The sequence below is a fragment of the Chlorocebus sabaeus genome, chromosome 16, assembly GCF_047675955.1.
Source record: "Chlorocebus sabaeus isolate Y175 chromosome 16, mChlSab1.0.hap1, whole genome shotgun sequence".
NCBI lineage: Eukaryota > Metazoa > Chordata > Mammalia > Primates > Cercopithecidae > Chlorocebus > Chlorocebus sabaeus.
This window is the reverse complement of record NC_132919.1, coordinates 18,751,694-19,036,977: the sequence shown is the minus strand read 5'-3', so window position 1 is coordinate 19,036,977 and position 285,284 is coordinate 18,751,694. Positions and strand designations below refer to the sequence as shown.

Below are 285,284 nucleotides of genomic sequence, written 5' to 3'. Positions count from 1 at the left end.
CCGGCTAATTTTATATTTAGATGGGGTTTCTCCACGTTGACCAGGCTGGTCTTGAACACCTGACCTCAGGTGATCTGCCCACCTCAGCCTCCCAAGGTGCTGGGATTACAGGCATGAGCCACTGCGCCCGGCCCCACCCACTTTTAATAGATAGAACAATTAGACAGAAGAGCAAGAAGAAAATAGAAGGCTTGAGCATCATTATGAACCAACTAATAGACACATGTAGAACACTCCACCCAACAACAGTAGAACACATATTCTTCTCACATTCTATAATTAGAAATGAAGGACTAGAATGAATGGGGACATTACTACCAACACAAAGGATTATGAAGGAATACTATGAACACTTAAGTGCTAACAAATACGAAATGGGCAAATTCTTAGAGACACACAAATTACCAAAACTGACACAAGAAACAGAAAATATGAATAAACCTATAACAAGGGATTGAATTAGTAAACTACCCACAAAGGAAAGCCTAGTCCCAGAGGGCTTTACAGGAAAATTCTTTTTTTGTTTGTTTGTTTTGAGACGGAGTCTTGCTCTGTCGCCCAGGCTGGAGCACAGTGGCATCATCTCAACTCACTGCAAGCTCTGCCTCCCGGGTTCACTCCATTCTCCCGCCTCAGCCTCCCAAGTAGCTGGGACTACAGGCGCCCGCCACCACGCCCAGCTAATTTTTTTTTTTGTATTTTTAGTAGAAACGGGGTTTCACCGTGTTAGCCAGGATGGTCTCAATCTCCTGACCTCGTGATCCGCCCGTCTCGGCCTCCCAAAGTGCTGGGATTACAGGCGTGAGGCACCACGCCTGGCCAAGGAAAATTCTACTGAACATTTAAAGAATTAATATTAATTCTTTACAAACTCTTACAAAAGACAGAAGAAGAGGGAACATTTCCTAGCTCATTCTATGAGGCCAGTATCACCCTGTTACCCAAATCAAATATATCACAAGAAAAGCAAACTACAGACCAATGTCAAATCTAAATATAGAGGAAGAAAATCCTCAACAAAATCCAGAGCAAACCACATTCAGCAAAATGTAAAAAGAGCTGTATGACATGCTTAAGTGGGATTTGTCCAGGGAATATCGGGCTGGTTTAAAAATCCAAAATCGGCCGGGTGCGGTGGCTCAAGCCTGTAATCCCAGCACTTTGGGAGGCCGAGACGGGCAGATCACGAGGTCAGGAGATCGAGACCATCCTGGCTAACACGGTGAAACCCCGTCTCTACTAAAAAATACAAAAAACTAGCCGGGCGAGGTGGCGGGCGCCTGTAGTCCCAGTTACTTGGGAGGCTGAGGCAGGAGAATGGCGTAAACCCGGGAGGTGGAGCTTGCAGTGAGCTGAGATCCGGCCACTGCACTCCAGCCTGGATGACAGAGCGAGACTCCGTCTCAAAACAAAACAAAACAAAACAAAAAACAAATAAAAATCCAAAATCAATTGATGTAAGACACCATATCAATAGAATCTAAACAAAACCAATAGACATAGAAAAAGCATTTGACAAAATCCAACACCCTTTCATGATAAAGTCTAGGAAAGGGAAGTCAGCATCCAACAGTCTCGGAATAGCGTGGGAGTTTTCTAAAGGGCATCTTAAGAAAAACCTACAGCTAACATTGCACTTAATAGTGAAAGACAGATGCTTTACCCCAGTTCTAAGATCAGGAACTTAGAAGACCATCACTCCTTTTAAACCTTGTAGTAGAGATTTTAAACAAAAACAAGAAATAAAAGTCATCTAGATTGGAAAGGAAGAAGTAAAACTATCCCTATTCCAGATGAATCCACAGGATACACAGAAAATCCTAAGGAATCCACAAAAACCTTTTAATTCCACAAGTTTGCAGGATAAAAGATTGCTATGCAAAAATCTATTGTATTTCTACCTACTAGCAATGGGCCGGGTGTGGTGGCTCACACCTGTAATCCCAGCACTTTGGGAGGCCAAGGAGGACTGCTTGAGCTCAGCAGTTCAAGACCAGCCTGGGCAACATAGCAAGATCCCACCTCTTAAAAAAATGTAAAAAAAGAAATTAAAATTAAAAAATATATACTAGCAATGAACAATTCAAAAATAAAATTAAGAAAATAATTACATTTTAAATATCCTTAAAATAGTAAAGTATATAGGAATAAATTTAATAAGAGAAGTATAAAATTTATACTCTAAAAACTACAAAACTTCATTGAAAGAAATTAAGATAGACCTAAATAAAACTTTCCATGTTTGTGGGTGGGAATATTGTTAAGATGTTGGTACCTCTGAAATTGATCTAGAGAATCAATGCAATTCTATCAAAATAATGACTGGATCCTTTGTAGAAACTGACAAGCTGGTTCTAAAATTTGTATGGGTACTCGATGCAGCAGCGTAGCCAAAACAATCTTGAAAAAGAAGAAAGTTGGAGGACTCATACTTCTGGATTTCAAAATTTACTATAAAGCAACAGTAACTAAGAGATGGTGGTACTGGCATGAGGATAGACATATAGATCAATGGAATAAAATTGAGAAATAAATTCATCTATCTATGGTCAACTGATTTTCAACAGGGCTGCAAAGACCATTCAGTGGAAAAAGAATAGTCTTTTCAACAAATGGTTCTGGGATAACTGGATATCCACACGCAAAAGAATGAAGTTGTATGCCCACCTCATTCCATGTACAAAATTAAGTCAAAATAGACCAAAGACCAAAATGTAAGAGCCCAAACTGTAACTCTTTTAGAAGAAAACATAGGTCTAAGACTTTGTGAGCTTGGGTTCTTAGACATGATGTCAAAAGCACAAACAACATAATAAAACATAGATACATTTGGCTTCATCAAAATTACAAACTTTTGTGTTTCAAATGACACTATCAATAAAATGAAAAGACAGCCCACATAATGGGTGAAAATATTTGCAAATAATATACCTGACAAGGAATTCATATCTAGAATATTGTGTTCGTCCTTTTTGCACTGCTATAAATAAATACCTGAGACTGGGTAATTTACAAAGACATTTATTTGGTTCACGGTTCTGCAGGCTGTACAAGCAGGCACCTACATCTGCTCGGCTTCTGAGAAGACCTCAGGAAGCTTATAATCACGGCAGAAGGCAAAGAGGGAATAGGCACATCACATGGCAAGTGGGAGAGTGGGAGAGAGGCAAGGAGGTGCCAGGCTCCTTTTGACAACCAGCTCTCAAGTGAACTAAGAGAGTGAGAACTCACTTATTACCATGGGGAGGGCACTGAGCCATTCATGAGGGATCTGTCCCTGTGACCCAAACATATCAAATATATAAATAACTCTTACAATACAATAATAGAAAGACAACTGAATTTTAAAAATAGATAAAAGGTCTGAAATTTCCCCCAAGAAGATATACAAACTGGCCGGGCACGGTGGCTCACGCCTGTAATTCCAGCACTTCGGGAGGCCGAGGTGGGTGGATCACCTGAGGTCACGAGTCCGAGACCAGCCTGGCCAACATGGTGAAACCTCATCTCTACTAAAAATACAAAATATTAGCTGTGGCTGGTAGTGGATGCCTGTAATCTCAGCTACTCGGGAGGCTGAGGCAGGGGAATCGGTTGAACCCAGGAGGAGGTTGTAGTGAGCAACGATTGTGCCACTGCTCCCCAGCCTGGGCAACAAGAGCAAAACTCCATCCTGGAAAAAAGAAAAAACTATATATATATACACACACACACACACACACACACAAACTACCCAACGCACATGAAAAGATGCTCAGTATCGATTGTCATCATGGAAGTGCAAATCCAAACCACACTGAGATGCCCCTTGACACCCACTAGGATGGTATAGTAAAAAAAGATAAGTCATAACAAGTGTTGGCAAGAAGTTGGAGACGTGTTGATAAATGAAACCCTTAAATGCTGTTGGTGGGAATGTAAAGCGTTGTAGCCCCTTTGGAAGATAGTCTGGCAGTTCCCAGACTAAACAGTATCACCATTTGACCCAGCAATTCCGCTTAGATTATATCCAAGAAAAATGAAAACATATGCACACAAAAACTCGTACACAAACGTTCATGGTATGTTCATGGTAGCCAAAGGTGGAAAGAACCCAAATGTCCATCAGCTGATAGCCAAATGTGGTTTATCTTACACTAGAGTATTTGCCAGTCATGAAAAGGAATGAGGTACTGATCCACGCTCCAACATGGATGAACCTTGGAAGCACATGCAAAGGAAAGAAGGCAGTCACAGAGGACCATGTGTATCACTCCATTTATGTGTGTGTGTGTGTGTGTGTGTGTGTCTGTGTGTGCGTGTATGTGAGACAGAGTTTCGTTCTTTCGCCCAGGCTGAGGTGTAATGGCGCAATCTCTGCTCACTGCAACTTCCGCCCCTCGGGTTCAAGCGATTCTTCTGCCTCAGCCTCCCGAGTAGCTAGGATTATAGGCACCCACCATCACCCCCGGCTAATTTTTATATTTTTAGTAGAGACGGGGTTTCTCCATGTTGGTCAGGCTGGTCTCGAACTCCCGACCTCAAGTGATCTGCCCACCTCGGCCTCCCAAAGTGCTGGGATTACAGGCCTGAGCCACCGCGCCCAGCCTGAATTATATCTTAAGAAACCTGTGACATGACCTGGAACCCCTAGGGTCCTGCTGAACCCGGTCTTCTGCTGTCTGTCACATTCAAAGCACACCTGCCTTCCATCCAGCCGTTGCTCCTGTCTTCTTCCCACAGTGCCATCTGCCCAGAACCTCTTCATGGTCCATGGAGATCAGTTTACTTCTCTTTTCGCCTGCTTCAGCAGCCAAGACTCAACTCCCTCCCATCTATGAGTTCTCTTAGAATATCTTTGTGTAAACAAGGTCTCAGTAACTAAATCCTGTTTCCATCTCCCTGCATCAGTGTTCTCTGGCTGGGTGGGCGGAGCTCCTTTGGCTCAGTCCTGCTGGTGTCCTTAAAGGCCTCAGCCCGTGGAGTCAAAGCCTGGGGCCAGCGGCTGCAGGATTCTAAACACTGTGGGCGCTCCGTTGTGGGGCTGGCTGTGGGACTGTGTGATGGCAAGAAGCATCCAAAGGTGGATGTGGCAGGGATGGGAGGAGCCATCGGAGAGGTGGGCAGGACAGCGACCGAGTTCCCCGGGAAAGGGAAGTCTTAGGAATTCGGAAATTCAGTCCCCACAACTGTGGTGAGCGAGAAGGAAGAATGCAGAATTGAAAGATGGAAGATAAGGAAGGCATTGGCTCCAGCCCTGGAATGCTGTCCCTCCTCCTGTCCTGAAAGCCGACTTCTTCTCCCACCTGGACGTGCGTGCCATCTCCCCAGGAGGCCCCGGAGCTAGGCTGCAGTCCGTCCACCTGCCTGGCTCGCCCCCATGGCTTTGCTCACCCCTTTCATCTTTGCCATGTTATTTTCGCTACACTTACGACTTGTCTTGTACGCTAATAAATGGCAACTCTTATTAGGACATGAACAGTGGCTTTAAAATTTTTCTGACTCCATGACTGTCATCATGGTATATTGCACACAGAAAGCCACTGGTAAGTATCTGTTGACTGAAGCACCTCAAAAATCTAGAAATAGGGCTGTGTGCAGAGTGAGTACTTGATTCATTCAGCCATTCAGCAAGTATTTATTCATTGTCTATTATGCATGGGTGTGGTCACTGTCATGGGCACAGAGACCATTACCCTGAACAAAGCAGACAAAATATTCATCCTTGCCAGGCTTACGCCCATAATTTCATCACTTTGCGAGGCCAAGGCCAGAAGATGGTTGGAGCCCAGGAGTTTGAGACAAGCCTGAGCAACATAGTGAGACTCCATCTCTAGAAAAAGTACAAAAATTAGCCAGTTATGGTGGTGTGCGCCTGTAGTCCCATCTACTCAGGAGGCCGAGGTGGGAGGACGGCTTGAGGCCAGGAGGTCAAGGCTGCAGTGAGCTATGATCTCACCACTGCACTCCAACCTGAGAGACGGAGCCAAAACCTGTCTCAAAAAAGAAAAAAGGTTCATCATCATGGCACTGAAATTTCAATGACGTGTATGTTTCCCCAACATGTACACTAATGAGGGAGGGGAGGTTCCTGGAGAGGAGTGAAGGACTTTAAATATTCATGACTATGTCTTGTCTTACCTTAAGATGTTCGAGGTGGTTATTGAACTAGCCATTACAGGGCACTCCAGGCACCGAGGGGGGAATAAGCCTGTGCTTGATTTACCAGCCCCTGAAATTGGTGACCCAGGTTGGGCGCAGTGGCTCATGCCTGTAATCCCAGCACTTTGGGAGCCCGAGGGGGTGGATCACCGGAGGTCAGGAGTTCGAGAGCAGCTTGGCCAATATGGTGAAACCCCTGTCTCTACAAAAGATACAAAAACAGCAGCTGGGTGTGGTGGAGCATGCCTGTAGTGCCAGTGACTCGGGAGGCTGAGGCAGGAGAATGGCGTGAATCTGGGAGGCAGAGCTTGCAGTGAGCCGAGATTGAGCCACTGCACTCCAACCTGGGCAACAGAGCAAGACTCCATCTCAAAAGAAATAAATAAATAAACAAGTAAGTGATGGACATCCCATTTACATCCTTGCCCTTGGTTTCTATTCCCAAATCCTGAGCTTCAGTTTGATCTTGGACAAGCTTTATTCTTTGGGTCATGTGTTCCATATCTATAGAATGGACATTTTGGATGGATGATTTTTGGGGTCACACCTGAGTCAGATTTTCTTTTCTTTTCTTTTCTTTTCTTTTTTTTTTTTTTTTGAGAGGGAGTGTTGCTCTGTCGCCAGGCTGGAGTGCCATGGTGAGATCTTGGCTCCCCACAAACTCAACCTCCCGGGTTCAAGTGATTCTCCTGCCTCAGCCTGCCAAGTAGCTGGGACTATGGGCGCATGCCACCACGCCTAGCTAATTTTTGTATTTTTAATAGAGATGGGGTTTCACCATGTTTTCCAGGATGGTTTCAATCTCTTGACTTTGTAATCTGCCCACCTCGGTCTCCCAAAGTCCTGGGATTACAGGCGTGAGCCACTGTGCCTGGCCCTGGCTCAGATTTTTTAGGGTTCACATATTTGCATGGTGGGGGAATCTTTTGTCATACTAATTCATACATTTTCCTGGGTCTTGGAGATTTTTGAAATCAGATAAATCTAATGCAGCTAGGCACGGTGGCTCACGCCTGTAATCCCAGCACTTTGGGAGGCTGAGACAGGAGAATCACTTGAGGTCAGGAGTTTGAGACCAGCCTGACCAACATGGTGAAAGCACTTCTCTATTTTTTTTTTTTTTTTAATTGAGACAGAATCTCACTCTGTCAGCCAGGCTGGAGTGCAGTGGTGCGATCTCGGCTCACTGCAAGCTCCGCCTCCCGAGTTCACACCTTTCTCCTGCCTCAGCCTCCTGAGTAGCTGGGACTACAGGCGCCCGCCACCACGCCCAGCTAATTTTTTGTATTTTTTAGTAGAGACGGGGTTTCACCGTGTTAGTCAGGATGGTCTCGATCTCCTGACCTCGTGATCCACCTGCCTCAGCCTCCCAGACTGCTGGGATTACAGGCATGAGTCACCGAACCTGGCCCCACTTCTCTATTTTAAAAGAATACAAAAAGTGGGCTGGGCGCAGTGGCTTATGCCTGTAATCTCAACACTTTGGGAGGCCGAGGCGGGCAGATCACAAGGTTAGCAGTTCAAGACCAACTTGGTCAACATGGTGAAACCCCGTCTCTACTAAAAATACCAAAAATTAGCCAGGCGTGGTGGTGTGCACCTGTAATCCCAGCTACTCAGGAGGCTGAGACAGGAGAATTGCTTGAACTCAGGAGGCGGAGGTTGTGGTAAGCCGAGATCGCGCCATTGTACTCCAGCCTGGGCACCAAGAGCAAAACTCCGTCTCAAAAAAAATAAAATTAAAAAAATACAGAAAGCCAGGCGCAGTGGCTCACACCTGTAATCCCAGCGCTTTGGGAGGCTGAGGCAGGTGGATTACCTGAGTTCAAGACCACCCTGGTCAACATGATGAAACCTCATCTCTACAAAAAATGCAAAAATTAGCCAGGTGTGGTGGTGCATGCCTATAATTCCAGCTACTCGGGAGGCTGAAGCTGGAGAATACTCGGGAGGTGGAGGTTGCAGTGAGCCGATTTCATGCCACTGCACTCCAGCCTGGGTGACAGAGTGAGACTCTGTCTCAAAAAAATAAATAAATAAATAAAAGGTAGACCAGGTACGGTGGCTCACACCTGTAATCCCAGCACTTTGGGAGGCCAAAGCAGATGGATCACGAGGTCAGGAGTTCGAGACCAGCCTGACCAATATGGTGAAACCCCGTCTCTGCTAAAAGTACAAAAATCAGCTGGGTGTGGTGGCGCACGCCTGTAATCCCAGCTACTCAGGAGGCCAACGCAGGAGAATCACTTGAACTCAGGAGGTGGAGGTTGCAGTGAGCCAAGATCATGCCACTGCACTCCAGCCTGGGCTACAGAGTAAGACTACGTCTCAAAAAAAAAAAAAAAAAAGTGATGTAAAATATATTGCCAGGCTCAACAATCCACAGCCACTCCAGGGAATCCCCAGAGCCCCAGGCCACCCATGGTACGGGCTTTAGCAACTCTGACCTGCACTCTGCTCTGGTGCCCGCTCCTGGTCAGACTCTCCTGCTCAGGGCATCACGCATGGCCGGGGTGCCTCAGCCCTAGAGGAGCAGTTCAGAGATTAACCCACTTCAGTGTAGAAGCTCCCCCACCTCCCAACAGAGGCACTAGGGTCTCTTGGTAGAAAAACAAATGTCACTGTCATTTTCTCCCAGCCCTCTCCAACCCACAGCCTAACTTGGTCTACAGTGAAATGACTGTTTTCTGGAAGCCTGTACATAGTTTAAGATGGGTCTCTGCAGATACTTTCCCAATTCTTTGGACTTTCTGCTCATTGGCAGTGAAGCTCTGGGAAGGTGGAGGAGAGGTGAGCAGTGCCTACAGGAAACCCTGCCAGGAGGTCCACAGGCTGGCTCTGCAGCTCCTCTGTACCCCAGATCATCCCAGGGCCAGGTAACAGACAACTTGAGACACCCTAAACCCCAGAGCCTGCGGAAATTATTCAAACTAACCAACCCTAGGCCTACTCACCTTGCCTTGCCTATTCCTTCCAGATAAAACCCAGTAAAGCCTTTTATCCACGCCGTACCCTCACTCCTGCCTTCTGGTCAACCCCAGTGCTTCTCTGCATGGCCCTGCATGGAGTGGCGTGCTCCCTCCTCTTGAGAACTGTGACTATTTTTCTTTTTTTCTTTTTTTCTTTTTTTTTTGTGGTGGGATCCTCACAGTCTCATTCTGTCGCCCAGGCTGGAGTGCAGTGGCAGAATCACAGTTCACTGCAGCCTCCACCTCCCCAGTGCAAGTGATCCTCCTGCCTCAGTCTCCCGAGTAGCTGGGACTACAGGCATGCCCTACTACACCTGGCTAATTTTTGTATTTTTGTAGAGACAGGATTTTGCCATTTTGCCCAGGTTGGTCTCAAACTCCTGGGCTCAAGTGATCTGCCCGTCTCAGCCTCCCAAAGTGCTAGGATTACAGGCGTGAGCGACTGCGCCTGGCCAACTAATTAGTTTTCTTTTCTTTTCCTTTTTGAGATGGAGTTTCGCTCTTTTGCCCAGGCTGGAGTGAAGTGGTGCAATCTCAGCTCACCCCAACTCCATCCCCCGGGGTTCAAGTGAGACTCCTGACTCAGCCTCTAGAGTAGCTGGGATTATGGGCATCCACCACCACGTCCGGCTAATTTTTGTATTTTCAGTAGAGACAGGGTTTTGCCATGTCGGCCAGTCTGGTCTCGAACTCCTGACCTCAGGTGATCCACCTGCCTTGGCCTCCCAAAGTGCTGGGATTACAGGCATGAGCCACTATGCCCAGCCCAAGTAACTAGTTTTCAATGGCAAATGTCTCCAGATCTCTAAGCCTTGCCATATCTGTATAAAAAGCAACTCCCAGGTACATTTTAAAACACTGACCATCATGGCATCCGTGGAGCTGTGTTCCGGGAGTGGAGTATGCAGGAGCCCTCCTGGAGCTCACTTGGAGGGGGGCCTCTGGGCCAAGTGACTGGAGCAAGCAGAGGGAAAAGATACCCCCCTTCACTTAACTCATCACTGATGGTTAACCTCAGAGACCATTAGGCCCAGAATAAGCCCCAGAGTGGCCCTAATCCCCTTCATTTGCACATGGGGATAAGGAGACTCAGAGGGGAAGGGAGTCACCAACTACAGACACAAAGTGACTATTTGGGCTGCAAACCTGCCGTGTTGACTCTGATTAGCTCCAGTCCCAGGAATGCCTCCTGACTCCTACTTAATTAGGAATACCATGGAACACTGGTGTTCCATGAAAGGGCCTGGACTTAATTTCCTGTCCTTAGTGTGAGAAAGGACTTAGTTTCCTATCCTTAGTGTGAGAATGTGTTAACCCTGATGTTATCACACAAATTCTAGGCTGTGACGCACAGCATTCCTGCCTGTTCTGGATTGCTGCCATTGTCTCTGTAGAGCAATACACACTTTCTCCATGGTGTACAAGCCTTGGGTCTGGGAGTATGGACACCTGTCTAGCTGTCACTCAAGACCATGCTTCTGCTTTAAATTCCCCAAATAAACCACTGTTTGCTGACACACTGGATGTGTATGCCTTGTTCTTTGGTTTCTCAGCTCCTCCTGCATTTGGGGCTGCTTTGCCTATGTGACCCTTTCATGGAGCACCAGTGTTCACACAGTGCGTGGGAAACATGATCTCGTTGACCTCCCTGCCCACCCCCCCTCCCTTTTTTTTTTTGAGATGAAGTCTCGTTCTGTCGCCCAGGCTGGAGTGCAGTGGCGCGATCTCAGCTCACTGCAAACCTCTGCCTCCCAGGTTCAAGCAATTCTGCCTCAGCCTCCCAAGTAGCTGGGATTAGAGACGTGTACCACCATCCCCGGCTAATTTTTGTATTTTAGTAGAGATGGGGTTTGCCATGTTGGCCAGGCTGGTCTTGAACTCCTGACCTCAGGTGATCCACCCGCCTTGGCCTCCCAAGGTGCTGGGATTACAGGCATGAGCCACCACACCCAGCCTCATTGCCCCTTTCTGACCTGCTCATAGCCTAAGCCCGGGCTAAAAGTGAAATAGGAAAACCAGTCCCCCTTCTTCACCCCGCAGAGGCCTGGAAGCTAATCCTGATGTTGTAAATGGGATATGGGCAACCTGAGGTGACGGGGTGAGAAAGTTGAACAAGCCTGACTCCGTCCTCGGGCCAGGCACAGGACCAAAGGACCTGAGTTGCTGATGTCAGAGAGTGCTTTACTGGGCTTCTCAGCCTTGTGTGACCCTGGGCAGGCTCTTCCTCTGGTCCTTTATGCTCTGAATTAACGATGACAAAAACTTGGTCTCCAAATGCTATGATGACTTCACCAGAAGATGTGTGTGAGGATGTTCACAGCAGCTTCATTCATAGTATCCCCAAACTGGAAACATCCCAGGATTCCACCAATAGCAGAATGGAAAGCAATCTGTGGTCAGGCACACAATGGAAAGCTGCTCAGCAATAAAAGCACCGCTGGCACACACAGCCTCACGCTGCACCAAAAGAACATAGTTCCCAACGGAGAACATATTGTATGAGCCTATGAATAGGAGGTTCCAGAACAGGCAAAACTTACCCGGAGTGGGAGAAAAGCAGAACAGTGGTGGTCTTTGTGGGGACAGAGTCCTTACCCAGGCAGGAGCAGAGCCACAGAGCACAGGAGCCATGGATATGGCCCCAGTGAAGATACGCTGCTGGCTGCATGTGCCTGGCCGGGGTGTTCATATCACTGGCAGGGACAGGCTTTGTGCTGGCTGCTCCCCCACGAGTAAATTAACATGTGGACTCACTTAGGTGGAGAAAATGTACTCAGTGAGGCTGTGAGTGCCAAGCGTGTCTTTCTCCTCTCCTGCAAATCCAAACTTACTCATTAGGGCTCTGAGGTTTTGTTCCTAGGCTTTATTTACATTTTCTTCTCTGGCTTGTGCCACGTGCAGCAAACACGTGTCACGTTGCAGTTTTCTACAGGGTTCCTCCTTGGATGTTTTCTCTCTCTTTTTTTTTTGAGATGGAGTTTGGCTCTTGTGGCCCAGGCTGGAGTACAATGGCTCAATCTTGGCTCACCACAACCTCCACCTCCCCAGTTCAAGCGATTCTTCTGCCTCAGCCTCCCAAGTAGCTGGGATTACAGGCATGCGCCACCATGCCCGGTTAATTTTTGTATTTTGCTGGGCGTGGTGGCTCACGCCTGTAATCCCAGCACTTTGGGAGGCCAAGGCGGGCAGATCACAAGGTCAGGAGATTGAGACCATCCTGGCTAACACGGTGAAATCCCGTCTCTACTAAAAAAAATACAAAAAATTAGCCGGGCGTGGTGGCAGTCGCCTATAGTCCCAGCTACTCGGGAGGCTGAGGCACGAAAATGGCATGAATCCAGGAGGCAGAGGTTGCAGTGAGCTGAGATCACGCCACTGCACTCCAGCCTAGGTGACAGAGCGAGACTCCGTCTCAAAAAAAAAAAAAAAAAAAAAAAAAAATTTGTATTTTTAGTAGAGGCGGGGTTTCACAATGTTGACCAACCTCAACATTGGCTGGTCTCAACCAACCTCAGCTGATCCACCCGCCTTGACTTCCCAAAGTGCCAGGATTACGGGCATGAGCCACCACACCCGTGGAGGGAGGTTTTCTCTTTCTACTCAGGTGTTCAGTACACAGTGCTCTGTCCCACACCCTGGCCTCTATTCCCCTGTTGCTCAGGTATCCTGAGGCTTTCTGGATGTGTTGGGTCATTCTCGCATTGCTATAAAGGAATACCTGAGGCTGGGCAATTTATTGGATTGCTGCAAAAATAATTGCAGTTTTTACTATTTTTTTTTAATGCTAAATCTACAATTACTTTTGCACCAACCTAATATAAAGAAAAGAGGTTTAATTGGCTCATGGCCAGTTAAAAAGCATGGCACCAGCATTTGCCCAGCTTCTGGGGAGGCCTCAGAGCTTTTACTCATGATGGAAGGGGAAGTGGGAGCAGCATGTCACATGGGGAGAGCGGAAGCAGAGAGAGCCTCACACTTAAACAACCAGACCTCGGGAGAACTCACTATCGCGAGGCCAGCACCAAGCCACGAGGAATCTGCCCCCATGACCCAAGCACCTCCCACCAAGCCCCACCTCCAACATTGGGGATTACATCTCAACATGAGGTTTGGGCAGGGACAAACATCCAAACTGTATCATTCTGCCCCGGCCACTCCAAATCTTATGTCCTTCTCACATTGCAAAATACAATCATGCCTTCCCAATAGTCTCCCAAAGTCTTTTTTTTTTTTTTTTTTTTTTTTTTTTTTTTTTTTTTTTGAGACAGGGCCTCACTCTGTCGCCCAGGCCAGAGTGCAATGGTGCTATCATGGCCCCCTGCAAAGTCTGCCTCCTGGGTTCAAGTGATTCTCATGTCTCAGCCATCCGAGTAGGTGGGATTACAGGCATGTGCCACCGTGTCTGGCTAATTTTTGTATTTTTAGTAGAGGCGGAGTTTCACCATGTTGGTCAGGCTGGTTTTGAACTCCTGGCCTCAAGTGATCTGCCTGCCTCGGCCTCCTGAAGTGCTGGGTTTACAGGCATGAGCCACCATGCCTGGCCTCAATAGTCTCCCAAAGTCTTTTTTTTTTTTTTGAGACGGAGTCTTGCTCTGTCGCCTAGGCTGGAGTGCAGTGGCACAATCTCGGCTCACAGAAAGCTCCGCCTCCCGGGTTCAGGCCATTCTCCAGCCTCAGCTTCCCATATAGCTGGGACTACAGGCGCCCGCCACCATGCCCGGCTAATTTTTTTGTATTTTTAGTAGAGACGGGGTCACTGTGTTAGTCAAGATGGAAGTGTCCCAAAGTCTTTTTTTTTTTTTTTTTTTTTTTTTGAGACAGAGTCTGGCTCTGTCGCCCAGGCTGGAGTGCAGTGGCCGGATCTCAGCTCACTGCAAGCTCCACCTCCCGGGTTTACGCCATTCTCCTGCCTCAGCCTCCCGAGTAGCTGGGACTACAGGCGCCCGCCACCTCGCCCGGCTAGGTTTTTTTTGTATTTTTTAGTAGAGACGGGGTTTCACTGTGTTAGCCAGGATGGTCTCGATCTCCTGACCTCGTGATCCGCCCGTCTCGGCCTCCCAAAGTGCTGGGATTACAGGCTTGAGCCACCGCGCCCGGCCTCCCAAAGTCTTAACTCATTCCAGCATTAACACAAAAGTCCCACGTCCAGGTTCAGAGTTTCATGTGAGACCAGCCTGGACAGCATAGTAAAACTTCATCTGTCTCTCTCTTTCTCTCTCTCTCTCTCTCTCTCTCTCTCTTTCTCTCTCTCTCTCTCTCTCTCTCTCTATATATATATATGATCTGGGTATGGTGGTATGCACCTGTGGTCCCAGCTACTTAGATGGTTGAGGTGGGAAGATCATTTGAACCTGGGAGGTGGAGGTTGCAGTAAGCCAAGATCACACCACTGCACTCCAGCCTGGACAACAGAACAAGACCCTGTCTCAAAAAACGAAACAAACAAACAAACAAAACAAGACAAAACAAAAAAAACTTAAAGCTGCAATGAAAACTTATAGCCCTTTTGAATATAAGTTTTAAATATAAGTCATCTCCCTCTTCCATCTATAAACCTGTAAAATCAAAATGAGTTATTTACTTCCAAGATACAATGGAGATGTGGGCATTGGGTAAACATTCCTCCTGTTCCAAAAGGGAGAAATTGGCCCAAAGAAAAGGACTACAGGCCCCATGTAAGTCAGAAACTCAGTAGGGCAGTCATTAAATCTTAAAGCTCCAGGCTGGGCATGGTAGCTCATGCCTGTAATCCTAGCACTTTGAGAGGCCGAGCAGGTGGATCACTTGAGCTCGGGAGTTTGAGACCAGCCTGGACAGCATAGCAAAACTTAATCTCTCTCTCTCTCTGTTTATATATATAAAAATATAATATATTTTAATATAAAAATAAATATATTAAATCTGGGTATGGTGGTGTGCACCTGTGGTCCCAGCTACTCAGACGGCTGAGGTGGGAGGATTATTTGAGCCTGGGAGGTGGAGGTTGCAGTAAACAAGATCACACCACTGCACTCCAGCCTGGACAACAGAACAAGACTCTGTCTCAAAAAACAAAAACAAAAACAAAAAACAAAAAAACCTTAAAGCTCCAAAATAATCTCCTTTGACTCCATGTCCCAAATACATCCAGGCACATTGGCATGAGGTCTGGACTCCCAAGGCTTTGGGCAGCTCCGCCCTTGTGGCTTTGCAAGGTTCAGCTCCTGTCACTCCTTTTCTGGGCACAAGGGTATAAGCTGCCAGTGGCTCGACCATTCCAGGGCCTGGAGGACATTAGCCCCGTTCCCACAGCTCCACTAAACAGTGCCCCAGTGGGGACTTTTGTGTGTGGGGCCTCCAATCCCATTTCTATTCCACCTCTTTGGAGGTTTTCTTTTTCTACTCAGGTGTTGGCCACATGGTGCTCTGTCCCACACCCTGGCTTCTATTCCCTTGTTGGCCAAACATCCTGAGGCTTTCTGGATGTGTTAAGCCATTCTTGCATTGTGATAAAGGAATACCTGAGGCTGGGCAATACTGCACTAGTAGAGATTCTGAGGGCTCCAGCCCTGCTGTAGTCTTCTGCTTGGGCACCCAGGCTTTCTCACACATCCTCTGAAATCTAGGGGGAAGCTGCCAAGCCTCATTCACTGTTGTGCTCTGCAAACCTACAGGCTTAACACCACATGGAAACCACCAAGGCTTATGGCTTGCACCCTCTGTGGCTGTGGCCCAAGCTGTCCCTAGGGCCCTTTGAGCCATGGCTAGAGCTGAACCCTCCCTAAGTGGCACAGGGCACACTTCAGGCTGAGCCCACAAAACCATTCTTTCTTTCTTTCTAGGCCTCTGCACCTGTGATGGGAGCAGCTTCCTTAAAGGTCTGTGAAATGCCTTTGAGGCCCCTTTCCCATTGTCTTGGCTGTTAATTCGCACTTGGTTTCCTTTTAGTTATGCAAATTTCTCTAGCAAACGGTTTCTCTGCAGCCTGCTTTAATTCTTCCCCTGATAGTACTTTTACTTTTTCTGCCACATGGTCAAGCTGCAAAATTTCCAAACTTTATGGTCTGCTTCCCTTGTGAATATAAGTTTTAAATATAAGTCACAATGGGCCATCTGTGACATCATGCTGGGGCTGCTTGCCCACTTGACTTCCTCTAGGGAAGTCCTCCCAGCTGCCCAGAGTCATCCTCCTCCATCCCACTGACCTTCCACCCCTGACCAATCAGGAGATGTTTCCAGTTTATTGGTGAATTTATTAGGGCTCAGAGAGGATGACCTACCCAAGGTCATACTGCCAACTGGATGTAGGACAGGTCTCTGAACCCAGTGTGTCCCTGCCCAGAAAGTAGCAGGGATCACAGAAGCCCAGCAGAGGTCTGCCGCCTTGGACCCCGCCTCTTACATATTGAGTGTGGTTTCCACGGTGATGGTAAACAAGCCTCGAGCCCTTAATTCCTCAGTTTGTTCACTATTTATTTTCCATAGTGTGGCAAACATTTCTCTCAGTTGATCTTTTGTGAGTCTTCATTACAGTGGATTCTTATGTTTTATTTTTCTATTTCTCGGTTTTGACTTTCATTTTGGCAGCAAATAATTATTTTTATTAAGTCCCATTTAGGGTGACTTTTATTAAAGGAAAAATAGAAAGTGATGATCTTATCCTACAGGGCCTTGTGTCTCCCTCAGAATTGACAGCTGGGTGTATCACATCAAAAATGAAAATAAAGACAGGCACAGTGGCTCACGCTTGTAATCCCAGCACTTTGGGAGGCTGAGACAGGCAGATCGCTTGAGCCCAGGGGTGTGAGACCAGCCTGGGCCACATGGGGAGACCCCGTCTCTACAAAAAATACAAAAATTAGCCAGGCACGGCAGCACACACCTGTAGTTCCAGCTACTTGGGAGGCTGAGGTGGGAGGTTTGCTTGAGGCTAGTAGGTCAAGGTTGTAGTGTTCACACCACTGCACTCCAGCCTGGGTGACAGAGTGAGACCTTGTCTCAAAAAAGAGATAAATGTTTTAAAATAAAGGTTATGGGAAGAACACTTCCTTAAATAATACCCTTTAATGCCTATTGTTCATAATGTCAGATATGGGCTGACTTAGGAAACAAATTAGAAAGGAAATCTAAGAATGCAGGAAACGAGGCTCTGTATCTCAGAGGTCGACTCTTACTCGCTGAGGCATGTGGAATCTTGTGAGTTTTGGTTTTGAAACTCATTCATGGTAGCTGCTACAACAAGTAAACATCACCCCACAGAGTGAATAAATAATTAAAGAGAATTGCAAAGTATGCTCTACTGGAGAACCTGAACCCTTTCTATGTCCCCTAAGGGAATTTTTTTTTTTTTTTTTTTTTTTTTTTTAGACAGAGTTTTGCTCTGTCGCCCAGGCTGGAGTGCAGTGGCCGGATCTCAGCTCACTGCAAGCTCCGCCTCCCGGGTTTACGCCATTCTCCTGCCTCAGCCTCCCGAGTAGCTGGGACTACAGGCGCCCGCCACCACGCCCGGCTAGGTTTTTTGTATTTTTTAGTAGAGACGGGGTTTCACGGTATTAGCCAGGATGGTCTGGATCTCCTGACCTCATGATCCGCCCGTCTCAGCCTCCCAAAGTGCTGGGATTACAGGCTTGAGCCACCGCACCCGGCCCCCTAAAGGATTTCTTTGAAGGAATCTGTGTATGGCAGGAAAGAGACAGAGTGACAACACAAAGGTTTACAGGCTTTTTCCGTAAGTGTTCCTCACCATAAATGACCCACGCAAAGCTCATCCAGCTCCTTCCTTTCCACAACTGATCTGAAGTCACCAGAAAGGAAAATGAGCCAAAATACATAATGGCTACACCCTAAGAGGGGTTATCAAGTTTCTTTGGCACTGGCCTACTTGAATTTGAGCCCCCACCTGTCACTGGCCATCATTTGTGGGCTGAGGGCACGCCTTAGATTCCCACACTCTCATCCTCTATATACAAAGAGGAAGGCAAGGGAGCCCAGCTCACAAAGGTTCTGTGAGTTTCATGTGGGGACAATAAAATCACTCAGAACAATATGTTGACAAAAAGCGTCAAACTCTGTACAATATTTGAAGAGATTTATTCTGAGCCAAATACAAGTGACCATGGCCCGTGACACAGCCCTCAGGAGGCCCTGAAAACATCTGTCCAAAGTGGCTGGGGTGCAGCCTGGTTTTATACATTTGAGAGAGGCATGAGACATCAATCAAATACATTTGAGAAATACATTGGCTTGGTCCAGAAAGGCGGGACAATTTGAAGGGGGGTGGGGTTCCAGGCTATAGGTACATTTAAACATTTTCTGGTTGACAATTGGTTGAGTTTGTCTAAAGACCTGGGATTAATAGAAAGGAAATGTTTAGGTTAAGATAAAAGATTGTGGCCGGGTGCGGTGGCTCACGCCTGTAATCCCAGCACTTTGGGAGGCCGAGGTGGGCAGATCACCTGAGGTCGGGAGTTCGAGACCAGCCTGACCGACATGGAGACGGGGTTCCTGTCTCTATTAAAAATACAAAATTAGCTGGGCATGGTGGCGCATGCCTGTAATTCCAGCCTCTCGGGAGGCTGATGCAGGAGAATCGCTTGAACCCAGGAGGTGGAGGTTGCGGTGAGCCGAGATCACGCCACTGCACTCCAGCCTGGGCAAAAAGAGCGAAACTCCGTCAAAAAAAAAAAAAAAAAAAAGAAGGATAAAAGATCGTGGAGACCAAGGTTCTTTTGACATCTCATAGTGGCTGCCCTTAGAGACAACAGATGGCAAATGTTTCCCATTCCGACCTTTAAAAAGGTGATAGAGGCCGGGGGCGGTGGCTCATGCCTGTAATCCCAGCACTTTGGGAGGCCCAGGCGGGCAGATCACGAGGTCAGGAGATCCAGACCATCCTGGCTAACACGGTGAAACTCCGTCTCTACTAAAATTACAAAAAATCAGCCAGATTAGCCGGTCGTGGTGGCGGGCGCCTGTAGTCCCAGCTACTTGGGAGGCTGAGGCAGGAGAATAGTGTGAACCCGGGAGGCAGAGCTTGCAGTGAGTTGAGATCGCGCTACTGCACTCCAGCCTGGGCGACAGAGCAAGACTCTGTCTCAAAAATAAATAAATAAATAAACAAACAAATAAATAAATAAATAGGTGGTAGACTCTCAGCTAATCTCTTCAGAACTGGGAGGGCCTGAAAGAAAAATATCTAGCTATGTTAATAGAGATTCTTTACAGATGCAAATTTTCCCCCCACAAAGGATGGCTTTGCAGGGCCATTTCAAGGTATGGCAAATAAACTTGTTTGGGGGTAAAATATTTTGATTTTCTGTTTTGTCATGTAATGTTATGCCAGAGTCAGATTGGAACATAAGTCACGATATATAGGGTTAAATAAAACCCATCAGATGAGAATTTATGGTTTGTAAGGCATGACTCTCCAGACCCCTTAGATAGGAATTTGGGCAAGATAAGAAAATAAATCAGAGCTTAGTCCTCACATACCTGTGTGCTCTGTGTTAGCTTTTTAAAGACCTATTCCTTTTTTTTTTTTTTTTTTTTTTGAGGTGGAGTCTCACTCTGTCACCCAGGTTGAAGTGCAGTGGCGCGATCTCGGCCCACTGCAAGCTCCACCCCCTCGCCCCCCAGGTTCACGCCATTCTCCTGCCTCAGTCTCCCCAGTAGCTGGGACTACAGGCGCCCGCCACTACGCCTGGCTAATTTTTTTGTAGTTTTAGTAGAGACGGGGTTTCACTGTGTTAGCCAGGATGGTCTTGATCTCCTGACCGCGTGATCCGCCCGTCTCAGTCTCCCGGAGTGCTGGGATTACAGGCGTGAGCCACCGCACCCAGCCAATTCCATTTTTTAATACAACCCTGAGAGTGGGTCTTAGAGGTACAATTTGCCAAACAAAAGCCCCCTCCCTCTATTCTTTTGCCCCAGTTCTTCATACGGAGGTGCCATTTGTGGCATTCACTCATGTTTGTCCATCTTCCTCTTTTTAGTGGTGAGTACCCACTGGAACCACTTGACCAGGCTGCTGCAGTGGGTGTGTGGAATGGGGCAGAGGACTTCCGGAACACCTTGTGGAACATGGGGATGAATGATGAAAACCTGTCCGTAGAGCAGGCTTGCAGTAGGAGGGTGCCAGGCTGCAAGCAGGGGTTCATGAGCCACAACCTTCCCCTGCTAGGCCTGAGTCCTGAAGGCTTCACTTCTGCGTTTGAATGATGAACACGGAGATAATCTGCTTAGCATCCCTCTTTGCCCCCAAGGAAGACATAAAGTCCCGCCCTCCAAGCCTGTAACTTTCTTTCTTTCTTTTTTTTTTTTTTTTTTTTGAGACGGAGTCTTGCTCTGTCACCCAGGCTGGAGTGCAGTGGCCGGATCTCAGCTCACTGCAAGCTCCGCCTCCCGGGTTCACGCCATTCTCCTGCCTCAGCCTCCCGAGTAGCGGGGACTACAGGCGCCCACCACCTCGTCCAGCTAGTTTTTTTTTTTTGTATTTTTTTGGTACAGACAGGGTTTCGCCGTGTTAGCCAGGCTGGTCTCGATCTCCTGACCTTGTGATCCGCCCATCTCGGCCTCCCAAAGTGCTGGGATTACAGGCTTGAGCCACCGCGCCCGGCCCAAGCCTGTAACTTTCAAGTGGTTTTCATGTAGAGGTGTTTCATGGATTAGGAAAAGGGAGGCACTGCATTCACCCCAGGCTGCCACCGTTTTCTCAAGTACCCTGCAGTTTTGAACACAGCCTAAGGATGGAGTGTTGAAGAAGGCCCTTTAAGGAAACCTGAAGTTTTATCACAAGCTTCAACTGTGCAGGGACTTCAGGCTTCAGAATTTCTGCATTTGAGCCAGGCACGGTGGCTCACGCCTGTAATCCCAGCACTTTGGGAGGCTGAGGTGGGCAGATCACTTGAGGTCAGGAGTTCAAGACCAGCCTGGCCACCGTGGTGAAACCCCATCTCTACTAAAAATACAAAAATTAGCTGGGCGTGGTGGTGGGTGTCTGTAATCCCAGCTACTTGGGAGGTGAGGCAGGAGAATCGCTTGAACCCAGGAGGTGGAGTTTGCAGTGAGCTGAGATTGTGCCACTGCACTCCAACCTGGGTGACAGTGAGACTCCATCTCAAAAAAAAAAAAAAAAAGATTTTCTGCATTTGAATAGATAAAATCAGCTTGCCAATTTAGGAACAGAGGAAAAGGATTTAATGGTAAATGGTGAACTGCAGAAAACTGTTGTGAACAAAAAATAAAATTCTAAGCCCCCCAAACACCTGTACAGACCCCTCCCCTTAGCCAAGGGCATTTCAAAGTTAACCTGCAAAACAAGTTCAGGCCATGATGAGAAGGGGGAATCAGACGTGCCTCATTATACCCTCCTCCCTTTTAGAATTCTGGCGCAGCTGACCAGCATGAACATCAACACAGAGGCCTTAATACTGACAGAACAGACTCTCAAGTCTGACAAGAAACATTTATATTCTATTCTCTCTGAAACCCGCTACCTGGAGGCTTCACCTGCATAAAACCTTGGTCTCCAACCACCCCTTACTGTAACACAGACACTCCTTTCTATTGATTCCAGAACTTTGATAATAACTCTTTCAACCAGTGGCCAATCTGCGCTCCGAAGCTTCCTAAACAATATCAAATACAGTCGTCCCTTGATCTATGTGGGGGACTGGTTCCAGGACCAACGGCATATAACCAGATCCCCACATACTCAACTTCCACAGTCAGTCCTGCCAAACCTGCTTGAGGGAAAAGTCAACCTTCTCTGTATATGTGGGCTTTTCATCCCCTGAATACTGTATTTTTCATCCTCATTCAGTTGAAAAAGAGCTGCGCGTAAGTGGACTCATGCCGTTCAAACCTGTGTTGTCTGACGGTCAACTGTGCAGCATTGTCACCACTGAGTAGCCGCAGGGGAGGATAGATCTCCCTCCACAGACTGATTTTGTTTTCCCGAGAACCAGGACCCTCTCCAGTCACATTGAAACTGGCTTAGAAAAAATTGTAACAGTGAGAAAATGGTGGCAGACGGGGAGATCTGATCTAGCCAGCCCTGCTCTTGCCTTGAGCCTTCAAGCTGCCTTTATTTTTTTATTTTTATTTATTTTTTTTTTTTGAGACGGAGTCTCGCTCTGTATCCCAGGCTGGAGTGCGGTGGCCGGATCTCAGCTCACTGCAAGCTCCGCCTCCCGGGCTTACGCCATTCTCCAGCCTCAGCCTCCCAAGTAGCTGGGACTACAGGCGCCCGCCACCTTGCCCGGCTAGGTTTTTTTTGTATTTTTTAGTAGAGACGGGGTTTCACCGTATTATCCAGGATGGTCTCGATCTCTTGACCTCGTGATCCGCCCGTCTCGGCCTCCCAAAGTGCTGGGATTACAGGCTTGAGCCACCGAGCCCGGCCAAGCTGCCTTTATTTATTCCTGGGCTTCGGCCAAGCTAACTTTGGGAGACATTTAGTTTCTAGTTTAAATTTTAATAGCCCTTTCCCAAAACTCAATTGCCTTTGTAAAGCTAGTGAGTGACCCCCAGGCTAGGAGGAAGAGGAGCCTGGATTCTGCCAAGGAGTACACGTAAACAATCGCCACCATTATTCCAGAGCTCACAAGATACGGAATTTCCCCCATTTACTCCTGCAGATAACATCAGTATTGTGAACCTAAGATTGGCCTTTTGAGATATCTTTTCAGGATTTTTGCATGTCTGACACCAGTGGCTCCACCTGCACCCACCAGGACCTGCCGGCTGCTCCTGTGGTTCCACCCAGAAGTGATTCAGTGTAAGAGAACGGCTTTGATCCCCTGAGTTCATCTCCAACCCAATCAATCAGCACTTCCTGTACCCTAGCCCCCAAACATCTGTACAGACCCCTCCAAACTACTTTTGAAAAACCCCTACCCTATGAGCCTTCAAGGAGACTGATCTGTTTGTTTGTTTTTATTTTTTGAGACAGAGTCTCTGTCGGCCAGGCTGGAGTGTAGTGGCACCATCTCGGCTCACTGCAACCTCCGCCTTCTGGGTTCAAGCAATTCTCATGCCTCAGCCTCCTGAGTAGCTGGGATTACAGGCACCCACAACCATGCCCGGGTAATTTTTGTGGTTTTAAAAATAGACGGGGTTTCATCATGTTGGACAGGTTGGTCTCGAACTCCTGACCTGCACTCAAGTGATCCGCCCACCTTGACCTTCCAAAGTGCTGGGATTACAGGTGTGACTTACCATACCCAGCCCAAGGAGATTGATTTGAGTGATAACTTTGACTCCCACGTGGCGTGAGCAGCCTCACGTCCATTCAGCTCTTTCTTTACTGCAGTGCCATGGTCTCGTTCGTGCAGGGGCCAGGAGGAACCCGTCGGGCAGTGACAGCATCATGTGAACAGAGAGGAAAGGTTCTCACTCCAGCCAGAGTGGGAGCGCTTGGGGACCTCATCACACATGTTTATAAACGGTACCCTAAATGAGTGACTGAGGCAAGTCTCAACGATTCGAGGTTTAGTAAGCCAGAGTTTGAGGACACATCTGAGGAAAAACTCAAGCCAGAGATGCACCTGTGGCTGTTTTTTGTGGAGACGTTTTCAGGAGCTTCCGTATGTATATATTTCCTTAAAGTGGGGCAGACATGTAGGAAAAGGGGCGGGTAGGTGGTAAGGCCAATGTTACATTCCTGTGAGACTTTAGTTACTGCCCAGTAAACCTACATTTTACATCAGATAAGGTGAGTGTTTGGAGGAAGAAGGGAGTAAAGGAGGTCTCAATTATGCTGATGTCTCTTGGTAGGGGAAGGAGTGGTTGATCTCATGTCGACTTTGTTCTGTCCCTCGGAAGATAAGTTTGTAAAGGACATTGTCAGTGTGGAATGCAACAGACTTTAGTTTGAGGAGCTGGACTTGGATCGCACATCTCAAGTCCTTATTTATGGGCAGATAGACATCTTGAAAAGTGTGTGAAAGGAAAATAAATCTTGAGACTCCCAAACTCACTCAGCCAGAGGGAAAAGTCAAGCTGGGAACCGGCTCATGCAAACCTGCCTCCCATTTTGGGTCCTAAAGAAGATGGCTGCAAAGATGAAAAGCTGCATACCTCCCTCACATTTTAGGGTAAAGATCCTTATGGGCCACAAGATCTCTACTCTAAAGTGTTTCTGCTGCAGTTCACCATGGCAATGTAAATTGATAGCTTATCTTCACAGGTGCCGGGACATACGACAGAGCTCAGAATCATGCTTCTGCCCGTCCGAGGCAAATGTGTATCTGACTATTTCCTCTGCCCTATTGTCTATGGTGTCTTATGTAAAAATTCGAATTCACTGAGCCAGACAAAGGCATAAATGACTGGTTTCCCCTACCCCGCTGTCACATGAAAATTGTGTATTTCTCAATATTCCCCCATTCCCCTTTAAATATTGAAGCCACCAAAATTATCTTCAGAGAAAGGCATACACCTGTCTCCGGGAGTGCCTCCTTAACTTTGGCAAGTAAGCCTCCCAAAATGATTGAGACTTGCCTGGGTTATTTTCCTCGATTGACAGTTTCAAGGCCAGCAAAGAGTTTACTTATGAGTGCTTTGTGGGGGCTGCCATCTGGAAATGCCTGAGGCCTTTCCGTGGGGGTCTAGCTAATGCCTAATGCTTTGACACAAGGTTGTGAAGCAACAGCAATTCATTTGGAAGAGGGTGTTGCCAGTGACTCAGCCTCCAGGCTTCACTTTCCCTTTGGCAGAAGGAGTTGAGTGGTCCCGAGATTTTTTATTTCCTCGCGTAAAGACCTACTAAAAGCAAAAGCGTCTTCAGGACCCACATTCACTTGGTGTTTCAGGCAAGGTGGCTGTGGAGAGGTGTCTGGGGATGAAACTCAATGCTGGGCCCACACTCCCAGGGAGCTCTTCTTCAGCCTTTCCACTCTGACCCTGGCTGATCGCCTCTCACCAAGAAAAGTGCAGGGGTTGCCAGGCATTTGAAGAGCACAGTTCTAAAGTTCCTGGTTGCTTCTTTGGCAGAGGGTCTGGGTACCACAGCTGTTTGCTAACAGCCAAGTTCCCTGCATTTTGAAAATCTGGGGATGCTGTCCCAGGGTTAGCAGGGGCTGTGCTGAGAGGCAGGAGATCGGAACTCAGTTTGTGTATTTCTGCATTAAATTGGGATGTGCACTTCACTTGGGTCCCTGTATGACTTGTCTGATGTCACCTGAATAAATCCCAGCAGTTAGAAGGATGATGACGCCCTGTGTTCCTGTTCATCCTGAAAGTGAAAATCAAGTGCACTTTCACCCTTTTGTTCCAGGGGAAGTTCTGTCCACCCTGGCCTGCTTTGGGACAGCGGTGGACCTCCCCAGAGCTGGTGGTGAAAGTTCCTGGAGGTCAGGATGCTCTCATTGGTCACTGGAGAAAACCACAGGAGTAGCAGACTCTTCTGTCTCCTCACCAGGCCAGACCACACTCAGTCTCTGGGGTCTTTCCCCAAGATCCTGCCAACCACATTCCCTTGGCTGAGGTTTTGCTGGAGACTGGGGCTCCCTAGGCAGCCACAAGGCCCACAGCAGCTGGGGCATCCATGGGAAGGGCCCAGCTCCTGTCCACAGCCACAGTCCCTGAACCCAGCAACCCCATGACACTGCAGGACCCTTTCTCCCACTAGGGCCCTACATCCACCCTTCCTTGGGGGCTGGAGGCTGGAGACATCTAAGGTTCGGGGGATCCTGGGTGAGGATGGGAAAGTTAATCACCTTATCTAGTGTGTTAGTCCACATTGCTTCACTATAAAGAAATATCTGAGGCTGGGGAATTTCTATAGAAGAGGGTTATTTGGCTCATGGTTCTGCAGGCTGTACAAGAAGCATGGCACCAGCACCTGCTTCCGGTGAGGCCTCAGGGAGCTTCCCATCATGGCCAAAGGCAAAGGGGAGCCACTGTGTCACATGTGAGAGAAGGAGCAAGAAATGACAGGCTGTCTAAACCACCAGCTCTCATGTGAACTAATAGAGTGAGAACTCACTCATCACTGCAGGAAGGGCACCAAGCCACTCATAAGAGATCTACTCCCATGGCCCAAAAACCTCCCACCAGATCCCACCTTCAGCACTGGAGATCATACTTCAACACATGATTTGGAGGGGACAGATATCCAAACCATATCACCAGTCAAGAGTACCTGATCCAGCCCTTAGAGCCAGTTTTTATCCCCAAGTAAGTGATTGGCTCGATGACTTCCCTTACCTACTTGGTCCAGAGACTGTTCACCAGGGAGACCTGCTGGGATATGGGTCGTGGAGATTTACACCCTCTTCTCCGGATTCTCAAGGGCCACTAGAAGTCTCCAGAACTGTGAACTTATTCTAGTGTGCCCTGCACTTCACAAGAAAAAGAGAGCTCTCCCTGGGCTCCCGCCGGCCCCTCCAGGATGTGGCACTGGAGGAGGAAGCTTGGTGTTTCCTATCTCCGCCACACTGGATTTGGGAATCCGAACCCGACTCCCGTTCTATCACTGACGGCGATGGAGGCCAATGCCTGCTCCTTTGGAATGGTGCTCGCCTGTCTCAGGACCGATTGACCCATCTTAAGCCGCTGTTCACATGGAATCCTCCACTTTGGCCTTCAAAGTGCTCATTTGAGTATATACTACTGCCACCAAGATCTGTATCTGCCATGGTGCCACCTGGGCCCACCCCTAGGCTTGCAGGCACACCACAGTGGCCCTTCGGCTGGTCCCAGCCAGTGCGTGTGTGCATGTCCCTGTGTGTGCATGTCTGCATGTTAAGAAGGTAGAGAGAATGTCAAGCATTCTTAAAAAGATTTTCAAAAATTTTTTTAAAGGCGAAAAACTGTAGAATCTTTTTTTAAACTATGTATTTGTGCATTTTTCGGTGTGTTAAATAAATGGAATGATATCAGAATCATATAAACAAAAATGCTAACATTTAACATCTCTGGAAAGGGTTATAGAATTCTGGGAGGTAAACTTTCAGTCTTCTAAACATCTGTCCATTAATTGTTCATTTACTTATTTTTTTGAGACAGAGTCTCTGTCACCCAGGCTAGAGTGCAGTGCTGTGATAATAGCTCACGGCAGCTTTGCTCTCCTGGGCATAAGTGATCCTCCTGCCTCAGCCTCCCGAGCAGCTGGGACTATAGGTGCGCATCACCATTCCTGGCTATTTTTAAATTATTTTTATTTTTAGTAGAGACAGGGTCTCATTATCTTGCCCAGGCTGGGCTTGATACTCCTGAGCTCAAGCAATCCTTCCACCTCAGCCTCCCAAAGTGTTGCAATTACAGGCATGTACTATTGCACTCCGTCTGTTCATTTATTGTTTTGTTGTTGTTATTGTTCTGTTTTTGTTTGTTTTTCTCACTATTGGAGATAGAAATTTTTAAATTAATTGTTAATAGAAAAATATGCATTTGCATTATTTGTGTTAGAGAAAGTTGCCCCAGATAGTGTTCCATGGAGCCAGTGCCTAGAAGACCACATCTTTTATCTTGCCTCCTTTATGTTTAATCCAGTGATGAAACAATCCACTAGCAACGGGCAAGTCCTCAATTTTCAGAGGTATTTGTAACTGCACACAAGCACGGGACTGGTTTTTCTGACGCCAATTTGCCTGTTATTTCCCTCCCAGTTGGATCTGTTTTCTTTTTCTTTCTTTTTTTTTTTTTTTCCTGGAGACGGAGTCTCACTCTGTCGCCCAGGCTAGAGTGCAGTGGCGCGTGCAGTGGCGCAATCTTGGCTCACTGCAACCTCTGCCTCCCAGGTTCAAGCCATTCTCCTGCCCCAGCCTCCCACGCCTGCCACCATGCCTGGCTAATTTTTGTATTTTTAGTAGAGATGGGGTTTCACTATATTGGCCAGGCTAGTCTCAAAACTCTGTCGTTGTGATCCGCCTGCCTCAGCCTCCAAAGTGCTGGGATTACAGGCGTGAGCCACTGTGCCTGGCCTCTGTTTTCTTCTGTAGTTTCACTACCATCCTTTGTGGTGAGTTGGGTGAGTGTTAGCCCAGGGTGGAACCTAGTTTTGTTTTGTTTCTGTTGCAGCTGAACAACATTTGGTCTTGATTTCAGAATGACCACATTGCAGAGCAGGCCCCCCAAATGTAAAACTAGGGGGAAGAGAAATCAAAGTCCACTCAGGAAGGGCAGTGGTCTTAGGTTCAGAATATGGTATCTTAAACATTCCTGCAGAACCTGGTCCTTTATTGTTGCATCTGACTGAGGCTACTACGATTGTTGCTACTGATAAAATGAAATGTACATTTGATGTATATAGTCAGATTGCCCTACAGATTTGCTCTCCAGTCAGCTGGTGTGAGAGTGCCTGAGACTCTATCCCCTTCTCAAGGCCTGTGGTGTGACTGGGAATAGAAATGATGGCTCTGAAATTTAAACCCAACAGAAGCTTCCTAAGGCTGCTGTAACAAAACCCCACAAACGGTGTGGCTTAAAATAAACAGAAGCTTATTGTCTCACAATTCTAGAGGCCTGCAATCCCAGATCAAGGTGGCAGTGGGGGTATTTCTTCTAGAAGCTGTGAGGGAGGGTCTGTTCTGTGCCTCTCTCCTAGTTTTTGGTGGGTGCCAGCAATATTTGGCATACCTTGTCGTGCAGACACATCTCTCCAATCTCTGCCTCCATCTTCACAAGGCATCTCCCTCTGTGTGTCTGTCTCAAATCTCCTTCTTTCTTTCACAAGGACACCAGTCAGGGGACTTACGGCCCACCTTAAGTCCAGTATGACATCATTAGAGATCCTTAGCTTAGTTACACCTGCAAAGATGTTTCATTTGCAAATGAAGTCACATTCTGAGGATCCTGGTAGACAGAACCTGGAGGAACACTGCTCAATCCACTACAGATCCATCTCTTGCTTACAGATTTTCTGGCTCTCTGATGCCTGCTTTGCTATTAAGGACTTTGACACTGGGCATATCCAATAGCCTTCCTGATCTTTAGTTTTCTCACTAGTTCAAGGAGGTGTAATCTTTGTCTGGTCTGTTGTTCTTTCCTAAAAGCACTGTAAATGCAAAGTGACCCGCAAACACAGAAGGAGGTAAGAAACCAAAGAACAAGGCAGACAAATCCAGTTTGTCAGTAAAGGGTGATTTATTAGGGAACTTACAGACAGAAGTGTAGTCTTCCATGGCCACAAGACAGGCAGATCTGCGTACTGCAACCCCTGAGACCCAGGGCTTATATCTTGGGAGGAAAGTCTACGTGCTCCGGAAGGAATGTGTAGACAGCTGAAAGAATGCTGTGGGTGTCATGGCTTATGATGTATGCAACAACATCAAGGGTTGATTTGGAAGAGAGGCAAAACTTACAGTAAATAGAGATTTCTACATAAAGAATAATACATCAACTAGACATCTTGGAGTCATTCCCAGACTCGAGGTTAGTCAGGAGTCACATGGTGGATTAGCATCTGAAATAGAGTCACTGTTGTCCCCACAGCTGCTGTGGTTTTACAGCAGCAGATCAGAAAAAGGTCCCCTTCAAACCTCGTGTTAAAATTTAGATCCCCAATGCGGCAATTTTGGAGATGGGCCCTGGTGGGAGGGGTTTCAGTCATGGGGGTGGATCTCTCATGAATGAATTAATGTCCTCCCATTAGTTCACAAGAGAGCTGGTTGTTAAAAGGAGCCTGGGCCAATGTGATGGTTCCCATCTCTAATCTCAACACTTTAGGATGCCAAGACAGGAGGATTGCTTGAGGCCAGGTATTCAAGACCAGCTTGGGCAACATAGACATTGCAACATCCCTGTCTTTACCAAAAAAAGAAAAAATTAGCCAGGCATGGTGGCATGCACCTATGGGCCTAGTTACTCAAGAGGCTGAGGTGAGAGGTGAGAGAATAGCTTGAGGCCAGGAGTTCAAGGTTACTGTGAGCTATGATTACATCACTGCACTCCAGCCTGGGTGACAGATCAAGATCATGTCTCAAACAAACAAAGAAACAAACAAACCAGCCTGGGACCTCCTCCCCGCTTTGCTTCCTCCTTCAGCATGTGTGATCTCTTTGCACATGCCGATTCTCCTTTCACTTTCCACCTTGAGCTGAAGCAGCCTGAGACCCTCACCAGATGCCCAATCTTGAACTTTCCAGCCACTAGAATTGCAAGCCAAATAAACCTCTTTTCTTCATAAACTACCTAGTCTCCAGTATTCTGTTAGAGTAACACCAAACAAAGACCTCTGCCTCACTCGTTCAACCTTTCATTACATCTATTTGTGTTGAACACCTTTTTGACACCCAGTTCGGTACATCTTTTGACCTGATACGATCTTTTGGAGTAAAGAATAGAGGAACTGGGGTGACATCAGCAAGATGGCAGAATAGGAAGCCCCCACGCTTGTTTCCTTCACAGAGACACTGACTTAACAACAATATATAGACCAAAATACCTTTATGAGAACTCTGGAAACCAGTGAGGAAGTTGCAGTACCCCAAGGCAAGACCAAGCCAAGAACAGTGCGCTGAAATCAGTAAGAAAAACCATTTCACTTTATCTGCAATTGTCCCTCTCCCAAGCTAGCACAGCTCAGTTTGTCTCAGAGCTTCTCCCTTAGGTTAGAGGGAGGGGAGAGAAGAGTGCCCAGTGTTCCAGCTTTTCGGAGGGTTGCCCAGAAAACTAGTTTCTGTCTTACTTGACGCAGGGCACTAATGGAACCAGAATAGTTTGGATGCCTGGAGGATGCTGAAAGCAAGGGAGAATGGAGTGGCCTACTCTGGCACCAGAGGGCCTGAAGTGCTGCACACAGAGGATGGCATGACCCAGGGTAGCTGGGAGAAGGTGCTCAACTCATAGGTCTTCCCTTGGCAGGGAGGTAGAAGAGTGGGCTGTTTGGCCGGCTCTCCATCTTTTCAGAGAGCTGCTCCAAGGACTGGTGAGTGTCTCATCTGATCTGGGAGAGCTGATAGAGAACCAGCATACTTTGGATGGGGCCTCTGAAAACAAAGGAGAGGAGAGTGGCTTGCTGCTGTGGCACCAGGGAACCTGCGGTTCTAGAGACAGACACCAGAGGGAGGCAAAGATTATGATCTTCTGAAAAAGAAACTGGCAAACCTCTCTAATTGGAAAAGTACAGGCAAAGCTCAGAGGAATTGCGTCCTCCTAGAAAGATTTCAGAGGCCCCCAGAATCTCTAGGTGTGGCTGATTGGTGAACAGAATTCCCTGTACAAACCCAATCCATAAAGACTGAGAGAGGAGGCTATTTTTTCAAATGCATACAACTCAACAACAAAAAATACCACAAGCCACGCAATAAAGCAGGGAAATATGACTGCTTTCGGAACAAAATAAATCTCTAGAAACCACCTCCGAAGAAATGGAGAACAAAATAGGAAAATAGGAAAAAAATAGAACACAATAGGAAAACGGAGAACAAAATAGGAAAATAGGAACAAAATAAATCTCTAGAAACCACCTCCAAAGAAATGGAGATCTATAAATTATTGGATTAATAATTCAAAACAATTGTCTTAAAAAAACACAGTGACTTTCAAGAGGACACAGATAATTAAATGAAATTTTTTAAAATGCATGAACAAGATGAGAAAATCAACAAAGATATAGAATGATAAAAAAAAGAAAGAAGCAGAAAATTTTGAGCTGAAGAATATAACAACTGAATTGAAAAATTCACTAAAAAAGTTCAAAAGCAGACTTGATCAAACAAAATAGTTAGTGGACTAACAACAGGTCATTTGAATTTTTGAGTCGGGGAGCAAAAAGAAGAAAAAATGAAGAAAAGTGAGGATAGCCTGAGAGATTTATGGGACATCATCAAGCAGATCAACACACACATTAAAGGCATTCCAGAAAGAGAAGAAAGAGAACTTATTCAAAGAAATAATGGTTGAAAACTTCCCAAATCTGACAAAGGAAGTGGGCATCCAAATTCAACAATCTCAAAACAAATATTAGTAAATTAGTAAGACGATTAGTAAGATGAACTCAAAGAGGCCCATACAGAGAGACATGTTATAATCAAACTATTATCTTCAAAAGAGCAAGGGAAGGGACTCATGATGTACAAGGGAGCTCCCATTAGAGTATAAGTAGATTTCTCCACAGAAATTATATAGGCAAGAAGGGGAAGGGATGATATGTTCAACATGCTCAGAGAAGAAAAGCTATCAACCAAGAATACTATGACTGGCAAGACTGTCCTTCAAAACTGAAGGAGAAATACACACCTAACAGCAGAGCACCCAAATGTATGAAGCAACATTGACAGAATTAATTGAGAGAAAGTGGAATGGTGGTTGTGAGGGACTGAGGGGAGGAATGAATGGGGAGTTACTGTTTAACGGGTACAGAGTTTCAGTTTTGTGAGATGAAGAAAATTCTGGAGATGAATGATTGTGATGGTGGCACAATAATGTGAATGTACTTAATGCCATTGAACTGTATACATAAAAATGGTTAAAATGGTAAATTTTATTACACTTGTTTTACCATAAGTTAAAAAAAAAATTTAAATTAATAGGCATGGTAAAAGCAAGAAAATATCACACATAATCAGGAGAAAAACCCATCAACATTATAAGATTCATAAGTGACATAAATGGTGGAATTAATAGACATGACATAGAAACAGGTATCATAAATATGGTCTGCATGCTCAAGAATGTAGAAAGTGAGGAGATAAACAGAAGATACTTTTAAAAGAAAGATTAGATGGAATTAACAGCAGAGTAGGTATTTGTATTAGTTTATTCTCACATTGCTATAAAGAACTACCTAAAACTGGGTAATTTATAAGGAAAAGAGGTTTAGGCCAGGTGTAGTGGCTCTTGCCTGTAATCCTAACACTTTGGGAGGCCGAGGTAAGTGGATCACCTGAGGTCAGGAGTTCGAGATCAGTCTGGCCAACATGGTGAACCTCCATCTCTACTAAAAATACAAAAATTAGCCAGGTGTGATGGCAGATGCCTGTAATCCTAGCTACTCAGGAGGCTGAGGCAGGAGAATCACTTGAACCCAGAAGTGGAGGCTACAGTGAGCCTAGATCACTCCAGTACACTCCAGCCTGGGCGACAAGAACAAAACTCCATCTTAAATTAAAAAAAAAACAAAAAGAAAATACATTTAATTGACTCACAGTTCCACAGACTGTACAGGAAGCATGTCTGGGGAGGCCTCAGGAACCTTACAATCATGGCAGAAGGTGAAGGGAAATCAGGCACATCCTACATGGCTGGAGCAGAAGGAAGAGCATGAAGGGGGAGGTGCCACACACTTTGAAACAACCAGGTCTCATAAGAACTCACTATCATGCGAACAGCCAGGGGGAATCTGCCCCCATGACCCAATCACTCCCCCCTAGGCCCCTCCTCCAACACTGGGGATTACAATCCAACATGAGATTTGGGCAAGGACACAAATGCAAACTGTATTATTCTGCCCCTGGCCCCTCCCAAATCTTATGTCCTTCTCACATTTCAAAATGCAATCATACCTTCCCAACAGTCCCCCAAAGTCTTAACTCATCCCAGCATTAACTCAAAAGTCCACAATCCAAAGTCTCATCTGAGATAGGACAAGTTCTTCTGCCTATGAGCCTGTAAAATCAAAGCCAGTTAGTTATTTCCAAGATACAGTTGGGTACAGGCATTGGCTAAATACTCCCTCCCATTCCAAATGGGAGAAATTGGCCAAAATAAAGGGGTTACAGGCCCTATGCAGGTCTGAAACCCAATAGAGCAGTCATTAAATCTTAAAGCTCCAAAATAATCTCATTTGACTCCATGTCTCACATTCAGGGAACACCAATGCAAAGCGTGGGCTCCCAAGACCTTGGGCAGCTCTACCCCTGTAGCTCTGCAGGGTACAGCCCCCTCAGCTGCTTTCATGGACTGGAGTTGAGTACCTGTGGCACTCCAGGTGCACAGTGGAAGCTGATGATAAATCTACCATTCTGGGGAGTGGACCTCTTCTCACAGCTCCACTAAGCAGTGCCCCAGTGGGGACTCTGTGTGGGGGCTCCAACCCCACATTTCCCTCCATATTGCCCTAGTAGAGGTCCTCCATCAGGGCTCCTTCCCTGCAGCAGACTTCTTCCTGGACATCCAGGCTTTTCCATATGTCTTCTCTGAAATCTAGGCAGAGGCTCCCAAGTCTCCACTCTTGCTCTCTGTGCCTCTGCCAGCTTAACACCACATGGAAGCTCCTAAGGCTTATGGCTTGCACCCTCTGGATCAGTAGCCTGAGATGTATCTGGGTCCCTTTTAGCCGTGGCTGGAGCTGGAGTAGCTGGGATGCCGGGATCAGTGTCCCTAAGTTGTGTAGGAGAGTGGGGCCCTGGGCCTGGCCCAGGAAATTCTTCCCTTCTAGGCCTCCAGGCCTGTGATGGGTGGGACTGTCACGAAGGTCTCTGAAATTCCTTCCAGGCATTTTCCCCATTGTCTTGGCTATTACTATGGCTCCTCTTATGCACATTTCTGTAGCTGGGTTGAATTTTTCCCTGAATATGGGTTTTTATTTTCTACCACATGGCTGGGCTGCAAACTTTCCAAACTTTTACACTCTGCTTCTCTCTTAAAGATAAGTTCCAGTTCCAGCTCATTTATGTGCTCACAAATATAAGCATAGGCTGCTAGAAGTAGCCCGGTCAAGTCTTGAATGTTTTGCAGCTTATAAATTTCTTCGGCCAGATACCCTATATTAATACTCTCAAGTTCAAAGTTCCACAGATCTCTAGGGCAGGGGCACAATGCCTCCAACCTCTTTGCTAACACATAACAAAAGTGACGTTGCTTCAGTTCCCAATAAGTTCTTCATCTCCATCTGAGACCACCTCAGCCTGGACTTCACTGGCCATATCACTATCAGCATTTTGGTCACAACAATTTAACAAGTCTCTAGGAAGTTCCAAACTTTCCTTTATCTTCCTGTCTTCTTCTGAGCTCTCCAAACTGTTCTAACCTCTACCCGTTACCCATTTCCAAAGTCACTTCCACATTTTCAGGTATCTTTATAGCAATACTTCACTCCCAGTACCAGTTTTCTGTAGTTGTCCATTCTCACATTGCTATAAAGAACTACCTGAAACTGTGTAATTCATAAAAAAAAAAAAAGGAGGTTTAACTGACTCACAGTTTCACAGGCTGTGCAGGAAGCACGGTGGGGAAGCCTCAGGAAACTTACAATCATGGCAGAAAGTATAGGGGAAGCAGGTGCATCTTACGTGGCTGGAGCAGGAGGAAAAGTGTGAAGGGGAAGGTGCTACACACTTTGAAACAACAATATCTCATGAGAACTCACTATCACAAGAACAGCAAGAGGGAAGTCCACCCCCATGATCCAATCACCTGCCACCAGGCCCCTCTTCCAGCATTGGGGATTACAATTCGACATGAGATTTGGCCAGGGACACAAATCCAAACCATATAGGTATTAAAGAAAAAAGACCAGAGAAGAAAAGATCAGAGAAAGAATGAAGTACAGATGGAAAAAAATAATCAAGGATTTTTGTGATAATATCAAGTAATCTGATGTACATGTCATTGGAATTTTAGAATGAGAAAGTGTAAAGAATAATGTTCTGAAATTTTTCAAAGCTGCTGAAAATTATAAACCAACAGATCCAAGAATCTCAATAAACCTTAAACACAGGAAACATAAAGAAATACACACCATCATGGTTTTTCTATCTTATAATGATAAAAAAAAGTAAAAAAGAAAAAACCACATCACTGCACATCATATCATAATTCCTTTAAATACAAATGGTCTAAAGGCTGCGAACAAAGGCAGATATCATCAGAATGAATAAGAAAAGCAAGATCTAAAATATGCCGTCTATAAGAAACCAAGTTTAAATTTAAAGACAGGTAGTTAAGAGTAACAAAATGGGCCGGGTGCGGTGGCTCAAGCCTGTAATCCCAGCACTTTGGGAGGCTGAAACGGGTGGATCACGAGGTCAGGAGATCGAGACCATCCTGGTTAACACAGTGAAACCCCGTCTCTACTAAAAAATACAAAAAACTAGCCAGGCGAGGTGGCGGGCGCCTGTAGTCCCAGCTACTCGGGAGGCTGAGGCAGAAGAACGGGGTGAACCCGGGAGGCGGAGCTTGCAGTGAGCTGAGATCTGGCCACTGCACTCCAGCCTGGGCCACAGAGCGAGACTCTGTCTCAAAAAAAAAAAAAAAAAAAAAAAAAAGAGTAATAAAATGAAAAAAAGATACACCACAAAGTCACTAAATAAAACAAACATGGAATAGCCATATTAATATCAAAGTAAATTTCAAAAGGACTATGACTCCACCCAAGAGCAATTAGAATTCTTTTTAACTGTTCCTTCTTTTCTGTGGTTCCCATACAGAGAGACCCTCTGAATGAGGAACGATGTATTCTTATTTTCTCCTAATTCTCCTAAAAAATCCACTTGGGAGAGACCTGCTGCACAACTTAAAGACAACTATATTCTGTACTTAGATGAAGTATTTGTCAAGCTCCCTGGAAAAGGGAAGCAAAGGATCCTGACTTGTTTACTCTGGGCCTTCTGGAAGAAAAAAGGGATGAGAGAGAGAGTAGCAGTCTCGCACCATGCTGAAAAGCCCTCCGCAACTAACCTAGATCCATGCGTCCCTTTGGGCCCTGAGGAATAATACTGCCAGTTTAATTCAAGATAAAAAACCAACGAAAATGGTTTCCCTAAAGGATATGCCATGATAGCCATATGTGAAACAATATCCTTTGTCCTGAGCTCAGAGAGAATCAAACCCACTATAAAAGAATTTGAAATGCCAGGCACAGTGGCTCACGCCTGTAATCCCAGCACTTTGGGAGGCCAAGGTGAGCGGATCACGAGGTCAGGAGATCGAGACCATCCTGGCTAACACGGTGAAACCCGTCTCTACTAAAAATACAAAAAAAAAAAAAAAAAAACAAAAAACATTAGCCAGGCGTGGTCACGGGCGCCTGTAGTCCCAGCTACTCGGGAGGCTGAGGCAGGAGAATGGCGTGAACCTGGGAGGCAGAGCTTGCAGTGAGCTGAGATGGCGCCACTGCACTCCAGCCTGGGCGACAGAGTGAGACCCCGTCTCAAAAAAAAAAAAAAAAATTAGAAAAACTAGGGATACTTCTATAAAAGGTAGCCTCACCTTGTCATACTCCCATACTTCCAGTAAGCAAGGAAAGTAAATTTGGTAAAGATGGTTGACCACTGTATAGATTTGTACAAGATCTTTGAGAAGTAAATAAATTTGTAATTCCTAATCCTGCAACTATTTTGACTTTGTTTCTGTTTTCTGTAATGTGTTCTGCTTTTTCTTCCTGTTCCTGTGGCTAATGAGTCCAAACTCTTGTTTGCTTTTACCTACAAAGGAGTTCAATACTTAGCTTAGTAAATAATTTCTCAAGGATTTCAGGACTCTCCTACTATTTTCTCTAGCAATTTACAGGAAATATTAGGGAAATTTGTCCCACCAGAGAAATTTATAATTATCCTGTCAATGAAAAGAGTCAAACTCTGTAAAATATTTGAGGACATTTATTCTGAGCCAAACATGAGGACCAATGACATGTGACATGGCCCTAGGAGATCCTAAGAACATGTACCCAAGGTGATTGGGACACAGCTTGGTTTCATACATTCTAGGGAGACATAAGACATCAATCAATACATGTAAGACGGCTGGGCACGGTGGCTCATGCCTGTAATCCCAGCACTTTGGGAGGCCGAGGCAGGTGGATCAAAAGGTCAGGAGTTCAAGACCAACTTGACCAACATGGTGAAACCACTTCTCTACTAAAAATACAAAAATTATCTGGGCATGGTGGCATGCGCCTGTAATCCCAGCTACTCAGGAGGCTGAGGCAGGAGAATTGCTTGAACCCAGGAGGCGGAGGTTGCGGTGAGCCGAAATCACACCACTGCACTCCAGCCTGGGTGACAGAGCAAGACTCTGTCTCAAAAATAATAATAATAATAATAATAATAATAATAATAATAATAGATGTGAGATATACTTTGGTTCAGTCCCGAAAGGTGAGACAACTCAAAGAGGGGGCTTCCAGGTCATAGGTGGATTCAGAGATTTTCTAATTGGCAACTGGTTGAAAGAGTTATTATCTAAAGACCTGGAATCCACAGAAGGGAATATCTGGGTTAAGATAAGGGGTTGGGGAAATCAAGGTTCTTATTATGCAGATGATGCCTTCAGGTAGCAGACTTCAGAGAGAATAGCTTGTACATGTTTTTTTATCAGACTTAGAAAGGTGCCAGACTCTTAGTTAATTCTCTCCTGCATCAGGAAAAATACCTGGAAAGGGAAAGGGATTCTCTACTGAATGCAGATTTTCTCCACAAGATACAACTTCGCAGGGCCATTTCAAAATATGTCAAATAAATATATTTTGGGGTAAAATATTTCTATTTCTTTTGGGGCCTGCTATCTATCATGTTGGTATCTTATTGCTACAAAGGGTCTATTTAAATACAAAAATTAGGCAGGCATGGTGGCATGTACCTGTAATCCCAGCTACTCAGGAGGCTGAGGTGGGAGAATTGCTTGAATCTGGGAGGCAGATGGAGGTTGCAGTGAGCCAAAATTGTGCCACCGCACTCCAGCATGGGGGACAGAGTGAGACTCTGTCTCAAAAAAAGAAAAAGAGTCTATTTCATTAGTGTTAAGGTCTCTTGTTTTAACATTCGTTGTGGTCAGTTGCGCCTGAGTCCCAAGGGAAGAAGGTACAATGAGGCAGGTCGAACCACCCGTTCCCATCATGGCCTGAACTAGTGTTTCAGGTTTATTTTGGAATCCCCTTGGCTGAGAAGAGGGGTCCATTCAGTTGGTTAAGGGGCTTAGAATTTTATTTTTGGTTTACAATCCAATATGTAGATGATGTGCTGACAGCCTAAGAAACTAAAGAGCAATGCCAAACTGATACTTTTGGCTTTGTTAGAATTCCTCACTTCAGAGGGGGTTAAGGCCTTACTAGACAAATTGTAATATTGCCAAACTGAGGTAAAATATTTAGGACATTTATCACCGAAGAACACAAAAGTGCTATAATCTAGGAGTTAGCTAAGTTTTCAGATGCAATGGCCTACAACAGGTAAAATAACTTAGAGACAATTTTGGAGAGAAGTAGGATATTTTTCACAGTGGACTCCAAGGTCAAAAGACAAAATTACAACAAATTTAAAGATCTCAACTGACTTTATTATGAGCCTAGAATTGTGCAGCACTCCATTCTAGAAAACAGAGTAAGTGTTGCCACGAGCTGAGCAGAAGGCGTTGGCTTTATAGACAGAAGGAATGAAGAAAGCATAAGCAAAGAACAAAGAGCGTATCCCTGGTTTCCAAGCTACTTTTCTGGTAAGGCGGGCACAGGGAGACAGAACAACAGAGAATAACTGACTAGTTAACATCAGGTTGTTTCAGGCTGCTGCTTTTGTGTAAGGATTAAAGCAGAGGGAATTTATTATCATGCTGCTTAAAAATGGAAACTGGCCTGTTTGGGAAAATGGCTGTTAAATCTCTCTCCTGTCAGATAACAACTTAGTTTTGGTTTTGTAACCTGGAACTTTAGCACTGGTGCCTCTATTTTGATTTTTAGTCTGGTCCACTGGGGCCTAGTGTAGGAGCTTCATCCAAAACAATGACCTCCCATAATTTTACTTAAAACCAGCTTTTATGGAGCAGGCAAAAACTTCTGATGGAGCATTACATGACAATATTCCAGACTCTCTGACTTAATCCTTAGAACCTGAAGAGGCTTTTTTGTGTTGTTTTGTTTTTGAGACAGAGTCTTTCTCTGTGGCCCCGGCTGAAGTGCAGTGGCATGATCTCGGCTCACTGCAACCCCCTTCTCCTGGGTTCAAGCGGTTCTCATGTCTCAGCCATCTAAATAGCTGGGACTGCAGGCGCTGCCACCACACCTGGCTAATTTTTGTATTTTAAGTAGAGACGGGGTTTCACCATGTTGGCCAGAGTGGTCTCAAACTCCTGACCTCAAGTGATCCGCCCACCTCGGCCTCCCAAAGTAATGGGATTACAGGTGTGAGCCACTGTGCCTAGCCTGAAGAGCCTTTTGAACAACTGAAATTGGCTATAGTCTCTCTCTGTGCTTCAAGAATTCCAGATTTTGAAAAACCTTTCCAAGTGATTTGCCATGAAAGGCACTGCTGGTAGTGTTCCTGGACCAAACCAAGGGTCTGGCTGCTTACTCTCATGGCCCAATAATAAGACACAGATGAACTGGGAAAGAAGAGAGTTTATTTCTGTAACCGGGTACAGGGAAAAGGCTGGGAAAATATCACCAAACCAACTCAAAATTTCAAAGTTTTCTAGAGCTTATATGCCTTCTAAATTATATATGTCTGCATGTAAGTGTGTATTCATCTAAATACATAAGTGATTAACTTCTCATCTATAACTAAGGTCTGAGTCATGAAGACCTTCTTCTGGAGCCTCAGTAAATTTACTTAATCTAAATGGGTCCAGGTGTCAGGCGTGATTACCCTTATCTTGTCTCCTGCTAAAACATGGAGGTTTGGGGAGATTCTTCAGACTCCCAACAAAACTTGTTTAATCTGGCCAGGCACGGTGGCTCACACCTATAATCCCAGCACTTTGGAAGGCCGAGGAGGGTGGATCACTTGAGGTCTGGAGTTCAAGACCAACCTGGTCAACATGGTGAAACCCCATCTCTACTAAAAATACAAAAAAATAGCCGGGCATGGTGTCCGGTGCCTGTAATCCCAGCTACTTGGGAGGCTGAAGCAGGAGAATCACTTGAACTCGGGTGGCAGAGGTTGCAGTGAGCTGAGATCATGCCATTGCACTCCAGCCTGGGTAACAAGAGCAAAACTCCGTCTCAAAAATAGAAACACCCAACTTATTTAATCTTGGCCAGACATGGCAGCTCATGCCTATTGTAAGCCCAGCACTTTGGGAGGCAGAGGTGGGTGGATCATCTGAGTTCAGGAGTTTGTGACCAGCCTGGCCAATATAGTGAAACCCCGTCTCTGCTAAAAATACAAAAATTAGCTGGGCATGGTGGCACGTGCCTGTAGTTTCAGCTACTCAGGAAGCTGAGGCGAGAGAATCGCTTGAACCCAGGAGGCGGAGGTTGTGGTGAGCTGAGATTGTGCCACTGTACTCCAGCCTGGGCAACACAGTGAGACTCCATTTAAAAAAATAAAAACTAAAACTTGTTTAATTCTAAACAGGTCCTGTTAAGAATTCCTTCGTTATCTTGTCATGCTTCAAGGTCCAGGAAAGACCTAGGCAAGACTCTTGGTGGGCTTCTGTTACATTCCAGCCTTTGTACAGGGGCACTGAGTCTTTCAGCTTCTATTATTTAACCTAACCACTCAGTGCCAAAACAGTTGGCATGGAGGCCTGCCTGTTCAGCTGTTAGTGAGACCTCGCCTGCCACAGTAGAATTTAATTCAAAAGTTGGTATTAGACAATAGACCAGTAGCATATTTCTCAGTTCTTCTGGGTGCCTGGATGCCTTCGAGCTATGGCAGGAGCTCCTACACTTATTATAGGAGCTCATTAAAGGTCTTATTATTAAGACCCTTACTTTGAGTCTTAATAAGACAGATGAAAAAAACAAACTGCTTTTCCTACTCACACCACTCAACACAACACTTCACTTCTGACATCAGATGTGTGTGGGCTTGTCCTCATACACTAAGCAATTCTGCCGTGGACACCCAATGAGAGTCCTCCCATCCAATTCAGTTCTGACACAGTCCACCTGGGCATAGTGTCAGATCCCACAGGTTAAGAGCTTAGTTCTATTTTCACAAGACTGGCCTATTTTCAGACACCAATTGCAAGGAGTAGGTTGTCACCTATGCGTCTCACTGAGCAGCTATAAATTGGGGTTCCCACAACCCCATTCTAATTTGTTAGGAAGATTCATAGAACGCAAGGAAACATTTACTTATGTTTACCAGCTTATTGTATTAGTAAGGAATATTATAAAGAATGCAGATGAATAGCCAGGCGGAAGTGATCCATGCGGCAAGGTATGGAAGGGAAGGGGTGATAAGCTTCCAGGTTCTCTCTGCAGCACGCCCCCGTGGCATCCTGTAGGCATGCCACCCTACAGGCAGCTCCATCTATTCAGCAATTCAGAAGCTCTCTGAACCCCATCTTTTTGGAATGTTCTGGAGGCTCATTATGTAGGCACGATTGATCAATCATTGGTCATTGGTAATCAACTCAAGCTTCAGGCCCTCTCTACTCTCCAGTGTTAGCAGGTGGGGCTGAAAGTGCTGATTCTCCAATTGTATGGTTGGTTTCCCTGACAACCAACTCCATCCGAAGGCTATCTAGGGACCCCCAGCCACTAATCATCTCACTAGCATACAAAAAGACACTTATCACTCCAGACATTCCAAGAGTTTAGGAGCTGGTGTGCCAGGAACCAGGAACAAAAACCAAATAGATATTTCTTTTTTTTTTTGAGACGAAGTCTCGCTCTGTTGCCCAGGCTGGAGTGCGGTGGCCGGATCTCAGCTCACTGCAAGTTCCGCCTCCCGGGTTTACGCCATTCTCCTGCCTCAGCCTCCCGAGTAGCTGGGACTACAGGCGCCCGCCACCGCGCCCGGCTAGTTTTTTGTATTTTTTAGTAGAGATGGGGTTTCACCATGTTAGCCAGGATGGTCTCAATCTCCTGATCTCGGGATCTGCCCGTCTCGGCCTCCCAAAGTGCTGGGATTATGGGCTTGAGCCACCGCACCTGGCCAGATATTTCTTATTATAAATCACAATATCAAAGCATCTGAAGGAAATCAAATGATTTTACCCTAAAATAGACTTCCTCGACATAGCTCAAGGCAGATATTCAGAAGGGTTGGAAATACAAAAATAACTAAAAAGCTGCCTTTCGTGGGGGAGATTTGCATCTGTAGAGAAATCTGCACTGATGAAGCCAGGCTGTCTCTGAGGCCCTCCCTCATCCAGATCTGGGAAAGATTAACCGAGAGTCTGACACCTTTAAAGTCTAAAAGAAACATTCACCACCTATTCTCTCTGAGTGTTGCTACCTATGAGGCTTCATCTACATAACAAGACCCTCTTTGCTAGCCAGGCCTCCTCTTCATCCCCTCCATAACCTGTGTTGCCGCCATAACCTGATCTAACATTGTAATCTGGTTTTGGCCATGCTCTGAGCCCCCATTGTTAATGTAACCTCAAGATAGTACATAAGCTTCAGAATCCCACTGGAAAGTGGGGGTAATCACTCTGCGATTTTCCTTCTGTGCACATTAGTACATTTCTATGTCATTTCTCCTATTAATTTACCTATTGTGAGCTGATTTTTCAGCAGCATTTTCCCTCGCCCCATACAGTTTTGGTGCTGTGAGCAGGATACTATTGACAGAAAGGTTACATAACAGGCACTATAATTTAAAGAAATTTAAAGTTAGTTTTATCCCAAGCAAAGTTTGAGGACTAATTCTCTGGGAAATACAGACTCAGAACAAACCAAAAATGTCTTCCCAAGTGGGCTACACAAGATAGTATTTATACATTCTGTTACATGGAAATGGAGAAGCAAAGGTGACATTCCCACAATTCTGATTGGTGCTGAGTGATGTTGTACATAAGATAAAGCAAACACATGGTTAACATATATAGGGTGTGAAAATAAGTAATTCGAAATCTAAGCTTTCAGAACCTTAAAATATTTTGAACCTTAAGGGAATGCGATTATGGGATCTGAGTCACATAAACTGGCAGCTGTAACCTAGGAAGCTGTAACTTCTGTTTCCCTGATTATACATTAGTCTTTTTTCTTACCTAAATTATTCTGTAAAATGTTGTAAATGAATGAAGGATGCCAGGGAAGACCCCTTCCCTCTCAACTATTGATCTTCATGACAGACGAACCTCCCTCTTTCCTCTCTCACACAAAGATTTCATGAGGATCACATTGTCTAAAATGGAATGTTAAATATGCTTTTTGCGTATTTAACATCTAGCAATGGAAAGGAAGTGAAAACATGCTGCAGCTAATTAAATTGTAACTAATAAACCAGCCCTGTGTAGAAAATGTTATAATCCTACTAGATTTTTTTGTATTCTGCCAATATAAGTGAGACCTTAACTTGTCTGTTTTTTTTTTTTTTTGAGATGGAGTCTCGCTCTGTTGCCCAGGCTGCAGGGCAGTGGTGCAATCTTGGCTCACTGCAACCTCTGCCTCCCGGGTTCAAGCAATTCCCCTCCCTCAGCCTCCTGAGTAGCTGGGACTACAGGTGTGTATGCCACCACGTCTGGCTAATTTTTTGTATTTTAGTAGAAATGGGGTTTCACCATGTTGAGCAGGATGGTCTCAATCTCCTGACCTTGTGATCTGCCTGCCTTAGGCTCCCAAAGTGCTGGGATTACAGACATGAGCCACCGTGCCCAGCCAAGACCTTAACTTTTAATTTTGGAGCACTAGAGTCTGTGTTTTCTGGATGGCAATTGCCAGTTTTTCACTTGAATAAACTCTTTAAAACTGGATGCTGATCCTTTCAATTATTTCAGGTTGACAAGGGTAAAAGGTTAATGAGCACGTAGGCATCTTAGGGGATGATTGATTCTATACTGTCTTTGTGCTTCGTGGGATAGGCAAGGTTATAATCAATAATTCAGTGAAGTATTTGACAAACTCAAGCCTTGCAGGCGAGAGTTCAGCTTTAGTCCCTAGGCCCAGTTTCTATTACCCATATGTCCAACTTGCAGCCATCTTGGGCCACTTTTAAGATTTTCCTTTTTCTGACAAAACCAAAGCTCTGCTCTTCTGAAGCCACAGCTCAGGGAACCCAGGACCTCACCAGCCTGTGGAAGGATAAGACATTCTTACCAGCCAGGCTCCCTGCCTCTCTTTTTGCAGAATCCAGTCAAGCAGAAGGTAAAAATCACTGTCTCTATTTTCCTCTGTGAAATCTTGATTAACGGGAGAAAAGGATTTGCGTCTAGTATTGGGTGTAGCGACTCTTGTGTACTTTTTGGTATAAGTATTCATATTGTTTGATCTCTTTCCTCAGATGGATCCTTTAAATTAGAAACATTTCTAATTTAAAAAAAAAAAAAGGATTTTAGAGATCCCTTATCCTTATTTGTATTTATGAGAAAGTTAAATTAAAAGAAAGACAGCATAGTGGTGTCATGACTGGATTTAGAAATTCTCTTGAGAAAATTAACAATCAAAAATTTGACCTACCCGGGCATGGTGGCTCATGCCTGTAATCCCAGCATTTGGGAGACCAAGGCAGGTGGATCACTCGAGGCCAGGAGTTCGAGACTAGCCTGGCTGACACTGCGAAACCCTGTCTCTATTAAAAATATAAAAATTAGCTGGGTGTGGTGGTGCACACCTGTAGTTCTAGCTACTCAGGAGGCTGAGGCATGAGAATTACTTGGACCCAGAGGCGGGGGTTGCAGTGAGCCAAGATGGTGCCACTGCATTCCAGCCTGGGTGACAGAGTGAGACTTCATCTAAAAAAAATTTTTTTTTCCACCTAAAACAAAGTTAAAATCCTTTGCATGCTCAAACTGCCTGCTTTGGATGCCCTGTAGGATTTAGAATGACTGCATTCTATCTTCCAGCTTAGAAGTTAAAATTCCACATTTTAATCACCATAGCCTGGATTCAATGTTCAATTCCCAGTCAGGGAACCAGTCTCATTTGGTTTGACATTTGTGTGACTTTTGACTTTTGGGAGCAACCAATTTTTATTGAGGAAGGTACCTTTGGTAAAAGAGTTCAAAAGCCAGGAATATTAGCTATGTGTTCTGAATAAAGTCTGATAATAAGAGATTTGCAATATTTTCTTTCAGAAGTCAGCTTAATTAAAAGCTGATATTCAAGCTACGTACATATTTTTTTAAAAGGCCGTTCTGCTTTTTTGGATCCTGTTTTGGGGATTTTTTTTCTCCAGTCAGCTGAAACTCCGTGTGTGTGTGTGCATTGTGTTGTGTGTGTGTCTTTTTTTTTCTTCTTTTTTGAAACCCCTTTTTGAGTTATGTGCTTGGTCTCTCTATTTGCTTCCTTTCTTGAGAACTGCTCTCCCATTTACTTCCTTTTTTTTTTTTTTTTTTTTTTTTGATGGCATCTCGCTCTCTTGTCCAGGCTGGAGTGCAATGGTGCAAATCTCAGCTCACTGCAACCTCTGCCTCCCGGGTTCAAGCGATTCTCCTGCCTCAGCCTCCCAAGAAACTGGGGTTACAGGCACGCCTGGCTAATTTTTGTATTTTTAGTAGAGACGGGGTTTCACCATGTTGGCCAGGCTGGTTTCAAACTCTTGACCTCAGGTGATATGCCTGCCTCAGCCTCCCAAAGTCCTAGGATTATAGGCATGAGCCACTGTGCCCAGCCTCTCCCATTTACTTCTAATCCTCCCTGCTTCTCCTTGTTTTGTCATCTTCAGTACCACATAAAGGCATCTAGAAGGGAATTCTAATGACTCTGAGTGAGACCCTTGAGGAAAACAAAAAAAGGATCCACTCACCCTCTTTCTAAGGTCTTCTGTTTTCCTTGAAAAATTCTTCCTCCAAAGAGTTGCGGGCAGGTTCCCCTCAGTCTAAAGCTCTGCTCCCTCTTGCATTGCATTGCATGATCTCTTCAGCTTTGTGGGGGTAGCAGTTCTCTCTGTGCTATGAGAGAACACAGCCTGTGTGTGTGTGAGATAGCTGGCTTGTCACTGGTGAGGGCTGCGGTTTTGGAGGTGGCTGACTGCAGCTGTTTGCAAGGGGCTACTCCTTTCTTTGGGTGTTTAGATAAGAAAGGTGCAGTGTGGACACTTGGAGGCTGTGGAAACACTCACCACCAAGGCATAGGACTCTCATGAGAATGAGCTCAGCACAGAATGGGCTGATTAGCATTGGGTCCCTCTTGCAGTAAGGTGCACTGTGGAAGCATGTACAAGACTTGGTCCTGGCCGGGTGCAGTGGCTCATGCCTGTAATCCCAGCACTTTGGGAGGCCGAGGTGGGCAGATCACCTGAGGTCGGGAGTTCGAGACCAGCCTGACCAACATGGAGAAACCCCAGTCTCTACTAAAGTTACAAAATTAGCTGGGCACAGTGGCGCCTGCCTGTAATCCCAGCTACTTGGGAGGATGAAGCAAGAAAATCACTTGAACCCAGGAGGCATATGTTGAGGTGAGCCAAGATCGCGCCATTGCACTCTAGCCTTCGCAACAAGAGTGAAACTCTTTGTCAAAGAAAAAAAAAAAGACTTGGTCCTATGGAGCGTCCCTCTTTGGGGGGACCTGGGATTCAATGCTAAAATGAGATCCCTGGCTGGGTGCGGTGGCTCACACCTGTAATCTCAACATTTTGGGAGGATCACTTGAGGTCAGGAGTTTGAGACCTGCCTGGCCAACATAGTGAAACTCCATCTTAACAAACAATAACAAAATTAGCCGGGCATGGTGGCAGGCACCTGTAATGCCAGCTACTCAGCAGGCTGAGGCAGGAGAATCACTTGAACTTGGGAGGCATAGGTTGCAGTGAGCTGAGATCAAGCCACTGCACTCCAGCCTAGGTGATAGAGTGAGTGAGACTTCATTTCAAAAAAAAAAAAAAGAGAGAAATCCTTGATTTTTGGGGATCTAGATGCTTTGCCTTCCAGCTGTGTTTGCTTTTCACATATTTATTTATTCATTTAAGTTTATTTTTTTAATCGAGATGGAGTCTTGCTCTGTCACTCAGGCTGGAGTGCAATGGTGCGATCTCAGCTCGCTGCAACCTCTGCCACCCAGGTTCAAGCAATTCTCGTGCCTTAGCCTCCCGAGTAGCTGGGACTACAGGCATGCACCACCACGCCCGGCTAATTTTTTTGTATTTTTAGTAGGCAGAGGGTTTCACAATGTTGGCCAGGCTGGTCTTGAACTTCTGACCTCAGGTCATCTGCCTACTTCGGCCTCCCAAAGTGCTGGGATTACAGCTGTGACCCACTGCGTCTGGCCAGTTTATGGAAATCTTAACTTGTGATGAAAGCTGAGCTTGAACGAATGTGTTTATAAGGTCTTATTAAAATAAGCTCCAGCATTAATAATACATGGATGCAAAGGGTAGCATTTAGTTTTTTCTTTTGAACAGATTTTTGTGTAGTATTAATAAGAGATAGTAAAAGATTTTTGTTTACCTTTTGAGCAAACTGCAAAAAAAGGGAAGGGGAGAGGGAGAGACAGATTCACCTCATGTGTTTTTATTAGGTGTTTTCATTACCTGGGAAACTGAGTCTCCTCTCTATCACAGAGTAAAGGCTTTTACTTTTTGAAATCTTTTAATTATCACTTTGGCTAAATGAATATAATTTTACAGTGATCTGCAATCCTATTTTGATCAAATGTTTTAAACCATTATTATTTTAGTATCAAGTGTTTTGAACTTTTGCTCAAACTTCCCAAAATCAAATTTCTTTTCTTTTCTTTTTTTCTTTCTGAGACTTGTTCCTGCTCTATTGCCTGGCTGGAGTGCAGTGGCGCCATCCCAGCTCGCTGCAACCTCCACTGCCTGGTCCAAGCAATTCTCCTGCCTCAGCCTCCCGAGTAACTGGGATTGCAGGTGCCCACCACCACGTCGGGTAAGTTTTGTATTTTTAATAGAGACGGGGTTTCACCATTTTGGCCAGGCTTGAACTCCTGACCTCAAGTGATCCACTGCCTTGGCCTCCTGAAGTGCTGGGATGACAGGCATGAGCCACCTCGCCCAGTCTTCTTCTTATTATTTTTTTTGAGATAGGGTCTTACTCTATTGCTTCGGCTGGAGTGTAGTGGCATGATCATGGCTCACTGCAACCTCTGCCTCCTAGGCTCAACTGATCATTTCCCCTCAGTTCCCGTCACAGGGACTACAGGGGTACGCCACCACACCTCGCTACTTTTTGTATTTTTAGTAGACGCAGAGTTTCGCCATGTTGCCCAGGCTGGTCTTCAACTCCTGGGCTCAAGGGATCCACCTACCATGGCCTCCCAAAGTGCTGGGACTACAGGTGTGAGCCATCACATACAGCCCCCCCCCCCCCCAAAAAAAAGAAACTCTGGAAGTCTAAGACATATTAGGCTTAGTATGTAAAAATCACACAGAAAGCATTTTTAACTTTCTTTGAGTTATATTTTTGTAAATGTGTAATTAGTCGTGTTCCAAACTTGTATGCGATTCTTAAAATTCTATCTTGATACATTTTGTCAGTCATAAATATGATTATTTTGTTGTATGCCTCAGAAATAACCAAATTTCCTTGTCAAGTATATCTTTAATCATGGCTATTCTAAGTATTTTGCCACTCACAGAAAGCTATTGCTTTACTTTGATTCTTCTCAGAAAGCAGTTTGTAATCAACTGCAGTCCGGTGCTGGGCCTCCAGGCCTGGCATGAGCCTGCTCTGCAGGGAAGGAGGGGACAGCTGGCTTCGGCCAGACTCGGTGGACACCCTGGCCCTCTCAGGGCAGAGCCGCCAGTCCCCAGTGTTTCTCAGGGATGTGACTGAGGCCCAGGAGGGACCCATGAGGGTCTGTTTACAGAGGCTGGGCAGGGGCCGCTTGGTTGTGGGGTGCGCACTGCCCCAGCACCTGCTTGCCCTCCGTGCTCACCCAGGGCCTCAGCATGCCTGTGGCTCCGCTTCTGGCCAGGAGCCCTGAACACGGGTGTGCAGACCCACCCTAAAGGGCGGCCCAGCGCCCACGCTAGGCAAGGCTGGCGAAAGACTGAAGGCAGCGTGCGAGGCATCCCCTGGGAGTGGGGGCTGTGTTTCCCACAGTGGCCTCAGCTGGGCCCCCACTCAGGTGAGCCCACAGGCGGGAGCTGGGAGGCACTCCTCCCAAACACTCCACTCGGACCATAAAGCACTCCTGTTCTCACTCTGGAAAAAAATAAAATCAACTGCAGTCCAAAATGTCTTCCAGGACATTAATGGTAAGGACCTGACAAGGACTTTTGAATATAGGTTTATGATAACATTGGTCATCATACCATTGGATTAGGCAAAAACTTCTCAAACTCTAGTAAAAAGCTGATGTGCTCATGAGGATTGATATCCCAACATCAAATATAACAAAATTACATGAGATTGAACTAATAGAGTGCTGAAATATATTTTTTTAAAATAACCTATTTAAAAAATAAAACACTGGTGATTCTTTTTATGTTTTGTTTTCCAGAGTTAAAAAAACTTTTTTTCTTTTTAGGTATTTAGCTTACAGCAATTGGGTAAAGTATGTTTTTATGAGCAAAACTAAAACATTTACCTTTCTTTCTACCTGATTTCTCCAGAATTTGGAAACTATTTGTAACTATTCTTAATCTATGGCAATATAGTTATTTACATAAGTTCAGTAAGAATCTGTTTTCTTTTGTAACAGGACACAATTGGATACACTCGTTATTTTACTGAGGCTTTGACTGAAATGGCATATTTTCATTATGACCAGACTACTTTGAGGAATCGAGGTTAACTTTACAGAGCCTATAAAAAGTCCCCTGGAGGCCAGGCATGGTGGCTCACGCCTGTAATCCCAGTACTTTGGGAGGCTGAGGTGGGCGGATGACTTGAGGTCAGGAGTTCGAGACCAGCCTGGCCAACACGGTGAAACCCCATCTCTACTAAAAATACAAATATTAGCCAGGCATGGTGGCACATACTTGTAGTTCCAGCTACTTGGGAGGCTGAGGCAGGAGAATCACTTGAACCCAGGAGGTGGAGGTTGCAGTGAGCTGAGATCATGCCATTGCACTCCAACCTGGGTGACAACAGCGAAACTCCATCTCAAAAAAGAAAAAAAAAGAAGTCCCTTGGAAAGACTGGCCTAATAACTAAAAGGAAGGTGAGGCAAAATTAATATAGAGTTTATTTGGGCTGAAGTTGAAGAATGCAGTCCCGGACACACTTTCAGGTTGCCTTGGGGAGTGTTCTTGGAAACAAAGGAGAGGCTCAAGTTTTTAAAGAAAAAATGACAACTCAGGAGAGAGAGTGATTACAAAAGTTGTTCATCAGGAATTCTCATTAGTGTACAGAAATAACATTAGCTAGTGATTGGCATACATTGCTGAAGTGTAGGGTATATGGCATGTTAGGGCTATGTGGTGGCAGTTAGTCCCGAGTATGCACAGCAAGTGGCTTCAGAGTAATTATTTAGATCAAATGGGAGTGAGATGTGACTGCTGTTACTTTTTTTTTTTTTTTTTTTAGACAGGGTCTCGCTCTGTCACCCAGACTGAAATGCAGTTGTGCGATCGCGATCTTGACTCACTGCAACCTCCACCTCCTGGGCTCAAGCGATCCTCCCACACCAGTAGCCGGGACTACAGGTCTGTGCCACCACGCCCAGGTAATTTTTGTTTTGTTGTTTTTGTTGTTGTTTTGTTTGGTTTGGTAGAGAGGAGGTCTTGCCATGTTGCCCAGGTTGGTCTCAAACTCCTAGGCTCAAGTGATCCACCAGCCTTGGCCTCCCAAAGTGCTGAGATTACAGGTGTGAGCCATCATGCCTGACCACATTTTAAATGTCTCTCTGGGCCTGATAATTTAAAGGGGCTCACATTACTCAAATAAAAAGCCCCTTTTTGTCTTTCTCACTCGTCTACATTGTTCCCTTGCAAGGTGTTACTTACTGATTTTGCAGTAAGTAAACAATGTCACTTTCTGACAGGCCCAAGAACCTCGTTTGAGGGACCTCAAGAAAAGAGGAATTCATCCAGTTCGTACAGGTATTGTAAGTATAGTCCGATGGCAAATTCTTAGCTTAGCTTCTCAGCTTCAGGAAGCTTTTAAAAGTCTAATCCAAAATTCTCTATGAAAAGTTCCAAAAGAGCCAATTTGAAAAAAGCCTATATGGCCAATCACTAATCTTGCTGTACTTTATGCAAATAATCAGGCCAAGTTTAATAAGACAATAATTTATTTTACAAAATAAATTGGTCCTACTGTGATCTGTCTTTGGTAGAAAAGGGGGACTAGAGACAGAAAAATTATATTTCAGAAGAAAACCATAGAACACCTGCTATTATTATTATTGGGTTGAATCCTGAAATCTTTCCAGCTACAAGTCTCCAAACTAGTGTTTTTCCATTTTTCTCTCATTTTTCTGACTTGGACTCACTAGAAATTAAAACTGTTTTTCTTGAAGCCCTGCATACTGAAGCTAGACAACTTGATATAAACTTTGGGATAAATCACCAGAGCAACTTAATGTAAATAGCCTTCATGCCTGCTGGTGTATGGGCTACTCAGAAAGGTTACTTGAACACCTGGTTTGAACTACAGCCCAGGAAAAACTGTCAGAATGCCACCACAGGCCAGGCGCAGTGGCTCAAGCCTGTTGTAATCCCAGCACTTTGGGAGGCTGAGGCAAGTGGATCACCTGAGGTCAGGAGTTTCAGACCAGCCCCGACAACATGGTGAAAACCCGGTCTCTGCTAAAAATACAAAAATTAGCCAGGCATGGTGGTGTACGCTTATAATCCAAGCTACTCAGGGGGCTGAGGCAGAAGAATTGCTTGAACCCGGGAGGTGGAGGTTGCAGTGAGCCAAGATTGTGCCACTGCACTCCAGACCTATCCCATCTGCAATGTTACCTCCTAAAACTGGACAAAGCTGTTTAACCAAACTGACGTATTCTCAGTATGAAGGGTGATTTAAAAGAATATGGGAAAATGTATATAATTTGCTCTTTTCTTCTTATCTCAATTTGTTTTTCTCCTCCTTTGCCTATTTCTTATCTAACAACTTCTAACTCAAATCTCTCCAAAGCTATCAACTTGCCTTTTTTTTTTTTTTTTTTTCTTGAGACACTGTCTTGCTCTGTCACCCAGGCTAGAGTGCAGAGACACGATCTTGGCTCACTGCAGCCTCCACTTCCTGGGCTCAAGCGATCCTTCCACCTCAGCCTCCCAAGTAGCTGGACTATAGGCACATGCACCATCGCGCTTGGCTAACTTTTTTTGTAGAGACAGGGTTTCACCATATTGGCCAGGCTGGTCTCAAACTCCTGAACTCAGGAAATCCACCTGCCTCAGCCTCCCAAAGTGCGGGATTACAAGTGTGAGCCATTGCACCCGGCTTCAGCTGCCTTTCCATATGTGAAATTTTCTGAAGGTAAAAGTCTCAAAGTGGGGACTGAAGAAAATAAAAATATTTCACCCCAAAATATACTTCCTCAATATAGTTTAAGATGGCTATTCAGAAGGACTGGAAATACAAAAATAACTAAAAAGCTACCTTTTGTTGGGGAGATTTACATCTGTAGAGAAATCTGCACTGATGAAGCCAGGCCGTCTCTGAGGCCCTCCCTCATCCAGATCTGGGAAAGATTAACTGAGAGTCTGACACCTTTAAAGACTAAAAGAAACATTCACCATCTATTCTCTCTGAGGGTTGCTACCTGTGAGGCTTCATCTACATAACATGACCCCCTTTGCTAGCCAGGCCTCCTCTTCTTCCCCTCCATAACTGCCACGATCTGATCTACCACCATAATCTGGTTTTGGTCATGCTCTGAGCCCCAATGCTCTCTGTAACCTCAAGAGGGTAAGGAAGCTTCTGGATCCCATTGAGGGATTGGGATAATCACTCTGCAATTTTCCTTTTGTGCACATTAGTAAATTTCTATGTCATTTCTCATATTAATCTGCCTTTTGTGAGTTGGTTTTAAGGCAAACATTCAGAGGGTGAAGGGGAAGTTTTCCCTTGGCCCCTAGAGTCATTTGACTTATTTTTATGTCCCCCACACTGTGATAGCTGTCCTACCAGTGCATAAGACCTAGCACTTGTAGGTGTGCCATGGGACTAGCTGTGAACAAGCATTCTTATCCGATGCCTAAATTGTGCCTGGGAGATGCACTCTCCTAAACTCTGCTATCTCAACAGACTTTGATCAAATAGATGATCATGGTTATACAATGTTGATTTAGTTTGGATATTTGTCCTTGCCCAAATCTCATGTTGAATTGTAATCCCCAGTGCTGGAGGTGGGGCTTGGTGGAATGTGTTTGGATCTTGGGACTGGATCCCTCATGGCATGGTGCTGTCTTCCTGATAGTGAGTTCTTGAGAGATCTGGTCACTTCAAAGTGTGTGGTACCTCCCCCAACCCCCCTCCACTGCCCGCATGCGCCCCACCTGCCTCACTTGCTCCTGCTTTTGCCATGTGAGGTGCCTGTTTCCCCTTCGCCTTCTACCATGATTGAAAGTTTCCTGAGGCCTCACCAGAGACCAGGCAGATGCCAGTACCATGCTTCCCGTAAAGCCTGCAGAACCATGAGCCAATTAAACCTCTTTTCTTAATAAATTACCCATTCTCAGGTATTTCTTACAGTAATGCAAGAAGAGCCTAACACAAATGGTAATAAGACACTGGGCCCCAATGTGATTTACCTGACTTTTCTGTTAAAAATCCAGCTTTGACCTGTTAAATAAAATTTATAGGATGCAATTAGTCTGGAGTGAGCTTCTGCCCTAGGCCCAACAGATCAAACCAAAATAGAGTTCCTCATACTGAAGTTCCATGCCAACAAGCCAAAACTGAATTGTTTATTTGACCTTCCAGGGAATCAGGACACAGAGGGATAATAGCCAAATCCCCAAACAGGCCAGTTTTAGCCAGCATGATAGGACGTTCCCTCTGCTTTAAACTTTGCAGATGCTCCCAATAAACCCATCCTAAATTAAAAATATTACAAATTAAGTCATTTTCAGTTGTGGACCAACGTACAAGGAAAGTCACTTTGAAACCACTCGTCTGCTTTTTGTTCTCTCTTTCTGCTTTCCACAGACCTTTTCTCCCTATCAAGCCAAACCTCTGTTCAGCTCATCGGAACACTCATTCTATTTTACGAGAATGAGTTATTGCACAATTCTTGAGTCACAAATAAAAGCCAATTAAGATTTTAAAACTTGTTGTGCTTTTGTCTTTTGACAGATCAGAGTTTGCTGATGGATCACATACGGGATGCAAACAGCCAACTTAGGCTTCCTGTGCCGTGGTAGCTGCTCATGAAATTGTGGGAGCTTATTTTGCCTGGAATTAAATCAGCACAATTTGAGTTAATGAATAGCTTACATTTACTAGGGCTTGGCTCAGGACTTAAAACGAATGGACGTACTGATAGTAAATGTCTGTTTAGTGTCAGTCATGCAACAGGGAAGATTTTGAAAAACAGGAGATTCTTGACTTTGACAGGAAGTAAACTCTCAGAAAATTAACAGCGGAGGCCAGGCATGCTGGCTCACACTTGTAAGCCTAGCACTTTAGGAGACCAAGGTGGGAGGATTGCTTGAGCCTATTTCAAGTCTACAGCGAGTCATGTTCATGCCAATGCACTCCTGCCTGGGCAACAGAACAAGGAGACCCCATCTTAAAAAAAAAAAGAAAAGAAAAGCTAAAGAAAAGAAAATTAGGAACTGAGTGTTTAGAGGCATTACACTGTAGCATTCACATGGGCAAAACAATCCCATTTCTAAAGTAAATAATTTTACTGAAGAGCTGCAAAGGCCACTCTTCAAATATGGCAGACCCAAACTTAGAAGTCTCACATTTTTTCTTTCTTTCTTTTTTGAGACAGGGTCTTGCTCTGTCGCCCAGGCTGAAGTGGAGTGGTGTGATCTCGGCTCACTGCAATCTCTGCCTCCTGGGTCCAAGAGATTCTCCTGCCTCAGCCTCCCAAGTAGCTGGGACCACAGGCATGTGCCACCAAGCCTGGCTACTTTTTGTAGTTTTGGTAGAGATGGGATTTTGCCATGTTGCCCAGGCTGGTCTTGAACTCCTGGACTCAAGTGATCTGCCTGCCCCGGCCTCCCAAAGTGCTGGGATTACAGGTGTGGCCCACCACTCCCAGCCAGGAGTCCCACTTTTAACACAAGTAACTTCTATTTACTTTCAAAACTATGCATCACAAAAGGAAATTGACAAATGGAATAAGAAAGGGGCTAAAAAAATCTGACTGGACTATGGGAATTAGCTAACAAAATAATATTGTACCATGGTTCCCATTTACTTGATTAGTAATGTGTCATCAACAAAACCATCCCCCAGTGAAAAAGGATCTTAAAGGCACTCCACTTCACTATGCCTGCTGAGCAGGTGGCATCGTCCAAAACACGCTGATGCTGCGGGTTGTGGGAAGGATTCTTTAAGGCCACTCCCAAGGTACATACAGAAGGTTCTTTTCCACCAGCTTCACCAGGGACCTCACAGCAGCTGGATTCTGTAGAACTAAGGCCTTTGGAAGATCAGAGATTTTTGTCGCATTCTGTTTTCCAGGATGTCCACATAGCCCATAGTCTATTGTGGTTCAGGAATGATGCAAATCATGCTGTCATACTCCCTGTTACCCTCAGTTCTCTGGACAAATAGAGCAGATGAATTGGACTCTAAAGCCTCATTTAGAAATCTGCTGGCCTAAAATGGCCCCATGCTTTAGTGCTAGCCTTGTTAAAAATGAGAGCAACCCTGCAAGCAAGCGCAGTATCGCTCCCTTTGAAATTCTGTTTAGCAGGCCTAGGAATTGGGTCTGAGACCATGTCCTGGGCCCAATTTAACTGAATCCTCTCATAATCATGTTCTATACTTAAAAGGGCTTCTCTCTTCCCTGGAGACATAAAATCAGAAGGATTCAGAAGGATCTGCCAGAGGAAATCTGACACCCCACCAACGATCAGGTGATTTTGTGAACATAAAGGTGTTCTAGAGGAAAGATGCTGTCATCACCCTGTGAGGGACCCTTTCACATGTTCCGAAATGATTATCAAGGTGAAAGAAAAATCCAGCTGGATTCATGCTTTCAACTGGACTTGGGTTCCCACGAGGACTCAAAACTTAAATCTTCTAGAATAACTGATATTGGTACAGAATTCAACTGAAAAGAACTATTTTTGTGAACTTATTATTACTATTATCATAAACAGCCTTGCTGGTCTATTCACAGCAGTGATGATTTCAATTACTTTAAGACTCATAATTGACTAGAAACAAATATGTTATTTGTAACACTATTTTTCCTTCTGTACTCCCAGTAATGGTCCTCACAATTATTTACTTCCCATCTGCTCTATATTGTGTTTTCAGGATAGATATGGCCCAAATTTATAAGACCAACAATCTGATTGTCATCAGAGTGAAGGTGGGACCATCTTCTTTTTTTTTTTTTTTTTTTTTTTTTGAGATGAGGCTTTGTTCTTGTTGCCCAGGCTGCAGTGCAATGGCACCATCTTGGCTCACTGCAACCTCTACCTCGGGGGTTCAAGTGATTCTCCTGCCTCAGCCTCCCGAGTAACTGGGATTACAGGCACCTGCCACCACACCCAGCTAATTTTTTTTTTTTTTTTTTTGAGATGGAGTCTTGCTCTGTTGCCCAGGTTAGAGTGCAATGGCCCGATCTCAGCTCACTGCAACCACCACCTCCCAGGTTCAAGCGATTCTCCTGCTTCAGCCTCCCAAGTAGCTGGGATTACAGGTGCCTGCCATTGCACCTGGCTAATTTTTGTATTTTTAGTAAAGACGGGGTTTCACCATGTTAGCCAGGATGGTCTCGATCTCTTGACCTCATGATCCACCCGCCTCGGCCTCCCAAAGTGCTGGGATTACAGATGTGGATGCCCAGCTAATTTTTGTATTTTTAGTAGAGACGGGGTTTCAGCATGTGGGCCAGCCTGGTCTCGAACTCCAACTCCTGACCTCACGTGATCCACCTGCCTCGGCCTCCCAAAGTGCATTTTTGGTAACACTAACATAACTAATATGCATCACAATATTCAAGCCCTAAGTTTGACACGAAATGTCAGGCTAAAGTAGTTTGCATAACCAGAATTGCATCCTCTAGGCTCTCCCACTATGAAATCTGATTATTAAGAGGCTTATTTGAGGTCATACAAGGGCAAAAAGAAACACTAAATACTATGTCCACATAGTATCTTAGAGGAATAGAAATAGACAAGTGTAGCTAAAGCTTGTTGATACTGACACCTTCAATAATAAACTTAACGCTTTGAGACAATTACAAAAACACATAATACAATTGCAATGGAAATGGCAAAAATTCAGAATTGGACTATTGAGAAACAATGTAATGCCCAAACAAAAATTCACCACAAGGATGTCAGAGGGACACAGCAATAAAGCAGCTTAGCAATTAGCTAGAAAAAAGCTCTGAGATTTCATCACTCGTTCAGCATGACATGCTGCTATGATAATATAACTACTGATTGGACTGATGTGGAAAATGGCCAATGGGTGGGTTTGTCCTCAAGACTTAACATAATAAGAGCCATGGACATGACCAGGCATGGTGGCTGACACCTGTAATCCTAGCACTTTGGGAGGCCGAAGTGGGCAGATCACCTGAGGTCAGGAGTTCGAGACCAGCCTGACCAACATGGTGAAAACCCGTCTCTACTAAAAGTACAAAATTAGCTGGGTCTGGTGGCACATGCCTGTAGTTCCAGCTACTCAGGAGGCTAAAGCAGGAGAATTGCTTGAACCTGGGAGGCAGGGGTTGCGGTGAGCCGAGATCGTACCATTGCACTCCAGCCTGGGCCACAAGAGCAAAACTCCGTCTCAAAAAAAAAGAAAAAGTCTTAAAATTTTAGATGGGTGCTGCAGGTAAGCCACTCCTTAGGCTGAGATTGGGTAAGACTTTGTAAGCAACTACAAAATGATACTCAAATAGTTAACTGCATGAAAGGGCAAGTGATAAAGACAGCACAGCAGTTTGTAACATTAATGTGTGCCAAAGGAGAATTTTTGCACATTGCTAATCAAGTTTGCTTTAACCATTCGCCATTAGTATGATGCGTTTAGAGGTTTTTCCCCGAGGTGCGTATTCTACTGACTATTAAATTCATCCCATGGAGATCCTGATCATTGTTTTTACAACAGGCTGAATGTTTATGTACACCCAAAATTCATATGCTGAAATCCTAACTAATCCCAAGGTGATGGTATCAGGAGGTGGGGTCTTTGGGAGGTGATTCGGTCATAAAGACAGAAACCTCATGAATGGGATTAGTGCCCTTGTAGAAGAGAGTCCAGAGACACCCTCCACTCCTTCCAGCATGTGAGGTGAAAATGAGAAGACAGAAGTCTATGAGGAAGCAGGCCCTCACCAGACATCAGATCTGCTGGAGCTTCGTTCTTGGAGTTCCAGCCTCCAGAACCATAAGAAATAAATTTTTGTTGTTTATAAGCCAGCCAGTCTATGATGTTTTGTTCTAACAGCCTGATCAGCTTTACTGTTTTACTGTGGGCTCGCTGAGTATTTTAATGGCTTCAAACTGCCCAAAGAAAGGTAAAAAAAAAAAAAAAGCAATGGAGATCATTAGCAAATTATAGTGTTACTATAAAATAATAACAAAGTGGGGAAACTGTAAAGGTAAATAAAACTAAGATGGCATTTGTCTTGTTTCCAAAAGGAAAAGAAACCCCTTCTCCCCTTCCCCTTTCTTAGAACATTTCCTTAAGAAAGCTTGTATTTGTAAATCCTTCCTCTGTTCCTTCAGATACTTATGCAAGTCTTTTAAAAGTTTAAATAAATCTTTTACCAGAATTAAAACCCAAAACTGTTTTTCTGAAAAGCCTGGGAAGCCCCCTCTCACAAGTGTAACATCAAGGACGACAGTGCCCCATGTTGCTGTCACCAAGGGTGTGTCAAGGTGCAACTAGGTGCCTTGACAATCTGCTTTATTTTTTATTTTTTTATTTTTTTGAGACGGAGTCTCGCACTATTGCCTGGGCTGGAGTGTAGTGGCGTGATCTCGGCTCACTGCAACCTCTGCCTCCCGGGTTCCAGTGATTCTCCTGCCTCAGCTTCCCAAGTAGCTGGGATTACAGATGCCCACCACCACACCCGGCTAATTTTTTGTATTTTTTAGTAAGGACAGGGTTTCACTACATTGGCCAGGCTGGTCTTGAACTCCTGACCTCATGATCTGCCCACCTTGGCCTCCCAAAGTGCTGGGATTACAGACGTGAGCCACTGCCTGGCCAACAACCTACATTTCCTAGAGATTCAAGTTGCTTTATTTTCCCTCCAGAAAAAGGCACTAATTAACACAGATGCCACCCCAATCACCAGGTGAATTAGGTAAGCTGTGAGCGTATGTACAGCAAACAACAACGTCGTGGAGCTCTCTCTCACCTGAGTTCAAGTCCTCATACACGACAGCATGTGTGTAATGGGTTGTGCTGCTTGACTACATACATGGGGGGATTTCTGTCTTTATGATGGTGTTAGCTGATTACACGTAATGCATCCATGTGTTGAATGCTTATTCAATCACAGAACTAGTATTTTCTTTATTTTCCACATTTGTGGAGAGAATATTCTGGGTTGGCAGGAGATTTTATTGAAAACAATTCTTTTCCTCAATAGCACAAGGTCTGTCTTCCAAGTTGCCGTAGGCAACAATTTTAGCAAATGTTCTGCTACGACATAAAATACCTTTCCTTACTGCCCAGCCCCCAACTGGTGATACTTTACCTGTCTGTTAACAGCATCCCTCCATTTCAAAGAACCCATGTCTGTGTGTGTTAGAGTAGGGTGGGCAATGGTGTACTAAGTCAACCTAGATGTCGCATCCCCTTCATGCAGTAAAAGTTTATTCCTTGCTCACGGCGTCGTTTGATGAGAGCCAGTGGAGTCGGGGGCTTATTCCTGCTCCAAGCGGTCAGGGGCCTTCAGGACGCAGGCACCTCTTGTCTTGTAGTACTGCCATCTGCAACATGAGGGAGGCCTCAGAAACGGGAACCACACGGCAAGTCACCAAACCTCCAACCCAATCCTGGAACTTACCAATCTTGGAACCTTCAGTGGGTCATAGAAGGGAAACCAGCCAGACGTCAGCCTGCTGCTGAGACCTCGGTCAATGAGTCACCTGGGCTCTCGTGAATTACAGAATCAATGTTGGAAGCCCAGGAAGCCAACAAATCGGGTTTAGAACCCAGAAGCTTGGTCGTCTTGGAGTCTGGAGAGGCTTGAAGGTTCCACTGAGCCAGGGATTTGGCACCAGAACTCTTGGGGCCAACTCCTGGCCTACCTCTGACTAGTTGTTTCCACTGAGACACATTATTTCTCTCAGTTTCAGTGTCCTCCTCTGTAAAACTGTGTGTTCTACATACTGCTTGAGATGATTTCAAGGCTTAAGGGAGACAATGTTTGAGGAAATGTTTTGAAAGCTACAAGGCACAAGACAAACACCACTTAATATTACTCATCTTGTCCCTGCAGAGACATCCCTCGCTGGGCCAACCTCTTCCCATCTGTGCACAGAGTGGGGAGAGGTAGACACGGAACTGATGTTCCTTCCAGTGCTGCCGGGTGGGATTCCAGCCATGTAACACCCTCCCTCTGTGAGTCTCTGGCCCCTCGTCCTGAGCCTCCAAAGTCTGGACGGTTTCATAGCTCATGTGTCCACCAGATGACAGTGGAAGGGCTCAGAGAGATGCTTCCAGAAAGCCTTTCTCCACAAACACTACACAAAGTTAGGACCCTGTTCCCACCCTTGGCTCAGACCCTAAAAGAGAGAGTCACTCTTATTTGTCTTTACCCCACTCAACCCCGCCCTGACTTTGGGATTTCTCTACATCCTGTATTTTGTACCCAGCCTGTTAACTATAGCTTCACTGCTGAGCCATCTGTTCTAGACCATGTTCCTGCCTCTGCCCACCACGCACTTCCCTGGAGCTGGACCTGATCAGCCAGAAGCAGCATCTGAAAAGGAGCATCTCAATTTCAGCACAGTTGACCTTAACAAAATGACTTGGGGAAGAACACCAGCTTGGGAACCAGGACTTCGGGGTTTCCCTGCTTCTGTCACTGGCAGCTGCACAGGCTTATCTGAGACTTTCTCTCTCTGGGTGTGCACCTATAAAATGCCAGGATTGGATGCAATGACTGCTGTTGTGATTCTCAGATGGGGAGCTGGGGAGCGGGGCTGGGAGGAGAATCAGTCGGGTGAACTCCTGGCTGGCTGAGCCCTGCAGAAGTGGTCCTGGGCTCCTCCTTCCTTCAAGGCTTGACCAAGTTCTCTCTGCTTATGCCTCCATTCTGTCCTCTCGCTGGGACAGATGCTTGTTGACTGCCTGTTGACAGGATCATGGGAAGCAGTTTCTCAGAGAGGAGACAAGAGGAACAGAACCCCAAGTCCTAGTGGAAGAGCCTACAAAGGTGGCCATAACCACTTGGCCTTGGCCTGAGCCCTCTTGCAGCCACTGAATGGGGACCTCTTACATTCACTTCCTCGGATCTCTTGAATTCCAATCTCCCTCTTCCCATTTGTGCATTCCATCAGTGGATCTCATTGGTTCACCTGCTCCCACCATGAAGTCCTCTGAGGATTAAATTCTGTTTCAATAATATACTGGGAAGCTGACATTCACATACACACATTTTATTTTTCCATAAAATAAAGGATAATGTGCCCACCCATACCCTGTAAGTTTCATAGCCTAGAAGTCAGTTTCATATCCTAGAAGTCAGTTTCACAGCCTAGAAGTCTTCTGAGTAGTCAGATTTTCTGTCCCCCAGAGGGAGAACTCCTGCACCCCCAGTTCCCAGGGGACCTGGTGTTTGAGGAGCTGCATCAAGCCGCATCATCTTACAAGCCCAGGGGAGAAAGGATGTGTTTAAGAATAGAAGTTGTTCATTTTGTTTTCCTTTGCAAGATTTTGATAGAATCTAGTAGAAAGGCTGTCTGGCTTAGCTCAAAATGCAAGAAAAGGTGTTATTCTTTGGCATCTGGGCATTTCACAGAGGGCATGGGCACTCCCCCACCTAAACAGGCTTGAAAAAGGGCACACACCCAAGAGAGGTCCTCGGGGAGGCCCAGCACAGAGTGGTTCAGGATGCACAGACAGCCTCCCTGGGGCTGTGGGCCAGGAGGTGGGGAAGCCACCTTACTCGGGCTGGAGCAGACTTGGGAAGAGTCATGGGAGCAAGTTTCTCTGCTCTGGGGTCTGGGCCACAGCCTACCATGTCCCATCTCTCTGGTTCTGCCCAGTGTTCCCTCCTTCCTTTTATCCCCAGCACCTCATCAGTGCTCCCTGCTCCTGAACACCATGGTCAATCATCCTGAGGCTTCTCACGTCTGTGAAAAAACAGGTCTCTCGATCACCCAGGTGTAGACTTCCAGGATGGTGCCTGCTTAACTTTCCTACAATCCAGGGTCATCAGGGAAATGGGCCAGGTGGGGAGGGTAGAGCCTCACTTGCAGCCAGAAACCCTGGGATGTAGCCTATCTGTGACAAGGGCAGATTGGCAACCATCTGCAACCAGAAACAGGCCAGGTATTCTATCCACTGCCCCCAGATGCTGCCTCCCAGGTTCCTAGAGCCACCTTGAGTCCCAGCTCAGCCGCCACCCAGACACCGAGCATTCAACCAGGGCAGTGCAGTACATGGGGGCGCCTTGGAATCCCTGGCATCACCCTCACCCCTCTTGCCTCTCTTCTTCGTCCCCACCTCACATCTCTCCCGTCCTTCAACATCTCCTGGGGCTGTTACTCTTCCTGGAGAAGGGGCTCTCGGTCCCCTTCCAGCACCCTCTCATCCTCCTCCTTCTCCATGCAGCCCACTGTGGCAGCCAACCCAGCGCCCACACCACCCCCAACCACGGCGGCCCCTGTGGCCCCCACGGCAGCTCCAGCAGCCACCATCCCGGCCTCTGCAGCCAGTGCAGCTGCTGCCATGCCAGCACCCACTACGCCCCCTGCCAGACCCATGAGCCCAGCCCCCACAGCACCCCCCACAGCAGCCAGGTGGCCACAGAAGCGCATCGTGTAGGAGTCCATAAAGGCCTTGGCCGTGGCCTGCAGCTCAGCTTCCAGTGCCTCCAAGGTCTGATCTCTCCCCTTGCAGAGTAAGGCCACACCATGGCGGGCCAGAATGGCATCTTTCTGGGTAGAGAGGAGGTTCCGCATGGTGTCTGGCAGGACCCGCAGCGCAGAGAATATGCGCTTGGTGGCTATGTCCTGTGACAGGGAGGGGAAAAGAAGGTGCCCTGACCAGGAGCCCCAGGCATCCTCTCCCTGACCTGGACCCTGCCCGGACCACACTTGCCTCCCGAGCATGCCCCAGGGCTCACCTGCTGCCTCACGTACTCCTCGAACTCCCTCTTGGCAGCTTCCACCTTCCTCAGGTCGTGCAGCTGAGCAGCCATCTGTCCACGGGAAAACCCAGGCTGCCTCCTTCCTTCCTCCTCAGCCAGGGGCGCTGCTTGTTTCCTCATCTCCACTCCCAGGGCACACAGACCCCCACCCCGGAGGCCTCGGCACAGCCCCCACCTCCCTGCCTCTCCTGCCTCCCTGCCTCCCTGCCAGAATTCTGGATCCCCCAGGGGCTCATACCTCATCCGGAGAGGTGAAACCGGGCCCTGTCCTCCCCATCCATCCTGAGAGGTTCTGCGGAGATACCATCGCCGGGGTCAGGGAGAGCAGGGGCCCAGCCGAGTCGCCTGGGTCTCCAGGGAGTTTTCACACCTTGATTTCCTGAGCTAGCTGCTGCCCCGTGAGCAGGCGTCTGTCCCCTCTGGCCACGGCGCGCCCCTCGTTCCAGTACCCCTGGCAGCGGCTCTTAGCGTGCTGAGGGGCCGCGCTCAGCACATCTGAGACGTAGGCCCCCAGAAGGTGGCAGAAGTCATCATCTGTGTCTGAGGGAGAGATTTGCATGCTGAGAGACTGCAGGCTTTGGGAGGAGAAGGGGTGTCAGAGGCCAGGAGAGGCGGGTGCTTCGAGGGGCTCGGTTGCCCAAGGAGGGGAGCTGGGAGCAGCGCAAAAGAGGTCCAGCTCTCGGGGACACTCACCACCAGGGCTTGCATGGCCTTGGTTCATCCACCGCCTCCCTGGGGCAGGCAAGAGGCAGCAGCGGGCTCGCTTCCCTTGCAGCAGCTCCTGCACTTTGGGGTATCTGCCAGACAATCTCTGGAGGCAGCAAGAGGAGCGCTCTGAGCTAGGAGGTCCACCCTCCCATGCTTGGGTCCCTACTGGGACCCCTCCCAGCCTTCCCCACCTCTGCCCTGTCCATGGCCCCTCCACCCGATCCCCTTGCACCACTCACCTGGAAGATGTTGCCTACATGCCCCTGCCCTGCCTTGTTGGGGTGGGATGAGTCACGAACTAAGAGGTCCAGATGCTGGAAGAGAAGGGGTCCTGACACCAACAACTGGGGGTATGGGGTCTGGGACCAATGAATCCAAAGATAGGTATCTCACCTGGATGGGCACCATCCCATAATGCTTGCCCATCACCTCGGCCACGTGGACAAACATCTGGGGGTGGGACACAGACAGCGTCAGGGCTGCACCACTTTGAGGACTATGGTGCACCCCAAGCGTGTCTCCCCACCTCCCTATGCCTGCTGTAGGAGCCAGGCTTCCCGCTTCACAGCCTGGGGTTCTCCTGCCTCTCCCCAGACCAGGCATCTCATGCTTTACTCTCCACCCTCCCCCTTCAACCCTGTTCAAGTGTCATAAAACCCTAGGCCAGACCAGGAGGGCATCTAGTTCCTTCGGGTCCAGCCCCTGGCCTAGTGGGCAGGGCAGGGGTGGGGGTGACCCAACGTCAGAGGTCTCTGTACCTCCAGATAGTCCAGGTCTGTATCCTTCAGCTCCTGGGAGGTGTTGAGGATCTGGAATCAGAGAGAACATGTATGAGGGATTACAGAGGCCAGGTGACTTCACTGGGGAGGGCCCTGGTGAGTGGGGAGCTTGCAGGCAGCCTGTAGGTCTCCGAGCACGGGAGAGGCCAGTGTGGGGGCCTTGAAGGCTATAGGGCTGGGCTGGCCTCAAGGCTGGAGGCAGACCTGGAGGATATTGTGATCCATCAGGCCTTCAGCTGCCCCAGGGACCATCAGCCCACCTTTAGGAATAACCCACGTTCCCACCTTCACCAACTAGGAGCACCTTCCCCCTTCCGGGGCAGCCCCAGAACCTGTGAGGACCCCAGACACCAAAGCCTGTGAGATGCTCTGGCCTTGAGGAAACTGAGCTGGAGAAGGGTGTGTGGAGTGGGGATGCCAACATCAGTGTCCCTCATCACCTGGTAGGAGCTCAGCATCGTGGTGAGAGCACAGAGCTTGATCCTTGTTTCCCTGCTCAGCTCAGGGCTCATGGCATCCCCCGTATCCACCAGGAACACCGCCACCTATGCAGGGGGTAGGGGAAGACCCAAGGGGCCAGGCCTGCCTTGTTCTCCCACATTCTTCCCAATCCTGCCCCGTCCCATCCCCATCTATCCTCACCCCAGAGATGCCCTTCTTGATTCCCCTTCCCATCCCTGACCTCCTTCTGCCACTTCCCCCCTCACCTTCTTCCCTTCTTTCCCCAGCAAGAAGGGGTGGCTCCACATCCATATGCCCCTGGCAAGGCCATTGGCACCCCACCTACACCCTTGCAAGGACGCTTCTCCTCCTCTCGGCCAGCCGCCCTCACCAGACTCCTGCAGGGGAGAGAAGGGAGAGCATCAGTTGGTCGATTCCTTGTCCCCACAGACCAGAATAACAGATCCAGCTTCCCCCAAGCAGGGATTCCCATCCTTGCTCCCCGCCCCCCTCCTGCTCCGCCCTGCCCTCACCAGGCCCGGCAAGCCCTGAAGCAAGTGGTTGAGGAGGAAGGACTTCCCTGAGTGCTGCTCCCCCAGGACAGCGAGGAGGCAGACCGGGGTGTCCCTGGCCAGGGGGTGCTTCAGGCAGCGGTTGATGGCCCCCATCCTAAGGATGAGGCCCCCAGACGCATTGACGCGAACCAGCAGCAGCGGCTCCGCCCTCACAGGACAGGTCTCCTGGGCCAGGAGAAGAAAGGGGCCCCTGAGCATCCACCAGCTCCTGACCCGGGAGTGTGTCCAGCCTGGAGCTCTGGGTGCTGTCCTGATGTTCTAGAATAGGGCCAAAGCCACCCCCTCCTCTTGGGTCTGACTGATTAGGCCCAGTCCCCAGACCTGCAGCGCAGGGGGCAGCGGCCGCTGCGGCAGGAGCTTCATCTTCTCGCCCAGGCTCCGGAGGCCCCTCTTCTGCTTGCATATCTTCCGGCACTCAGGGCAGCAAGGCGGCTCACAGCCCGGGACACGGTGCGTGCTGAAGCACCGTATGCAGAAGTCGTGGCCACAGTCTAGCGAGATGGGCTCGCGCAACCTCTCCAGGCAGATGGAGCAGGTGGGGAGCTCCCGTGCCATGGGCCGGGGCCCCAGACCCAGCTCCAACTTGGGGAAAGGTGTGTGGGACCTGTGGGGCAAAACAGGCCACTGAAAAGCAGGATGTCTATTGGGGGCAGGAGGTACCGGCCAGGGTTGTGGTGGAAGACTGATGGCTTGGGAGTGGAGTACCCTTTGTGCCAACCCAGTTTCCATTGGTGCCTCCATGGAAAGGCGGAGCTGCTTCCAGAGAGGCCAAGCTCTGCCAGTTCCTCACTGACGTGTGTCCTAGGACCTGGGGGCCTCAGAGTGGGGGCAGCAGAGCAGTGATGAGAGCGTCTGAGAGGGAGAAAGTCTGGGTAGAAGGGACTCCACCACATCCCAGCCATGCAAATGTGAGCAAGTTCCTTCCCCTCTCTGGGCCCCAATTTCCTAACTGTCCCAATGGAAAGGATAGCAATACCCCTCATGGGGCCGTTGGGGTGACCATCCGAGAGGAGGCGTGTGCAGCTGTCTGCACAGTGCCTGGTGCAAATGCTTGGGAAGAGCCTCTCCCGGCTTTCTGCAGGGGGCTGCTTCTATGAGGTGCTGACTTCAGCCAGGCCCCCAGGCATGATGCCCTCCACAATACCATGCTGCAGGGACAGTGAGGAGAAGGCAGCAGCCTGTGCTGCAGTTGGGCAGATGGCTCTGGATCTTAGAAGATTCCTTCCGCTCTCTGCTCTGAGCTGGCATCTGCCTCCCTGCAGCACCCACCTGCTTCTTCCTGTCCCTCCCTCCACAGCCTGGTGGATCCAGCCTCAGGCGGACAGCCCTCCTGGCTGGGCGGCCGGGCTCTGTGTTCCGGGACCGGCCATTTCAACTGAACTGCCTGGTCTCACTGCACCCATCCCAGCCTGGAAGGCCCCGCTACATACCAACTGTTGCCGCTGTTTCCCATGAAGCTCTGTTTCCTCTCCTTGGAGAAAAAAATAATAATAATAAGATTTAGAACAGAATCCAGACTTCTATCTTCATCCTGGGTTTCCAGGGACTCCTCATGCTCCCCCACCCCGCCCATCACCCACCCCAAGAGGGCTCTTCCCACCCCACTCTCTTTCCCGATCTTAGGACGGAAGACTTGCCCGTTTGCCAAGCCGATGACAAAAGGAAGTGACTGACAAGGCGGGCCTCGGCATGGGAGGCTGGGATGGGGAGAGGGTCCGGATGCAGAGGGGGAGGCCCCGAGACCTTCAACCAGAGGTAAGGATGCCTTTTCTCCCGGAAAGGCTAGCGGGCTGCGGCAGGTGGAAGGTGAGGTTGGGGGATGGTCTCCCCGAGGAGCTGACTCCCGGGCAGAGCTGGAAAAGAAATGTGACAGCCGGGAAAGAGGAGGCTGCTGCTGGACTCACCCCAGGGGGAGGAGACAGGGCTGCGGGTAGCAGGGCTCCGAGGAGGGAGGGATGGAGCCCGGCTCAGAATCCCTGGCAGAGGCTGGGATGCAGGCAAGCCGAGGTGGTGAGTCGCCATGGAGACAGAAGGGAAAGATAAGGACAGGGAGGGGGAGGGGGACAGAGAGGGAGAAGGCATGCAGTGCACCCACAAACATGGAGGCGCCCTTCGGCGGAACCACGGGCCAGCACTGCCTCTACTGGGCCAGCTGAGGTCTCCCCAGGGCCACAGGACAGGGTGGGCAAAGAGAAGAGGTGTGGGAAACAGGAGAGGGTATGACCAGAGCTGACCCAGAAACAAGGAGTTATTCATCCATTCATTCAATGAACAGTTACTGAGCACCCACTATGTACAGAGCCCCCGAATGCCACCCTACTTCACGTGGCCCTGCACATGCCCCTGCCCTCCCTCAGGTTTATGTCACTGATGCCCAACCCAGCTGCAGCCTTCTTCAGCACCCATGGGCCCTCCATGTCCTCTGGTGTATTTCCCTCCCAGTGGCTTTCACCCTGCCTCAAACTTCAGCAGGGTGAAATCTATCAAAACTATAAGCCACCTCTGGATCTTCTAATGGCCTCTTGACTGGGCTCCTTGACTCCCTTCCACTCCCCAGTGCACAGCCAGCATAGACTCCCCCAGCACAGATGACCTCACACTGCTCAAACACCTTCAGTGGCTCCCTACTACCATCAGATCAAAATCTAAACTCTTCAGCCTGCTGTCTGGGCTGAACCTTCCTTCTACTCTTCTCTCTCGCCCCACTCTTCCCTGCCCCTGCACCCTGGCTTGGTTGCGCTGTTCCTTCTCATCCCTCCTGGGACACCCTCCCAGGCCCAGCGCAGGTGCTGTGGCCTCCCTAGAGCCTCCTTCCCTCACCCCTCCCAACTAGACGCAGTCTTGTTCTCAGGCAGTTCGGGGCTGGGGACGTCTGATATGTGATAAGCTTGGGGCAGCCCAGGCTTCAGAGCCAGGCAGATCCGGGCTTGATTCCCGGCTCAGGGGCTCTGGGATTCCAGTGCACCTCTCTGTGCTCTGAGGAGCCACCATTACCTACCTAAAGCCACTAGTCCAGGCAGCGGAGTCATTTGTACATCTTAGGAGCTAGGATGCGGAAGGGTTGGGGTGAGGTGGGATTCAGAACCTAGAAAAGTTCAGCAGAGACCACCTTCAGCAGGTGGAGACACCCCTGAAGCTGGGGCTGGATCTTGTTCATTTTGGTGTCTGGAGGACCTGAGACTGTGGGCTGAATCAATCAGATTCAGAGAAGCAATGCCATAGACTATATCTCCTCCTGCCCCAGGTGGTACAAGCCCCTGTGTGTTGGCAGCAAAGCCTCACACTCAGGGGATGAGGAAGCAAGCCTGAGCCGTGCCACAGCTCTGCCTTCAGGGCAGAAGGGAGGGTTTTCTCAAGCCCTGTAGCCTTTCATCCCTGCAGGAGAGAAAGCGTGGGCGCTAGACTCAGATTCAAGCTCTAAACCTGCCTCCATCCCAGCATGAAATGCTGGTGAGTCATTGCCCTCTCTGAGCTTCCATTTGCTCATCACCAGGCAAAGATGTGAGGAAGCAGATGGGACAATCAGTCTTCACTTAACGATACTTACTGAGCACCAGGCACTGTGTCTCACACTGGGGTACAGCTGGAAACAAGAGAGACAAAGCTCTGTCCTCCCTAAGATCCCAACCGGACAATGAAAAGGCATTGCTATGATCTGGGTGAGAACCTGGATGCGGGCAGGGTGAGGAGGGGTGTCAGGCTGTCCTGATAAGCAAGGAGGTAGAAAAAGGCTGTCCACACAGGGCAAACCACATGTACAGGGCCCAGAGGGGAGGGGACACAGAACCCATTCTGGGGAATGAAGGAGGTCTGGTTAGCCTGGCAGGAATATTTGATGCTAAGATGGGTGCACCAAGGTGAAGGGTAGAGCAGGCCTGGGTCATGCAGGCCCTCAGGGGCCAAAAGGGGGGATGGGGACTTCACCAGTCAGTGTCCCAGGAGGGATCCTGCAAGGCAAACATGTATGGTAGAAGCCTCACTCTTAGGGCTGGCTATATAATTTTATTTATTATCATTATTATTATTATTTTTTTTTTTTTTTGAGATGGAGTTTCGCTCTTGCCCAGGCTGGAGTGCAATGGCGTGATCAGTTCACTGCAACCTCTGCCTCCTGGATTCAAGCGATTCTCCTGCCTCAGCCTCCTGAGTAGCTGGGATTATAGGCATGTACCATGATGTCCGGCTAATTTTTGTATTTTTAGTAGAGACGGGGTTTCTTTATGTTAGTCAGAAATTCCCGACCTGAGGTGCTCTGCCTGCCTCCGTCTCCCAAAGTGCTGGGATTACAGGCCTCAGCCACCACGCCTGTGGCCAGTTTTTTTTTTTTTTTTTTTTTTTTTTGAGACAGGGTCTTACTCTGTCACCCAGGCTGGAGTACAGTGGTGTGATCTCAGCTCACTGTAGCCTCCACCTCCTGGGTTCAAGCAATTCTCCAGACTCAGCCTCTCCAGTAGCTGGGACCACAGGTGCACACCACCATGCCCAGATACTTTTTGTATTTTTTAGTAGAGATGGGGTTTTGTCATGTTACCCAGGCTGTTCTTAAACTCCTGAGCTCAAAGTGATCTGCCTACCTCGGCCTCCCAAAGTCCTGGGATTCCAGGCATAAGCCACAGTGCCTGGCCAGGCTAGTTATACAATTTGTGGATTTGGTGAAAAACGTAACTGCAAAGTCCCCACCAGAGGCAAGAAAGTCCACTGCCTCTTCTCACAGCACACTGCCTCCACCCATGGCCAATAGGCAGCCCCTCCAGATTGCCATAGTCATTTTAGGACACGCTCAATATCTGGACTGGGGGTCATGGAGAAGCCTATGCTAAGTTTCAGCCCGGGGAGGGGAAAGCCACCACTTTGTCACACCCTAAGATGCCAGGGGCCAATCCAGCAGTCCCCAGTCCTCCTTGAGCCCACATTCAGGCTTCCAGATGGAGGGGGGCAGCCATGGTGGGGCAGAGGTGGGGACACCGGGAGCCTGGGAGTGGGCAGCCGAGAGCCTGTGCTGGGGAGGCAGTGGGACATGGGACACACACAAACCAGCTTCCAAATTCCCAGTGAAGGCGCTGTTTTCCCATCAGACTTCACTCACAAAGCACAAATTCAATGCTAACATGATTGTTTCAAGATGGTGGCCAGAGCACTGAAGCCCAAGCACACGGCCCTTCTGAGCTCTGGTCTTAAGTGGCTGCACTGGATGCATACCTGTGAAGCTGGCCCCGCCCACTCTGGCTGCTGTATGGACAACAGACTAGAGGGGCAAGCGGGGAGGCTGGGGGTGCTGTTGGGGAAGTCAAGGCTACAAGTGGAAATAGAGATCCACCTGGGATCATACCCAGGCACCTAAAAGAGGGCAATCCTCAAGGCACGGTACAGGCCGATCAGGTGGATAGGAGATGGGAGGAACACCAGGCTTGCTCCTGGATAAAGGATGGGCCCTGCTCCTTTGCAGCCAGAGGCCTCTGATGCTATCTAGGGCTCCAAGGGGAACCCCTGGCCCAGGGAGGCCAGCTGTAGTGGTCATGGGTCCATGTCTATGGGCAGCCCCGCTTTATCCATTATGCTCCACGAGTCTCTGAGTCTACGGTCTATAAGAATGTTTGAAACCTAATGGAAAAATGAGGGTCTCCAAACCACAAAAAGAAAATTTCAAAATCAAAAGTAACACCCACTTAGTTTAATGTCCCAGTACCCCTTACATGATGTTAGCTGGTAAACCCAGCTTGAGTTATCATCTGTAAAGTCAGATTCAAGTCATGAATGCACTGATTCAACACATGTTTACTGAGCACCTACTAAGTGCTGAGCACAGTGCTAGGTTCTGAGAAGTCAGGGTGACCAAAACAGAGAAAGTAATGGCAGTAAAGTGTTGAGACATCAACCAGGCATGGTGGCTCACACCTGTAATCTCAGCACTTTGAAAGGCCGAGGTGGGTGGATCGCTTCAGCTCAGGAGTTCGAGACCAGTCTGGGCAACATGGTGAAACCCTGTCTCTCTACACACATACACACACACACACACACACACGCACACACACACAATCAGCCAGGCATGGTGGTGCACAGCTACTCAGGAGGCTCAAATGGGAGGATCACTTGAGCCTAGGAAGTGGAGGTTGCAGTGAGCCAAGATTGTGCCACTGTACCCAGTCTGGGTGACAGAGTGAGACCTTGTCTCAAAAAAAAAAAAAAAAAAAAAGTGTTCAGACACCAAGATAAATAGTGTGTCTTATCAAAAGATGATCCTATCCTTTGAAAAATATTCATGGCAAAAAACTTCAACTCAACCTGGGCTGTGGATGCCCCATGTTTTAATGTGTTTGCTCTGATTAGAGAGAGTCCTTCAGACAGTCAAAGGGCCCAGTGCCTGCAAAGTTCTTGAGCCTGGCAGCTGAGGCCCTCATTGGAGGATGATTACCCCACATGGACTGCAGTGAACCTGAAAAGGAATGGAAGAAACTCCACTCTGCCTAGTTGCTTGCTTTCTAACTATGGTGAGGCTACCACTCAGGTTTCCCATGGTGGCCCTAAGTGGCCTCTGACCTTCCCCAGGGACTCAATGGGACAGGAAGAGCCACACTGAGCCAGGCCTGGTCCTGCAAGGTGGACAGGCCCTCAAGGTGCTGTTGGGGGCTGAGCAGTGACTTGAATGAGAGTGGAGTCCACAGAGAGGGTTGGGGTGGAGGGGAAGTCCTGGGTTTCAGGGGTGGAGCTTGAGCTGTGGGAGGGAGTAAACCGCAGGCCCTAGAGACAGACTTATTTCTCATTTCACCTGTTGTCCATTCATTCACCAACAAATATTGGCCGAGTTGGTGTGAGGTGCTTCTACCCAGCAAAGAAATGCCAGGAATAGGGCCATAACTCACCCAGACAGGATCACTACCTTCAAGACCTTGCACAGACTCAAGGAGTATGGACCTGGGAGTCCCAACGCCCACTGGGCTGGTCCTGCACCATCAACTAGCTCCATGCCGTCCACCCTGTCAGACCTCTGCCCAAATCCAGCCCTTGGCCTCCAGATCCTGAAGCTGAAAGCTCCCAGCACCTGCTCTCCCTCTGCCTCTTCCATCCCTGTGAACCAGGCTCCTGGTGGCCCAGCTCAGGCTGCTGACCTGACTTCCTGACCTCTGGCTCTAGCTTCCAGGCTGGGAGTTGGAGTGGAGGTGGACTCATTTTTTGAATAACCAGCCTCAGGAATCAAAAATACAGTTTTCCAGACTGGGACCCTGTTTGGGGAGGTTTCTGAGTCCCTTGATGTGGGCAAGAGCCAGCTTCACACACGAACACACATGCACACACACATGCATGCATGCACACACCTGGTGAGCCCTCCCCCAACATACCCTTCCATGTAAATCCTCACACATACCATATACATATGGTCAAAATATTCCATGTATCCCACACTCTGCTCACACACTGTGCCACATGCACATCCATGACTCCACATTGCCTGATACAGACCCACAGTGCTCGCACACACACACAAACACATGTACGCAGTTACATCCTCACAACTGCACTTGCACATCCACATCCATTCACATGCTCACTCCTTCATACTCACACACAAATATGTGTGTACCTTCAGGCCTCATGCTCATGCACATTTACACACGGGCTCACTCTTACTGCCTTACATGCACAGGCACACATCATACATCCTTACCCAACAGGTGCTGTTCCAAGCACTTTATGTGATAAACTCACCCCGAGTAACACAATCTATGAGGGAGGTACTATATCACTTCCATTGTATAGATGAGAGAACTGAAGCACAGAGAGGTTAAGCCACTTGTCTAACACCACACAGCTATTAATGGCAGAGCTGGAATCCAAACCCAAGCCATCAGGCTCCCCAGTCCAAGCTCTTAGCCACTACATTCCATGGTCTCTTTGGTGGCAGAAATAAAGTTAGTTATTACAATAAGCCTTAGAAAGAGTTTGTAGTTTTGCTGTGTCTCAGTTTGCAGTTACTTGCCTCAGAGGGGGATAAAAATCAGTCCGGCCTCTGTCTATGCAGAATATTGGAAACAGACAACTGAGTTCTGACTGGTTCTAACCCCAGCTTGCTGTGTGACCTTGGGCAAGGCCCTGATCTTCTCTGGGCCTGTTTCCTGATGTGTAAATGTTGGAGAGAGGGGCAATGAGATCAGAGGTCCCTTTGGGTGGAATGCCCCCAGTCCTCTCCCACCTCTTAGCCTGGAAGCTGGCCTTCATGAAGCCTGGCATTGTGGGCACTGCCCTGGTAAGCACTGGGTCTTAGCCCGTTTCTGCTGCAATAACACAATACCATAGACTGGGTAATTTATAATGAGCAGAAATGTATACATACCGAAATGTATTTATAATGAGCAGAAAGGTTCTGGAGGTGGGGAAGTCTAAGAACAAAAGGTTACATCTGACGAGGGTCTTATTGTTGTGTCATCACATGGCAGAAACCATCACAGAGACAAGAGAGAGAGGAAAGGAGACCAAACTCATCCTTTTATAAAGGAACCCATTCCCGAGGTGATAGCATTAATCCATTCCTGAGGTGACTTTTAACCACCTCTTAAAGGTCCTATTTCTCAAACCATTGCACTGGGGACTACGTTTCCAGCACTTGAACTTTGGGGGACATGGTCACCATCTTGTTCATCTACCCACTCACCCATCCATGCATTCATTCATTCTCTATTCCTCCAACCATTGATCCACGCATGCACTGATTATCTACCTATTTATCCATCCACTCAATCACCCATGCACTCATTATCCATCCATTAATTCATCTATGTATCCACCATTCATTTCTCTTTCTATCTTTTTTTTTTTTTTTTTTTTTGAGACAGAGTCTTGCTCTATCACCCAGGCAGGAGTGCAGTAGCACAATCTTGGCTCACTGCAATCTCCATCTCCTGAGTTCAGGCAATTCTCCTGCCTTAGCCTCCTGAGTACCTGGGATTACAAGTGTGCGCCATCACACCCGGCTAATTGTTTTGTATTTTCAGTAGAGACTTTTGTATTTTTAGTAGAGACGGGTTTTCACATGTTGGCCAGGCTGGTCTTGAACTTCTGACCTCAAGTGATCTGCCCACCTCGGCCTCCCAAAGTGCTGGGATGACAGGCATGAGCCACCACACCTGACCTCATTTCTTATATTCTTTCATCCATCCATTCTCCAACTACCAATCCATACATGGACACATGTATGATTTGCTCCATCCATCCACCCAGACATGTACACATCTTTTCATCCATCACTCCTCCACCATCTGTGTATCTACTCATCCACCATCTACTCTTACTCTTATCCATCCATGCATGGATTCATCCATCTGTCCATGTTACAAACATTTATTGAGCAATACACCAGACATCATACTAGGCTCTGGGAGTAGACTGATGAGCCTTCAGGGTGCTTCCAGTCTACTGGGGAGACAGAAAGGTCAATAAACAAGTACTGGGTGATGAGTTCTCTGATTAGGTAGAGTGAGGGGAGACGCACAAGGCACAAGCAAAGGCACCTTGCTCAGACCTGGGCACTTAGGAAGGCTTCTCACACAGGCTGCATCTGAAGGATGAATATGAGGCGGCCAGACAAAGGAATGGGGACAGGCAAACAACATGTGCGGCAGAGAGACCAGCTCATGCAACGACCCAGAGCTGCAAGATAAACAGCTCACCTGGAGTGTAGCATGTGAAGTGAGGAGAGGTAAGGGTGATGGGCCAATCACAGAGAGGTGTGTAAGCCCTCCCCTTGGTGTCATCCGTTAGTCCATGCCCGTATATTGCTTTCTTGCAGGGCTTGGGACACCTCCTGTCCTGCTGAACCAATGGCCTCTGGGTGCTGCTGGCTGCGGTGAGCTGGTGTCCATGCCAATATGGCTGCCTTCCCCATCTGGGTCCTGACCCTGGCCCCAAGGTGCAGCAGCATGTGCTCCCTGTGGCTGCCCTCCTCCTGTCCCCCAGGCCCAGTGGCCCTCCTTGCTCTCACCAAGGTTGTGTCTGTGCCAGGTCCCCTTGTGTGAGCATCAGAGGCCAGGCCTTCCCATCAGCAGCTGGAAGGAAGTCAGAGCTCCCCAGCTTTACTTTTGAAGCTCCCCACCATCAATCTGGTACTAGGCATCCTGAAACAATTAATAATAGTACAATTATGCAACATTTGCTTAGCAATTTAGGGTTCACAATGTGTTGTCATGCGCCCTACTACCTCAACTGATTCTCATAATACAGTGACTATTAGCCCTGCTTTCTGAATGAGGAAACTGAGGCTTAGAGAGCTAAGGAAACCTTCCAATGACAGCCCTGGAAGAAATAAAATGCCCTGACTCCCAATCCTGGGCCGTCCCCTCGTTTCTGACCTGCTGTGTGCTGTGGTCTCCCAACATTCACACCTCCACACCTTTGACCCAGCCACTCTCCTTGCCTGGAATGCCCTTGCCAGTCTCTGCCTGCCTACCTGAAACCCATCACCCGGGCCCAGGTTGGCTCAGAATTTCTACAGGGAACCCTTCCACATCCTTCTCTCTCGTCCCCTTTGCTCTTCAAACTTATGAAATGCCTCCTATAAACCAAGCATGTACCAAGAGTGATGCCGGATGCAGAGACTACAACAAATAACAAGATGTGGTCTGTTAAATAAGATTTGTAGGAGGCTTATTGGTCTGGATTGAGCTCCTGGATAAGCTCCAACAGACCAAATCAAAATGGATTCACTCATGCTGAAGTTCCATGCTACAAAGCCAAAACTAAATTGTTTATCTGATCTTCCAAGAAATCAGGACACAGAGAGATAATAGCCAAATCCCCAAACAGGCCACTTTTAGCCAGCATGACAGGAAGTCCCCTCTGCTTTAACCTTTACAAGGAAAGCAACTTTGAAATCAGTCTGCTTTTTGTTCTGTCTGCTTCCTTCAGCCCTTTCTGCCTATAAAGCCAATCTCCTCTGTTCAGCTCGTCAAATGATCATTCTATTTTATAAGAATGAGGTGTTGCCCAATTCTAAAATTTCAAATAAAAGCCAATTAGATGTTTAAACTAAATTTATTGTCATTTTGTCTTTTGACAGGTCCCTGCCCCGAGGAGCTCAAAGACTATGTGCAAACAAGGAAGCAGCTGCCTCGCAGCACGGCCCCTGCTGTAGAGAAGCTGCCCGGGGAAATGTGGGAGCCCGGAGGAAGCCCCTCACTCAGACTTGGGAGTCAGCAAGGCTCAGTCTTGCAGGATTAAGGGAGTTAGCAGGGTAAACGTTGTTGGGGTCTGGGACTGCAGACACAGGGCACAGCACATGCAAAGGCCTGGCAGTGAGTTGGCAGGGCAGGTTCAGTGTGGTTGCAGCTGGAGCACAGGGTGAGGGCTGGCAAGAAGGAAGGATAGAGGCAGGGTGAGGGGACCAAGGTCAGTCAGTAGGGAACAGATAGATGATGGAGGGCGATGTGACAGATTTTTGGCTTTTCACTGCATGTCAGTGGAGCCATAAACTATTTTAAGCAGGGATACATGTGAACAGATTTGTGTTCTTGAACCATTACTCTGAGCATCCACTGGAACAGACTGGAGGAGACACCTTGCTACTTTCAACAGCCACTTTGCATTAGGCGCCTTTGAGTACTGACCACATCCTCCAGCTAGGCCTCTAGGGATAGACATCTAGAGCATTGCTAACATTTTGCTATAACAAATAGCATTGCAGCACATATTACTATTCTTACCCCGTTTCCACTTGGGTAAGAATAATTTAACGATATCTTTTGAACACAGAGCAAAATCATACATATTGGTCTTTGCCAATTTTGGCTATAAATGTTAAAGGATGATTTTTATCTTTTATTCAGGGAGTTTTTGGGTTATCTATCTGCCATGTCAAAAACAGTTTTATTTTATTTTATCTTTTTGAGATGGAGTCTTGCTCTGTCGCCAGGCTGGAGTGCAGTGGCACCATCTTGACTTACTGCAACCTCCGACTCCCGGGTTCAAGCAATTCTCCTGCGTCAGCCTCCCGAGTAGCTGGGATTACAGGTGCCTGCCACCAAGCCCAGCTAATTTTTAGTAAAGATGGGGTTTCACCATGTTGGCCAGGCTGGCCTTGAACTCCTGAAGTCAGGTGATCCACCGACATTGGCCTCCCAAAGTGCTGGAATTACAGGCGTGAGCCACCGTGCCCAGCCTTGTAGAATTTTCAGATGCTCATCGAGCAGTAGGCACGGTAGAGATATCAGAAAGGGGAGAAAGAAGCTGAGGGTGAGGAAGGAGGGGCAGGAGGCACCTGGAGACTGGAGCCCTATCTTTTTAACCCTCACAACCCTTGAGGTGGGTATAAGTCCCCCACTACCCCGCACACGCACAATTTTACAGATGAGAAAACAGAGACTTAGAGAAGTTAAATTACTTCCCCAAACCTCATACCATTATCTCATTTGAAGCTTCAACAGTGAAAACAGTCAGGCCTGGGGTAGCCCAACAAACATTTGCTAGATTTATTGACAAAAGTGGGAAAGATGAAATTCAAATATGGGCTGCCTCTCCAGAGTTATGAAGCATGGGGCACAAGAGGTGGGGTGGGGGTGGGAGGGTGAGGACAGGAAGGTGGGCTTCAGAGGCAGGGTGGAAGCAGGACGTACAAGTTTGGAGGCACTAGCTGATGGGACAACAGGGGAGAAGGAAGTGACAAGAGTCAAGTTAGAAGACACCTTGAGCACCCTTCTGGATATCCACACTGGCGAGCAGTCCCTGGCTGCTGGCAGCCAACCTACCATTATGCACCATCTCCTCTCCTCCAAGTCAGAATCGAGACCAGGCCCCAGACCCCTCTCCTCCGCTGTACTACCCCCATTCCAACTTGCATACTGCCCATTAGGATCCTGGGACTGGAGTATCCAGGCAGTCAGCCAGGAAGTTGACAGATGTGGCCAGCTGGCCCCTGTGGAGCTTCCCCCCACAGACTATGCCCAACTGGATCCAGGCCCCACAGACCCCTCTGGAGTGACAGACAGCCCCTTGCAGCTGGTTTGATAGGCAGAAGGCCAGTGTGAATAGAGCCAGAGGCCCGCTGCAGTCCAGGCCTCTGCATGTAAGCCTCTGGTGGCCCGCTGACCTACGCCATCCTTCAACCTGACTGGCAAGGTTATGTGTATCCTGGGCAGCACCCAGGCTTTGGCACCAAACAGGCCTTGGTTCAAATACTGGTTCCACTTAACTCACTAGGCAGAGTCACTTTTCTCACTCAAACTCAGTTTCCTCAGCAGTAAACCTCAGCAGTAAAACTGAAGATATAATTACCCCCATGTAGGGTCAGTGCAGAAAGCTTGGTGAACAGTAGGCACTCAATAAATGCTAGTCTGCTTTTGTTTTTTGAGATGGAGTCTCGCTCTGTTGCCAGGCTGGAGTGCAGTGGCACCATCTTGGCTCACTGCAACCTCCGACTCCGTGGTTCAAGTGATTCTCCTGCCTCAGCCTCCCAAGTAGCTGGGATTACAGGCACACACCATCATACCCAGCTAATTTTTGTATTTTTAGTAGAGACGGGGTTTCACCATGTTGGCTAGGATGGTCTCAAACTCCTGACCTCGTGATCTGCCCGCCTCGGCCTCCCAAAGTGTTGGGATTACAAGGCATGAGCCACTGCGCCCGGCCAATGCTAGCCTGTTAATCAGCCTTGGAAGCAAGTCTGGGTCACTTACCTCAGTGTGCCCAGATCTCCCCAGGCATCAGCCCTGCCTCAACTTGGATCTCAGACCAACCCCCCCAAGGCCTCTCCTCTTTTTTTTTTTTGTCAAAGGAAAATCCAAGAGATTCTTACAGAAGGACTTTTTACACAGTAGGCCTGAGGACAGATATCCAACAGATAGAGAAGTACAGTTTTCCATTAGTTTATTACAATGATAATAATGATTATGTCTATTTACTGGGCTCCTACTATATGCTGAGTCCTTCTAACAACAGAATCTCCGATCCTTCCCACATTTCTCTAAAGGTGAAAATATTGGCTCCATTTTACAGATGAGGAAACTGAGGCTATCCAAGTGACCTGCAGCCAAGCCTATCTCATATCTAGTCTCTAGCATTTGTTTCTCTCTTTCTTTCTCTTGCAGACACACAGTGTTTCTTCTTCCTCTCTCTCTAACCCCATTTGCTCTCCCCATCACAACACCATAATCCAGGGCCACGCAGAGCAAAGCAGCCACAGCAGTCATGTCCTTAGCAATCCATAATACAGCATGTTTGCTGACAAAATGAATGTGGAGTACAGTTAGGCAACAGGAAATTAACACCTGACCCCAGAGGTCAGGAAAGAGGGCGTACAAAAGCTGAAATGTGCTTCTGCTTCCTGACACTGAGTCTGATGCCAGAAAGAGCAGAGGTTCCCCACCCACATCAGGCAGCCCTGGACTGCTTGACCCTGACTGATGACCCAGTGCCAAAGAGGAGGGAGGTGACCATGGAGCCCAGGCCACCCCACCCCACCCACAGAGGCCATCAGGGACAGATGATGGTGTCTGAGAACACTCAGGCCATCAGTCCCTCCCCTGCCTCCCACCAATCCATTTTCCACCTGGCAGTCAGCCCGATTTTTTTAAGATGCAAATAAAAATGTGTCCCTCCTCACAGGAAGCCTGCTGTGGTGCTAGGAATCTGGGTGGTAGTTCCCAGGTACACGTTTGGAAAGACTGGTCTGCGTCACTCTATGTAACTTATGCCTCATAATTCTTTTTAAGGAACTTCCACTTGTGGGAAGATGGAGTAGATATATTTTTTCCTATACTTCCTGCTAAGTACAACTAAAAACCTGGGACATCACATACAAGACAGACATGGGAAGACTCTGAGAGGTGGAGAAAAGAAGGCAAGCGGGCCAGGGACCTCAGGACTGAGGATGGTGGTGACTCTCCTGGGCTTTCTTTTTGTTTCATTATCCCAGAATGGGTACTGGAGAAGCTGGCAATCTGGAAATGCCAACAGCCACTACAAAAAAAAAAAAAAAAAAAAAAAACCTCAACAAAATCTGCTATCTGAAGGACCAAGAAAAGGGTGGCCTGGCAAGACAGAAAATTCCTAGGCAATAAATACCCTACTGCAGCCAAACGCCACAGGAAAGCATGCAGCCCCACCCACCCATGCCACAAAGGCTGAATGGGGAGCCTAGACCTCCCCCTCACAAAGCAGTAATGAGGGGTCCCAACATCCCTGGCTGGGTGGTATCAGAGAAGGCCAAGTAGGGAGCCAGAACTTGTATCCCAGCCATTACAGGTGCTCTCCCTGACCTTGCAGTATTAGTGGAGACCACGTGGGGAGCTGAAACTTGCACCCTGTCTAGCAGTAACAGGGAATTCCCCTCTTAAGTGTCAACAGAAGCAAAGTGAGGAACTTGGACTTCTACCCCCACCTGGTGGTACTGAGGCAGTGCCACCCCTCTCTCAGCCAGAGGGGTGTCAGAGGAGGCCAGCTAAAACAAGTTTAGGCCGGGTGTGGTGGCTCACACCTGTAATCCCAACACTTAGGGAAGTCAAGGCAGATGAATCACTTGAGGCCAGGAGTTCCAGACCAGCCTGGGCAACATGGTGAAAGCCCATCTCTACTATTAGGTTGACGCAAAAGTAACTGTGGTTTTTGCCATTAATGGCAAAGCTGCAATTACTTTTGCACCAATCTAATGAAAATACAAAAATTAGCCAGGCATGGTAGCATGCCCCTGTAGTCCCAACTACTCCAGAGGCTGAGGCAGGAGAATGGTTTGAACCCGGGAGGTGGAGGCTGCAGTGAGCTGAGATCACGCCACTGCACTCCAGCCCGGGTGACAGAGCAAGACTCTGTCTCCAACAAACAAACAAACAAAAAACAGGTTTCAATGAGACCCAGCATTTCATAACATAATACAAAACGTCCAGGTTTCAATAAAAAAGTATTAATCATATAAAGAACCAGCAAATCTCAAACTGAATGACAAAGGATAACTGATAGATGCCAACACTGAGATGACTGGGATGTCAGGATGACAAAGATTTAAAATGGCTGTAATAAAATGCTTCAATGAGCAACTGCAAACACACCTGAAACAAATGGAAACATAGACAGCCTCAGCAAAAAATAAATAAATAAATAAAAATAAAAAAAGAAAAATTAAAAAAAGGAGCTACAAAGAACCAAATGGAAATTTTAAAACCAAAAAATACAATACTCAAAATAAAAAAACCTCAGTGGATGGGCTCAAGAGCAGAATGGAGAGGACAGAGGGAACAATCAGTGAATTCCAAGACAAAACAATAGAACTACCTAATCTGACAACAGAGAGAAAAAAGACTGGAAAAAATATGAACAGACTCACGGACCTGGGCAACTATTGTACCACAAAGATCTAACATTTGTGTCACTGGAGTCCTTAAAGGAAAGAAGGAGGGTGAGGCAAAAAGAAGTACTCAAAGCATTAATGGCTGAAAACTCCCCAAATTTGACAAGAGACATAAGCCAACAACAGATTAAAAAAGTGAGCAGGCCGGGCGCGGTGGCTCACGCCTGTAATCCCAGCACTTTGGGAGGCCAAGGCAGGCGGATCACGAGGTCAGGAGATTGAGACCATCCTTTCTAACACGGTGAAACCCCGTCTCTACTAAAAATAAAAAATTAGCCGGGTGTGGTGGCGGGTGCCTGTAGTCCCGGCTACTCAGGAGGCTGAGGCAGGAGTATGGCATGAACCCAGGAGGCAGAGCTTGCAGTGAGCCGAGACTGTGCCACTGCACTCCAGCCTGGGCGACAGAGCAAGACTGTCTCAAAAAACAAAACAAAACAAAAAAAAAGGCGAGCAAATCCCAATCAGGATAACTCCCAAAAATTCATGGCAAAACACATTATAAATTTCTGAAAACTAAAAACTAAGAAAAAATATATAAAGCACCTAGACAAAAATGCTTTATTTATAGGGGGAAAGCAATTTAAATGACAACAAACATCTCTTCAAAAACCATGCAGGCCTAAAGGATGTATCGCAATATTTCTCAGGAAAAAAAAAAAAAATCTCCAGGCCCACGTGATTTCCCTGAAGAATTCTACCAAACTTTTACAGAAGAATTAACACAGGGCCAGGCTCAGTGGCTCGTGCCGATAATCCCAGAACTTTGGGAGGCTGAGGACAGAGGATCGTTTGAGCCCAGGAGGTTGAGGCTGCAGGGAGCCATGACCACACCACTGCACTCCAGTCTGGGTGACAGAGTAAGATCCTGTCTCAAAAAAAAAAAAAAAAAAAGAATTAAAACTAGTTACATACAATATCTTCCAGAAAATAGAAGGAAAGAAAAGGAAGTGCTTCCCAATTCATTACAAGTCTATTATGACCCTGTATCACAACCAAAGATGGTACTAAAAAGATAAATATCCAGACCAATATCCCTCATGAATAGGTGCAAGAATTCTTAACAAAATATTACCAAATAGAATTCAGCAATATAAAAATAATTCTACACTATGACCAAGTGTAATTTATTCTAGAAATGAAAGGTTGGTTTGACATTTGAAAATCAATCAATATAACACACCAAGTGAATAGGCTAAAGAAGAAAACCCATAGGATCATATCAATTAATGTGCAAAAAGTATTTGAAAAAATTCAACGCCTCATGAATGATAAATTGTCAGAAAAGTAGGAATACAGGGGAAATTTCTCAACTTGATAAAGAGCCTCTACAAAAAAACTACAGGTAACATTACACCTAACAGTGAAAGACTGAATTCTGGCTTTCTTTTCTTTTTTTTTTTTTTTGAGACAGGGTCTGACTCTTACCCAGGCTGGAGTGTGGTGGTGCAATCACAGTTCACTGCAGCCTCCACCTCCTGGATAAAGTGATCCTCCCACCTTGGCCTCCCAAAGTATTGGGATGACAGGCATTAGCCACCACACCTAGCCTTGGATGCTTTCTTGCTAAAATCAGGAACTAGGCAATGATATCTGCTCTCATCATTCTTATTCAACATAGGATTAGAAATTCTAGCCAGTGCAATAAGAACAGAAAAGGAGATAACAGATACACAGATAGGAAAGGATGAAATAAACTTCCCCCTATTTGCAGATGACCTAATTATCTATGTAGAAAATCCTAAGGAATCTACAAAAAGAAGGGGGAAAAAAAGAACTTGACTTCTATAAATATTAACTTAAAGTGGATCACCAACTTAAATGTAAAATTATAAAACTAGAAAAAAATAGAAGATCTTTGGGACCTAGGACTAGGCAAAAAGTTGCTAGATATAACACCAAAAACGCAAAGTTGATTAATTCAACTTAATCAAAATTTAAAATGTTTGCTCTATAAAAGACTGGCCCTGTTAAGAGGATAAAAAGACAAACCACAGAATGGGTAAAAATATTTGCAAACCACATAGCTGACAACGCACTAGTATCTAAAATACACAAAGGTCTCTCAAAACTCCAGCAGAAAAAAGCAAATGGTCCAATTAGAACATGGATGTGGGGAGTAGGTGCAGTGGCTCATGCCTGTAATCCCAGCACATTGGGAGGCTGAGGTCAGAGGATTGCTTGAGTCCAGGAGTTAGAGAGCAGCCTGGGCAACATGGCAAAACCACGTCTCTAAAAAAAATACAAAAATCAGCCAAGCGTGGTGGCGCATGCCTGTAGTCCCAGCTACTTAGGAAGCTGAGGTGGGAGGATGGCCTGAACCTAGGAGGTTGAGGCTGTAGTGAACTGAGGTTGCACCATTACACCCAGCCTGGGTGACAGAGCAAGCCCCGGTCTCAAAAAAAAAAAAGAACATGGGAAAAGACATGAACATATTTTTCACTGAAAAAGATATACAGATGGCAAACAAGCACATGAAAAGATGTTCAACATCATTTGCTATTAAATGATTCAAATTAAAATCACAAGATATCATTACATAGCTATAAGACTAGCTAAAGTAAAAAATAACGACAATACTAAATTCTGGCAAGGATATGGAACAGCAATCATTCATTGCTGGTAGGAATACAAAATGGTACAGACACTTTGGAAGATAGTTTAGCCGTTTTTTTATAAAACTAAACAAAGTCTTAACCATATGACCCAGCAATCATGCTCCTTGTTATTTACCCGAGTTGAAAATGTACGTCCACACAAAACCTGCACACAGATGTTTATAGTAGCTTTATTCATAATCACCCAAACTTGGAAGCAACCAAGATGTCCTTTATTAAGTGAATGGATAAATAAACTGGGGTACATCCAGACAACTGTATAGTATTCAGTGTTGAAAACAAGTGAGCTATCACACCATGAGAAAACATGGAAGAACCTTAAATGCATACCACTAAGTGAAAGAAGCCAATCTGAAAAGGCTGCAAATTATTATATGATTCCACCTATATGACATCCTGGAAAAGATAAAATTATGGAGACAATAAAAAGTTCAGTAGTTGCCAGGGGTTTAGGGGGAGGAAGAGATGGTTGGCAGAGCACAGAGGATTTTTTGGGCAATATATAACATAGGATCAATTTAAGAGATCCAATATCCAACTAATAAAATTATCACAAAGAGAACAGAGAAAATGGAGGAAAGAAATAGCCAAAGAAGTAATAGAAAATAATTTTCTCAGAACTGAGGGAAACAAACCTCCACTTGCTGGCCAGCACAATGAAAGAGAAAAGACTCAACCCCAGGACTCATCAAACACAGGGCTAGGGACTGCTGTTTCTCCATATACGGCCTCCAAGTACCCCTTTTATCCCAATTATACACATGCATTTGTTTATTTAACAACAAAAAGACCTCTAATCTGTATGCTTTCTCCCCAGTTACATAGCATCTACACATCAAAGTAAAATCAGGAACCTAAGTTACATATCTCAATATACCCTAATCCCAAAGGCCCCTGGGATGAAGTTCAAATGTTTTAGCCTACATTCAACACCCTCTCCATCTCTAATCTGCCTCTTCTCTCTGCTACACCCTGAGCTCCATCAACTGATCTTGTCCCAAACTATATAAAGGTGGGGAGAGACACCAAATCCCTCCTAAAACCTTCCCCCATGTTAGAGAAATAAGATACAGTGTTCCCCACCACAACACGTCTGTGTCTGCCCTTGGACCCAGAGTTCGCCATTACCATCTCCACACTACGGCCTTCTGGACATGCCCTGTCCCAAACTTTGGCCCTACTCCTGCCGCCTTCCTGCTTCACTTTTCATAGTACTAATCATCATTTCACTTACTTTTCTTTCTCTTCCGTAGCTCCAGGAGGGCTGGAGATTCTGTCTTGTGCACGGGTGCCTACAAAGGGTTAAAGAGTGCCTGGTGCTTCGAAGATGCTTGTTATGGGATGAATCGTGTCCCCCAACATTCATACTGAAGCTGTACCATGCAGTACCTTGGAATGTGACTATATTTGGAGATACAGCCTTTAAAGAGGTAGTTAAGGTAAAATGAGGTTATAAGGATGGGCCTGATTCCAATCTGACCTCATATTCCACAGCACCCACTCAGAATACCACATCCGTGTCCTGCCAAACGATGACTGTGCGAGCCCCTGCCCTCTCTCTTCCCTCCACTTCGGGCAGCCCCAGGCTTCACCCCCCGTCTTCCAAACAGTTGTTCTCACTTTGCTGCAGCAGTGGCCTCTGGGAAAGGGCCCTTGGTTTTGGGCAGCTCAGGGAAAGTCTGTCCTTCTGGCAGACAGCCCCTCTCTCGGAGCCACTTTGCTTGGCCTGGGTTGGGGGGACCCACCATCTCTTCTCCCTAGGTGTTCTCTGCTTTGATGAGTTTCCTTCAAACCTCTCCTCAGGCTTCTCTGGCTCCGGATACAGGAGGGTAGATAAAGGAGCAGTCTAGCTGCCTGCCAGCAAGACACACAGGGAGGTGTCTGCACCTGCAGAGAGAATAGAGGTCTTGTCCTTAGCTGTTGTCTGAAACAACAGAAAAAGCTCCACTCCACAGGCTGCTGTGCTTTTAGAGGAAACCAAAGTAAGACATTGAGTCAGTCAGGGTCCTCTCAGGAAACAAAGGGTGAACTCAGCCTTTTGGGTTTTTTGTTTTGTTTTGTTTTGTTTTTCTTCAGAGAATTTAATGAAGGGACTATTTACTTGGATGTGAACATTAAGAAAACCAACATGGGTCATTGAGTCATCCTGGGACTAGCAAGGATGAGAGCCCTCATCATCCCAGCCTGAGGGGAAAGGGGAGGAAACTGGGTTACTGGAGACAGTGAGGGAGGTTGTGGCAGGAGACGTCATCAGGAGGTGGGGTGTGGAGGACAGCAGGCACAGCTACAGCCAAAACTGCAGTGCCTATCAGGACAGGAGCTGGGGAGAAATACTTCAACCTCTCTCTTCTCCCATCTCCTGTTGGTGTCTCCCATTAGTCAAACCCAGCTGGAAGCCAGAGGCCATGGAAACCCAGTGATGCCCTCCCTACAGGGCAGCCACCCGGGCACAGAGGAGGATGTGGGTGGATCAGGCAATGCAGAGAACAACCAGCACAGGCCTAACCCAGGGGCGGGAGCCACACCAACTTGAGCAAATGTCCTACCAAAATGACATCGAGGAAGCACAGGGGGTCATCCGTTTTTACTGAGCCATCTGGGTTTGACAATATTGCAGCGTACCTTACAATGACTATGACAGAGGGAGATTTTTTGTACACCTGCAGCCACTTCCCCTCCTAATCTCACACTCGTTTTCTGTATTATCATCAAGGATGCCTCTCTCCCCGAATCAGTCCAATTTCCATCAAGTAACACTCAGATTAGGACAATTTGAGTAGCATTTAATAAAAGGACTATTTGCTGAGGTGTGGGCAGGAGATGGCCTCCTATCTCTGGGCTGGTAACACCAGGGCTATCAACACCCCTAGACCTGAAGGGGGCAGAGGAAGAAGGAGTCGCCCACAGTGAGTCAGGGGCTGTTATGGAGATGGCTGCCTGGCAGGACTTGAGACTATTGGCTGAGAAACAAAGCCAGCCTGTGGGGACTCTACAAGGAGGGGAATGAATATTTCTACTTCATTCTCCTTTTCACTGAATCCTCCTAGGCTCCTCATTGGCTGGACCCAATCAGAAACCAGAGGGTGAGGCTGGCCTCCCGGGGCCCAGGGCAGTATGGAGAAAGGTGGGGAGGCAAATGAAAGGCGTCCAACTGCAACCCCCTTTCCAAGGGATGTGTAAAACAACTCAAGCAAGGCCGGTGGGATGGGTCCTCCCCACTCCTGGAATCTGGCAGACAGACAAAGCCATAGCCCTGTGCATTGAGCAGCATCAACCCGACATTGTCCCACCACAGGACCCCCACTGAGGACCTGCTTTCCAGAGCCCAGGGCAGCCTCAGCTCCCACCCACCCCTAGTCTAGACTCTCAGCAAAGCCTCCCAACAAAGTCAGAGTTAGCGTGTGTTGTTGGCAATGACAGAATCCAGACACAAACATCTTCATGCATGTGAGTTGGGGGTCTCTTTCAAAAACATTAACAAGCAGAGCAAACTGATCACTGGGAGGGCTGAGAACCAAGCTCTGGGCTTTGCAGTCCGAGACTAAGCCAGTGTCACTCAGCATTGCGCTTGCCAAGCCACCACCAACCACCCAGAGAAACTAGGACCCAGACAGCACTGGGGTCACCATCACCCCAGGAATGGATTGTTCCTGCTCCTGCTTCTCAAATCACTTTCTCCCAAAATGAAGCCCAGGACCGTGCATTTTATCAGCTAAACCAAGGCCATGCGCCTTTAATCAAACTGCAAGGAACCCTGGGAATGTGAACACCCAGCATTCTAATTAGGAGAGGAACACCCCAAACGTGGGAAGAGGTTTCCCATGCTGGGCAGCCAACAAGTAATGTCCCCTAACTGTATCTGTAGCCTCTTCAACATGTCAGAGTATTTCCTCCAGACAACATCTTAGAAGGATTACCGACTCTGGGTATGTTATTACCAAATTTCTTTCCCGCAAAAGTTAAACTAATTTCCAGCCACATCCAGTGAACACAGTGCCTGCTTTGCTGCACCCACACACATGATTACATTTTTTAAGTAGAAACTAATTGGTAAAATGCAATTGATACCTCATATCTTAATTCTCTCTTTTTTAGGAGGAGGGGGAGATTCTAGGTTTGCTCATTAGTGATATTCTCCAAAAGCCTTCAATACTTGACTTTGGACCATTTTATTATTTGTTTTGATGACTGATTTTTTTTTTTTTCATTATTTTCCCTTTTATAGACTTGTGTTAAAATTAGCTGGCATTTGCTGAAAGAAGAAATCAGGATTAGATTCAGCTGTGTGTAACAGAAAAAACCCACAAAGACTTAAAGTACACAGAAGTTTCTTTCTCTCTTGCATAAAAAAGGCCTAGAGGAGGGCAGTCCAGGGCTGTTTTTGGACCCACTCCACAAAGTTGTGAGAGGCTTTCCCAGTTCCTCCTCTGCCATCCCCTGATGAGGCCTCATCCGCCTCATCCCCACTGTCCAAGGTGGCAGCTAGAGCTCCAGCCATCACATTCAGTAGGACAGAGTACAGGATGAAGAGGGACAAGCCACCTACCTTTACAACAATAAGTTGGCATCTTATTGGCCAAAATTCAGATGTGTGAGGTCATCTAGCTACAAGGGAGGCTGGACAATGAGCCCAGATAAAAATCAGATCTTACTACTGAGGACTAAGGGAAGAACGAGTATCGAGAGCCAGCTAACTGTCTCTTCCACAGGCAAGAATACAAGCTGTGTTGAAGACAGCCCATTCATATGAGAATCATGATGTTTATTATGACGATGACTATAGCTAATATTTACTAAATAGTTGCCAATTGTAGCACTGTTCTAGGAACTTGATATGTATTACTCAATCCTTACCACACCCCTATGAAGTAGATACTATGACTATCCTCATTTTACAGAGGAGGAAACCAAGGCACAGAGAGACTAGGTAATTTGTGCAAAGTCACCCAGCTAACAGGCAACAGAACCTAGATTTGAACTGAAGCAGCCTGACACAAGACACAACTATGAACAGAGGCAATCACAGAACCAAGTCAGGGCGGCCAGCTGGGGCTTTTCCAAGGGGCGTATCTATTGACTCAGGAGTGGAGAGATGGGACCTAAGCCAGAGCTGCCTCATCACTTTGCCTTTGAATCTTTCATCTGTTTATCCATTCAATACAAATGTCCTTTTGTAACACACCTTACATTTGCAATTCACTGTCCAAAACCTGTGCTTGCCACTCCGCAGGGCAGATACTGTATCCTCAGCAACCAGCATAGCCTATAGCACACAGGGCTCAAAACATACCTGTGAGCCAGGTGTGGTGGCCCTATAGTCCCAGCCTCTTGGGAGACTAAGGTGGGAGGAACACTGGAGGTCAGTTCAAGACCAGCCTGGGCAACATAGGGAGACTCCCCCACCATCCTCTACAAAAAAATTTAAAAATTAGCTGGGTGTGGTGGCACACCTGTAGTCCTAGCTCCTTAGGAGGCTGAGGTGGGAGGATCACTTGAGCCCAGGAGCTTGAGGCTGCAGTGAGCTATGATTGCAACTGGACAACAGAGCAAGGCCCCGACTCTAGTATCTTATCTATATATAAAAATATGTGAGTGACTGTGCATGTACATATCAAGCCTACCTTGTGCCAGGCTCTGTGATGGGCACTGAGCACGCAGAAATGAGACCCAGACCCTGCTCACTGGCCCTTATGGCCAAGAAAAGGAGGCAGATGAGTGGGCACCACAGGGGACAGCACAAAGGAGTGGGGACCTCCATGGTGAGAAGTCTGGGGTGGCTGCACTGTAGTTTGAGTCACAGTAATAAGGGACAAGGTCCTCAAGGTAGGCCAGAGACAGACTTGAAATTCCTTTCATGTCCAAGGTGAAAAACCTAGCCTCAGCCCTGAGGCAATAGGGAGCCATGAGGCTTAAGCAGGGTGACATAATCTGAGAGGCCATCTAGAACAACTCTCCTGGTAGTGTGCCAGGGATGGGAGGAGAGAGCCCAGAAGCAGGGAGATTCAGATGAACTAGAGTCTGGGAGGTGTGGGAGCCAAAGTGAAGGGTCTGGAAGAAAGAAGGAGGGGTGGAGTGAGGAAAAACAAAAGAGGTCCCATACCCTGTGCATGTGAGCCAGAGAGATGGGCCAGGGAACTGTGGGAGGGGAAAAGAGCGGGCCTGAGGTGGCCAGAGTGAGGAGGTGCTGGCGAGGGGGGCTGGAGAGGGGCCCTGCCTGGCCTGAGCTGGGGCAGACAGAGCAGTTGGACGCCAGCAGCCTTGTGCTCATGGCTCAGAAATGTCCCAGGCCTGCCAGGAGACTGCTGCCTCTGTCCCCCCACCAGCCCCAGCCAGGCTCCCACATCAGGAGCTCTGAAGCTGTCCCCTCAGCCTTCTGCTCCCCCAGAGCAGGCCTCCCCTCCCCAGAAGCCAGGCATATGACACCCCCTCACCCCTCCCCCTCAATGGCTGATGAAACACAGGCCAGGGAAGGAGGGGGAAAGAATAAACAGACATCTGCAGGGGGGCCCATCAGGAAGCAGGGGACAGGCTGCGGCGGGCTGGGGCTGCCTGGGGGTGCCAGGGGGCCCACAGATCTAGCGGGGCGGGTGGCGGATGGCGGATGGAGTGGGATCCAGGGAACAGTTGGAGCCAGCAGGGAGTTAACGTCTGCAGCACTTTGCCCGACAGGCCTAATGAGACACAGGTGGTCCCCTGGCTCCGGCCCCACCTCCCAGCCCCCTGATAGTGTAAACTGATGCTGGTTGTCTGGGGTGGGGAGAGGGGGGTTCTGCAGCTACGGGAAGGGGGGCGGGGCTGGGGCGGCTGGCGGGGGCCCAGCACATAACTCTGGGCGGTTGCAGTCTGGGGCCGCAGACACCCAGCCACTCTGAGCAGAACTGACAGCATGAAGGTACGGGGCCCAGGGTAGGGGGACTCATAGCACTGGGGAATTGAGCCCACTCGAGAGGCCCCTGGCCACAGAGGGGACTATGAAGGCACAAGGAGTTCTCTTGAAACTTGTAAGCGATGAGGGTATATAGCCTGTCCCAAAGAGTGGGGTTACTTGGCCGGGGGGGGGGGGGTAGGGTGGGGAAACAGGGGCCAAATGGCAGGAGAGGGATTCAGGCAAGGGCAGCATATGCACGCATGGTGGGGACAAATACAAAGAGAACAGGGGGTCTCGAGCTGGGAAGGGGCTGCGCTGACCCTGTCTGCCCATCGCCAGGCCCTCCTGGCCCTGCCGCTGCTGCTGCTTCTCTCCACGCCCCCGTGTGCCCCCCAGGTCTCCGGGATCCGAGGAGATGGTAAGCAGCCCCACACTCACAGACGCGGCCTGGCCCACAGGTTGGGCAAGGAGAGGCTGGACTGTCAGAACAGACTGTCAGGGCTGAGCCCCAGCTCTGCAGGACTCAGGTTCCTCCTTTACTAAATGGGGCAGATGGATGACATGAGCATTGCTCATCTCCCTTGAAGAAATCTTCCATGACTCCTTGTGTCAAATTCCCCCAGTCCCAGGGACTAAGGCAAGTCTTGGGGTGCTGAGGTATCAGTGATGCCATAGTCCCACTCTCCTCACTGTCCCCATGTCCCCACCCCCAGCTCTGGAGAGGTTTTGCCTTCAGCAACCCCTGGACTGTGATGACATCTATGCCCAGGGCTACCAGTCAGACGGCGTGTACCTCATCTACCCCTTGGGCCCCAGTGTGCCTGTGCCCGTCTTCTGTGACATGACCACCGAGGGCGGGAAGTGGACGGTGAGTGGGAGGAGGGAACAGAGGCCAGAGCTGGTTCTAATCCCAGCCCTGTGACCCTGGGCTTCACATCTGTGAACCTCAGTTTCTTCATCTTTAAAATGGGGATAATGATACCCACAGCACAGCTTCTGAGCAGCTGCCAACACTTAATTCTAAGTGCCTGAGGTAGGTGTTTGTCTGTTTGCTTTGAGGCGGAGTCTTGCTCTGTCATCCAGGCTCAAGTGCAGTGGCTCTATCCGGCTCACTGCTGCAACCTCCACCTCCCAGGTTCAAACAATTCTCCTGCCTCAGCTTCCCAAGTAGCTGGGATTACAGGCATGTGCCACCACGCCCAGCTAATTTTTTTATTTTTAGTAGAGATGGGGTTTCACCATGTTGGCCAAACTGGCCTTGAACTCCTGACCTCAGGTGATCCGCCCACCTCAGCCTCCCAAAGTGCTGGGATAACAGGCATGAGCCACTGCGCCCGGCTGAGGTAGGTTAATGCATATAAACCTCACAATAATCCTGGGAAGTACTGAGGAACTAAAGCCTCAGAGAGGTGAAGGAACTTGCCCAGGTCCCACAGCTAGGCACTCGAACTCTAGAGCGCCCCCCTCTTAGCCTCTTTCCTGCCTCTATACGAAACTGGGTATGAAGAGCCCAGGTGGGTGCTGGCAGCTGCTCCACAGGGGGCCTGGTGCCAATGTGGACCTTGTTTTAGCAACCCCACTCCCACTACCCCCCCCAACTCAGTCCTTTAACAAGCTGGCCACAGCATCACAGGGTCCATGCTTGAGGTGGGCAGGGCAGGCCCAGAACCCTGCCCACTGGACCCTTGATGGTCCAGTCTCATCTTCTCTGCTCCAGGTTTTCCAGAAGAGATTCAATGGCTCAGTGAGTTTCTTCCGGGGCTGGAATGACTACAAGCTGGGATTTGGCCGTGCCGATGGAGAGTACTGGCTGGGTAAGGCGGGGACCAGGTGGGCTGAGGGGCTGCCCCAGGGCCAGGTCCTTGTTGACCAACTGCCCCTCCTCCCCAGGGCTGCAGAACATGCACCTCCTGACGCTGAAGCAGAAGTACGAGCTGCGAGTGGACTTGGAGGACTTTGAGAACAACACGGCCTACGCCAAGTACGCTGACTTCTCCATCGCCCCGAACGCGGTCAGTGCAGAGGAGGACGGCTACACCCTCTATGTGGCAGGCTTCGAGGACGGCGGGGCAGGTATACCCCGCCATTAGCTTTAGGAGGGGCTGTGAGGGGAAAGAAGGCAGGGCTGGCCCTGCCCAGTCATCCCCAACCTCCTTCAGGCCCCTCCTTCAACCCTCCTGGGTCTGGAAGGGCCAGAGCTGGCTCCAAACCAGCTCAAACCAGCTTGGGCCTCAGCCCTGGGGAGCAGCCATCCTGGCCCTGCTCCAGGCAACTCTGTGGCGGAGCAGCTGTTTCTCTTCATTGCAGAAGCACATCTACCCAACATCTGGCTCAGGGAGGGTGCCCCCATCCCGCCAGGCTGCCACGTGATATCTCTCACAGTCGTCATTGTCACCCTCTCCCGGCCAGCTCGGAGCTCAGTTCCCTGCCTCAGCAGCCCCAACCCTTCTCCCCTCTGCCAGGTGACTCCCTGTCCTATCACAGTGGCCAGAAGTTCTCTACCTTTGACCGGGACCAGGACCTCTTTGTGCAGAACTGCGCGGCTCTCTCCTCAGGAGCCTTCTGGTTCCGCAGCTGCCACTTTGCCAACCTCAATGGCTTCTACCTAGGTGGCTCCCACCTCTCCTATGCCAATGGCATCAACTGGGCCCAGTGGAAGGGCTTCTACTACTCCCTCAAGCGCACTGAGATGAAAATCCGCCGGGCCTGAGGGGCTGGCCCCCTCAGGCCCCTTTCCTCCCCTGGACACGCATGGTCTCCACGAGTGCTCCCTCTGCTGCCCCTGATGCATGCTTCTGCTGATTCCCGAGCACCAACTCCTTACAAGGTGGCCTGTGGCTCTCAGCCATGCCTCATCCCTGTCATACACCCAGGGCATCCATTCCTAAGCCAGACCCGGCTCCCCTACACCTGAAGTTACGCTGCCAGAAGCTCCCCAGGCCTTTTCCGAGAGGCACATGGTTCTAGCCTGGACCTGGCTGGGCTCCATGAGAATGAGTTGCCTCCACCCTGTCCCAACAGCTGACAGCCAGGAGCCATCCTCCCAGCTGCAGGCCTTTGTGTGCCATCTTGTCCTGCTTCCTCACTGTGGACCCCTGTCTGGGCCACTCTAGTGTGCTAGGCTGAGCAGTACAGTGTGAACAGGGCCATGGTGTATTCTAGGCCACAGCCCAGCACACCTCTGGCTGCTCTCAAACCATGTTTCATCCTCAGCCTTCCTCCCACCAACTTAATCCCCTGTGGTGAGTACCGTGGAATCCCAGCCCATCTCACTATCATACTCAGCTTCCCCTGATGACCCATCTCAGCCCCCAAAGCTCTATACCAAGACCACAGCTACTGCACACCACCCTGAAACAGCCACAGCCAAGGTAGGCATGCATATATGAGGTCTTCCCCATACCCTCCAGGGGTTGAGAGGTTTAGCCACATGAGGCAGCAGAGGACAATCTCTGCAGGGCTGGGAGTGGGTAGGGACTGAAGGTCTCAATAAACCTTCAGAACCTGAATGAACTGGCTTCACACACACAAACATATTTGCTTATTTTCCCAAATGTAGGCACCTGGTTCCTCCTTGCTCCCCTACTGATGGTGTCCTACCCCGAACTCCAAAAATTACACCTGGAGTCAGGTGCAGAAGGGAACCTTGTATTTCACAGGCCTCATTTTGATGGCAAAAAGACAGTGTAATAATAACATAATAATAATAAAAATATAACACTGAAAAGGATTGTACAGGGGGAGTCAGGGTCTCCCAATCCTGTCATGGCTCGGTGGTGGCTCAGGTGGCTGCTTAAGGCTGAAAGGTGGGTCTGAGATGAACCTGCAGAATAATCCAAGCCGAGCCTCACCTGCTGGGTCCAGGGCTAAAGCCTTTGAGAATGTTCCCATGGATCTTGGAACTAGGTCTACCGTGGCAGCAAGGCACAGGCTGTGGGCCTCAGGGGTCCTGGAGGTCAGGCAGGTCAGCCAGCAGCATTGGGGAGTCCATCTGGATCTCACGCTGCAGGGACTCAATATCGGCAGGGTTCATGCCATGGCCTTCGAGCCAGTCAGCAAGCAGGGAGGCTGAGAGTGAGGCTGAATCTGACTGGCTGCAGGGGAAGGGAAGGGAGGGGTGCTATTAGCATAGGCTGGACTCTCACCCATCCCACAGGTGCATGCTTCCTGCACCAGGAACCTCTCCCCACAGCCCCAGTCTAGGAGCTCAGTCCAGCCACCTTACCCATCCTGTGGCCCATCAGCCACGCCCATGTCGAAAGACTGGTTTAAGAATTCCTCCAGGTCAAAGCCAACACCGTAGCCAGCCCCACTGCCCTTTGGTGTGCCTGAGAACACAGGGGGCAGGGGGTCCTCCACCTGCAGGGAATGACAGATTACAATGCAGGCAGACTGAGGTCTGCAGGGCACCCTGTCCCAATGCTGCTGACTACTCCGCCTGGATACCTGGGAGTGCTAAGACCAGTTTAGGCTGTCAGTGAGTGCTAGCTGGCCCCGCCTCTGGGCCAGGCACTTTCCAATATCTAACTTGTCTCCTAACAACCTCTTCATCACCATTATGCTCCTTCTGTGAGCAAGGGGACATGTTCAGAGACAAAGCCCCATCTGCTGCTCAGTTTTTGTGGAATAGGGACCACCCCGAACCCATTTTCCTTTGGCCCGGACCCAGGTGTCCCCATGGCCTGGGCCTCCCTCTCACCTGTGACTTAGATAGCTGCTGGGTCACTAGGTTGACATCAGGTGACTCTGACATGGAAGACTGAGGGGCTCCCCCGGTGTCTGTAGGTGGCAGGCCAGCTGGGAAGTAAGGCAAAACTCCTGGGGTGTTGGAGCCAGGCAACCCAGGGGGTGGCACAAGTGACTGGGGAGCCAGGAGGCTGGTAGAGGTGGCAATCTGGGGTGGCGCAGGGACAGGGATGGGCCTAGGAGGGCCGGTGGGGTGGGGTGCAGGGCCAGGGGGTGGGCAGGCAGGCTGGGGTACAGGGCCAGATGTGGAGCCCGCAGGTTGTGGTTGTGGGCCAGTGGGCTGGGCTACAGGGCCAGGAGGAGGACTGGCAGGTTGGGCTGGGGTTGGCGTTGGCACTGGGGCAGGGGCTGGCACAGAGGTGGGGGCTGGGGCTGGGGGTCGGGCCATTCGAGTCCAGCGTTCCAAAAGGCTTCTGTCATTGTCGCTGAGCACTAGTCCAGCCAAGGGGTCAGTGGAGGGGCCCCCAGAGGCCCCAGCCCCCCGTTCCTTTCGCTCCCGCTCCTGCCGCCGTTTCTCCCGCTCCTTGGCTCGCTCTTGCCGCCGCCGCCGCTTCTCCTCCCGCTCCCGCTGGCGCTCCTGGGCTGTCACCGGCTTCCGAGGCTCAGGAGCCTCCAGGGGTGCGCTGGGGCCATCTGTGGGGAAGTTGGGCAGGGGAGAAGGTAAAAGGCTGAAGCCTTGTCCAAGTCCAAGTCTCCCCTCTGCCCACCCGACCTGCCCACAAGGCACCTCTGAGCCGGCTTCTCAAAGACTTGAGCAGGGCAGCTTTAAGGGCAGCCTTAGTGTTGTCTGAGATGGCACCCTCTTTCTTCGGTGGGGCAGGCTCACTGGCTGGTGGGGGTGGCTGCAGGGTCAGATCAATGGTGTCAGGTGCAGGGCCAGGGCACGGTGGTGGGGCTGGTGGGGGAGACTCCATGGCACAGTCCCCACTGGGAGCCCAGGGACTGGGCATTTCAACATCTGGACAGCCAGGTTCACTAGCCACAGGCTGGAGAGAAGGCTGGAAGCGGATCTGTTGGCGGATGCCCTCGCGCCTTGCATGGAAGTCCTCAATCTCAGCCACAATGGCCTCCTTAATGCGCTCCCGAGTGAGGGCTTCACGGTCAAAGGCAAAGTCAAAGGGCGGGGCACAGTCAGGCTCATCATCAGGATCATGGTACTTGGCCAGGAAAGGGTGGCGAAGGGCAGCAGCTGCTGAGATGCGGGCGCTGGGCTCAAAACGCAGCATGCGACCCAGGAGTGATAGGGCCTGACGGTCGGCACCTGGGTACACTGTCTCCCAGGGCACAGGCTGGCGTGGTGGCAAGCTCTGGATATAGGCCCGCACCCTCTCAGCCCCCACAGCCTGAATCACAGCTGGTGATGGGGTACCCAGCACCATCATGATGAGCTGTAGCTGGTGTACATAGTTTTTGCCTGGGAAGAGCTGGCGCCGGGCCAGCATCTCACCAAAGATGCAGCCCACAGACCAAAGGTCAATAGCCTGGGTATATTCATGCAAAGAGAGCATGAGCTCGGGGGCACGGTACCAGCGTGTGGCCACATACTCGGTCATAAAGTACTGATGTTCAGCGGGTGAGGTGCACAGGCCACGAGCCATACCAAAGTCACCAATCTTGAGCTCACAGTTCTCATTCACCAATAGGTTGGAGGGCTTGAGGTCACGGTGGATGACCTGAGCCGAGTGCATGTACTTCAGGCCCCGCAGCAGTTGGTACAGGAAGTAGCGCACGTGTTCCAGTGTGAGGGGCTGTGAGGAGTGGATGATCTGGTGCAGGTCGCTTTCCATCAGGTCCAGGACCACGTAGCTGGAAGGGGAAAGGAGAGAAGCATGGGTTGGCCTGATCACACTCCAGGGACAAGCCCCATCCTCACCACACCCTTCCGATTCCAGACAGGTAACAGTCTTACCCTGGGACCCCGTAGGGGCTGACGGCATGGTATGGAAGAAGAGCATCACGTTTTAGATTCTCTACGACTTTTCCATGAACTTGGTTAAATCACTTTTGTCTCCAGACCTAGTTTCCCCATCAGATAAAAGATGGGGTTGGACTACACCAGGGCTGGCCAATAGGTTTCCTTTTGGGGCTATCTCCATTGTTTGATAGTGGCAGCTTGAAGAACTATGATGAAAATTGATCAGGCTTGTCCACTGTCTGTAGGAAAGTGTTCTGTGATTGATTAGTGAAGTCTGCTATGGGAATAGGAGGATGTGGTCATAGTAGGAATGTCCTACATTTGACATCCTACATACTAAGATTCTATAAAACTGTAAAATCATCTGTACACTTCTTGAGGAATAACAGTTGTCCCTGGCAAAACTCTAAAGGAGAACTGGTCCTAGGACTGCGGGAATTTTCCCAGCCTGCTTCAGATTAGATTCAGCTGCCCTTCCAGAACTTCAGCAATATGGGTGCAGCCTTCAGAAAAGTCCCAAGTCTGGCTCCCTCTCCCATCCCGCTTCTTACACAGATTTGAATTCGCCATAGGGCACAGTGGGCCTCAGGATGTCCTTGATGGCGATGATGTTGTCGTGCTTAAAGTGCTTGAGGATCTTCAGCTCCCTGAGGGTTCGCTTGGCATTGGTCACCACATCGAAAGCATTAGGGATCTTCTTGATGGCCACCTGCTGGCCTGAGGAGCAGGGAACAGGGACATACCAGAGGATACCTTGGAGAAACTGCAGAGTCGACCCAGCCCCTATCAACACCTCCCTTCTAGGATGCAAATGACAACAGCTACCAAGTACTGGGTACCTACTATGTGCCAAGCCTGTTACCTACATTATTAAATGTTACCTTCACAACTCCCCTACAGGGCAGGTCCCAATAGGTCAATGTTAAAGAGAAGGAAATATGGCTTAGTAACTTGTTGGAGGTTGCACGGCTACCCAATGATGGAGTTCAGTCTCTAATGCCTACACCCTCTGCATCTCAGACCTCACCCATCCCAACACCAGTTCCTTGTGCCAGTGTCTGGCTCCAGAACACATCTGTCTCTTAGACACGAAGGAATGGCTCTCCATTCTGGTCTAACTGGGATTGTCATTTTTCTAAGGAGGAAGTAGGCAGGCACGATGGCAAAACCCCCAGGCCAGAGTTTCAGAGAACCGAGCCTCCCCGGAGCCTGGCAGGCAGAGGGTCCTGGTCAGCGTGTGTTGACTGGAGCCAGAACTCGCACCCCGCTTTCCTTCCCAGCTGTCTGGGACGGGCCGGTTTCCCACTCCCTGCGACGCTGCCACATCTGGGAGGCGACGGCTCAGGAAGCTCACCGGTGAGGCGGCGGCGGGCGGAGGACACCACTCCGTAGGCCCCGTTGCCTATGGTCTCGATGATCTCGTACTCGTCGCCCACGTCAAAGGTCACATCGAAGGAGCGCGCTTTAAGCAGGGCCAGGTTCTTGGCCGCTACAGAGGCAGCGGTGTGGGCGGGTTCGGCCTTCACCGGCCCGGGGGGCTCCGCAGAGCCGTCCTCGCCGTCTTCCTCCTTCAGGGGCTCGGCCATGGTGTCTGTGTGGAGACTCGGGTGAGGAGGGGACCGCCTCCCGTGGGCCTCAGCGTCCCCTCTGCGGGCTGGGGAGCAGGACCAGGGAACTTCCCAGTTCCCTAAACCGACAAGGGCCAGAAGCGCGCGGTTGGTTCGGGGAAAACACGCTACCCCAGGGGTCGGGGCCCAGCAGGGGCCCGGCCACGGTCGGGGGATGGGGAGGCGAGGCGCGGGCCAGGAAGAAAGGGAGGGGCGGGGCACCTGGGTTTCCCCCGGGCCGCACTCACCCCCGCGCCTCCTCAAGGCTTTCAGAGGTCCCGAGGCTCACCGGCCTCCCGTCCCCAGCGCGGGAGTCTCCGAGGGTGGCTCACTTACTTATTCAAGGGCCGCGGCCACCACCTCAGCGTCGTGAGCTGCCCTGTCCGTCCCCCTCCGCCCCGCCTCCCAACACCACGCTCCCTCTAGCTCCTGGCCAATCGCTGAGCTATTTCTGCGAAGGGTCCTGCCCCTTCTACCTGCTGCGCCCAATCCTAGCCCACCGGCCGAGGAAGCCACGCCTGGCGCGCGCCTCTGTCCAGCTATCCGGCGGGAGCCGCCCAAAGGGTGCCCGGCACTTCACAGGGGTGTGCTCCCCGCCCGGCACCGCCTTCAAACGCATGCGCACTGGCAGTCGGGCGCCAAGTGAATGGAAGGCAACGCCCCTGCACGTAGCGCGCGCGTCCCCATCTAGCGCTCGACCTCGCCCGGCCAATCACAGCTAGTCCCATGAGCTCGGGTAACTGTCCGGACTGAGATGCTCGGGACTGGGACTGTTATCTTGGCTACTGGGTCCTGAAGTCCCCCTCCGCCCCGGGAATTGTGCCCACCATTTTCTCCGTCCCAGGAGCTCTGGGAATGTGTCATCCCCGGTAGAGGGTGCCCGTCACGGCCAACCACAGAGATCCCGGTCCTCCAGGATTCTAGAGCGGCCGGCCGAAACCTCCACTGACTTCCGGTGGCTGAGTCTCTCCGCAGCTTCCGGCCAAGTTGGACCGCTCATGGGGGTTTCCTGGCCTGCAAGTGTGTTCCCTCCGCTCGTTTGTTTGTCCCGCGATTCCCGTGCTTTGGGCTGCAGCGGAGTTAACCGAGGCGGCCGCCCGGCCTCTGTCCCTCTGCGGAGCCCGCTGGTAGGCGGAGTCCTCGCTGGAACCGAGCTGCGCCGACCCACCCAAAATCCGATGGTTGATTCGTTCATTCATGTAGCAAATGTTTCTGGAGCACCGCCCCTCTAAGGCTCAGTGCCAGGAGGCGAAGATGGACATGGTGGATAGTGTAAGCTGGAAGGAAAGGTTTTTTAAAGGGAACGGGGTAGGACTGAAAGAAGTGAAGAATTTTGGTTTCACTCCTAGGCGGCTTATAGAAAAAAGCAATACAAATACATATTCGTACCCATCTTCCCTTTCGTGTACAAAATGTAACATATTCTCTTTTCCTGAAGATCATTCCGTATCAATAACTGGAGGGGTCCCTCACTTTTAAACAACTTTTAGTAACATACCATAAAACTCACCCTTTTATAGTGTACAATTCAGTGTTTTTTGGTGTATTCACAGTTGAGCAGCCATCATCACTACCTAATTTTAGGTAGAGTGGTTTATGGAACATTTTCATTGCCCCTAAAAGAAACTTATGGGAACCAAGTATCTGAGACAAGTCTCAAGTCAATTTAGAAAGTTTATTTTGGCAAGGTTAAGGACATGGTGGTGACATAGCCTCAAGAAGTCCTACAACTTGTGCCCAAGATGGGGCACAGCCAGCCTTTATACATTTTAGGAAGACATAATACATAAATCAATACGTGCAAGATTGACATTGATTTTATGTGCTTATTGGCCATTTGTCTCCTTTGGGGAAATGTCTGTTCAATGTCTATTCTGAAAGGGCAGGACAGCTCGAAGAGGAGGGGCTTCCAAGTCACAGGTAGATTTAAACATATCCTGATTGGCAGTTGGTTACAAGAGTTATTATCTATAGAAAGGAATATCTGGATTATGATAAGGGGTTGTGGAGACCTAGGGTTTTTTGGGTTTTTTAAGTATATTATTATTATTTTGCTCTGTTGCCCAGGCTGGAGTGCAGTGGAACGATCTTGGCTTGCTGCAACCTCCCCCTCCTGGATTCAAGCGATTCTCCTGCCTCAGCCTCCAGAGCAGCTGGGATTACAGGCGTGAGCCACCAAGCCTGGCTCTTTTTTTTTTTTTTTTTTTTTGTATTTTAGTAGAGACGGGGTTTTACCATGTTGGCCAGGCTGGTCTCGAACTCCTCACCTCAAGTGATCCACTGCCCTCCCCTGGCCTCCCAAAGTGCTAGGATTACAGGCGTGAGCCACTGTGCCCGGCCGGGAGACCTAGGTTTTATTATGCAGTTGAAGCCTACCAGTAGCAGGCTATAGAGAGAATAGACAAATGTTTATCATCAGACTTATGGTCTGTGTTGATGTTAATGTTGGAGGGGTATAATGAGGCATGTCCAACTCCCATCTCCCACTGTGGCCTGAACTAGTCTTTCAGGTTAAATTTTAGGGTGTGCTGGCCAAGGAGGGAGTCCATTTAGATGGTTGCAAAGGGCCTTCTAATTTTATTTTTGGTTTATACCCATTAACAGTCACTCCTCATTCCTCTTTCACCTGAGCCCTTGCAACCACTGAACTACTTTCTGTCTCTATGGACTTGCGCATTGTGGACACTCTATACTAATGGAATCACACACTGTGTAGTGTTTTGTGTTTGACTTATTTCACTTAGCATAAAGTTCATGTTGTCATATTAGCACTAATTTTTATGGCCAAATAGATTGCATTGTTTAGATAAAACATATTTTGTTTGTCCATCAGTTTATGAACATTTGGGTTGTTTCCACTTTTTGGCTATGATGAATAATGCTTCTGAGAACATTTGTGTACAAGTTTTTTTGTGGATATGTTTTCATTTCTCTTGGGAGCGGGATTGCTGGGTCACATGGTAAATTATAAACTTCTAGAGAAAGTGCCAAGCTGTGTTCTCCAGCAGTTGCACTATTTTACAAACTCATCAGCAATATTTAAGAATTCTGATTTCTCCACATCCTCACCAACACTTCCTTTTTTTTTTTTGATACTGAGTCTCACTCTGTCGCCCAGGCTGGAGTGCAGTGGCGCGATCTCCGCTCACTGCAACCTCTGCCCCCCAGGTTCAACCAATTCTTCTGCCTCAGCTTCCCGAGTAGTTAGGATTACAGGTCCCCACCATCATGCCCGGCTAATTTTTCTGTTTTTAATAGAGATGAGATTTGACCATGTTGGACAGGCTGATCTCAAACTCCTGACCTCAAGTGATCCATCTGCCTCAGCCTCCCAAAGTTCTGGGATTACAGGCATGAGCCACCGTACCCAGCCTTATTATTATTATTATTTTTAAATTATAGCCATCCTAGTGGGTGTGAAGTGATAGGTCATTGTAGTTTTGATTTGCATTTCCCTAATGACTAAGGATGTTTTCACGGCTTATTGGCCATGTGTCTCCTTTGGGGAAATGTCTGTTCAATATCTATTCAAATCCTTTGCCTTTTTTTTTTTTTTTTTTTTTTCTTTTTTCTTTTTGAGACAGGGTTTCACTCCAGCCCAGGCTGGAGTGCAGTGGCAGGATCTCGGCTCACTACAACCTCCGCCTCCCAAGCTCAAGTGATTCTCCTGCCTCAGCCTCCCAAGTAACTAGGACTACAGGTGCACATCGTTGCACCCAGCTAATTTTTGTATTTTTAGCAGAGACAGGGTCTCACTACATTGGCCAGGCTAGTCTTGAACTCCTGAGCTCAAGTGATCCGCCCACATCAGCCTCCCAAAGTGCTGGGATTACAGGCATGAGCCACTGCACTCAGCCCTTTGTCCATTTTTAATTGGGTTATTTGCCTTTTTATTGTTGAGTTGTCAGAGTTCTTTATATATTCTAAATAAAAGTCCCTTATCAGATGATTTACAGATACAGATATTATTAGATGATTTATAGATATTTACTTACCATGATTTACAGATATTTACTTCCATTTCTCAGGTTGTCTTTTCACTTTCTATGTCTATCACTTGATAACGTCCTCTTTTCCACAAAAGTTTTTAATTTTGATGGAGTCCAGTTATGTTTTGTCTTTTGTCACTTGTGCTATTGTCATATCTTAAAAAAAAAAAAAAAAAGCACTCATTTTTATAGCTGCATAATATTCCTTTACAAATGTAATCTATTTAACCAGGACCCTCTAGATAGACATTTAGATTTGTTCAGTTTTTTCACTATTGCAAACAATGCAGCAGTAAACTTTCTTGAACATAACATTTTGCACACAGCAAGTATATGTGCAGGAAGAATACCAGAAGTGGGAGTGTCAAGTTAAAGAGTATTGTTCTTACAATTTTAGTAGCTAATGTCAAATTTCTATCCTTAGAGATTATACTGATTTAGACACCCACCAGTGGTATGAAAGAATGACTCACACGGTGCTTTTTAAAAGCTTGGAATTATTTGCCTGTCAAAAATGGGGGGTTATGCCATAAGAATCCCGATTTTTGCTTTCTTTTGGAAAATCAGGTCAGCATTTCTGCCTAGCCATCGAGCTGTGACCCCACCATTGAAAGATCATGTGCTCTAATTCACCACAGTCCCTGCCACTCCCTAACAGCCTCCCCAGCACAGGCCGAGGGTCAGATGCCACTTGGCATTGTGCTTTCACAACTGTTTTCTGCGTCTTATTAAAAGCAGGAAAACAAAAGAGGCTGAGATGACATGTGTTTCAGGAAAAGAAAGACCAAGTATATCTCTGTGGGAACAAAGACAATCTCATGTGTTATATACAGATACTCCACCCACTTGGCTCACGTTTCCTGCGTGGCCACGGTGGGCATTTGAGTTCAAGATTTCTGGTTTAGGTTACCGAAAGCCTCTGAACTAATCTAAATGTCTACCTAGGATTTTTGAGTAGGCAAATACCCTTCAGAGCTGCCTTCCTGAAAGGTGTTTCTGGCAGACATCATGGAGGGTGTACTTGAAGGCAGAGCATGCCTTGATTAAAAAACAGATGTAGGATTGGGTGCGATGACTCACGCCTGTAATCCCAGCACCTTGGGAGGCTGAGGCTGGTGGATCACCTGAGGTCACCAGCCTGGCCAACATGATGAAACCCCGCCTCTACTAAAAATGCAAAAATTAGGCTGGGCGCAGTGGCTCAATCCCAGCACTTTGGGAGTCTGAGGCAGGTGAATCACCTCAGGTCAGGACTTCGAGACCAGCCTGACCAACATGGTGAAACCCCATCTCTACTGGGCGCGGTGGCTCAAGCCTGTAATCCCAGCACTTTGGGAGGCCGAAACGGGCGGATCACGAGGTCAGGAGATCAAGACCATCCTGGCTAACATGGTGAAACCCCGTTTCTACTAAAAAGTACAAAAAACTAGCCGGGTGAGGTGGCGGGCGCCTGTAGTCCCAGCTGCTCGGGAGGCTGAGGCAGGAGAATGGCGTAAACCCGGGAGGCAGAGCTTGCAGTGAGCTGAGATTTGGCCACTGCACTCCAGCCTGGGCGACAGAGCGAGACTCCGTCTCAACAACAACAACAAAAAAACAAAAAATAAATAAAAATACAAAATACAAAAATTAGCCGGGCGTGTTGGCAGGTGCCTGTAATCCCAGCTACTCAGGAGGCTGAGGCAGGAGAATTGCTTGAACCCAAGAGGTGGAGGTTGCAGTGAGCCAAGATTGTGCCACTGTACTCCAGCCTGGGTGACAGAGAGAGACTCTGTCTGAAAAAGAAAGTTTAAAAAGAGGTACATAAAGAGGTAAATGCAGGACATGTGATGGTGTCCGTTTCTAGTAGACGGTGGAGATGTCACCAAGATGAGGAACCAGGAAGCAGAACAGGTTGGGGGGTGCTAATGTGCTTTGAGACTCTTTTAGTCATCTGTGACATGGTAATTATTATCTCTAATCCAGGCCCTGGAGACCTTCCTGAGCCCCAGAACCTTACCCTCATTCAGGGAGGTCCATCACGGCAGTCGGCCTCCCTTTTTGTCAGTCCCAGCATGGGTTCCAGGGTAGCCTCCCATTGGACAGGCTCAGCGTGGGGGAGAGGGGTATGCTGATTGGCCAGACCCGAATCACCTGTCCACCTCTGGAAGTGTGGCAGGGAATCCGGCTCAGCCAAACACCTCAGACCAAGTGTGGATGAGGGCCATTTCCCCACAGGAAACCTGAGCTTTCGGGAAGGTGGATGGATGTGGGTCAGCAGAAATAACAGATGTGCCCGACTGTTTGCGCCCCTCTGCCACAAGAGCAGGTGTGGTTAAAAACTTTGAGGAGCGTCCACAGGCACGGTGGCTCACGCCTGTAATCCCAACACTTTGGGAGGCCGAGGCGGGCAGATCACGAGGTCAGGAGATCGAGACCATCCTGGCTAACACGGTGAAACCCTGTCTCTACTAAAAATACAAAAAAAAAAAAAAAATTAGCCAGGCGTGGTGGCGAGCACCTGTAGTCCCAGCTACTCGGGAGGCTGAGGCAGGAGAATAGTGTGAATCCGGGAGGCGGAGCTTGCAATAAGCCGAGATTGCGCCACTGCACTCCAGCCTGGGCGACAGAGGGAGACTCCATCTCAAAACAAACAAAAAAAAACTTTGAGGAGTGCAGTTGGATTGTCCAAGTGGAGTGCCGCTCTGCTGATGTTACTGCCTCCCTTCCAATCCCTTGCTCCTAAGTTTTACAGAGCCGCACTTTGGTTTCAGAAACACCTGGGTTTGAATCCAGCTCTGTCACATGGAGGCCAGGGCATCCTTTCTTGTCTGTGCTGTGTGCTGGGGTCAGAGCCATGAGCACAAGTCCCAGCCTTCTCTGATGAGGGAAATCTGTGACAGGCACCGAGATGGGGGGCCAGCCCTAGGGAGCTAAGAATGGGCCCTTTGCCCAGCACAGGAAGTCGGGAAGGGGCCCTGGAAGTGACATTTAAGTCGGGACCTAATGGACGAGCATGTGGCAGCAGAGGGACCGTGGGGGCAAAGGACACAAAGCTGATGCAGGTGAGAGTGTGGCACATCTGAGGGCCACGAGAAGGCCAGAGGGAAGTGGCAGGAGGGAGGGGGTCACACAGAGACATGGAGACTAGAAAGTTAGGCAGGGGTGAGACCACGCAGGGCCCCAAGGCCATGGAGGTAGCCAAGACTGACAGCCCTGACCCGAAGTTCCTCATCTGTGAAGTGGGGATGTTCAGACTCACCTGGTTGCATTGTTTTGTGGACTTGAGGAATTTTATCTGCAGGGGCACCTGACCCAGGGTCTAGCCCTTCACCCGCGCTGCAGCAGCTGCCCTTGTTAACGCTGCCCCCGCTCCGCCCAGCCCCTGCGGTGTTCCAGCAGCATCTTCTGTGTGTGAGCGTTTCTACCTTCATCTTGCTCCAAGGGGGACTCAGGTGATGCATCATTGTCCCTGGTTACAGGTGACAAAATGGGCTCACCTGTGGGAGGGGCCTCTGTTTGTAGGACTCCCTGCACCAGGTTTTCCTTCTTTATACACACTCAGCTCTCTGATTAGTGCCAGCAGCCACGAGTAATCCAGTTCAGTCACCCAGTGTGTGGCTGGGGCATCCAGGAGGAAGCCCGAGTGGTGAAACCACAGCCTACAGCCACGTCTGCGGCAGCCTCTCCCACAGCCCACACTCTCAAGGGCAGGCAGTTGTCTTTCTGTAGGACCCCCACCCCTTCCCCTTCCCTGCCTTCCTTGGCAGACCCTCCTGCTCCAGGTGTCATCTTACCTGCTAGGACGGTTTTGGAAAGGATGGATTGTCCCTGTCTCATGAAGGAAGGCCAGTTTAACACATGAATCTGCCAAGGACACACTGTCACTTCCCAACAGGGGTATTGCAGGCACCGATGGGACAGGTTGGGGTGGAGAGTTTGGGACCAAGAACTCCCATGAGCCCTTAGAAGCCACCATAGAGGTGAGAACTGAATTGTCATCCCATCGGCTGGTGACCTTAGGCAAGCCTCAGCCCTCTCTGAGCCTCAGTATCACTTCTGGAAAATAGAGTCGTGATCTGTTCCCCTGTCGTGCAGGAAGGAATCTCCCCAAGGCTGAAAGTGGGATGTTGATCTAAATCATGACTGGTTGCAGGCACCTGTACACGCACATTCACACAGAGACAGTACTCTTAGGTACACGTTTACATTGACACACAAAGATCTGCACAAACACGCACAGATTTGCACAAGCACACACCCAGGGCACAGGTACACACAAGCTACTGGGACATACACCCTAGGTACACACACAGGGACTTGCACACTCAAAGACAAATCCACACACAGGATGCACAGACACACACACACTCCTCCCTCCCTCCAGTGCTGCTGCCTGTTCGCTCTGCCTCGGCACACAGAGTGGCCAGGGCCATGTGCCTTCCTCTCCCTGTATCAGGAAAATCAGAGGGGATGGTCGCTGCCTGAAAGTGCCTTCCATGCAGGGACTCAGGGTGAGCAGGGTTCACCCAGAGACGTGAAGTCACCAAAGCAGTGGAAAGCAGTGGGGCTTGATGGGCAGGATGGGCTTTGTTGTCGCTGACCTGCCCAGAGGACGTGGAGGATCCAGGCCTCCAGCATTGACCCCTGCCTTGGCTCAGCCCAGTGTGGCATTTGCATGCGGCCCTCCCCTTGGGAAAGGGACTGCCCCTGAGGCCAGCCTATGAGTTGAGTGTGGTTTTGGTGGAGGAAAGGGCAGGAAGCCGCATCTGGGAAGTGGCTGCCCATGGCTTCCAGAGGCCTGGCTGGGTGGCTGACCTCACAGCCAGATAGCTCCAGACACCTCTCGGGGCCTCACCCCTGCTTCCACCATTCAGCACAGCCAGGCTGACCACAGACCTGGGTGGGGGAACCTGGTCACATCCTGTCACCATGCCTGGAGTTCCAGCATTGGTGCTGCAGTCCTCGGTGGTTCCCAGCAGCTGAGCAAACACACTGAGGCTGACGTCACCCATCCCAGAACATTCCCCAAGGCCTGTGTTTGCCTGCCAGAAAGATCCCAAGTCTGTGAGGGACACACATAGCACATGTCATCGAGATGTCAACCACACGGCCACACGCCCTTCCTCCTGGCCCTCTGCTCTTCTCTGGTATGGTGGCATCTCCAGGCTCAGCCCGGGGCCCTCTCCTCTGCGGGTTGTTCTCCCTGAGCTCCAGATCCAACACCCAGGTGTCCTAGACATCTCCCCCCTTGGGCACCCTGAGAAGCCACTCTGCACAGTAGCCAGAGCAATCTTTCAAAAAACATCAAATCGTGTTCCTGCTGCAGCTGCCCCATCTCGTGGAATAAAATCCATCACCAAGGCTTGCAAGGCCCTGCCCATGAAGAATGAAAGGGAGATGGGAGGTGGCCGTCGGTGACGTGCCCAAGTTCTCTGAGTCCAAGGCGTGGTGACAGCTCTAGCTTGTCTGGTTTCCTGTGAGATCATCATTTCACCCATCAGCGATGTGCTCCCTGCCCAGTTTCCTCTCTCAATCTGCAGGAAGAGCCTATAGGAAATGACTGAGGGGCAGGTGTGGTCCAGGGTGAGTTGGGGTGTGGGCCATGTTTGGCGGGGCACGAGGTAGGGATCCTGCTCCGAACATCCCAGGAGGAGGGAATGGCCACGGGGTGGGTAGAATCACACAGCGAGTCTTCCAGAAGCAATCATGAATCTCCATCTTCTCCCACCTGCCACCTGGATTGCTAGCTAAAACACAGGATACCCAGTGTTTTAAATGGGAATTTCAGATAAACAACAAGTAATTCTTTAGTTAGGTATGTCCCAAGTAGTGCATATCCTATATTTTTCTTTTCTAAGTCTGGCAAAACTACCTGGATGACCACATCTGCCTGCTCCTCAGCCTCTCAGCTTTCCCCCCACCTCCACACAGAGGGATCCTGTAAAAACCCAAGTCACTTCACCTCCAGCCACTCAGGCCCTGGGTGATCTGGGCCTGGCAAGTTCTCTGACCTCATCTCCTACCCCCAGTGATGTGCTGGTAAAGTGGCACATCCCGTTTTCTGAGAAAAAATAAAATATAAAATAGTAAAGCTCTGATTGTAGCACTGGCCAATTGCCTTGGTTTAAATATTCCTTCCGTGGCTGATTGCAAGCTACCAGCATGACACGCCGAACGCGGAGTTGGGAAGAGATGCACAGTTGTCTCAGTGCAGGCAGGCTCCAGACTGCCCCTCCCTCCACGCAGGGCCTTTGCACTGACTGTGCTCTTTGCCTGGATGTGCGCACCCCCAGATCCGTGCATGACTCAACCCTTCACTTCTTTCTGGACTTTGCTCCAATGTCTTCTCGTGAAAGGAGAATTGCTTGTCTACCATAACCCTATATGCCCCCCATCCCTCGCTATTTCTTTGCCATGCTTCATGTTTTTTCTTCGTAGCAGTTCTCAGAAACAAAAAAGCCCTGTCACCCACTTTACTGTTTCTCAGAGGGGGAAAATGTAGCTCTTAGAAACAAGCATCCTAGAACCGTCAGAGGTGCTTATATTCAGCAACATCCGGTGTAAGAAACAGAATTCATGGATCTGGGTTTGTTTTTGTTTTGTAAGAGTTGGGTCTTGCTCTGGCACCAAGGCTGAAATACAGTGGCGCGATCAGTTCACTACATCCTTGAACCCTGGCTCAAGTGCTCCTCCCACCTCAGCCTCCCAAATAGCTGGGGTCACAGGCCCACACCACCACGCCTGGCTGATTTATTTATTGCATTTTTCTTAGAGTCAGGGTCTCGCTATTTGCCCAAGCTGATCTTGAACTCCTGGAGGCTCAAACGATCCTCCTGCCCCAGCCTCCCGAAGTGCTAGGATTACAGGCATGAGTCACTGTGCCCGGCCCCAAAATGAATGATTTTTAAAGACCTACAATTTTTTTTTTTTCAGAATTTGGCCAGCAATTCAACTTGTCTGTCTACAAGTAAACTAGACTCCAATCATGTCATCATCTTCCCTGTGGAGATCATTGCTGACATTTACTGAGCCCTACTAGTAGGGACCTTGTGATCCTCATTTTCCCAGAAGCTGAGACTCAGAGAGGTTAAGCAAACAGCCCAAGGTCACACAGCCAGTGAGAGGGAGAGTTTGGATTGGAACTCAGCTCTGTCTGCTGACTAACTCTTAGAAGAAGCTACTCCAAGCACTTTCTCCCGTGAGCTTCAGGGGTAAGCGGGGCATGCCTAGCCCCTGAGTCATGCTTTAGAGAGGCCAGGGATTCCCGCAGCCCTTCAAATGACTTAACAGGAGAGTGAGATAGTCCAGGCAATGCCCTCTTCTCATTAATGAAGATTTTGAGGCCCAGAATATAGCAATGACTGGCCTGGGCTCACACTGCAAGTTGAGGAAAGGCTGAAGATGGAAACTGGGAGCCCTCTATCCCACCTCGGGCTCCGCCTCAGACCCAGACTGGGTTATTCTGTTATGCTGCAGGAGGTGGATCCCAGTTGTCTCTCCCCATGTCAGACTCTAGGCCCTCCCTGTGGCTGGAACCCGAGGGCCCAGCCCCACCCACAAGGCCCCAGGGCCCTCCAGAGTGCTCCCCAAAGACCTCCACTCACACATTCACTCAACAAGCATTTAGTACATGATCCCAGGGTACCCACCCTCCACTGCATATGCTGGGACTTTGAGTCTGGCTGGGGAGACCAAGTCAGACCACTAGTGTGGAAGAGCTGTGACCAAGGGGCTGAGGAAGCCCAGGGTGAGCCCTAGACCAAGTTGGGGATTCGAAGAAAGACATCCCAGAGGAAGGGGCATTTATCTGGCTCTTGAAGTTAACAGGAAGCTTCCAGGCAGAAATGGCAGGAAGGACTTTCTAGAACAAAGGAACAGCATTTGCAAATGTGATATACAGAATGCCCCTGAATTATACACATGAAAAATGGTTGATTGGCCGGGTGCAGTGGCTCACGCCTGTAATCCCAGCACTTTGGGAGGCCAAGGCGGGTGGATCACTTGAGGTCAGGAGTTTGAGACCAGCCTGGCCAACATGGAGAAACCCTGTCTCTACCAAAAATACAAAAATTAGCTGGGCCTGGTGGCGGGCGCCTATAGTCCCAGCTACTCGGGAGGCGGAGGCAGGAGAATCGCTTGAACCCGGGAGGCAGAGGTTGCAGTGAGCCGAGATGGCACCACTGCACTCCAGCCTGGGCAACAAGAGCGAAACTCTGTCTCAAAAAAAAAAAAGATTGATTTTAGGTTATGTGAACTTCCCCTCAAAAAACAAACACACAACATTGTTGAGAACGTCATGTGCAGGTGCAGAGGCCAAAGCGGCTCCGTTTCAGAGGCGAATCCGCCATGCTGGCTTCTGATTGACCCCAGTTCCAGAAAGGCCTCTAAGATTTCTCCTTTATGTACTGTCACTGGCAATGCCGATCAATTGTCCTACACACCCCTTCTGAAGCACGTATGTCCTTTTCCTGTGCTATACATGCCCTGACTCTGGGTGTCACAGTGTGGAGACCTACGTGTCTCATGACCGCCCAAGACACAGCTTCTGTTCGTATGCCTCTATAAAATGCTTCTTTCTGAGAAACCGGATTTGTCTGCCTCTTTCTTTGGCCTCTCAGCCCACGTAGCTTCCGGTTTGCATAGACCTGCCCACCGTAGAACCGCAGGCATACAGTACTTCAAGACTGAGGGGAAGGGTGAGGTGAGGCCCAAGGAATTGTCAGGGACAGGCCACAAAGGGTATTGACTTAGCACCATTTGTGAAATTCAGCCGAGTGCCTGGGCTGTGCCAGGCATTTCAGGCAACAGGCATTCCAAGCGTGGCCCCTCCGCTGAAGAGCCGAGAGGCAAAGACAGAAGAAAAGACCTATAAGGCCTATGAGAGAAATGATTTAGGGACTCGGAGTTACAGGGACCCTGATTTGAATCCCAACTCTGCTTCCAACTCACTGTGATCTTGGGAAGTCAGTTTGTCTCTGAGGCTCGACTTCCCCATCTGTAAAAGGGGGCTAGGAGGCCGGGCATGGTGGCTCACTCCTGTAATCCCAGCACTTTGGGAGGCCAAGGTGGGGCGGATCATGAGGTCAGGAGATCGAGACCGTGGTGAAACCCCGTCTCTACTAAAAATACAAAAAATTAGCTGGGAACGGTGGCAGGCGCTTGTAATCCCAGCTACTCAGGAGGCTGAGGCAGGAAAATGGTGTGAACCTGGGAGGCAGAGCTTGCAGTGAGCCGAGATCGCGTCACTGTGCTCCAGCCCAGGCAACAGGGTGAGACTCCGTCTCAAAAAAAAAAAGGGGGGTGGGCTAGGAGCACTGGTCTGGGGGGTCACTGTGAGGAGCCCAGAGCCACAGGTGCTCAGGACTTCATGGGGTGTAAAGAGAGGGCACGTGGGATTATTATCATTACTGTTGGTCTCAGCCGGCCGCCCTCTCTGCCTCTTACCTGAGACAGGAGGCAGAGCAGGACTCTGAGAATTCCCCTGCCCCAGGACCCAGGACGAGCTCCTGGGAGGAGGATCTGGAGACCCCAGCGCCGAGTCTGTATGCAGGATGCCGGCCCCTAGTGTGCACCCCAGGACTGCCCATCCCGAGTCTCAGGTCAGGCCCTGCTAGGCAGCTTCCTCTACTCCAGGCCGCTTCCCCTTTGCCCAGTGACACGAGCCTTAAGGGGGTGGTAGGGAGGGGCACCAGAGAGGTTAAATTTCCGCCGCCGACAGGGCAGAGGCCAAACCCAGCCAGGGACAAGGTCCAGGCCTGCTCTGCAGATGTGGCCACTGCTGCTGCTGCTGCTGCTGTTTGGTAAAGAGCGGTGGGTTAAGACCGGACATGGTGGCTCACGCCTGTAATCCTAGCACTTTGGGAGGCCAAGGTGGGTGGATTACCTAAGCTCAGGAGTTCGTGACCAGCCTGGGCAACATGGTGAAACCCCGTTTCTACTAAAATACAAAAGAAATTAGTCGGGCATGGTGGCGTGCGCCTGTAGTCCCAGCTACTCAGGAGGCTGAGGCAGAATTGCTTGAACTCGGGAGGCGGAGGTTGCAGTGAGCCGAGATCATGCCATTACACTCCATTCTGGGCGACAGAGCGAGACTCCATCTCTACAGAAAAAAAAAAAAAAAAAGCTGCAGGTAGAGGACCTGGGGAATAGAGAGGAAGGGGGCTGCCTTCCATTCCTAGAAGGCCAAGGGTCAGGGCCCCAGTTCTCTTAAAACCGGTAACCCAGTCCTGGGTTTGAGCAACAGGAACGTGGGTCCAACACAGAGAAGGCGACAGGCAGCAAGGGACTCAGTCTTCAGCCTGCTGGGAGGAGCTCCATGCAGATCAGACAGGACCCTGGAAGGCGCTGAGGGTGGACCCCGATGACCAGGGCAGAGCAGATGGAGGGCTGTCCTCAAGGAGGCCCAGCTTCCTTAGAGATGAGTAAGCTCCCTGTCTAGAGAGAAAAGCAAGCAGAGCCGGACACCCACTTATAATGAGCGTGTGGGTGGGAAATGGGGAGCAGACTGTGGGGCCAAGGGGAGAGGCGTTCAAAGAAGACTTCACAAGAGTGGGCTCTGAAGGCTACATAGGAGTTCTCTGGGCGGATAGGTAGATGATGAGCTAGGTAGAAGGAACGGCCTGTGCAAACCAGGAGGCATGAAAAAGCAGGAGCATCCCAAGAACTACTTTAGCAACAAGAATTGCTGCAATGTGGCTGGGCGCGGTGGCTCAAGCCTGTAATCCCAGCACTTTGGGAGGCCGAGACGGGCGGATCACGAGGTCAGGAGATCGAGACCATCCTGGCTAACATGGTGAAACCCCGTCTCTACTAAAAAATACAAAAAAAATCGCCGGGCAAGGTGGTGGGCGCCTATAGTCCCAGCTACTCGGGAGGCTGAGGCAGGAGAATGGCGTGAACCCGGGAGGCAGAGCTTGCAGTGAGCTGAGATCTGGCCACTGCACTCCAGCCTGGGGGACAGAGCAAGACTCCGTCTCAAAAAAAAAAAAAAAAAAGAATTGCTGCAATGTATACACTTACTATGTGCCCACAAACTTTTTAATTAAAAAAAAAAAATAGAATAGCTACAAATGTATGGAACTTTGACATATATTATCACATTTAATCCTCACAACAACCCCCTGGGTGTGATGAGGAAACTGAGACTCCGAGAGGTTAAAGGACTTTCCCAGAGTCACATAGGATTCCACGGCAGGCAGTCTGATTTTGAGCTGGAGGGGCGAGCGGTGGAAGCTGGGCTGCAGAGGTCACAGGGGCTGGATGGAAAGAGATGCATGGTAGACCTGCAAGGCCTTGGGACCCGGAGCTGAGCTCGAGGCCTCAGTCTCCTGAGGTGCAGGGTCCAGGCTGGCTGAGGCCTCCAGCAAGAAGGGCCCAGACAAATGGCTTTGCCAGGCCAGCATCTTCCTGGACACCGGGTGCCGCTGTGAGGGGGCCTTCATCTTCCAAGAGTGGGTGCTCACAGGCGCCAACTGCTTTGACAGGTGGGTGCATAGCTAGGAGGGGTGGTGGAGAGGGGCTCCAGGAGGGTGGCCCCCCGGCCTCTCCACCTCTCCAACCTCTTCACTTCCCCTTTGCCTCTTCTTTCCACAGTTGGCCTTGGTCCCGCTTCAGTGTGACCTTGGGTCCACCCTGACTGCAGATGGACTCTTGTGAGATCAAGTCACCATGGGGGAGCTGCTCTTATCCCCAGCAGGGCCCGAGGGCTCTGGGTTTGGTAGCCTGGCCCTGGCACAACTGGCAAGGCCTCTGTCGCTCACCAGTGCTGTAGAGCCTGTCCCTCCGGCCACCCAGTCCCACTGTTTCCTCTTCCTGAGACAATTCTGCTGAGGTCAGGGATTTAAACCCGATTTCAGTAAGGGCGGGAGCAGAAGCCTGGGATGGTCGAGAGACTGGGGGAGGCAGATGGCCAGGGTGCTTGGGACCCTGCAGGAGTTCTGGCCAGCTGCCTGGCAGCACCATGGCCATAGGCACATGCAGGGAAGAGGGCTGGCGCTGACACCTGCTCTGTTCAAGCCAGCTTCCAGCCTCACCCCTGCCCAGTGGCTGACAGCCCTGCCTGCCCAATGCGCTAGAAGCTTCCCTGAGGGGACTGTGTGGGAGTGCACCAGAGGACAGAGCTGTACTGAGAGTGAGGTGGGAGCAAGGAATGTCTGGGAGCCCAGGAAGGCATCTGGGGGTGGAGAGACTTGGCACAGGCACAGGCAGGGAAGCTTGGCAATATATGTTCACAACCAGCATGGCTGGACTGGTGCAGACCTGCTGGTGTCAGCTGGGCTGAGGGTCGGCCCCACCCCATTGCAGATCCCTACATCCCCAAGAGCTGCAGAGTGTCCTGCTGAGATCGCTGCATGTCAGCATCGGCAGAGACTACCTTCTCCTCCAATCTGACTGTCCTGACCTGAAGGACAGCCTGCCCCAGGACTTCTAGTGCACCAGGCTCTCCACTGGGCCCCCTGAACTGGTGGTCAGGATTCCAGCAGGCCCTATGCAAGTCCCTGAGACCCCCTCCCCTGAAGTCCCTTCTAATGCCACTAGACTTGTTAAAGTTAGGCCTGGTCACCCTCCCATCCTATCCTGGAGTCTTCCATTCCCCAAGAACCAGCGTTCGGGCTTATTTGCACCCCTGAAGGCCACCCTAGAACTTCCTACCCCTTGGGGAGACTCCCCCATTGTGTCCTATTCGAATGTGTGGCAGCCTTTGGTATAGCCAGGTCTTAAACTACTGGGAGCCCCCCCCCCCCCAGTTATTCGATAACTACAAGCATTTTGCTGAAAACTAACTTTTGTGTAATATCAAGCCTCAAAGGCCAAAGGGAGGAAAGAATTGAGTGAGACTGATAGAATGTGTGGGAGAAAGCACTTTAACCAGAGAGTGGAAGCACTTTAACCAGGGGTGGAAGAAGGGAGTATGACCCCCCTCTCTAGGAGGGGAAATGGGCCCTGTCTTGAGCTTTGGGTGCAGCACTTGGGCCATCAGCCCACCCGCACCCTCCCCCAGCTGCTCTTGTCAGACGTGTGAACCTGGTTACCCACTGCCCCCCGTCCCCTGATCAAATATCTTTGCTCACCAGGCAGGGGATGGTTCAGTGGGTGCAGGCTGGGCTGAGACTGCTCCTTCTCTCCCTCGTGCAGACGGCTGATGGGACTCCCCTAGTCTGCTTCCAAGCCGGCAGCTGCCGGGTGTGATGACCTGAGGCCCCTGCTTGGAGCCTGGCCTCCCGGGAGTCTACACACCTGTGAATCCCTTCATTTCCTGGATCTGAGATAATGTCTCCAACATCTCCTTTGACATCTGTGCCAACAGATGCTCTTGGGCTGGCCCAGGACAAGACAGAGGCAGTGGGGCTTGTTAGCCTCCGGAGTCCTGGGTTTGAATCCTGACTTAGCTACTTACCTGCCTTTGCCATCTGAATCTGTTTCCTCCTCTGTAAAATGGAGATGTCTTCAATGACTCATTTATCAACAAGTTAGCAGTTACCAAGTGCTTACTGTGTGACAGGCCACGAAAATTCAAGGCTGTATCTTGACAGATTCGTGGATTCTAGCTAGCAACTCCCCTGAACGCTAGCTGATTGGAGTGCCAGGCGCCGCCCACTGCGGGCCTCAGTTTCCCCAGCTTCAAACTAAAGCGATGGCTTGGATGTAAGGATTCTTTTTTTATTTTTTCTTTTTTTGAGACGGAGCCTCGCTCTGTCGCTCAGGCTGGAGTGCAGTGGCGCAATCTCGGCTCACTGCAAGCTCCGTCTCCCGGGTTCACGCCATTCTCCTGCCTCAGCCTCTAGAGTAGCTGGGACTACAGGTGTGCATCACCACGCCTGGCTAAATTTTTTTGTATTTTTAGTAGAGACGGGGTTTCACCGTGTTAGCCAGGATGGTCTCGATCTCCTGACCTCGTGATCCGCCCGCCTCGGCCTCCCAAAGTGCTGGGATTACAGGCGTGAGCCACCGCGCCCGGCAGGATGTAAGGATTCTTGAGGTCCCTCCCAAGTTTGTTTAATAAACTTTTTCGAGGGCGAGGGTCTCCAAGCCACAAGGGCGCATCCCTTTCACCTGCTGGACGCTGCTTGGCCCCAGTTGGGGAGCCTGGTCCGAGCACCCAGCTTTCCAGCGTTAGCCTGGACAGCTATGGTCACGCCGCCGCGCTCCGCAGCACCTCCCTCCGCGTCCTCGCCGTGGGGCCACAGCGACATCTAGTGGCTGAACGCATTTTAAACACTCGGCTTGCTGTGGGCGAGTCGGGGCGCTGCTCCCCAGGACTCAGCTCTCATTTGCCTCCGCGCTTCGGCGAGGAGGCGGAGACGGGCCGAGTCAGAGTGAACACATACTCCTTGAGGGTGCAATTGAGTCGAGCGGTAGGGCTGGCTTTACCCCACAGGTCAACGCTCCCGCCCCAGGTCTCGGTCATATCTGCCCCAAGGAGGGGTGGAGCCTCGGTGTGGAGCCCCGCCCCCTTGTACCCCTCCCCGCAAAAGCCTCGCCCCCTTATGACGGCGCCTGCTCACTGCGCCTGCGCTTGCCACACACCCACACCCACACCCCCACACACACACGCGCGTGGCCTTCGCGAAGGTGTCGCTGCCAAGAAACGTGTCCTGCGCGCTACGCCGTCTGTTTCTAGGGCAACGCCGGCGTCTCTTAGCAACCGCGCGCGGCCTAGGTGGGTCCCCCCGGAACCCCCAGCCCTGCCATGGCGACCGCGAGTCCTAGCGTCTTTCTACTCATGGTCAACGGGCAGGTGGAGAGCGCCCAGGTGAGCGGCCATGGACCCCGCTGGGGCCCGTCCCCCAGCGTCCCCCGGGGCCCTTCCCGCAACCCCCCGGGTTGCCCCGTGGCCCCCGGAGAGCCACGTCATTCCTCTGAGCCTCTCGATTAGGCGGGGGAGGGGAGCCAGCATTGGAGGGCTTGGCGCGAGGTTGCCGGGATCCTGAGTCCCGATGGGCAGGAATAGAAGCAGACCTCGAGATGTTGAGCTAGTACCGAGGTCACACTCGGCCAAGCCTGTGGACCCTCGCACGGATCATGCCCACTTGGTTGGATCACTGGCAGGAGCCTCCCAGGGTGTAACGCGAGGAGCCTAGGCTTGGCTGAGTTCCCAGCATTTGCGCCGTGTCCGATGTGGAGCTACTGTCCTACGTTCTGAATCCCTAGATCCTTGGACTCGGGTTTGAATCCAACCATCCAACGATGGTGGTGGCCTGGAATAACCCAAGGAAGGTGTGCCTGCCAGGCCTGAGGGACGCTACTCTCCATCCCCCTACACTTTAGAGGAATCATTTATTGTAAATATAAACCAACGCTCACCAAGTCCTCAATATGTCCCAAAGTTGGTGCTCGGCACTGGTCCATCCTTACAATCTTGCCAGACAGGCACTACTAACACCCCCATTTTACAGCCGGGGAAACATACCAAAGGAACTATTCTGTCTGGAAATTGAACCCACGCCTATCTGACCTCAAAGCTTCACTACACTGTCCTTCCAGGCTGTTGGAGGTGGTGTTTATTATTATTTTATTATATTATTGTGAGGATTGACTGAGACGGTTTGGGTAAGGCTCTGACAGGGCCTGATGCTTTGTAGGTGTCTCCTGCCTTCCTGTTTCATCAGGGATACTACTCCATGCTCCCACCCTGTCCGCCTCTGCCTTAGCCTAGTGCCTAAGACCGTCTTTCCCCACTCTCCTGTTCTATCCCATTAGGGGCTCTCGGCTGGGCTGAGTCACATGTGTCTGTGCTCTCAGCATCATTGACCCCCCACACACACACATACTCACAGTCACACTGTTCCTCCCTCCGCTGCTCTCAGCACCTCCCTCTCTTCGGGCCTCAGCTCCAGTCTTGCATATGATGGCTTCTCAGACCTTTCTATTCAGCACCATTCCCTTACACCAGTGGTCCTCAACCTTTTTGGCACCAATTGTTTCGTGGAAAACAATTTTTCCATGGACAGGAGGTGGTGAGGGATGGTTTTGGGATGATTTGGGGACGTTACATTTATTGTGCACTTTATTTCTATTATTATTACATTGGAAATAATAATGAAATAATTATACAACTCACCATAATGTAGAATCAGTGGGAGCCCTGAGCTTGCTTTCCTGCAACTAGATGGTCCCATCTGGGTGTGATGGGAGAGAGTGACAGATCATCATGCATTAGACTCTCATAAGGAACATGCAACCTAGATCCCTCACATGTGCAGTTCACAGTAGGGTTTGCGCTCCTATGGGAATCTAATGCCGCCAGTGATCTGATAAGGAGGTGGAGCTCCCATGGTCATGCGAGCAATGGGGAGCAGCTGTAAGTACAGATGAAGCTTTGCTTGCTCGCCTGCTGCTCACCTCTTGCCCACCTCTTGCTGTGTGGGCCCGTTCCTAACAGGCCACGGACTGGTACCAGTTGGGGATCCCTGCCTTAGACCTTATCTGTGCCCAGCCCTGTGCCAGGCAGTGGGGACACAGAAAGGCTTTAAATCTGTGCTCTGCTCATGGTCTAGAGGAACTGACAGACTTAGACATAGGCAATCATTGCTTTTATGGAGGGAAGCACAGGGCTAAGGGAGCCAAGAGGAGACCTTAAACCAGCCTGAGAGTTAGGGCAGGCTCCCTGAAGGGTAAGTTTTGAAGGGTGAGCAAGAGTTTCCCAGATGAAGAAGTAGGAAGGACAAATCAGACAGAAGGCAGAGCCTGAGCAAAAGCCAGGGGCTGTGGCACTTGGGAGTCTCCCATGGACTCCCGCATCTTGGTCCTCAGTCTCGCCTCTGAACGCCACGTGCACATCTCCAGCTGTCGCTTAGACCCACTCCCAGGTGTCTCACATTCAGAATTCCTCTTGGCTGCACCTGCCTAGCAAATGCATTGGCCTTAGCATGAATACCACCAGTCGACAGAATCTGTCTGTGCTTTTTTCAGTTTCCAGAGTATGATGACCTCTACTGCAAGTACTGCTTTGTGTACGGCCAGGACTGGGCCCCCACAGCGGTAAGCTGGACTCTTGGGCCTCCCTTACTGCCTTCATGACCTTTGGGGTTTCTGAAGGTGTCATACCCTTCCCCTCCCGATTCAGAACCAGTTGAGAGGTAGACACTGAGTTCAGGGGAACCCAAACATGAGTGTTCCTGGTAAAGCGGGAGCAGAGGACATAGCCACGGTTGGACTCCCTGATCCAGCCACCAAGACTGCACTCACACGCCCTACCCTGTGAGCTTGCCTGGAGCAGCAAAGAGCAACGCCTGCAGCAGGAGGCAGGCCCCAGTGAGCCAGCCTGGCTGTGGCTGAGCTGTGGACACTCTGGCCAGTCTGCTCACCATTTGGCCCCTCCTCAGCCAGTGGGGAGGACCTGGACAATGGAGACGAGCTGGCCAAAGATGCAGCCTTAGGACGGCAACACTGAGAAGGAACCAGCAAGAGCCACGGAGCAGGGGCCACCCTGTGCGGTGGAGAGACCCAGAAGCCAAGGGAAGACGGTGTATCAAGGAGTAAGCAGGTGCACCAGGTGCCGCTGATGAGTCAAGTAACACGAGGACAGAGAAAGGACCATTGGATCTAGCAATATTGGAGAAAACCCTTTGGTAGAGTGCTGGAGCCAGCAGTCACATCGGAGTGGGGTCACAAAAGAATAGCAGGGGAGGAATTGGAGCCGGTAATTGTGGCAGCTCTTTGAAGCAGTTTTGCTATAAAGGGAGCAGAGAATGGATTGGTGGGTGGAAGCAGCAGCAGAATTGAAAAATGACTGTTTTTGATGGAGAAAATACATCTATATTTACCGATGGGGATACTCAGGTGAGGGTGGGGATGCAGGAGAGTGCAAGCACTGCTGGACCATTTCCTTCAGGGGGGCAAGAGCTTGGGAACAGATCTAGTGCCCTTGGGCCCAGGAGAGTGGCTGGCCTCCCAGGGTTGTCATGCTACGGCATTGTCATGCTACAGGCTTAAGAGGTACTCCATTGGCCGGGCGCGGTGGCTCAAGCCTGTAATCCCAGCACTTTGGGAGGCCGAGACGGGTGGATCACGAGGTCAGGAGATCGAGACCATCCTGGCTGACACGGTGAAACCCCGTCTCTACTAAAAAATACAAAAAACTAGCTGGGCGAGGTGGCGGGCGCCTGTAGTCCCAGCTACTCGGGAGGCTGAGGCAGGAGAATGGCATGAACCCAGTTGGCGGACCTTGCAGTGAGCTGAGATCTGGCCACTGCACTCCAGCCTGGGCCTCAGAGCGAGACTCCGTCTCAAAAAAAAAAAAAAAAAAAAAAAAGAGGTACTCCATCATCTCTTAGCCCCCTTTGTTTGGAAGTTAGTGTATTGGGAGAAGATAGCTGAGAAAACAGCCCTCCCAACTGCCTGCTGAAGATAAGGGGAGGAGCCGCAGCAGCTTGGCTCTGCTCTGAATCCAGCCGTCTCTGTCACTGTCCCCACAGGGTCTGGAGGAGGGGATCTCACAGATCACGTCCAAGAGCCAAGATGTGCGGCAAGCACTGGTGTGGAACTTCCCCATTGATGTCACCTTTAAAAGCACCAACCCCTACGGCTGTGAGTCTGCAGGGGCCCTGCGGGGTAGGGTGGCAGAGCTTTCACACAGCACCCCCAAGACAGCCTCTGCCTCATCCAGCCCTTGACTGTTCACATTCAGATTGTCACCTGGGCTCTTGAAGCAGCCCTCAACGTTCTCTCTCGCCATCTGTCCCTTTGCCTCCTATTCTTCCTCATCCCCACTCACCCCCTTCATCTGCTACAGGCTGTGCAGCTGGCCTTCTGGAAGTTCAGAGTGCATCAGGGCTAGTGGCCACGCCTGTAAAAGGCAGGCTCCCCACCCTGGCGTGCAGGGCTGTGGCTGTCTGGCCTGGAGGCCTGACTGTGCCTGCTGACTTCCCATGGCGTGTTGTGTTCCGGCCAGCCCCTGGCACTTGCTTCTCCTATGCTAGTCCCTCAAGTTCCTTCATCTGAGCTTTATTCATGCTGACCCGTCTGTCTGGATACCATTCCCGTGTCCTAACCTCTTTCCCAAGGGCTTCCTGGCTGGCATTGCTTACTTTCTACCTTGGCTGGTGGTTATTAACCATTCTGATCGTTCACTTGCACTTCCTAAGTGCCTAAAGTGCACAAAGCCTGGGCTTAGTCTCCATGGGGACTATGAATACTTTCACTGTGTGGACTCATCCGAGCTTCCCAATCATACCTGCTGGAGAGATTTCTCTCCATTTCTTTTCCCATATGAGGAAACTGACACTCAAAAATGACATCATTTGCCTTCTGCTTTACATCTAGTGACCAAGTGTAGATTTTAATTCAGGCCCCTCTGATTTCACAGTCTAGGCCTTTCTACTGCACGTGGCCTGGGCCTAGGCTCACCACGGTGTAGAGGGTCTGGAGCAGAAAATGCCTAGTGGTCCTCCTGAGCAGGGAATTCCATCCTGCTGTCATCATCCATGAGCAGGAAGCTGCAATCGACTTCCTGGAACAGTGCAATAGGTACTGTAGGTACTGGACCAGCCTCCTCCTGCCGAGGACAGGTAGGAGAGGTAAATGAAATACACAAAAGCAAAAACAAAAAGCAACTACCTCAAAGGCATCAGAGAACTAGCAAAGTAGAAGAGATTTACCAGGCAAGATCCAGGAGAACAGAAATCCAGAGAGGTCACCCCAATCCTGTCTCCTCTGGGAGTATTTGCTGATTTCAATAGAGGTGATGAGAGACTGATCAAGACTTTTGACAGCCTCCCTGGGCCCAGGACACAAGAAAAACTGATGTTCAGAGCCTTCCAAGGGGTTGGGAGGAGGGCCTCAGGTAAATCTCTCCAAACTGGGTTAAGACCTCAAAGAGCTACCCTAGGAATAAGGGAGAGATGGAAGCAGAGCAGCCTCACAGGGCTTTCAGCTCGGCCTCTGATGATGTCAACCTCCTGATTTTTCTATTCAGCTCCAAGATTGTTACAACCAAGGCACCTGACAAAAGCAAATAAGAAACCTCTTTGGGCTAGGCATGGTGACTCACGCCTGTAATTCCAGCACTTTGGGAGGCTGAGGCAGGCAGATCGCCTCAGCTCAGGAGTTTAAGACCAGCCTGGGCAATATGGTGAAAATCTATCTCTACTAAAAATATGAAAATTAGCCTGGCATGGGAGTGGGCGCCTGTAATCTCAGCTACTTAGGGGGCTGAGGCAGAAGGATCACTTGAGCCCAGGAAGGCGAGGCTGCAGTGAGCAGAGATTATGCCACTGCACTCCAGCCTCGGTGACAAAGTGAGACCCTGTCTCAAAAAAAAAAAAAAAAAAATCTTTGGAGAAAGATAACATCTCATAGACATGAAATTATTTCTATATATTTTTCCAATGTAATATCTGGCATATAATAAGGCACACAAGAATCAAGACAACATAAATGATAACCAGCAAAAATAAGGCAATAGAGATAAACAATCTCCAGACACTGAAATTGTCAGATATATTTTTACTATGATCAAAAGAGATAAAACACACTGAGAATTATGGCAGAGAACTAGGAAGCCTGACCTTTTTTTTTTTTTTTTTTTTTTTTTGAGACAGAGTCTCACTCTGTTGCCCAGGCTGGAGTGCAGTGGCAAGACCTCGGCTCACTACAAGCTCCACCTCAGCCTCAGCCTCCCAAGTAGCTGGGACTACAGGCGCCTGCCACCATGCCCAGCTAATTTTTTTTTTTTTTTTTTTTGTATTTTTAGTAGAGACAGGTTTTCACTGTGTTAGCCAGGATGGTCTCGATCTCCTGACCTGGTGATCTGGCCGCCTCGGCCTCCCAAAGTGCTGGGATTACAGGCATGAGCCACCACGCCCAGCCGATTTTTTATTTTTTTTTTTAAATTGCAGACAGAGTCTTGCTCTATCTGTCTGAGTGAAGTGGCGCCACTCAGCTCATTGCAACCTCTACCTCCCGGATTCAAGCGATTCTCATGCCTCAGCCTCCAGAGTAGCTAGGACTACAGGCACGCACCATCGTGTCCGACTAATTTTTTGTATTTTTGGTAGATACGGGGTTTCACCATGTTGGCCAGGCTCATCTTGAACTCCTGAACTCAGGCAGTCCTTCCACCTGGCCTAAGAAAGTTCTGGTGTTACAGGCTTGAGCCCCATGCCCGGCCATATTTTTTAAACATTGTAATAGAAATTCTAGAATTGAAAAATATGATAACCAAAAGCAGGAATTCAGCAGATTAAACACAACTGAAGAGATAATTATATACTGAAAGCTCGGTCAAAGGAAAATATCTACAATGAAACCCAAGAATAGAAAATATAGACAAGAAGGTAGGAGACAGAGAATACTGAAAGTCGGCCGTATGGAATTGGCATCCTGGAAGGAGAGGACAAGAGAGAGATAATATTGGAAGCGATAAATAGCTACAATTTTTTTCAAAAATGATGAGAGACATCAAGCCACAGATTCAAGAAGACAAACCTCAAGCAGGATAAATGGAAGAAACCCACCCCTAGGTGCATGATAATAAAACAGTTGAAAACCAAAGACAAAAAGAAAATCTTTTTTTTTTTTTTGAGACAGAGTCTCGCTCTGTCGCCCAGGCTGTAGTGCAGTGGTGCGATCTCGGCTCACTGCAACCTCTGCCTCCCAGATTCAAGCAATTCTCTGCTTCAGCCTCCCTAGTAGCTGGGATTACAGGTGCCTGCCACCATGCCCGGCTAATTTTTGTGTTTTTAGTAGAGATGCGGTTTCACCATCTTGGCCACGCTGGTCTTGAACTCCTGACCTCACCTCAGCCTCCCAAAGTGCTGGGATTACAGGCATGAGCCACCGTGCCCGGCCAAAAAGAAAATCTTGAAAGCAGCTAGATTTGGGTTACACAGATGTATGAATTTGTCAAAATCCATTGAATAATACCCTTAAGATTTATGTTTCATTATGCATACATTTTATCTCGAAAGAACTGTGAACAAATATTGAGCTCTATTTGCTGATACACATAGTGAACTATTTTGGGGAAGGTGTCCAGAGATCTGTAATTTACTTTGAAATTCCTCACAAGTAGAATGAGTCGACTGAGGCATGGGGAGAGGCAATAAAGCAAGTAGACTCAGCTGTCAGTGGTGATCCGGTAGTGAGTCAGAGCCAGTTCACTGGAACTCTTTTAACTTTTCAGGGGGAGTGGAGTATTTTCTTTGACCACAGTGAACTTAAGCTAGGAACCAATAACAAGGATCATGAGAAAAATCTCCATATGTTTGAAAAATAAGAAAACAACTTCTAAAAATAACCCATATGTCAAAGAAGAAATACTAATGGAATAATAGAATTTTGAATTGAATGATAATAAAAATACTGAGCTATTTAAATTTACAGGGGGCAGTTAAAGTCATGGACAAAAGGAAATTCTGTAATTTTATTTTATTTTTAAATTTTATTTATTTAATTTTTTGAGACAGAGTTTTGCTCTTGTTGCCCAGGCTGGAGTGCAATGGTGCAATCTCAGCTCACCGCAACTGCCTCCTCCTGGGTTCAACCGATTCTCATGCCTCAGCCTCCTTAGTAGCTGGGATTACAGGCATGAGCCACCACGCCCAGCTAATTTTGTATTTTTAGTAGACACAGGGTTTCTCCATGTTGGTCAAGCTGGTCTCAAACTCCTGACTTCAGGTGATCCGCCCGCCTCGGCCTCCCAAAGTGCTGTGATTACATGAGCTACCATGCCTAGCCTTATTTATTTATTTTTTGAAATGAAGTTTTGTTCTTGTTGCCCAGGCTGGAGTGCAATGACACACAGTCTTGGCTTACTGCAAACTCTGCCTCCCAGGTTCAAACGATTCTCCTGCCTCACCCTTCCGAGTAGCTGGGATTACAGGCACCTGCCACCACTAATTTTTTTGTATTTTTATTAGAGATGGGGGATTCACCATGTTGGCTAGGCTGGCCTCGAACTCCTGACATCAGGTGATATGCCCACCTCAGCCTCCCAAAGTGCTGGGATTACAGGCGTGAGACACTGCGCCCGGCCAATTTTGTAATTTTAAATGCATGTTAGAGAAGAAAATAGGCTGAAAAATTAATGATTTAAGCATCCATCTTAAGAAATGAGTGGCTGGGTGCGGTGGCTCACACCTATAATCCCAGCGTTTTGGAACGCTGAGGTAGGTGGATCACGAGGTCAGGAGTTCAAGACCAACCTGGCCAACATGGTGAAACCCCATCTCTACTAAAATACAAAAAAGTTAGCCGGGTGTGGTGGTGCATTCCTGTAGCCCCAGCTACTTGGGAGGCTAAAGCAGGGGAATCGCTTGAAACCAGGAGGTGGAGATTGCAGCGAGCTGAGATCACATCACTACACTCCAGCCTGGCGACAGAGCAAGACTCCATCCAAAAAAAAAGAAGCTAGTAAAAGAAGGCTGTGTGCAGTGGCTCATGCCTGTAATCCCAGCACTTTGGGAGGCCGAGGTGAGTGGATCAACTGAGGTCAGGAGTTCGAGACCAGCCTGGCCAACATGGTGAAACCCCATCTCTACTAAAAATATCAAAAATTAGCCAGGCATAGGCCGGGTGTGGTGGCTCACACCTGTAATCCCAGTACTTTGGGAGGCTGAGGCGGGCAGATCATCTGAGGTTGGGAGTTCGAGACCAACCTGGCCAACATGGAGAAACCCTGTCTCTACTAAAAATACAAAATTAGCCGGGCGTGGTGACACATACCTGTAATTCTGGCTACTCAGGAGGCTGAGGCAGGAGAATCACTTGAACCTGGGAGGCAGAGGTTGTGGTGAGCCAATATCATGCCATTGCACTCCAGCCTAGCAAAACTCCCTCTCAAAAAAAAAAAAAAAAAAACATTAGCCAGGCGTGGTGGCGGGCGCTTATAATCCCAGCTACTCAGGAGGCTGAGGCAGGAGAATCGTGCTTGATCCTAGAGGGTGGAGGTTGCAGTGAGCTGAGATTGCGCCACTTCACTCCAGTCTGGGTGAGAGAGTGAAAGTCAAATCTAAAAAAAAAAAAAAAAAAAATTAGTAAAAGAATAGTAAGTTAAACCCAAAGAAATAGAAGAATAGAATGAGAAAGAGCAGAAATTAATTCATTAAACAGAAAGCACATTTACAACAGAAGAGATGAAAGAGGCAAAAGTTGGTTTTTAAAACTGAAAACCCCAAGTTAAGACAATGAAAAAGAAAACAGGCTAAGCGTGGTCGCTCACACCTATAATCCTGACACTTTGGGAGGCTGAGGCAGTAGGATTGCTTAAGCCCAGGAGTTTGAGACTAACCTGGGCAACATGGTGAGACCCTGTCTCTACAAAAAATATAAAAATTGGCCAGGCACGGTGGCTTACACCTGTAATCCCAGCTACATGGGAGGCTGAGGTGGGAGGATTGCTTGAGCCTAGGAATTTGGTGGTGTAGCGAGCTATGATCATGCTACTGCACTCCAGCCTGGGTGCCAGTGCTAGACCCTATTTCTAAAAAATAAGAAGAAGAAAACAGGAAAGAAATGGCAGGAATGAAAAAGGAACATGTTACAGATCTTGCAGACAGTAAAAAGATAAAAAGATATAAAGAACAGCTATTTACTATAACTTTGGCAAGGTAGATGAAATGGTCAAATTCCTAGAAAAAGATAACTACCAAAACTGCAAAAAAGGAATACGAATCTGAGTAGTCCTATATCTATTAAATTGAATCTATAATCAAAAATATCTCAAAGTTCCAAGTCCGAATGTCTTCGTTACTGAGTTCCACCAGGCATTTAAAGAATGACACCTTCCATGGCAGAAGTGCAAGAAAAAAAAGAAGAGGAAGTAACAGCAGACTTACACAAACTCCTACAATTGAAAAGATTAAACATCCCCAACTTTTTTAGTTCAGGATAGTTTTGATTCCAAAGCCTGCTGAGGACATTAAAAAGAAGAAACTCACTCATGAACATAGTTGCAAAACTCCCAAGCAAAATATTCAGAAACTGAATTCCAAACTCCCAAATGAAGTATTCAGAAACTAGCAAGATAAAAAAAAAAAAAAAAAAAAAAAAAGGATAATACATCATGAGATGTAGGGTTTATTCCAAAAATACAAAGGTTTTATGACATCTAAAGTTGGCCAGGCACAGTGGCTCATATGGAGGCTAAGGTGGGAGGATTGCTTGAGGCCAGGAGTTTGAGACCAACCTGGGAAACATAGCAAGACCCTGTCTCCAAAAAAAGAAAAATCTAAAATTGATCAGTGTCATTCATCACATTAAAAAGAAGAAAAGTCAGAGTCAGGCCGGGCATCGTGACTCACACCTGTAATCCCAGCACTTTAGGACGGCGAGGCGGGCAGATCATTTGAGGTCAGGAGTTTGAGCTTGGCCAACATGGTGGAACTCCATCTCTACTAAAAATACAAAATACAAAAATTAGCCGGGTTTGGTGGCGCATGCCTGTAATCCCAGCTACACAGGAAGCTGAGGCAGGAAAGTCGCTTGAACCTGGGAGGCAGAGGTTCCCATGAGCCGAGATTGCACCACTGCACTCCAGCCTGGGCAACAGAGCGAGATTCCATCTCAAAAAAAAAGAAAAGAAAAGAAAAATCATGATCATCCCCATAAATGGAGAAAACACATGGTAAAATTCAACTCCCATTCATGATAAAAGCTTAGTTAACTAGGAATAGAAGGAAACTTCCCTAATCTGATCCAGATTATCTACGAAAAGCTTAAAGCAAACATCACTTTTACTAGTGAAATGTTGAAAGATTTTTCTGAGATCAGCATGCTTGTTATCACCGTCAATGCTGTACAAATAAAGGGTATAAGAATTAGAAAGGAAGAACAAAATATTCATAGACAACATGATTATGTAGAATTTCAAAATAATCTATAGATGAATTGTTAGAATTAATAGATTAGCGTGATTCTGGATATAAAATCAATGTATCTTGACAGAAAGTTGCTTTCTGTGTGCCAACAATAAATAGAAAATGATATTTTAAAAATATATTCTTGGCCTGGTGCGGTGGCTCAAGCCTGTAATCCCAGCACTTTGGGAGGCCAAGGTGGGCGGATCATGAGGTCAGGAGATCGAGACCATCTTGGCTAACACGGTGAAACCCCGTCTCTACTAAAAATACAAAAAATTAGCCGGGCATGGTGACGGGCGCCTGTAGTCCCAGCTACTCGGGAGACTGAGGCAGGAGAATGGCATAAACCCGGGAGGCAGAGCTTGTAGTGAGCTGAGATCTGGCCACTGCACTCCAGCCTGGGCGACAGAGCGAGACTCTGTCTCAAGAAAAAAAAAAGCTCCACCTCCTGGGTGGCCGCGCCCGGCCAAATATATTCTTTGTAATAATATCAAAATATAACTTGTTCTACCAGATAGCAAACTTCAATTATAAAGCACAGTACTTAAGACAATGTAATTTTGGGACAAGGAGAGACAGATTCATAGAGATCCCCAAGACTGACTTAAGCACATGTAGACCATCAATTCAGACAAAGGTGGCACTGCAGAGTAGGAGGGGAAAGAGGGTCCGTCCTTTCTTTTCTTTTTTTTTTTTTTTTTTTTTTTTTTTTTTGGAGACGGAGTCTCGCTCTGTCGCCCAGGTTGGAGTGCAGTGGCGCGATCTCGGCTCACTGCAAGCTCCGCCCCCCGGGTTCACGCCATTCTCCTGCCTCAGCCTCCTGAGTAGCTGGGACTACAGGCGCCCGCCACCTCGCCCGGCTAGTTTTTTGTATTTTTTAGTAGAGACGGGGTTTCACCGTGTTAGCCAGGATGGTCTCGATCTCCTGACCTCGTGATCCGCCCGTCTCGGCCTCCCAAAGTGCTGGGATTACAGGCTTGCGCCACCGCGCCCGGCCCTCTTTTCTTTTTTTTGAGACAGAGTCTCGCTCTCCCACCCAGGCTGCAGTGCAGTGGCGCGATCTTGGCTCACTGCAACCTCTGCCTCCTGGGTTCAAGCGATTCTGGTGCCTCAGCCTTCCAAGTAGCTGCGATTACAGGCATGTGCCACCATGCCTGGCTAATTTTTGTTTCTGTATTTGTTTTTCTTTTTCTTTTTCTTTTTCAAGCAATTCTGCCTCAGCCTCCCGAGTGGCTGGGACTACAGGGACATGTCACCACACCCAGCCAATTTGTGTATTTTTAGTAGAGATGGGGTTTCACCATGTTGGCCAGGCTGGTCTTGAACTTCCATCTTCAGATGATCCACCCACCTCAGCCTCCCAAAGTGCTGGGATTACAGGCATGAGTCACCACGCTTGGCCTAATTTTTGTATTTTTAGTAGAGAAGAGGTTTTGCCACGTTGCCCAGGCTGGCCTTGAACTCCTGGCCTCAAGTGATCTGCTACCTCAGCCTCCCAAAGTGTTGGGATTACAGGCATGAGCCACTGCTCCCAGCTTGTTCTTTTTAATAAATGGTGCTGGGACAATTTGATATACATAGGAAAAAACTTCAGCCTGTCCTCATACACACAAGTCAATTTCAGATGGATATGTAGCATAGAGGACTATAGCCATGATATCAGGGGAAGAGAAGATTTTCTGGGAGGACTCCTTAAAGGAAAAGATCAATGACGTTGACTACATTAAAATTAAGGGCTTATGTTCATCCAAAGACATCACTAAAAGTGAAAAGATAAGTACTAGGATACACACACATATACACGCTATAAATCAATAAGAAAAAGGCCAGGCCAGGCAAGGCGACTCACGTCTGTAATCCCTGCACTTACAGGAGGCTGAGGCTGGAAGATCGCTTGAGCCCAAGAGTTTGAGACTAGCCTGGGCAACATAGTGAGACCCCATCTCTACAAAAAATTTAAAAATCGGTCAGGTGTGGTGGCACACGCCTGTAGTCCTAGCTACTTGCTAGGCTGAGGCGGGAGGATCACTTCAGCCCAAGGGGTTGAGGTTGCAGTGAGCCCATGATTGCACCACTGCACTCCAGCCTGAGCAACAGAGCAGGACCCTGTCTCAAAAAACATGTTTTTAATGAAGAAAAGAGAAAAAGACCATCCAGTAGAAAACCGGGCAAGAAACTTGAGTAGGTTCTTCACAAAAGAGAACATCCAAGTGACCAAGAAACAGGTAAAGGTCTCAACCTTATTTCAGTAAGCAAAATTTAAAATGAAGGAAAATGTAATTTAAAGCTACAGTGAGCTACCACTGTTCACTCACTAGGATGGCCCAAATTTAAAAGACTGGTAATGTCATGTTTTGGTGAGGTGTAGAGGAGCAGGCATCAGACACCACTGCTGGGGGAGTGCTGGCTGATAAGACCATGCCGGCAGCTTGGTGTTACCTTTTGGGAGGGAACATACATGGGCCCTGTGCAGTGTCCTTCTTGGGTGTGTGCGCAACAGAGATGTGTGCACGCACGTACCGAGAGCCTGCACCGTGGTGCTCAGCACTGTGTGCGTGGCCCCCACAGGAAGGGCAGCCCACGTGTCCATCAGCACTGGAATGAACGGTCATTGTGGCAGATTCCCACGCAGAATGTTACATGGTATGGAACATGAACACACCCCTTTACAAGAAACCATTTGAGAAAATCTCATGGACATAATTTTGGATTAGAGGCTGGGCACAAAAATAAACATACTGTATAATTCCTTTTGTATAAAGTTTCCAAAAAAATTGGTAAAAGTAAAGTACCAGCTTTGGGATGCATTCTTTGGCAGTGAAGTCTTAAAGAAAAGTAAAGAGGTAGTTTCACAAAATTCAGAATGATGGTTAACTTTGGTGGAAGGTAGTAATGGTAAGGGCACAAACCTCTCCCTCACATTTACTGAGCACTTACTATGCGTTAGGTTCTATTTCGTGTGTTTTAGAGATGACGAAACGGGGCAGAGAGGTTGGCCAACTTGCCTCAGCTGCGGCTGCAGGATCAGAGCCTGGCAGGCTGGTGCCTCACCTGAAACTGGCGAGGTGAAAGCACCTCATGCACCTCGATGGCAACACGAAGTGGTGTTTCGATGGTGAAAACAACCACACCTATTATAATACCTCTAATATTTTAAAGGAGAATGCCCAGAAGGTTTTTGTTTTCTCTCTGACTTCTCCTAGACACCCCCAAAATGAGCCCCTGCCACCCCAGTCCCATGAGCCTGCCTCCACCAGGAAGGGAGCACCCAGAGAGCAGAGGCCCTTAGTCAGCCCTGATCATAGCTGGGGCCCTGGGCCCACAATAAGGCCTCCGGAAGTGCCTCCTTGTACACAGAGTGACTGAGTGGGCCCTGACTCCACAGGGGTAGGGGCCAGGCGTGGTGGCTCAGCCTGTAATCCCAGCACTTTGGGAGGCCGAGGCGGGTGGATCACGAGGTCAGGAGATCAAGACCATCCTGGTGAACACGGTGAAACCCCGTCTCTACTAAAAAACTACAAAAAAATTAGCCGGGCGTGGTGGCAGGGGCCTGTAGTCCCAGCTTCTAGGGAGGCTGAGGCAGGAGAATGGTGTGAACCCAGGAGGCGGTGGAGCTTGCAGTGAGCACCACTGCACTCCAGCCTGGGTGACAGAGCAAGACTCCATCTCAACAACAACAACAACAAAAAAACGGGGTGTGGAGCGCATGCCCAGGCCTCAGTGGAGACATGGGAAGTACCAGGGTGGGGAGAAGTCTTTGGCAGAGTCTGGGTTCCCATGCCTGCTCCTGTCCCCTCTCAAACCTGCCGCCCCAGGACTTTGAGCTCCATCCTTGGAGCCCCCTCGCCAGACACACCCTGTTGTCTGCCCTGTACCTCCCCTGTGTGTCTTCCCGTGCCCACCCCCTGCCTTGTCCTTCCCAAGGGCCACAGATTGTGCTCAGCGTGTATGGACCAGATGTGTTCGGGAACGATGTGGTTCGAGGCTATGGGGCCGTGCACGTGCCCTTCTCACCTGGCCGGTAGGTCCTCACTCTGACCTGGGCCCTGGGCAGGGCTTCTCCTAGGACAGACCTCACCTCGTTTTCTGTCTTAGGTTCAGGCTGGGAATGCTCCGGGGTCCCCAGGGGCCTGGGCAGCCCAGCCTAGTGGCGGGGGGGGGGGGTGTAGCCTGTATTTGGGAGGAGAACCTTTCGGATGGCTGGTGCCAGCCACACACCAGGTGGGGTGGGGAGGTCATGGGCCCCAGAAAAGAAAAGACCCCGAGGGACTCTGTTCTCCATGAGGCTGTCTCCCCGCGCTCAGCACCTGGCCCAGACACAGCGGTGCTCAGCACGGGTTGGATTCATTGGCATTGGCCCTGACTTGGCCCACACTGCAGCTGCACTGGCCTGATCTGAGTGTTTCTTCTCCCTGGAGGCTCAGAAAGGTCTGTTACATAGCACGTCTGTCTGCAAAAACATTTGTTTCAGGCACAAAAGGACCATCCCCATGTTTGTCCCCGAATCTACATCTAAACTGCAGAAGTTTACAAGGTGAGTCTTACACCCATCACCCCAGCCCCTCCTTCTGATCTACTGGATGAACGGAGGTCCCATTCTACCCCTCAGTTTGTGCCTGGTCGCCTCCTCAGATCTGCAAGCTGCTCCACCCACTGGGGACAAATAGAAACAAGTCCCCTGGGAGTGCTGAGTCCCGGGGCTCCCTTCAGCCCTGTTCTAGCAGCAGCAGGGCCGGGCAATTTTAACCTGTGCCCTGTGAAAAATCTTTGTGTCAGATGGAGCAGAGGAAAAACTCTTGTCAGATGGGAAAATACTCATGACATAATGTGACATTAAAAGGTGGGAAACAAGAGGATATAGCAGTATGAGTCAGACACCTTGGAACAGTAATCATGATAAACGGCTTTACATGTGGGAGTGTCTGGCTGGAGCTGACATTTGCGCAGAGGCTTAGTGTGGAGGGAAGAGCCGGGGAAGAACACCAGGCACAGGGAACAGTGCCTGCCAGGCTGAGGACAGCATGAGCTCAGCATGCTAGGAGAAGCCAGGATGGCGGTGTGGCCAGGACGGCAGTGTGGCCAGGATGGCAGTGTGGCTAGTAAATGGTAAGCCAGGCAGAATGAGGGAGACATCAGGGAGGCAGGCAAGGACCAGGACACAAGGGCCTGCAGGGAGGGGCCAGGACACAAGGGCCTGCAAAGAGGGCCCAGGGGATGCCTGGATGCAGCCCCAGCAGGAAAGCCTCTTACTCCTGCCCACATCCAAGTGGGAGCTTAGAGGGCCAGCTGGGCCCTGGCCTTCTGACTCGAGGCCCATTAGCACAGTTGGGCAGCAAGCCTCTGCCGCCCCCCCAGCAGATCAGTGAGGCACAAGGGGAACATGGAGGACTCCCTGGGTTCCAGGGCAGCAGCCAGCAAGCAGCCCCTGCGAGCCTGGCCACTACTGGGCATGAGACCAGGCCAGAGCCCTGCTGGGTGGAGGGACAGCATCGTGCCTCAGGGCCGAGAATGCCTCACTGAGCTCTGAGAGCCGTGGAGGGGAGGAACGGCAGGGTCTCCACTGACCTCAGCCTGAGAATTTGTGTGCCCACTGCCCCAGGAGTCCTTCTGGGAGGCCACCCTGTGGCAAAGGACTTCTTTCCCAGATGACCTGGGCCAGTATCACCTGGAGGTGACAATCCCCATGCTACAGGCTGTCAGGGAGGCAGCGAGACAGTGCCCATCAGTGGGTTGGGAAGGCCTAAGGGATTGGGGACCCACATAGCCATCCCGGCTGGGTTGTTAACCCTGTTCCACCGCCCACAGCTCCAAGGAGGACTTTGGGCCTTCAGGGAACAGCTCGCTGAGGAAACGGTTTCACAGCCCCTGTGGAGGGGCTCACAACTGGGCAAGGCAGTATGTGCTTGGATTACAAAAACGGGGGAAAGGGTCTATTAGTGAAGGCAGTTTGATTGGCATAATCTTCCCAAATGTGGAGGCTCCTTGCTCAGACTGAGACCTCGGTCATCCCCACCCCTCTCCCAGTCTCTCCCCACATCCTCCAGCGCTGGCCCAGGGCCCGCCTCAAACACTCTTGACCCCTGTATTCGTTTCCCACGGTGGCTGCTGCAACAAGACACACTAATGTGATGGCTGAAAACAGCAGAAATGTATGTCCTCAGTGCTGAAGGCCAGAGTTCAAAATCCAGGTCACTGGGCCCAGAAAGGCGCCACCGGGCTGTGCTCCCTCCCGAGGCTCTAGCGGAGACTCTGTTTATTGCCCTTTCAGCTTCTGGTGGCCCCACCCTTCCTTGGCTTATGGCCTCACCACTCGAGTCCCTGCCTTTACGGTCACAGGGCCACCTCCTCTGTCTCCCTCTCTGATAAGGATACTTGTGATGGCCTTTAGCGTCCACCTGGATAGTCGCCTCAAGATCCTTAGCCTAATCATATCTGCAAAGTGCACGTGACCCTGTTTCTCAATAAGGTCACGTGCACGGTTTTCTTTGAGGGGCCGCCATTCAGCCTGCTGCAACCCCTCCAGTCTAGTCTTCACACAGCAAGAAAAATGGCGTTCCTAAAACACAATTGGAGTTGCACCCCTCCCCTGCTAGAACCCGCCCGGGCTGTGCCTCTGTCAGGATGAACTTCAACCAGAATGCTGCCAGGCTGGTGGTCGGGCCCTGCCCACGTCATGGCCTCTGCCCACTTGCTTCCCATCCGCCTCAGTTCCTCCAGCCTGAGGGGTCCTTCCCTGCCTCAGGTCCTTGCCTGGAATGTCCTCCCAGAACAGTCTGTCTTGTCTCTCCCACCCCAGCCAGCTAAGCAGACCACCCAGGTGGACCCCAGGAAAGAAATTCAGTGGGAACGGGAGCTCCATGTGAGCGCCGGGCTGGGATCTGCTGGGCACAGTGGGGATGCTCCCAGGCCCCTGTCCTCACACACAGCCTCCTGTGAGGTGGGTGCTGTGAGAGCCTCGCTCTCCCGAAGGAGAAACTGGCGCAGGGGTTGTGGCTGCCCATCCCTGCCCCCTGGGGAGCGCCCGCTGGCTTTCACTCCCTGGCTTCCTCCTTGGGGTTGGGGGCTGGTGGGCAGTGCTCCCTGGCTGTGGTCTCCACAGGCCAACTCTGCAGCAGCCGGGAGCCCCTCCCTGGCCTGGGCCCCTCTGCAGCAGCCCCAGGTGAGCGCTGGTGCCCACCTCAGAGACAGGAGGGCGGTGTGTGGGCTGTTGCGTCGCCACGGTTGCCAGTGACCCTCAGGGGCTGGGTGTGTCCTTGCGGGGGGCCCTGGGAGCTGTGGTGCAGAGGAGGCGCGGCCGCGAGTCCCGGCGGGGCGAAGCCCGCGGCTGCCGGACCCACCCGGCCGGGAATAGTGCTCCTGGTTGTTTCCGGCTCGCGTGGGTGTGTCGGCGGCGGGGCCTGACACCCCCGGCCTCCTGGCCTCCCGCCCGGCCCGACTGGGGTCTGGGGCTAGGGAGGGCACATGCTCGGCCTGGTGGCTGTGGGCCACCCCTGGCAGGGCCTGCGGTGGGTGCCAAGATGGGAAGTGACATGTCCTGGACCCCACACTAGTGGGAGGCAAGGCTGAGGAGGCCAGTTCGGGCCCTTCTGCCCACTCCACAGACTCTCTGGGGTAGGGCCCCCTTCCAGGAAGGCTGGAGGGTCACACTGTCCCCGCCCCTCCCCCACCTCAGCTGCTGTCACTTTTCTGGGATTTCTGGGGGTTCAGGCAGCACCCCCACCCCAGAATCTCCCTGAGCTCTCATTCCCAGTGAACCAAACCCATGGAAGCCAGAGATGGAAAAGCCTAACCGGCCAGCGGAGGCAGCGTGGCCCACAGAGCACCTGAGACCTGGCTGGGCTGTGTGACCCCGCCAAGGGACAGCACCACACTGGAGCCCGGCCACCAGGAAGGCTCTGCTTAGGGCCTGACTCCTGGTGGGGGTGGGGTGCAGCTGGAGCAGGAGTGCTGGTTTCTGAACAGAGAGCCACAGCCAGCGTCGTCCAAGGCCAAGAATGCCCAGGTGGGGCCCTGCTCACCTGTGTTCTTCTGTGTTCCCAGCTGGTTCATGGGGCGGCGACCCGAGTACACAGACCCCAAGGTGGTGGCTCAGGGTGAAGGCCGGGAAGGTAAAGCTCCCTCCCCTCCTCTACCCTCAGCCCCCAGACAGGTTAGAACCTGGGAGATGGGCCCAGGGTCGGGGTGAATGCCGGGGACCTACCAGGCACATGGGAGCTAGCCCACAAATGTTCCCAGATGAGGGCCTGGTTGGAGCACAGAGGGTTTGTCATGTCTGCCTGTCCTGGCAGCCCCTTTACCTCCCAGTGAGGGGCACGGGTCAGGCGCTGTTGTCCCCATTTTACAGATGAGAACACTGAGGCTGAGAGATTCCCAGATCAACCTGGGTCTGTCTCTGCCCCATCCCAGCCTGACTGATGCTGTCCTTCTGTCCCCAGTGACCCGTGTCCGTTCTCAGGGCTTTGTCACCCTCCTCTTCAACGTGGTGACCAAGGACATGAGGAAGCTGGGCTACGACACTGGGCCTTTGGACACACAGGGTGTGTCGCGGCCCAGCCCACCCCAGGGCTTCCCCCAGTGAAGGCTCCACAGGCTGCACAGTTTCTGATGATGAAGGGCTGCCTTCCCGGAGTCAGGCGGCTGGCCATCAGCCTGAAGGGCAGCCTGGTGGCGGAAGCTGGGGGCACACAGAATAGTTTCATATAATAAAGTCTCATTTTCAGAGAGCCTAGGCCTGGGGCTGCCTTCTCTCCTGTTTATCCCCTCCCCCACAGGAGCTGGGAGCTCTTGGGCCTTTCCTGGCCGCACCTCCAGGGCCCTCCCTGTCCCTATCCCTTGTGCCATGGAAGCTGCCAGAAGACCAGACCGTGCAGCAGGATGGCATCTGGGATGGGAGCTTTGACATAACCAGGTTCTGCCACTCACAGCTGTGGCCTTTTCTATACCTCAACACATTGTTCCTTGAACTGGGCATGGCACCCTCCTTGGAGGCTTGGGGGTTAAGTAGAATCACCTACTCAGCCATGCTCCTGGCCACCAGCCTCCCTTGGCAAGGAGAGAACCCTGTTACTGGGAGCTGGAATGGTGAGGTACCTGGGGGACGGCAGACCCTCAGCCTGCCCACTCTCCTCGCTGCTCCTCCCTACCCACAGTCCAAGGATGGGGGCTGGAAACCTCCCAGAGGTGGGAGGCTGCTGGCTGGGGTCACAGGAGAGGAAGGTGAGCCCCCTGGCTCAACACCCTGACCTCTGAGGTTGTCCGGGCCCTTCTGGAAGCAGAACCCCTTTAGCATTACTTTGGGGGCCCTGGCCCTGGACCTCCCTACCTTCCCAAGAACCCCTGGCACCTCACGAGGCAGCCCTGGGCCCTGTCCTGCCACTGAGCTTTAGGCAGACATGGTACCCCAGCCTAGATACTGCCCTCAGCGGGATCCAAGAGAAACCACAGGCTCCTGGCACACCCCAACCTCCCAGCCTCGCCCATGTTGCCCTGGACTGTCATGGGCACTTGCCCTGAGACCATCTGGGCTGACCCTCTTCTGCTCTTGGTCTCACGAGCACTCCCGTGCCCTCCCCAGAACTCACTGTGCGTTCTGGAACTCATGGTTTGTTGGCAGCAAAATTCCTGTGATTCCCACCATCTTCTCGGAATAGGAAGTTCCCTCTGCCTTCTGGCCTTACTGAAGCCCGCTCAGTCCCCTGCAGCCCTCTTAAGTGGAATCTTTTTTCTCCCACTCCCCATGTGCAGTGAGCCTAGAGCAGGGGTGTGTCCTTGCCTCTTCCTCAGCCTCCTCACTTGGAACGATCTTCACCTCTACCCCTTACAGCCAGGCATATCTCTTGTTACTGGTGAAGTCACTGCCTCCGAGGTCTAGATCGAGGCATCCCTCCCTCAGGACAGGCCCTTCCCCATGTGGCACTTCCCTGTGCTCTTCAAACCACCCGGCCCTCCAAGCCCCTGGACCAGTCCCTTTTTCCTTGCTTTCCTCCCAACCCAGTTTAGAACTCCTGGTCATCTGCATGCACTGCGCCATAGTGCCCTCCATCCTTCGTTTATGTTCACCCGGCAGAGTCTCCACCCTGGTGACAGCCAGCTGTTCCTTTGCCTGCCCTGCACCTGCCTGAGCCCCTAGAGCCACGACGGCCCGCGTTCCATCCATGGCCCAGGTCTATGTTTCCTTAGACAACTCCCTCATGCATTCTCTGAAGAAACTTCCAGCCTTTGTCTCTTCAGACCTCCAGCACCCTCCCTGCCAGCTTAGCTGAGGCGCTCCCTCCCATTCCAACAACGACTCCACATTAGCTGCCTTCCTGACCCTACCTGAGGACAAGGCTCGGGTATGTGGGAGATGCAGCGCTCTCAAGGGTCTTCTCCCCATCTCCCTCCATCGTGAGTTTTCCTGCACAGGCTCCTGCACACCAGCCTCCACATGTGCCCCATATGTGTCACAGGATGACACAGAGCAAAAGCCCAGCACCCCCAGCTGCTCCTGTCCTCTGCCCCATTTTATCACAGCTCTCCAGAAAGCTGTTTTCTCTGTCCATGGCCTCACCTCACCCAGGCCACTGGCCTTGGTCCACATAAAGGGGACCTGAAACTTCTTCCCTGAAGCCTCTAGCCTGTGGCGTGCCTGTTCAAGCCTCAGGCCCCATTTGTCCAGCCTGTCAGCAGCTGGGAAATACTAAGTCACCCTCTTCTGGTTATGTTTAATTTTCCAGTTTTTCTCAACATTACTGAAATGTCTAAACATGGAAAAGTTGACATCATTTTACAGTGAACACCACATACCCACCACCTAGATTCTACCATTACCAATTTCCTGTTCCGTACTTTCATATTCACATCTATCCAACTATTCATCCCTGCTTCAATCCATCCTACTTTTATTGCATTTCAAAATAAACCATGACATCAGGACTCCACCTTCCGTATGTTTTAGCACACTTACCATTAACCAGAATCCAGTGTCTGGCTTTAGTGTGTTCTTCTGAGAGGACATTTACATACAACAAAATGCATAACCTTTTTTTTTTTTTTTTTTTTTTTTGTGAGACAGGGTCTTACTCTGTTACCCAGGCTGGAGTGCAGTGGCACAATCCTGGCTCACTGAAACCTCTGCCTCCTGGGTTCAAGTGATTCTCCTGCCTCAGCCTCCTGAGTAGCTTAAAATTACAGGCATGTGCCACTGCAACAGGCTAATTTTTGTATTTTTGTAGAGACAGGGTTTCACCATGTTGGCCAGGCTGGTCTTCCACTCCTGACCTCAGGTGATCTGCCTGCATCAGCCTCCCAAAGTGCTGAGATTACAGGCGTGAACTACCACGCCCAGCCTGGTTGTGCATTCTTAAAGTATTCTGGGCCAGGCGCGGTGGCTCACGCCTGTAATCCCAACACTTTGGGAAGCTGATGCAGGCAGATCACCTGAGGTCAGGAGTGGAAGACCAGCCTGGCCAACATGGTGAAACCCTGTCTCTACAAAAATACAAAAATTAGCCAGTTGTAGTGGCACATGCCTGTAATTTTAGGCTACTCAGGAGGCTGAGGCAGGAGAATCGCTTGAACCCCGGAGGTGGAGGTTGCAGTGAGCCAAGACTGCACCACTGCACGCCAGCCTGGGCAACAGAGGGAGACTCCGTCTCAAAAAAGAAAAAGAATGAACAACCCAGCCCCAAAGGCACAGAAATGTCACTGTCACTTCACAAAGCTCCTTGCATCCCTGCCCAGTCAAGGCAAGAGATGATGCAGTGAGATTCAGAGGCTGAAGGCGTGAGTGCCTGGGAAGCTGGGGTTGGGGGGTGGTTGGGCATGTGGGACCCCCTCCATGAGGACAGTCGAGGCATACGGCCCGCAGGTCCGCACTCACTTGCTGTCCGTGCTGTCAGCCACTGTCACAAAGCTGCATGTTCACCAGACTATCTCCCTTTTCTCCTGGCACACCCGAAGACTACATTTCCCAGGCCCGTTGCATCAACGTGGATCCATGTGAGTAGTTCTAGCCAAAGCAAAGTATGAAAAGGATGTTCACCACTGAGAGGTCTGACCCACTTCAGTGTTGCACGAGCACTTCTCCTCGTTCTTGTCCATGGCACCCTTTGAGGCACACGTTGAAGACAGCAGCATCGTAAGGGAGGAGCCTGGGTCTGGGCACCCCAGCTTGCAGAGCACTGCCAGGAACATCTCCATCAGGCTTTTTGTGAGTGAGAAATATTCATAAGATACTGTGCTCAGCCAATGAGAGCTTGGGGTTATTTGATCCTGCATAGCCTATTCTATTGCAAATGATATGGAAATAAGGAGTGGGTTTCTGCTGCAGCCAAAAAACAGAAAAAACAAACAGTGTCATTGGCTAAGCAGCTGCGTGGCAGGCAAAAAGAATACAGCTCACAAGCTGGACAGCAGGAGATCCGTATTATGCAAATACAAGACATTTGCTAAGACTCTTGCTAACTTGGGAGGCAGGTTATGTGCCCCAGAGCCAGCAGCTCTAGGGGAAAGGGACAGACCAGAGAGGATGTGCAGTGTGAGTTGGCTACTGTTGACTGCATTTTGGAATGCTATCACAGTAAGGAGGAAAGAACTGGCTAGTTTGCAAGCAGAAATGAAAGGCAACAAAGAATCTAAAAAAAAAAATTAGCATCAAAACATTGCAAAAGGAGACTTTCTAGAACTCTAATGAGATGATTGAAAATTGCTTTGAACAATAAAGGCGTAATAAAACTTATCATCTGAACAAAATAACTTGGTCTTTTGGTAAATATGGAATTAAGGGGGTGGCTCTCCCGTCATGATCCCAGATGGCCTCATGGTAGCTACCATTGAGAAGCATGGAGGTAAGGCAGCAAGGAAATAAGACAGATTATGTCTAGGAAATAATTTTGTGTGCTTGTCTATTGCTGTGTAACAAATTACCCCAAAACTGTCATTTAAAACCACTATCATTTATCACTTATGATCCTATAGGGGACTGGCCTCAGCTGGGCGGCTGTGCTACACTTGATTCTAGCTGGAGGTGTTCCACTGAGCTGACCAACATGATTACTCACATGGTGGGCTGTTGTCTGGGGCTCATGGAGGCTACTGACAGAACACCTCCGTTCTCCCCCATGTCGCCTCTCCACGTGTTTGAACTTCTCATAGTACGACAGGTGGGCTGCCAGCGGAACATGCCAGGACGTCAAGCTCCATGTGCACGCGTTTATCAAACCCCTGCTGCCATCATGCCACCGGCCCCATCTAGTCATATGGCCATGCCCATCAGGTAAGGGAGACCACACTGGGAGACAAGGTCCATCGGGGGCCACCAAATAACACTCTGACCAAAATAATGCAGTTATTTGCACATGGAACTGATTAGAAGCACAAAGACTGTCACATTTTTGAGGGAACTGTGCCTCTACAAGGCCCATGAGCCTGGACTGAAGCCTCTGGCTCACTCAAAACAGGTCCTAGCCCAGAACCATCCACCCACAGGCAGCAGGTGAGAAAGCTGAGCTTGGCCCAAGAGCTGCAGCCAAGGGAATACAAAAAAGGCCAGCTCCCCACCAGGGGGCAGAGCCCAGAGCAGGGCACCATTAGGTCCTTTCCCTCCTCACTGCAAGGCGACCTCAGTCTGCTGCCGCTTCCAGCACTGTGGGGCCTCTCCCATTCTCTGCTCCTCCAAATGGAGTTGGACTGTGGGGACCGACCCCTGCCCCGCTTTGTTGTTATTGTTGGGGGAAGGGCACAGATCATAGGTCTTTCTAGTTTATAGGCTGTGTCTGCCTTGCTGGAGAAGGCTCCCCCACAGAGCCCAGGACACAGGACCTTATGGTCTGTTTGAGAAGAAGACTGAAATAACTCTCTGGGAGCCAGAGTCCGCTGTGACCCGGACTGGCAATGTTAACCAAGCCCATTTCCCCCACTCCTGCCCTCTGCCACAAAGGAAGCCTGCACTTGCCCATCCCCCCACATCTGGATGGGGGCCGAGGGCCTAATTCTGGCACTGGTGTGGGTGGCAGTGCGGCAATTCCAGGGCTGGCTGTAAGAAATCTATGCTTGGCCCTTGTCCACTTTTCCCTTCATAGCTACCTTCAGGGCTGTCTGTCAAAGCAGTGTCTCAACATGAAAAAGGCTTGAGTCCCGGAGTCACTGACTTCTGTGAGAAACTTGTGGGAAGCCGCTGAGACCTGGAGATGTGTTACTGCAGCGTAAACAAGAGCATCCCACACACCCTTCTCTCTTTCCTGTCCCCTGCACTGAACGGGCACCCCCTGCCACCAGCCCCTAGCCTCCTAGCTCTCAGTCAAGCTTGTCCGTTTGTCCTTGGGTGGACACTGGGAGCCAGGTACTCACACAGAGAGCAGAGGGCTGCAGGGCAGTCCCAGGCCTCCCTCCAGGTTCGTCTCAGGGCCTCTCCAACCCTTCCCATCAGCATCTCCCAGCCGCCTCTGCCTTGGCCTTGCCTCCTCCCATGACCGGAGCACCTCTTCCACCTCTGCTGCCTGGAGGTGCACGTGTCCTCTCGCCGCTGCCCTCCTCTGGTCGGCGGCTCTGAGGCACGGGCCCTCTGTGTCGGTCAGCTGTTGCACAGCAAGCCACCTAAGAACCAGTGGCTCCAACAGGCCCTTCCTCTCAGGAACACACAGTTGGCTGGGCAGCTCCACGCACTCCCTCCCTCCGCTGCCCCGGCTGACAGGCGGTGGCTTCCCAGAGCAGCTCTTCTGCAGCATGGACACGAGAGGAGGTAGAGCACAGGAAGCCTCTGGGGACCTAGCACACTGTCACTTCCACCTCATCCAAAGCAGTCTCCACCAGTGACCAGGCCACATTAGGAGGGCAGACGCAGGAAGGGTAAGGGGCAGTGGCTAGCACTTCCCCCAGCACACCCGTGCAGGCCACCTCTCTCAGCACCTCACCAAGGGCAGGCCTTCCGCCCTCTTTCCCTGAGGTTCAGGGGCAACCAAATGCCCGGCTCACACGGGTACTAGGACCAGGCTGGTGGCCTCATTGACTGCAGACCAAGCTCCACAGGAATCGGCTCCCTTACCTCCCACCCGCCTCCAGTGGAACAGGACTGATGAAGATGAGGTGGGAGAAGGACACAGCCAGAAACCGCATCATGGTACAAATGATAAATTATATTTATACAGTAAATAAGTATCAACAGTCAACACAAGTTCAAAACCAGCCACCGGCCTCTGGGACTGAGAAACAGCTGGGTGACTTCCTCCACCACAGTGCCCATCAGAAGGGAGCATGATGACACAGGCGCCAACACGCGTGGCAGTGGCTGGTGGCTTCATGATCAGTGCAGTGGGCAACAGGGACATGCACTCGGGATGGCCTGTGCCAGAAGATGGGGTGGGGGGCTGTCTTCTTGGGTCCTGGTGGCCCAGTGGCTGTCATGTTGGGGCCTCAAAGTCGTGTCATGAAGGGCTCTTCTGTTACAAAAGAATCACTGACCCCAAGTAGTCGAGTCTGGTCTACTGACCTGTAAGGCTGGCCCAGGCCCTGCACCATCTGAAGGAAAGCACCTTTCTGGGCAAGCATCCCGCCTCCCATCCCACTGCACCTCCCCACCCACCCTTCCCCCGGCAGAAGAGACCAGCCACCGGCTTACCCGAATGGCAGCAGGAGCCTAAGGCCCAGCCCCAGGCCTGCAGTTCTGGCAGAGGGTGGCTGGTCAGGAACTCTAGACATGGCTCCTGGGACTGGAGAGGGCGGCCTCAGGAACAGCATGAGTGGGTGCAGTCCTCACTCACAGCCTGCATGTCCCAGCAGCCCGGAGACCATTTAAGATCTCTCCTACGCTAGTGCGAAGGGTTAGATCTTCCGGAACCAGAGAGGGGCTGGCAGGTGGTCGGCTGCCCTTAGAGCTGGAGGTGAGAAATTCCCATGGTGGAAAAGGGGCCAGAAACGTCCACCAGGCAAGCTGCCCAGACACAGGATTGGGGAAATGTCTCTTCCCTGGGTAAAAGCAAGTTTTTTCTGGTCTTTAATGCATGACGTAATACTTTTACAGTGGTGGGTGAGGTGAGGACAGCAGGAGTTTAGAAGAGGGAGGTAATATTAACGCATGTTTGTTAAAAATCTGTCCCGGGTGAATGACTTTTTTCTTCATCTCCAAAATACAAAAGAATTATTTTTAGGTCTCCAACTTAAAAATAATGTCTGGAGTTAGCAGGTAAGTGGATCAGGGCCAGCCCTGGCCCCTTGGGCCCCCACTCCCGTCTTAGCCTAGGGACTATTGCCCAGGGACCCGTGGGCACAGAAACACCCCCACTCCCATGCCCTCAGGACAACTGCCATTTCCACATTATCCCCATCTTTAGCCTGAGCGTGGATTAAGACAGAGGAGATCACAGACACACAAGGTTAAAGATGTTTCTTCCATTTCAGATTTCCATTGTAAACAGAAGTCCTTGTTAATCCCTGCATGCCTTTAATTAAAAAAAGGAATTAGTTGATAAAAACTGGTGAGTCACATTCATACATTAGGTTTTTTTCTTTAACTTTCAGGATGTTGGTATATCAGTAAGAAAAATAGCCTCTCGCTCAGGATCTAGCCAAAAAGGCTGAAAGTCAATCAGTTTAGTAATTCACCAAAAACAGGAGTTAAAGAAAGGAAAAGGCAACTGGAGGCTAGGATTTTTTGTTGCTGTTGTAGTTTTTTTTTTTTTTTTTTTAAATAAACATCATCTATGTGTAATCAAATTCCCATATTTTCTTCCTATAAAGAATTTGCTTTAGTTTTTCAATAAGGCATTTTTTTTTTTTGTCATCCAAACATCTCTTCCTTTTAAAATTTTCTTAAGAGTTAAAACCATAAATAAGAGGATTTAAACCACTAAAATAACACGTGCCAATATCTTCATTCAGCCAGACCTGGTAAATTCTATCAAAACTAGACAGTTAAATAAGAACCACGTTATAAAAATATTAGCCAAAAAAAGACTATTAGATAATTCTGCAAACTCAAATATGAAACTGTACTAAACAAAATATGTGCAAAGGTACACAAGCATAGAGCCACGTTGGGGGTTATGCTCAGATTAGTTTTAAAGCTCGCTCTAGTGGATTTAATTCAAGAGTTGTCCACGGTGGTGGTGTTTACTTTGAACTCACTCGAGTCAAAGAAAAATAAAATATGCACAACCACTTCCCCAAAAGGTCAGCGTCTTATGGAGCAGGTGCTTCATCGTGTCCACACCCAGGACTGCCTGGGGTGTCCCTAGGGCTGGGGGGTGGGGAGGACAAAGATGAGGCCACTGTCCCAAGTCCTGGGACAGGCAACGTCCTGGAGACCCTCTGGCTGAGGTTGGGGGCAAGGGCAACACTGATGACTCCACCTCCTCATCCAAGGCCTCAGAGGGGCCCTGCCAGGACCTGAGTGCTTGGGAGGAGGTGGTGAGAGCAGGCCAGGCCAAGTGGGCCTGCCTTGGAAGGCGAGGGTCTGAGGGTTGGGGCTGTAAAGACAGCCCTTTCATCACGAAGCTGGAGCTGAAAAGCCCTAATACCCCTAATCCCCAAACTCTTGGATCCCGTCCCACAGACAAGAGTCCCTGCTCGGCATCCTCCAGCACAGGTGCTCTGGGTGGGTCCCAAGCCAGGCACTAGAGAAGGAAAGGGTTGGTTGTGCCGGTGGCCTGGGCTGCAGATGGGGGGATACCCACACTGCCCACCATGTTCATCGTTGCAGGGCCCAGTGGGGTCAGAGAGGAACCAGTGGCCCCCAGAGCTGGGTGTGGGGCCGTGGAGGTCATCGAGGCCACAGCCATGGACTCCACTCCTGGGCCAGGCCCAAAGGATGTGCTGGTCCCCAGGACTGGGCTCCCCCGAAGCTGGTTCAGTGTCAGCGGCTGGGGCTGGTTCACCTGGAAGGGGTTAACAGGGGCCGAGGTGGCGGGTGCACCTGGGGAGACAGAAGAAAGGGCAGAGGCTGAGCCGTCAGGGTGTGGCCTTCTGAGCTCTCAGGTCAGGGACTCCATGGGGGTGTTCTGGTCCCTACTGTGCCCTCAGAGCCCGTGACGGTGCCAGCCGAGTCCATGGCAGACAATAGCAAATACCTGCTGACTGCATGAATCTGCACTTTAAGGATGAGGAGATTGAGGCTGTGAGAAGCCAAGTGATTTGTCCAGCGTTACAAAGCTGAACAAGGCCGTGCCAGGAACACAGCCATCTCGGGGCACCCTGGCTCCTCTGCAGGGCTGGCACCCAGGACACCTTCACCAGCCATCAGCTGCCACTGCTCCCTCATTCTGTTTGCTGACGGGGACATGGGACTGGCAGTGTGTGGCTCGTGTGGCAGTGCCCACACTGCACCCAGGGACCCACATACGACATCGCGAAGGTTGGAAGTCCTGCATTCAAGAAGCTGATGCAGCCTTGTCTTTCCCAGTGTCTCCAGAATTTACCTCACACTAGAAAGCCTTTTCTTTGCAAAAGTGTGTGTGCTGCTGGCACCAACTCTTCCAGGCAGCCTGGCCCTACCCTGAGTGGCCTGGAGAATGGCCCTGTATGTCCAGCAGAGCTGCCCAAACCTCCTCCATCTTGGCTGCAGCCCCCAGGGACCATGACTGGTGTGCAGCCAACAAAGCTGCCTCAGGCCTCCAGCCAGGTGCCTACCAAGAGCTGATGGACACAGATGACCACTAGACCTCCTGCAGGGCCTTCAAGGGCTCTCTGGGCAGAAGAGGCATAAGGCCTCCTGGGGCAGGCACAGACTCCTGGCTGGCTGAGGAGCCTGGAAGCTAACCCACCCGGGGAACCACCTCCTCTAGGGGCAGCCATGTCCTCACCCATCGCAGGACCTCGGGATTGGCCAGGACCCAGGAACTCCACACACCTCACTTCTGTCCAAGGGTCCCCAACCTCAGCCTCTGTAAGTTCAGTGGTCATTCTCCTCTGCAAGGTACTGTCAGGGACGGTGGCCCAAGATCCTCAGATCCCTACATGGTGGGGCCAGTCAGGGGCTGAACACTTGAGGGTGACACATTCCTGCCCTGGCGGACACCCAAGGCCTTGGGAAACATGTGAGGAAGGGGGCTGGGGGGACTTCCTAGAAGGGGGGTCATCTGAACTGGGTGTCGAAGGAGGAGTAAGATGCTTTCATTGGGGAAGAGGAGGGAGGACATTCCAGGCAGGGGAAACTGAGTGTGTAACAGCCTGGGTTTAAGGAAGGGCTCTACAGGTTGAGGGGTGCCAAGGGGCTGGGTGTCACAAGGGTTTCATGCACACAGGGAAGGAAGAGGAGAGTGGGGCCAGGCCATAATGGCCCTGGATACCCAATTGAACAGCTGGGGGCTTGTCCAGCAGCCAACGTGGAGCCTTGAGGGCAGGGGGCAGACTCTGGCACCAGGAGTGTAAGCGAGGGACCTGGAGGAAGGCTTGTACCCAAGGGTTAAGTTACATTTTTCCCAAGAGAGGTGTGCTACACGTCAAACCCAGGCTCTTCCTCACCCCTAGCAGCCCACCCTACTCCACCTGTCTTAGAACTGACACTCCCTTGAGGGTTTCACAACCGGGGGGCACCAAGTCAGGGATAGCTTCTGCTTGGCAGTCTCAACTGAGAGGAAAGGAGTTATTTCCTACCCATACCCTCCCCACATAAGTGACAACGGCTTCCACACCCCACCCCAGGCGGCCCTGGCGAGGGCATGTGTGCTAATCTAGAGTTTCCAGCTAGTCCCACCCCTTCCCTGTCACACAGTGGGAAGAGCCCCCGAGAGGCCTGCTGCACACCTATTCTCAGGCACAGCAAGCAGCTGGATGAAGCCTGGGATGAGAGCCTACCTGGTGCCAGGAAAGGGTTGAGGGACTGGGCTGGTGGGGCAGGCCTGGTCACCAGTGAGTCCAGGTTCACCAGGGCTGCGTTGGGGCCCAGGAAGGACTCAGGTGTTTTCCGGGCACTGCTGGGCTTGCTTGAGGCAACGGTCAGGGGTTGAGACTCAAAGGGGTCAGGGCTGGTAGTTCCATCGTTTTGGGATGGCAGAGAGGTCACAGATTCGGCTGCAAAACAAGGACACAAATGGCAGGGTGAGTGTGGCAGGGAGAGCCTAAGACTGTGTACTTAACACAAAACATGGCCTCCTGGGAACATGCCTGCCTGACAGTGCCACGTGACGACACACAGCCAGTCATGGGCTGGGTTAGATAAATCAAGTGTCCATATAACCAAATACCAGAATGCAGGGACAGAAGAATACCTAATGATGAGCAAAGAAAGCTTATCAAAATACTAAGTGGAAAAAAAGCAGGTTACAAAAGAGTGTATACAGCTCATTCCTCCAGAATACCAAGATGTCATTTTGGGGTAGAGGCTAGGCATGGGCAATTTACTTTTTTTTTTTTTTTTTTTAAACATTTTCCATTTACTAAATTTTCCACAATAAACATGAACTTCTTGATAGTAAAAAGAAAGCAAATTGTTTTTTTTTTTTTAAATTCAGCCCATAGAGGTGACACAGGCCAGTAGAAAAGCGACTGCCATGACAGGGTGCTTCATGGTACAGGAGTTCTTAACAACAGTCATTCTCTCACTCAGTAACCCCATTTCTAGGAATCTGGTCTAAACAAATAATGTAAAATGTGAACAGGGTTGTAAGCACAAAGAGCTTCACAACAGCATCACTTACAGTAGCAAAACTTGAAATCAGCCTAAAGTGTCCTCCCCCAAATTAATGAATTATTGCTGAGCCATACAAAGAGAGATTATATAGCAACAAAGTATTTTTAACAAATTTTAAAGTCATGAGAAAATGTTTTCAATCTGTTAATCCATAAAAGTTGAGGCAAGGGGAAGGACAACTCTATCTGACAATGTGAACTGAGCAAAGAAGACTCAAAAACAAACAAACAAAACAAAAAACAACCAATAATGCCAGTGCACTCCAGCCTGGGCGATCAAGGCTCACTGCAGTCTCGATATCCTGGGCTCAGGGGATCCTCTCGCCTTAGCCTCTTGAGTAGCTGGGACCACAGGCAGGTGCACACGACCACATTTGGCTAATTTTAATTTCTTTTTTGTAGAGACGGGGGTCTCAGTATGTTGCCTAGGCTAGTCTGAAACTCCTGGGCTCAAGCAATCCTCCCACACTGGCCCTGCCAGAGTGCCAGGATTGCAGGTGTGAGCCACTGCACCAGCAGGGGATGAATGTTTCAAAAGCTGACATGTAACAATGGCCAAGCTGCCTTCTCACTGAGGCACGGAGTGGGAGGCAAGGACAAGTTAGGCTATACTTTGGCCTGCAGAGAAGACACATGGAATCTTATTAACGCAGCAAAGACCCAGAAAAGCAGCACATTCTCAAAGCTGCCTCCGTCTCCCGGCGGGGAGCTCCTGAACTGAGAGGTGTTGGAGGAGGTCAAGGAGGTCAAGTGGGGTCATGGGTGCCAGGTTGCTTGTACCTCACACCAGGGCCTAGCCAGCCTTGTGGCTGCAGTTGGTAGAGAGGGCTAAAAAAGAAGGGAGAGAAGGAAGAGACTGGGAGAGAGGTGGTAGGGAAATTGGTGGGGGCAAGCAGCAGAAGCTGAGAGGAAAGAAAAGAGACGTTGCCATGCATGGCTGGGAGATGTGGCCCAGAGATGGACAGAGGCTGCCACACCGCAGGCCAAATAGGGTGTGTGAAGAATGCATCCCAGGCCTTCTCCCTCCAGCCTCCAGGCCCACCTTGGCCCACACGCCCCTTCCTTCTGCATTCACCTGATACCCTTCCATCCCAGGGGCACACAGGGAAGGAAAACAGGTCTGGAGACTGGACTGTGGGTCTGCTGGGCTGGAGCTGTCACCTGAGAGGTGACAACACAGGGCAGAGGCTGGCCCCACTGATGCCCAAAGGTTGCTGTCTGGGAAAAGGAGGCCCTCTGAGGAGTGGAAGTTAGCAGGAGGAAGGTGAATGGAAGTGCTGGATCAGGCCGGACGTGAGGCCCACTGTGAGCTGGGGAGGCTGGGGCTGTGGAATCTGCACGAAGTCTTGGGGCTTCCTAACCTGGAGACACAGTCCTGGGGGACTCCACCTTGTGATTTTTAACTATTGATGTACGAATTCTTAGAATGAGAAGCTTCAGGCTCCCAAGATCAAAATACAAAGAACATGCAGAAAGTTGAAGGGTTTTGAAAACTATTATTTCTGCAATAACTGAGCTGGTCAAATGCACGGAGGATTACAGAAACCACCATCACCTGTACATACCTGTTCTTTTTGAAGTCCGAAGGTTGTCAAATTCAGAAAAGTCGTCTTTAATTGTACCATTCAGATTACTGAAGAGCTCAAAGGACCCTGGGTGGACATAGAGGCCAGTGACTGGGAGCACCTCACAGGACTTCGTGGCAACTCCACTGCCCAGTGCACACCCTCAGGATGGGCTGGCAACAGGGGCCTCTCCCCGCTTACCCTGCCTCATGGAGGAGAATTCTGAGAGCCAAAAAGGCAAGACAGGATCGGGTCACCAGTGCGCTGGGAGGGAAGACAGGGAGCCCGGCCCTCCCAGGACAGGGTGTGGGATGCTCACCTGCTAGTGCTTCTACCACCCCCACCCTAAAAGGGAAAGGGGTGCTGGCAGTGGTGGAGGCGCATCAAGCTGGGTCTGGTTGCTTGGATGAGGGTCTGTAGGAAGGCACCAGAAGGACTGCCCAGAGGCCAGCCTGCCCAGTCCCCCAGGGGTGAGGACAGGACCCACAGGCTGTGGGCCCAGGTCAGTCTCCTCTCTCAACACCCCATCAGAAGCCCCCTCAATTTGGAGGGAGGTACCAGTGCACAAAACCTGGGAACTCGCTCGCACTCACTGTCACACTGGGGTGCCTGGGATCTGGGGATCAGGAACAAAGGTTAAGGGGGAGGAGGGGAGCAAATGCAAGCAAAGCAACAGGGCTGACGCCTAGGAGCCAGGAGCGGCTGCAGGGCCCATGGGCTCTCAGAGGCCAGGCAGAAAGGTGGGTGAGTGAGGGGCTCACCAGAGGCAGACACGGGCTTGGTGGAGGAGACTGCACCCCATGCGTCAGAAGCTGTTTTCCCGGCATTGGAGGCAGGCTGCTGTGAAGCTGCCCAGGGGTCCGAGTTCTTGGGGACAGACTGTGTGCTGGCTCCAGTGGGCACCCCCCATGGGTCAACAGAGGCAGCTGGCTTGGTACCTGTTGGAAGGCAAGGTCAGGGCTCAGAAATGCCTGCAGAGGGTCTGGGCAGCTGGGGTGAGGAGGGAGAAGGATACCGCCGGCCACACCAGGGTCTGTGCCCTGTGCCAGGAGAGACAGCCATCGAAAGGGTACTGTCCCATGCCAGCAAAGAGGGACACAGCTGGGGCCCAGGGCCAACAACCCTGGGAAGGGAGCATGCTAGGCCAGGATGTCCCAGGATAGCCTCTCCCTGTCCTCCAGTACTGACCAGAGGAAGCAGCTGAAAGAGGTCTTCTCCAAGCTCCCCACCATACAGGGGGCTTGCAAAGGGCTCCTGAGCTCAACCCCACTTCAATGGACTACCTGAAACAAACCTATCTCCCCACAGAATCCAGGCTCCCTCCCCAGACAAGGGACCCCAGGCAGCCCTCCCAGCTCAGCCCAGGCTCTCTAGAGGCAGAGAGGCATCCTCTCCCCACGTGCTTTGAGTGGTTTCTGCTTTCTGACAGAAGCATACATAAAATGGATGAGTCCTGTATAAAAAGGAATAAAACAAACAGCTACATACTTACCACTCAACTTAAGCAATAAAACACTTTCAAACAGGGAGTGACAAAATCAATTTAGTGGGTCACAACTGGCTTTAAAAAAAAGAACAGAGAAAAAAATTTTTAAAAAACCTACAAAAAAAAACAACACACACACACACAAAGACTCTAAAACATCTGAGTGCATCCAATGTTAAGTGTCAGTGCTGTGATGTGCATCTTTCATTTATGTGTAGACACATCTGTGTATATATGAGTACATATAAAATAAAACCCACATCTCCTTCCTTCTTGTGGAGCACTGCAAGTGTTCAGACACCACTGCTGCCTCACAGGGACCAGAAAGTGCCTCCCCAATGACATTCCTACCCCAAACATTGTGAACTATTAGCCTTTCTCTTGCTTTTCCTTCTAGTTTATCTCGTAGGAATACCTTTAGCTAGTTGTGCCTATTTTCTGAATACACACACACCACACATGTATATTATGTATATGTATATGTGTGTTTTCATTTATTTATCAGATAGGGTCTCACTATCACCCAGGCCGGAGTGTAGTGGACAAGCACAGTTCACTATGCCTCCATCTCATTGCGCCTCCACCTCCCATGCTCAAGTGATCCTCCCACCGCCACCTCCCAAGTAGCTGGGTCTACAGGCATGTCACCACGCCCGGCAAATTTTTTTTGTCGAGATGGGGTATCACTGTGTTGCCCAGTCTGGTCTCAAACTCCTGGGCTCAAGCGAGCCTGCTGCCTCAGTCTTCCAAAATGCTAGGATTACAGGTGTGAGCCACCATGCCAGGTCCCTATTTTCCAAACTTGATATGAATAGAAGCATATTGTACACATTCCTTTGTGGCTGGCTTTGTTCACTCCACATTTTGAGAGTCATCTGTGTTGAGGTGGAGCTGGAATTTGTTTTGTTCCATTCTATGAAAAAAAAAGTCATGATTCCTCTGTTGAAGGATACTCATTTGGTTTTGCTGCTTGTTCTTGTTCACATGTATACACAAGTTGCTGGGTCATGGGTACCTCTGCCTTCACTGAGGAATGCTACAAGTATTTCCACATGGTGGCACAAGTTTATGTTCCGTCCAGCAGTGGGTACCAGTCTTGCTGCCCCAGGAGTTGTCTCATAACCTCTCTGATGCTTAGTATTAGCTTACTTTCCCATGTGTGCCAATCTGGTGGGCTGAAAAGTTATTTGATTGTGGTTTTGATTTGCATTTCCCTGTTCTTTAATGAGGCTGTGCATCTTTTCATATACTCATGGGTCACTCACGATTCCTCTCCTATGAGGTGCCGATTTGAGTCTTTTACCGATTGTCCCTTATGATTACTTTCTTCTTGACTCATCCCGGCAGCATGGACTGGAGTCCATCCACTCCTCATGTCATGGTATGCAGGGCCTCCTCTGTCCTAAGTCAAGTCTTCGTGGGCTTATTACTGGGCTCCCTGCATTTATCTATTTCCATCCTTGCACATTTTTTTTTTTTTGAGACAGAGTCTTGCTCTGTTGCCCAGGCTGGAGTGCAGTGGCGTGATCTCGGCTCACTGCAAGTTCCGCCTCCCGGGTTCACGCCATTCTCCTGCCTCAGCCTTGGCCAACTTTTGTTTTAGAGCAGAGCAGAGGGCCAAGAGTAGCCAAAACAAGATTGTGATTTGCTGTATCAGATATCAAGAATTCTCATCAGTGTTTGTGAGAATAATTAAGAATGTGCAAGGGGCCAGGTGCAGTGGCTCATGTCTGTAATTCCAGCACTTTGGGAGGCCAAGGCAGGCGGATCATGAGGTTAGGAGATCGAGACCATCCTGGAGAACACAGTGAAACCCCGCCTCTACTAAAAATACAAAAAAATTAGCCAGGCATGGCGGCAGGCACCTATAGTCCCAGCTTCTAGGGAGGCTGAGGCAGGAGAATGGCGTGAACCTGGGAGGTGGCGGAGCTTGCAGTGAGTGGAGATCATGTCACTGCACTCCAGCCTGGGCGACAGAGCGAGGCTCTGTCTCACACACACACACACACACAAAGTTAAGAAACAAGAAAAATTAAATATTTTGGGGATTTTGGCCAGAATTGCATTGCATTCCAGATCAATTTGGGGAGAAGCGTTATTACAACAGCGAGTTTTCCAAACCAAGACCACATGATATCTCTGCATTTACTTAAGTTTTAGTATCTTTTGGTGGAATTTAATCTTCTTCATTTTTACCCTTTATCTCCCATAGAGATTTGTACGACTTTTGTAAGATTTATTCCTAGGAACTAAGTATTATTCCTAGGAAGTAGTATCTTTTAAACTTTTCATAATCTATTTTTATGCAGAGAAACAACTGTGTATACTCATTTACAACCAACAATCTTGCTAAACTGTTAATTAGAAGTCATTCCAATTATTGATTCTAATAATAATTCAAATAACTCTTAATTCTAATAACTTATCTGTAGAAATTTTTTCATATTCTATGTACAATCCCATCACCTGCAAATGATGACTGTTTAGTGTCTTCTTTCTAGTCCTTTATACTTTTTCTTTTTCTTGTCTTACTGCATTGGCTAGGATCACCAGTTACACCATCAAATAGAAGCACTGGTAGTCGGTATCCTTGTCTTGCTCTTGATGTTACAGGATCAATTTTCAATATTTTACCATAAAGTTCAGTGTTAGCTATAGGCTTTTTTCCTTTCAGAAGCCCTTTATCAGGTTATGGAAGTTCCCTATTATTCCAAGTTTGCTAGAATTTGGAAATGAATGGCTAATGAATTTTATCAAATGGTCTCTGCCTCTAAGATAACCAAATTTTTTCTGTTTTAATCTTAATATGGTACATTTGTAAATTTTCTAATGAGTTGGTTCTTGCAAACAAAGTTATTCATAAGGTACTACAACTTTTAAAATATTTCCCTGGCTTGGGTTTTGTAATTGTTTCTTTCCTTAAGATTTTTGCATCTATATTCACAACCAGACTGGCCTGAAATGTTTGTTCTCACACTGCACTGCCCTTGTCTGGTGTTGCCGTTAGGCTTATGCTAGTCTCATACAAGGAGTAGGAATATTCTCTATTTTCCTGTTCCCTAAAGGAGTCTGTGTGAAGGTAGGATTGTTTCTTGAATGTTGTTAGTATTTAAAAGCAAAGCCCTCTGGGTGGATTTGCAGAAGGGGAGGATTTTAAAATACTGATTCCATACCTTCCATGATTACAGATTTCTATTTATAGGTTTTCTTCAGTTAGTTTTGCTGTTTCCTTTTTAATTTTATCCATTTTATCTAAGGTTTTGGATTTTTAAGCACAGAGCTGATCAAAGAGCCAGCCTCTCACCCGACATGAAATCCTGAGCGTGCCGCCAGTTATGCTGTTTCATTCCTAATGCTATTTGTGCCCTTCCTCTTAAAAAAAATCGCTTGCCAGAAACTTGTCTATTACTCTTTTCAATTACTGACTTGTCTTTATGGATACTATTATGTGTTTATGTTCTTTTCATTAATTTCTATCTTTATCCTTATAATTTCCTTTTACTTTATGTCAGTGTAATGCTATTCTAACCTCATTGTATCTTTCTTCTTTACTAATGTGAACATTTAAAGTTATAAATTTATTTTACTATTGCTTCAGTTGTCCCACAAATTCTTATGTAAAAATATATTACTGGCCAGGCACAGTGGCTCACACCTGTAATCCCAGCACTTTGGGAGGCCGAGGCGGGTGGATCACCTGAGGTTGGGAGTTCCTAGACCAGCCTGATCAACATTGAGAAACCTCATCTCTACTAAAAATACAAAATTAGCTGGGTCCACATGGTGGTGCATGCCTGTAATCCCAGCTACTCAGGAAGCTGAGGCAGGAGAATTGCTTGAACCCAGGAGGTGGAGGTTGCGGTGAGCCAAGATAGCACCATCGCACTCCAGCCTGGGTAACAAGAGCAAAACTCCGTCTCTAAAATTAAAAAAAAATATATATATATATATAAAATATATATATATTTAATTTGGTTTTAAATATATTTGATTTTCCTTATAATTTTTTCTGTGATTCAAGAATTTAGAAGTGTTCTTAAAATTTTAGATGTATGAAGTTTTTCTACTTATCCTTTTGTTAACTGATTTTTTACTGTGATCAGAAATTCTGTTATATGTGATACCAATTTTTTGAAATTTGTTGAGACTAGCTTTTCTGTCTAGGACATCATCAATTTTTTCCAAGTACTCTCCATGTGACTACAAAGGATATGTATTCTCCAATTGCTGGGAACAACAAATTCACAAGCTTGTGGCCTATGCTGCTCAAATTTTCTTATATCCTTATTACTTCTGAAATGTTCCCCCACATTATTTCCCATTTCCAACACTCTTCATTCTGTCCTGAAGATCTGAGTTTCCATCTGGTTTTCTCTCCTATCAGCCTGAAGAACTTCTTTTAGCATTTCTGTGGTACAGATGTGCTGGCAACAATTTCTCTTAGTGTTTTACTACCAGATGTCATCCTTTCACCTTTATTCTTCAAGAACACCTTCACTGAATACAGAATTCTGGGGGCTGGCAGTTTTTGTTGCTGTTGTTTCCAAACTTAAAATCTCTTTTTTAAAAAAATTATCAATTCTTGGAAGAAAGATGATTTTGCTAGCAATGGTTTTCCAGGTTGACTGTTTTTCTTGTAGCACACTGACGACTCTATGCCACTCAGACATCTACTGTTGCTGTCAAGAAGTTAGCTATCCATTTAGTTGCCATTTTTTTGTAATGAATGGCCTGTTCTCTGTAGGTTTATTTATTTTCTTCCTCTGTCGTTCTGCAGTTTCCTAATGGATACGTCTCGGTGGGGATTTCTTTGATTTATCTTGCTTAGGATTCACCAGGCTTCCTGGATCGGAGAAGCAGCATCTTTCCAAAATTCTTGAAAATCCTCAGTCATTTTTCAAATATTAGCTCTTCTGAAACTCCAAACAGATACGTGTTAGATATCCTCACTCTGCTCCCATGTTTACCCCCAGCCACACTGATTCCCAACTGCTTCCCAAATGCCTGGCACCTTCTGGGCCTCTCCGGCCCTCGTATTTTCTCTTCCCACCTTCTCTGACTCCTCTGGAATCCTCCCCTTGACTTTCTTTTAGGTCATTTATCATATAGCACCTAACTATTATTTAACTACAAGTCTCTCATGGACTGTAAACTCCCTGGGGTGAGGGCTACCTTCAGCCCTGGCATCAGACATGAGGGTGGCACCCAGCAAGCTTGTGACAGCCTGGCTGAGCTCTGAGGCTTAGAGAAAGGCAGCAGAAGGTGGCAGCAATGTGTCAATCTCAGAAGACTAGGGAATGCTCCCCTGAGCCTCCGAGAAAACTAGTCTCTCTCCTCATTCCTACTCTCATTCCTACAAATGCTTCTCTTAGAAGCCCCAGCTCTACTGCTCAAGGATGGACAGGTGAAAAGGAGACTCCTTGGCTTTCAAAAAGATGAACCAACTGCTAGCCATTCTACATGTAGCTTCATGCCTTCTAGTCTCTGAAATGCTGAATAGCCTTAGGAAGAGACTATTAAGCCATACCAGTCACTATCTTTTTCTTTTTTCTTTTTTTTTTTTTAGAGACAGGTTGTTGCTCTGTCACCCAGGCTGGAGTGCAGTAGTGCAATCACAGTTCACTGCAGCTTCAACCTCCTAGGTTCAAGTGATCCTCCCACTTCAGCCTCCCAAGTAGGTGGGACCACAGGCACACACCACCATGCTTGGCTGATTTTTTATGTTTTTGTAAAGATGGGGTCTCCCTGTGTTGCCCAGGCTGGTGTCACAGGCATGAGCCACTGCACCTGGCCCACCAGCCAGCCACTATCTTGGTGGCCTTTTTCACTTTTGGCCAGGATCAGCTACTGGCTAGCTGTAGCAGCACAAGGAAGGAGAGGAGGAAAGTGCTGCCTTCACTCCTTCCCAAGCTTGCCCCGGCAATAGGGGCCATGCCAGGCCAAAGCAGACATCAATCTGCAAGCTTCATTCCCAACATCCCATGGACACCAGTGCCTTTTGTTTCCTTGTGGCCTGTCCACTCCTGTTTGGACTCAGGGCTTCTCCTGCTGCTGCCCCGGAACCCACAACATTCTAGAGGCTCCAGAAATAACTGTTTCTATCCAGAAGCTCCTTCTGACACTTCACTCCTCATCTTCCAGCATCTCATGCAGATTGCCCTCCTCCGGGACTGAAGTTGCCCTTGCCAGGTCCACCTCTGCTCGACATGGGGAAGGGGCTATCGGGAAGCTGAACCTGCCCCCTGCTGGAATCACATTATAGAGAGAAGCCCTCACTCTAACCCCCTGCAACAGGACACCTTGTGGGTCCTCAGCTCTCTGTCCCAGCTGGAGGTAAGTGGTATGGTGGAAATGATCAATCAGGGAGAGAGCTGATTGCAAGCTGAAGAGCTGTGATGTGACTTCAGGACTGCCATGACACAACATAGAGGACACGGGAGGCCTGAGGCTCAGTGCTAGGCTGATTCTGGCCCCTGTGGAGCCTGGGGGAGTCAACATCCCTTCCTCACTGCCTATGTGCAGCAGCCCAGCTGTGCCTGGATGACACAGACTGGAGCCTCGCTTCCCCTGCAGCCCTGACCGTGCATCGTCTCCCCTTCACACTATCCCACTTCCCAGCTACTATCTCTTCCCACTTGCCTCTGTCAGGGGACATGCCACAGTTACTTCCAGCCCCCACTACTGCTTTCTCCTGCAAAGATGCCCTCGTTCTCCTTGGAAGAATTCTCCCCTCACCCACTTCCAGTCAGTCTTGAAAGGGACAGACTCTCCCCTGGCAACAGAGAAGGGTTCTCACAGGTTAAAGTCAATCTGCAAATTGTCCCCAACTCCAATCCCCCATCCCCAAATCCCAGAAATGGTACTGGAGCTACAGAGAAATCTGCTCTCTATCCCCCGGGCTGTATTAACTGGGACTATGAGGTGGGCACCCGAGGCAGCCATTGTACTTGCCAGAGCAAAGGCTTGAGCTTCTGAGGTGAACAGCACAGCAAAGGGGGTCTGAGTCTTGGTGGTCACCTCCTAGACACTGGGTCAAGCTGAGGGTATCCTGACCAAACTGGCTCCCCTGACACACTGTGGCGGGGGGTACTTGCTGGGAAGGCCCGGCCCTCACCCTGCAGCCTCCATGCCAGCCTGCCATGCAGTTCCCACTCTAAACCCAGCTCAAAACCCTTCTCAGGGCACTCATGCCGCTTGTGTGCATGTAAGACTGCATCTATCCCCCTTGCCAAAGCATGTGCTCCATGAGAACATGGGCTGGGTCTGCTTTGCCCCCTGTCCCTGAGAACCAAGCCTGACACACGGAGGGCGCGCTCCATCACTAACTAGGGATTGAAGAGAGGTCACAAGGATCAAGGGAACCACAGGACTTCAGGCTGGCAGGGACTTTGTAGTTTATCTGCATTTCTGCACACTGGAGTTCAGTGACCACTTCTAACAGGTTCTGGATAAATGTCCACTTCAGGGGCTCAGAAACACAACCAGATTAGAGAGGCCCATAATCTCCATCCTGATCATCTAAGATATGGAGATCAAGTGTCTTAGACTAAGTGGTATTCAGGCACCCTGGGCCAGGGGGCACCAGACTAGTGGTTCTCAACCATGGCTCTTCTTGAGAAGCTCTTAGGGATTTTAGTAAAATACTGATGCTGTCCTCTTCATACACACAGATTCTGGGGTGGGCCCAAGCATTTGGGTTTTAAGAAGCTCCTGAGATGACTCAAATGGGCAGCCAGGATACATAAGAAACACTGAGCTCTGGGTGCACCCAGACCTCTCACCAAGCCCTCCCCACAAGTGAGGCCCCATCTAAGGGCCCAGCTCAGACTCACAGGCCTGAGTGGGCAGGTGGGTGGTGGAGACAAGCTCTGGCCTCCCACAGTCACCCGTTCTATCCAAACAACATTTGGTCAGCAGTATCCAGGCCTGGCCCCAGGATGGCCCCTCCCTCTGAGATAAACAGACAGCCACTACAGCTAGTATGCAGGTCACAGGCAGCCATCAATGGCGAGAGACAGGGCAAAAGGCAGGCCTGAGGAGAGGGTGACCACATCCCCAAGTAGGGATGTCTGAGCCATGATTTCAAAAATACGTAAGAGTTTGCCAGGCAGACAATGAGACACAATATAAAGATTAGGCATTTAAGGGAATCCAGGATGCCTGAGCCCCTGCAAAGGCCCTCACCAGAGAGGAGTCTGAGCTCTGCTCCGAGTCCCAAGTCCCTCAGGCTTTGCCTTTCTGACTTCAGTCGCTGCACACCCAGGCTGCCTACAAAAGCAGAATCTGTCCCCAGGCACGGTGGCTCATGCCTGTAATCCCAACACTTGGGGAGGTCGAGACGGGTGGATCACAAGGTCAGGAGTTCGAGACCAGCCTGGCCAATATGGTGAAACCCCATCTCTACTAAGAATACAAAAAAATTAGCTGGGCATAGTGGTACACGCCCGTAATCTCAGCTACTCGGGAGGCTGAGGCAGGAGAATCGCTTGAACCTGGGAGGCAGAGGTCGCAGTGAGCCAAGATTGCGCCACTGCACTCCAGCCTGGGTGACAGAACGAGACTCTGCCTCAAAAAAAAAAAAAATTTTTTTTAAAGTAGAATCTGTCCTTCCATCTAGACGTACTCTCAGACAGTGAGGTTCTAGACACTATTTAAACTAACAGGTTTATATCTTTAAGAGTTAACACAAGGCATTTTAACATTTCTGGAAAAACTTTTTTTTTTTTTTTTTTTTTTTTTTTGAGACAGCATCTCACTGTTGCCCAGGCTGGAGTGCAGTGGCGTGGTCCTGGCTCACTGCAACCTCTGCCTCCCGGGTTTAAGTGATTCTCATGCCTCAGTCTCCCAAGTAGCTGGGATTACAGGCACACACCACCCCACCTAGCTACTTTTTTGCATTTTTAGTAGAGACGGGGTTTCAGCACATTGGCCAAGGTCTCGAACTCTCGGCCTCATTTCTGCCAAACCTGGCCTCCTAAAGTGCTGTGATTACAGGCGTGAGCCACCATAGCCAGCCATTTCTGGAAGAATTCTTTCTACCGTGAGCTCTGCAACATGTGCAATGTCTCCACTGCATGAGTTCTGAAGCACTCTCCATGAGCCAGCAGCACGCTGACCCACTATCCAGGACTCAGGGACCAGGTTTCCACGTGAGAACCACACACTCCAGTGGAATGCCACCTGAAACTATTCCAGAGACTCTTCTGACACCTCCAGTTAGTTCTTATGGGCCCTGCTTCCCCTTTAGAATCTGCTATTAAAATAACAAACAAAAGCACTGCTAAGAATTTTAAAACTCAGCAACTGTATCATGCCCAATGTTGAAACTCACAAGTTTTGGCTGAGAAAGACTCTTTTTTTCTCTCTTTTTTTTTTTGAGACAGAGTCTTGCTCTGTCGCCCAGGATGGAGTGCAATGGCGCGATCTCGGCTCACCGCAACCTCCACCTCCCAGGTTCAAGCGATTCTCCTGCCTCAGCTTCCCAAGTAGCTGGGATTACAAGTGCGTACCACCATGCCCAGCTAATTTTTGTCTTTTTAGTAGCGATGGGGTTTCACTATGTTGGTCAAGGATGGTCTCGATCTCTTGACCTCATGATCCACCTGCCTCAGCCTCCCAAAATACTGGGATTGCAGACATGAGCCACTGCACCCAGTCAAGAACCTCTTACTCTTATAGCCTGCATAGACAAAGTTGGTCACAGCTCAGATAGCTCTGAACACAAAGTGAAGTATGTGCTTGGATCAAACCCTGACCACCTCCAAATCATCCAGGTAATCATGGACAAGCTGTTTGGCGTGGGTGGGCTCTGTGTAGTTTGCATTCTGCAAGTAACACTGGGGACCCATGTGTGTACAGGACACCGCAAACTGCTGGGCTAAATTCAGACTATACAAATGGGCAAAGCCCCCCAGACACATACACAGTCCCATGGCCAGTGTGACCTTCTTTGCTGTGTGCGGGGGAGTCGTGGAAGGCCACACACTGTGGCACCTTGCTTTCTTCCAATGTGACTTGGGACAAAGTCACAAAGTCATCAGCGTTCCCTGAGGGCCAGCTGTGCCCTCAGGGAACGCTTGCTGGCTCGGGGAGGCGCTGGACATGCTCCTCCTCTATGAATGGATAGTAGATCCACTGCAAGGCTTCTCTCTGTGCTCTCCCTCTCCACGTCCTTGGCAGGGTCCAGGCAGTGCCACATACCCAATCAATAAATGCTTGTTGAAAGCTCAAGTGAATGAGAGGAAACGAAGATGGAACCAAGGTTTGAAAGATCAACCAGTTTCCGGCCTCTTCCTCTGTGGGGCCCATTCACAGGGAGCCTGTGTCCCGGTCGCCTCCCACCCGCCAGCCTGGCTCATCCCGAGCCTCACAGATGCATATTCATGTGCACAGGGAGGCAGTCACAACTGGAGGGTCACAGAAGAACTGAGCTGTGCAGAGGTCACCAACAAGCCAGCAGCACCACCTGCTGCTGCCAGGGCGGAAGACAGTCTCTGTCCCAGCCCAGGCAGTGGGCGGGAGTGCAGAGAGAGGGCTCCAGCCAGCCAAGGTCTTCTGAATCAGCAGGCTGTGAGCCCTCCTCAGACCAGGTGGCTGCTTTGTGGGTCTGGAACAGAGGAGGAAGTGCCCCACTGACCTGGCAGGCTCCAATCTCCCTCCTTTCAGCCCTGAGCATTTCCTCCCAAGGCCACTTGGCCAAGCTGCTCCTAGTGCTGCTTGGAAAAAACTGGTAATGATGGTAATGATGGGGTTCACTACAAATGGTGGCTTTCAAAACAGTGTTTCTTTCATCCAGAGGGCACAGCTAACAGTGTTATGGGAAGGGACTCCAATCTTTCTAATTTATGAATGCGTCTCAGGATGGAGGGGTGACCGTGAAAATGTGCACTATTGGATTTAACTAGATGCTAAACAATAAATCCGATACCACACTCTTGCTCTGAGGCTATGCTGACGAATGTGGAAGCAGAGGGTGTGCTAACATGCTTCAGTGAATGCAGGAGCTAGCGGAGGGCCATTATCCTGCAGAGCTGGTCAACACTACCACTGAGAATTACAAGAATCTCAGAATTAAATCACTGTGATTTTAATGTATTTTTCTACTGAAAGTAGAGTGCTAGAACTGCAAAACACCCCTATGAACATCACTAGGCTGCTTAGTAAATGACGGTACAGCATGGTACTGTTTAGAATTCCTAATGATGCCTAAAAATGCTCATGACACTACAAATTGAAATATACACATACACACACACATAATTATATATACAATATAGCTTCAACTAAGTAAAAACATAATGCCCATAAAAAAGACAGGAAGCAGACAAGCTAACATTTTAACAGTGGCTATCTCTCCATATTGGAATTTGTGATGACTTTTCCAGGACATGCCAGGGCCACAGAAGGGCTTCGCAGCAGTCCAGGATGGTGTGACAAGTACAGGACATGGTGCCATAAGCACTGAGCCTGCCCCAAACCTACTAACAATGCCTCTGGGCTTTAGTGTCCTGTCTCCTCCCCAAGTCACTGGTAATAATGCCAAGTGCATCAGAACCAAGAAGGTCCTAGGTTGGGCAAGTGGCAAGAGATGGAAAACTGGCAGTCAACAAGCCACATGTGCCCATCCTCAGATAGCTTTTAATTAGCTCCAACCATATTCTTAATTTTTAAAATTCACAGCCAACATTTAAACACTAATAGATTTCAAACATCTAGGTTTCTATCTGTTCTTTAAAAAAACTGGATTCATAACAGCCAAAATGTGGAAACAGCCCAAATATCCATCAATTGCTGAATGGTTAAACAAAGTGTTACATATCCATGCAATGAAATATTACTTATCCACAGAAAGTCATGAAGGACTGACACATGGTATAACATCGATGAACCTCGAAAACATGATGCTAAATGAAATAAACCAGGCACAAAAGCCCACATAGTGCATGACTCCATTTCTTTTTTTTTTTTTGAGAGCATGACTCCATTTCTACGAAATGTCCAGAGAGGTGAATCCCTGGAGATAGAAAGCACATCAGTGGTTGCCAGGGGCTGGGTATGCGGTTTCTTTCTGGGGTGATGGAAATGTTCTGGAATTAAACATCTGATGGTGGCTGCACAACATTGTGAATGTGCTGAAAACCAGTCAAGTGTCCACTTTAAAATGGTTGAAATGGGCCAGGCGTGGTGCCTCATGCCTGTAACCCCAGCACTTCGGGAGACCGAGGCAGGCGGATCACTTAAGGTCAGGAGTTTGAGACCAGCTCGGCCAACGTGGTGAAACCACGTCTCTACTAAAAATAAAAAAACTAGCCGGGTGTGGTGGGGGGCGCATGTAATCCCAGCTACTCAGGAGGATGAGGCAGGAGAACTGCTTGAACCTGGGAGGCAAAGGTTGCAATGAGCTAAGATGGTGCCACTGCACTCCAGCCTGGGTGACAGTGAGACTCTGTCTCAAAAAAGAAAAAAAAAAAGGTTGAAATGGTGAATTTTATCTCAAGTTCTTAAAATTTGGGAGGGCAGATTCATGTGGGCAGCATTCCTAGGTGAAGCAGCAGCCCACCAGGCCGACCAAGCTGCCCCCATTCATTAGGGGAGACTCCCCGGCTCACACTCCCTGGACTCCTGTACCGAGTCTCATCCCAGGGTGCTCTCAACACAGTATTGCTATTACACTGTGTTCTTAGAGGGTCAGGTCAGGTCCTTGGCTCAGCCCAGGACACTTGGGTCCAGGGCATAGCCCTATCCACCAGCCAAAAGAAGGGCTGGGCATAACTTGGTCATTTAAAGATATTTCGAGATTTTTGTCTCCCTGACTGGGAAAAACTTACCCCTGGTAAACAAGTCAAACAATATAAAAAGGTAAAGTGTGAAAACTAAGCCTCCTTCCCACCACTCTGATCCCCAATCCCCTCCCCAGAATGTAACTCTATTAAACCCACCTGGCTCCTGGTGTGACCACTTTCTTTACAGGGCACTAAGATAACCATCCCACCGTTTAATGAGCAGTCTTTCCTGAAAACACCCTAACCGTAACTTCCGGTGGCCATCACTTCACAGACTAATCATTCTTCAGATTTAAAAATAAGGCCAAAGCCACTGTCTGAAAGGGTCTGCCAGCCCTGGGGCACCACAGTCCCCATGTGTGGTGGTAAAATCTTACCACAGGCTCCCTGGGGGTACCACACACAGGTGACAAACCCTGTGAACCAACCTCTTGAGCTGCCCTGGAACTGGCCTTCAGTGAATGAAAGCTGTGGGCAATTTTGCCTGGGGCTTTTCCCAAGGCCCAGAGGGCTCCTGCCAAAGGGGGTATGAGGCCCTGCCTGGGTTGCAGAGGCCACCATCAAGCTATCAGAACTCACCACATGCTAAAGGGCATCTGGGGCTGACAGTGTCTTCTGGACCAAGTCCAAGCACTTTGTAAGGCTGAGTGCAGGCCCTGAGTGATCTGGGCCCTTCTCCCCTGCTTCTCGGTTCACATAGGCTGGTTGCATCTGCACCCACTCCACCACTCCGTACCCCTCTGCTTCTCACACTCTGAGTCTTCTGCAGGGAACTCCCTGCCTCTTGTTGCCTGGCCACCTTCTCTTCCCTGGGGACTCGACAGAAATAGCCTTCCTCCAAAATGCTTGCCTCACACTCCCTGGACTCCTGTACTGAGTCTCATCTCATCCCAGCATGCTCTCAAACAACCTCCATCGAGGCCTGGACTACACAGTACTGCTATTACACTGTGTTCCTGTCCTGCCTGCTCCTGAGCAGGGCCTTGACAACAGACAACAGGGACAATAATCACCTGTTGTCTCAGGGGTCATGCACAGCAGAACACAGCCTGTCGTTTGGTACATTTTAGTAAACATCTAAGGAACCAAGTTGAACATGAGACGGTTCTGAAAGAAACAGAGACTCCAGGAGATACAGGCAAGATGCCACAACATATACAAAGTTCCCAAACAAAAAGCCCACAGGTCAGCCATGCCCAGTAGGGTTTAGTGCACCAGGAGGGGCCCCCCAGGGCACCAGACCAGGAAGCCTTCACAAAGCCTGCTGGGCCATGCTCCTGTCCAGTGATTAAGAAACTCGTGGGCTTGGCCGGGCGCGGTGGCTCAAGCCTGTAATCCCAGCACTTTGGGAGGCCGAGACGGGCGGATCACGAGGTCAGGAGATCGAGACCATCCTGGCGAACATGGTGAAACCCCGTCTCTACTAAAAACATACAAAAAACTAGCCGGGCGAGGTGGCGGGCGCCTGTAGTCCTAGCTACTCGGGAGGCTGAGGCAGGAGAATGGCGTGAACCCGGGAGGCGGAGCTTGCAGTGAGCTGAGATCCGGCCACTGCACTCCAGCCCAGGCGACAGAGAGAGACTCCGTCTCAAAAAAAAAAAAAAAAAAAGAAACTCGTGGGCCCATATCAAACCAGTTGTGTCATGCTCACATTTTGAACTTCCCACCACAATTCCTCTTACATCTCATGTTAAGCAAAACTTTAAAATATTCATTTAGCCTATTAAACGGATTTTCTACTGCTTTAAGTAACAAGCAGAATTATAGCACATGTATCCCCTTTTCATCAGCAGTGGCGGTAAGCACATCATAATTTCCAGCTAATTACAGCAGCTTGATTTGGATGCTCCACGCTGTGTATTATGGTTCCTTCAGCTGGGGCACTGGGTGCAATGCTGAGGTTGAAAGAGTTGAAACGTGTCCCAGAGAAGGCACAAGGCATTCCTGATGCAAGTGGGAGGCTGAGGTGAAGTCGACTTTCCTTCTCCCAAAGCAGAAAACCACTCAAAACAAAGAGAGAACACCATGCCACCATCCTCACGGAGGAGGGCGAGGGCCAGTTGGATGTAACTGATGAGGGCTAGAGGAGCCTGGACACCCACTACAATCGACCAGACCCAAGTGGGTGAGAGACAGCAAGAAGCACTACCCTGCCCCTCACCCATCCAGCAGGCAAGCACAGGAGACCAGTAATGGAGTCTTTACCAAATGATGGCCAGGGGTCTGAAGCACTCGCAGGAGCTGCTGGCCTGCCCCAGGGGTTGGTCTGGTTAGTGGAGGCCGACGGGCCCCAGGGCTCCGCTTTCTGGGCTGGAAGGCCTGAGCTGGGGAGAGCATCCATTAAATCCAACAGCGTAGTCTGCTGTGGGAGAGAGCCGTGCTTTTAAGACAAAGAGAAGGGGATAGGTTTTACTATGCTACAGTTACAGCAAATACCCACGAACTAGCCATAAATATCAACCACCCATGCCTCGTCCTCCAGTGAAGCCCTCTAGGAGGGGCTGAGAAGAACTTCGAAACTGAGCTGTCCCATCTTCCTCCCCATCCGGCCAGCTCTCCAGTCACAACAAGCTATTTACTGTTTGCCAAACCCCCTACCAGACTTCACAGACCTCAGGGCTCCACAGACTTTTCCAGGCTAACCCAGGCTTCTGCCTGGGCTGTGGACATCCTCCAAAACGCCATCCCTCCCACCTGCCAGCCACTATCGAGGACCAGCCTGAGGGCCCTCCTCCTGGGGTCGCCCGCACGCTCCCTACTCTCAAGACCACCCCATGTGTCATCAGGGATCATCACCATCATCCAGTCAGGAGCCAGCGGCTCCACAGGCCTCAGTAGCACTGTAAGAGGGGAGGCCAATGGAGCCCCGGGGCCTGTGGGGTGAGGAGCGGTCTGGGTCTCGACAGGATGAGGATGAGCTTGTCAAAAGCACAGCCATGTCCTGGTCACCTCTACATCAAAGCAGGAAGCCTGGCACAGTGATGACAAGGCAACCAGCACTACTGGAGGCACACCCTGACGCAGGAAAGCGTTTCGCAGCCCCTGGCATGTAGCTCACTTGACAGCTGCCACAGCCACAGAACCAGGAGGCAAGCGCTATCATCACCTTCATTTTACAAACAGCAGACTGAGGCACTGGGACGTTAAGTGTCTCCTGGTTAGTTCAGGTATGTTTTCAGTCGCCTGCTCACCTAGCCCTCACCCACTACAGGCATGAGGGTTATTTGCTGAGGTTGGAGAATTCACTGTGCATCACGCCAACAAGGGAGGTCGGGTGGGGGACACTGAGGCAACAACTACAGGACAGGGTGAAACATCTGCCCTCCCAGCAAGCTCTTACCTCTTTCTTTTTTGGAATTTTAACTGTGTCCCTTCGGCTTTCTTCCAGGGCCATCTGTAATCTGAGGTCATCACCCCGCCTGAGGCGTTCTTCCTGTAGAGGGACAATGCAAACTGGTAATTGTAATAATATCACTGGACAGAACAAAGCCACACTGGCCAGAAACAGGAAATGCACATTGTATGATGTAGTATTTCAAAGGAAGATTTCAAAACTACTTGTAAAACACAATTACTTTCAAATTCCAAATGTGTGTGTACCCAGAAGGCTCCTCCCTCATTGCGACTCCTGTGACTTTGACTCCCTTGGGGTCACACCAGGGAGACCATGGCTCAGGTACCACCAAACTGGGGAAAGGGAATGCTTAATCTAAAATCTTTTTTTCTCGAAATGAAAGTGGCTTTATAAATTCTTTCTACTTATAGAAGCAATATGTGTCCTTATAAAACACAAATCTGACAACCCAAAAAGGAATTAGAAAGAAGATAAATATCACGTATCATTCCACCTCCACTGTGTATGCTTCCGGAAAATGGCTGCATATTTCTATGATTCCTAACAGAAATGATTCACTATCTTTATTTAAGGCAAAGTCACCATATGCAAAAGACAGGGTTATCCTAAGCTTTTATATAATATAATAATTAAATATAAATAATATATTCCTTGTATTTTTTTCTTTTCTTGTTTTTAAGAGACAGGGTCTCATGGTATTACCCAGACGGGCACACAGTAGCTATTCAAAGGGACAATCCCACTACTGATCAGCATGGGAGTTTGAACTTGCTCCCTTATATTTTATTATAAATATTAACTAAAATGGGCTCAAACTGTCCGTCTGTCCTTGTGTTTCTCAGTGGATGCTACCATGCACCTTCTTCCTGGGCTGCCGGCCATGGAGCCTCATGCATCCACGTGGGCAGTTACTGGCGGCCTGTTTCCCACTGCAGGGAAAGAGAGGCCACAACTGAGACTGCCCGCTGTTACTGAGCTTTAGAATGTTGCCAGTTATAGACACACAAACAATGCCGGGACAAACCTGTCTGTTCTCAAATCTACCTATCCCTAGTATCCCTCGCTGAACATCAACTTCTAACAGAGGAGAGGAATCCCTGTGCTGCCCCGGTCCCATCTACCTTTTTTAACCAAAGGTCAGTGGACACAGCCCTGATAACTGCAACCAAAGGCATGACAATTTGTAAGGCCACTCTAATTGCTCCTTTCCCTCCTCCCTATTGTAAAGTAATGCATGCTTACTAAAGAAAAATGTGGGCCAGGCGCGGTGGCCCACGACTGTACTCTCAGCACTTTGGGAGGCCGAGGTGGGCAGATCACTTGAGGTCAGAAGTTCGAGACCAGCCTGACCAACATGGTGAAACCCTACCTCTACTAAAAATACAAAAATAAGCCTGGCATGGTGGGACGCGCCTGAAATCCCAGCTACTCGGGACGCTGAGGCATGAGAATCACTTGAACCCAGGAGGCGGAGGTCGCAGTAAGCCAAGATTGCACCACTGCACTCCAGCCTGGGTGACAGAGCAAGACTCTGTCAAAAAAAAAAAAAAAGAAAGAAAGAAAAAAAGAAAAGGAGAAGAGAGAAAAGAAAAGGAGAAGAAACAAAAAAGAAAAAAAGAAAAGAGAAAAATGGGAACTGAAAAAATTAAAACTATACATACTTCTGTCATCGAAACACAAACACTCTCATTTTGCGAGCATTTTTTCCCAGTCTTTGTTTTTCTGCAAATCTCTTGCTACAGGTCACCAAAGTGCTTGGCAAGGGCTAGGCTGGCTCCTGCCCCTCAGGCCTGCATCCCTGTGCCCACCTTGCATGCCACCCTTCAAGGAGCCTGTGCAGGCTCAGCTCACTCAGGGAAAGCCCAGACATGGCTGTGTCTGCACAAGTGTTTCTGGGAAGCATTTTTAACTGGTTTCTCTCCTTGGCAATGACTTCCTAGAAAATCTTTCCTAAATGTAACTTTGCATGGGATCCCTCCCTGACTGGGAGGGACACAGGGCGACAAGGATACACACTGATGGCAGCACAAAATGCCATCTCAGCAAGCATATCTGAAATGTTTTGGAGACAGGGCTGTGTCTGCCATCATCCTCCCAGTGAGCCACACTCCACCCCGAGCACGGGCAGTCAATGTAGTGCAGACCTGCCTGGGGCACTGACCTGCTCAGCCACTTCTCTGCTCATGGCAAGTGCCAGCTGCAGCTGAAGCTCCTCTTCTCCACTAGTCTGGGGCCGGGCTTGCTCCAGCTCAGAGGACACTCGTGGGGAGGTGGCTGTTGAGGAAGAACAAGTCATCACATGCAAAAGACAAGGCTGATACAGCTCCTGCATAGCGGTTTCCTGGGCAGACCACATCCCATTCCCATCTCAAACCCGTAAGGTCCAGCAGTAGCCCAACAATGCAGGCAGAGGAAAGGAAAGGCTTACAAATATTTGAATGTTAAAATAAGTGACAGCCAAATGTAGCTTCCCAAATACAGAAGCCCCCTGGTACCAACCAAGAGAAAATGCCTTTGGGTGTGCAAGCCCCAGCCATCAAACCTCACAAGGATCAGAACCTCAGTCTTCACTGCAGATCTGCAGTGCTCCAAAAATGGAACTAACTCAAGCTGGACCAAAGAGCATCCTTCAAACAAGTGCAAGGCATCTGGAGATCAAAGACTCCACTTCAGGCACACCAACGCTCAAGAGTTGACTTTTGAGGCCAGGCACGCTGGCTCACGCCTATAATCCCTGCACTTTGGGAGGCCAAGGTGGGCAGATCACAAGGTCAAGAGATTGAAACCATCCTGGCCAACATGGTGAAATGCTGTCTCTACTAAAACTGCAAAAATTAGCTGGGTGTGGTGGCATGTGCCTGTAATCCCAGCTAGCAGGAGAATCGCTTAGAGACCCGGGAGGCAGAGGTTGTAGTGAGCTGAGATCTCACCACTGCACTCCAGCCTGGTGACAGAGTGAGACTCTGTCTCAAAAAAAAAAAAAAAAGAGTTGACTTTTGCCTCTCATAGTGTTACGAGATCATGGAAAATGAAGCCTGCCCATTTCTGCAGTGACCCCAGACATTTTCGTTTTGTAAGCAGCTTTGTACACTGATTAGAAAGAAATAGAGATAAAAATGCAGACACACATGCAGACACTTTTGCTGTGCACTTAGCTAGTTTAAATACTTCTAAGCAGCTCCTGGAAAGACAGTTTTTACTGAATGAATGAGATGTGAAGTCGTAGCCGATGTAACAAACCCCACTGGAGTCTTGACATTCACACCATAAACCATGGTGCTGGGTGCTGGGACTTACACAGTCATTAGGATGTCTCATGGATCAGGAAATCTAAATGCCTCCAGAAATTATTGTAGAGTTTTGGAAGTATGTGCCAACCTCTGCCCCGTTTCAGGAAGGATCCATAGCTTCTCTAAAACTCTCACAGCAAGATCTGCCCACTGAGAGATTTGGAGCTACTGCTTTAGATGGTTCTTCGCCCTGTCCTCCTCCTGGGTCTCTGTGCATGCTGTTCCCCCAGCGCACCCACCTCCTCTTTCGTATTCAGAGCTCGGCTTCCCCGACTTGGTCCTTCCCATTCATCCTGATGCTGTATCAGACTCTGCACCTCTGCACCTCTCCCTTGTAGCACTCACCCCTGGCTGACAAACACCTCTTGGGTGGAGGCTTACATGCAAGAATGGACAGGTGCATGCACAGGTCGATAGATGGACAGATGGACAACTACAGAATTCAATTTCATGGTTAACGGGTCATTTTAAAAGGTTCTAATTTGCCGGGCATGGCGGCTTATGCCTGTAATCCTAGCACTTTGGGAAGCTGAGGCGGATCACCTGAGGCCAGGAGTTCTAGACAAGCCTGGCCAAAATGGTAAAACCCGGTCTCTACTGAAAATACAAAAATTAGCTGGGTGTGGTGGCGGGCGCCAGTAATCCCAACTACTTGGGAGGCTGAGGCAGGAGAACTGCTTGAACACAGGAGGCAGAGGTTGCAGTGGGCCAAGATCAAGCTACTGCACTCCAGCCTGGGCAAAAGAGCAAGATTCCATCTCAAAAAATAAATAAGTGTTCTAATTGTGTATTAGTTTACTTCCTTCTTTCATTACATCTATTTTAGGAAACCTAACTAGCAGGATTCACTCACCTAGGTGTTCCTTCTGCCTTACTTTCCAGTCGAAATTTGATTCTTACGGTTTTCCTCTTTGAAAGAAACTAAAAGGTTGGGAATAATTCTTGGCAAAGGAGGCTTTCAAAGGAGGCTTTCAGATGGCTGGGCCACGGCTATGTTGAATAAAACAGGGGAAGAGGCCTAAATGCAATTCAGGCCACAGATGTGATCCACAGAAGAACCAGGGCAGGTAGAAAGAGGCTGCTTCTGGGCAGAGGGCTGAGGTGGGGCCGGGCAGGAGACTGGGAATTTCTCTACCACGTGAGGTTGCCAAGCAGAGGCATCACCCTGTCATGAAATTCTTAAAGACACACAAAACATATAGCAATAAATTTACTTTGGAACAGACCGGGCGCAGTGACTCACGCCTGTAATCCCAGCACTTTGGGAGGCCGAGGCAGGTGGATCACGAGGTCAGGAGATCGAGACCATCCTAGCTACAAGGTCAGGAGATTGAGAACATCCTAGCTAACACGGTGAAACCCCATCTCCACTAAAAATACAAAATAAATTAGCCAGGCGTGATAGTGGGCGCCTGTAGTCCCAGCTACTCAGGAGGCTGAGGCAGGAAAATGGTGTGAACCCGGGAGACAGAGCTTGCAGTGAGCCGAGATCGCGCCACCGCACTCCAGCCTGGGCGACAGAGCGAGACTCTGTCTCAGAAAAAAAACAAAAAGAAAGAAAAAGAAAATTGCAGCTATAAAAACACAAATGTATTTTTCTAAATAAAATCAAGTCAAATCCCATCCTAGTGTTATCACCCAATTACATTTCCCAAAGTATCTCTTCAGAAATAAAGTTAGAGGGTGATGAAAAGTCCTCAATCCACCTTAACAACTTGATTTCTTAATAATACACCAAAACAAAAAGCATATTTTTTTGTGGGCTTTGTTCTTAAACTTCACCTATGCCAATCAGAACTCTCAAGTTTGGGCTTTTCTATGTTCAAAAAGATGTCACCATCCACATGGAAGAGAATAAAGGAAGCCAGACAGTTCCAGGGGACTCTTCTCAGTTGAACAGGGCACTCCCATCCAAATCATTAACCACTCCAGCCACCTGTTCCCAGCCTCTTTCCTGATAAGGAATCTCTGAGGGCTGGTTCACAAAACCCTTGCTTTATAATATTGCACTTCTGACACATTTCATTTACTACCAAATGGAAACCACAAATGAATCAAGTAGAAGGCTCATATCCCACCCCACCCCGAAAAACGTGCTCTGGAAAACAAGCCCCACCCTGGCAGGGAAGCTGGTACTGGGTTGCACAGCTACAGTGACTGATACAGCCAGGTTGGAGGGGGAGAGTGGGTGCGGGAATCTGAACTGGACCTGCTGGAGAAGTGAGGCCTCCTTTGTCCTCTGAGCTTTCTAGCACATCTGCAAGGCCAGACTAGCTTCAAATGCAAATGTACATGTTTATGTCTACCATAACTGACACTGTTACAATAATGCACAGCTGGCACATACCCGGTCTCACCACATCATAGCTCACCACATCAATGTGGAAATTAAAGACAAAGGGTATTCCCCTGAATGTTGTGGTTTTCATAAACGGATGTACAGCTTTCAGTTCTGCAGATGGCAGAATTCTTGGCCACCAACCACTGAACATCAGCTGAGCTACACACAGCGGGTCTGAACTTCGAGGGAGGATTCCAGCAGAGATATTCTTGCCTTGGTGACAGCAACTCAGCTCCACAAAGGGCCTCTTGTGCCCATGCACATGACAGTGAACACAGATGTCGTTGTGAGACAGGCCTGAATGGGCCCTTCTGACCACCTGAGCCTGGCTTTGGCTCTGCTCTGAGGATCTGAAGGTTCAGAGCTCACAGGGACCAAGGGAAAAAGCAAGTGCTGGAGGATGTGCCACTCACTCATTGTTGCAGGTTGCTTTCTTCCCACTCACTGGAAGGAAGAACGGGAATTGTTCATTTAAGCTCATCACTAAAGTTGCACCAAATGCATGGCCCTTCTTCCGTGAAGGCGGCCTTTTGCATTATGAATCCCACTGGAAGAGCTCCAAGTCCTCACTTGCTGCGGTCAAGAACTGTAACCACAGGTAGGCCTTATTTCTATCCTTTCCAGTCTGTCACACTGGCTAAGAAAAAGCCTAAGCGGGAGAGGCTGAGTAGGAAGGCTAGAAAAGCCCAACAATTCCCTCAAAATACAATCTAAAAAGAAGATGAAGAAAACTCTCCCAACTCAGGCAGACAAGGGTCTCTCCCACTCAAGTCTACCCTGTCTGCTCCAGGGACTGCCCCGCAGAGCCTGGGTGCCTGTACTCTGTGCTAAGGGAGAGACATCCTTTCCCAAAAGTGCTCCTAAAACAAAGGGTGAAAGATTTTCTAATAAAGATGCTTCAGTGGGCCACTTTCAGGTAACTGTGGAAGAAGGCAATCGAGTTGGTAGAAAAACAGGAAATTGATTCTTATCAACTACATTTTGCAATTTTCCTAGAAAGTATGGAAGCAGCATCTGCCAGCCACACAGTGCTGATTAAAGAGCCTCCTCTAATCTACATGGATAGGTCAAAGAGAAAGAAAGCGGCAGTTACAAAAAATCCAAATGTTAGGCTAGGCGTGGTGGCTCATGCCTGTAATGATGTCACAGCACTTTGGGAGACCGAGGTGGGTGGATCACTTGAGGCCAGGAGTTCGAGATCAGCCTGGCCAACCAGGGCAAAACCCTGTCTCTACTAAACATACAAAATTTAGCCAGGTGTGGTAGCACGTGCCTGTAGTCCCAGCTACTCAGGAGGTTAACATATGAGAATCACTTGAACTAGGGAAGTGGAGGTTGCAGCAAGCCAAGATCGCACCACTGCACTCCAGTCTGGGCAACAGAGCAAGACTGTCACAAAAAAACAAAAACAAAAACAAAAACAAAACAAAACAAAAAAGCCAAAAACCCCGCAAGTGTATTTTTACATTTTATAGCACGTGGGACAGGATTCTACCATCAAATGGCTCTGTGCAGTGGGCAGCATGACTGCACAGGTACGTGAGCGTCACAGACCCTGTGGGGAAGGGAGGGTGAGGTCCTGGTCTTCGTATATCCCTGGGCCTAGTCTGGTAATGCTGGGTACACAGGCATGTATGACAACTCAGCAAAAATGAAAGGTGGCCAGGCTTGGGGGACGTGAGAAGACCCCACACGGGCCCAAGCGCTGCCACCACTTCTCACACCCTGTGCATGTCAGCCAAGAGAAGACCAGATAGTGGAAAGAGCACTGGACGGACGAACCTTGTCTCCACCACTGACCAGCAGTGGGAGTCCATGTGATAGCCTGACCTCTTTGAGCTTCTGCTCCCACATCAGTGAAATGAAGACAGTGGGGCCTGTGGGAGGAGGTAAGCAACTGACCTACAAAGGGGTCAGGAGTGCCGGGATGCAGGTGGCTCTTCCCTGTAGATTCCAGCCCTGTCCTGAGCTGGTGCTCTGTCCTCCATCCATGGAGACCAGACCACCTGAGGGTTAAGCTCTGTCAGGCACCCAACCCTCCACCTCACACACAGAAAGCATGGCCCTTCCCAGGCCTCCAAGGAACAGGCCTAGGGCTGCTTTCTGCTGGGCTGGCCTACTTCGAGGGAGGGGCTAGGGAGCCAGCGCTGAGCCCAGGGTCAGCGTCTACTGTCCAGTGGTCAGTTCTCCAGTCTAGCTAAGTTCCTTCCTCGTTATTGAACAGCAGCAAAGCGCTTCCTCAATGTGATGACAGCATCCTGTGGTTCCAGGGGCCACTTCCTGAATCAGCAATTATCTTGGCTACTGAGGACATTCCCACCACTTCTCAACACAGGAGAGCCTCCAGGGCCCTCACTTTACCTCCCTGCAGGGAGGGGCTGGGAAGGCTGCTTTTAGTCTAATGAGGCAAATCATAAAAAAGTTAAGTTCAGATTATACCAGGTAATTTTTTTTTTTTTTTTTTGAGATGGAGTCTCACTCTGTTACCCAGGCTGGAGTGCGATGGAGTGGTCTCGGCTCACTGCAACCTCCGCCTCAGCCTCCTGAGTAGCTGGGACTACAGGCACGAACCACAACACCCAGCTAATTTTTGTATTTTTAGGAGAGACGGGATTTCACTATGTTGGCCAGGTTGGTCTTGAACTCCTAACCTCATGATCTACCCGCCTCAGCCTCCCAAAATGCTGGGATTACAGGTGTAAGCCACCCCACCCGGCCTACACCAGGTAATATTTAACAGGAATATAAATACGTGGTGCAAAAGCCAAAAAGGTGTATAATGAAAAATGCAATGAAACATGACCACAGCCAGATCACTGTCCAGCCACAAGGGGGACGTGACTTTACAACACAGGAACAAATCACAAACTCATTTTGTGCTGTGGCCAACGCTGGCACTATCAGTGGTGGGAGGGCTGCCTATCAGGTGACATCATATCCCCACCCATGACAGTCCCAGCAAAACGCTGATATGCACAGAATCCAGACTCTAGCCGTGATTCCGATTCGCAGGAAGCTCAGGTTGAGGGCCAGGCTGAGCACTGTGAGAGGCAGTAGACGGGAAGATCCAAGCCAGGGACAGACACCCCAAAGGACGGCTAGCCCCGAGGAATAGAGAACGTGCTGCCATGACACAGACTGCAGGGATAGGATGGCTAGACTCAGCCTGAGGTCCTGGGGTGGCCTCACATTAGGCTGATCAGCAGCAAGACACTTCCAGACAACTGGAAAAATATGACCATGACCTCAGTGTGAGATGATGCCGCTAATTTCCGACTTTGCGAGAGGTGTGTGTGTGTGTGTGACAGTGGCTGTGTGTATGACTCTCCAGGAAAAGATGTGTACTGAAGTATTTAGGGTAGGAATGTGAGGATACCCACGACTTACTCTTAAATATTTCAGCATAAAAGGAAGTGAGAGCCACTCCTCTCATCCTGCCCCACTGCTCTCCCCGGAGGAGACAGCTGTTCACATTTTCTTGTGCTTCCACCCAGAAAAGCTTCTGAATGCACAGTATGCGTGTGGAAAACTGAAGCGCACTTCCCTCTCTGACACTCGCCCAGAAGGAACCCCTCCTCCCTGCCCTATGTGCTTCTCCCACCTGGGCCTGACCCCAGGCAGAGTGCCATCAGCCTGAGAGGGCAGCCCAGTGTGGCAGACAAGAGCATGGGCCCTTGAGTCCATGCCTGGGCTCAGATCTGGGCTCTGCCACTTCTTAATGCGTGACCTTGGCCTAGGTCAGCTGTCCACAACCTTTCTGGCACCAGAGACTGGTTTAGTGGAAGACAGTTTTTCCACGGCCAGGAGTGGGGAGGGGGATGGTTTCAGGATGGTTCCAGCACATTACATTTATTGTGGACTTTATTTCCATTACTATTACATTGTAATATAGAATGAAATAATTCTACAACTCACCATAATATAGAATCAGTGGGAGCCCTGAGCTTGTTTCCCTGCAACTACACAGTTCCATCTGGGGGTGATGGGAAACACTGACAGACCATCAGGCATTAGATTCTCATAAGGTGCATATAACCTACATCCCTCACATGTGCAGTTCACGATAGGCTTTGTGCTCCTATGAGAATCTAATGCCACTGCTGATCTGATAGGAGGCGGAGCTCAGACAGTAATGTAAGTGATGGGGAGTGGCTATAAATACAGGTGAAGCTTTGGGTCCGTGGCCCGGAGGTTGGGGACCTCCGGCCTAGGTGATTACCTTCTCAGTGCCTGTTTTCTCATCTGCAGAATGGGGATGGAGAACCGTCTCCCAGGGTTGTTGTGGGGAACAAACAAGAAGCAATATGAAAATCATTCACCGCGTGTGCAATACTGTCTCTTGAGGAACCCTCCGTCCATAAAGGGGTGCTGCCCCGCTTACAGTCCAGGCTGAGGCCAGGGGTGCAGTGACTGTCCCAACTCCACCCAGCTGGGGCAGGTGGAGTCTGACCCTGAAGGTCTGGCTCTTCATTACCAACCCTTCCCACTGATGGGGACACCGGGGCCCAGAGAGGGTAAATGGCTGCAGCTCACAGCCATCCAGGGACAGGATGAGAACTCAGAGCCAAGACTCAGGACCTATGCCCCATGCTTGCTCCTAGCACCCTAAAGGGGCTTTGTCCCCTCAGTCAGTTACATGTGCACACCCACACCAAGCATGGCCTCCTCTAGGACTGAGGAAAGTCTCTGTTCCCATGAGTTTGTGTTCCAATAAGGAAAGACCATCAACAAATCTAAACCGGAGGGACAGGGCAGGGCAGGGTGGAGAAGAGGAGAGCCTGCTCGGCTATGCTCTGACAGGAGGCGCTGGCACAGAGCCCTGGAAGGGCTGGCAAAAGGGCATGGGCACTTCTGAGAGCAGGGGACAGGCTCTGAGGCTAGTGTCAGCAGAGGGCACCCAAGGGCACATGACCAAAGAGTGGTGGGGGTTCAGAAGCCTTCAGAGGTGCTCTGGAGAGTCTAAGTGGGGCAGTGATGCCACTTGACTGGTCTAGGGAACATGGGCCAGAAAAGTAGCTATGAAGGGTATGAGAAGTGGCTGGAGTCTGGACACATTTAATTGGGATCCTATGTATGATACCTAGTTCCTGAACCAGCTGGTACGTGGTGCTACCACATGATGTGGACTCAGCACTTACAGTGCCTTCTTCTGACCAGGGGCTAAGGGCAGAACTGGGTGCCCATAGGAAGTAGGATGAAGAACATGACCTTATTTGTGAACAGGATAGCTGCAGATGTAATTAGTGAAGATGTAATTAGTGAAGATGAGGTCATACTGGAGCAGGATGGGCCCTAGAGTCAATAGAACTAGTGTCCTTAGAAGAGACAGAAGCACAGACACAAAAGGGGAGACTGCCATGGGACCGTGGAGGTAGAGACTGGGGTGACACAGCAGCTAGCCAAGTAACACTGGGCTCTGCTTGCTTCCCATCCTCCCCGGGCACCTGCCATGCAGGCTCCTCCTTCCTGCCTCGAGCCTTTGCCTGACTGCTGCTCCCTCACACTCTGTGTGCTGCTCATGGTCCTCAAATGGGAAGGAGAATCACATCCTCATCCCTAAGTAGCAGCTCTAAGGCGACCTTCTCACTGCACCTCCCCTGGCTTTGTTTCTCATCAGACTGGGAGTTCAACAGAGCAGGGGGTCCATCCATTTTATTTGCTATTTATACCTTGGTACCTGGAGCTGGCCTTGGCGCACAGAGAGCACTCAGTGGATGTGGAGGCCAACGCAGCTCCACCTTAGAGGCTAATTCACCAGGCTGGCTTCTGATTAATCCCAGTTCCAGGAAGGCCTCCAAGACTGACAGTTTGCCAAGCGCGGTGACTCACGCCTATAATCCCAGCACTTTGGGAGGCCGAGGTGGATGGATCACCTGAGGTCAGGAGTTTGAGACCCGCCTGACCAACATGGAGAAACCCCGTCTCTACTAAAAATACAAAATTAGCCAGGCATGGTGGTGGGCGCCTGTAATCCCAGCTACTTGGGAGGCTGAGGGAGGAGAATTGCTTGAACCCGGGAGGCAGAGGTTGCAGTGAGCCGAGACTGCACCACTGCACTCCAGCCTGGGCAACAAGAGCAAAACTCTGTCTCAAAAAAAAAAAAAAAAAAAGATTTACAGTGTTTACTGTTTTTATGTAAGAGCACATACTTACCTTAAATCCTGTCTTTAGGTCAAACTACCTTAATGTTATCGTACTTCAAATGTTCTACACGTTCCTTCTGAACCACCCCTTCCCTATGGTATATAAGCCCTAGCTCTGGGGGGTAATGGTGTGGGATCTGACATGTTGTCTCACCACTGCCTGAGAGAGACGTGGCTTCTGCTCGTAAGTCCCTGTTTCTTTCTCTTTTTTTTGACATGGAGTCTCGCTTTGTCACCCAGGCTGTAGTGCAGTGGCCGGATCTCAGCTCACTGCAAGCTCTGCCTCCCGGGTTTACGCCATTCTCTTGCCTCAGCCTCCCGAGTAGCTGGGACTACAGGCGCCCGCCACCTCGCCCGGCTAGTTTTTTTTTGTATTTTTTAGTAGAAACGGGGTTTCACCCAGTTAGCCAGGATGGTCTCGATCTCCTGACCTCGTGATCCGCCTGTCTCGGCCTCCCAAAGTGCTGGGATTACAGGCTTGAGCCACTGCGCCCGGCCTGTTTCTTTCTAAGAAACTGAATTTGTCAGCCTCCTTCCTTGGCCCCTGGACACTGGGGGTAGATGTGCATAGACCTGCCCACCACAGAACCGCGGGGCAGCTGGGCAGCACCTAGACTGCAGCCCTGATCCCCTGTAGCTGCGTGTTCTAGTCTGTTCAACTACTTCCAGCCGGCCATCTGCCCTAGGGGGCAGAAAGCAGGCACTACGTCAGCTTTGCTTCTGGCACAGAGTAGGTGCTCAAACATCCATCAGATAATGGTCAAGTTTAGTTTCTGGTGAAAACGAATAATGGCTATAACTTCTCCACTACCACTCTGCAACACTGGTACTGCTACCTCAGTTTACAGACAAGGAAGCTGAAATCCCGGGTGAAAAAAGGCAGAGCCCCAACAATGACCATGTTGAGGCCCCAATGCACGGCTGGTGAAAGACGGGGGAGGGTAAAGCAGAGACAAAAGGCAGTCCATCCATTTGTCTGCATGAGTCAAACCCCATCCTCAGTCAGAAATAAAAAAGCAAGTTGTGCCATTATCTTTGGGCTATTAAACCCTCTCCTACAATAAGAGCACCAACTTGTTGGGTGGGAAGGGAAGGGTTTAGTCAAAACACTAAGCAGCTTTTTCTCACTGCCATTTACCTCAGGAGTCCCTGAGGTTCCTGCTGCTTCTGTCCACGGTGAAAGTAACAAAGCTACAGCCTGTCCTTCTCTGGGCGGAGTGCTGGGGCAGGGATCTCATAATGGCTGGGGACCAGCAGTAAGGAGAAGAGGACCTGCAGCCTCACCCTGAGCCACCCTCAGCTGTCCAGGGATGAGCTAGAGTGGGAGGAGGGATGCTGAAGCCCAGGCAGTGCCAGCTGAGGTGAGCGGGCATTTCAACAAAGATAATCATTTATCTCTTTTTTAATTCAATCATGAACTTCAAAGAAGTTAAATGCCTGCAACCGTTTCTTAGAGTAATACTTATAAACAGGAAACTCATTTTTAAAATGAGTATTCTGATCATTTTCATCTATTCAATTGGAAATAATCAATTATAAAAGTATAGCACCTGCTGTGGGCTCAGGGCCTACCAACTGGGCACCCTCCCCCACTGCTGGGGGTAAAGCATTTGTTTGGAAACAGTCTGTTTGGAAAACGTTTGTCATGCTTCAAGAAACAGAATGTTCATACACTTTTCCCACTAATCTCACTTCTGGGAATTCTACATTGAAGAAATAATCCAAAGAATCCTTAAAAACAGAAAAAAACAAGCTTTCTGTTCAAAGTAGTTTACCACAGCATTATTTACACTGGTGAAAATCTGAAGCAAGTCTGATTATAAGAATTACAGTGACAGAGTCACTTCTGGAGCATTTCCTGTGTGCAAGGTGGTATGTGAAGTGCATACATTATTAGCATATGTAATTTACACAATAACCCAGGACACAAGCACTATGGTTATGCCCATTTTACAAGTAAGCTGCCCAAGGTTTAACCTTTAAAACTAAGTGTTGCTGGGCTTGGTGGCAGGTGTCTGTAGTCCCAAACTACTCAAGAGGCTGAGATGGGAGGATCCCTTGTGCCCAGGAGTTCAAAGATACAGTGAGGTAGAATCACAACACTGCTCCAGCCAGCCTGGGTGACATAGCAAGACCCCAGCTCTAAAAAAAACATAAATAGGCAGGGCGCAGTGGCTCACACTTGTAATCCCAACACTTTGGGAGGCTGAGGTGGGCAGGATCACCTGAGGTCTGGAGTTCGAGACCAGCCTAGCCAAAATGGCGAAACCCCATCTCTACTGAAAATATAAAAAAGTAATTGGGCATGGTGGCGCACACCTACAATCCCAACTACTCGGGAGGCTGAGGCAGGAGAATCACTGGAACCTGGGAAGTGGAGGTTACAGTAAGCAGAAATCACACCATTGCACTCCAGCCTGGACGACAGAGCAAGACTCCGTCTCAAAAACTAAATAAATACATACATACATATATACATAAATGAATTGATAAATAAAACTAAGTAGCAACATGGAAAATGCATAGAGTTAGATTTTTTCAAAAAAATCAGACTGCATAATTGTCCTATTTCTCATGGAAATGAGAGGCACCCTCTGTGGCCAAGCGCAACAAGGTCACTGCTCCTGCCCTCCTAGTTTAGGCCCCCCCAGTGGCTTGCCCTCGGCCTCACGCTGTCTCACAAACTAAGATGACGACAAGTGAAGGGCTAGAGCAGCTCCATAGTTTACAACCACTCCGCACTGCCTGCCTGAACACCACCTTCCCCCACACCCAGCGCCACATGGTGTCGGTATGTCTGCCTCTCTTAAATGGGGCCCGCCAAAAACAAGGTCTTAGCTACCAGCTGCAAGCCCCTGGAAGCTTAGGTCTGGCCCTCACACACAAGCGCAGAAAGTGAGCACATGAATACACTTTTTGGAAAATATGCTTTGAAAATGTCACATGGTTGTGAATGACATGTCCATAATACTGTTGTACTATCTGTATAATATAAAATGTTACATCAGCTTTGTTTTCAGACCTACGATTCAGATCTGTCAGCACAACTGCCTTTTGGGGATGTGGGTCTTGCCCTGGCCTTCAGTTCCTCTCCAGATTAAGAATCTGCATGCTTTGCCCCCAGACAGATGGCTACAACAAAACTGCACAACTTGGTGGATCCCAACTGCCAGTGGTCAGTCTATGCAGCCAGGGCCCTGTCACTAAAATCTGTGGGCTGTTCAGTGTGAACATGAGGAGTGACTGACAGTCCAACATCAGGGCAAGGATGACTTAGGGATCTTCACCCAGAGGAATACTATGTGCAGCTGTTAAAGTGTTTATAGGGCTGTGTAGGAATCACAGAAAATGCTTCTGTTTCAATGTCACAAGACAGAAAGCAGGAATGCAAAGTTGCATTCACAGTGTGAAAAAGAAAATGCTTGGGAAAAAGTCCAGAAGGAACTACACCAACACGTGGCCAGGCATGATGGCTCAGTCCTGTAACCCCAGCACTTTGCAAGGCCACAGCAGGAGAATCACTTGAGGCCAGGAGTTCCAGATCAGCCTGGCCAACATAGGAAGATCTTGTCTCTACTAAAAATCAAACACTTGGCTGGGTGTGGTGTGCGCCTGTACTTCCAGCTACTAGGCGAGGCTGAGGTGGAAGGATTGTTTGAACCTGGGAGTTCGAGGCTGCGTAGGCCACGATTGTGCCACAATGTTCCAGCTTGGGCAACAGCAAGACACTGTCTCCAAAAATATAAATAAAAATAAAAACAAATAGACCAACATGTGAACAACAGTTGTCTTTGTATGTTATAGTTAAGATTGCAGCATTTTTTTCTTCTTTTACTATTTCTATTTTTTGCATTTTCCCAACTATCATGAATGGACATACATTACTTTTGTACCAAAAATCTAGCAGGAGTCGGGCGCGGTGGCTCACATCCGTAATCCCTGCACTTTGGGAGGCAGAAGCGGGTGGATCACCTGAGGTCAGGAGTTCGAGACCAGCCTGGCCAACATGATGAAACCCCATCTCTACTAAAAATACAAAAATTAGCTGGGTGTGGTGGCACACGCCTATAGTCGCAGCTACTCAGTAGGCTGAGACAGGAGAATTGCTTGAACCCGGGAGGCAGAGGCTGTAGTGAGCCAAGATCACGCCACTGCACTCCAGCCTGGGTGATAGGGTGAGACCCTGTCCCAATTAAAAAAAAAAAAAAAAAAAAAGAACTAGCAGAATGAATGACTTCATGCCCTCACTGTACTTGGAGAAGTAGGTCGTGGAGTGGACTGGTGGGAGGGGCTCTGGTTATCCCATTGCAAGCTGGACTAAGCTTTCCATTATAAGTCAGCAGGAGATTAATTTGATGTGTAATATCAATCTCCAAGGTGCTCCAAGTTGGAATGTCACATGGCTGCCTGTAACTCCGTGAAAACACACTGCTACGGGCCATGAGTTGAGGAGAGTGGAGGAAGAGCCCTTCAACTGATTAAAGCCTGACAGGGAACCAGCAGCTCCCAGCATACTGCTGTCAGTGCCACCTCGGCACCTGGGGCCCTCCCAGAGATTCTAATTTGAGAGGTATGGCAGAGGTGTGGCCTGGGATTTGGGACATTTTGGGAGATTTAAAAGCTTGAGAGCTAGTGATTTAGGGAAAAAAGAAAAGGCAACTGTCAAAATGAGGAACTGCCTTGTATCAATAAACAAAAACTAACAACTATGAATCATACTGTTGCTAAATTCAACCTCAAAGCATCGAGAAACCACACAAATATATAAGGCATTTCTATATTTCTGGAATTGACCTCAAGTGTATTTTTTTCTTTTTTTTTTTGAGAGGTAGTTTCACTCTTGTTGCCCAGACTGGAGTCCAAAGGCACAATCTCTGCTCCCTGCAACCTCCGCCTCCTAGGTTCAAGTGATTCTCCTGACTCAGTCTCCCAAATAGCTGGGACTACAGGTGTGTGCCACTACACCCAGCTTTTTTTTTTTTTTTTTTTTTGTAGTTTTAATAGAGACGGGGTTTCACTGTGTCGGGCAGGCTAGTCTGGAACTCCTGACCTCAGGTGAGGAGACAGGAGAAGAGAGGTTTATTTAGCACTCATGCATGAAGTATGTTCTGAGCACCTTTCCTGGTTCAGGTGTTGTGCTAGGGACACTAGGGATACAGCGCGGGGCATGAACGGGGCTCCTGTTCTAACAGCTCGTTTTAGTGCAGGGAGACAAAACAAAGTAAGAGAATTTCAGGTAGTGAAAAGGACTCTGAAGACAGTAAAAAAGAATATGATACAGAGAGAGATTTAAATTATATGGCCTACTTTCCCATGCGAAGAGAAATCTATCTGTATGCCTTCCCTCCTGTTTCTAGTCATATAATTTTTTAATGCCTCCTGGAAGTTGGCTATATGAAACTAGCAACTGCTGTAATGAGCATCCATGAATAAAGACACCTTCAGCAGCTGTGACTATGCTAGCCAATCTGACTTAAAACACCTCCCTTTTCCCTCCTACACTTATTGACAGTTTACAAACAACAGTTGGTTTACCTATACTACAAAGGATCCTTTAAAAACAGGTAAATATTGTATTGACCCATTTTCTAGGTACACATCAATGTCAACCATTTAATCAATAATGGGTTTTTTGTTTTTTCTGAGAAAGGGTCTCACTTTGTCACCCAGGCTAGAATGCAGTGACACAATCTTGGTTCACTGCAGCCTCAACTTCCTGAGCTCAGGTGATTCCTCCTACCCCAGCCCCCCAAAGTAGGTGGGACTACGGGTGCACACCACCATGCCTGGTTGTTTTTTTTTTTTTTTCCTAGAGATGGGGTTTTGCTATGCTGCCCAGGCTGGTCTCGAACTCCTAAGCTCAAGCAACTCACTTGCCTCAGCCTCTCGAAGTCCTAGGATTACCGGCATGGGCCACTGCAGCCAGCCTCCCAATCAGCAATTTTGATAGCCCTGTTTCTTTTCCTTCCTTCCTTCCTTCCTTCCTTCCTTCCTTCCTTCCTTCCTTCCTCCCTCCCTCCCTCCCTCCCTTCCTCCCTCCCTTCCTTCCTCCCTCCCTTCCCCCCCTTCCCTCCCTCCCTTCCCTTCCTTCCCTTCCCTTCCTTTTCTTTTCTTTCTTTTTTCTTTTCTTTTCTCTCTTTCTTTTTCTTTCTCTCTCTCTCTCTCTCTCTCTCTCTCTCTCTCTCTCTCTCTTTCTTTCTCTTAGACAGTCTTGCTCTGTCACCCAGGCTGGAGTGCAGTGGTGCAATTTTGGCTCACTGCAACCTCTGCCTTCCAGACTCAAGCAATTCTCCTGCCTCGGCCTCCTGGGTAGCTGGGATACAGGCGCCCACCACCACACCCGACTAATTTTTTGTATTTTTAGTAGAGACAGGGGTTTCACCATGTTGGTCAGGCTGGTCTCAAACTCCTAACCTCAAGTGATCCACCCGCCTCGGTCTCCCAAAGTGCTGGGATTATAGGAGTGAGCCACCACGCCCAGCCTTGATAGCACTGTTTCAATTCCAAGAACAATCCCATACTCTGACAATCAGAGGAGCTCTTTAAGATCTGGGACCCAATAAAATAATGGTTTAATTAGGTATTCCTGGCTGAGTGTGGTGGCTTGTGCCTGCATGCCTGTAATCCCAACACTTTGAGAGGCCGAGGCCAGAGGATAGCTTGAGCCCAGGAGTTCTAGATCAGCCTGGGCAACATGGCAAAACCCCATCTCTACAAAATACAGAAAATTTTTTTTAAAAAAAGGCTGGGCATAGTGGCATGTACCTGTAGTCTCAGCAACCCAGGAAGTTGAGGTGGGAGGATCACTTGAGCCCTGGGAGCCTGGGAGGCAGAGGCTGCAGTGAGCCACAACCACACCACCGCACTCCAGCCTGAGCAACAGAGCAAGACCCTTTTTTTTTTTTTTTTTTTTTTTTGAGACAGAGTTTCAATCTGACTTAAAACACCTCCCTTTTCCCTCCTACACTTATTGACAGTTTACAAACTTACTGACAGTTGACAAGAGTTTCGCTCTTGTCACCCAGGCTGGAGTGCAGTGGCACGATCTCGGCTCACTGCAACCTCTGCCTCCCAGGTTCAAACGAATCTCCCGCCTCAGCCTCCTGAGTAGCTGGGATTACAGGTGCCTACCACCATGCCCGGCCAATTTTTTTGTATTTTTAGTAGAGATGGGTTTCACTATGTTGGCCAAGCTGGTCTCGAACTCCTGACCTCAAGAGAGCCACCTGTCTCGACCTCCCAATGTATCGAGATTGGGATTATAGGCATGAGCCACCATGCCTGCCCGACCCTATCTTAAAAAGAAAAAAATAATTAAAAAATAGCACTATATAAGATGAACCATATAATCTTGAAATTGTAATAGGTGTATACTGTATTTGTCTATTTTGCAGAAAAAATTTTAAAGCAATTTTAAAAACTGTCAAGTAGAGGAAAGAGAAGCAGAGTTCTTCAAAATTCCAGTTCAAATTCTAGCTTCTTCACTTACAAATGAGAGGATTTAGGGGAGCAAGTTCATGTCAGTTTCCTTATTGACCTCATCTGCCCTGCCTACCTTCTTCACAAGTGTGAGAAGCAAATGGACTCCTTCTATGTGAAGGCAAAGGCCCAGGAGAGGTGATCCAGATGCCTTCTGGTTGTGCTGGGCAACTGCCTGACTTCAGCAGCTCAGCCATTCAACAGCCTTCATGAACCACATTCAAATCCCACTCAAAACCCAAGCCCTTGTGGCAAGAATGAGTATCTTTTATACCTGACACTTGGATAGATGTGTCAATAAATCTGCCACCTCTGAGGGTGTGTTCATGTTACTAATCAGCTTCTTCGTGACTCAATTTTTCACTTGAAGAGATTAACTCTCTCTAGAGTAAGCTAACGCTGACAGCCCTGCTGTGCCTCTGCCCCCGGGACTGACCGCCAGCCAAAGATGTAGGGCTCCCCTGACTTACAGAACACATTTATTCCACCAAAACAAGACGTCAAATGAGTCTCATCTCCCACCAAATTCCTGGTCCATCCCCAAAACCCAATGGAAGGCCCCTGAGGGCTGGACACACTCCCCACAGGTAGCTATCCCTGGCCTTTCTGACACTAGGAAATACCTGGCTGGCGGCCACCAACCACCTTCTCAGACCCAGGCGTGCCCTGCTGCCCCCCTAGTTCCTGACAGCATCACTCAGCCCCGTACCTCGGAGCTCCGTCACCTCCCACACTCTCAGGAGACCTCAGCTGACCCAGGAGTCTTCCAAGGTCCACCTCAGAAGCACTTCTGACATACTGGCTCGTTTGGCTTTTCTTTTTTTAACAATATATTTTCCCACATCTTTGAGTTCTCAGAAGTAGACTTGCGTAGGACTCCCTTTTCAGATGCCTACATCTTATCAAAACACTCTCCTTCATGTGTGTACATGTCTGGTGTAAGTGCACATGTGTCTGTGTGTGTGCATACTGCAGCTCTACTCCCAGAGTCGGGCAAGCAGGGTTGAGGCCATGACAACTCTGGTTCACCCCTGAGGTTCCCTTGCTATGAAGACAGCTTCCGTAGAGTCCTCTGAGGGCCTACTGTGCCTGGGGACTTCCTGGACATACTCATGAAACGCACAAGAAAGCTTGCAAATTCTACCAAGTCCCTACTGGGTTTAAGAATGAACGGCTGATAACCGTGGATAGCCTTGCCACTCCACTCCCTGAGAAATCCTGTTTCCCCTTAGATTCTTACCAGGCCACTAGAGAGTGGAGGCATGGCCCGAAGGCCTGGAGGAGAGCAGCAGCAGCTGTTGGGGTGATGCCACAGGACAATGATCATGGCCACTGCTCCATGAAGTCCCGGGCAGGCTGCTTGACACTCTGGCCTTCCCAGCTGCACAGTACCAAACCAAATTTGGATTCATCTCTAGCCACTGTCTGCAATCCTGGCTTTTCTTTCTCACCTCTATTTTCCTTTTGCCCCAATTTCTTCTGGTATCTATTTAATCCTGTGGCAATGCATGTGTTTTACAAGCCAACTCAAATCCTTTCTAGAGTGAAGCAGGGCAAATAAATTAAATGGTCATAATCTCTAGTAATCACTTGGCAAACCCTTGCTGGGTGGGGTGTGAGAGGAGCAGCCTCAGCACAAGGGGCTCTCAGACCAGAGGACCGGAGGACCAGTGGCCCAAAGGAATCCCTGCCATTTCTCTGGGAGCAAACCTGAAGCATACCACAGCCAGGGCCAACGGCGTCAGCAAGACAGGAGGGGCCATGAGGAGAGACTAGAAGACCCAGCTGCAGGCAGCAGCCCCCACCTGGTATAAAGCCCACCACTGCTTACTCTGGTTTCAGGACCCGAGTTGGTTCTGATTCACTTTAGTGAATGAGAAGGCAATGAAGATTTCTATTCTGTCTACCTTCCTTTTTCTTTTTTTTTTAAGAACAGGAATGCTGGGCAGTTAAACTCCCACTAAGAACTTCAAGGTACCAGGCAACTCGGGACTTGCTCAGGGAGCATCAAGACAGCTGTAGCTTTGGCTCCACAGATTGTACTTCAGGGAGCTCAGCAAGGGGGCTGAGAACACCAAGGTGGGCAATCCTTCCTTCCTTTACCAGCCCTCAACAAAGGCCAGCCAGGGCAAAAGATCTGGCCCCTGGCCTTAGAGTGTCCTCGGTGAGAGGACAGCAGCAATCTTTCTTTCCAGGCCTCCACCTTGACTCAGGAATGCTTTTCCCATCCCCATCTGCCTCCCTTTGATGTAGGTTCCCTCTACCCCCAAGAACTTCTGTAATTTCTCCAAAGCCTTTTGACACCGTGGCCAGTCCTGCAGAACAGAACAGGAAATGATTCATAGAGTCCTGGGGGTGGGTAACAAGTGGGCTGCTCACCCCCACCAAGTTGCAGTTCAGGCCAGCTGCCATCTCTGTGTGATCTTAGGCAACTCTCTCAACTCCCTGGGCCTGAGGGTCCTCATTTGGGCTGCGCAGCTTCTACCCACACACAACAGTCCTGAGCCCTGACTACAGACAAGGATCATGTGAGGGTAGCCAACACGGGTAAGCCTTAAGAGGCCCAGCCTTGGGAGGGCAGCTGGTGTGTCAGAAATTACAAGACCACGAAGTAAACATGAGCGCCAGAGGCTAGGCGTGGTGGCTCACGCCTGTAATCCCAGAACTTTGGGAGGCTGAGCTAGGCAGATCACTTGAGGTCAGGGGTTTGAGACCTGGCCAACATGATGAAACCCCATCTCTACTAAAAACACAAAAATTAGCCAGACATGGTGGCATGCGCCTGTAATCCCAGCTACCCAGGTGGCTGAGGAAGGAGAATCGCTTGAAGCCAGCTAGGTAGAGGTTGCAGTGAGCCCAGATCACACCTCCGCACTCACTCCAGCCTGGCCAACAGAGTGAGACTCCATCTCAAAAAAAAAAAAAAATCATGAGCACCAGGTGAGGCCGAACAGTGGACGGTCATAAGCACTGTCCATGCCCTGACAACTCCCAAAGCATGTCTGCAGCCCAGAATTCTCTCCCCAACTCCAGACTTCTCAGATCTTCTTGACACCTCCACTTGTGTGTCTAGGAGACACTTCTTTGTATCCTGAACTCAACCCCTCTGCTAACCTGCTGCACCTACAGCTGCCCTCACCTCAGATGATGGCAGCTCCACCTCTAGCTGCTCCACTCACAGACCTCAGAGTCATCCTCAGCTCCCCTCTCACTCTGCCCAGTCCTCTAGCAAGGCCTGTCGGGTCATCTTTAAAACATACCCAGAACCGGCCAGGTGCGGTGGCTCACGAGGTCAGGAGATCGAGACCATCATGACTAACACGGTGAAACCCTGTCTCTATTAAAAAAAAAATACAAAAACATTAGCTGGGCGTGGCGGCAGGCACCTGTAGTCCCAGCTACTCAGGAGGCTGAGGCAGGAGAATGGCGTGAACCCAGGAGGCAGAGCTTGCAGTGAGCTGAGATCGTGCCACTGCACTTCAGCATGGGCGGCAAAGCGAGACTCTATCTCAAAAAAAAAAAGAACCGGCGAGGTGCAGTGGCTCACACCTGTAATCCTAGCACTTTGGGAGGCTGAGGCAGGCAGATCATGAGGTCAGGAGATCGAGACCATCCTGGTTAACACGGTGAAACCCTGTCTCTACTAAAAATACAAAAAATTAGCCGGGCGTGGTGGTGGGCACCTGTAGTCCCAGCTACTCATGAGGCTGAGGCAGGAGAATAGCATGAACCCGGGAGGTGGAGCTTGCAGTGAATCGAGATCACGCCACTGCACTCCAGCCTGGGCGACAGTGCGAGACTCCGTCTCAAAATACAAAAAAAAACAACCAAAAAAAAACCATACCCAGAACCTAGCCACTGCCCAGACCTCTGCAGCCCTGCTGGGTCCAGACCCCCACTATCTTCCACCTGGATGGGGACAGTGGCCTCCTGACCCAGCTCCCTGCTCCCACCCTGCCCACACACAGCCCAAGGGATCCTCCCAACGCTCGTGTTCCCCTACCTCGCTGTGGGTGAAAGTCAAGAAAATTTCTGACATAAACCCAGAAAGCCCAGCACCAGGCCACTGAGTGCATGGTCTGCAAGGTAAGCACAGTGAAAGTGTTTCAAAAGCTCCTGGCAATGACATCGGCACAACATCTAAACATGGACACAAAAGTACCCGTCTGGATGGACTAGGAATTCAAAGCATGCTCTCAGCCAGACAGAGTTGAGAGGCCCTGCCCCACACCTCTTCCAGGCCCACCTCTGCCACGCTCCACCCCCCTGCACCAGCCATGCTCAGTCACTCATCGCCAACTCACTGGCTGCCTTTTCTCAAACACCTTGAGTACACTCCCACTTCAGGGCCTTTGCACAGCTGCCCTTCTGCCTGGAAGGCTCTTTCCAACCTCCACAAGGCTCACCCCCATGCTCATTCAATGCTTGATCCATTCATACTACAAAGACACTCAGCAGGATTTTTTGTCTTGCTGTTTTCCAGAGCACTCGTTACATAACATGCTGAATAATTTATATTGTGTTTTTCTTTCCCATTACCATGTAAGCTCCCTGAGGGTAGGGGGCTCTGTTCTGTGCTCAGTGCCTGGTGCCCCATGGGAACTCAATAAATACAGAGCAAAGGGCAGGTAGGGCAGGCTTCAAAAGGAAAGCCCAGAGCTGTGCCTGCAGGCGGATGTCAGCAGGCCTGGGAAGGTCTGGAATGCTTCTGTGGGAACAGGAGGACCCCCAGACTGAGGGCAGGGGACACAGCTGGTGGAAGCAACTAAGGTCTGCAACGTCAAAGGCTCTGAGATGGCCCTGAAGGGCCTGGCATCTAAAGGGGCTTTCTGAGACTCAGGACCAGGGCATCCTTTATAAAGACGGAGGGTGGGTGAGACTGGGAGAGGCTGACAGCAGGAAATTTGTCAGAAGGCAGGCACTGAATTGAGGCCATGGAACACGATGGACAATTCAAGAGACTTCCAAGGTCAGATCTACAGATCTATGTGGGAGGTGAGAGAGAGGGAGGGGCACAGGGAGAATGAGATGAAATATGGCACATGAAAGAAAGCTCTCTTCAAACATCCTCAGATTATTGCCAGTCACACAAGAGGCCTTCCTGGCTGTGGCTGCTCTCATGTGAAGAGGGCTTCCGAGCAGTCTGCCTCCTCTGCCTCTGTGGGGTCTGCGGTCTCAAATGTACCCCTCACAAACACCTCTCCTGAATCACAGCCTGCATCTCACCTGACAGTTTTCTGAATGGCTGGCATCATTCTGACTTTTCCACTGCCGATTTCCAAGAAGTTGTGCTCAAAACAAATCCACTGGTGTGCATAGATTAAGCACTTACCTTATACTCAACGCTTTGTGAAGCATCAAGAAAGAACAGAGAAGAAACACGGCCAGGGTCTTTGCCCCCACTCCGACAGCCCCCTACCCTCTGACGGGGAGGGAGTGAGATGTGAAGAGGATGCCACACCCAACAGTTAAAGGAAGAAATGCAACCCATATAACACTTGCTTGCTCAAAACTCATCTGGGGCATGAGAAATCTTCGTAGAAAAAAATACTCATTTTTATCTTCAACTCCTATCAGGGCTCAAGGACAAGAGAAATCCACATGGGGTGGATACCTTAAGCAACTTGCCAGGTTGGGGGAACAGGGGGCAGGTGGTAGGAGCGACATCCAAGCAGAGAGAACTGAATGGCACAGGCAAAGGTGCAGAGGCAGGGCCAGAGACAGCTGCAGCAGGGGGCGACGGCCAGCCTGCAGGCCTGCCAGGCCGTATTTAACACGCCAGGAAAGCCAGTTTGCCAGCAGGAGAGCTAGAGGGCCAGGGGAACACAGAATTAGCCACCAAGGCTCAAAACAGACCTTTTCAGTTACCAAATGGGTAGAACACAGGAAAAACAAAAAGGGAACTCCATGGAGAGTTCTGCGGGACCTGCTGAGAACAGCAGCCCCTGACTATCCGGGTGGGGTGGGGTGAAATGGGCATGTAACTCCAATGCCTCTGGGTGACCCTTTAACGCATGGTTTTATCATTTACATTCTTTACAGTGCAGAGCTGGCCTTCCTTACATTTTCTAATGTCAGTTTAGAAGAAGCCAAAATCCTGCATAAACTGTTAGGGGAAAACAGGGGCATGAAGGGAAATATCCTAGAGTTAAATATAGTTATCACACAAATATCCAAGTCAAACAAGCTGTAATATTAATGAGGCATGAATGAACAGTAACTGTTTCCAGGGCTGAATAAAGGCTGGCCACCTTATCAGGGAAGTCGCACAAAAGCTCTCTGTCGTGCCCCTTCTTGTAAGAAGAGTAGAAGAGAACAGACACCTTTCTTCTCTGTAGCAGAGACCCCACTTGGGACCGAAGGTAGATTAGACTGAGAGCATTTTCTTGTAGGCAACAGTGAAAATCTGTTTTCAGTTTAACCTGCTACAGTTGTAGGGCTCTGATCAGGATGCATTATTAATTAGTAGAAAGAGAAGCCCCATTTTTAGTTACCCATTGAATTAGGTATCTTCAAACACCATGACCTAGAATTGACAGTACAGCTAACTCTCTGTTTTCCATGGTAACGGGGATTTCAGGAAGAAAAGCAGTTAATTGGGAAGCAAAAAAACAATCCCATTTTATTCAGGGCAAGGCATACATTACTGCATTAAGGATGATGGCTTCCAATGACCATCCAGTGAGGATCTTATATTGGTCTGGCGTTGTGAGGTTTAAATCACACATTTCCGGTCCAACAAGCCAAGGTGTCTGACCCACCACCATGGGTGGGCCAGACAGGTAGCAGAGCCCCCTCCAGTTTGTCAGGGAATGGGAGCATGAGGAGAGCATGGGCCATCACCCCATGCCTTACCCAAAGAACAGCTCCCTGCTAAACCTTTGACAGAACTTCCAGCAAGTGACATGTGATCCTGGGAAGGGAGCACAACCAGGCCACAAGCTCCCAGGAGAAGGGAAGAAAGGGCTCCTGGGCCTGCTGGAGGCCAAACCGCCAGGCCCAGAGGAGACAGGGAGAGAGTTGGCTGTACTGGCATGGCAAGCACACCCCCAGCAAGCTGCCCAGTATTTCTAGTAAGGAAAAAAGCAAACCGCCGTCCCACCTCGGGCTGCGCGGTCACAAGTGAGGCAGGGCTGGGACCAGTCACCATTTGGGCGGGAGGCCAGCCCCAGGTGCGGCAGGAAGGGGTGGCGCTGGCTCAGTGGCTGCAGCTCCTCACTCTGACCCAGCGGGGCCCCTGTGCGGTGCTGGGGGCACAGCGAGGCCTCAGGCGCTGTGGGGCAGGGACACACACACACACACAGAGAGAGACACGCCATTAGAGGGTGTGCAGCAGCCCCTGCAGGAGGTGCAGGCCAAGGTTGCTCGGGGTCAACCCCGCAGCCCACTGCGGTGGAAGCTGTGAAAAGCCCGCTGACCACATTCTGACCCGGAACATGCAGCTCAAGCGTAAGGTCTGAGGGAACCAAAAACGTCAGAGCTGGAACTGTGGCAGTATCATTTAGCCCAGCAGGACCTATGGCTACAGGCCCTGGACTCGGTATGAGGAGGAGGGGTGGATCAAACCAGGTTCCTACACCCCCACTGTCCCACCCCTGCATCTGCAACGTTCCACAAATTGCTCATGGAACATGAAGCTGTTTCAGCTCCTTGCTTAGCATCCTCTGGCTTCTTGAGAATAATGACTGTGAAAAACACATAAAAAGAATGGCAGCTCCCCTTGGCCTGCATCAAAGCCACAGCCACAGCCATAGGAACAGAGGAAATCAAGACAGGTTGGGACCAATTTGAGCCACAGGGAGCCTCTCTGGGGGTTGGTGAGAGGGTCCTTGAGAGAAATAAAACAATTTCACTTCTTAAAAGACAATCTTCATTTTTTTGGTGCAACTTAACCCTACGTTGAGGCGTCTGGAGATTAAGGTCAAATTGTTTTCAAGAGGTTTAACCAAGGTCACAACTTTTGCTTAAGCAAAGCAATTCAAACTAAGAAGGAAAAATGACAACTACATATGGGACACGAATATGTTAACCTGCTCCAAGCTCGGTAATAATTCAGAATTCCTAGAAGCAGGAAATCTGACTTTAATATGCAAATCTCTCATTTAACACGTTTCTCAAAATGCTAGTGGTGGCAGTACAATGTCAAATCGAAACCTGCAAAAGCAGGAAAAGTTAGTAAATGGTCTGGTAACAGAACACTGACTAAGCAAGGGTTGACTGAGGTCTGTCAAACTACAAACAACTTCCTCTAAAAAAAGTTTTCTGCTATGCTGACATAGTGTTACTAGGGAACTGCACTTTTGTTTCAGCAGCCAGAAGATATAATTTCTACAACCCCCACCTCCATCCTCACCCTGTCCCCCAAAGGCCACTAGGGCCACCTGTCTCTTTGAGTGTGGGGTCCACACTGTGGCTGGCACAGCACTGTGAAAATGGAGAAACACTTGCTGGGGGACCACTTCCAAAGAACAGCCAAGATGCCAATGTGGCTCACAGAGACCAGCTTCCATCAGGCCCTGAACTCCACTCTGTTCCCTGAAACCTCTTCTGACCATAGGACAAAGACCCATATTAATCCAACATGCAAAACTAGAACCAGACCAGCCCCACTCAATGCAGACCAGCCATGCAACCAAATCACCAGGAACTCTCATTTGCATGTTTGGAAGGGATGCCTTGTTCACACTAGCAACCTGTACAAGTTTTTTGCTGAAGTAGAATAATACTGAGCCATTCAAGAAACCTGCCGCTCAGTCGGTATAAAAACATTTAATATGAGATTAAAGAAACAAGATTACCAAGAAAGAGCATTTGTTTCCTCCTGGCTACCAGAGTCAACTCCCCATTGTATGCGCAGCAGGACAACCCTCTTTGCTGCCAGACCCATTCTGACAAGGAAGCAGAAAAGACCTGCCTCTGCCCACCTTCTGCCCAGATGTACAGAATGAGACCCACAGAGCAGCAAAGGGTGTTAGAGACCCCTGAACCAGAGCAGCCAAGGGACTAAAATAAAAGTCCCTTTATAACCAAAACTCAATCCAGACCAAGAACAATTTGCCTGGGCCACCAAAAGCTGGGTACTCAGGACAGGTTCAAGCTCTGCAGTGGTCATCACTCCCTAAGCCCAGGGACACCCACCCCACCTGTCACCCATTGCTGCTGCTCTGGCAAAGGGTGAGAAGCACTTCCATTACTCACAGCCATGGTAGGAGGCCGGGGAACCCCCAGCCTTGCCATACTCCTGCTCCGAGTGGCTGGTGGAGAGGTTGGGCTGGCTGGAGCCTCGCCCAAAGGTGATCTGGTTGCTGCCCATGCCAGTGGCAACCTGGGCCATGCGCTCTTTGGTTTTGAGAGCCTGAGCCCTCTCAGCCTTCAGCCGTTCCTCATCCTTAAGGAGGGCCACCAGTTGCTTTGACTTCTCACGCACATTGATGCCCTGGTCCTTGCCATCTCGGTCAATGTACTGGAAGTCCTTCAGGGTCTGGATGGCGAAGATGTTCTCACGGCACTGCTGGGCCACGCGTTCGGAGCCTGTCTTGATGAGGTAGTCCAGCAGGGTCAGCGCCTTGTACACATGCCGCCAGTTCTTGCCATGGTCATTGAGCCGCTTCCACACCATGCTCATGATCTCCGAGAAGGCCACCACATTGTAGGTCAGGTCGGCGATCTCGGTCATCAGAGAACTGGATGGGCCCCACGGGTCATTGGAGGTGGCTTCCCGGACTTTGATTTCTGCCTCCGAGTAATTGTTCACAATGTTTTTCATCTGCCGTCTGATAGACGAAGTCGTCATTTTTATTTTCTTTGTTACAAGTTTAAAGCCCTTCAAAGAGAGAAACTTTCCTGTCCTTGGTAAGTGCGCACCCTATGAAGGTTCAGTTTCCGTAATCAAGCTGGAGTAAGATCCCTGAATGGTCATTTCCTCCTTTGGAGCCTCAGATTCGAAAAGCTGGAAGCCATGACCTAGAGAAAGAGAAAACCCACTCCACTGCGACGTAAGCCCCCTGTGAGGGTGGGAGACTGGTCCAGCAGCAAGTACTGGGTAAAACTGGGGAGTTGAGTGGACATACCCAGCCTCCTCAGGATGAACCCAAGATAAAATCAATATTACCGGTTAACAATGAATAAAATTTACACTCAAGTTTAAGCCTTTAGGAGAAAGGAAGTAAACATCATGACTACTGCTCTATTTTCAAAACACTTCCACTGGAATGGCTATTTTATGGGTTGTCTTTTCACTGCCTGGCAAGTCAGTTGTGGAAGAATCGGAAATGCTGGGGGAAGCTGATCTTGGCAGATTTAAAATTATGTGTGAGACCAGATATGGTGGCTCACACCTGTAATTCCAGCACTTTGCGAAACTGAAATGGGAGGATTACTTGAGGCTAGCCTGGTCAAAACAGCAATACCTCCATCTCTATTTTTTTTTAAGTTTATTTAAATTAAAAAAAAATACACATTATGACAAGAAAGAGACTAATTTCAGGTCTATCTTAACTCAAAAATGCCTGTCAATACCTTCAAAACTGCTTTGGTCCATTGTGCTTCCAAATGTCCAGAAAATTCTCCTTGACAATCACTTTTCGCCTGACCTTCCCTGCTCAAGAATTTATAAAGATTCCTAACAGCTCTTCTAGAAAAAGGATAAAGACTTCCACTTGGCTTTCAGAAGCCTCCAGCATCTGGCCCAAGCTAATACAGCCTTAAAACTAATCTGGTTATAGCCCAGCCCCTCATTTCACAAAGAAAACTGAGACCCCTGGCTAGCCTTTAACTCGCTCCAACCAAACACATCATCTATCCCCTCTCTTTCTCCAGATAACACTCACTTACCAGGCTACAGTGAGGTCCACGTCTGTGACATGAGGCTCCTGTTCACAAGTTTGGTAACCTTCATCTGCCTCATCACCAACGAGCACCCAGCACTTAGCACTGTGCCCGACACAGAAATGAACACTGTTAAATAAATAAATGTTACAGGTTAAAAACAGAGTCCCTGCCCTCAAGAAGGCCACAGTCTGGCAGGGGATGAAAGTTCCTTACCTATAAAATGGGAAAACTGAGTCCCTAGAAGTCTCCAGGGATTGCCCCAGGTAGGTTAGGACAGCTAGGGCCCGGATAGGAAGCAAGGGGCTCCACCCACCATCCTGACCACCTGCTTGGCTGTCCCCACAAACCCTCAGGGGAAGGATTATTTTTCCCACTATACAAGTGAGGAACCTGAAGCCTGGAATCACACGGTCAGCTGACTAAGGTCACTCCAGGCCCAGAACCTGCACCTCCCTTTCCTCCTGTGGTGGTCTTTACTCTCAAGATGTTTCTGCCACAGAAACAACAGGTAGCTCCTACCTTCCTCATCTAAAGCCTCAGATGGGTAAGCGGCACATAAAAAAAAACAAGTAAACAAAAGGTGGCAGAAGCAAGGAAAAGCCACAGGAAATGCAATGACTACTCATCACAATCACACAAAAAGGAGGGTTTGCTATTGTGAAATATGTACTTGGTCTTCATCCCTGTCGCTTGGCAGGGATTCCAAACCTAAAATCCTCAGAATCTCCACAGTGATGATCTCCACAGCCTGGCCAACATGGCAAAACCCTGTTTTTACTAAAAATACAAAAATTAGCCAGGTGTGGTGGTGCACACCTGGAATCCTAGCTACTTGGGTGGCTGAGGCATGAGAATCACTTGAACCCAGGAGGCAGAGGTTGTAGTGAGCTGAGATGGCGCCACTGCGCTCCAGCCTGGGTGACAGAGCGAGACTCTGCCTCAAAAGAGAAAAACAAAAAGAAATCTTCATGATGTGGTTTGGCTGAGTCCCCACCCAAATCTCAACTTGAATTGTGTCTCCCAGAATTCCCATGTGTTGTGGAAGGGACCCAGGGGAAGTAACCAAATTATGGGGACCAGTCTTCTCCGTGCTATTCCTGTGATAGTAAATAAGTCTCACAAGATCTGATGGGTTTATCAGGGGTTTCCACTTTTGCTTCTTCCTCATTTTTCTCTTGCTGCTGCCATGTAAGAAGTGCCTTTCACCTCTTGCCATGATTCTGAGGCCTCCCCAACCATGTGGAACTATAAGTCCAATAAAACCTCCTTTTCTTCCCAGTCTCGGGTATGTCTTTATTAGCAGTGTGAAAACAGACTAATACACCTCACAAGGGCCAGGTATGGTGGCTCATGTCTGTAATCCCAGCACTTTGGGAAGCCGAAGCAGGCAGATCACTTGAGCTCAGGAGTTCAAGACCAACCTGGGCAACACAGCGAGATCCCGTCTCTAAAAAAAATAAATAAACAAACAAATAAATAATTCTCACCAGGAGAAAAGTCACTGGAGGCTTTTTTTTTTTTTTTTTTTTGAGATAGTCTTGCTCTGTCACCCAGGCTGGAGTGCAGAGGCGCAATCTCAACTCACTGCAAGCTCCGCCTCTCTGGTCCACACCATTCTCCCGCCTCGGCCTGTAGCTGGGACTACAGGTGCCCACCACCATACCCAGCTGATTTTTTGTATTTTTAGTTGAGACAGGGTTTCACCATGTTAGCCAGGATGGTCTCAATCTCCTGACCTCATGATCCACCCGCCTCAGCCTCCCAGAGTGCTGGGATTACAGGCGTGAGCCACCGCGCCCAGCCGAGGCTTTTCATTTTCCAGGCCAACTGGGCTACGTACCTCACCTAAGCAAGACTTTGGAGGCCGAAACTAATGATTCCAACCATAAGACAGTCCATGATGCATGGGCCATGAGGCAGGACTCTAGCAGTGCCAGTGGGCACAAAGCTCTAGCTATTCCAGCTGAACATCTGGACTTCCATTACTTTGCCACACTTGGCCTTGGATACCTCAGGTCCCCATTTTTCACTGTTTCCCCTCAACCACAGGACTCGCTGTAAACATTTAAACATCTCCCAGCAAATATCTGCCATGAGTCCATCCCAGGAGCAAGCTCCAAGCTCCAAACATCATATACCACCCTCCACAGCATAACCTGTTATTTATGTCTCTTTTTTTTTTTTTTTTTTTTTTTTGAGACAGAGTCTCGCCCTGTTGTCCAGGCTGGAGTGCAGTGGCGCAATCTCGGCTCACTGCAACCTCTGCCTCTCAGGTTCGTGTAATCCTGGTGCCCCAGCCACCCAAGTAGCTGGGATTATAGGTGCCTGCCACCACACCCAGCTAAGTTTTGTGTTTTTAGTAGAGACAGGGTTTCACCATGTTGGCCAGGCTGGCCTTGAACTCCTGACCTCAAGTGATCCACCTGCCTCGGCCTCCCAAAGTGCTGAGATGACAGGCGTGAGCCAACCGCGCCCGGCCACATTCTATTATTTCTAGAATCTGAGTTTTGATTTGTTCTCACTCTTTTTCGCACAGTTTGCACGCTCCACTTTCCAAACTTTCCTTCTCAATTTTCCAATTTTCTTGTTTCCAGCTTGTTAGACTGAACGAATGCACATGCAAATGCAACTAAAACAGGATCATTTGTTACCTTCTGGGCTCCTCACTCAAACCTGAGGAAGTGTGTGATTAGCTCACAATCACTTCTTAAGAACCTCCAGGCCAGATATGGATGTTAGAGATGGAGGTGGGAGGGTTGTCAAAACAAGGAAAAACAACATTAAACTCTGTTAAAAGTTTAGACTCAATACAGCAAAAAACAAAACAAAACAAAAACTTATTCTCATAAATTACATACTGACAATTGAAAGGATCCTCAGTAACTAGATATGCCTTTAGAAATCCAGTTCTATCATCATATCAGGTATTACCTAGAACTATTTGATGCTAACTGATAAATGAAGTACATGAACTTATACAACTCCGTCAAAACTTTAAATATTTTTGAATGAAGACAGCAAGATGTAAAGTGGGATTCATTATTCAAGGCAAACAAACCTTTCTGTGCCTTCCAAGAGAGCTGTCACAGGGATAGGGCCAGGTGCAGTGGCTCACGCCTATAATCCCAGCACTTTGGGAGGCTAAGGCAGGAGGATCACTTGAGCCCAGGAGTTCAAGACCAGCCTGGACAACATGGTGAGACCTCATCTCTACAAAAATTTTTTTAAAAAAAAATTTTTTTTTAATTAGCTGGGCATGGTGGCGCACGTCTGCAGTCCCAGCTACTCAGGAGACTGAGATGGAAGAATTGCTTGAGCCCAGGAGACGGAGGCTACAGTGGACCATGATAATGCCACTGCACTCCAGCCTGGGTGACAGAGCAACTTTGTCTCAAAACAAACAAAAAAACAGGCTGAGCAGGCCCACAGAATGGCCACTTTATTCGCGGGATGAGATGACCAGGCAGACGCTCCTGGTCACCACCACACCAGCCACACCTTCCTCACTCCAGCCCTAGCCCTAAAAACTTGTTTTGAAATTATATTAATTAATAATTCATTTTACTAAGAAATAAGGGTGCGGACGCACGTTAGGTAACAATTGTTAACCATACAGAGTCAATAAAATTCCAACAAACAGCCAAGAAACTAGGCCGGGCGCGGTGGCTCACGCCTGTAATCCCAGCACTTTGGGAGGCCGAGGCGGGCGGATCACGAGGTGAGGAGATCGAGACCACGGTGAAACCCCGTCTCTACTAATAATACAAAAAATCAGCCGGACGCGGTGGCGGCCGCCTGTAGTCCCAGCTACTCAGGAGGCTGAGGCAGGAGAATGGCGTGAACCCGGGAGGCAGAGCTTGCAGTGAGCCGAGATCGCGCCACTGCACTCCAGCCTGGGCGACTGAGTGAGACTCCGTCTCAAAAAAAAAAAAAAAAAAAACAGCCAAGAAACTAAACGCTTGAGGTGGCCTGGGGAAGTAGCATCATGAGCAATGCAGAAATTGTCAGGCCTTCTGAAATGCCCTGGGAGCTTCAGAGCCTCCACATTAAAAGCCGTATCTACTCAATATGAAAGGGAATACTCATTTTTCTACAGTTAGTCCCCAGAACTAGGTAAAGTTCTTTAAACCAAATATTTTATTTCCATTCTGAAAACTGAATCGTTGGTTTTGCCTATGCAACAACCATAATCCCCCTCTTCTTGGAAAGAGTACTTCAGTCATCCTTGTGGAACTGGCCAGGAGTAGGCCCAGGACTCAGAACAAGCCAATTAAAGCCCCACAGTTCCCCCACCCAGTAGCTAGATCAGTGATATGTTAAGAATCTAGACTGGACCACTTGTAGACCCCTCTGGATGGTTCCTAAAACTTCTGGGAAACCAGCAGGGTTGCTAAGCTGCTGGAACACACCCCAGGGGCAGAGTCGGAGTTTACCTATGATTGAAGTAGCCACAGAAGAAAGCAAGAAGCCAAGGACAGGAGAAGGCACAAGACATAACAGCATGTGGTCTGCACCTCTAGGTCTACCTGCGCATGAAGCCATTTATCCCCTGGAATTCTCATGCTGTAACCTACAGCAATGTGTGCTTCTGAAACCTACAACTGCAAACCCTGTGCACGAAGCACCTGAGAGAACCAGAGGTAGAAAGGCAGCAACAGCCAAACAACAAAAGGACAGAGCATAGGCCCTTCCCTGAACTTCCAATAGGGCCTCAAGTAGGAGTGCAAAGACATCAGCCAGGCTCTCCCCAGCCACAGGTGACCCACAGCCCCAGACCAACCAAGGAAGAACCGCATCCTTCCCAGGAGGGCTCGGCACTCCCTGTGAATGAGGCACCCCCAACCAACGTCTGGGATCATCTGCTCTTTTTTGAGAGTGACTCATGATAGGAATGATAAAATAACAGCTGGATCATCATACATGCAGGGGACAAGCTGGGGGAAAAAATTCTGGCATAGTTGAAAACACAGAATTCAAATGAGAGTAGAGACTGGAAAGAAACTAAACAAAACAGCAAACAGAACAAAACTGGAAAAAAAAATTCCAAGGCTAGGGTTATGCCCCAGGAGGTAAGAAGTATTCCATAAAAATGTGCTCCAAAGGCTTGAGGAGCTGGGTGGGGAAATTCTTTGCAAATCTGGAGTTCCCTATCATGAGAGACAGAGGCTTTTCGCAGTTCCAAACAGCACAGGTGGGTCTGTGGTGAAGGCACACATCTCTGTACCCCGTGCCTCTGTGCCACCAAGGTGTGGCCGATCGTGTGCTGACAGAAAGATGCTTACCTTTCAGTTGGGGTCTATATCAAGTCCCTAAGGAAACTATGGGGAGTGGCTTTTCACCAGCCATCACTGAAGATCAAGCTCGGCTGTCAGGGAGCTGTCTCTCCACTGCCCTCCCCAAACCTAATGATCACAGGTCAATCAACATTGTGAAAACCCAGTCCCAGGCCAGGCGCGGTGGCTCACGCCTGTAATCCCAGCACTTTGGGAGGCCGAGGTGGGCGGATCACGAGGTCAGAAGATTGAGACCATCTTGGCTAACACGGTGAAACCCCGTCTCTACTAAAAACACAAAAAAATTAGCCAGGCGTGGTGGCGGGCGCCTGTAGTCCCAGCTACTTGGGAGACTGAGGCAGGAGAATGGCGTGAACTCAGGAGGAGGAGCTTGCAGTGAGCCGAGATCACTCCACTGAACTCCAGCCTGGGCGGGCAGAGCGAGACTCTATCTCAAAAAAAAAAAAAAAAAAAAAAAAAAAAAAAGAAAAGAAAAGAAAAGAAAACCCAGTCCCAATCAATAAATATGGGTGAATTAATTGACCTGAACATCTTCACTTCAGATGGCAGCTCCACCTATGTATGTCTGGCAGCCTCCTATGTTTCTACATGTACTTTATTTTTCTAAAAGCAGATGACAGAGAACGTTTGGGAAAGGGGTACACCCCACCTTTCCCACAGTGTTCCATCAGTGTGGTCCATCAACCAGATATATCAGAACTTCCTGGGAGTCTGTTCAAAAACCCAGTCATTGGCTGGGCGCGGTGGTTCACGCCTGTAATCCCAGAACTTTGGGAGGCCGAGACGGGCGGATCACGAGGTCAGGAGATCGAGACCATCCTGGCTAACACGGTGAAACCCTGTCTCTACTAAAAATACAAAAAATTAGCTGGGTGTGGTGGTGGGCACCTGTAGTCCCAGCTACTCGGGAGGCTGAGGTGGGAGAATGGCGTGAACCCGGGAGGCGGAGCTTGCAGTGAGCCGAGACTGCGCCACTGCACTCCAGCCTGGGTGACAGAGCGAGACTCCACCTCCAAAAAAAAAAAAAAAAAAAAAAACAAACCCCAGTCATTCTGGGGGCAGAGCTGAGGGGCTGCCACTCTCTTAACAAGCCCCCATGGTGATTTCTAGGCATGCTGAAGTCAGTGTCATGGTGTCCACTGCAGGACACTTGAACGTGTGCAATACTCCACAATCCTTAATTCACTGGCTTTATCTTTCCTGAGGTACAATCCATGAGTGAGGATACATCTCCATCTTCCTACCGGACAAAAGGGTACAACGATCATTACAAGGAGGCCCAGTTGGGGTAGCTGAGACCACAGATCACTTAACCAAACCACACGGGCTCTCCGGAAGACAACAGGCCAGTTAGGACAATATGGACAGTGCCACATTCTTTTCAACAGTCATCATTTCAGCCAAAAGAGAAAAGACTATTATAACTCTGTTTCAGCCATGCTAGCAATAACTTAAAGTCTAATAACTGTTGCTCATCCCGTAGAGAAATGAAAAGAAAAAAATCCTTTATTTCCCTCATACCAGAAAAACAGTAAGACATCATCTTCATCATCTTCACTAACTGAAGGTGGCTTCCTGTTGGTTAGAGAAATCAAATTTTATATCAGCTGGGCAGGGTGCTACACTCTTGTAGTCCCAGCTACTCAGAAGGCTGAGGCAGAAGGACCACTTGAGCCCAGGAGTTCAAATCTAGCCTAGGCAACCTAGCAAGACCCTGTCTATAAAATGAATAGTTTTTTTTTTAATAAAAAATTTATCAGTCTCCAAAAAGTGGGCTAAAAAAACCTTTATACTCATATACTTAAAGAATTTTGAAGAAAAACAAACATTTCAGACTTGACTTCTAGATGGTAGAGCAGGAAAAGGTAAACTGCCCATGTGCTTACTTGTCTCCCCTGGCACTTTCTTCTAAGGAAGAAAGATCCCTGCAGGTGTCAGTTAACCTACTGCCAGGAGGGAGCCACGAAGGGCTGACTGCATAGGAAGAACCAACCCCTAAGCTGGTCCACGCCACCCTCCCAGGGAGTAGGAGGTCCACCCTCAGGAAGTCACCTAGGCAGCTTCTCCCAGGATCTGAGAGTCACTGAAACAGGTACAGCAGAGCTCAAATTTATGTCACTTGGCCTCCTAGAACTTGATATGTACTTAATTTTCTAAAAGCAGAAGTCAAGCATCAAAACATACACAAGGAATTTAATTTGTTATCAACATGCCCCTACTATTTAGTCTCTGGGAGGAACAGTTTGTGAGTGCAGACTGCACAGGCAGGTGGGGAAATGCATTCTTTCTAAAGGTTGTGTGAAGAAAAGATGGGGTCTGGAGACCTGGTTTTGGCTGTTCCTGCCAATACAGGAAAACAGGGGTATGGCAAGGAGCTGCACCTCCCCCTCAGTGTACAGGATCAAACACTGTGACTGCACAAAGGGCAGGCAACAACACTTCATAAAGGCATATGAGAATTCTTGAATGCTCCCCTACCTCTCCTATTCCTCAAAGCAGTCTTACAAATGACCAAATTATGAACAGTATTCTTTTAAAAATCATGCCAAAATGCAAATAACGTAATGTGGCAGAGAGAGGAGATGGGAATCCAGAGACCAGGGTCAATGCTGTGACCGCTCTGTGGCACCAAGAAACCAGTACCCAGGGTCCTTGCTTCTAAAACCACATGCTCACCCCAAACCCTTCAGTCCCAAAGGCCCCCATTCTGACCAGTGATTCAATTCCTTGCCATCTCCATGGTGTTATGAGAAACCCAAGCTTCCGATCAGCCCAGCCACAGGTCACCAACTGAGGGAGTGAATCCCAGCCACAGCCAAGCAGCAGATGTTTTTGTTAGCCTGTGGGGCTTCATGGTGGGCAAAAAAGTAGCGCTTCCCTTCAGGCTTTGGAAATGTGAAAAGCTGCCTTCAGAACCCTTCCCTCCTCTGAGGGATGGCCGCTGTGATCCTTAGGCAGAGATTCCCCGTTTCTAACACACTGTGGCTCTGCTAGAGAAAACACTGGCTGATGGGAGACGATGAAGTCAACCGGAGACCGGACACAGCAAACGGGAGCCTTTAATGGCTACTCACCCCCACCGCACAGGACAGGCCGAGCTATGAATTACCATTTGATCAGTATAATTTTCCAGCTTGAGACATCTGAAAAACATGCAGAGCTGCATGGGAAAATCTACATTCCCATGATCTCGTGCTTAATTTAGACCTGGCTGGTGGATGTGGTGGTGCTAACTGCTAGGCTGTAGCCATCTCGCGAGGAGCCTGCAAGAATGTGGAAGGAGGGGCAGTGGATCCCCTCAGGCAGGGCCTGCTGACTTCTGGTTTCAGGCACAGTAGTGACATAACGTATTTTCTCAAAGACAGCTCCAGAGGCTGGCCAAAGAACAAGTATTTTTACACTGTGCATGTACAAGTGCAAGACCACAGCTGCAAGAAAAACAAGTGGTTTGCTCACCTCTGCCCTCCCATCTGTGCCTCCAGGAGGTCACATCTGACTTCCCACAGCAGCTTGGGAGGAACAAGGCAGATTTCGGAGGTAGTTACTTGCAGAGACTGGTAGCAGTGATGGTTGATGTCCGCTGAGCCTCATCTGAGCAGTGACTGTGGGATGGGTGGTGAGCCAGGGTCTTAAGAGACCACAAGAGCAGGCTCACCTCAGCTGAAGCTCAAAGGATGAGCCCCTTCATCCCAGAGATGGGCCCTGAGGGGTTAACTCTTTATGTGTCACTCACATGCTGCACTCTCGTTTCCAATCACTTTCCCTATGACCGGAACCGGCTCCTGCTTTGCACTCTACCCACCTGCCATTTCCCCCACCTAGCATCCTTCCTCTACCTGTCACTAGACTGGCTCCTTGTCACTCAGATCGCATGGCCTCCTCAGAACCCATCAGGCACTCTCTATCAATGTCACCAGCTGTCTTCTGGAACAGGGCCCCTCCTCTATCTGACATTTCTTACATGCCTGTTTTATCTGTTTCTCTCCTGCCCCCACACCACCCCTCTGAGAGCAGGGCCCAGCCTGCCTCTTTGCCACTGTCTAGAACAGTGCCTGGCACACACTGAACCCTCAACAAACACCTTCCATGTGACACAGAAGCAAAAAATAAGAATATTGTTAAAGATACCCATTATCTCGCCACTCAGAGACTGCCAGAGTTCACACCTTGAGGCTGTTCTCCCAGTTCCTGTTTCCCTTTTGGTCTCCATCTCTTGAGTTAAAGGGCAGCTGCTGTATTGTCTGCCTAACAATAAACTGCCTGGGAACAGAAACAGCCCTACCAGTGCTTAACACATGCTCCACATGAACCAGCACCTGCCGAAGCCCAGGCACCACAGGGCCTGAGAATCCACTGGATGCCTCTTACAGCTGGACTCAGGAGCAACACCAGGAGCCTGGGCAGCAGCCTAGGGCTGAAATATGTGGTTCTCACTCCAGCCACAGGGATTATGTCCTGCCTTTCCAGCTGCATGGTCTGAGGCAAGCTGAGCTTTCCTGAGCCTCTGTTTCCACACCTCTCAAATGGAGGTAACAGGTGCTGCTCAGCCTGGCTGTGAGGGTTGGTAAGAGTAGGACTGGCAAATAAGAGGTGTCCAAATACCTGCCTCCTTTCCTATATCCTGCCAAGGTGCATATGTCTACAGGGATGTTTCTCAGCAGGTTACTGAGGACAGCTCGGCAGCAGATGAAAGCCCACAGAAGTATCCCTATGAGAACACACTGGGTGGGAATCACCTACCAGAGGAGTGGGTGGCATTGTCTACTACAAGCATCTCTCTCCAGACTATACACACAACCTGTTTAAAACCATCACCAATCTTGCTTGTTCTTCTCCTCTACAGCTGGCATTTCCAAGCAAAGTTTCGGATGTGCTCTTTGATACTAGTAACAGAGCAGAATTAAAAGAGCAGTAAGAAACAGAAGAGGCTCTCTAAGCAGAGGCTAGTGAATACTAATTAGCAGGTCACATGTGTCCACTGATTGAATCTTCGTAACAGTCCTATGGAGGAGTGATTCCTCTTATTCATATCTTACAGAGGAGGAAAGTAAGGTAAAGAGAGGCTAAGTAACTGACCCAAGGCCGCACTACCAGCAACTGGTGTGACTAGGATTTGCTCTCAGACTCTGACTTCTGATCCCATCCTCTTCATCCCTATTCTTATTCTCATTCTTTGTAGCTTTAGACAAATTCAGTGCTCAAAATCGTGAGAACAAGGAACTTTCCTTTGCTGAATCTGCAAGCCTAGAAAGGTACCTCTTGTCTAGATGTTTGAGGCCAAAAGATGGCATGGAAACAACTGTTTTCCGACCTCACGTTCTGTGAGCCATAAGAGATTCTTTCCCCAGCCTCTCACCAAGTCAAGCGAGCAGAAGCAAAGATGCTACAGCTAGAAGGGTCTTGGAAGTCAACCACGTGCAGATGCCAGGACCCAGAGCGGTTCAGTGCTAAGCCAGGATACAACCTGACATTCCCAGCTCCCTTCAGTGCAGTCAGCAAAAAGGAAGAGGCTTTAACGCTATTCAAACAAACTTTTACCTTGAAATGTGGAAAGTTCTACACACTGGCAATACAATGGAGTCAGTCAGGGTCAAGGTCCAAAATAACAACACAGAGACTCTAAAACTATTCTTAAAAACGTGTTCTTCAGAACTCACATCCTTAAGAAATGATACCTCTTTGGCTATTAACAGTGTCTTCTACTAAATCAGTCACACTGACTTTAACACCCTGAGAAACCTGCACTGTTCCTTTGAAATAGCTGTTGTCATCTGAAATACCACTCAGGAAAAAAAGTCTCTTCATGTTGAAAGGTAAACTTCCTTTTTTGGTGCAGAGTAAAAATACTACTTCCCTCTTTCCTCCTCTGCTGGAGATATTCCCAGTGTTTTATTTACTGTGCAACACTGACTGGATACATCAGGAGGAAACGTTCCTTCCTAACTCTTAAATGTCAGAGTCTACCCCACAAAAGGCATGAGCCAGCCCTAATGTTTTCTTGTTGTTCCTCTGTCTTCTTAAATGTTTTACTATGTAACATTAGGTACATATAAGAGAATATGTGCAAACCACATGTGAGGACAAACAAAATGAGTCCCCATGACTCCACAGCTCCCTCAAGGCCTGCAACATGACCACCATGTCCAGCCACCTGGCTCCCCCTCACTTCCCTCTCCCCACCTCCTTGACCCCCAAGGCAAACAGCCCTGGTACTGGGTTTTCAGTCCCTCACTTTTTAAAAAAGAACATAATTGTATTGCACACTAGTAAAACTGAACAGTATGCCGTCTTCCCCAGGCCGCCTGTGGCATTCTATACTGCTTCTGAAGTTCTCTCTGTTGCTATGCACAGCTAGCTGCCACTCACCCACTGTCACCACTGTGTGCCATGTGATCATGCCAATACTGAACAATGTGCTTACCCGTGTTTCTGTCCATGGACATCTGGGTTATTTCCAGATTTTTGCTACTGTGAAAAGTGCTTCTATAGCCGTGCATGTCTGCTGGGATACATGGGCCAGTTTTTCTAGAGTCTGTTCCTAGAACAGCTCATTCACAGGATATATAAATTCTCTCTGCAATACATTTTTAAAATATTTTTGCCTGATTTATAACACCATTTTGTCATCACAAAGATGTATTAAGGCCAGGTGTGGTGGTTCATGCCTATAATCCCAACACTTCTGGGAGTGGGAGACGGAGATGGAGGATCGCTTGAGCCCAGGAGTTTGAGGCTGCAGTGAGCCATGATCATGCCACTTCAACCTGGATGACAGAGCAAGACCTTGCCTCAAAAAAAAAAAGATCTATTCATAGTTTAGTTGACACCGGTTTGACAAGTATTTTTCACACACTCACTGTGTGTCCAGATTCCCATGCCAGCAGCCACAAGGGATCTGGACAAGCACAGATGTGGCATCCTGTCTGGACTGGGGGAGCAATAAAACGACTCCAAACCGGGTGCTCCAGGCAGCTCCTGAGAAGACGAGGACAAAACTGGGGGCCATCAAGGGCACTGCAATGAAGAATGAGAGGGATGAGTGCCTGAGTATGGAAGAGGAGGCCTCTGAGGGCAGAGTGAGAGCTCTCAGCGGGAGATGCCTGCCACTAAGGTAGCTGGGAACGTAGAGGCTGCAGCAGGCTGAGGCTGCACCAACAGGGCCTCACTAGGCACACAAGAAATCTGCACTTGCCAACTTGGGTTGTCCACCTTTAAGATTTTTGCCATCTCCTCCCAATAGTCACAATGACTAACACAGAGCACCCACTATGTGCAAGCACTGTCCCGGGAATTAGTCCATTCATTCAATTCTTACTATAAAAGCTTCTCAGCCAGGCACGGTGGCTCATGCCTGTAATCCCAGCACTTTGGGAGGCTGAGGTGGGCGGATCACGAGGTCAGGAGTTTGAGACCAGCCTGACCAACATGGTGAAACCCCGTCTCTACTAAAAATACAAAAATTAGCCAGGCGTGGTAGTGCGCGCCTGTAATCCCAGCTACTCAGGAGGCTAAGGCAGGAGAATCACTTGAATCTGGGAGGCGGAGGTTGTAGAGAGCCGAGACTGCGCCACTGCACTCTAGCCTGGGCGACAGAGTGGAACTCAGTCTTAAAAAAAAAAAAAGCTGCTCTACTGTTTGCTTCCTATTTTTCTTCATATCAATTTACTTTTAAATTCAAATACTCACTTTCAGTAACATATATAAAATCAGGTATTACTGCTATGGCATATGGGGGGATCTTTTTGTTTTGTTTCTATTGAGATATAATTCACATAGCATTAAATTCACCATCTTAAAGTATACAACTCAGCGGGGTTTTTTTAGTACATTCACAATGTTGTGCAATCATCACTATTTCACTATTATTCTAAAACATTTTCAACACTCCAAAAATAAGCCCCATATCCATTAGTGGTCACTACCCATGTCCTCACCCCCAGCCACTGGCAATGAAAAATCTACTCTCTATAGATTTGCCTACTCTGGACATTTCATATAAATGAAACCATATAATATATGAACTTTTGTGTCTGGCTTCTTTCACTTACGTGAAAGGTTCAGTCTTTTCTTTTTTTCTTTTTTTTTGAGACAGAGTCTTGCTCTGTTGCCCAGGTTGGAGTGCAGTGGCACGATCAAAGCTCGCTGCAACCTCCGCCTCCCGGGTTCATGCCATTCTCCTGCCTCAGCCTCCCGAGTAGCTGGGACTACAGGCGACCGTCACCACGCCTGGCTAATTTTTTTGTATTTTTAGTAGAGACAGGGTTTCACTGTGTTAGCCAGGACGGTCTCGATCTCCTGACCTCGTGATCCACCCGCCTCAGCCTCCCAAAGTGCTGAGATTACAGGCTTGAGCCACCGCACCCAGCAGGTTCAGTGTTTTCAAGGTTCATCCATGTTGCATTATGCACCAGTATTCTATTACTTTTTATGCCTAAATAATATTCCATTGTATAGATGGACCACATTTTGTTTACCCATTCATTAGTTAATGGATATTCCGGTTGTTTCTAATTTTTTTTTACTATTGTGCCATGAAGATATTAATATATTCATATTCATAATGCTGAGATGTCCATCTATGTAGTGTTTGTGTGGATAAGTTTTCAGTTCTCCTGGGTAAATACTGAGGAGTGAAGCTGATAGGTCATATGGTAACTACACGTTTAACCTTTTCAGGAACTGCCAAAATACTACGGCATTTCTAAGACAAAGATTAAAACTAAGAACATTCAGCTGTATGCCACTTAAAATTATTTTGGGAAATACTGGGGAAGGCAAAGTTACTAAAGTTGATTTTTTATTTTTGTTTGGAGCAGGGAACTCACGTTGTCAGGATGGTATTTTTGAATCTTGATCAAGCAGCAGTGGGAGAAAGGATTAGGGCAGAGGCGGGAGGAGGAAGATGGAAAGATGACGGAGAAGCTACACAACATGATGAGCAGAGTCCAGAGCCTGAATCCAGCTGCGGGGGAATGGGAAAGGCAGGCGATGGACATAAACACAGAGTGGGAACATGAACCCTGACAACCAAATGTCAGTGTGGGTGGGGTAGAAGGGGCTGAATAGCCAGGAGGATGGAGGCACCCTTAACAGAAAGGGAAGGTGGAGAGGTTCCAAACGAAGGCAGGAGGCAGCATACTCAGTTTTACTTCAAACAAACATGGCTGGAGGTGCTGACAGGACAGGCCTGGAGAATGAAAACGGCCTAGTGGCAGCTGGTGCCAAGGTCCAGGGCTCAGGAGGGGCACCGTGGCCAACATGTTCATCTCAGAGGAGCATGTGAGAGGACCAAGGGAGAGAGAGAGCAGAGGAAGATGGGGACAAGAATGTAATTAAGGAGGAGGCAAATAGCCATCGGCCAAGTCCAAGAAAGGGCCAAGAGCAGTGGGGGACACAAGAGAACCATCCAGTGCCAGGGAAGCAGAGAATGAAGAGGTCATGCTTTTCTGCCCCATGCAGAGCAGTGCATGCTTGGGAAGTGCCTTCTCCTTCTGATGACCACCAACAAATAGTTCAGACCTTTGTGTGAGACCACATGTAACTTCCTAGACATTTTTTTTTTTTTTTCTCCTGAGAGAGGGTCTCGCTGTCACCCATGATGGAGTACAGTAGCACAGTCATAGCTGATTACAGCCTGGACCTCCCAGGCACAAGTGATTCTCTTACCTCAGTCTCCTAAGTACAGGTGTGCACCACCAAGCTCGGCTTACTATTTTTTGCAGAGATGGGGTCTCCCTATGTTGGCCAGGCTGGTCTCAAACTCCTGGGCTCAAGCAATCCTCCTGTCTTGGCCTCCCAAAGTGCTGAGATTGCAAGTGTGAGCCACCATGCCTGGCCACTATACCTTCTTGGTCACTGGTACACACCTCTGCACCATGCCACATTCCCCTCCAGTTTCAGGACAAAACTGAACCCACCGTCCCCAACTCCACACCTGCCCCCTTCTCCTTCCCTCCAGGGATGCTCTGCCCAGGATCCACCACCTGCTACCCAGCTGACTGAGCCAGAGGCCTTGGAGCTCGCCTGGGCTTCCGGCTTTCCCTCCACCCTCCTTCCTTCCTCCCACGACCTCTGGACTACAGGCTCTCAAGGGACAGAGACCCTGACTGTCTCCTTGCTGCTGCATGCTGGGCCTGGCACAGTGCCTGGCACACATCTGCTGCAAGAATGAATGACTCCACAGGGCACCGAGTCCAGCCCCACCTGCTCACACACTCCCCCCTTTCTCTCTCTCTTCCTCCAAGCTTTCTGATCCTCTCTATACCCTTACCAAACCACAAATGCCCTCACTGAACATAAAACATGGCCTATGAATATTGGTAAGTTTTAAAAGAACTACCTGGTGGAATGAAAAGATCACTGCTCTACCCAGCACCTTCTAGTCACCTCACTGAATCTCAGTTCAGTTTCCTCATTTGTAAAATGGAAATGGCAGCCTGCGAGGACCAGCAAGATAAGGAACATGAGAGGAAATAAGGCTGCACTTTCTGCTTTACTACAGGTTTCCCCACACGCCTCACATGCTTTTGATGGGCCTTCCTCAGGTTCCACTAGTCCTCTGACCATGCCTCTCCAAGAAAAACAAAAATGGGAACAAGCTGACATCCCAACAGGAGGGGAATTTTTGAGTCTACTTCGCACTAAATTTAACAGCATAAACAAACTGGAGTTCACATACCATATAATTTTTTTAATTCCTAAAAGATTAGAAGTATGCTATCAAATGTCAAAACACAAAAACCAAAAGGAAATCAAAGTTGTTATTTTCCTTTTGGTTTTATCTCCATTGGCCAAATGCTTTTTGTTCAAACAATGTTTATACTGCCATTGTCCTGCTTTGTTTAGAAAAATAATAATAAAGGGGCCCGTTTCCAGCACTGACAACTGAGTGCGTGTGCAGATCTCCCCAGCTACTCCTATACTCAGAAATTGCTCTACTTTAGAAACTTGTGCCGAGGCCAAGGAAGAATTGTTTACTTGCCCTCCAAATATACACTGGCTACAACTGTGCCCCAACCCCACTCCTCGCTCCAGCCCCCTCTTTCCTTCAGCCACCACAGGGATGACCAGGCCAAGAAAACAGGGATGTTCTTAAGCACATTTATGCCTCATAAGGAAAACAAGCCCAAGGCCTCAGGAAGGCCAGGTCTGGTGACTCAGTGACTGCAGACTCAGCTGCTGTTGGTCAAATGCACCAAGGTGACAGCTGTAATTTACTGAGTGCCTACCATGTGCCAGGCACTGACCCAGGGGTTTCAGAGCACTGATCTTGTTGCACTTTTGCAATGGAGGCATTGCACAAGAGAGAGGGTAACATATAGCAAATCACAGAGCTGGGATGAAGCTCTGGGCCACGGTGCCTCCTGTGAAACTCAGAAGTGCTCAATCCTAAACCTCCGTTCTACTTAATATTACTTCTATGTGGTTGCCCTTCTCTGTTCCAATACCATCATATCCATCTAAGACACTCCTTGGAAGATACGAGGTTTTTCCACCAACCAGCTTTCAAGGCCAACCCATGTAATTTCTATCCTGGAACTCCCTCCTTATTAATGGACGCTTTCCGGAGTGACTTGTCCAAACAAAACCACTCTCCTGGGCCCCAGGGATGTCCATTTCTCTTCTCTTCTATAGTACTGATTCCAGCCACCAAGTATTTCCAGTTCACCCACTTCTAGACCTACGACAGAAGGGCATTTTCCCACCTCCTCTGAAGTCAGCCATGGCACTGCAATGAGATGAGATAGAAATGATGTGTGTCACTCTCTGCTGAAGAGTAAAAGACAGGTGCCATATTCCCTGTGGCGGTGACAGTGGGTGCCTATGTCAGGATGGAGCCTCCGTATCTATCCAGACACAGGAAAGCATGTCTACACAGGGACTCGTGTACCATGTTCACAGCTGTGTTACTCACTACCGCCAAAGACTGGAAACAACTTTATCCAACTGATGAATGAATCAACAATATGTGATCTATCCACACAATGGAATACTATTCAGCCTTAAAAAGGAAGTTCTGGTCCATTCTACTACATGGATGAACCTTGACAACATTATACTGAATGTAAGAAGCCAAACACAAAAGCTCACATACTGTGTGACTCCATTTATGTGGAATGTCCAGAACAGGCAAATCCATAAAGACAGAAAGTAGACTGGTAGTTGCCAGGGTCTGGGAAGAATGGGAGCGGAAATGATTGCTTAATGGGTACAGGGTTGCTTTTGGGGGTAATAAAATGTTCTAAAATAAGATTATGCTGATGGTGAACTTTATTGCATGGCAAATAAATTATGTATCAACAAAACTGCTTTTGTTTTGTTTTGTTTTTGAGATGGAGTTTAAACGCGCCTGTTGCCCAGCTGGAGTGCAATGGCATGATCTCGGCTCATGGCAACCTCCACCTCCTGGGTTCAAGTGATTCTCCTGCTTCAGCCTCCTGAGTAGCTGGGATTATAGGCATGTACCACCATGTCCAGCTAATTTTTTATTTTTAGTAGAGGCAGGGTTTCTTCATGTTGGTCAGGCTGGTCTTGAACTCCCAACCTCAGGTGATCCGCCCGCCTCGGCCTCCCAAAGTGCTGGGATGGCAGGCATGAGCCACTGCGCCTAGTCTATTTTGTTTGAGACAGAGTCTCACTTTGTCGCTCAGGCTGGAGTGCAGCGGCGCCATCTCAGCTCACTGCAACCTCTGCCTCCTGGGTTCAAGCAACTCTCCTGCCTCAGCCTCCCAAACAGCCTGGACTACAGGCATACGCCACCATGCTCAGCTAATTTTTGTATTTTTCGTAGAGATGGGTTTCACCATGCTAGCCAGGCTGGTCTCGAATGCCTGACTTCAAGTGATCCACCCACCTTGGCCTCCCAAAGTCCTGGGATTATAGGCATAAGCCACCACGCCCGGCCAATAAAACTGTTAACAAAACAAAATAAAACAAAAGTCTTGTGCCACCATCATCCTGGGTTCATGAGTGGCTATGATGAGTAAAGTCTCCTGACCACATACACTGGACATGCAGCACGAAAAAGAAATGAGCCTCTGCTGTTAGGCCACTGAGGTGAGAGGGGATGGCTGTTCTCACATCATGTAGCCCACCCTGATACAGCTCAAATACATCTACACTATCGTAAGTTCATACTGAAAATGTGTCTAAGGCCAATTAACTTAAATCCTGGAACTAAGCCAAAGGTGTGGTTCTGTCCCAAAGCCACTGTCCGAATCTTTAAACTTAAGGAGATGGGGCAGAGGGAAGGGGAGGAATGGAATTATTTAAAGACTCTGCCTAGATCAGAATAATTCCTAGCCTGAAAACAATTTATAACTCATAAGACAACGAACTAACCTTCCAAAAATATAAAATACAGCTCACAGAAATTGAGAAAAAAACAATAACCCAAGAGAAAAATCAAAGAACTGTCCACAGAAAACTATAAATGGTCCTTAAACATACGACAATATGATCAACTCCTCTTCAGAAAAATACAAATTAAAACTATACTGAGATATTACTTATAAACGTCAGGCTGGCAAAACTCCAAGCATCTGACTACACCTTGTGTTGGCAAGGCCATGGGGAATCAGGCATCAACACTGCTGGTGGGAGTGCAACATGGAACAACCCCTGTAGAGGGCAACTGGGCAAAATCTGTCACAATTACAACTGTGTTTCTTCTTTGACTCAGGAATGTCCCTGTGGGACACCACCCTGCAGGACCACTGCAATGTGGGAAACGATGCGCACGTGAGACAACTGTTGCCGGCATGTCATGAAACAGCAAGCTGGAAACAGCCAGGCACCTTTCCTCAGGGGTAAGCATTCAAACAGGGACAACTTCACAGTACAACACAGCTGAAAGAGAATGACAACCATTCTCTATGCACTGATACAGAAAAATCTCTACAGTAAGTTAAAAAAAGCACAAGGTGAAGAACAGCACACACAGAATGCTATCCTTCATTTACTGAAAAGGGAGAAATACTACTATACAATTTGTGTTTGTTGTACTTGAATTAAGAAAAACTAGAAGGGTATTCAAACTGCTACAGGTGGTTATCAGGAAGTAGGGAGGACAGAGATGAGATCAGGAGTGAGGGGCAAAATTTCTTAAAATATATTTTAACATTTTCATTTTAGAAATGACTGTATTGGCCGGGCGCGGTGGCTCAAGCCTGTAATCCCAGCACTTTGGGAGGCCGAGATGGGCGGATCACGAGGTCAGGAGATCAAGACCATCCTGGCTAACACAGTGAAACCCCGTCTCTACTAAAAAATACAAAAACCTAGCCGGGCGAGGTGGCAGGCGCCTGTAGTCCCAGCTACTCGGGAGGCTGAGGCAGGAGAATGGCGTGAACCCGGGAGGCGGAGCTTGCAGTGAGCCGAGATCCGGCCACTGTACTCCAGCCTGGGCGGCAGAGCGAGACTCCGTCTCAAAAAAAAAAAAAAAAAAAAGGAAATGACTGTATTGCCTATTCAAAAGAGCATTTCATTTAAAAAAAAAAAAAAAAAAAGTTCCATTCTCATAAAAAAGAAAAAATACCACAGCCACACCAAAGCCTTTGGCCAACAGGTCTCAGATGGCAGTGCCAAGAGCAGCCCAGGAGTGACCACCAGCCCAGGTCTACCTGTGTCCTTCCGCCACCAACCTGTGTAAGAGCCCAGTACTAAGACCTGTGAAGCCGGAGGGCAGGGACCCTGGACCCTCCCACGTCTGTCCCTTCCTTTCTTTGACTCTCTTCCAGGCCCCTCCAGCTTCACACTTGGAAGGATGTAAATGGCCTTTAATGCTTCCCCCACTATCAAAGCCCCCCATCCAGCCTGCTACCCACTCTGTCTGGGTTTCCTTCATCCTGGCCCTCTCCCATGGGCTGCCCAAAGCATCGTGCACAAATCCAGCACAGCCCGGTGTCCCTCCCATCATAAGGTAGCAGATTCAAGGAGGGAAGAACCAGAGCTCCTGGCATCCACTTGTGCAGCAAGCCTTTCCTCAGCTCCTGCTTTCCTGCTACCTGCCAGGCACTGGGCTGGTGCTGAAGGATGGAGGTCAACCAGACATGGTCCCTGTCTGCAAACAGCTCCAGTGGCACAGTCCATAAGGAGTGTGGAAACAGATGATAATGCTACAGTGGAAGTCTAAAGGGCACAGGACAGCAGACTGGGCTTTCAGGCCAGCCATGGAGTGTGCAAGTGGGCAGACAAGGTGGGTACACAACAGGCGAAGCACATTCCAAGCAAAATGAGGAAAAGCAAGTGAAGAAAGGCCACAGACCAAAGCAGTAAGGCGAAATGCCCATGATAAAGAAGTCCGTCCCTTCCTCTGGGGATTTAGGAGCAAAGGGTCGCTCTCTCAAGGACCATCTGCAAAGTCCCATCCACCTTGCTCTAGGCACCCTTGGCCTTTTCCCTGGAACCAGGCAAGCCTGGCCTTCATTTAATCAGGGAACAGGGAGAGTGTAAAAGAGAAAAAAACAAAAACTGCAAGTAAAGATCAAAAGTTTTGACCCCTAAAGACCCAATACTCGGCCTGGCGCGGTGGCCCGTGCCTGTAAACCCAGCACTTTGGGAGGCCAAGGTGGGCAGATCACAAGGTCAGGAGATCGAGACCATCCTGGCTAACACGGTGAAACCCCGTCTCTACTAAAACTACAAAAAATTAGCCGGGCGTGGTGGCAGGCGCCTGTAGTCCCAGCTACTCGGGAGGCTGAGGCAGGAGAATGGCACAAACCTGGGAGGCGGAGCTTGCAGTGAGCCAAGACCGCACCACTGCACTCCAGCCTGGGTGACAGAGCAAGACTCCGTCTCAAAAAAAAAAAAAAAGGGCCCAACACTCAAAAGATGCCAGATCAATCAGCTACGACTCTCACATTTGACAAAAACAGCAGCAAAACCATGTTTCCCTATCACCAAAAGGAGAAACACCTGAAGCTAATGGATTCCAAACTGTATTTCCATGAGCTTCACACGGCGGTTTTCAAAAATCACAAATTTCCAAGATCTTGATTCAGTAGCCACTATGTTATATAATGAATTTTTTCTTTTAAGGCAGGTAACATTTGTTTCCCCATTCCAAATTATAAACTGATTTTTTTTTTCTTCCAAACGGAAAAAAAATGCCTTCACAGTAGCCTTTTAATTCTATCAATTAGATTTCTTAGATATCCACCAGTTGGTAATATTATGTGGCACACACATACAGACTTCCAGTGTGTATGGGCCACACATGTGGCGGGCCCTCAGTTAGACTCACTAACACAGCAGTCTCACCCCCATGGCTGCAGTCTTGTGGGAAGGCTGGGGTTGACTCTGCGACCAGTCAGATGGGCCTAACACCACTGGACAGAGAACCAGAGACCTTTCCCTCTGTGGGAACCCTGCTCACAGGGTCTCACAAACCATGCTATCCACATGTAGCATTGATGCCAAGGGCCCCCAGAAGGAAATTACTAGACACTGGCTGGACCCACAGCCTGGACTAGCTCTCTAGGTTAAATCACAGTTAGCTGTTGAGTCTCAGGCAAACACATTTCCTGAGGAATTGGCCTGTTTTCCCTTCTGAAAACTCCTGACAAGAGAGGCAATAAACTGTGTAGAAAGAATATGCTGGCACCCACTGCCAATTTCCCATTGTCAACCCAACCCAGTGTCACCAAAGGGAGAAGAATACGCTCAGAAACAACCAAATAGCTGCCGACAGGAATGCGACTCTCGCCCAGGATGGCAGAGTCTTAAAAGACAGAATCAAAGCATGCTGGCATTGGGAAGGACCTGGCAACCACTTAGTCCCACTCTCTCATTTATATCATAGATGGGGAGAATGAAGTCCAGAGAGCATTAAGTGTCTCTGTCCCATTCTGGAAGCCTCTGAAGTGCACACAGGGCTAGCAGTTTTTCGTCCCATTGTCCAGCCCTGAAATCATCTTCCTCACCAGACCAATTTTCTCCTCCATACTGTCTCAGCATCAGCATCAGCACCAGCACCAGCAGCCACCTGAGTCAGTGTTTATTGCTCTTCCCTCATCCACATCTAACTGGTTAACACACCCTATCAGTCCAGCAAAGCCTCTCCCCTACCAGACAGCTCGCTCCCGGACTCCCAAAGCCTCTGACGGGCTGCGGACACCTACCACCTGGAACATGGGAGACTGGAACCAAAAGCTTCCTTGAATAGAAAACAAATCGCAGGGTGCAACTGACCTCTTCCCAGCATAGCCAGTCAAGGGAAAGCCCTGAGCCATCCTAATCCCATGATGGCTACAGAGACCATAAAGACCCCTGAGGACTAAACAAACACAATCTACTTAGAGAAAATAAACCAGGCTGGATGCGGTGGCTCACACCTGTAATCTCAGCACTTTGGGAGGCTAAGGAAGGTGGATCACCTGAGGTCAAGAATTTGAGACCAGCCTGGCCAACGTGCAAAACCCTGTCTCTACTAAAAATACAAAACATTAGCCAGGCATAGTGGTGCATGCCTGTAGTTCCAGCTACTCAGGGGGTGGAGGCAGGAGAATTACTTGAACCTGGGAGGCGGCGGTTGCAGTGAGCCAAGATCGCGCCATTGCATTCCAGCCTCAGTGACAGCGAGACACCGTGTCATAAAAAAAGAGAGAGAGAGAGAGAAAATAAATCAAAATATTAACAGTGATTACAAACCAAAGGGACTTGACCTATAGGTCCTAAGGCTATAGGTCAAGTTCTAGTTTGGTCCATCCTACTTAGAGATATTTTCCGAATTTTCTCTGATGACCATTAAAACAGGCATTCTAGGCCGGGCGCGGTGGCTCAAGCCTGTAATCCCAGCACTTTGGGAGGCCGAGACGGGCGGATCACGAGGTCAGGAGATCAAGACCATCCTGGCTAACATGGTGAAACCCCGTCTCTACTAAAAAAATACAAAAAACTAGCCGGGTGTGGTGGTGGGCGCCTGTAGTCCCAGCTACTCGGGAGGCTGAGGCAGGAGAATGGCGTAAACCCTGGAGGCGGAGCTTGCAGTGAGCTGAGATCCGGCCACTGCACTCCAGCCTGGGCGACACAGTGAGACTCCGTCTCAAAAAAAAAACAAAACAAAAAAAAAAAAAAACCAGGCATTCTAAACAATCTCCATGGGACCTAGTACAAAAAAGAAATGCAGCCTGAAAACACCATGTTGCATATATTCTGTTTTGGTAGACCTGACTTTTACACAGTCTTTGGAAACTACTGATTATCAGAGGGCAAAGGCAAAGAACGGGGAAAAAGCAAGATTTTTGTTCAAAGACAAAATAGCTAAATGAAAATCTAGGGGTTTTTTTGGAGAGGGAAGGGAGAAATTAGGGTTTCATTTGTTTAAAGAAACATTTTTCTTCAAATGTTAAAATCTACCCAACACTTTGCAGTCAGATTACATAGTAATTTCTTGTGCTACTTGCTATTTTCTTCTACCAATAAAATATATTCTTTTAAATCAACAAAGTGTGTGTTTTCTTTTGTAATTTGTTTCTCTTTAAAGTAGGGACAGTGGAAATTTTTTTCTTTTTTAAAGCACAGGAAGGACCAGATTAGTTGCAAAGACCGTGTTTTAAATGTTCTCTTATTTGTCAAGTCTTCTCTATAACCACAATATAAAGTAAATTATATTAAGCATAAATCAGGTTCCAAGTGTGGGACCTGGGTCCTGAAAGGCCCAGAAGACCCTGTTACAAAGCTGTGCCACCATTAGACAGGCCCACGGACTTCACAGCTAAATTTTAAGTTGCTCAGCTCCTGGTCCAGGGAGCTGAGCCTCCCTCCTGTGGTTCTAGACAAGGAGAGGAGCCCCTCAGAGCTTTCCCACTGGGTGCCACCAGCCAAAAACCACTGGACACTATATAATCCCCTTTACAAGTCTTCTCTGAACTCATACCACTAGGCTTTGGTCCCGCTATCCTTCCAGACTCCATCCTTTTTGATTACTTATCCCTGCCTTGAAGCTAAAAAGACATGAAATGGCCTAAAGCAGCATTTCGCAAACCTGGCCACATATTCAAATCTTTAAGGAACTTCTTTCTTTTTTGAGACAGGGTCCTGCTATGTTGCCCAGACAGGCCTCAAACTTCTAGTCTCAAACAATTCTCCCCTCTCAGCCTCCTGAGTAGCTGGGATAATGGGTGCAGGCCATCACGCCCAGCTTTTGAAGAACTCTGGAAACATTTTTGCTCAGGCCCCATCCCAGAACAATTAGAACAGGAGGGATTGGGGCCAGGCACGGTGGCTCACGCCTAAAATCCCAGAACTTTGGGAGGCAGAGGTGGGCAAATCACGAGGTCAGGAGATCAAGATCATCCTGGCTAACATAGTGAAACGCTGTCTCGACTAAAAATACAAAAAATTAGCCGGGCATGGTGGTGGGCGCCTGTGGTCCCAGCTACTCGGGAGGCTAAGGCAGGGGAATGACGTGAACCCAGGAGGCGAAGCTTGCAGTGAGCCGAGATCGCACCACTGCACTCCAGCCTGGGCAACAGAGCGAGACTCCGTCTCAAAAAAAAAAAAAATTTAAAAAAAAAAAAAAAAAAAAACCGGCAGGATTGGGTTTAGTGGCTCATGTCTGTAATACCAACATTTTGGGAGGCCAAGACAGAAGGATTGCTTAAAGTTAGGAGTTCAAGATCAGCCTGGGCAACAAAATGAGACTCTGTCTCTACAAATAAATAAATAAATTTTTTTTATTTATAAAAAAATAGCCACAAGGGGTTGAACATGCCTGTAATCCCACTTTATAGCCACAAGTGGTTGAACATGCCTGTAATCCCAACTACTCAGGAGGCTGAGGAGGGAAGACTGTTGGAGCACAGGAGCTGGAGGCAGCAGTGAGCTATGAGTGAGCCACTACACTCCAGCTGGGCAACAGAGCAAGACTGTCTCAAAAAAAAATCAATCCAATCAATCAAACAGAAGGGGTGGGGGCCAAGCACAGGCACTTTAAAAAAAAAAACAAAAGCAACTCTCCCTAGAGGATGCTGATTAAAGTACAGAGTTGAGACTCACTGGGTTAAAGAAATTCAGGGAACATAAGAAAAAAAAAGTAAATGAAGAAACTCAAGCAATAAGGAAATAGGGGGTGGAGGAGTTGAGCCAGAAGGCCAGGTTAGAACCTAAAGTGCAGGTCACATTACAGCTGGGAAATGATGGCTATGAACTGAGCTTCCTAGTGGCCAGAGAATTCACACTGTCCACAAGATAAAAAACAAACCAGATTCACTAGAGAAGATTCTCCTTGACTTAAGACCTGAGATAAACGACTCCCTTGCACCCTCCAAAAGAAGACATACAGCATGATGCAGCGGAGTATGCGCCCCAACACTGGGACCATATCCACCAAAGACGTGGCACAGGCCACTTTTTACTGCATCTCTCAAAGCACAGTTCCACAGAAGTAGCCCTTGAGAAGGGTGCCCACCAGTCAGCACTTGGCCACTCATTAGGGGGTGCCCTCTAACTCCTAGCTGGAAACAAACTCTTAACTGAAACCAGTGCCCTGTACATGAAACACACCACCAAATCCACTTCACTTTCCACACTGACAACCATGCCGTGAGGACAATGCAAACGTAAGACAGGCACTCTATGCCTATGTCACTAAGGTACATACACAAAGGCACTGACTTGGTATACAGGAAAACAAGCTCCTCTGTCAATGACTCTCATGAAAACAGAAGTCTGTCCCTTTAACTCAGGAGTGGGGCAAAGTCCCAGAGGCTACTGATCACCCACCTCCATTCCAGTGCTCAGAAAGGCCACTACTTATCCTCAAACCTAGAGCAGCGCCCTCTCAAGACTAAGAGGGGTCGGGTTTGCCCATCAGACTACCAGTCTGTTAAGCAGGCCTAATGGTTGCCAGAAACAACCAGAAGAGGTCTCTAAGCCCCTTATGTACTAACATTATATATAGTACACTTTTGTTATGTTTATTTTATTTTTTGAGACAGAGTCTCGCTCTGTCCCCCAGGCTGGAGTGCAGTGGTGCGATCTCAGCTCACTGCAGCCTCCGCCTCCTGGGTTCGAGGGATTCTCCTGCCTCAGCCTCTCAAGTAACTGGGATTACAAGCGTGCATCATCACGCCTGGCTAATTTTTGTATTTTTAGTAGAGACAGGGTTTCACCATGTTGGCTAGGCTGGTCTCGAACTCCTGACTTCAAGTAATCCACCGGCCTTGGCTTTCCAAAGTGCTGGGATTACAGGCGTGAGCTCTGTTACATTTGTTATACTTCAGTTATAAGTTCTCCTTTCTCCCTCCCTCTTCTCTCTCTCTCTCTCTCTCTCTCTCTTTCTCTTTCTCTCTCTCTCCAGGCTGGTCTCAAACTCCCGACCTCAAGTGATCCTGCCTCAGCCTCCCAAAGTGCTGAGACTACATGTATGAGCCACCACGACTGTTACACGTTACAAGTTCTTTTAAAATGTGTTTACTGCAATAAACAGAGTCAAGAGCAGATCACTATCTTGCCCTCTCACATGTGACATTTTCTTTTTGATCCAGGCAGCACATCACCATATTTCAAATTAAGCAATGAAAGTTAAATTAAAATGGCAACTATCGGCCAGGCACAGTGGCTCATACCTATAATCTCAGCACTGTGGGAGGCTGAGGCAGGACGATCACCTGAACCTAGAAGTTCAAGACTAGCCTGGGCAACACTAAAATATTGTCTCTACAAAAAATACAATTAGCCAGGCCTGTAACCCCAGCTACTCAGGAGGCTGAGGTGGGAAGATCCCCTGAGCCCAGGAAGTCAAGGCTACAGTGAGCCATGGTCACACCACTGCACTCCAGCCTGGGTGACAGAGTGAGATCCTGTCTCAAAAAAAAAAAAAAAAAAAAGCAACTATTTACAATAGTCAACCGACGTGGAAACAACCCAAGTGTCCACCACTAAATAAATAAATTGTGGTATATCCATACAATGGAATACAATTTGGTCATAAAAAGGAATGAAGTTTGGATCCATGCTACAACATGGATGAACTTGGAAAACATGCTAGGTGAAAGAAGCCAATACAAAAAGCCAGATATTGTATAACTGCATTTATATGAAATGTCCAGAATAGGCAAACCCCATATAGACAGAAAGTAGGTTAACGGATACCAGCGGCTGGGGAAATTGAGGAGCAACTACCTAATGAGTGTGGATTTTCTTTTGGAATGATGAAAAAGTTCTGAAACTAGATTGTGGCACAACACTATAAATGTACCATATGCCACAGAACTGTTCACTTTTAAATCCTTAGCATGGTGACTGGGTGTGGTGGCTCATGCCTCTTGCACTCAGGAGTTCAAGACCAGTCTGGAGCTAGGCAACATGGTGAAACCCCATCTCTACAAAAAATACAAAAAATTAGCCGGCGATGGTGACACGCACCTGTGGCCCCAGCTGCTCAGGAGGCTGAGGTGGGAGGATGGCTTGAGCCCAGGAGGTGGAGGTTGCAGTGAACTGAGATCACGCCACTATACTCCAGCCTGGGCGCCAAAGCAAGACCCTGTCTCAGTCAATCAATCAAGATTTTGTGTGAATATAATCATTATTCCACAACTAAAAAAAATCAGCTTCAAACACAGAAATACGAAAATCAGAATTAGGAGGACTGGTGGTCAGTCTTCACTTAAAAATAAGTTTATAAAGAGTCCATTATCTGTTAGAGATAGATATTGAAGCATTTGCCAATAAAGTGAAGACTGGGATTTGCTTTAAAATCATCTAAGGTGCGGGAGCCTAGAATTAACTGTTGAAGCTAAGTGATGGGAGTTCACCAAATCATTCTACTTTTCTGTTTGAAATCCTCCATCATGAAATGTTTCATTTTGCTTTTAAGTAAGTTTCCAAAGATCTTTATCATGTTAATATACTCTGTAGATAAAAGGACAGGCTGCCCTTAAGCTGTTAAACTCTGGTGGCTCAACCAGGTATGCTCCACCCTGAGCCCAACAGTGCAGACTCATTCAATGCAAGCCCCTTCAAAGAAGGCAAATAAAATGCCCCTCAGAAAATAATCAGAGCCCCAGTTCAGACCACCAAGCAGCAGTGCAGAGAACTGTGTGGCCTAGTCTGTCTCACATTAGGTATCCCTAACGTGAAAATCCAAAATCCAAAATGTTCCAAAATCAGAAACTTCTTAAGCAACAACATGATGCCTCAAGTGGAAAACTCCACACCTGACTTCATGCAACAGGTCACCATCAAAATGCAGTCAAATCTTTGTTTTGTACACAAACTTACTTAAAATATTATATAAAATTATCTTCAAGCTATATGTGTAAGGTATACACAAAACATAAACGAATTTCACGTTTAGACTTGAGTTCCATCCCCAAGATATCTCATTATACATATGCAAACACTCCAAAATCCAAAAAAATCTAGTATCTAAAACATTTCTAGTCCCAAGCAGTTCAGACAAGCGATCCTCAACCTGTGTGATATCCAAGCCTCCAAGTTGCCTGCTCCAAACTCAACTATCTGGCCAGGTGCAGTGGCTCACACCTGTAATCCCAGCACTTTAGGAGGCCAAGGCAGGCAGATCACCTGAGGTGAGGAGTTTGAAACCAGCCTGGCCAATATGGTAAAACCCCGTCTCTACTAAAAATACAAAAATTAGCCAGAAGTGGTGGCGTACACCTCTAATCCTAGCTATTCAGGAGGCTGAGGCAAGATGATCGCTTGAACCCAGGAGGCGGAGGTTGCAGTGAGCTGAGATTATACCACTGTTACTTCTCAAAAAAAAAAAATTCAACTACAAGCTGGGGGTCCAAGTGATGTCTGCAAACTCAGGGATATTCCACTGAAATACTTTTAACAGAGCCCCACAAACAACCCCACCTAACACACAATGCAAACAGAGCTCACCTCCAGGCTTGGGGGCTGAAGGAAGCAAGATCCTGCCTCTCCAGATGCAGTAAGAAGCTGACATGTGATTGCCTACCCATTTGTTTCCCCTATCTCTCTTCTAGAGCTAGAGGCAGGACAGGAGTCCCCATGGCATTTCCAACGTCTAGGAGAGTGCAAGGCACACAGATGTTCAACTACATGCTTGTTGTGTGATTCTGGTTTTTAACGGGTACTGCTCTAAAGGTACATTATAAAGACTTGATTTTCACCAACACCAATGCAAGACATAAAAGGGAAGGCATCAGAATGTACTAGTGCTGGGTGCCAGAAAAGGAGGGGAAAAGAGACAAGGAATCATGGCACAAACAATCCCACCTAAAATAGCACCAGAGATGCTGCGGAATGTAGAGCCCTGGGTCAGAGAGAGAAGGGCACAGAGAGGAGGAGGGACAGTGTGTGCCAGGCAGAGCCAGAAGAGGCTTCAGGGAAAGGGTATAGAGGCAGCGAGGGGGGAGGGGCAGAGGGGCAAGGAACAGGGCATGAACAGAGAGGCAGACAAATCCAGCCACCCTGCATTGGGGATTCTGCCCTGACTAGACTCTGTGTAAGCCCCTGTATGCCCAGAGCAGGGACCAGACAACCAGGGGAAATGAGCAGGCACCATGGGGAGGGTGGAGGTCTGTGGAGAACTGGCACCCGCAAGCCCCAACTAGAGATGGCGCCGACACTGGCTCTGACCCACTGTTGCCAGGCAACAGTACAGGCCCCAGGCTGCCAAGTGTTCTGATTTGTCAATGAAGCTGCAAGACTGGGAGGCTATGTAAGATCTCCTGATTTTAATGTTGGCAACTATGACCAGCAAATAGTGGCCTTCCAAAGATAACCACATCTTAATCCCAGAACCTGTGAATATGTTAGGTTTTGTGGCAAAGGAGAATTAAGGTAGCAGTTAGAATTTAAGTTTCTAGGCAAAGCACGGTGGTTCACGCCTGTAATCCCAGCACTTTGGGAGGCTGAGACAGGTGGATCACTTGAGGTTAGGAGTCGGAGACCAGCCTGGCCATCATGGTGAAACCCCATTTTCTATTAAAAAATACAAAAATTAGCTGGGCATGGTGCTGCACACCTGTAATCCCAGCTACTCGGGGGGGCTGAGGCAGGAGAATCCCTTCAACCTGGGAGGCGGAGGTTGCAGTGTGCCAAGATGGCGCCACCGCACCCCAGACTAGGTGACAGAGCAAGACTCCATCACAAAAAAAAAAAAAAAAGAATTTAAGTTTCTAATCAGCTGATTTTAAAACACAGCATCCTGGATTATTCAGTGTGCCCAATGTAATCACAAGGATCCTTAAAAGTGGAAGTGGGAGGCAGAAGAGTCAGGGTCAGAGAAAAACCACGTGGGAAAGAGTGAAAAACCAAATTTGGCTTTAAAGATAGAAGGAGCATGAGCCAAGGAACACAGAAGGCCTCAAGAAGCTGGAAAGGCAGGGAAACGGGTTCCCCCCAACAGCCTCCAGCAGGAACCAGTCCTAACTACACCATGACCTCAGCCCATTAAGACCTGCGTTGGACTTCCTGCCTATACAACTGTATTATTTTAAGTCACCGCATTTGTGGCAATTTGTCACAGCAGCCATATGAAACTGACAGAGCAACCAATTTTAATGTTTAGAAAGGCACAAACAAAACAGATCTGCGAGCACAATCCACCCAAGGACCACTTTTCTAGTCCAGACTGAGCAGAGTCAAGGCGAGGACCATTTCCTGGGTACCCAGAGCCTAGCACACAGCAGCTCTCTGACATTCATCCCAAGTTAACGCAAGGTCCCTTACCTTTACCACATGGTCATAAAATTATCCAGGGATTTCTGGAAAACAGAGCTGCTTAACTAAAAGTTCTATTCCTAAGGGACTGTTTAATCACATATATGTTACCCAGAGGCCTTGAGAAACTGGTCTGGAGTAGAGGAGGGAACAGGAACACTTTTCATCTCCATTCATCTCATTGCAAATAGAAAAAAGTGAGGGCTCTTCAGGTCCTCTGGAAGAAACCTCTAATCTCTCCCTCCCAGCCACCCTCGGGGTACCAGTTTGCTCACTGCAGCTCCAGATAACTTTGGTTGTTCTTCAACGGCAGAGGAACACTTCTCAAGGGGACTCTTTTTAGCTCCCCACTGTCACCAGCACAGAGGTGCTCTGATTAGAGGTGCGGTGCAAGTCCCACAGTCCTGCCCACTCACCGCCAAAAGGCTATGTCAAAACCACAGCCCATGAGTCAAACCTCACCAAGCTCTCGTCTGTCCTGCCTGGAGAGTCTGGTCAGCAGGCAGCTAGGCCTCTGCCACATGTCCAGCTTTTCCTCCTCCACACCCTCCTTGCTCAGCTCAAGCCTCTGCATAATGCAGCTCCCTCAGCCAGGGATCCTCTCATCTCTGTCCCTGAGAACTCCCACTTTTCCTTCAAGACTCGACTTACATACTATTTCCTCGAAGCCTTCTCTGGTTTCCAGGTTCCATTCTAATGTTTGACACCACTTTCTAAACTTCCCTCCCCCAGCTATCTCCCAAAACTAATATTACTTGTTACTGAGGCAAAAGCCACCATCTGCAGACCAAAAACTATTTTGAAATGTAAGAGGAACTTAAATTTTATTCACTCATGCGTTCCCAGCCAACAGCACATAATACATATGTGCTCAATAAGCATTAAGAATAAATGAAGTGAACTATAAACTCATTTGACTGAAATATCATATATTACAATGACACTGTGACATGCATTAACTGTACCATCTAAAATCTCACTTCTAGACTTTGAATAAAGTGAATCTATCTAAATTAGTAACTCTACATTACAACTATCTTTAATAAAATTAAAGAAATGTCATTTAAAATTTTACATGTACCATCTGCTGCAGTCATTACAATTTAGGGTGTGGGGAGGAACTTGGCTAGCAAGTTTGAGAGAACAGATAAGAACCTGCTGTGCCTGCTCTGTGGCTAAAATGCAGGTTGAAAGGAGGCTTGCCAAATAGGTGGATCACAGTCTCTTCTGCCCGTCCCCTGTTTAAACTTTCTGCTAAGCTGTCCTTTTCCAAGGTAGCTTAGAGACGTATTTTAGCCAGGGTGATCATTTCTGCCAGTTCCTCTCCAGCCCTGATTCCACCAGTCCATCCACAGTCATTCTACAATTGCTCAGGAACCCAGTCCCCACACCACATTACTTCAAAGGCTTCTTCTGGCTCCAGTTTTCCCCTTCCAATCCCTGACACTCCCAGCAGCTCCTCCGAGCACACAGCTCAGCTTCTCCACCCACACAGACTATGAGAATTATCTGGGGGCACTTCGAAAAATTACTGGTTCCCCTCTGATTAGTCTGGGGTGGGGCCCCATCATGGGCATTTTTCTAGCTTTCCAGGCCACATGATTTGCAGGCTCCCGGGGTGTCGAATCCAAACTTCCAAGCCAGCACCGAGGCCCCCTTTACTCCCTAAACACAACTCAACTCTGGCCTCTCTTCACTCTCCATCTCTAGAACTGCTATCTAGCCCGTCTTAGGAAGCCAGTCTGAGCCAGGCCCCGACCCACAGAGATTACTCTACAGGGCCCCCTTCTCAAACACTTGAGGTGGCACCTACTCCTCAAGACCTACCCTGCTCTCTACTACCCAGAAAACCAAACCCCAAGGCTGCTGCCTCATCAGAGCCAGTGGCCATCTGGCCACCTGGGAGCTCACTGCTCCCAGCAGACATCCACCCAGCGCCAGCAGCAGGAGTCTGCACACACTCAAGGCACCTACCCCATCCCATCTCAAGCTTTAACTCCTGCCGTTCCTGCGATCCAAAATACTTTCCCATCTGCCTTCCATTTAGGGATACTATTCCTTGTTCTTCAAGGTCCAGCTCAAATCCTACCTGCTCCTGATGCCTTCCCTGACTCTTCTAAATTTTTTCTCCATTCTTGACCCTCTGACAAAGAATCAAAATCATGGCTCAACAAACTGCTAGCTTCTGTCTCACAGATATTAACTTTGTCTTCTCAATTAGACTAAGTTCTTGGTGGCATTTCATTTATAACCATTATTTACCTCTAGATCACGTGTTCCGTATTTTTCCGGTTGACACTGGCCTCAGTCATGAAACTGTCCTTGAAATGCCCATACGTCTACATCTCCCAGTTGCTTCTCATAAAGTGACATACAAATTCTTTCCCCAATCAGATGTTTCCCAAATTTTGTCATCCATAGTATAGTCATTATATCCCAGGACAGCTCTGAGTATCAAAAAGGCACACAGGGGCCCGGTGGCTCATGCCTGTAATCCCAGCACTTTGGAAAGCTGAGGCGGGCAGATCACGAGGTCAGGAGATCGAGACCATCCTGGCTAACACGGTGAAACCCCGCCTCTACCATAAATACAAAAAGAAATTAGCCAGGCGTGGTGGCGGGCACCTGTAGTCCCAGCTACTCAGGAGGCTGAGGCAGGAGAATGGTGTGAACCCGGGGGCAGAGCTTGCAGTGGCCAAGATGGCGTCACTGCACTCCAGCCTGGATGACAGAGCGAGACTCTGTCTCAAAAAAAAAAAAAAAGGCCGGGCGCAGTGGCTCAAGCCTGTAATCCCAGCACTTTGGGAGGCCGAGACGGGCGGATCACGAGGTCATGAGATCGAGACCATCCTGGCTAAGCCAGTGAAACCCCGTCTCTACTAAAAAATACAAAAAAAAACTAGCCGGGCATGGTGGCGGGCGCCTGTAGTCCCAGCTACTCGGGAGGCTGAGGCAGAAGAATGGCGTGAACCCAGGAGGCGGAGCTTGCAGTGAGCCGAGATCCGGCCACTGCACTCCAACCTGGGCAACAGAGCCAGACTCCATCTCAAAAAAAAAAAGCACACAAGGAGGACTTGCTTTCAGGGAAAAAAAAAACAAAAACTGAATGTGTCCCTTTACTGCTAGGACTTTTTTTTTTTTGGAGGCGGGGGAAGGGGTCTTTTAATACAACTTATTGCTTACATTGATTTATTCACCTCAGAGTCTTAAAGAGTTCACAAAACACACTCAAGTCCAAGCCTCCAGGGCCTCCCACAAGTGCAGGGCAGGCACCAACACATAGCTGTTTACCATTCCTTGGCTGGGGAGCTGCGAGCAGTGCTCAAACCTTGGGAAAGTGCTCACACCCCAGTCTCCCCAGGACATTTTAAGACCAGAGAGAAAATTACTCATTGGCTAGAACCCAGGTGTTAATTGCCTACTGGGGAAGGAGATACTTCACATGGAATTTTTTTTTTTTTTTTTTTTTTTGAGACAGTCTCTCTCTGTCGCCAGGCTGGAGTACAGTGGCACAATCTCAGCTTACTGCAACCTCCGCCTCCAGGTTCAAGCGATCCTCCTTCCTCAGCCTTTCGAGTAGCTGGGACAACAGGCGTGTGCCACCACACCCGGCTAATTTTTGTATTTTTAGTAGAGACGGGGTTTCATCACATTGGCCAGAATGGTCTTGATCTCTTGACCTCTTAATTCACCTGCCTCAGCTTCCCAAAGTGCTGGGATTACAGGCATGAGCCACGATGCCCAGCCACAGGTAATTTTTTTTTTTTTTTTTTTTTTTTGTGAGACGGGGTCTCGCTCTGTCGCCCAGGCTGGAGTGCAGTGGCCGGATCTCAGCTTACTGCAAGCTCCACTTCCCGGGTTCACACCATTCTCCTGCCTCAGCCTCCCGAGTAGCTGGGACTACAGACGCCCACCACCTAGCCCAGCTAGTTTTTTGTATTTTCTAGTAGAGACGGGGTTTCACCGTGTTAGCCAGGATGGTCTCAATCTCCTGACCTGGTGATCGGCCTGTCTCGGCCTCCCAAAGTGCTGGGATTACAGGCTTGAGCCACCACGCCCGGTGTAATTTTTTAAGACTACCAAATTCCAGCTGGGTACGGTAGCTCATGCCTGTAATCCCAGCACTTTGGGAGGCCGAGGCTGGCGGATCACCTGAGGTCAGCGGTTCGAGACCAGCCTGGCCAACATGGTAAAACCCCATCTCTACTAAAAATACAAAATCATTAGCCAGGCGTGGTGGCATGTGCCTGTAGTTCCAGCTACTCAGGAGGCTGAGACAGGAGAATCGCTTGTGCCCAGCAGATGGAGGTTGCAGTGAGCCGAGATAGCGCCACTACACTCAAGCTTGGGCGACAAGAGCGAAACTCCATCTTAAAAAAAAAAAGGAGAGATCAAGACCATCCTGGCCAACATGGTGAAACCCTGTCTGTACTAAAACTACAAAAATTTGCTGGGTGTGGTGGCACATGCCTGTAGTCCCAGCTACTCAGGAGGCTGAGGCAGGAGGATTGCTTAAACCTGGGAGGCGGAGGTTGCAGTGAGCTGAGATACCGCCACTGCACTCCAGCCTGGCGACAGAGATTCCAACTAAAAAAAACGACTATCCAATTCCATATGAATTTGACCCCCTTTTAACAAAATAGCGTTAATAGAGGGTTTTCAGTCCTTAGCACCCACACCAGTGTGCAGAACTGCAGGATCACAAAGTAAAATCTCCCCTTTGCTCAAAGAGCAATTTGGCCAATTATTTTAACACAGCTCTGCAAACACAAAAACCCTTACCAGCCCACACAGACTTCCTTGGGGTCAAGCCAGCTAGGGTAGCCCTAGGTCCCTGTTGTACACATCCAGGCAGCTTAGGGTCACATGACAGAGAGGTAAGCTGTTGTCATAGAAACAACTTCATAAAGCTCCAAAATCAGACAGGCGTGGGACTGAATTCAGGTCCAGCCAGCCACTGGCCAGGTGCCCATGACCAACCTTGACTCTTCCGAGCCTCAGCTTGCTTAGCCTACCTCTTGGGGCTGTTGTAAGGGTACAGTGAGGTAATGGGCACACCTGGCACAGCTGCAAATGAGGTCGTGGAAATAAAGCAGTTCTGAGTTTGACACAGGTGGGGCACTTACTAGCTGTATGGCCTGGGGCAGGTTACTGAACCCCTCTTAGCTTTTTAAAATGCAAAATAAGAAATGGTGATAGGGCTTGCAGGACCATGAAAATTAAACACAGCACATAAAATTAGTAACATAAGGCCTGGCACACAGGAAATATTCAAAAACCATCAGAGCTCACACACACGTCCCTGCACATTCGGTCTTGACGGACAAGTTGTTTAATTAGCAATGAAGAAAAAAATTCGAACTGTAAACATGAAAGAATATTAAATATGAATTGCTGTAGGGAGGAGAAGCAACTTCCATTAACACAGTGGTCCATCCCAAGTGGCCCTGTGGGAATTGAGGACCCAACAACATTACTCCCTCAACCTTTCCAAGTTACAATTCTTTTTTTTTTTTTTTTTTTTTTTTTGAGAAAAGTCACACTCCCTCACACAGGCTAGAGTCTAGTGGCATAATCTCAGCTCGCTGCAACCTCCGCCTCCCAGGTTCAATCAATTCTCGTGCCTCAGCCTCCCAAGTAGTTGGGACTACAGGCCCACACCACCACATCTGGTTCATTTTTGTATTTTTCGTAGAGATGGGGTTTCGCCATGTTGGCCATACTGGTCTCCAACTCCTGGTCTCAAGTGATCCACCAGCCTCAGCCTCCCAAAGTGCTGGGATTACAAGCATGAGCCACCACACCCAGCCCCCAAGTTACAATTCTAAAAGGCCTAGACAGCAAACTTCTTGCGTGATGTGTGAGAACGATGAACCTGCTTTTTCAACAGAATCCAAGATTTACAGCCTTTTTTAAAGGACAATGACATCTTCTGTCCCCTTCATTAAGGAAAGCACCTCAATTAACCCAATAGTGATAATCCCTGTGACCACAGTCCAACTTACAATTATAAGAGAATGAAGTGAAAACACTCTCTGAGAACGCACATTTCCTTTCCAAATGTCATGTCATCCACCATCTTCAGAGCAATATTTTAGAAACATTTCAGTGTCATTTTTTAGTTCCTACTGCACAGCCAGCAGGTGCTAGACATCTTACACACCTTCTCATTCAGTCCTGTGGGCCAAGGTTCCCAAATTTGGTCCCTAGACCGGCAGCATCAGTAGCACTTGGAAGCCGGCTAAAAATACACATTCTCAGGCCGGGCGCGGTGGCTCAAGCCTGTAATCCCAGCACTTTGGGAGGCCGAGACGGGCGGATCACGAGGTCAGGAGATCGAGACCATCCTGGCTAACACGGTGAAACCCTGTCTCTACTAAAAAGTACAAAAAACTAGCCGGGCGAGGTGGCGGGCGCCTGTAGTCCCAGCTACTCGGGAGGCTGAGGCAGGAGAATGGCGTAAACCCAGGAGGCGGAGCTTGCAGTGAGCTGAGATCCGGCCACTGCGCTCCAGCCAGGGCGACAGAGCGACACTCTATCTCAAAAAAAAAAAAAAAAAAAAAAAACACATTCTCTGCCAGGCACGGTGGCTCACACCTGTAATACCAGCACTTTGGGAGGCCGACAGGCAGATCACTTGAGGTCAGGAGTTTGAGACTAGTCTGGCCAACATGGTAAAACCCCATCTCTACTAAAAATACAAAAAATTAGCCGGGCGTGGTGGCGGCAGCCTGTAGTCCCAGCTACTCGGGAGGCTGAGGCAGGAGAATGGCATGAACCCGGAAGGCGGAGCTTGGAATGAGCTGAGATTGCGCCACTGCACTCCAGCCTGGGAGACAGCGAGACTCCGTCTCAAAAAAAAAAAAAATTAGCTGGGCATGGTGGCATGCGCCTGTAATCCCAGCTACTCAGGAAGCTGAGGCAGAAAAATCGCCTTAACCTGGGAGGTGGAGGTTGCAGTGAACCAAGATTGTGCCACTGCACTCCAGCCTGGTCAATAGAACAAGACTCTATCTTTTAAAAAAAAAAAAAAGGCCCATTCTCAGGCCTCCCCTCCCTAGTGAGAAACAATGGGGTGGAGTCCCGGCCACATGTTCAGCAAGCCCTCTGGGTGCTTCTGCTGCACACTGGAGTTTGAGAAAAAAGGCTAGTCTATTCCATGAAGTAGTGATTATCAGCCCCCCTTTGGAGATGAGGAAACCAAAGCTCAGCGATTAAAGTGCCCAAAGCCACCCAGCCAGGAGGCCCATAAGTACCCACACCTCATTCCAAAGCTATCTGCCACATGGCCTTTGAAGCCAAATTAACTGTACCACTTGGTGTTCTCAGCTATTGAGCTGCTGCAACGTGCAACTACCTAAGAGGGTCGGGACCCAGAGGAAGAAGCCTGCACTCAGAAGTGATTAATTATAAATGCTTTTAAATCCACATCATCCATTAGCCCTAAATGATCAGCCATCCCCCAGGATGAGCCTACTTTTCCCTGTTCTATGTATCAGCAGGGTTACCATGAAGAGAAGATGGGGAGTTCCTCTATTTACAGCCCTTTGCACGTCTAATTCCTTATATTGCTTTGAACAGAAAGAGAATTAAGATATCTGTTCTGTCTCTAGAGGTCCTGAAAGTGAAGCACACTCTGACTAGACCAGGACCAAGAGGAAACTGAATCAGGAAAAGGACTTTCTGTGCCCAGGAACAAAGCAGGCTCCAGCACCTAGGTACTAGGGGAATGAGTCACAGAAAGAATCCAATGCATGGATAGGGAGCATTTTAACAATGCTGCAGATCTGGTTCAAAAGAAGGTAGGTTTTTTGTTTTTGTTTTTTGACACACAGTCTTGCTCTGTTACCCAGGCTGGAGGTTCACTGCAACCTCCCCTTCCCAGTTGAAGTGAGTTTCCTGCCTCAGCCTCCTGAGTAGCTGGGACGACAGGTGCATGCCACTATGCCCGACTAATTTTTGCATTTTTTGGGTTGACACAGGGCTTTGCCACACTGGCTAGGGTGGTCTCAAAAACTCTAGGCCTCAAGTGATCCGCCCACCTCAGCCTCCCAAAATGCTGGGATTACAGGCATGAGCCGTGGTTGGCCTAGGCTTTTTTTCTTTTTTAATCAAACACTGAATCTAGTGTCTCTCAGCTAAAATAAAACGATCCATTAATTACTGACATTCAAACCACAGTGTTTTCAAAGGTTCTAAGGTTAGGAAAGACCCAGAAATCTCGTTATTCACAATTCCCAACCTTCTAAATAAACTTGGTGGTGAGTTTCACACAACAAATTTATGCTGTAATTTAAATGAATACCTATTATTTTGTGGGGCCTTCTACAGGGGCCAGTGGAGCAGAAGGGAACCAAGCCTGGGAATTACACAGATTCACTCTGAATCCTGGCTGTGCCAGTTCCTCACAGCTTACTTAACCTCTCTGGGCCTCAGTTTTTCTACTCACAAATGGGTGGTAATCCCTATGTTAAGTGTTGATGTGAAATTATGGTGGTTTAAAAAAAAAGCTGCTGAAACGGCTTTCAACATATGCTTATTTCACTGTATTTGTTTTTCTAAGTTTCTATTTTTAGTTAACTTGAATGAACTAATTAAGCCATAAAGTTCCATTGATGAACTTATCAGAAAGTTTGTCAATTTTTTTTGAGACAGAGTCTTGCTCTATCACCAAGCTGGAGTGCAGTGGCACGATCTCGGCTCACTGCAACCTCCGCCTCCCAGGTTCAAGCGATTATCCTGCCTGAGCCTCCTGAGTAGCTGGGACTACAAGCATGTGTCACCACGCCCGGCTAATTTTTGTATTTTTAGTAGAGATGGGGTTTCACCATGTTGGCCAGAATGGTCTGGATTCCTTGACCTCAGGGTGATCCACCTGCCTCAGCCTCCTAAAGTGCTGGAATTACAGGCGTGAGCCACCATGCCCGGCAAGTTGGTCAATTTTCAAAAACCCAACAGATGAACATAAACATTCTTTTCCCAATGCATCTGACAAAAAATAAATGTGCTCTTCCCATCCTCAACCACCTTAATCATATCACCCCACCTCCCTCAGTCCACTGTTAACTTGCAGTGTGTCTCTTCATCACCGTGAGACCTGGTCCTCGAAGTCGGTAACAGTTATAATAATATTTTTTTCTTTTTAAAAAAGAAAAGAACAGTTATAATAATATATTATTATAATAACAGTTATAATAACATACAACAGATCTGTTCAAATCATTTACTGGCTGTGCGACCTCAAGCATATACCTTAAACTCCCTAGGCCTCAGTTTCCTCACCTGCAGATGAGGTGGATAAACCTATGCAACTGACACACAATTGCTGGACCAACAGTAGTGATTTCAACAACTGTGCGACAGAACAGTAGAGCCTGCAGTAACCGAGCCATAAAAATGTGCTCCCCTACCTCGAGGAATACTGATGACAGACTTTTACTGAGCACCTACTATCTATCAGAGACTGAGCCTGGTACTGGAGAAGTAAAGACAAGGTGACCACTGGCCTCCAAGATGTCACAGTGTCACAAGAGCCCCAGATATATGGACAATGTCATGTTAAGTGCATCAACAGACTGTGTGGGGTGGTGAAGGTAGGACATCGGAGAAAAACGGGCCAAACATCGGGGAGCTAGCAGGCAAAGTATTCACAGAAGAGGTCTGTTTACACCGAATATGTGAGTCAAAAGTTCAGCAGACAAAAAGGGATACAAACTACATAATTCCTCCTATCTTTTCCAGCCTCAACTTCCCCTAATCCAAGGCCAGCCATGGTGGCTGATGCCTGTAATCCCAGCACTTTGGGAGGACAAGAAAGGTGGATCATTTGAAGTCAGGAGTTCAAGATGAGCCTGACCAGCATGGCAAAACCCCATCTATACTAAAAATACAAAAATTAGCCGGGCATGGTGGCACACACCTGTAGTCCCAGCTACTCGGGAGGCTGAGGCAGGAGAATCGCTTGAACCCGGGAGGCAGAGGTTTGCAGTGAGCTGAGACTGCGCCACTGTCTGGGTAACAGGGTGAGACTCCGTCTCAAAAAAAAAAAAAAAAATTCCCCAAATCCAACCCTCTGACTTCTCCAAGTCTCAGGGTCACCAGGTATACATGCCATAAAATGACAAAAATTGTGGTCCTTCACATCCTATAAGCCAGACAGAAAGGTTATGGGGAACAGTGAGAACTGCCAGAAAACTTAGAAAATTTTAATGCACTTTCCAAAAGTATGACAAGGACAATTCCATGCATAAAAATCTCTTAGTACTTCAGTTCACAACTGAAAGTTGCCGCTCCTCCTAATTAAAGTTAAAAAAAAAAAAAAAAGAAGTCCCAAAACTTTTCAACTTTTGCAGGACTCTTATCAGAACCCCAATTCTTGGGAAATATTCCACTCATTATGGAAGAGGGTTAGCGATACAGAGAATTTCTACAAAGGTTGGGTCATTTTTCAAGGCTGCATACACGAAGCTAGATATTATCACTTGAAAGTTTTACATTTCTTTACACCTCGAGTGCTTGGCCCAACACACACTGCTGGAAGAGTTTTCCACAGAGCTCTCCATCTGGCCAGCTCAGGCTTCAGAGAGGCAAAAAGCCTCTGTAAACCACGGGAACTTAGTACATCCCACAAGACAATCCCAACTGGCTCCTGGTCCAGGGACTTGTGGGACGCAGTCCTGAATCATGCCTTAGAGTAACTTACACTTTACCAAAATCTTTAATAATCACTATCTCATTCCATGCTTACAAAAGAATAGCCCACTGAGACTGGTAAAGATGACTAGCCCAATTTTAAAACTAGGGAAACAAGCTTTTAAAATGTAAAAGTAAAAATGCAGATAAATAAAAGATTTAGGCCGTATGAGCTAGCCCATGCCTGTAATCCCAGCACTTTGGCCAAGGTGGGCGGATCACCTGAGGTCAGGAGTTCAAGACCAGCCTGGCCAACATGGTGAAACCCCGTCTCTACTAAAAATACAAAAATTAGCTGGGCGTGGTGACTAGCGTGTGCCCGTAATCCCAGGTACGCCGGAGGCTGAGGCAGGAGAATCACTTGAACCCAGGAAGGAGAGGTTGCGGTGAGCTGAGATCTTGCCACTGCATTCTAGTCTGGGTGACAGAGTGTGACTCTGCCTCAAAAAATAAATAAAAGATTTAAAAGTCTAGGTGCGCTTCCCCAACACAATCACTTGCCCCGAAAACAAGCACCGAACAAGTACCATTCAGAAGCAAATTGTAGTCCCTTTTGATATTCATTTAAATACAGATGAAAACTTAATTATCAGTGCTAACTCAATTACTGCTGTGCCAGATTCAGATTTTGTCAGCACCTAGCAATCTGTATCTAGAACTACAAGAAGCACGTTTTCTGCCAAATCTTCATTATATTACATAATGAGAGGAAGCTGGGATTCTTAAAATTCACCTTTTCCCATCATTTTAACACCCTGTTCCAATCCGTTCTTTCACAGGGTATTTTCTGGAGGTGAAAAGGAAGAACTCATTACTTCTTATATTTTCCTGCCCACTTTCTTGTGTAAATGTTAAAAATAAAGGGGAAGGTACGGTCCTGAACATCTCCCTAAAAAAAAAAAAGTTATTAAATGTGGTAAACAGAGCCCTGGAGCCCTAGCTTCCAGTTCTGCACTGACACAGTACCACTGAGTGACCTTGGGCAAATAACTGCAGTTCTGGGCCTCAGTTTCCCTCATCTAAACCCTGATAATGGTTAAGCCCTCTCCGCTCTTAAAGCGCACATTTTAGATACGTCCCCAGGGCAGCACAACTGTGAAGGAGTCGCCCAGATGGAGTCCTCGGGCGGAGAAATGGCCTTCCACAAGCTCCTGCCGGGGGGTTCACAGGGAGCTCAAGCTGCCCCAGGCAAAGCCACTGGGCAAACTTCAGGTCGCATACAAAAACCTGTTGGCAACGACTTCTTTAGCAAAGGCCAGCCTCCCAACGCGCTCGACTCTGGGGGAGCCGCCCCATAGGGAGAGAGAGAAAGAGTCTCCTGGAAGAGGCCAGCCAGCCCCCACGCACCCATTCACCCACCCGGATCAGCCGAGCAGGACGGCCGGGCCGGGTGGGTCTCTGCCATCCCACGCGGAACAAAAGGCAGCTGGAGCCTGGCTCTTCCGCCCCCGTCCCCGCTGTTCCGTGGGGGTGGGGGCTGGGGAGTGGGGAGCTTGGTCCCCGAGGACGGAAGGGGGCCCCGCTACAGCCCCCAGTAAAGGTGAGACGGGCGGGATCCCGGACAGAGAAAATGACCCCTCCCCCGATTCCCGGAGGGCGCCCGGGCCGGGCTCTGCACGGGGGCGGGCGGGAGACCAGGCTGGGATCAGGAGGAAGGGGCGCCGGGCCCGAGGAGAGGAGGAACGTGCTCTGGTGAGGGGGGCGGGGTTGTTCCAAGATGAAGGGGGCTCCAGGATCTGAGGAGGGAGTAAGGGGCGCCCTGGACTCTGGGGACATAAAAGGAGGTGCTCAGTGATAGGGACGGGTAAGCTGGGGGAGATCCTTCCAGCGGAAAGCTGGATCCAGATGGGGAGGGGGTCATGCTCCAGTCCGTGGGGCGGGGCCTGGTTGGAAAGAAGGGAATCCCCCAGAGCCTGGCGTAGGGACCAGCGGGGCGGCAGGGGTGCATGCCCTGGCGGGGCTGGTGAGGTAAGAGAGCCTGTGCTCTGGGGGCGTCCGCGCCCTGCAGAGGGGGAGGGTCCTCGCCCTGGTGACTCGCTCTGGCCCCGGAGCCCCACGGGCTCTGGCTCACCTCTGCTCCTCTGGGCCGGCGTGGGTGCGCCGCTGCGGCCGCCGGCAGCGCTGGGGAGGCGGGAGCGACCGGAGCCCGCAGAGCCGCCGCCACCGCCGCGTCTGGCTCCGTTTGACACCCACACACCAGCCAACATGGCGGCCGGGAGGGGGCGCGCCGGACGCGTGAGCGCGCCCGCAGACCCCGCCCCCGAGCCCGCCTAGGCCCCGCCCCACGCCCGCAGGCCACGCCCCTGCGACCCCGCCAGGGCCCCGCCCTTGTGGTCCACGCGCGGCCCTCCCCTCGGCCTCCTGCGCTCCGGGACCCCACGCAGACGGCCCACCCTTCCGCAGCGTCCCACAGTCGACGTTCGCGCCCCCAAACAACCCCCAATCCCGAGCGCCACACAAGCCCTGACAAATTAATACCCGAACGCGCGCACTCTGAGCCCCCTCAGGCCCCTCCATCTGGTGCACACTCACGGCCCCCTACACTGACGGCCGGGCAGCACGCGCGGGCCCCGCCCCGTCAAGCAGAAACTCACGCTCTGGCCTGCCGGTTTCACTCAAAAATCTTGTTCAGTAGGAGAGACTGGAAGGGGGCCAGGGCCTGCCGGGAGCTGGTAGGGTTGGGTTCTTAGGCTACAAGTGTGTTCACTTTATGAAGATGCGCGGAAGTACACTTTGGATTTGTGCGCTTTTCCGTGCGTGTATTTCACGTCAATAAAATATACTCAAAAACGACTCGGAGAAGTCTATAGGCTTCTTTAGGCTGCTCAAGGGGTTACCTAAAGGCATGAATGGCAAGGGCTTACCAAAATGGCTCGAAAACGGAAACCCTTGACGGGCAGGCACCCACAAGGCACTTCCTGTGTGCCAAGCCCTGTGCTGGGCACAGAAATGAGACAACCCCAAATGCCTCGAATGAGAGTCCCGGAACTGGAGGGGCCAGAACTGGAGGCTGCACCTCAAAGCTGACTAACCTGCTCCAATCAGGGTGGGAGTCAGCAGAGACCTCTCACAGCAGGGGCGTGGAGCATGAGTCAGGGCTTGCTAGGTGGGCAGAGGACACCATCCCTGTTGGCTGGGTGACATCAACACTGTGCCTAGCCCTGGCTTCAGGAAAGCTGTGACTAGAAGTCTTCCTCTGCCCTAACTCACTGAGGGACCTTAAACAAGTCACTGTACTTCTCTGAGCCTCAGATTCCTCCTCCCTGTAGAGGAACCAGGGAATGAAAGTATCCCTTAAGGTTCTAACAACCTGGAATCTGGAATCTCATTCTCTGGCAAAAAAAAAAAAAAATACAATAAAAATGGAGAGAGCTTGTAACACGTTTGCAAAACCACATGGCCACTTTTCCTTTGAAAAGTCAAACACTGGTAGTTCTAGATGCTAGAAACACTCTCCAGTTAACCACCCTACCCACTGCTTGGTGTCCCTTCTCCACCGGCAAAGGGAATCATGCTCTATGTGCCTGGCTTGCAGCAGAAGCTGGAGCTCCCCGTTTTGAACTTGGTCCACCCTCATCCCAGAGAATGCCCTGGACCAGTCCAACATTCCTTGTGAGCCTCACCTCTTTACCACATCTCTAAGGAAAGCAGAACTTTACACTGCAATCGTGCTTCTGCCCTGAGTTTACAATGTCAGATAAGTTATAGCACATAGCTGATGCACAGTAGAGGCGTGATGCTTCTAAACCAGCATTGTTCAGCAGAATTTCCCTCCACGATGGAAATGTCCTTTCTGCGTGCTGTCCAGTAGGATAGCCATGAGTCACAGGAGGCCAGTGAGCACTTGAAATGTGGCTAGTGAGACTGAGGGGCTGAATTTTTTAAACTTTATTAAACTTTCATTAATTTAAATGTAAATAGCCACATGTGGCTAGATGCTACCATGCTGACCAGTGCTGGCTAAAACTTTACCACAATTCCACAAGTGCACATTCTTTATTTATTTATTTATTTATTTAGAGACAGAGTCTCACTCTATTCCCCAGGCTGGAATGCAATGGCGCAATATCAGCTCACTGCAACCTCCACCTCCCAGGTTCAAGTGATTCTCCTGCCTCAGCCTCCCAAGTAACTGCAATTACAGGCACGCACCACCACACCTGGCTAATTTTTGTATTTTAGTAGAGACAGGGTTTCACCATGTTGGCCAGGCTGGTCTCAAACTCCTGACCTCATGATCCACCCACCTCAGCCTCCCAAAGTGTTGGGATTACAGGTGTGAGCCACCGCACCCGGCAAGGTGCACATTCTTACTGTTCACATTTTACAGACAAGAAATTGAGGTTTGGAGAGATGCTGGGGCTTGGCCACCCAGGCCCACTTTTCCATATGCAAAGCCTAACTTCACCACCCACCTAGCAAGTGTGTGTAGCCGCACAGATAATATGCAAACTTAGAAAGAGAACTGGATACAGAAAATGAGATGATGAGCTAACCTACAGGACAGGAAGTGAGTTGGAGAATACTAGATTAGACCAGGCTTGGGAGGTGGGGGAGAGTGTCCTGAGGCTGGAAGACCACCACCCATGTGCAAGGTCAGAGGGGACATTCTTGCATTCCTCGAAGTCATTTCTCTTTCCTGGATCCCCTCCTTGAAGCGTATCAGCCCCCCTAGCATTCCTCTCTCAATTCATGCTCATGATGATCCCTTGATATCATCAGCCTTATTCCTATTTTAGATGCGGAAACTGAGGCAGCATGTGGCAGGGCTAGGATTCAATTCCAGGTTCTATGAGTCTAGAGCACATAGGCAGTCTTGCAAAGGAACTTGCAGGATAAGCTGAACATTTCATCCATGCCCAAAGCAGTCCATGGAAAACAGGGCTGGAGGAGACATTCTCATCTGCCCTTGCAGAGGTTTGGACGTTGGTTCCAGGTGGATAATGGGGCAGACCGATGGGGCTGGTTGGAGAGGTATATTTCAGAAGAAAGAGCTGGCAGTGCAGGCCAGGGGTGTCTCGGGGTTAGGGAAGGAGGGTTTCAAGCAGGAACGGACTTTGGGGAAAAGAGTGGCAGGCAGCAGACAGGGACAGACTGCACGCTGAGTGAAAAGCATCACTTAGCACAGGTGCAGAACAGGCTCCCCGGGGTCTTCACCAAAGGCTTGAAATCTATATTCAAAACTATTTGTCCCACAAAAAGAAACTTCTGTTGGCAATCCAGAAACACCTCATTTCTTGTCCACCGATTTGCTGCTTGACCTTGACCACGTCACTGCCCCTCCCTGGGCCTCAGTTTCTCCATCTGTGAAGTGGGAATAATAACTCCTCCCTTCCCCTAGGATTGCATTCTGGCTCAGGTGAAAAGGCAGAGGAGGAAATGCTTTGGAAACTGTAAATGCACTGGATGGGTGTTGATGGCAGTTCTTCTATTAAGGACGTTGAAATGAATGGAGTCATCCTTTCCCCTCTAGGGGCTGGAAGTCTAGAAGGACAGAGGAATTATGAGCTTGAGCAGCATGAACATGAGCAGAAACCAAATGCCACATAGACAATCAAGAGAAAGAGCTATGACAGCTCTCACAAGAGAAAGTTTCCTTCTAGCTCATGGGGAAGGAAGGACCTGTGCTGACATCCTGGAAGTGCAGGTGCTGGAGGAAGGAAATAGTAATAATAATGACAATAAAGTAGTGAGCATTGTGCAAATGCTTTGCATGAAGTATCTCATTTCTTCCTCATAAAAACCCTAAAGAGTTGAGACCACCGTTATCCTCATTTTACCGATGAGGTTCAGAAAGCTTCCATTATTTGCCCAAGATAACACAGCTAAAAAGCGGTAACCCTGGAAAACCCAAGCCTAAACTCCAAACCTAAACTTTTTCTTTTTGAGACGAAGTTTCATTCTTGTTGCCCAGGCTGGAGTGCAGTGGTGCGGAGCTCTCCGCAACCTCCGCCTCCCAGATTCAAGCAATTTTCCTGCCTCAGCCTCCCAAGTAGCTGGAATTACAGACATGTGCCACCACACCTGGCTAATTTCTGTATTTTTAAATTCACTTATTTATTTATTTATTTATTTATTTATTTGAGATGGAGTCGCACTCTGTCGCCCAGGTTGGAGTGCAGTGGCGCAATCTCGGCTCGTTGCACCCTCCGCCTCCCAGGTTCAAGCAATTCTCCTGAGTAGCTGTGATTACCTGCATGCGCCACCATGCCCAGCTAATTTTGGTATTTTTTTTAGTAGACACGGGTTTCACCATGTTGGTCAGCCTGGTCTCGAACTCCTGACCTCAGGTGATCCACCTGCCTTGGCCTCCCAAAGTGATAGGATTACAGGTATGAGCCATCACGTCCGTTCCTTCTATTTTTTTAAATAGAGACAGGGTTTTGCCCACATTGGCCAGGCTGGTCTTGAATACCTGAATTCAGGTGATCTGTCCACCTTAGCCTCCCAAAGTGCTGGGATTACAGAAGTGAGCAACCATGCCTTTTTTTTTTTTTTTTTTTTGTGACAGGGTCTTGTTCTGTCACCCAGGCTAGAGTGCAGTGGCACAATCATGGTTCACTGCATCCTCAATCTCCTAGGCTCAAACAATCCTCGTACCTCAGCCTCCCAAGTAACTGGGACTACACCACACTTGGCTATTTTTTCTAATTTTTTTGTAGAGACAGGGTCACATAATGTTGCCCAGGCTGGTCTCAAACTCCTGGAGTTGACCCCCCTGCCTCAGCCACTCACTTAAAGTGCTGAGATTACAGGAATGAGCCACTATGCCTAAAACTAAACTCTTGGGAAGAATCTGAATAGGCTGAAGGGAGTGATTCCTCCCCCCTTCCAGCTCTGAGCCTGAGTCAATTAGAGCTTTCTCTCCCTGGTCAGTGACTGGTTCAGGAATGGGCACCCAACTAATGGCAGACCAATGAGTCTCAAGCCAAGCCCAGGACTTCTACAGAAACCACTAAAAAAAGAAGCTTCTAGGGGCTGGGATGTGGTGGCTCATGTCTGTAATCCCAGCACTTTGGGAGGCTGAGGCAGGCGGATCACCTGAGGTCAGGAGTTTGAAACCAGCCTGGCCAATATGGTGAAACCCCATCTCAACTAAAGATACAAAATTAGCCGGGTGTGGTGGCATGCATCTGTAATCCCAGCTACTCGGGAGGCTTATACAGGAGAATCGCTTGAATCCTGGGAGGCGGAGGCTGCAGTGAGCTGAGATCATGCCACTACACCCCAGCCTGGGGAACGAGAGCAAAACTTCGTCTCAAAAAAAAAAAAAAAAAAAAAAAAAAAAAGGCCGGGCATGGTGGCTCACGCCTGTAATCCCAGCACTCTGGGAGGCCAAGGACGGGCGGATCAGGAGGTCAGGAGATCGAGACTATCCTCACCAAAATGGTGAAATGCTATCTCTACTAAAAATACAAAAAATAAGCTCGGCATGTTGGCGCGTGCCTGTAATCCCAGCTACTCGGGATGCTGAGGCAAGAGAATTGCTTGAACCAGGGAGTCAGAGGTTGTAGTGAGCCCAGATTGCGCCACTGCACTCCAGCCTGGCAACAGAGTGAGACTCCTTCTCAAAAAAAAAAAAAAAAAAAAAAACCCAACCCAGGCCAGGTGAGGTGGCTCATACCTATAATCCTTGCACTTTTGGTGCTCCACACAGGAGGATCACTTGAGCTCAGGAGTAGGAGGCCAGCCTGGGCAACATAGTGGGACCTCATCTCTACAAAAAAAAAAAAATTGTTTTAATTAGTTGGATGTGGTGGTGCTCACCTGTAGTCCCAGCTACTTGGGAGGCTGAGGCAAGAGGATCCCTTAAGCCTAGCAGGTTGAGGCTGCAATGAGCCGTGATTGTACCACTGTACTCCATCTAGCCTGGACAACAGAGCAAGACCCTGCCTCAAAAAAAATAAAAATAAATAAAAATAAAGAAAGAAAAAGAAAAACCCCACTCAAATTGGCTTAAATGATAATTGGAATCAATTGGCTCATTTAACCAAAATTTCCAGAGCTAGGGTTCATGTGCAGTGCGATCAAGGCTCTAGCTCCATTCTTTGACGTATGCCTCTTGGACATGTGGCCATTTTCCTCGGCTGGTGTCTTGACTAGCTGCAAATTGGCTGTGGCACATCCATGCCTCAGATCTGTGGTCACGCCATGGAAAACAGCAGGCTGGGTGCAGTGGTTGACACCCATAATCCCAGCACTTTGGGTAGCCAAGGCAGGCAGATCATGAGGTCAGGAGTTTGAGACCAGCCTGGCCAATATGGTGAAACCCCATCTCTACTAAAAATACAAAAATCAGCCAGGTGTGGTGGCGCGTGCCTGTAGTGCCAGCTGCTCGGGAGACTGAGGCAGGAGAATCGCTTAAACCCGGGAGGTGGAGGTTGCAGTGAGCCAAGATCGCACCATTGCACTACAGCCTGGGTGACAGAGTGAGACTCCATCTCAGAAAAGAAAAGAAAGAAAGAAAGAAGGAAGGAAGGAAGGAAGGAAGGAAGGAAGGAAGGAAGGAAGGAAGGCAGGCAGGCAACAAACAAAACAACAACAACAACAACAACAACATAAAAATAGAGAGCATCTCTTTCTCCTAGCTCAGCAAACTAAAATCCTAGGCTTGCTCTGAATGGAAGAACTTGGATCATGGGAGGGTGATGTGGGGAATTAAGGGTAATTGGCTTAGTCAAATCAGGGCTCACTCCCAGAGTTGGGAGAAGAACAAATGCTGGCAGGTGACCAGGAGTACCCACCACACTAATGAATTCCCTTTTCTCCTTCACCCAGTCCACCTGCATTTTCATTAGTCAGTATCCAGATTCCTGACAGTAACACCATTTTCTGGGGTTTTGTTTGTTTGTTTGTTTGTTTTGTTTTGTTTTTTGAGACCAAGTTTCAAAAGAGACTCCAGCCCAGGCTGGAGTGCAGTGGCTCAATCTTGGCTCACTGCAACCTCCGCCTCCCGAGTTCAAGCGATTCTCCTGCCTCAGCCTCCTAAGTAGTTGGGATTACAGGCATGCACCACCACACCCAGCTAATTTTGTATTTTTAGTGGAGACGGGGTTTCACCATGTTGGTCAGGCTGGTCTCGAACTCCTGACCTCAGGTTATTCTCCCACCTCAGCCTCCCAGAGTGCTAAGATTAACCCCATTTTCAAATGGTTTCCATTTAGCTTTTTTGATAGTTCCAAACTTTCATACTTTCAGTCTTCATTAAATCAATTAATAAACTGATCATTCTGCTTCAATGACCCTCATCATTTTTTCTCCCTAGAGCATGATGTGTAACTATAAAAATAGCATCCACTCAATATCTAGTCTCTGATCTTATGGCACATTTGTGTTCCATTGATTTTTAGGTTTTTTCCCAAAGTGGTGAAGATTCCAAACAAGATGGGCCATTTAAAAAATGTTTTTGGGCCAGTCGCGGTGGCTTACGCCTGTAATCCCAGCACTTTGGGAGGCCAAGGTGGCTGGATCACAAGGTCAGGAGTTCAAGACCAGCCTGGCCAACATTGTGAAAACCCGTCTCTACTAAAGATACAAAAAATTGCCTGGGCATGGTGACACACGCCTGTAATCCCAGCTACTTGGGAGGCTGAGGCAGGAGAATCACTTGAACCCAGGAGGCAGAGGTTGCAGTGAGCCAAGATCATACCATTGCACTCCAGCCTGGGGGACAGGGTGAGACTCCATCTCAAAAGAAAAAAAAAAAAAATGTTTCTGACTGGACACAGTGACTCACACCTGTAATCCCAATCTCAGCACTTTGGGAGGCTGACCAAGGTGGAGGGATCACTTGAGGTCAGGAGTTTGAGACCAGCCTGGCCAATGTGGTGAAACCCCATCTCTACTGAAAATACAAAAATTAGCCAGGCATGGTGGTGCATGCCTATAATCCCAGCTATTCGGGAAGCTGAGGCAGGAGAATCCCATGAACCCAGGAGGTGGAAGTTGGAGTGAGCCAAGATCATGCCACTGCACTCCAGCCTGGGCAACAGAACAAGACTCCGTCTCAAAAAAAAAAGTTTTCTTCAACTTGTCAAATTCTGACTTGAAATAGTTATCATAGGCTGAGCCTGGTGGTTCACACCTATAATCCCAGCACTTTGGGAGACAGGTGGGAGAATCGCTTGGGTCTAGTAGCAAGACCTTGTCTCAAAAACAAATCAGCTAGGCACGGTGGCTCGCGCCTGTAATCCCAGCACTCTTTTGGGAGGCCGAGGCGGGCGGATCATGAGGTCAGGAGATCGAGACCATCCTGGCCAACATGGCAAAACCCCGTCTCTACTAAAAATACAAAGATTAGCTGGGTGTGGTGGTGGGCACTTGTAATCTCAGCTACTCAGGAGGCTGAGGCAGGAGAATGGCTTGAACCCAGGAGGCACAGGTTACAGTGAGCCAAGATCACGCCACTGCACTCCAGCCTGGTGACAGAGGAAGACTCTGTCTCAAAAAAAAAAAAAAAAAAAAAGACTGGGCACGGTGGCTCATGTCTGTAATCCCAGCACTTTGGGAGGCCGAGGTGGGCGGATCACAAGGTCAGGAGTTCGAGACCAGCCTGACCAACACAGTGAAACCCCATCTCTACAAAAAAAAAAAAAAAAAGAAAGAAAAATTAGCCGGGCATGGTGGTGTGTGCCTGTAATCCCAGCTACTTGGGAGGCTGAGGCAGGAGAACGGCGTGAACCCAGGAGGCGGAGCTTACAGTGAGCCAAGATCACGTCACTGTACTCCAGCCTGGGCGATAGAGCAAGACTCCGACTCAAAAAAAAAAAAAAAGGCCGGGCGCGGTGGCTCAAGCCTGTAATCCCAGCACTTTGGGAGGCCGAGGCGGGTGGATCACGAGGTCAGGAGATCGAGACCATCCTGGCTAACATGGTGAAACCCTGTCTCTACTAAAAATACAAAAAACTAGCCGGGCGAGGTGGCAGGCGCCTGTAGTCCCAGCTACTCGGAGGCTGAGGCAGGAGAATGGCGTAAACCCGGGAGGCGGAGCTTGCAGTGAGCCGAGATCGCGCCACTGCACTCCAGCCTGGGTGACACAGCGAGACTCTGTCTCAAAAAAAAAAAAAAAAAGAAAAAAGAAAAACAAAACAAACAAACAAACAAAATACAAAAACACAACAACAAAAACTAAACAACACCCCCGCCCCCGCCACCAAAGAAAAGAAATAGTAACTACTTGGACTAAACATTTCACGTGCATTGTTTTAGTAAACAGACACAACCTTGGCTTCATGTCTTTTTTGTTTTCTGTCACCCAGGCTGGAGTGCAGTGGTGAGATCTCAGCTCACTGCAACCTCCACCTCCCAGGTTCAAGTGATTCTCCTGCCTCAGCCTCCACAGTACCTGAAATTACAGGTGCAGGCCACCATGCCCAGCTAATTTTTGTATTTTTAGTAGACACAGTTTTACCATGTTGGCCAGGCTGGTCTTGAATTCCTGACCTCAAGTGATCCGCCTGCTTTGGCCTCCCAAAGTGCTAAGATTACAGGTGTAAGCCACGATACCGGGTCTTGGCTCGTTTCTTGACAGATCCTTGCAACAGGGTAGGACAGGCACACTTATCACTGTTTAACAGATGAGCAAAGTAAACTAAGGTGCAGAGAGGGGCAATAGCTGGTGGCCCAGCTGATAGGCTGAGATTTTCACATGTCAGTCAGAGCCAGGGACCAGCATCTATCCACTATTCTCTGCTGTCCTCTCAGAGCGCCCCTTCTTTGGAAATGTGCACAGCACCTTTCTACAAGAGACTCTTGGTGTGGTCTGAAAAAGCTGTAGCCCCTCTCCTGCCTCAGAAGGGCATTGTGCTTGCTTCTTCAGAAAATTTACAGACAAGTTTCACACACTTAAAACTTTCAGCTTGGTTTGAGAGTTAAAACATAACCACTTCAAACTGTAATACAAAGAAGTCTGCTCAAAAGAGTTGCATTTAACCAGCCTGGGCAACATAGGGAAACCCCATCTCTACAAAAAAATACAAAAATTAGCCAGACACGGTGGCACATGCCTATAATCTCAGCTATTCAGGAGGCTGAGGCAGGAGAATGGCTTGAACCCGGGAGGCAGAGGTTGCAGTGAGCTGACAACGCATCACTGCACTCCAGCATGGGTGACAAAGCAATACTCCATCTTGAAGAAAAAGAAAAAAAAAACATGCACAGAAAAAAAGTTCAATCAGTGCATAAGGACACATGGTGAAAAACAAGTCTGTCTCCTGCTGTTTCCCCTGATTTGCAGGCCCCCTCCCTAAAGGCAATCACTGTTACAGTGTAACAGAGATTTTGACACAATCTTATTGTATGTATCTCCTTCAGCCCCACACATGCAAACAGTAACTCCCTCCACACACAACCTCCTGCTTTTATCATTAACAGTGTAACGCTTGGAGATTGCTGCACATCCACCAAAAACTGCCTTATTCTGTTTGTTTGTTTGTTTGTTTTTGTTTTGAGACAGAGTCTCACTCTGTTGCCCAGACTGGAGTGTAGTGGCACGATGTCAGCTCACTGCAATTTACGCCTCCTGGGTTCAAGCAATTCTCCTGTCTCAGGCTCCGGAGTAGCTGGGATTACAGGCATGCACCACCATGCCCAGCTAATTTTTTTGTATTTTTAGTAGAGACTGAGTTTCACCATATTGGCCAGGCTGGTCTTGAACTCCTGACCTCAGGTGATCCACCCGCCTTAGCCTCCCAAAGTGCTGGGATTACAGGTATGAGCCACCTGTAATCCGGCCTCTTTTTTTTTTTTTTTTTTTTGAGTCGGAGTATCTTGCTGTGTCGCCCAGGCTGGAGTGCAGTGCCACAATCTCAGCTCACTGCAACCTCCGCATCCTGGGTTCAAGTGGTTGTCCTGCCTCAGTCTCCCGAGTAGCTGGGACTACAGACATGCACCTCCACGCCCAGCTAATTTTTGTATTTTTAGGAGAGATGGGGTTTCATTATGTTGACCAGGCTGGTCTTGAACCCCCGACCTCCGGTGATCCACTGTAGCCAGCCCAAATTTTTTTGTTGTTGTTTCTGAGACGGAGTCTCGCTCTGTCACCCAGTCTGGAGTGCAGTGGCGCAATCTCAGCTCACTGCAAGCTCCACCTCCTGGGTTTACGCCATTCTCCTGCCTCAGCCTCCCGAGTAGCTGGGACTACAGGCGCCCACCACCATGCCCGGCTAGTTTTTTTGTATTTTTAGTAGAGACAGGGTTTTGCCATGTTAGCCAGGATGGTCTCGATCTCCTGACCTCGGGATCCACCCGCCTTGGCCTCCCAAAGTGCTGGGATTACAGGCGTGAGCCACCACGCCCAGCTTTTTTTAATTTTTTTTTGAGATGGAGTATCACTCTGTTGCCTAGGGTGTAGTGCTGTGGTGTGACCTAGAACCTCACTGCAACCTCAGCTCACTGCAACCTCTCCCTCCCAGGTTCAGCGATTCTCCTGCCTCAGCCTCCCGAGTAATTGAGATTACAGGCATGTGCCACCATGCCCAGCTTTTTTGTATTTTTAGTGGAGATGGGGTTTCACCATGTTGGCCAGGCTGGTCTCAAACTCCCGACCTCAAGTGATCTACCCACCTCGGCCTCCCAAAGTGCTGGGATTACAGGCGTGAGCCATCACTCCTGGCCCCTAATTTTTTTACTTTTAGTAGAGATGGGGTTTCGCCACATTGGCCATGCTGGTCTCGAACTCCTGACCTCAGGTGATCTACCCACCTCAGTCTCCCAAAGTGCTGGGATTACAGGCATGAGCCCCTGCGCCCAACCTTCATTCTTTTTTTTTTTTTTTTTTTGAGACGGAGTCTCACTATGTTGCCCAGGCTGGAGTGCAGTGGTGTGATCTCAGCTCACTGCAACCTCCGCCTCCCAGGTTCATGCCATTCTCCTGCCTCAGCCTCTCAAGTAGCTGGGACTACAGGCATCCGCCACCTCGCCCGGCTCATTTTTTGTATTTTTTTTTTTTTTTTTTTTTTTTTTTTTTTTTTAGTAGAGACGGGGTTTCACTGTGTTAGCCAGGATGGTCTCAATCTCCTGATGTCATGATCCGCCCACCTCGGCCTCCCAAAGCACTGGGATTACAGGCATGAGCCACCACGCCCGGCCTCCAACCTCATTCTTAAAGCCTTCCTATATTTAACCAGTCCCCAGCAGATGAAGTACATTATACCCTGCATTCTGTTTCTCATATATATTTTTGCATTCCTGCGCAAATTTATCTGCAGGGTAAGTTTCTAAAAGGGAAATTCCATAGTCTAGACTAAAGGTTACTGGTAGGCCAGGTATCTCAACCTATATTTGGTTCTCAGATCCAAAGGTAGGATTTAAAGAACAAAATTGCTTCATGTTCTGTGGGGTTTCACATGCCAGCCGCAGGTGAGTGCTCTGGGGATTTGCATGTTGTCAGCCAACACCCTAGCCACCTGGAGAGGTCCTCTGTTGAATTAACTGCCCAGCATCTATCCACCCTGTGGACCACCCACAGCAGTGTTGCCTTCAAAAACTTGCCTGTTGGTCGGGCACAGTAACTCATGCCTGTAATCCCAGCACTTTGGGAGACTGAGGCAGGCGGATCACCTGAGGTCAGGAGTTCAAGACCAGCTTGGCAAACATGGTGAAACCCTGTCTCTACTAAAAATACAAAAATTAGCAGGGCATGGTGGTGCACGCCTGTAGTCCCAGCTTCTCAGGAGGCTGAGGAAAGAGAATCCCTTGAACGTGGGAGGCAGAGGTTGCAGTGAGCTGAGGTCGCACCACTATACTCCAGCCTGGGTGACAGAGTGAGACTCCACCTCAAAAAACAAACAAAAACTTGCCTGTTAATTCTCATTTCTGAGATCCTGGAGCTACCTTGGGTGGTGGCCTGTCCAAGCCTGGCCTTTGTTTTGTTTTGTTTATTTGTTTTGAGACAGTCTTGTTCTGTTATCCAGGCTGGAGTGCCGTGGCATGATCATGGCTCACTGCAGCCTCAAACTCCTGGGCTCAAGGGATCCTCCCACCTCAGCCTCCCAAGTATTTGGGATTATAGATGTGAGCCACCATGCTGGCTTGCCTTTGATTCTCTGAGCTACTCCACTTCTTTCCACTAAATCTACCCCGCTCTTTTTTCCCCTTTGGTGAATCAGAATCCATTTCTTTTGCTCCAGATCAAAGAATTGTACCTGATGATCCTTTCTCTATTGACAAAATCAATAACGTACTCAAAATCAATAAACAGCTGACCGAGCACAGTGGCTCATGCCTGTAATCCCAGCATTTTGGGAGGCTGAGGTGGGCGGATCATGAGGTCAGGAGTTTGACTCCAGTCTGACCAATATGGTGAAACCCCATCTCTACTAAAAAAAATACAAAAATTAGTTGGGCATGGTGGTGGGCGCCTGTAATCCCAGCTACTCGGGAGGCTGAGGCAGGAGAATTGCTTGTACCTGGGAGCCCGAGATTGCAGTCAGCTGAGATCGTGCCACTGCACTCCAGCCTGGGCAACAGACCAAGACTCCGTCTCAAAAAAAAAAAAAAAAAAAAAAGAAAAGAATGTGGCCGAGTGCGGTGGCTCACGCCTTTAATCCCAGCACTTTGGGAGGCCGACGAGGGTGGATCACCAGGTCAGGAGTTTGAGACCAGCCTGGCCAATCTGGTGAAACCCCATCTCTACTAAAAAATACAAAAATTAGCCAGGTGTGGCCGGGCACGGTGGCTCAAGCCTATAATCCCAGCACTTTGGGAGGCTGAGACGGGCGGATCACAAGGTCAGGAGATCGAGACCATCCTGGCTAATATGGGGAAACCCCGTCTCTACTAAAAAATACAAAAAACTAGCCGGGCGAGGTGGCGGGCGCCTGTAGTCCCAGCTACTCGGGAGGCTGCTGAGGCAGGAGAATGGCGTAAACCCAGGAGGCGGAGCTTGCAGTGAGCTGAGATCCGGCCACTGCACTCCAGCCTGGCCGACAGAGCCAGACTCCATCTCAAAAAACAACAACAACAACAAAAAAAAATTAGCCAGGTGTGGTGGTGGGCACCTGTCCCAGGCTGCTTTTTATATCATGTGGGAATGAGGCACTGACCCTATGGGCCAGGATCTCTCCAGGGACCCTTCTCTTGCTTTGTGCACATGCTCCTTAATGCAAGCTACTTGGGGGGCTGAGGCACGAGAACCACTTGAACCCGGGAGGTGGAGGCTACAGCGAGCCGAGATCGTGCCACTGCGCTCCAGCCTAGGTAACAGAGCAAGAATCCGTCTCAAAAAAAAAAAAAGTAACAAGACTCTTACAGCTGTGGAGATCTGTACCTATTCTGAGTGCTTCTCCACTACTTCCTGATACTGATTTAGCTCTGTGTATATATTTGTTGAAGTAATGCTTAAATCTTAGTTGTATTCATCCAGTGCCCTCCCAATCATGTTTTGTGTGGAATAGCATGCTTGTATTCCAAAAATGTTGCAGAAAGAAGACTTGCCACCATGCTGGGGACTGTCCCTGCCCCCTGACCACTTCTGGCCTGCATTACACTCGATCATTTTGGGCAAAAACTACAAATCAAGACTGAGATGTCAGGCCAGGAGCAGTGGCTCATGCCTGTAATCCCAACACTTCGGGAGTCGGTGGATCACTCAAGCCTGGGAGTTCAAGATCAGCCGGAGTAACACAGCGAAAAAAACCTGTCTTTACAAAAAATAAAATAATTAGTGAGGGGTGATGGCATGATGCACACCTGTAGTCTCAGCTACTAGGGATAGTCACAGTTACTCAGGAGGCTGAGGTGGGAGGATCGCCTGAGATCAGGGAGACAGGGACATCAAGGCTGCAGTGAGCTGTGATCACACCACTGCACTCCAGCTTGAGTAACAGAGTAAGACCCTGTTTCAATATAATCCAGGACTTTCTTTGAAGGGAGAGGGAAACAGGACTGTCTGACATGTGGGAAGATTGTTTGAATTCTCCAGCCTTCCCATTTGGATGTTTTTCTCTTTGTGTGAATGTAGCCATAAGCTGGCTCCTTATAGAGGCATAGGCAGTAGTTGAAAATACAGGTCCTAGAAACAAGGAAGTCTGGGTTTGAATCGGGACTCAGCCACTTTCCAGCTATGTGACCTGGGACAAGTCCCTGTTCCTCTCTGAGCCTGGAGCTACCTGCTTCACTACCCAGAACTGATGAATGGAAAGCACTTGGTACAAAACCCAGCACAGACTTGGCACACATAACTCATAGCTCAGTGTCATTAGAAGAATGCCAGGAGGGCTGGCCTCCATGCTGGAAGGGGCTCTAGACAAGGCTGACCATGTGAGGCATCAGGATCCACTGGTTGGTCTAGAGATCTCGGAACACCTCTCCAGACTGGTTCTCCCCGCCACTTCTGCCTCCCACTCACTTCTGCTCTTTCATGCAACCATAGTTTTCTTAGCCCCTACAACTGGGGTGGGGCTGCCGCAGGGGCCATCAGGCTGTGAGGGAGGTTGACGCAGACACAGTAGGTAAGAGGCCAAGATGCACAGTCCTGAAAGAGGACAGGAGGCTGGTGACTCAGTGGGTGAGAAAATGCAAAGACTGGGGCTATCTTAGCCCAGAAAAGGACAATTTTTTTCCCCTGAATTATTTTCCTTCTTTTGTTTCTTTCTCCCCTCCCTCTCTCCCTCCTTCCTGCTGTTCTTCCTTTCCCTCCATTACTTTCTTTACTCCAAAGGAAATTTAAGTGGAGGACGTAAAAGCATATGCTGTTATTAATTTTTGCAAATGTGCTTAACTGAGGGGCACCGAGCAGAAAGAAGAACACAATTGTATCTCCATTATCTTCATCTGGACCACTAGATACCAGTCACCCACTCACTCAGACAATGGCAGAAAGGACAAGCCAGCCCCCAGGGACCTGGCCCTGATAGCTTACCTGTCGGCACACCTCCCCTGAGCACTGCATCCTCACCAACTGCCTGGGGTCCCTGAGACTGCCTGCTCACACTCACCTCTGAGCCTCCCAGTCTGCTGTTCCCTCTGCCTGGAACATCCTCTCCACTCCCCCATAGACACCCTCTAGCAGCTCTCCTGACTGACTGCTAATTGGCTTTAGGATTCAGGGAGGCATCCTGCCTTGGGTGCCTTCTCTGATGGCCACAGATCAAGTTAGGGGTCTTCTCTGGCTGCTTATCCTCATAGCGTCTGCTCCTGGATGTGACAGACAACTTGTTTTGCCACCCTGTGGTCCAGCAGTTTTCTGAGGGAGGGCTGGGACCAGCTCTCATTTCCCTGTGTCTCTCACCCCTGCAAGGTTCTGGCCACAGACAGCAAAGCCTAAGCACATGTCTGTAGAGTAAAGGGATAAAAGACGAGGCATCCCAGATGGGAGTAGTGGGTCAATCTTAGCACTTGAGGAGTCTGAGATGGGGGGATCACTTGAGGGCAGGAGTTTCACACCAGCCTGGGCAACCCAATGAGATCCCATCTCTACAAAAAAAAGAAAAAAATTGTTCTTTAATTTGCCAGACGTGTTCGTGTGCATCTGTAACCTCAGCTACTTGAGAGGCTGAGGTGGGAGGATCAGTTAAGCCCAGGAGGTTGAGGCTGCAGGGAGTTATCATCGCACCGCTGCACTTCAGCCTGGGCAATGGAGAAACACCCTGTCTCAAAAAAAAAAAAAAAAAAAAAAAGAAGAAGAAGAAGAAGAAGGCAAGGCATCCCTGGTGGAAGTCACTCTGTAGACCACAGGCTAACAGAGCGTGGTGGTTGGGCAGGGAGGAGTTGGGAGCTGCACCCCGCACCTCACACAATGTTATCACGGAGCTGAGGACAAAACAGTTTCCAGAGTTGGGTTTGAGTCCCAGCTCCTCCAATGATGATATGACACCCCAGACATGTGCTGGGATGTCCTCTGAGCCTCAGCTTCCTCACTGCAATTTGGAGCTCTGTCTCTTTCTGGCAGGGGGTTATTGGGAAGACCAAATGAGATCATGTCCCCTCCCAAACCCTGCAAGTCCTTTCTGTCGCAGTTAGAATGAAGTCTATAGCCCTGTCCACTCACAGCCTGCCCCCCTTCCCCCCTGGCACCCTTGCACATGGAGCCCCCTCCAACCTCACCCCTCCACACACACACTGAGCCCTGTGCTGTTCCCTCTGCCCAAATGGCCCTTCCCTCAGACATCTAGATGTCCCTCCTCCTTCCCTCAGTCTGCCTCTCGGAGCAGTCTTCCTGACCACTACAACGGTGCCTCCCCGACACCAGCCTGCGTCACTCCCCACCCCCGCCCTGCTTAGCAGCATTGCTCCCTGGCTGCCATTACATCATGAATTTATTTATTTGCTTATTGTCTCCCTCCCCTCCATGAGGGCAGGAACCTTCATCTGTCTTGTTGACAGTAGCATCCCTAGAACCTAGCTCAGGCCTGACTCACAGTGTGTGCTCAGTCCACATTTGAGAAACCAATGGAGAGAAGAATGGCCCAGAGATGTGCTCAGGAACCCAGTTCCCTGACCTCCCATCCAGGCTGCACCCCTCAGGAGTCTAGGTTCCTGCTGATTGGTGGAGTCCAGGACCCAGGGCTGGAAAGTGTCCACGCACAGGGCAGATGGGCCAAGGCCATGTGCTTGAGGTGTGCAGGGCTGGGAGAGGGGGTCAGCCCCAGCTTGTGCCTTGCCTTGCCCCAGCTTTGGCTAGAGGGTACCCTGTTCACCAGACATGAGCCCAGGTGGCCTAGGCTCTCCTCTGGCTCGGCTCTGGCTTTACCCCAGAGCCCTCCACTCGCAGACCTCCAGGCAAGGAGTGCTGGGGACCCACCTGTCCCAGCCACTTGTCTTTTCTCCAGTAACAGAGCCTAGAGGGGTCCCCGCCTGGGCCCAAATCACACAGCAGATTGGGGTAGAGTCAGAGAGGACCCGAGACTCCTGTGCCAGCCTGGGCATCCCCTCCACTGCCAGGGAAGGACTGTACCCAAGTCACATCTGTACCCAGGCTGAGGTGTCCGAAGCCCAGGCTGAAATCCAGTTGCTGCTGCAGAGACCAAAAGTTTCCAAGGCCTTGTCAAGTGGGCTGTGTCAGACGATCCCCAGGCCTGTCACTGGCTGCTCTTCAGCTCAGACACCTCAAACTTCACCAAGCACTTCCATTTCTGAGGGAATAGAGGTCGTGGCTTCCCTCAAGCACCCATTTACCCCACCCTCCTCCTCCTCTTCCTGCAAACTTGAGTCACAGCTGCCCTGCTAGGCGCAGGCCCCAGGGATGTCTGAGTCAGCCTGGCTGGGGTTCCAGTCCCGACACTGCCCTTACCAGCTGGGAGATTCCGGTAACCTCCAACCCTGCCGAGCCTCCACTTCGACATCTGTGAAACAGCCATGAACGATCAGGTCTCAAAGGTCAACTCCTGTATGCAGGCACATAGCATGCAGTAGGTACCCAATAATAACAGCAGCACCCACATGGAACCCCTTATGGTAGCCCTTCTTCTCTGCACTTTCACGTGGCATCTCATTTACCCTTCACAACAACCCAACTAGGAAGGCACCATTGTTATCCCATTTTACTGATGAAGAAATTGAGGCACAGGGAGGTGAATTTACCAGCCAGCTCACAAATGGACTAGTCGATGGCAGTTTGGGGATTGGAACCCAGAGTCTGTGCTCCTGCCCACCCACTCCCAAACGGGGGCTATAAAACAACATTCTTCCTACGTGCCTGGCAGTGTACTGAGAATTTGAATCTTCAGCACGTGCAATCTTCACAACAGCCCTATGAGGTGGGCGTTATGAGGAGCCACCATTTTACAGATGGGTAAGTCAAGACACAGAGAGAGGATGTGGCTTGCCACAGACCACATGGCTAGTGAGCATAGGAGCCAAGATTCCAAACCGTTTCCCATCCTGGCCAGGAATAACACTCCTGCTTCTTCATTTCTCCGAAAGAAGCCACGCTGTCTCCGTCCCTGGCTGTGACTTGGGCTGCTTGTCCCTTCTCTGCCCACCCACCCATCCCCAGGGCTGTGCTGGGGAGAGAAGGTGGTTCCTGGAGCCCTCCAGCCTCTAAAAACCATGGCGGTGGGGCAACATAGAGGATGGGCTTAAAGCCAAAGAAACACAGCTTCTTGTTGTTGTTGTTTTTGTTTGTTTGTTTTTGGTTGTTTTCTTTTGAGATGGAGTCTCCCTCTGTCCCCCAAGAGTGCAGTGATGTGATCTCGGCTCACAGAAAGCTCCACCTCCTGGGTTCATACCATTCTCCTGCCTCAGCCTCCCGAGTAGCTGTGACTACAGGCGCCCGCCACCACGCCCAGCTAATTTTTTGTATTTTTAATAGAGACAGGGTTTCACCGTGTTAGCCAGGATGGTCTTAATCTCCTGACCTCGTGATCCACCCACCTTGGCCTCCCAAAGTGCTGGGATTACAGGCATGAGCCACCGCGCCCAGCTTTTTTTTTTTTTTTAAGACATTTTTAAGATTTTTTAAGAATCTTGCTCTGTTGCCCAGGCTAGATGCAGTGGCATGATCTCGGCTCACTGCAACCTCTGCCTCCCGGGTTCAAGCAATTCTCCTGCCTCAGCCTCCCGAGTAGCTTGGATTACAGCCATGTGCCACCACGCCTGGCTAATTTTTGTATGTTTAGTAGAGATAGGGTTTGCCATCTTAGTCAGGCCAGTCTTGAACTCCTGACTTCAGGTGATCCGCTCACCTCGGCCTCCCAAAGTGCTGAGATTTACAGGCGTGAGCCAACGTGCCTGTCCAAGAAACGTGGGTTCTAATCCCAATGCCCCTGCTTCCTAGCTATGGGACCTTGATTGAGTTCCTGTACCGTGCATCAGTTTCCCCACTTACAAAAAGAGGTTACTAAAAAGGATGCCTCACTCAAGGGTGTGAAGACCCTGTGAATGAAGTGTTAATAAGAGCTCCACATACAGCGATGCTGCAGTTCAGCTGCACCAGGGTGGCCTCCCTTGACTTGCTGGGAGTTACAATGAGGAAGGAAGGACATTAAACCTGTAGGTCTTTCCAGAGAAAGTGCATTTCCTAAAACCAAATCCTGCCCTTGCTCCAAAACTTTCAGTGGTGGTTTCCCATGACCATGCCACAGTCCCAGGGTCTCCCCTGGCCTTCAAGTCTGGCACGGTCTGACCCTGCCAACATCCGTAGTGCCACCATCTGTCAGCCCCTCCTTGCTCCTGCTCCTGGTCTGCACGTGCTGTTCTCTTTGCCAATAATGCCATTTCCTTAGCCCCCTGGTCCCGCTGGGGAACGCCTCCTCATCCTTCAAAGCCAAGCGGGAGGGTAACATCTTTGGAGAAGCCGCTTGACCTCCCAGGCAGAAGGGGTCACTCTCCCTGGAGATGATGTGATAATGTCATTAACCACACTGGGTTAGAATCATCAGAAGCTGTTCCTGCCTCTCCCACCAAGCAAAGGGCTCTGGAGGCCAGGAAACGCCGATGAATCTTACCCACATCCCCAGAGCCCAGCATGGTGTGGGCTCAGGTTACGTCAATCGTGTTTGAAGACTGAATAAATGAGTGTCTTCGTTTGCTACCCTCAGAAGCCCAGTCTGGAACAAAAATTCCAGTGCAAGGTTTTTGGTTTGAATGCGATCCCAAGAATCACGTTTAGGTTGTCCGGGAAATTACACAGGAAAGGGAAGAAGCCAATAAAGGGTATGGGAATTAGCACATAACACTATGGACAGCTGGAGAACCTTGGGTGATGATGCAGAACTGTTTATCACTAACTCTCACCAGGTCAGTCGTGCATCAAGGCTACTGGTGGGATAGCACTTTACAGCCTACTCTAGCACTACGGCGGCCTTCTGGGGCAGGTGCCAGCAGGCTGCAGCTGCTGGATGAGGCCCCCAGGCACAGTTGCTGGTCCTCGGGTGCTCAAGCTTAGCTGGAAGGCTTCAGGTTGCTGTGCAAGGGAATAGTCAGTACCCAGAGGATATGTGCACGTGTTGCAGTGAATGAATGAATGAATGGAGTATCAAGAAAAGAGCCGCATATCTTCAGTCATTGAGCAGACACAGCCCTTCTGCTGTGTGGCCCTGGACCAGCCATCATGCCTTTCTGACCCTGGTTTCCTCTTCTATAAGGCAGAAATGCTAGCCCAACCTCCCAGGAGATAAAGAGTGGGAGTTCCCCGGAGAGTGAGAAGGGTTCCACCTGGGCTCCCAGACTCAACCTCAGCTCCAGGAAGCAGGACACGGCCCCAGTGAGGGTTCTCTGTGGGTAAAGAAGCCACAGGAGGCAGGCACAGTGGTCTGGTTGGAACCACAGGGCCCCTGAAGCAACCACATCATGGCCACCACAGCCTCCATCATCCCACAGCAATTTCCGCTGCTGCCTCTCCCCAGGGCAAGGTCTCCTACCAATGGCTGGCTGTCCCCTCTGCCAGCACCTGCCCCCGGTGGGGCCTGCAGCATGGCTATGGCTGCTGCAGGGCAGGCTGGCAGCTGCTCCTGTGTGCAGCAGCGTGTTTGCTTTGAAAGGTCACAGAGACTTCTGTGGTTAGGGGCTCATGTTCCATGTAGCACAGGTTCGAATTCCAGTTCTACCACTTGTGACTGTGGGCAAGTCATTTCATCCCAGTCCTCTCTGGTCTCATTGATCAGATGGAACTAACATTCTATTGTCCCCTCTGGTGGTCTCAGCTCCAGCAGTTTGTGAGATGGTTGCCTCCACTGTTTTCCCTACTGCAAAACCCATGAGGACACAGTTATCTTGCCTCCTGCCCCAACCCCAGGGTCTTGAACACAACAAGTGCTCAATAAATGCTTGGTAAATACATGAATTATTGTCTGACCCGCCTTGCTCTTCCAGTCCAAACTTAAATGTTGCCTCCTCCAGGCAGCCTTCCTTGATTCCTTTTCTGGGTTCCCAGAATCTCTTCCAACCCCTTTAGCCTCTTTCCTGCAGCTGCCTGGCCTACTGGGTGTGGCTGCCCATTATCGGACACAGCCCCCTCAACCTACCTTTCCCCACGTTTGCGCGGGGCCTGCGGGCCTGCCCGCAGTGAGGGAATGAAGCGCTGGAAGGAAGGGGAGGGAGAGAGGAGGCGGCGCAGATACATCTAGAAGGCTCGGGAAGGCGGCGGGGGATTCTCGAAGGCTGGGCCAAGCCCCGCAGCCTCAGCAGGGCGAGCAGGGGCCCGGCCGGAAGGAGGCGGGGGAGGGGCGGCCAGGGAGCTGGACGCTAGCGGACGGCCTGGGGGGGTGGCGGGGGGGGGTGGCGGGAGGCGGGGGAGGGGGGCGGGAGGCGGGGGAGGGGGGCGGGGGGGGTGGCGGGAGGCGGGGGAGGGGGGCGGGAGGCGGGGGAGGGGGGCGGGGGGGGCGGGGGCCTGGTATTTCCTGAGGTCCTTCAGGAAATGCTCGGGGCCGCCCCTGGGCGGGATCGGCGGTGGGATGGGCCTGGGAGGCAGCCGCAGGCGCCTTCCCCGCGCTGCTTTGGGCTCTCTGGCGCGCTGTCCCTGCCAGCCCTCTTCCCCGTCGCGGAGGCGCTACTCAAGCCGCATTTTACGGAGGAAGAAACCAAGGCTCAGAGAGGGCCATCGGGGTCACAGTCCCTCCGGCACAGTTCTGCGGCTGCGCCAGCGCCGGCCCACTCCCTCCACGCCCCGTCCCCTGCCAGGGCTGCGGCATCAGCAGGACCCAGCATCCCCGTCGGTAGCCGAGGGCCCGGGCCGGACTCCCTTTGGCAGGGCCAGGGCGGAGGACTGGGAGACGGGGCGGGAAGGCGAGGCGGAGCCCGGCGTACCCCTCGCACAGACCGCGCAGCCCGCAGCCCCTGCCCTCAGGGAGAGCAGTGCCGGCCACCCTGCCCCGGATCGTCCTCTGCCTCGGCCCTCCCGGAGACCCGGACACGGCCAGGCAGGACCTCGCGACACATCAGACGCCCCATCTTATACTCGGGACCCTGAGACACTCATTGTTCACCAGACGACTCGCTCCCTCCGCTGTCGGAGGAGTCAGAGTTCATCGGGACTGGATGGGCACCGTGTGCTTGAGTTCAAATCCTGCCTGACCACCTGCTGGCTGGAGCTTTTCTTGTCTAAGCCGCAGTTCCCTCTGTGTGGTGAAGATAACAGCACAGCCTGCCTCAGAAAGTTGCAGTGAGAACTAAATGCGTTCTGCTAGGCGCGGTGACTCAGGCCTTAATCCTAGCACTTTGGGAGACCTGGGCCTGAGGATGGCTTGAGGTGAGGAGTCCGATACTAGCCTGGTCAACATCGTGAGACCTACGTCTCTACTTTTTTTTTTTTTTTTTTGAACCGGAGTCTCGCTCTGTCGCCCAGGCTGGAGTGCAGTGGCGCGATCTCAAGTGAGCGATCTCAGCTCACTGCAACCTCCGTCTCCCAAGTTCAAGCGATTATCCTGCCTCAGCCTCTCCAGTAGCTGGGACTTTATTAGCCAGGATGGTCTCGATCTCCTGACCTTGTGATCCGCCCGCCTCGGCCTCCCAAAGTGCTGGGATTACAGGAGTGAACCACCGCGCCCGGCCTACAAAATATTTTTTAAAACACGTTGATCAGTATAAAGCGCTGTGCCTGTGCTCAATCTGCTATTGTGACAAAATCGTGCTCAGGCCCCTCCCACCTGCAAACAAATTCTTTGACATTTACCCACCACGGTTTCCTGCACAGTCTCTCCTTTTCCCTCCCCTTCTGAATTTTAATAAATATCCCTCTTCTGTAAAGTGTTTGGCTGAAAAAAAAAAAAAAAAGGAAAACAGATCACAATGGCTTAGACAAATAAGGGTTTATTTCCCCTATCACTGTGAACCTGGAGACCAGCCATGGTTGGCATTGTTTCCCCAGCCCAGTGATGGCAGGGCTGACGTCCTCTGTAATGCGCTTGGCGTTTCCCTCTTGTTTACAGCGCGGCTGATGCTGCTCCTGGCGTTGCATCTCCCTCCGCATTTAAGACAGAAGGGAAAAGAAATGATTACTTTCAGGGTTAATTGAAAGCATTTGTCAATTTTGTCAATAATTTCCCAGGCACCCCACCCCCTCACCCCCCACGCCCACCCCCGACCCACACAATGAGATCTAATGAGACTCCTTAGATGTCATTGGCCAAAACCATGTCACATGGTCACTCCCAGCTGCAACAAAGGCTGAGAAGGTAATTAGTTTCTCTTTTCCAACCTCCACAGTGGAAAGCAGCAGGGAAGAGGGGAATTGGGAATGGCACACATGGGTCAGTCAGCTATTATAATAGTGTCTGCCACACCTTACCCCTCCGTCTTCTTCCAGCCCCTCCATTTCCCAGGACCTGCCCTCCAGCCACCCCTGACCTCCTCCTTCATCCAGTGGCCACCTGTTTCCATTTCTTTTGGGATATCAGAAGCTCACAACTCTGCAGGGGCTGCACTTCTGCAGGGTAGCAATCAGATGACACTGAGTAGAACTGCATCTTTTGGCCGGGCACGGTGGCTCAAGCCTGTAATCCCAGCACTTTGGGAGGCGGAGACGGGCGGATCACGAGGTCAGGAGATCGAGACCATCCTGGCTAACACGGTGAAACCCCGTCTCTACTAAAAAATACAAAAAAAAAACTAGCCGGGTGTGGTGGCAGGTGCCTGTAGTCCCAGCTACTCGGGAGGCTGAGGCAGGAGAATGGCGTAAACCCGGGAGGCGGAGCTTGCAATGAGCTGAGATCCGGCCACTGCACTCCAGTCTGGGTGACAGAGCGAGACTCCGTCTCAAAAAAAAAAAAAAAAAAAAAAGAACTGCATCTTTTTTTCTTCTTCTTTTTTTTATTTTTTTATTTTTTTTTTTGAGACAGAGTCTCACTCCATCACTCCAGTCTGCACACTAGCCTGGAGTGCAGTGGTGTGAACACTGTGGCCTCAAACCCCTGGGCCCAAGTGATCCTCCTACCTCAGCCTCCCAAGTGGCTGGGACTATAGGTGCATGCCACCATGCTCAGCTAATTTTTTTGTTTATTTTTTTGTAGAAACAGTGTCTCTTGCCAGGCGTATTGGCTCACGCCTGTAATTGCAGCACTTTGGGAGGCCAAGGCAGGCAGATCACAAGGTCAGGAGTTCGAGACCAGCCTGGCCAATATGGTGAAACCTCATCTCTTCTAAAAATACAAAAATTAGCCAGGTCTGGTGGTGGGCACCTGTAGTCCCAGCTACTTGGGAGACTGAGACAGGAGAATCATTTGAACTCAGGAGGTGGAGGTTGCAGTGAGCCGAGATCGCACCACTGCACTCCAACCTGAGTGACAGAGTGAGACTGTTTCAAAAAACAAAAGAAAAAGAGAAAAGAAAAAGAAACAGCATCTCTTACTTTGTTGCCCAGGCTGGTCTCAAACTACTGGTCTCAAGTGATCCACACACCTTGGACCCCTAAAGTGCTGAGATTACAGGTTTGAGCAGCGCACCTGACTTTCTATACTCAGATTCTAAAACACAAATCTCATCGTGTTCTGGCTCAAAATCACCCTTAATAATTGGCTCTTCTGGAGCCCCATTTCCCTATACTGCCTGTCTTTGAATATCTCACTGTTGTAACACTGAAACACTTAAAGAGTCTGCTCTCCTTTCTCTCTGGTTGCTTCTAGGGTCTCTTCTTTGACTTCGGTGTTCTATGTTTTCACTACAATATATCCGGGCATGAATTTCTTCCTACCTATCTTGCTTGGTTGGGATTCATTGGATCTCTAGAATCTATGCATTTGGTGGTGCTTATTAGATATGGAGAAAAAATGTCAGACTTTATGTTTTCAAATACTGCATTTGTCTCGTTTTCTCTTCTCTGTCTAGAACTACTACCTATGTTGTTAGATCTTCCTGTTGTATTCTCCCTGGCTCCTAACCACTTTTTTTGTTTGTTTTCTCCTCCTCCTCCTTCTCCTTCTCATCGTCTTCTTCTCTTTTTTCTTCTCCTTCTCCTTGCTACTGCTGCTGCTGCCACCTTCTCCTGCTCCTCCTCCTTCTTCAGTTTCTCAGAATTATTCTTTTCTTCCCCTATTTTCCATTTATTTTTCTTTCTAGGTTGAATTCTGGATAATTTCTTCAAATCTATCTTCCAGATTATGAATTCTTTATTCAGTTTTGTCTAAACTATCGTGTAAACTCTCCATTAAGTTGTTAATATGTTACAAGATGTCAAATTTCTAGAAGCTCCATTTATTTCTCCTTTGCATTTGCTTAGTTCTTCTCATTCCTCACCCTTTGCTCGTGTTGCTCCATCTTCTCCCACCTCTTCCCCTGGCAAATTCCTATACAACCCATTTCTTTCCATCCCCAGGGAGCTTTCCCTGACCTCCATGATGGACTGGGGCTTTCTTGGGCCCTTCAGTCCCTGGGACTCCTTTGTTACAGCGCTGATCACCTTCAGCGATGATTGGCTGGGTCTGGACCTGCCTTCCCCCTTAGACCTGTGCTTCTCATAAGCAGGGGCCATATCTGCATCCTCTCTCAGGGATAAGTGCAGGAGGTTTTCAATAAACTTGTATAAAATAAAAGCAATTTACTTAGCCCATCCATCACTCCTTAGTCTTATTTGTTTCATTTACTTACTTTATGTTTTTTCTGTAAAGTATATTACTTTACAGTAATGCAATCAATTATACTGCCAGCTACATGCAATCAATTATAAAATACTTTCAATAACTAAAAATTGAATAATGGTAAAAAAGAAAAAACAACACATCAATTTTCAGTATCATTTGCTTAAGTTGTTCTAGAAAACACTGCTAATTTTTTGTTTCTGCAGAGTGAAGTACAGAAGTGAGCAAATTGATAATTTTTTTTCTTTTTTTTGGAGACAGGGTCTCACTCTGTTGCCCAGGCTGGAGTGCAGTGGTGCCATCACAGCTCACTGCAGCCTTGATCTCCTGGTATCAAGGGATCCTCCTGCTTCAGCCTTCTGGGTAGCAGGGACTATAGGTGTGTGCCACCATGCCTGGCTAATTAAAAAATATATATATATATTTTTTTTGTAGAGACAGCGTCTCACTATGTTGCCCAGGCTGTTCTCAAACTCAAGTGATCCTCTGGCCTCAGCCTCCCAAAGTGGTGAGATTACAGGTGTGAGCCACTGTACCCAGCCCAGATTGATAAATTTATAAACATCATGGAAAGAATGATAGAAAGGAACTGGAGCCACTTGAATGCCATTTGGATTCCACTTATCATAAACCACTCCTCTTTTTTCTACCTCTTGGAAAACATCTTTCTTTGGAACAGAAAAATGTTAGTGTCATCTGGCAGCCCTGATCCTCCACATGGGATGGAGTAATGGTATTCACCATTGGCTTCTTAGGTGCTGCCTTATTTTTGCCATAGCAGTGCTAGATCAGGTATTCCGGATAACCAGTTAGCAGAATAGATTTTCTCCACAATGCTTTAATCGCTACCTGCCTAAAGATCTCTAAACTAGTGTGTAAGAAACAGACCAGCAAAATGGAAGGATTTGAAATTTGGAATCCGGCTGGGCGTGGTGGCTCACGCCTGTAATTCCAGCACTTTGGGAAGCAGAGGCGGGCAGATCACGAGGTCAGGCGACAGAGACCATCTTGGCTAACACGGTGAAACCCCGTCTACTAAAACTCCAAAAAAGTAGCCGGGCGTGGTGGTGGGCTCCTGTAGTCTCAGCTACTTGGGAGGCTGAGGCAGGAGAATGGCATGAACCTGGGAGGTGGAGCTTGCAGTGAGCCGAGATCGCGCCACCGCTCTCCAGCATGGGCGACAACGCGAGACTCCATCTCGGAAAAAAAAAAGAAAAAAAAAGAAATTTGGAATCCACTGACCCCAGGGATTAACTGCAGTTGGTTATCTATCTCAAATCTGGTGCTGAGTTCACAGCCAAACCAGCCCACCAGCACAGCTTTAATCATATGGGCATGCTTTTCATGGAAAAAGTACCTGCAAGACCTCCTGCTCCTGCGTTTAAATTATTGTGGGAACACCAGTGGGCAAAGTCAAGTCTGCCGTCATGTAAGTGGAGTTCAGTATTTCCAACTGTATGTGCTAGATCAAGCCAGCAAAATATCTCTTCACTTGTCCAGCTTTCGTGGTAGCAGGTATATTAAAGAGCTGCCCAGGGCCGGGCACGGTGGCTCACGCCTGTAATCCCAGCACTTTGGGAGGCCAAGGCGGGCGGATCACGAGGTCAGGAGATCGAGACCATCCTTGCAAACATGGTGAAACCCCGTCTCTACTGAAAATATAAAAAAATTAGCCAGGCGTGGTGGCGGGTGCCTGTAGTCCCAGCTTCTAGGGAGGCTGAGGCAGGAGAATGGTGTTAACCCGGGAGGCAGTGGAGCTTGCAGTGAGCCAAGATCATGCCACTGCACTCCAGCCTGGGCAACAGAGCGAGACTCCATCTCAAAAAAAAAAAAAAAAGAGCTGCCCAGTATAAAAACGCAGCCCACTCAACGGGATTGCTATAATTGAGCCTCTTCCCTTCTCAGTTGCTTCAGGGATATCCTTTATTCTTTTTTTTTCTTTTTTTCTTTTTTTTTTTTGAGACGGGGTCTTGCTCTGTAGCCCGGGCTGGACTGCAGTGGCCGGATCTCAGCTGACTGCAAGCTCCGCCTCCCGGGTTTACGCCATTCTCCTGCCTCAGCCTCCGGAGTAGCTGGGACTACAGGCGCCCACCACCTCGCCCGGCTAGTTTTTTGTATTTTTTAGTAGAGACGGGGTTTCACCGTGTTAGCCAGGATGGTCTCGATCTCCTGACCTCGTGATCCACCCATCTCGGCCTCCCAAAGTGCTGGGATTACAGGCTTGAGCCACCGCGCCCAGCCTATTTTTTTTTTTTCTGAGATGGAGTCTTGCTCTGTCACCCAGGCTGGAGTACAGTGATGTGATCTTGACTCACTGCAACCTCCACCTCCTGGGTTCAAGTGATTCTCCTGATTCAGCCTTCTGAGTGGCTGGGATTACAAGCCACATCACCACACCCAGCTAATTTTTTTGTATTTTTAGTAGAGACGGGGTTTCACCGTGTTGGCCAGGTTAGTCTCAAACTCCTGACCTCAAGTGATCCGCCCACCTTGGCCTCCCAAAGTGCCTCGATTACAGGTTTGAGCCACCAGAGCCCACCACGCCCAGCTGATATCCTTTATTCTTTTTTTTGGGGGGGGGATGAAGTCTCACTCTTGTCCCCCAAGGCTGGAGTGCAATGGGACAATCTCAGCTCACTGCAACTTCTGCCTCCCAGGTTCAAGCGATTCTCTTACCTCAGCCTCCAGAGTAGCTGGGATTACAGGCGCCTGCCACCATGCCCGGCTGATTTTTGTATTTTTAGTAGAGACAGGGTTTCATGGTGTTGGCCAAACTCCTGACCTCTGTTGATCCGCCCGCCTTGGCCTCTAAAGTGCTGGGATTACAGGCTTGAGCCACTGTGCCTGGCCAATATCCTTTATTCTTAAGGTTTCTTCTCCTCTCTTGGCTTTATAACCCCCACTTTCCTCAATGTTAACTCCATGGAGTTGTAGCTGTGACTCAATAGTCTAATGATTAAAAGAGAAAACTTTGGCTTCTATAAGAATTTTATACCATTTGGTATAGGCTGAAACAATAACTGGACTAAGACTGGGCACAGTGACTCACGCCTGTAATCCAAGGAGTTCAAGACTAGCCTGTGCAACATGGCAAGACCCCATCTCTATTTTAAAAATTACAAAAATTAGTCTGGCATGGTGGTGTGTGCCTGTAGTCCCAGCTACCTGGGAGGCTAAGATGGGAGGATCACCTGAGCCAGGGAAGTTGAGGCTGCAATGAGCTGTGATTGTGCTCCTGCACTCCAGCCTGGACAACATAGTGAGACCCTGGATAACAGTAGAAGATGTAGATTAACAGTCAGCACATTCACTAGGGCTATTTCTTTCTTGTGGGTTCCTACAGTCCTTCTGTAGGCCTACAATACTCTCATCTCTGTATCCCAAGGACGCTACCTTCTTCATGACCACAGGCTCCCATTTTGCCCCACTTAACTAGCTCTTCTTCAAGATCTGTTTTAACCATTTTTGGTTGAAGGCCAAGAGAATGTTCCAGGAAATAGATGGCATTTTCATCCTTATTCACTAAAGATAAATCAACTGGAGGCAGATCCTGCATTTTGGGGACATAAAAATACTCCCCACCTGGGCACGGTGGTTGTAGCCTGTAATCGGAGCACTTTAGGAGGCCGAGGTGGAAGGACCACTTGAGGCCAGGAGTTTGAGAGCAGCCTGGGCAACAAAGCGAGACCCTCTCTCTAGAAAAAATTAAAAAATTAGCCGGGCATAGTGGGGCAAGCCTGTGATCCCAGTTACTCAGGAGGCTGAGGTAGGAGAATCCCTTGAGCCCAGGAGTTCCAGGCTGCAATGAGTCAAGATCGCATCACTGCAGTCAGCCTGGGTGACGGAGTGAGGCCCTGTCTCAAAAAAAATTAAAAACAAACAAAAGCTCCCTGAAGTGCCTTAGCCTATGTTCCTGAACTAGGTAGAAAGTGTCCCTGTCATATGCTGGGCGGCATTTGAGTTCAACCACCATGCTTTGCACTGCGACAACTGACAAATTGTTCTCAGCTAGAATTCTGATGCGGTCCTCAGCTCCCAGAACCCCTCAAGAAACTTCTCAAGCATTCTTTACAAATGTATAGGCCAGACCACCTCAAACGCCAGTGCCTCCACTTAGGGCTCCTTCCCCTAAGTAACTCTGCTCTTCAGACTCAGGTAAACAAACACTTGCTTCCATGTACTTGCTTTTAACTTCATTAATTCGCTTCCCCATCTGTAAATTAATTTCCTTATTCACTCATTTATTCATTATTCACTCGATACATCTTTTCTTTTCTTTTTTTTCTTTTTATTTTTTTAGAGATGGAGTTTTGCTCTGTCACCCAGGCTGGAATGCAGGGATGTGATCTCGGCTCACTGCAACCTCTGCCTCCTGGGTTCAAGCCATTCTCCTGCCTCAGCCTCCCAAGTAGCTGGGACTACAGGCGGACGCCGCCATGCCTAGCTAATTTCTTTTGTATTTTAGTAGAGACGGGAGTTTCACTGTGTTGCCCAGACTGGTCTTGAACTCCTGAGCTCAGGCAATCCATCTGCCTTGGTCTCCCAAAGTGCTAGGATTACAGGCATGAGCCACAGTGCCCAGCCTCTTGCTCTGTTGCCAGGCTGGAGTGCAGTGGCACAATCTCGGCTCACTGCAAGCTCTGCCTCCGGGTTCAAGTGATTCTCCTGCCTCAGCCTCCCAAGTAGCTGGAACTACCGGCGCTCACTACCACGCCCGGCTAATTTTTTTGTATTTTTTTAGTAGATATGGGGTTTCACCATGTTGGCCAGGATGGTCTTGATCTCTTGATCTCATGATACACCTGCCTTGGCCTCACAAAGTGCTGGGATTACAGGCATGAGCCACCGCGCCCGGCCTTGATACGTTTTTTCTAAGCACAACATAGGTTGATGCCAGTAGATATGGGATGAACTAATGAGTGACTGAGGCAATCTGCTGTGAGAAATTCTAACAGCCAGGAAGGCTTCAAGTTAGGGTAACACTGGTGCAGGGTCTGGAAGGAGGAAAGCTGGGGAAAAGATTATGCTGGTATCCCACAGCAATGTGAAGAGGGACCCGGGGGGAGGTCACCAGCCCGTGGGACCTGGATGCTCCCCAGCATATGAATAGTGCATCTTCTTCCTCTCTTTGCCATACCTGTCAGGAAGCTCAGAGCTCAGTTTGGTGCAAAGGTAGCAACTGTTGTTTGCCAGAGATTTTGTAGTTATCTCTGTTTTGTTGCCCAAAATTTTTGACCTTTACATTATCTATGTCTCTTATGGAAAACTTGAAATTGATGGAGTAAAATTAATAATAAAGACCTGATTCTCAGTAAGTGATGGATTCAGGACGTAAATGCAGCTCAGAGTCCAAGTGTTGTACAGTGATGTCAGGCTTGTATTAGCTATCACTGCAATAATGCCACATAACAAACAACCCCAAAACTCAAGTGGCTTAGAACAATCATTGAATTCCCCCTTATGCATCTACAGGTTAGCTGAGGGTCAGCTGGTCTTGGCTGGGTGGCTCTGCCTCAGGCTAGGCTGGGATACAGGCTCTAGGCTGGGCTCTGGCTGTTCCATGTGTCTCTTGGTGGGGCGAGGCTGAAGGGCCGGCAGCCATGCAGGGGGACAATCTTCTCATAGCAGAAGCACAAGAAGACAGCCCCACTGTGGAAGTGCACCTCAAGCCTTTGGTCTTGTTATTCTGCTGCCATCCCTTTGACCAAAGCAAGTTACATGGCTGAGCCCAGAGTCCACAGACAGGGAGTGCACTCTGCCCACCTAGAGGCCGTGGCCAGGGTGAGGGTCAATGCCACATGCCATTTGCATCATCCAGTCTGGTCCCCACCCCTGTTTCTCAGATGGGTACCCCAGGTGGATCAGCATGGGACCAGGCAGGGTGCCTTGACTTCCCATTCCCTTTCTTTTTTTTCTTTTTTGAGATGGAGTCTCGCTCTGTCGCCCAGGCTGGAGTGCAGTGGCCGGATCTCGGCTCACTGCAAGCTCCACCTCCCAGGTTTACGCCATTCTCCTGCCTCAGCCTCCCAAGTAGCTGGGACTACAGGCACCCGCCACCTCACCCAGCTAGTTTTTTGTATTTTTTTAGTAGAGACGGGGTTTCACCATGTTAGCCAGGATGGTCTCGATCTCCTGACCTCGTGATACGCCCGTCTCGGCCTCCCAAAGTGCTGGGATTACAGGCTTGAGCCACTGCGCCCGGCCCCCATTCCCTTTCCACATCCCCGAGCAGGATCTCACATCACCTGACTGATCCCTCTGGGGTGGGACCAATTCTGGAAATGGCAGTTGCCGATGGAAAAACCTAGACTTCAGAATCACAAAGACCTGGGTTCTCTCTGTGCTCCCCAAAGCCAGCAGTGAGTCCTCGAGCAAGTCCCACACTACAAAGGAGGAAACTGAGGTTCAGCGGGGTTTAGCGACACATAGTAAGTGCTCCATCAAAAGCGGCCATTCAGGCTGGGCGTGTTGGCTCATGCCTGTAATCCCAGTAATTTGGGAGGCCGAGGTGGGTGGATCACTTGAGCTTAGGAGTTCAAGACCATGGTAACATGGTGAAACCCCATCTCTACAAAATAAAAAACTAGGCAGGCATGGCAGTGTGCACCTGTAGTCCCAGCTACTCAGGAGGCTGAAGTGGGAGGATCACTTGAGCCCAGGAGATTGAGGCTGCAATGAGCTATGATAGCACCACTGCACGCTAGTCTGGGCGACAGAGTGAGACCCTGTATCAAAAAACAAACACCCGGGCGAGGTGGCTCAGGCCTGTAATCTTAGCACTTTGGGAGGCTGAAGTGGGTGGATTACTCAAGGTCAGGAGTTTGAAACCAGCCTGGCCAACATGGTGAAACCCTGTCTCTAGTAAAAAAAAAAAAATACAAAAATATTAACCGGGCGAGATGGCGGGTGCCTGTAATGCCAGCTACTCAGGAGGCTGAGGCAGGAGAATCGCTTGAACCCAGGAGGCAGAGGTTGTAGTGAGCCGCGATAGCCCCACTGCTCTCCAGCCTGGGTGATAGAGCGAGACTCTGTCTCAAAAACACCCAGTCCCCATTCACCCAGTATCCATCTACCCAGTCCCCATCCACCCAGTCCCCATCCACCCGGTATCCACCCGCCCAGTCCCCATCCACCCGGTATCCACCCGCCCAGTCCCCATCCACCCGGTATCCATCCGCCCAGTCCCCATCCACCCGGTCCCCATCCGCCCGGTATCCATCCGCCCGGTCCCCATCCGCCCGGTATCCATCCGCCCGGTCCCCATCCGCCCGGTATCCATCCGCCCGGTATCCATCCGCCCGGTCCCCATCCGCCCGGTATCCATCCGCCCGGTCCCCATCCGCCCGGTATCCATCCGCCCGGTCCCCATCCGTCCGGTATCCATCCGCCCGGTCCCCATCCGTCCGGTATCCATCCGCCCGGTCCCCATCCTCCCGGTCCCCATCCACCCGATATCCATCCACCCAGTATCCATCTACCCAGTTCCCATGCACCCTCACCTGGCTCTGGTCTCCAGTCTCTCAGATTAAGGTCACTTCACCTTCTCTGCACTGCAGCGGCCAGTGCAGGCAGTCCCCCCAGCCCCCCAGCTTGACCTCTGACCTTCCAGGACTCCAGGTTCCAACTCCAGCAGGTTAACAGTGCCGGTAATTGTGCTATCATTGCGCCTCCATGGGGTGCGGGGAGCGGGATGTGTGGGCCCTTGAAAGCTCCCTAGCAAAGGATGAACCCCACAGTCCAGGGTCCTCTGCACAGTGCTCACAGCAGGATAGAGGAACATTGGGGGAAGAAGGTGGGCAGCCCCCAGTGTAGAAGACACCAACATCCCCCACCCATGTCCTGTTCTGAGGCTGGGAAGAGGCCTGACCTACCCCTCCTCCTCTAGTGAGCCTTTCCTGGCTGACCAGGAGGCAGCTCTGTACAAGGGCTCCAGCCCAGGGCTGTGGGTAAGGGAGACCATGGGCCGACCACACCCCCTCTGGGTCTCTTGTTCCCTTCATAACTGGAGGACGGATGGCAGCAGCACTCAGGAAAGGCTCCGTGCTGATGCACCCGGGAAGTGCTGTGCTGCACAGGCCCAGTGACTGGACAGGACTATGGGAGCCCACCCAGCCCCTTCCTCCCTGTCTTAGTGTCTTAGTGTGTTTCGTGTTGCTCTAACAGAATATCTGAGACTAGGGGATTTACTTATTTGTTTGTTTTTTAGACACGGTCTTGCTCTGTCACCCAGGCTGGAGTGCAGTGGCTGCTTCAGCTCACTGCAGCCTCCACTTCTTGTGCTCACATGATCCTTCCACCTCAGCCTCCAGAGTAGCTGGGACTACAAGTGTATGCCACCACATCTGGCTAATTTTTAAACTTTTTGTAGAGATCGTATCTCACTATGTTGCCCAGGCTGGTCTCGAACTCCTAGCCTCAAGCAATCCTCTCACCTTGGCCTCCCAAGGTGCTGGGATACCACGCCTGGGCGTAATTAAAGTTCAGCAGAAGTACCTCCTTTACCCCTCCATCTGTGCCCGAAGACTCACCAAGGCCAGTGCTGCAGCACTCCAGGCAGCCATGCACATGCCCTGGCCGACCATCGTCCCCTGACCAAGATGCATACTGAAAAGATCCAGAGGCCGGCTCTGGGTCTTCACACATGCTGTTCCCTCCGCCTGCAACACACTTCGCTATCTCAAAGGCCACCTCCCATTTATTTTTCAGCATACAGTTAAAAAATAAACTCCTGGGAAACCTGCTTTCTTCCAGTTGGAAAAGTTCTCCTGCAGGTTCCCACAGCCTTCCTGCCTCAGTCTCCTCCCCATCCTGTCGCCCCACCACCCCACCACCCCACTACCCGCCGCTCCCTCTTTCTCCCCCGGCTCAGCCCTACTGGTGCCTCCTTGCGCCCGGACACGTGTAGACAGCGCTCTCTGCTGGCAACTCTCAGCTAGCAGCTCAGCCTCGCCCGCCTGGGTCCCAGCTCTGCCCCAGGCTCAGGTCGAGGGCCCTGGGGGTCCAAATGAGGCCAGAATCCAGGAAAGAGTCACCCAGAGAGGAGCCTCGGTCTCGGAGCCACAGACCCTGCTCACATCCCTGTCCTGATTTCTAATTTTCATGTGACCTCGAGCAAATCATCCTCCTTCCCTGAGATTCAGTTTCCCCTTCTGCAAAATGTATACTCCACAACTCTTTCCTGAGTACTTACGGTGTGCTACATACTGAGTTGGGCACCGGAGATATAGCAGGGACAAGGATGAGCAAAGTCACTGCCTCAGGAAGCTGACACAGAGGGACAGGCAGTAAACAATAAACACAACGCGGAAAGTCCGTTGTCTAGCACAGGGTGAGTGCCTATTAAAAAGATGAAGCCGAACCTGGCGCGGTGGCTCACGCCTGTAATCCCAGCACTTTGGGAGGTCGAGACAGTCGGATCACCTGAGGTCAGGAGTTTGAGACCAGCCTGACCAACACTGAGAAACTCCGTCTCTACCAAAAATACAAAACGAGTCAGGCATGGTGGTGCATGCCTGCAATCCCAGCTCCTCGGGAGGCTGAGGCAGGAGAATCACTTGAACCCGGGAGGCAGAGGTTGTGGTGAGCTGAGATCATGCCATTGCACTCCAGCCTGGGCAACAAGAGTGAAACTCCGCCAAAAAAAAAAAAAAAAAACAAAAAAACAAAAAAACAAAAAGCCAGGCGTGGTGGCTCACATCTGTAATCCTAGCACTTTGGGAGGCTGAGGCGGGCGGCTCACCTGAGGTCAGGAGTTGGAGACCGGTCAGGCCAACATGTTGAAACCCTGTCTCTACTAAAAATACAAAAAATAACCAGGCATGGTGGTGGGCGCCTGTAGTCCCAGCTACTTGGGAGGCTGAGGTAGGAGAATGGCTTGAACCCGGGAGGCAGAGGTTGCAGTGAGTCAAGATCGTGCCACTGCACTCTAGTCTGGGTGACAGACCAATACTTCATCTCAAAAAACAAAACAAAACAAAACAAAAGAAGTGAAGCTGGAGGGGCCGATGTGTGTTGCAAGAGGCTAGGGGAGGCCTCATGGGGAGGTGGGAACATTGATGCCCCCACAGCATGCTCTCGTGGCCATGCAAACGACATGAACGCCCAGCACCCTCCCCCCTCCCTCGTGTGCTCTCCTTGGACCACCTCCATCCTACTTACTGTGTTTATCATCTGCCTGCCCAGGAGAAAGTTGGCCTGTTAGTGCAGGGATTTTTGTCTGTCTGCTTCCATGGGTAGCCCCAGCACTGAGAACAGTGCCTTGCATACAGTAGGTACCCACTGGGTGCTGGTTTATCAATTTTTGAGCTAACCATGAGGCAGGACGGTGCCTCTTACTCAGTCGCCCACGCCTCATGGTGCCTCTCACTCGGCCGCCCACTCCTCTATCAACTCCTCCAAAGCCCGCGCTTGTGATCAAATAGGGGACACCTGGGAGGCCATGGGAACCTGGAGGAGCCTGACAGACTCTGGGGTGTGTGCCAAGAGGCTTCCTGGAGGAGGCAGTGCACACCGATGTGAGACTTGAAAAGTGGGAATGACAAGGAGGGAGGGTGTTCAAGGCAGAAGGAGCAGCAATGAAAGGCGTGAGGCCTGGAGATTCTTCAAGTGATTCAAGGTATTTGGAGAAGAAAGGGCAGGTGGGAGGGATGACCAGGTCAGAGAAAGACTTGAGGACCAGGCCAAGGGGCTTGGATATCATTCTGGGGCTTGGAGAGGCACTGCGGCCTAATGTGAACACGTGGGCCCTGAGTGGTGTCCACCTGCTACTCGGGAGGCTGAGGTGAGAGGATCACTTGAGCCCAAGAGTTTGAGGTTGAAGTGAGCCATGATTGCACCACTGCACTCCAGGCTGGGTAACAGAGTGACACCCTGTCTCAAGAATAAAATGAATAAGTACTTAATTGACACTTCAAATTTCATTCTATTTTTCTTTTTTTCTTTTTTTTTTTTTTTTTTGAGATGGAGTCTCGCTCAGTCGCCGGGGCTGGAGTGCAGTGGTGCCATCTTGGCTCACTGCAAGCTCCGCCTCCTGGGTTCACGCCATTCTCCTGCCTCAGCCTCCCGAGTGGCTGGGACTACAGGCATCCGCCACCTCGCCCAGCTAATTTTTTGCATTTTTAGTAGAGACGGGGTTTCACCGTGTTAGCCAGGATGGTCTTGATCTCCTGACCTCGTGATCCGCCCGCCTCGGCCTCCCAAAGTGCTGGGATTACAGGCGTGAGCCACCGCGCCCGGTTATTTTTCTTTTTAATAACACTTTATCTATTTATAGAACAATTTTACATTTTATTAAGCCCCACTTTCCAGGTGTGAATTCTGCTCTGTTGCTTGCTGGCAATGAGATGTTAAGTTGCTCAGGCTCTCTGTGCCTTGGTTTCCCCATATGTAAAATGGACCTAAAGATATTTCAGAGGGTTGTTGTTGAGAAGTGAGTTAGTACATCTGGAACATGTATCATATCCAGTAGGCGCTTAATTAATGGTAGCTGTGATTATTACATTCCTGTTTATTTTCCTGTACAGTAAGAGGAAATGTGAGTGAATAATTGGAATAATGGCCATCATTAAAGTTAGTGTTTACCCAGCTCTTCCTGTCTTGGTTTGAGTTCTCCTAAAACAGGCCGGGCACGGTGGCTCACGCCTGTAATCCCAGCACTTTGGGAGGCCGAGGCAGATGGATCATGAGGTCAGGAGATCAAGACCGTCCTGGCCAACATAGTGAAACCCTGTTTCTACTAAAAAATACAAAAAATTAGCTAGGCATGGTAGCACGTGCCTGTAGTCCCAGCTACTCGGGAGGCTGAGGCAGGAAAATTGCTTGAACCCAGGAGGCGGAGGTTGCAGTGAGTCAAGATTGCGTCACTGCACTCCAGCCCGGGTTACAGGGCAAGACTACGTCTCAAAAAAAAAAAAAAAAGACCCTGAGACAAGAACTTTGGTACTGGGAGTTTCTTTGGGAGGTGACCCTACGAGGCACCAGAGCAGGCGTGTGGGGAAGAGAGATCAAGGGGGGAAAGCCAAGAAGGAGCAGGTCACCGCTGCAGGCAGCAGAGGCTCAGTGCCTCTGGGCGGGCACAGCTCGGAAGTGTCCCAACAAGGGCTGGAGAGGGTGGCACTCGTCCTCATTGTTCCTTTGCCCTTTGCCCAGGCTGAGCATTCTCTTGAAGCCAGAGAAAGTCTGCAGGGTTGCTGAACATATCAGATAAAAATACGAGATTCCCACTTAAATTAGAAAACAATGAATGATTATTTTTTTTGGTATGAGAATGTCCCATGTTATTTGGGGCATACTTATACTAAATAATTTTTCAGGCTGGGCGCAGTGGCTCACGCCTGTAATCCCAGCACTTTGGGAGGCCGAGGTGGGCAGATCACGAGGTCAGGAGTTCGAGACCAGCCTGGCCAATATGGTGAAACCCTGTCTCTACTAAAAATATAAAAATTATCTGGGAGTGGTGGCGCTCACCTGTAGTCCCAGCTACTTGGGAGGCTGAGGCAGGAGAATGGCGTGAACCCGGGAGGCAGAGCTTTCAGTGAGCCCAGATTGCGCCACCGCACTCCAGCCTGGGTGACAGAGCGAAACTCCATCTCAAAAAAAAAAAAACAAAAAACAACTTATTTTTAATTTGCAAATTAAATCTGAACATGCACAAAAGTGGAAGGTATGAGCCCCCACTACCACCACTCAGCCTCGATCCCCACCTGTTTTTATACTTCTTGCCTCTACCCACATTTGAGTGCTTTAAAACATAAAACGAAATAGATGGAAAAACATAGAATAGAAAATATCAGAAAAGGAAGAATGTTACTTGTGAAAAATTGTATCTACTGAGTTGGAATATGAAACATGTTTGCAAAACTGTCCTCACACTTTGCTAAAATACACTTTGCTAGAACAAAACACTGATCCTGCACAGCCTCTGTGGGGAAGCATCCAACAGCATTTAATAACATTGTTTTGTTTTCATCCTATTCACTTTGTTATTGGCTATGAAAGTGACAAAATTTCCACTTAAGAGTAGCACTAGATAAGGTCCCCCTTTAAGTACAAGTATTGACCAGGTGTGGCCGCTCACGCCTGTAATCCCAGGAACTCTGGGAGGCTGAGGCAGGAGGATGGCTTGAGTCCAAAAGTTTAAGACCAGCCTCGGCAACATACCAAGACCCCGTGTCTCTACAAAAAATACATCAATTAGCTGGGAGTGGTGGCACAAGCCTGTAGTCCCAGCTACTCGGGAGGCTGAGGCAGAGGATTGCTTGAGCCCAGGAGGCGGAGGTTGCAGTGAACCGAGATTGCACCACTGCAGTCCAGCCTGGGGGACAGAGTGAGACCCTATCTCAACAAACAAACAAACACCCCCCCATCTATTTATAGAACAATTTTAAGTTTTATTAGGTAGTTATAGTTGAGGGAGGGTGTGGTGAAAACACGAGAGTGGCCTCAGCCCAGTCCCACCACAGTCTGCGGAGCCGCTGTCTGTCCCGGCTCCTGGCCGGTCTGCGGCAGATCCCGTCATTTCTGCCTCGGTCTCTGCGTCTATGGGTACCGGTGCGTGGGTGGGTGAGTCTCTCTCTTGCGTTCTGTGTCTGTGTGGCCTGGGCGCTGGCGGGTGTGGAGTGGCCCTGCCTCAGGCCGTCCTTAGCACATCCCCCGCGAGGACCCCTCATTCGCTTCTGGGACCGGAGGGCGGCTGTAGTTCCGGGAGCCGCCGCAAGAGGGCAGAGGGGGCCATAGGATGGAGCGCTGCCCGTTGGGGCTGCCTTGGGATGAGACTAAGAAACCCGGCAGCCCTGGGAGGAACCGCACTCCCAGCGCCCCAGACACAAATTCGAACCCGGGCTCCATTCCTGGGTTAAGGCTCTTAATCCTACCACCTTCAAAATGGGTTACTGTAAGCATTAAAGAATGTGAATATAAGGTACCTAGTTTGTGAACCTGTTTTTCCCCCCTTTGGTTGGGGAACTGTGGACCTCCCACAGGGGCTGCGACCATTTAATAAGTCATACAATTTCAGGAATTTTTATTTCCCTAGTGCCTGGTACTGAGAGCAGTGAGCAAGGGAATGACATGATTAGAAAATGAAATAGAAGGAAAAGGAGGAGGGGTAGTGGAAGAGGAGGGGGAAGAGGAAAAAGAATATGATAAAATGCACTTAAAAAAATCCAGGGGCCAGACATGGTGGCTCACACCTGTAATTCCAGCGCTTCGGGATGCTGAGGTGGAAGGATTACTTGAAGCCAGGAGATCAAGACCAGCCTGGGCAACATAGTGAAATCCTGCCTCTACAATAAATAAATAAATAAATAAATAAGTCAGGTATGGTGTTGAGCACCTCTGGTCTCAGCTACTTGGGAGGCTGAGATGGGAGGATGACTTGAGCCCAGGAGTTTGAGGCTGCAGTAGGCAGTGATCATGCCACTGCACTCCAGCCTGGGTGACAGAGCAAGACTCTTATCTCTGAAAATACAAACAAATGAACAAACAATTATCCTACCTCTCATTAATAACTACACTGGGTTTTTGGGTTTTCATATATGGATTTGTGGTCTTTTTCTCACAACAAACTCCAACATCCAAATATAAATTTATGAATATTTGCTCACAAATTCAGAAGTGCAAGAAATGTCACACTACTTCATTAAATTAAAAAAAAAATTTTTTTTAAGCACTTGTTTCATAAACATGCTCAACAGAAAAATTCCAAGCCACTTAGAAAGTATACAGAAAAGGCCGGGCGCGGTGGCTTACGCCTGTCATCCCAGCACTTTGGCAGGCCGAGGTGGGCGGATCACGAGGTCAGGAGATCGAGACCATTCTGGCTAACACAGTGAAATACCAGCTCTACT

At 49.1% G+C, this 285,284-nt stretch overlaps 5 protein-coding genes, 2 long non-coding RNA genes and 1 pseudogene across 20 annotated transcripts; 3 read left to right on the top strand and 5 right to left on the bottom strand.

Annotated features, from left to right (window-relative positions):
* The first annotated feature begins 16,248 nt into the window (after positions 1-16,248).
* Positions 16,249-36,745, top strand: LOC140708749 (uncharacterized). The gene is made up of 3 exons (XR_012088964.1): positions 16,249-16,518; positions 25,366-25,441; positions 36,404-36,745. It is a non-coding gene; the product is annotated as an uncharacterized lncRNA (long non-coding RNA).
* Positions 36,746-62,400: 25,655 nt separating this feature from the next.
* Positions 62,401-68,373, bottom strand: RNF112 (ring finger protein 112). The gene is made up of 14 exons (XM_008010613.3): positions 68,272-68,373; positions 68,065-68,105; positions 66,956-67,238; positions 66,593-66,799; positions 66,326-66,457; positions 66,059-66,163; positions 65,598-65,648; positions 65,233-65,289; positions 65,079-65,153; positions 64,825-64,942; positions 64,502-64,671; positions 64,370-64,423; positions 64,108-64,182; positions 62,401-63,994 (listed from the first exon to the last, which is right to left on the bottom strand). The coding sequence occupies exons 1-14, from the start codon at positions 68,323-68,325 to the stop codon at positions 63,524-63,526; spliced, it is 1,893 nt and encodes a 630-aa protein (XP_008008804.1). The 5' UTR covers positions 68,326-68,373; the 3' UTR covers positions 62,401-63,523.
* An 8-nt stretch (positions 68,374-68,381) lies between these two features.
* On the bottom strand, positions 68,382-101,880 carry MAPK7 (mitogen-activated protein kinase 7). Of its 8 annotated transcripts, none has more exons than XR_012088761.1 (9): positions 101,537-101,880; positions 100,457-100,693; positions 99,654-99,819; positions 99,097-99,114; positions 97,915-98,993; positions 97,141-97,820; positions 96,667-96,800; positions 96,293-96,535; positions 68,382-68,487 (listed from the first exon to the last, which is right to left on the bottom strand). XR_012088761.1 is itself a non-coding variant. In XM_008010603.3 (8 exons), exons 1-8 carry the CDS (start codon positions 101,571-101,573, stop codon positions 96,382-96,384), a joined length of 2,505 nt encoding a protein of 834 aa, XP_008008794.1. In that variant the 5' UTR covers positions 101,574-101,880; the 3' UTR covers positions 96,069-96,381. The 8 variants fall into 8 exon arrangements, 6 of the variants coding, with proteins under 6 accessions (XP_008008794.1, XP_008008797.1, XP_008008796.1 ...); XR_012088762.1 differs by lacking the exon at positions 68,382-68,487 and adding an exon at positions 87,366-87,460; XM_008010603.3 differs by lacking the exon at positions 68,382-68,487 and having other exon boundaries at positions 96,069-96,535.
* MFAP4 (microfibril associated protein 4) lies at positions 92,366-96,106 on the top strand. Its single transcript, XM_008010601.3, has 6 exons — positions 92,366-92,465; positions 92,781-92,859; positions 93,155-93,309; positions 94,159-94,255; positions 94,332-94,514; positions 94,904-96,106. Exons 1-6 carry the CDS (start codon positions 92,460-92,462, stop codon positions 95,149-95,151), a joined length of 768 nt encoding a protein of 255 aa, XP_008008792.1. The 5' UTR covers positions 92,366-92,459; the 3' UTR covers positions 95,152-96,106.
* Positions 101,881-119,182: 17,302 nt separating the features above from the next.
* On the top strand, positions 119,183-141,083 carry B9D1 (B9 domain containing 1). 5 transcript variants are annotated; one of them, XM_008010598.3, is made up of 7 exons: positions 119,183-119,429; positions 121,589-121,657; positions 123,094-123,205; positions 134,401-134,497; positions 134,948-135,010; positions 138,517-138,584; positions 138,912-139,199. In XM_008010598.3, exons 1-7 carry the CDS (start codon positions 119,367-119,369, stop codon positions 139,052-139,054), a joined length of 615 nt encoding a protein of 204 aa, XP_008008789.1. In that variant the 5' UTR covers positions 119,183-119,366; the 3' UTR covers positions 139,055-139,199. The 5 variants fall into 5 exon arrangements, 4 of the variants coding, with proteins under 4 accessions (XP_008008789.1, XP_037843164.1, XP_037843165.1 ...); XR_012088760.1 differs by lacking the exon at positions 138,517-138,584 and adding an exon at positions 138,227-138,478 and having other exon boundaries at positions 119,218-119,429; positions 138,912-139,013; XM_037987236.2 differs by lacking the exon at positions 138,912-139,199 and adding an exon at positions 140,989-141,083 and having other exon boundaries at positions 119,218-119,429.
* A 4,485-nt stretch (positions 141,084-145,568) lies between these two features.
* On the bottom strand, positions 145,569-244,227 carry EPN2 (epsin 2). Of its 3 annotated transcripts, XM_008010595.3 has the most exons (11): positions 244,062-244,227; positions 200,352-200,474; positions 198,717-199,481; positions 196,621-196,791; positions 172,427-172,539; positions 170,251-170,343; positions 169,116-169,290; positions 153,404-153,580; positions 152,643-152,729; positions 150,244-150,459; positions 145,569-148,363 (listed from the first exon to the last, which is right to left on the bottom strand). In XM_008010595.3, the coding sequence occupies exons 3-11, from the start codon at positions 199,309-199,311 to the stop codon at positions 148,065-148,067; spliced, it is 1,926 nt and encodes a 641-aa protein (XP_008008786.1). In that variant the 5' UTR covers positions 199,312-199,481; positions 200,352-200,474; positions 244,062-244,227; the 3' UTR covers positions 145,569-148,064. The 3 variants fall into 3 exon arrangements, with proteins under 3 accessions (XP_008008786.1, XP_008008787.1, XP_008008788.1); XM_008010596.3 differs by lacking the exon at positions 196,621-196,791; XM_008010597.3 differs by lacking the exons at positions 196,621-196,791; positions 198,717-199,481; positions 200,352-200,474.
* Positions 244,228-258,921: 14,694 nt separating this feature from the next.
* On the bottom strand, positions 258,922-266,085 carry LOC119620228 (uncharacterized). The gene is made up of 4 exons (XR_005236698.2): positions 265,894-266,085; positions 262,221-262,314; positions 261,902-262,062; positions 258,922-259,463 (listed from the first exon to the last, which is right to left on the bottom strand). It is a non-coding gene; the product is annotated as an uncharacterized lncRNA (long non-coding RNA).
* Positions 266,086-270,624: 4,539 nt separating this feature from the next.
* Positions 270,625-279,020, bottom strand: LOC119620349 (kynureninase-like; annotated as a pseudogene).
* Between the last annotated feature and the right edge of the window lie 6,264 nt (positions 279,021-285,284).

Bases quoted from the DNA above. Each gene is read 5' to 3' on its own strand.
- MFAP4 (XM_008010601.3), top strand. The intron at 94,256-94,331 runs GTAAGGCGGGGA...CCTCCTCCCCAG, and splicing joins CGATGGAGAGTACTGGCTGG to GGCTGCAGAACATGCACCTC. The intron at 94,515-94,903 runs GTATACCCCGCC...CCCCTCTGCCAG, and splicing joins CTTCGAGGACGGCGGGGCAG to GTGACTCCCTGTCCTATCAC.
- RNF112 (XM_008010613.3), bottom strand. From the start codon at position 68,325: ATGCCGAGGCCCGCCTTGTCAGTCACTTCCTTTTGTCATCGGCTTGGC. The intron at 64,424-64,501 runs GTGTGAAAACTC...GTATCTCCGCAG, and splicing joins AGCTAGCTCAGGAAATCAAG to AACCTCTCAGGATGGATGGG. The intron at 64,183-64,369 runs GTATGAGCCCCT...TCCCGTGGACAG, and splicing joins GTTTCACCTCTCCGGATGAG to ATGGCTGCTCAGCTGCACGA.
- MAPK7 (XM_008010603.3), bottom strand. From the start codon at position 101,573: ATGACACATTCCCAGAGCTCCTGGGACGGAGAAAATG. The intron at 99,820-100,456 runs GTGAGCTTCCTG...CCTGCTCCTCAG, and splicing joins CGCCCGCCGCCGCCTCACCG to GCCAGCAGGTGGCCATCAAG. The intron at 96,536-96,666 runs GTAAGGTGGCTG...CTTCCCCTGCAG, and splicing joins GCTGATGGGCCACAGGATGG to CCAGTCAGATTCAGCCTCAC.
- B9D1 (XM_008010598.3), top strand. From the start codon at position 119,367: ATGGCGACCGCGAGTCCTAGCGTCTTTCTACTCATGGTCAACGGGCAG. The intron at 135,011-138,516 runs GTGAGTCTTACA...CTGTGTTCCCAG, and splicing joins AAACTGCAGAAGTTTACAAG to CTGGTTCATGGGGCGGCGAC. The intron at 138,585-138,911 runs GTAAAGCTCCCT...TTCTGTCCCCAG, and splicing joins TCAGGGTGAAGGCCGGGAAG to TGACCCGTGTCCGTTCTCAG.
- EPN2 (XM_008010595.3), bottom strand. From the start codon at position 199,311: ATGACGACTTCGTCTATCAGACGGCAGATGAAAAACATTGTGAACAAT. The intron at 196,792-198,716 runs GTGAGTAATGGA...CCTGCCCCACAG, and splicing joins CCCGGCCTCCTACCATGGCT to CGCCTGAGGCCTCGCTGTGC. The intron at 148,364-150,243 runs GTAGGCTCTCAT...CTGTCTCCCCAG, and splicing joins CAACCCTTTCCTGGCACCAG to GTGCACCCGCCACCTCGGCC.